Source organism: Gobio gobio (assembly GCF_949357685.1).
Source record: "Gobio gobio genome assembly, chromosome: 12".
Classification (NCBI taxonomy): domain Eukaryota; kingdom Metazoa; phylum Chordata; class Actinopteri; order Cypriniformes; family Gobionidae; genus Gobio; species Gobio gobio.
The window spans coordinates 19215949-19504306 of record NC_137105.1 but is presented as its reverse complement, the minus strand read 5'-3'; the positions used below and the strand labels follow the sequence as shown (position 1 = coordinate 19504306).

Sequence of the window (288358 nt, the reverse complement as noted above, 5' to 3'; positions counted from 1 at the left end):
CTAAATTAATGTTATAAATAGAATCTTATTGCAGTGTTACCATTTCATACAAATCCAAACATTCTGCTTTTTTAGAAGGCGATTATCTAATAAAAAACGAATGCATTTCTGCTTTGTTTATATTTCTGTCAGCAGCATGACGATACAGTTTGCGTTCTCACGTCACTAATTTTATATATGCAACATTTGGGTCTGACTTGCGTGTGTTTTTATCACATTGTTTTAACTGCTTAAGGTACTGCTAATGTTAGCGTCCTCTTAGCCTCATTGACAAAACACACTGCTGTTATTTACCTGTTAATGCAGCATCTAGTCAAAAAATTAATTACTATATAATGATTTGGAAACAAGTACTGTAGTGTTCTGTATTCATACCGTTTCGCTGTCGTGTTTTAAACGCGCATCTGATGTGTCAGCACTCTCCGCTCAGTGCCGAGAGAATGTAAACACAAGGCATCAGTGAGTTTTTATTTTGCCTCTAGAGGCCGCTCTCGTGCTATATAATGCCAGCAGAGCAGACCCTTCTCAGAGCTCTCGTACTGTGTGATGACGGCGCACCCGCTCTATCAACGGACGCACGGAAAAACTATCGGTGTAGATTTTTGTCGATAACCGATTGTTTCACCAATCAACTATCGGTGCCGATTAATCGCCAAAATCGGTTGACCTCTAGTTTCTGAAGGATGGGTCAATATACGCTTCATGCTCGAACTTCATATACTCCAAAACAAGTAAGGATGGCACTTCATATTTTATGAATGTTTGCAAATTTCCTTTCTGAATGAGCTGAATGCTGTACGGCTAATATGGGCAAAGTTGTAGCCCTGACTGTATTCACGCCATTAGTTTTATCCCGAAAACGCTCACTGTCTGCGTAATTCATAAACGCACATTTATTATGCACTGTATAGTCAGGTGATGGACGTGTTATGTTCCCACACTAGCACCCATGCAACAATTTATAGATTAACATGATGGTACATACAGTCGATGAGTTGAATCAACGTAAATCCACAACAACTGCGTTAACGTTACATAAATGTATCCACTAACCATTCAGAAACGTCAGGCTAAAAGTTGCAACCCTTCCTGATTCTCTCATCTGAGTCCAACTCTAGTTCAAACATGCACTCTATTTTTAGTTCAAGGCTGCACTCCACAACTGGTTATTTCTGACATTTTGGCTGGGTGAGATTCGTTTTGTTGACATTGTATCCGAAGCTCGTGTAGAGGAGCAGCTGGAAGGGGGCGGGGAGCAGCAGCTCATTTGCATTTAAAGGGACACGCACAAAAAACGGCACATTTTTGCTCACCCAAATAGGGTCAAATTTAACAAGCTATAATAAATGATCTGGGGAGTATTTTGAGCTGAAACGTCATAGACACATTCTGGGGACACCAGAGATGTATATTACATCTTGTGAAAAGGGCCATAATATGTCCCCTTTAAACATATAATTCCCCAGGTAGATTCTGGCAAGTGGCATCTCAGAAGGTTCATACTAGTTTACACCCCCTAGGGTAAGACATGTTGTCTTCTAGTACTAATGATCTAAATCTTATTGTAACTGCTTTGACCTTAAGCTGCTGACAGGTTTCATTTTCCTTGAACTGCGATGATTGCATCTCTCATTAGTGTAATTGATTGGGTGTTATACCTCAATTTATACAAAGCAGAAAAGGAATTGCACTTTGGAGCCAGAGCTAATATCTCATCCCAGAATCCCAGATGCCAAAAATTTCTGCATTTTAATGGATGACTAAACTTGTGCACGTGAACAGACAGAGCAAAAATCTGATAACAGGCCAACTGAGCAAAGTGTAAAATATCAACAAAAGCAATGGGTAATTTTCGTTTAAAATTCAACTGACCAAACCATTTGAAATACATTACAAGTGTTGTGTCCAAATGTGTTGTGTGTCCATGCCGGAAACACACTCTAATATTCACACACTCAAACACCACAGCACCATGTCTGAGACTGGATGACACTTGGAAAAGGTAGTCACTGTTCAATCACAATCACTGTTCATCAAGGTTTAGTAGTAGTCCACTCTGGAGACCAGGGGTCCGTTCTTCGTACCTCGCTTAATACATCTGAGATGATTTGACAGATGGCAGATCTTCTAATCAGGATAACTGATCTCTGGCTAATGTGGTTCTTCAAACTAATTTGTGGATTTGATTAAAATATCTGGATTAAATTGTCTGAGATTATTGCGCGTTCTTGTGTTCATTGGAAAGGGCAGATATATTGGTACTCGAAACCATGATTAGCAATGCAGCGATTGGCTGGTGGCGAGACAGCAATGTAATGACATCATTTTAAAAAAAGAACATCACACACCTGACGAAAAACTTGATGAATTTCTGGACGTTTACAAGGAAATATTTCTGCAAAGAGACCAAAATGACATGAAATGAAATGTAGCCTACTATTTGTTACATGATTACCAATTATTTCTAGTATTTGTACAGGCTTTACATTTTTATTTCAATTTTGTAATTAGCAATTTATTTAATTTGACCTGTGAAGCAGATTTGTTATGTGCCAGCAATGGTCAAGACCATTTATTAATGGCACAGCAGACAGCAAGTTATCTGCATCTCCAGCGGTGCATCAAGCCACTTCCATACTGTAATAGCGGTCATCATTCAAAATCATGCATGGCTTAGACTAACTGTACATCATGGCCTGGTTTCACAGACAGGGGTTAGATTAAGCCAAGATTAGGCCTTAGTTAAATTACGACATTTAAGTAGCTTTTATAAATGTGCCTTAGAAAAACACACTGGTGTGCATCTTGAAACAAAACAATGGCCCTGAAATATTTTAAGATATGCCAGTGTAAGTTGCTTTCAGTTAAAACAGCTCAAACATGCATTTCAGTCTGGGACTAGGCTTAAACCTGGTCTCTAAAACTGAGGACATGCATGTAAGACTCCAATAAAATTATTCCTGAATAAATATCTCAATGAGTCTCAAGTCTATGATAGACTTCACAACATTATATTATTATTTGAAAATGTATTTTTAAATCATTTTTATTATTTTAAAGAATCATTGTGCCTGGTTCATTATGGTACTCTTGCAGACCTCAAGTATCACCTCTGCTTAAAAAGATACAATCTAATCCTCTTTACATGAAATAAGCCTGATCCAAAGCAGGTTTGAGGCTTCGAGCTTATGGACCTGTTGCTATGACAGCAACTCCGGGATGAGCTTCGAAGAACCTACCAATCCTGGATCATGTCAAATCGTCAACAAAGAAATCCAGCTAATTAAGTAATCCATGTACGAAGAACGGACAAATAGGAGAAGAGCGTGGAAAGTTATGCTACTTTTTACTGAAAATGTCCTCTAAGTCTATGCAATACATTATATAAGTGATAAAATAAAGGTGCTACAGTTTAAAAGTTTGGGGTTGGTGAGATCTTTTAATGTTTTTGAAAGAAATCTCTCTAAGCTCACCAAAAATAGGCATTATGAAACATTATGATTATTGCATATAAAATGAATAAGTTGTAATTTATTTATGTGTTGTCTGGTCTTCAGTGTTAAAAGCAGTTTTTTAGGATTCTTTAATGTCTTTACTGTCACTTTTGTTCAATATAACAAAGTATACTGTCTCCAAACTTTTGAATGTTGTGTAAATGCCATAAAGGTTCGCTGTGAATTAATGTGGAATGACATTACTATAAAATGTGGAACACACATATAAAGAAATATTGTATACAAACACTTATAAAACCATGCTGTCACTAGCCCAGACTAAAAAGCATCAGATGAACAACATACAGCTTCCAAACAACCAAAATGATTTATAATGCAATTATACTGTCAATCAATCCAGTCCTAATGTAATCAAGGAACGGTTTCTGCAATAAATTGATTCACTTCAATTACTATAATCCCCTTTAATCATTCCTCACAATATAACCATACAAATGTCTACCCTGGTCACGTTTACTATAAGAAGCAGTCATCTGGTGAAAAGAGTTTATCAATATTACTGATTTAACACCCACATCATGTTATGAAAACATTTTGTGATGCTATGGCATCATTATGGTGACGAATCGAAATGTCCTTTATAAGCTCTTATACACTAAAGTTTATCACCAAAACATCCAACTACGGTAACTGGTTTTTCTTCCACATTATTGAACTATGAAACATTGCCATCACATTCAAATTAAGTCTGTGGCTCAAAGCAATAGCACTATGAGACCTGTATCTGATTGAATGGGTTGTTAATGTTACAACCTCTGACCTTTCATTTTGTTTCCATCATGTCGAAGGAATCTAACACACGCTAAAGGCATTTTTTTATTGAAACCTCAAATGGCTTGCTTCAATTCAGTCATAACCTCTGGCTTTTTAAAGAACACGTTAGTGCTGGGCGGTATGACCGAAAATGTATATCACGGTATTTTTCTAAATTATATCAGTTTCACGGTATATGACGGTATTTTTTTCCCCTATGCATGACCGGGTGTTAACCACATTTTCTACTGATTAACTAGATTGACTGGAATGCCCTATTTTACTGTCATGACGGGTGAATATTGTAGAAAAACTCCACACTAGAGTTAATACAGGTTTGCAAAGCCCCACAAAATTATGCTATGGAGAGACAATAAAACATAGACCTACAACACACTCATTACAGGCACATGAATATTAAAATATGACCACGGATAGAAAAAAAAACAGAGTTGAGGGCACCTTAAGCATTTTAAAAATCTAACCCTATATAACAACAAACTGACAAAACGAGGGAGAAACGCGGATATTTGCAATACATTTAAGAGCACTCTCTGAACAAATGACACACATCAGTTTAACAGAAACAATAAAGCAGTTACTTTTTTGCCCATTCTTCTTTGAATTGTCAGTTTATTTATTAACTTGCATCATTCATTGTCTTTTGTATAGCAGAATAATCGATCGTGTCATGTGGTCATGATCATATGGTTCAGTGTAGCCAAATCAGTGCACATTTAATTTGAAGAAGATGTGATGAAATATGTGCGCATACACGCTTCTTGTACTTGTTCGGAGCACTAGAGTATATGAAATATGTCCATTAAAAACTTAAACGCGCTCGCAACGGTCTATATATGTGCAATATGATCCATGAGGAGAACGCTGTTAATCTCATCACGGCGCTCCGCGCAGAAACTGCTCTCTCGCGCGCGCCGCGTGTAGTTTCTCCGCTATAATCAAGGGCTGAATCAGAAATAGCCCCCTATAACTTCAAATAGGGCATTATTTGGAGGGGACAGCGCTTTGTAGTGGTGTCCGAAACCATTGGACGTTATTGAGTGCACTCAGTCTATCCCACATCACACCGCAATAACGAGTGTACAGCCGATGTACACACAACGGTTGTCCGACTTCACGCACTCGTTTTCATTCACTCCTTCAAATAATGTGATAACGTACGGGAATAGTGAATGAGGGTATAGGGGTTTCAGATTCGGATTCAGCCATAGGCTTTAGATGCGATCTCAGCTGTGTTCTGACTGCTCTCACCAGTACAGTGCAACAGTGAAATCGGTCCCCTCTCAAACAATGACGCGCTGCGCCGCGTTCCGAACGTTGTTTAGCGACATATACCGGTATTGCGGTATCATCAAAATTCATATCATAACAAAAATAAATACCGGTATTCGGTATGAACCGGTATACCGCCCAGCACTAGAACACGTACACTGTTCTTGGATAATCAATCATTGCGAATAAGGTCAGTGACATTAAAAATGTCACAATATTTTACTCTGATATCAATTTTGTTATTTGCTGCATTTCATGTTACATAAATGATTCAGCGAAAAAAAAATTGTCTTGGCTGAAGTGCAGCATTTTCATCAGATAGTTTTTTTCTGTCTGATTTATGATGGCGGTGTGTCAAGAAGAGGCAAAGAGAACTTTATTGTGCCTCTGTTATCTGAGTGTAGAGCCGCATACTTGTCAAAAGTACCGGCCGCGATACCAAGTCAGTACTGAAATTAAAAAAATGTGACGCTTTGAGCGCTGTTGAGCGGAATCGTAAACAGCTCTGATTGCCCATTGTGCTCACACGCTCATCAAATATGTCTGTGATTGGCTACAATGACCAGCGCTTCAAAAACATGTTATAAATATACATACACAGATACACACGGGAGCAACTCAAAAAACGTAATGTCAAAGTCAACTTTATTGTCATTTTTAGCACATTGTATGGCAATGGTTAAAAACTAAACCGTTTCCGAACCGTGACGATCCGAATATGATTCGAACCATGAGTTTAGTGAACTGTTGCACCCAGTGGCGGCTGGTCAATAGAGGGCGCTGGGGCGCCGCCCCCATCAAAATTCCAGAAATATACATGTATACAAAAATTATATAAAAGTGAAATAAAAATAAAATAGTTTACTCATACGATGTGCTGGCTGTTAGTAAGAGCCTCAGCATTTAATAAAAACTGGCTTTGATGGGTTAACTATTTTATATGTTCTTCAATATGATTCATGCTGTTACATGGACGAAGGACGCCGGACAAATGGATGTCTATCTGAGTCTAAAAATATACGGGCAGCATGTGACCTGAAGCTGGTCTCTAATTGGTTTTTAAAGATCCTCCTCCGGACGCAGGTCGCTGCGTCCCTGGCGAATCAGAATTGGATGCGTGTTATTGTATCCAATCTGATTGGTTCTCGTCACCTGTCATTCAACTTTACGCTCTTGGCCACTAAAGCGAAAGTGCGCGGCTCCGCCAAAACCTTGTTATGATGATCAGTTTCGTAGAGATGGCAGCAGTTAAACCAAATTCTTTCACAAGGCGTTCGTTGGAAGATCCCGAACCGGACCAACACGATTTACAAATCCAGCAGCAGGCCAGTGACAGAGGACGAAGCTACACTCTGAGCTTCACGCGCTTGTTATGAGAAACGTGAGTGGCTGGCTGGATGTGTTGTTAGCAATGCCCTTTATTGCTTTCCCTGTCTTTTATTTCTAAGTGTCGGTACTGAAGTTTTGTGGACAACAACGGCGGTAAGAGACCTCAAATATCTGACTGAACAATACAAACGTCATGACACTACTGAGATGACTGACTTTATTCAGAGAGTCATTGAGAACTTTGCTGGAAAGAAAGGAGAGCAAAATGTATATGTTCAAGTAGTCAACATGCTAGTCTGTTGTTGCTGTTTTGTATCTTTTGTTTTTCCTTTCCTCATTCAATTATATGTGGGAAATGAATGTGTAAAAAGATAAAAGTGAAGACACTGTTTTCTCTTTAATGCGAGAATTTAGTCAACATGCGCACCCCCCCCCCCCCCTGAAAAAAAAACCCGCCCACCAAAAAATAATCATCACCAGCCGCCACTGGTTGCACCACTAATGATGAAATACTACATAAGACAGATATAAAGCTAATTATTGATTTTCCATGGTATATTCTTTCCCTTTCTAAATGCATTAAAATTAAGATTTTTTTTTTTAAGTAGCAGTTGACCCAAAAATGAGAAGCAGTTTCAAAGCATTCTTTACAAGCCAATATTTTTCAGTAGGGTCAAAGTAAGTAAATATAAAAAAAAAAAAAAAAAAATTAACTTCTGGTGAATTAGCCTATACATTTAACAGTACTTTGTCTCTTTTTACAAAAAAAAAGAGGATGGATTTGGTACATAGACATGTAAATGATCTTTGTTTGGATATGTGCAGGTATTTGGATATGCAAATCAACCCTTGAATGTCCCACTTTACTATCGCAATGTATTTGCCCTAAAATAAAATATGTATTTGCCATTTGTTGATTTACGCTACAAACACCTGTCCTTTCCCAACCCCTGTCATTAAATAGCTCTGATTACCATTCCCTAATTACAATCACAGATTTTGTTTAGTTGCTCCTTCATGCATATTGAAATGTAAATTTTCTCTGCCATGAAGAACAAGGTCACGTCTCGTGGATGCAGGGCTGACGGCCAGGCGCCTGAGAAGAATAGAAGCACAGAAGCAGAGCATAATGAGATAATAAATAATCACGTAGAAAGTAAATGATGCTTAAAATAAATAAATCAGATTTAATTACTGACAAAACCATTTATTTCTACGATTCCATTGGCTCCATCTGTAAAACATGGCCAGTAGCAGAGACACAAAACGGTACCAACTGTTACTGCAAGTTTGGAGAGTTTGACAGGAAAGGTTAGAGACTATAAAGCTGTTCAGGAGCCTGAAAGTTTTTTTGTTTTTTTTCTCTTCAGCGAGGAGGACTTGCTGTTGTACAAACTGAGATCATTAGACCAACGGACTGATGATTCACAGCCTGACATTTACATGAAATATTTCTCTGGTGCCTCAGTGTATTGGCCTTTACATGTGGATTTCAACCAATCATGTTCCATCAACTCATCACTGAGCTTACTAAATCACAGATGATGGCAAATATTATCATCAGTCTGCCAGGAATGTTTTACCAAGGTACCAAGCTGAAACAAAGAGGAGGAAGAACAAAACTAGATCTGTTTGAGACATTTGATAGACAGTAAATTAGATCTAGGAGCAGAACTGTATATTTTATATGTTTGGAGGAAGAACAAAACTAGATCTGTTTGAGACATTTAATAGACAGTAAATTAGATCTATGAGCAGATATTTTTCACTGCTTTCTAAGATATGTCTGTGAAATAATAAAATTTGGTAAAAATTCCACTATTCCACAATTTTCTTTAAGACTGCCACTCTATTATTTGAGTTTTTTCCAGTCTAATATTGTGGCATTAACTTCTATGGCAGGGGTTGGGAACCTTTTTTTGACCAAAGAGCTGAAAGACAACTAAAAACAAACAAATTTGCAACAAACAAAAAAAAGTGTGTGTGTATGTGTGTGTTACAGCGTTTAAATGAATACTTGCCTTGGCGTTTTGATATTCTTTTTATTAGGCGTGTAACCGAAGACAAATGCTATTATGCTTGTCCGTGTTGCACACAGACAGCATCATGTCAGTAGTGGATTTAGTTCTCTTTCGTGGCTTATCGCGCTTTTAATATTTATTTTCGCTGCGGTTCAAAAAAAAAAATCGAAAAGAATCTGAGTGCAAGACCTGTGGGTTTACCACAGAAACGGAAGTGGTTTGCAGTTGATTGCTGTAGTGACGCGTAGTGACGCCCAAGTCGTTACGCCTGTTTCACACAATGCTGTATGCAGTCCGTATGCGGTGCGTGTTGCGGTGTGTATGCAGGAGCAGCGCACACTGTTGTGCTTTCACATAGCCTATGCTGCATTTGCAATGCGTAACTGATCCGCAGTTGTAGCCTGCGTAAACACGGCATTTTTTTTTATTTCAAATTCAAAAGTTGTTACTGAACATGGCTTGTCATCATTGCAATTCTCTTTGTATAGCCTACACTCTTTCATAGATGTCACGTTTAAAAACGCACTACATTTAAACAACGTTTTATTCAATTCATTACTTTATATTTATATAGCCTAGTAGTCTAATTTAGATTTAGCTATATTACTTGCTCACGCAAGTGGCAAAACATTTAAACATAGGTTAGCCTAAAATCACAAACATTTTAAATTAAAACTTACAACAGGCTAGACAAAAACAGCCGACTCTCATCTTTTCTTTTGTATTTAAATCTTTTTTTTTTTTTTTACAAGAAATCCATATGTGGTGAAATTACTAGATTTGTGACATTACTAGACATGTTTATTTTAATGCGGACAATGCATTGTCACTATAATTCAGCGCATCCAGCACAGCAAGAAATAGACTCGGTGCGGAAACGATCGCCGCACTGCTGCAGACGCACCGCTCCTGGAACGCACTGACGGACCGCATCCGCATGCAGTGTGAAAGCTGTAATCCGTTAACATGGCTACCGGAAAAAATACTCACCGCATACGCACTGCAAACTGAGTATGTGTGAAACAGGCGTTACACTCGCCAACAGCACTGAATACGCACTTTGGCCGGTACAACTTGAATATTATTATTATCAAAAACTTTTCATTAACTTCGGTAGGCTGTACAACAAAGGAATTGTAATTGGCTGAGAGAGCGGATCTCTGTTAATGCGAAAATCCAATTTTTTTATCAATCAATTGTTGGTAAAGGGTGAGAGACCTGGCGAGCCACATTGTTGTCAAAGAGTCAGGTGTGGCTCATGAGCCATAGGTTCCCGACAGCTGTTCTATGGCATAAACCCACCCTAAATAGCATGCATCAAACTGTTTTTGGTATATTAACACGTCTTCCTTTAGGTGACCAGAATAAGCTTACTTGTGTGCAAACAATGTAATTTTTAAGTGTACTCCACTTGTGTGTGTGTGTGTGTGTGTGTGTAGTGGCCAGTGTCCTTTGGCAGTCAGTAAGAATTACACTGAGGACCCAAACTATCACACAAACAGACACACACAAGCAAACAGCACCACAAGCCCTGCTCAGTATTCAACCCATCGTAAAACACAGAAAACCTGGCTATTACTATAACAAAAAATAGAAGAGAAAGTCAGTTTGCTGCAAAATTCTGGGAAACTATATTACTACTAATCTAATGAAAGAGGTAGAAATTGCTGGATTGTGAAAATCCACAAACAACCACCCCTTCAAAATCCTAGCACAAAAACTACCACTAAATGTTGCCATGGCAACCAACATCCCCATCCTATTTCATCTGTCCTCCCTCGTATTCTGTACGCTGAACAGAACCCATCTGAAAATCAGTCGTCATCATCGCACTTGTCAAAAATCAAAGAACAGCGCATCTGGGTTTAGAATTCAATTTGCTGTAAAAGAAGCACAACTCCATGGGCAGACAAGCACATAACCACAAACCTGACCAATAATGGTATAATAGGGATTAAAGCTGAGTAAATGTGTCCTGTGCAGACCCTGTCAACGGGCGTCATAAATCACAGGTAATTAGATGGCATCAACCCCCATTTTCCTCTCTTTAGTGCAATGTGTTTATGTAAATGTCACCATGGCAACATAGAGGGAAGTCTCGAATTCCAAAACAGGTGGGAAGAATGTTCTGCAATAAAGGAGAAAGGGAACAGGCCTCTCTATCTTTCATCTCACTGCACTCTCACTTTGTAAACATCACAGTAATGGTACAGCAATGAATTGAACCTAATGGTTTTAACAAACAGCAAGGGCACTAAAGGAACACCATGATAATCTTATGCATTTATTTTAAAACACTTCTCTTCTTTTTTTTCTTTGTATTTAATTACATGGATTATATTTGTTTTCTTTTTTTGTGTCTATGTGTGCTGCATTCATTTGTGTGACAAAAACAGATTGTGCATGCACCAACAATAAAATCTCCCAGTTGGGCCATTCTTTGACATGCTATATGATGCCTGGAGAATCGTTGTTAACACATGACATGAATGTGAGCGCGCCATATGGTGCAGTTCTACAGTCATATTACATGCAGCTGTTGTAAACAGTACATGCAGTTATGCCCTATGGGATAAACAGTATTAGTGGGTTATTTTAGTGTATTGACAGATGCCATTCTGCCACATGCTGATTTGCAGACTCATCATAATCTGCACTCATACAACAACGAGTATTAGAGGCCAATTTGAGTAAAAACAAACAAACTATTGAGTTAAGCAAAATAATGCAAATAAGGAACTCGACGCTCCTGCAACACAATTAGCAGCCACGTCAGATTGAGACGAGTGAAACAGAAATAATCCATACACTACACTCATACATAAACTAAACTACAATCTCTCATAGAACAGCTCATTTGTTGATTAATTATGACTATTCTGAGGATTTCAGCTTATGCTTGCTCAAAACTGCTTGCTTGCAGCACCTTTCATCTGGAGAAATAGCACCAAATTCAACTAAATTAATGTAAAAAAAAAAAATTGCTTGTGTGCATGTTCTGTTACACAATTCAAAATGATTTTGCAGCTATTCTACAACACATTAACATACTCCATTTTTTGTGCACTAATTATTAAGACATCAAAGCACTGTTTTTCCTTCCCACCAGGTTACACCAGGTTATCAATTTTCCAGTATTTCTGTTAATGTAAAATCCATATTAGTAATCTGACAATTATGTTCGGTCCATGGCTGAGCACACTAACTGAAGTTCAACTGAAATAAAAACTGACAGAGCTGTCTAATGGAAAGAAGCATTGTGGGAGGTCTGTGGGCGAATAGAGGGGAATTTAAATCTGTCAAGTTATCATTATGTTCCATTAACATAACATGGCATTAGCAATGTTGACACTTATAGAATCAAAATCAACACAATGAATACAAAATGAAATCAAATAATTTAAAGCAACTACACCATATTGCCAAAAGTTTTGGGACGCCTGCCTTTATGAACATGAACTTTAATGACATCCCATTCTTAATCTGTAGGGTTTAATATTGGTTATCAAATTTTTGTCAACTATCAAATAGTGTGTGTGTGTGTGTGTGTGTGTGTGTGTGTGTGTGTGTGTGTGTGTGTGTGTGTGTGTGTGTGTGTGTGTGTGTGTGTGTGTGTGTGTGTGTGTGTGTGTAGTGGCCAGTGTCCTTTGGCAGTCAGTAAGAATTACAGTGAGGACCCAAACTATCACACAAACAGACACGCACAAAGTTTGGAGGTCTGTAGCTATTGACTCTCCAGAAAGTTGGCGATTTCTGCACACCTCAGCATGCGCTGACCACGCTCTGATTTTACGTGATTTTAGTTGCTGTTGTTCCCAATTGATTCCACTTAGTTATAATACCACTAACAGTTGACCGTAGAATATTTAGTAGTGAAATTTCATTAACTGACTTAATTTACACAGGTGGCAACCTATCACAGTACCAGGCTTGAATTCACTGAGCTCCTGAGAGCGACCCATTCTTTCACAAATGTTTGTAGAAGCAGTCTGCATGCCTAGGTGCTTGACTTTATACACTTGTGGCCATGGAAGTGATTGGAATGCCTACATTTTATGATTTTCAGAGGTGTCCCAATACTTTGGGCAATATAGTGTATGTAAGCCCTACAATTGCATGTCCATATGCATCTCTGAACCTCTTCTCTTTCTGTGCACTTTTTTAGTCTAGATTGTACAACATACCAACGAAAAATGTCTGACATTTCACCAGAAGATTGAGTTACAACATTTTGATTAAAAACTTACCAGGTCCAAAAAAAGTAAAATATTCACAATAAAGACAATATTACGCATTTATAAAATGCTGGCTTTAACTACTTGGGTCATATATATAATGCCACGTATAGTTCACTGGAGCCCTCATCAGTGCAGGATTTGAAAAAGTGCACATTGTGGTTTCAAAGGGGTGCTCATGAGCACCCTTCCGAAATTGAAATTTGCATAATAATAAAAATAATACATTTTCTTTGTATGGAAAAAGAGAACTGTGTTCTGTCCTAAAAAAAATTATAATTATTATTATTATAAAAAAATAAATAAAAAAAAGTCAAGAGTTTTGGGAAACATCCAGTTGGCTCATTTTGAAAAGGCATGATGCTTCTGCAGAAAACAAAGAGCAGTCCCTCCAGGATTTCGCGGGACTTTTTTTTTCTTCAGATTTTTGCAGCAATATTTGTGGCGTTTCTTGTGTAGTTTTTCAGTGAGAATTTAACTTTTTTTTTACTTTTCTGACCTCAAGAACCATTGGGCTCAATGATTTCTATAAGGAGAACACTGATAATAACTTAAATATAATTCAACAATTTATTTCAAATGTAAAACCAAATCAATAATAAAGCAAACAAAATCAATAAACCGTTATATTGATGTGTTTCCCACAGGATTTGATGAAGCTATGGTTATCAGGCCCTCTAAGGGGGTCTGGGGGCATATGCTCCCCCTTTTGAAAATGTTATATAATTTAAAAGTTTACAAAAAATTGTATACATTATGTATCAGACACAACAGGATTTTGAGGAGTGTTTATTTGTTCATCTCTCAATCACCATTAGGCCTACAGCATTGAGTTGTGTTTTGCCACCCCACAATAAAAAAATTATAGAGCTTTCATCATAAAAATAGGTATTTAAATATCATCTTACTAAGAAATATTATTATGATATTTAAAGGCATGTATTTAAGTAGTCTGCTATACTGTTATAAAGATCTTATTGATTAACATTTTTCTCACCATATGGGCCATAAAAGCCTGATGTATCAAATATATGACAAAACAAAACACATGCAAACTTTTTTCTTGTACATTTTGTCTAAAAAATAAATAAATAAAAACTTCCATTAAATGTTAAATTAATGATTTTCTGACTATTTAATTATTTCAGGCTTTACAGGGTTGATAAGTTAGTATTTTTGTAATATAACAAATATAACTTTAAACATAACAGTAGCCTACTTTTGAAGAATTCACAAAAGTGTATAAAGTAAACAAATGTTTTAAACAGATTAAAGTGCAAAAGAACGCTATAAAGTTCAAAAGTAAAGAATCAGTAGGCCTACACAAGCGGTGTCAGAAATGTAGTAGCCTGCTGTTTTTACGGGTAACCCTGGAGAAAACCGCTATATTACTGAATGTACATTTTCATTCAACATCTCCTTCACTGGTCTCCTTCACTAGCTCTTTGTCCATTTTGGGTTTGTTGACAGACTGCGCGAGCACTTTTATGTAGCATACAGTTGATGAACCGATTGATGGAAACGATGTCACTCAGAGTGTGCACACTTGTGTGTTTGTGTGAGAGACAGATGCGTTGCAGTGGTTGACTGACAGATGCCGAAGTAATGGCGCAAACAGAAGTCGTTTTTGAGTTCGAAGTGGGCTTTCCTTTGGCTGAATATGTGTTGTGATGACGCCACACGGCGCGTCTAGGCCTAAAATATGCGGCAAATCTGCTGCAATTTAAAAAAATTGCAAGCTCCCCCGAATTGTGCGGAGTTAGCTTGATTTTGCATTAAATTCTGCGATCGCGGAATCCTGGAGGGACTGACAGAGAAAGGAGGAAGGTCTTCTCACAGTGCTATTTTTTAGGATGTGGATGGGAAATCATTTTTCACAAGGACATTGAGACTGAGAGTCAGTGTGATTGTGGTTTTTACCTCTGTAGCATTATCCCACTGGGAAAAAAAATTATGTGAACCCCTATATTATCTCCATGCAGACAGACCATATAGGGTATATGTGCTGTCACAGCATGAGCCTGATGGTAGATACAGAACGTAACCTACTTTTTTAACAAAATAGGGATATTCATGGACCGATAACATAGACATTGTGTGTTTGTGTCTGTGTGAATTAACTGATCTATCATGTTTGTAAAACTGATAAGACATCATTAAATAAATAAATCTCTTCTGTGGTGAAGGAAAGCATTATGGCTATTTATTGCTCCCCTAAGGTCATTTGTGGCATCATGAAAGGATTATGGTCTGGCGTGTGAGGGGACGACATTCCACAGCCTGTCGAAGGATCTATTAAGAGGTGCTTTTAGAGAGTTTTCATAGGTCAGCTATAAACAAAAAACATTTTTAACACCACTTTAAGCCATTAAACTACTGTAATCTATTTGTGGATGGATAAACAACAACCCAATAAGAACTGAGGAAAGCTAATGCAGCTTTTCATTGTATGTACAGCAGACGACTTTCAGCAAAGAAAAATTCTCCTCAAGGACAAGTAAATCATTTGCGCTGCAACATGCATTTCTGACACCTACAACAACAGTTTCCCACAATCCACTTCCAAATGACTATACACAGTAGCTAGACAGTCATGAAGTTGATATTAACTTGAAAAGCCATCAGTGTAATACTTTAAATCCCACAAGAGACTTCTACCCTATGGTGAAATCCAATCTTAAGAGCAACACAAATACATCATCACCATTTAAGTTGATTTAGCCTACTGAAACCTCAGTATACAGATCTACCACAGCAACAAAGCTTTGACATAAAATGTCAGCACTACTTCAGAATCACATGGGAACTGAAAACATTACAATTACTTCCCTAATTTAACACTGTAATATACCGTTGCCTCGTAAATCAACAATGAATTAAACACTCCACACAACTGTGCGGTTCATTCTGTCCAAGCATATGTTCAATGAGTGCCTGAGGGACCATATGCTGTGAGCTTATCATTTCAAAGTAAACAGACACATATAAGGAACAGACTGAAACAAATTAACCTTTTTACATACTTGCGTTGAGGTGTGAGGATCGGAATCTTGATTTATTTAGCTAAAACTAGAAGACAGTAAAATCAACAATGAACCCAAATAAGTACAATGATGCGGTCACAGTAAAAGCTCTCTGAAGGGGAAGATTGTGAGTGAATAATGACTTAAAATTTTGTTCTGTTCCTTACACAATCTGTGTCTGCATCCCACAGTACAAAACGCCCCTTCAAGTTAGGCCTGCTACTACAAGTTAATGTCATAAAACAGTCTTTTCAAGTACATTTATTTTGTTTTATATATGAAAGGCTTATATAGGCTATATTGCTTTTGAATCTTGTGAAGTATGAAACGTAAAATATTAGGCGTAACTTGCAGTGCCATGGTTTATAGTACTGCAGGACACAGTCAGATACACTTGAAACCATCCCTTTAATTCAAATATTAATTGCAAACTAGTCACTATACTAGTTTTTGAATTGAATATTGAAATAATGGAAATTAATATTTTATTCATGGTGTGACTTGTAAAGAGATCGGAGGCTAACAATGCTCTAAATTACGTTTTGCTTCTTTGTCGCCATCTCTGTTTGAAACCTGCAATTGCAGCTATTTATTTCTTTCCGTGTGTTCATCAGCGGCTCATCAGTGCGGATGGATCTAATGTTTTGAGGAGTATGTGTGGCTGTCATTCATTCACCGCACCGGTGTGGATACTGTACTTCAGAATCACAGATTCTACGTCTTGGAAGTATGACCAAAATAAGAATTTACTGGAAAATTTCATCTGAACAACTAAGTAACATGCCTGCCACTTTTGTTCTGGCCAACTAAGAGAAAAAAAGCATTACAATAAATTGCGCTTTGAACTAGGGCTGAACGATATATTGTTATCGTATCTATATCTAGATATGAACTTTCAAGATATTACTAGAGATGCTCCGATCAGCATTTTTGGGGCCGATCACCGATTACCGATCACCAAGATCATGATCTGCCGATTGCCGATCACTGCCGATCACAGAATGGCAGGGGAATGGGAATCTTTTATCTATAATCTTGCAGAGTTTGCACCATTTGTAGAAATGAAACTAACTCTAAATTAACTGTATTGAGAGAAAAAACTGTAGAAATAGGCTAGAGTCAAGATCTTGAAGAACCACCAAGTGTTTATTTTAGAAAATGAGATAACTTAAGGCTACTGTAGGCCATCTTTCCCAAATAAATGTATATAATAAATGTAATTATCTCACCTAAATATTTGATCATGCAGTGCATTTTTGTTTTTAAAGACAAATTTTCAGGTAGGTCTAACATTAGTATTGAGATAAGAAATACTAAAGACATTTAATAAGAAATCAAATGTAAATTTATATTGGTCTTCCCTGAATAAATTAAATTAGATTAATCCTTACACTTACCCCCAGTTTCACAGACAAGGCTTAAGCTAGTCCTAGACTAAAATGCATTTTTGAGTTGTGTTAACTGAAAGAAACTTGCACTGATGTATCTTAAAATATGTCAGTGCCATTGTTTTGTCTTAAGATACACACCAGTAATGTTTTATTTTTAGGGCACATTTATAAAAGTTACTTAAATGTACTAATTGGCTTTATGCACAGCTGCACTACTTCCTGAACTTCAGCCAGCTCCTTTGTTTCCTGTCTGCCATTATTGGACAAACTGATTAATCCAGGTGTGTCTGACCTCTGTAGTCACAGCAACAATAATCAGACACACCTGGATTAATCAGTTTGTCCAATAATGGCAGACAGGAAACAAAGGAGTTGGCTGAAGTTCAGGAAGTAGTGCAGCTGTGCATAAAGCCAATTGAACTAATGCCAAATCCTAGTTTAGCCTAAACCCTGTTTGTGAAACCGGGCCTTAAGGTTGCAAAAGTTAGTCATTCAAGAGCAGTGAGTGTCATAAAGGTTCATCAAACAACACAAGACAGAGAAACTCAGAGACAGCAGCAGTTTATTCGACAGCTGTCACTTTAAGAGTGAACACGGATACGGTTACATGCAGCTGCACAAACGTTCACTCGCGAGTCACGACGGGGTTTACGTGCATACTCGTCAAGACGGTAATTTAGTACATACATTTGTGTGTATCCGACCATTTCACCGCAATTTGTTCTCGCAAGCTTTTTGTGAGATGGCCTGTGTGTGTGTGTGTGTGTGTGTGGGCGTGCGCTCACGGTCTGGAGAGCGCGCGAGTGCTGAGCGGTTTGAACACTGGCAAGACTTAAAAATAAATGCAAATGATAAACTTTAGTGACGATGCGAAGTGGCAAATCCTGTCAACTGTGCAGCTTCATTTTAGTGCAGATGCGATGATATGAAGACATTTGAGCATTTTGAAAGGGAGAGAGAGCGCGCGCACGCGGTGATTCACTAGCGCTGTTTGTGAACTTACGCAGTTATTTGAAAACTTTCTGTGAGACGTAAGTTATTTAATAAAGAAATATGAATTGTACCTCACCTTCAGCATTATAATTATTTTACCCGCGCCGGAAAGAATGAGACGATGTAGCTGCATATCATGCCCTCGCTCTCACGGCAGGTGCGGGTTTATGTGTCGTCAGCATGCGATCGGTCCATGAGATCGGCCTTTTTAGAGACCGCCGATCAATCATCCCAAAGCGATTATCGACCGATCGAGATCGGTTGCCGATCAATCGGAGCACCCCTAGATATTACTATCGAAAAAAGCAATGATATAGACGATATAGATTTCCCCTCTGCGCTCGCCCTGCATACAACTCTGGCAGTCACAACAAACATCAGTTTTACGAGTGCCTTTGAATGCACCGCTAAAGCCAGCGCGCACACACTACCAGGGACGTGGGAACTATATTGTGAGAGGGGGGGCGCCGTTTCCATGGTGACGCGTCATTGCTTGTCACGTGACACACCGCAGCAGCAACAGCGCTGAATGAATGATGATCTGCTTTTATGTGATTTTTTCCTTTTTTATTCAGAATATTCACAAATGTGTTAGCTATGGCATGAAATATCTGATATTCCGATTGTCAAATACATGCAAGTGGAAGTATATTGTTGTTTAAACACCTTTATAATGATCGCGTTAGTTGAGCTGTATGCGCGGTGGGCGCCGCCGTGTTAGTTTGTGCCGCAGACGCAGTTCAGAGAATCGGATCTGTTGGATTTACAACCTCTATGTTTACAACGCGTGAATTCATCCACTTCTCCCGAAATACTTAAAAGTAAGTGGCTGGTGAACTGGGAATAGAATAGAGTAAACATTGAAGTTACTTACACAATGTGTATCTGATATGAATAAAACGTGTCGAATTATAATGGAAAGGATTATTTTTACCTCTACCATAGACATCAGTGTGTATTTTAGAAACTCTAAATGTTTTTAGTACTTATGTGAATTTATATGTTTGAAACCTAAAATAAACATAAAGGCTATGAATGATCTGCCAACTGCAGCATCATCACAAGCGCTATCCCTTTAAAGCTGCAACTTTTGTAACTTTTCCGTCCACTAGAGGTCACCTATTCAAAACAAAGGCGTAGTTTGATGACGCCAAGTTTGAGCGCAGAATCTTGGGACATGTGGTCTTCACCTCACAGCGGGTGGAGAATAATCGGGATAGGTCTCGGGCAGAAATCATGTTCATGGATGTGATTACTGTAGTATGAAGCAGAAGCAGGAACGATTGTTAATAAGAAGAGCGCAAAACAAACCTTGCGAGCAGCGGGACCTTTATTATGCCACAGTCGCCAGCACCATTACCACTTTTCCGGCCATGAGTATGAGGTAACGCAGCTCTGTTTATCATATTAGATACATCTGAGTGTGTTGAAAATGATGTTATGACGTTACTCTGTCCGTTCGTTCGGTGGCTGCTATGACACTTGTTGCACACTGCAGTAGGAGTAAAGCGTTTTTTGCTAAATAAAACCGTGAACCGAGGGTAACGCAGATATGACACAGTTGACAGGCGACCCTCACACGTCCCGGTTCCTTGTTTAAAATGTTCTCACGATTTACAAATAGTTGGAAACATTTGGGATATTGTAAGTACTTAACTGAACAAAATATATACACTGGCCAAGTGGTTTTTGGATATTTTACTAAAAAAAAATTACATAGTGCACCTTTAAGCCAGTATAATATTTCACCTGTGCTTACTTTTCAAATGTCCATATGATGTCACAGTTATCACTCCTTTGTCTTGACTGTCCATGTCCATGGATTATGTTACTTAACGGATTTGTCATCAATATTCATCATTACTGTAATCATAATTAATCAAAAAGTTGTTAACTAAATTATACAGTAACTTTAAACCATCTGAACAACACTAAAACAATGCACATTTCTAACAATCCAACTGTCCATTCCAATAAATGGATCAAGAGAAGCAGGATCACACTTGGAACAATTACAGCCTCCGACACTGTATACTTTTTTTTTGGAAATCCACTGTCATTTACTATGCAGCTGCTGGGAACTATAAAACACCAAAAGGGAAACTCTGTGGTGTGAACTCAAACACCTATCTTTGAAGGCCAGGGATCATCTAAGAGCATTAAGTTGTTGTCCATATAAATCCCATTACTACCTCAATCAATTACCCCTTGTTAAATCCCTATAATAAAGTAGAATTAAAAAAAACTGAATCGGATACAGGGTTGCAACATTCACACACCTACCAAACCTCTCTTTCTCTTTTTCACTAATGTATCCACCTTAAACTTCCAGCTTCAGTGCACAAACAAGAAAAAAATAGATCAGATGTACCACCAGGTATGAATTATCTAATGTTATGTTGAATGGTGGATAATCGGTGGATTTATGCAGTGTGATGACATTTCCTGCAAAGGCCAATCGATGGTAGCTGGCCTACTGATCCCTGAAAGCCATTAGAAACGCAGGGTGCGTCTAAATCCGGTCAGTAAACTATTGATCATATTTTGAAAAACAGATTAAGCCAATGTTCCAGTCATCAAACCTCCATCTCCCTGCCTCCAAGCCAAACAGCTTTATACTATTAGCCTCGTCTTCTAATCACATGGATCCTAAACTCACACGAGGTTCCATTCCTACAGCGTGTGAGGCTGTTTAGAATCCAAATTTCTGGTTCGACGAGGCCACGCCACGTGGTTTACACCGACGCGGGACAAAAAGTAAACACTCACTCACCTTATTAGAGTATGGCTGCCTGGCAAGGTTTATCCCGTCCCTAATGAGTTTATCCCTGATCATTATCTTCAGCTTCAGCTTGGGGTAGAGTTCCAGCTCCTTGCGGTTCCCCAGTGTCAGATTCCTGGACGCCCCTATGTACCCCACGCTGCGCGCGGCTCTGTCACTGCTCTGCTCAGTCCATGACCTGGAGCCCCGCAGCCTAGACTCACATTGCTCTGCCATGCGACTCGTGTAAATAGGTGAAACCTGGGGCATCGGCTCCAGGGTGAAATAAAGCCCGGTAGCCGTCTCCTTATCGTCATCTTTTAACCTTTGCACCGCATCGTGAATCCGCTGGCGGTGGTGCGGAATGAAAACCCCGATGGCATCCAAGTCCGGGTCTCCGATTTGTTTGCAAACTTCCAAGTCGTCGTAACCGTTATCCACAAAAGCCTCAACATACTGACACAGTTGAAGTGTTTTCAGCCATTCGTAGACGATGTTGGGTCCGTTGGCCATCATTTTGAATGATGTTAAAGCGTAAAGGTGCGTTTACCTTTGTGAGCAGGTGACTGACAGCGCGTGCGCCCGCGGTTTATGTAAATATCCCAGTCAAAGCGTCATCTTCATTCAGTATATCTCTCCACTTTTTGGTAGCAGGAGATGCTTAAAAATATCCGAGAGACCAAAAATGATTGTAAAGACGTGCCGGGCACTTCAGCGTTTATCAGTACTGACAAAGTCGAGACCCTTCAACTTGGCATTGCTGCATACTCCACAACTACCACTGCGTTTAAAGAGCCATTCAATTGTTAGCGTCAAAAGTGGCTATACTGATAACCCTCCACAAAGACTACATTTTCCTCCCGTTTATTTCAACTGTTCCCACAGCAGTGCCAAGAATAAACGTGTATTTTACGCACCGCGTGGATTTCCAATGGTCTTCTCCAGCGTTCTCACGAGACCGTCCTTCCCTTGTGTCTGTCAGTACGGCTTAAAGCCAACTCTTTCCCTCTCTGAAGACAAATGAAACCGCGTCTCTCCGGTTTGGAGACGAGCACATGTGGTTTCAGACTTCTTGCCACTATTTGCTGAGCAGCGTAACGTTAATCGCGGAGCAAAAGATCGGTTTTCCTCAACGAGGCGACGGTTGGTGAGCAGACACGTCTTGAATCTGAGCACGCGCTGTCAAAACTGTCAGTTTGTCAGAGTTTGGGGTAAATGAAACCCTGGCATGGCGTTTCTTAAATCAAATAGGCAGAATGTATTTCCGTGTCGTTTTAATCCCAAACTTTGTGACTTTAATTTTTGGCAAAGCCGAAGTAGGTAAAGGTGCGCGCGAGCTGTGGTCTTGAGGTAACGGACGGCTGCTGTCTGCTGTGCGTGTTGCGCAGGAGCGCGTGTCTCCTCTCTGCTGGTCTGGTGCTGTAGTAGGATTTAAAGCAGAAGCGCTGATGTACGTGCTGTGGTACAGTCTCATGGTGCCCCCTGTCTAAAAATCGTGCAAAACAGATCTTTGGTTCTTCAAACTAGGGGTGGGGGGTGTTGGGATCAGGGGTTTTGATAGGGAGTCAGTGGAAAAGTCTTGATGAAAACTGTAAAAAAAAAAATATATATATATATATATATATAGGCCTATATAAGTAAACAAATGACAACAAATAAATAAGTTAGATTAGATTAAAATAAAATAAATGAATACAAAATGTGATTTAAAAACGTTTTAGTTATTTAATGATTACATTTGATTAAAGTAAATAAATAAATATTAATATCAATAAATATAAATGACCTTCAAATTAAATAAATAATAGCCTTCATTTAACAGTGCCCCTATATATTAATTATAGTGAGTAGAAAACATTTATTTTGTAATATTATTATTAAAAATAATATTCAATATATATTTTTTTTACTTTATTGTATTTATATTGCGTTTCAAATTAAACCTGCTACTTTTATTCATGTCTTCATCATTTTCCCAGAGTGCCTCAGTCAGAGCAAAATTTTCCTTGTCTTACTACCCCTCCGTGTGGCCTTTCATAGAATAACAACATCCTTTTCATATCTTCCCACTGCTTTGAGATACTATACAAATACTGTATCATATACCTCCATGATCAATAAGGAAAAGTGGGACATAAATGGGACAAATAAGTTTCTTGATTAAATATATCAGAATTGAACAGTCATTACATTGTAAAGAATGTCTCAGTGTTAACATTAAGGACTTTTTCCAATGACTAATTTGTATTTAGGTATGCATTTTGCACATTTTTGTTTATGAATGTAATAACCATGCAAAATATAGAAGTTTATGACATACTGAAACATTTTGCTTGTGTGTGTGTGTGTGTGTGTGTGTGTGTGTGTGTGTGTGTGTAAGAGCATATAACATTTTAGCGATAACTTACTCATAATTAATCTCTTGTGGCAAATCAGAGCAAAATTTTAAAGACAAATCACAGTAATAAAACAAATGAGCCACATCTTCCTCGTGTACAGTACAAAAAGTGCAATTGTTTTTAATATCCATGAACTTTGATAAGGATATATTATGTGTGTAAATGTGAAGTATTTTAACGTGTAGGTACATATATAAAACATTACGTTTGAATAAAACAGGACAATTTAAGGAACTAGAACCACGAGCCAGAAAACACAGAAAAGATTTTTAAATAGTTTTATTTTCCATTGCACAGTAATTACTATCTACAGAAATTCTAAATCGTTTGTGGCAGCAGATAGTCATAAACATCCATGTGAAATTTGCATAAAACTGTACAAGAAATTGGCTACAATGAGAAAATACTGCAACCCACTGATAACCGTTATATTCAGGACAGAAAATGAATGAGGCTCTTCTGCATGTTAAAAGTGTAATATTCCAGGTAAGAATGTTCTGTCTGAGACAAATAAAACGATTCACTTAAAGTCAACATGAAACATTACAAAATGAATAGATCAAATTAAAGCAAAGAAAGCAACAGGAACCTTTTTTTCTCCTTATTCATGAAATATTACTAAGGGCAAACAACCAGGTTCACATTCAGAGCGACTCTGAAACCTCTATGAAACAGACATGAATGAACTAAAGGTGCGATCAATAAATTCTGCTGGAGTTTGAACATTTATTACTGACATTTACAGCATTACAGTTCAACACGGCTGATTGGATACTTTTGTTTATCGATTGACAATGACAAAATAGCAACCTAGGACATCTAATCTTTCCCGGGTTTACCTCATAAGTAACCAATCTACACGAGCCTACATGTTGAAAAGTAATTTTTGGTTTTAAATGGCAAATATCAACCATGTCAGGGCTTAAAATGTAGTATTACACACACAATAAACAAATGGCTTTTTTCAAACAATGAACCGTACTGGTCCTCTGAAGACCTTCATCTTCTCACATAGCCTACTTGTATGCAGGAATTTCAAGGGAACGCTCACTCACTCAAACATCACCCTTTTGTGAACAAACAGATTAGGCTACACAACAGAAAACAAAGACATGAAGACAAGTGACAGAGCGCAATGAGCTTAAAATACGTCCTCCTCAAAGCATATATAAAAATAATTTTTCAATAATCGATGATTAAAAATATGACAAGGATATCTATTCAGGGAAATACAGTACTGCAGAGAAAAATACACATCGTACAAATATAATTGAATTAGTTAATCAGGCGAGATGACATACGAGCGAGATATTCAAAAACAAACCCGGTCTCAGAAACACTATAACACCATGGCATGAAAACACATCTACAGAGAATATAGAGTCCAACACAGAGAAACATTTAGAGTCTGAGAGAGAGATTGGCTTCATTTGTTTTTGTAAATCTTTTCCCCCCCGTTTTTCTGTTTGAAGTACGGCATACGAAACACACGAAAGGCAGACTAGCACACAGCCAAAAACATCAGAAAAGTCCTCAACACTGTTACTGGATGCAGTGACACTTCAGACACAAACAGCTGTCGAATGGAATACAGAACTCAATGAAAGAAAATCTTTGGCGTTTGAAAAGATATGGCAACTGTCTTGCAATTGATGCTCCCAGATTGTCGAACTACTTCATTCACAGAATGGCAAAAAACTTTGGGCAGAGAGGCAAGTGAGAATCAGTATCTTGAACGACAATGGATCACGTGATCAATGCAACATATATAGCAGCATTTCTTGCAAACCACAAATAAATATAATGGCACTAAAATGTGGTTTCAAGGGAGAAATGGGACAAGAAAGACATTTACGTACACTTTTTTTGTTTTTAGTGTTACGTTCTAGTTTTCTGGTTTCGAATGTACAGCTAACACTCATTGTACTGTAGGTGTTTTCACAAATGAAGATGCTCTTGAAGTACGTTCTGTGCTTTTACTGCATTACTCATGAAGCACCAGTGTGAAACCAGTACCATCAGATAGAAATGTTAGACGATGTCTTCCTGACATTCAGAACTACGATGAATGTTGTTCAACCCTAATTTCACATCTATAACCAAGTCTCAAGTCACCAAAGATTAGAGCTGGAAAACCGGTCTGTTTCCATCAGTAAGTGCTTTTTGTGTAACAAATGAAATGTGGACCAACAAGTACAATCTCTACATGTTCAAGCGGTTTAATCTATGCAGTGTGCAGGGACGAGAAAGCTGGTCTAATGGACAAAATCAAATCCCAGAGCCAACACTGAAGAGACTGCGACGTCATTTTCAGTCACAATAAATGTTCTAGCTGTTGAGGTCTACTGTATATGGCTGTCTACCCCCGAAAAAATAGAGATGGATCATTTTAAACCTTCTTTCTTCCACAACTCTGTCAAGACCAGATATTTCCTGTACGGAGTTTCACAGAAAGTTTAAACATCTGTATAATGTTTCACATGAAAATACCATCATTAAATCACTCACAGTTGGTTTATAAATAGTTATTTCCTAATTCACTCATTTACAGTACCATGGAAATCATGTCAACTAATTATAAACCCTCAAGATGGTACTTTAATGTAAAGCATTATTGTACTGATATTCACAATAATTTCGTAAAAAGATCACCCAAAAAGCATTTTATATTTAAGCAGACATTTACATTTTGCTAAATAAATAAAATTAAAATAATACAAATAAATAAATAAATAAATATTTAAATGATAATTAAACCAAAAGGGATCATTTGGGAAATGTTACAGAAATATACAGAGTACTTTTTTTGGAGAAGGGAGATGTTCTCTCTTCTTCAGAAAGGTTTGACTCCTCCACGTTATAACATCATTTTCTTGTGAATGGAGCTCATCCCATGCTTCACCTGGTGTCTTCTTATTTCAGTTTCACTTATGACAGTAGCGAATATGGCATTTTTACAGACTTTGATGGAGATTTATATAGAATTATGTATATATACTGTACTCTTTTTTTGTGTGTTTTTTTATTTATTTTTATGTTCGTTGTTAAGTTGTTGTATTTTTTTTGTTTTGTTTTGTTTAGTCTGTCTTTTTTTGACTACTTACTGCTCTCCGATGTGGGAGGCAGGACATGATTGCAAAAAAACAACAGCACAAAAACATTTCAAAGACTGAGAGAAGAAATGGAATTCAGGGCCTGCAAAGCCCAGCCGCCATGAGAGAGGATTGGCGATATTAAACGAACAAACGGAAACCGAAGAGTGGACGCCATCTTGGTATGGCATTCCTCAGATTGGGGCCGCTCTCAGTCTGTGCCTCAGTTCTGTAAGCAGACTGTATTTAATATTGTGCTAGGAAAGAGCGAGGGATCCCACTGGTCCAGCAGAGGAGAGATAAAGATGAGAGTGGGAAAAGGATTACGGATGAACAAGGCTGTGTAGGAGAACTCCTGAGTCCCTTTGGGCTCTGCTGTTTGCGGAGATCAGAACTGGTACCATTTCTTATCCTTACACTTTAGCATCATCTGCAGCGGGAAGCAAAGACAGTAAAAAAGAAGATCAAAGTTAGAGACGCCAATTTACGTAATACATAAAACGCTTAGCTATTTTTAAGAAGGGATTCGTCTGTTATTGGCGTCAGCAGCGGTAATGCTGTACCTCATGAGCGTGTTTGGAGAATGAGTCAGCGCTGGCCATCATGGCTGCCGTCCGCTCTTCCACCTCGCCCAGTTTTTGCCCTCTCTCATCCAACGCTATCCGAGCTCGAGCTAGATCACCCACGATTCCTGACGCTGCCCCCTTCATGCCTTCTATACCCCCAGGACCTGGAACGTGCTGAGCCAGACTGCGTGGTGCTTTTCCGGCTCCTGTCTCGCCGACTGAAACACAAATACAGAAGCAGAGTGTGAAAAGAAGCGGAGGGAAGAATGTTACAAATGAGGCAACAGCACAACAGAAACAAACAAGCTTTGTTAGGAGAACAGCACACATAGTTAAGATGTCACTATTGAGAACAGAGCTCATTAAGATGACAAAGAGGCATAGGAGAATGAGCTAATGTCACATGGGTGAGTTGTCACCAGTGTTATTTTAGTTAGTATAGCTTTTAATTTTTATATTTTTAGTTTTCATTTGTCATTTTTATTAATTTTTGTATATATTACTATTTAGCTTTAATGTATTTTTATTTCAGTTTTAGTCATTTTAGAATTTCAACTTATTTTAGTTTAGTTGGTTGCCATGTTCTTGAGTCAAATTTTCTCGACATATTTTTTTAAATGTGATTTTGCATGCTGGTTTCAAACACCTAGTTTCAAACCCTGTTACATCAGAATAATTTTAGTGAATTCTTTAATGTCATTATATTTTTGAACACCACACTCCACACACAATAAAATACACTGACATACATGCAGACAAGAGCATCATCACGTATTTAAATGTAAATGTTTAACGCCATGTTAGCATCGAGGCTATTTACATGGCAAACACAAGGCCAATATCACAATCCATAAAATAACTATATAAAACATTTCAACTTGTTATAAGATAGAAAATCTAAAATAAATTCAGGTGACACATTCCAAAATATTCCACCTAAACATGTTTCTGAATAAAAATGTTTTCTAGCAATATCATAAAAATGATAGAATCAGAATATGCTTAACTGTCAAAGGAACTTGACACAAGATATATAAAGGAGTAACTTCACCCATCAATAGAAACCCAGTCGGCACCTTGTGAAGACGACTTGGTCATGTCTTGATTTGGAGTTATGCAAGACGCTTCTTTTTATACTGGGGTTTATTTCATAAAGTTTATTATTTTCTATATTCGTCCCATTCCTTCTTTTTTAAATGCTGTAATTTTGTAGAAAATAGCTATTATTATTATTATTACAGCTATTGAAATTGTATTCTATTATGTAAAAACAACTCATGAAACAGCTAATAAATAAATAAAAATAATTATAATTATTACATGAACTGTTTCATAATGGTCATAATCCGTTAAATTTTGAGTCTTTTTAATGGCAGATTCCATTGTGACTTGGCAATAATGTTCAAAAGTTTTTTGTAGCCAACAGGATGTTAGGATTTGTGACTATAGAGCAATTGACTTTCAAAAATAAACCTACACTGAGAAATGTATTTAATGGATTAAAAAGTGACACCTAGCCCCAGCCTCCCTACATCTAAACGTCATCTTCTTTGCTGTGATACTTTACACTGAGTGTAAATAGCAGTTAATGAAAGATTACTCACAAAGCTCCTCTCTGTCTAGAGACTGTGCTCCTCCTCCGAAAAGACCCTTAAAGAATCCCCTGTTAGGAGCTTCAGGCGTCTCCACTGGAGTAAACAGCTCGCCTAGCATCTCCTGTTACACAATCCAATCATCAACATCATCGTAATACTGTGCAATAGAAGAGTATAGATAGAAGAACAGTTTATGAAGATGTTTTGCTCACCTGTAAGTTCTCACAGACCTCCTGGCTGTAGGTGATCCTCTGGATCTCGGTAGGTGAGGTCAGGTACAAGGCCTGGCCGAGGTTAGAGAAGCAGAACGTTCTCGCTATCCTCATATCTGTCAAGGGTAGGTAATTTACATCCAGCAGTGGTCTCAACCCTGGCAGACTGAAACACGACAGAGAGACATTTCTTCAGCTCGGGAATCTCTTACCTCCTCTATTATTCAAGAGCTGCAATGCTGAGACTGTGGCAGTGATTGGTTTGTCCTTCGGAATGTGCCGTTAAATTACGGGAAACAAGCATTAAGGATTTTGTAGATGTTATCTGCAATAATACCCCCAAGGTCTTCATGTTTGATGGTTAACTTTGACCTTCCTACTGACAGTCACACAGATGTTTGTCTGCCTTTCTGTCCTCTGAAGATTTATAAGCCAAAGCGATTTGGAGAGCAATACAGTGATTAGATCTGTGTTGCAATAGCAACATGCCCCCTGGCTCTGGCTTTGCTGAACAGTGGAGCAAGACGACAATATTGTATACTGAAAATAGCCTGATTTCAAATTTACTGGGTGTGCTACAGTATATCAATATCAGGCTATGAACAATTCCTCACATCAGTGAAACAATTTCCAGGCAGCGTGCAGTCCCAGCCGCAGTCTTCAATAGGGTAGCATTTAAAATATTAAAAATTATATACAATGATGAGAAATGTTTCTTGAGCAGCAAATTAGCATTTCCGAAGGATCATGTGACACAGAAGGCTGGAGTAATAGTTGCTGAAATTGTACTCTAAATAAATTACATTTTAAATAGAGGAGTTATTTTAAATTGTAATAATATTTCACAATATTCGTTTTACTATATTTTTGATGAAATAAATGCAGCCTGATTGAGCATAAGAGACTTTTAAAAACTTAAAAAAAAAAAAATCATACCAACCCTGCTTGCTTAATTTTTATTTAATAATGTAATAATATAATATATGATTAGTAGATTTGTATGTATTTACACGTCCCAACATGCAGTCTCAAATTAGCATTTAAATATCCTCATCTGTCTCAAGTTGTTTGGCATCCTCTCTCACCTGAGGGTCATGATGTGTCCGTTGGCACAGAAGCAGGCCACACAAATGCCAGCGTTAATCTGTACCACATCTGCACGCAGCACAAAAGATGTCTCGGTGATGTTGTGTTTGAATACGCAGGTCTGAGAGGGCAGAGCTATGACTTTGGCCTGTTTCTCAGAGCACACCACGGCATACTGGTTTTCATTCAGTTCCTGGGACGTGGATGGGGATACAGATACCGGCCGTCTCTTACGGACCTTGTCCCGCTCCTCTCCATTGGCTGGAGCGTTGGGTTCATACCATGGCTCAAAAGCAGAGGGGAGGAGAGACCCTGTAGAATCTAAGAAGGCCATCCTGAGGATGCTACCCTTCAACCTGATAAGAGTGCCTGTGCAGAGGAGGATGAGATGTCAGAGTAAAGAAAAAAAAAAGACAAACAACCCTTAAATTAAACCTCAAATGTGCTGACTTACCACAAGGGGAGACAATGACTGGCTGCAGAAGCCTCTGCTCTCCAGCAGGGGGCATGTTGAGGGAGATGGCCAAGACTGTGCCCAAGGACGTGCCAACCCACAGACTAGGTGTAAGCCCTCCGTCTGCTTTGCGCGTGTACGTCTCACAGAAAAAGAAAGATGTGATGGCCTCTCGTGATTCCTTGTCAATACTGGTCACGCTGGAGCTCCGCGAGCGGCTGAAGGAGATGTCCCTGTTGTCTAGGGGTATGGAACCCCGTGGGGGACATACAGAGAGTAGGACAGTAGAGAAAAAAAAACACAGAAAGGTAAAGCCCCCATTCTAAGACAACAACTGACAGATTAACATCATTACTTCTTTCCATACCCGTATAACAAAACAACCCCTTGAGCAGGAATTAAGTTTCCATTTGTGAAGCGGTTTAAGCAAGTTATATCATACAACATCCTTCAGTGGTGAGAAAATGACCTTTGGTGTGGGAAATGAGGCAGTCTCTCTCCAGTGTGATGGAGACAAATGGCATTCCCAAGATTTGGATGACCAGATGCCCTATTTTCCTGGAACAATTGCTTACTTTAGCCCCTTTTACCCAACCTCATTTATTTAAAAACTGGCCCTACTAGAAAAATAAAATCCACATATGGACATGTTAAAGGGGTCAGAAAATGGGACTATTCAGAGAAAAAGTTGACGTCTGGTCACCCTATCCAAGATGTGTTCAGTCTGGAAATTAAAAACAAAATAAAAATAAAGAAAAACAATGGAAGCATGTGACAGAGAAAGAAAATGTTGTTTACATGACTATGAAATTATACGCTCCCTTTTTCAAACCTACAATACTGTTCAAAGTTTGGGGTCTGTAAGATTTTCTAAAGTTTTTGAAAGAAGTCTCTTAAGTTCACCTTCAAAAATAAAGACAGTAATACTGTCAAATATTATAATTTAAAATAACTTTTTCTATATGAATATATTTTAAATTTGAATGTATTCCTGTGATGACAGCAATTATTCCAGTCTTCAGTCACATGATCCTTCAGAAATTAAAAAAAACATTTCTTATCACAGTTGAAAAAAGTTGTGCTGCTTAATATATTTTATATATTATAAAATAGGGTGGGGGGGGGGGGGGGGGGTCTTTACATCAACCTACACATTTGATTTCCATTTCAAATCAGACAGTTCCAGAAAGTACTCCTTGAGGGAATTCCCTTAAAAACACTCCTGCTGTAAAATGATGACAGAACTGAATTGATGCTGAATTAAATACCAGCAAATGCTGACTTATGTTAATCAGGATAAGAGTTAGGAAGACTGACAGAGAACCCTGGCTACATAAAAAGTAAAGCTGTGGTTTTGGCCATGCTTATGTGTACCATTTGAGACACTCGCAAGCCTTTTGGATAAACCAATACAGTCATCAGGTGTATGTCAGACCCAAGAATCAAGACATAAGAATAGAGTCAGAATGTCAGAAATTCAGTATATATAGAACTCTGAATGTGCAGGAATTCTGACCCAACCTTAGTCTTTGGCTAACTGACATGAGATGTTCAAAGCAAGTGAGCATGTGGACCCTTCAGATTCTGATAATGTGCTGATGGACTCCACATTCAAAAGCTGTGTAGCATGAACACAAAGTCAAAGCTTACCCAAGTCTGGCTTTAGCTCAGTAGGCAAGCTTAATTTCCGTGACATCTTTGCTGGAAAAAAGAGAACACCTCTCTTTACAAACACATTGAAGCCTCAGTAAAAGCCATGCAATGCTAGAACTAGTTGTGCTCCAGAAAACACCAGACAACATAGCTAAAGGATTTTTTTTAATCATCCTGAGGGACACAGACGCTTCAAACAGGAAAAAGGAGACACGGCAATATTTTCAGCGAGTCAGAGACAAACTGCATAATGCTGCATGCTGGACAAACAGTACTGGGATGTAAATGGGTATAATTTGGCCACACAAAGTCCTGAAAGGAAAATAATTAACATCAGAACTGACAAAACAATCATTCTAAGCACTCCATGCCACAATCATGCACCACACAGGAGAATACGGACTGGATATTATGACTTATATGGATGATTTTGTTCATTCTGTATAATTTGTGTACCCTTACCACATGTACCGTAGACATCTGTCAACTAATATCTACCGTCTTTTATATACCAGTTAAATAACTGCCAGCTGAACGTGACACGTAGTATTTTAAACTTTAACCTTAGCTGTTTATATTACCCAACAAAAATATCCCTAAAACAAGATACATTTTTATATGAGAAGAAAATTGCTTGATTTCTGAGAATATTCAATATATTTTCTTACCCCATTGGCAAGCATTCTGCATTTTCAATGTTGTTTTTTATAAAATGTTTTGGTTATTTCATTAAATGTTACATGTAATAATTTTAAATCTAAAGCTTTCAATTAGAAAGTTAAGGTCCAGTTTGGCCCCACTTTATATTAGGTGGCCATAAGTACTATGTACTTACATCAAAAAATAAGTACAATGTACTTACTGTGTTCAAATTGTATTGCAAAACACTTTTGCTGATATAGGGTTAGGGACAGGTGTGGTGGTATGGGTAAGTTTAAGGGTAGGGTAAGGGTTTGGTGTAAGGGAAGTGTCAACTGTGTAATCACAAATGTAACTGCAGAAATTAATTACAGATGTAATTACATGCAGGTATTTTTTAAAACGTAAGTACAATGTAAAAACATGCATGTACACAATAAGTGCATTGTATCAAATTATTAATTAAAATGTTAGTACATAGTAGTTAAGGCCACCTAATATAAAGTGGGTCCTTAAGTTTTAGTTAACACTAATAACATCCAATGCCACAAAATTCTGTTAGATTAAGCTTAAAACAAGACGAGAATAATTGCTAATGGGGTAATAATTATCATTAAGGATGTTTTGATATTATCAGTTGAAAGTCATTTTTTACAGTGTAATAAGCTCAGCATTCAACAAAAACTAAAAGCAACAAAACAAAAACTGGCTTCACAGCTTGTCTATGAAGAACAACTAAGGAAATATAAATGATAAATTACCCCAAAACTGTATATTTTGTTTCTTAATAGTACTCTAGCGAAGTGAATACCAAGGCTGGCTCCAATCCATCAAAATAAATGTGTATTTTTCTAATTCCCATCCTCACTATCCCTTGCTGAGATGTACGGACATAAAGAGACAGGAAGTACAGGAAGACAACAAATTGAAAACCTTCATTCCTACAGACAGACAATCATAGTACGCAGCCACCAGTGTGGCAAAAGAGAAACGCCTCAAGCAAATCACCACAAGCACATGTCACCATGTTACATGCGTGCTACAGGAACGTAGCATGCAGTGGGAATTTCCATCAGGGATATTCAAGTAGCTGTGTTCTTGGGGACAGACATGTCCTCTGTTTTGTTCATACATGGAGACAGAGACAGTGAGGTTGAACAAAACCAGTGGAACCTCTTCTACACCGTCATCCAACCTTACCTCCTCTCCCTCCTCCATTGTAGAAATGCTGATGGTTTGACATCAAGACTTTTTGGGAGGAAGTAAAGCATACGAGCAGTTAGAGATAGCTTTACGCTTTCTGGGAGCAACATACAGCGCAGGATGATCATGAAAGATTATGTATCGATCGCAATCGTTTGTTCTTTATCTGCCCATGTCGAGGTGTTACAGCAAGTGCATGCTGCTATTTGCAAAATGATTACAGGGACCTTCTTTCAATATTTGATCAAACCACTCGCTGAGAGAACAGCTGCAGAGGTCTGTGCTCTAACTGAAGGTTAAGTCATTTTTGGAGATACATTCTCATTCTGTTCTGACCTTTCATAGCAAATCTTATCTTTATTTTGAGATCTGCCCCGGTCTCTGAGTGTGAATGTCACGCTCTTTCTAGAAGGAGGTTAGGTTGTCTTCAGCTTATCACGCCACCTTCAGCTGCGCTAAATGAACTAAAGAAAGAGAATGCAAATGTTTTAAGATTACCTCGTCTTGTGTGTTATCACCTTGCATTTTATATTTGCATGTTATCCACAAAAACAATGCTAATTTGAATAATGATGGCAAAATAATGTTCTTTTTTCCACCCCAGAGGAAGACGTGATATTATAGCAAAGGTTAAGAATCTGAGGAGAAAAAAAACTCTCCCAGGGAAAGTGTTATTTGCATAACATGAATCTAGAACGTGACAAAAAGTGCACGGTAAAACCTCTATGTGACACATTTTCGATTAAATATTTGGTTACACAATTCAGTGACAGTATCTGAAAGCAATCAATACCTCATTAACCGCAGTCTAAAAGCACTCTCAACTAAGAGAGCTGTGTTTTACAGTGCATTTACAAGCTTCGGTTGTCTAGTAAATTTAGATTTAATGTGTCCTTTCCGCCCACAAAAACAGCTGTGACTTGCTCGGAGTCTAAGCAGCTGCTACATTTTCAATTCTTTTGCACATATCATTTCAGAAACCACTTCCTAACAATTTATCCAGTGTAGACAGCACCAGTCTGTATGATTGCTGTGAACGTTTATTTTAGCAAACGCTTTGATGAAAGGCACTCCTGCTGAAGGGCACAATGGTGCCCCCTCAGGGCTTTGAACCTACAACTTGTTTCTAGCCCAGATGTTTAACCACTAATCTCCCACCAGGCATGAGCACCTTGTCACAATGTCAGTCACCATTACCATTCATCGCACTGCCAGCCATCATCAGTCATCTGCGACCTTTGTGAACTTTTGTTCTCCCTCCACAGACACACGCACAAAGTTCTATGATTTTACATAAGGTGTGCATGTTCACACTTCTAATGATTTTCAGCAGAGACTAGTCTAATGCTGAGATGATAACAAAATAAATACAAGCTTGTGTTGTGTATACTTGATATTTGGTGTGGAGATAATGTTGCGTAAATAGTAATGAATAACCCAAAAATCATCATGTACTCACCCTCATGTTGTTTGATCAAAAAGAACAACTAGAGAACTAGATCAGCCTGGACTGTAAACATAATTCAGATTGGTAAATCAATTGATTAATTGAAAAAAATAGGATGATTTGCAAATCACACATCACTATTTCTCTCATAAACTCAAAGAGATGCCAATATTTTCACAATATTATTTCACACAACACTACCACAAGGCATCAGAGGACTTGGCATACATTACCGTTCAAAAGTTTGGGATGAGTGAGTTTTTTTTTTTAAATAAATCATATATAATCAAAAGTACAGTAAAACAGCAGTGTCACATGATCATACTATGGCTATGCTGATCTGGTGCTCAAAAATGTGATATTATCAATGTTGAAAACAGCTGTGCTGCTTAATATTTCCGTGGAAACTGTGATACTTTTTTTCAGGATTCTATGATGAATGGACAGTTCAAAACAGTTCCTTTCTGAATAAAACTGACTCCAAACTTTTGAACGATAGTGTATAGATGTAGTTCATTTCCAGAAGAAAGAAAGTCATAAGGGTTTGGAACAACATGATGATGATTAACGACAGAATTTTCATTTTTGGGTGAACTATCTCTTTAGTCCTGAACAGAGCAATCGATTGAAATCCTAAAACACTCCCCCTGTGGAGCTCATAACATATGGCTTTTAGCAGACTCAAGTGTCAGGACTGATCAGTATGATGGTGGTAGTGGGCGGTGTGGATTGTGTCATGCTCTGAGGGACGTTTTACCTGAGGTGGGGGATTTGCAGCGATCCTCTGAGGTGGCTGAGCCCTCGTTAATGTCACAAAGCCCTGTAGAGAGAAAGAAAAACATGAGTGCCACACTATGGACCACTTGAAATGTGTGCTAGTATCCATTCTTCATGTGAAAAAGTCGTCTAAGATGTATTTTAACGGGTAGTACAATTGACTTAAACAACCATAGTGTGAGGTGCAGTGTGTAGCCCTTGCTCTGATCTAAGAGTTGAGAGGCAGATGGGCAGACAGGAGCTGAACCCAGCTGCTCTGATCAGCACTCTCCCTATGCGCATATCCGACAGATCCCAGCCCCCCGCTAAATATCACTCATTACCCCTGACACAAACACACAAGCACACTGGATAATCTAACAACCAGTCCATTGCCAAGTCCCAGCAATCATCTCTTTCTTACTATAATTTGTTTAGCTGCAATTGTGCATTCCACCAGCAGGGGTCACATTGCTGTCTCCCTCTCAGTGCACTTCTGCATGTCCTGCCAATGGTGTGTTTCTATATATGTGCTCTGTCTATTATGGATGAAAACCATGTCTGTGTGCATATCAGACCTCCAGAAGGTTGTCGGCTCTTGCGGGGAGATCGCAGTTGTCTCTGGTACGGGTCATTAGATCCGTACAATTCCACAGTTCCCAGATTCAACAGAACAGTCTTCTGTAAGTAATCCACTACCGCCAGACCGTTGCTATTGCCAAACACCACCCTACGACACACAGGAACATAGAAAAGAGCAAACCCTTTTATCACTGCATGAATCTTCATACACTCTATGTACATTCTGCTTTAATGACCAGCTTAAAATTAATTTCTTTGCTGGTCCAGATTGGTTGGTTTTATGTTGGTTTACGCTGGTTTGGTGCTGGTCAGGCTAGTGGACCAGTATAATAATGTCAAAACATATCTGGTGAAGCCGGTCAAATAGCATGGCACTTTCTCAAGGACACTGCAGTGCACCAGCATCCATGCTGGTATTTTCAGCAGGGTTTACAAGCAAGGGCAGTTTGCTGTAAGTTTAGATCATATACTTTAAGACAAGCATGACATTTAATTTGACAAAAAACAGTCTGCAGCAGTGTCAGAAAACCAGGGCAAAGTAGTGAATTCCTTCATCTTTTTTATTTATTATCGTCAATTACATTCTAATTAAGTTTGGGTATAGGTTTAGAAATTGTATTGATAATTTCAATTAATTGATTCAATTGAAGTATTTGACACATAGACAATTACTTGTTAAAAAATATGTTAAAAGGTAAAAACATTTTTATATATTATATATACACACTACCATTCCAAATCTTGGGGTCACTAAGATATTATTTTAAAGAAATTAATACTTTTAATCAGCAAGGATGCATTCCGTTAAAGACATATATAATGATACAGATGATATGCAAAACAGCTCTTAAGATCTTCAAGTAACTTCTGATGTGTTCAGACTCACAAGCCATAGCAGGAGTTGATGGCCAGGCTGCTGATCTGCTGTGGCGGCTCTCCACTGACCCACACCAGCTGTACCACCAGCTCCACCTGATACCCAGGAGACTGCTTCAGAGGACTGCTGCGCACCCTGAGGGAATGACAGAAAGAGGACATGGTTTATAGACAGTCCCTGCCAAAAAAGTATAACATTTATGTTATATGGGCATGAGCTCCCAAGCTCTTGAAAGTGACAAGTCATGATCAATCATAAAAACAGATTATTTAACTTCAAAACGAGCAACTTTACGAAAACATGCCAAAAAAGTTATTAGTGTGCAACTAATGTCTGATTTGTAGTAGATTAGTGGTCTGATTTGTCAGACAGCACTTTGCGTCAATACTGAACACACCTTTCAGTCTGTGGTAGCTAAAGCACTCAACGGTCTGTTTGGAGAGGATTAAGGGGCGTACACACAGGACACATTCAAAAACAGCCAGACAGAGCACAGCTGAATGTAATAGTGTGCCTGAGATGTGTTTGTAAAAATAGAACTATTTTTAATATGACATGGAAATTAGACACTCATATTTGGTGGATATCTGTTGGGTTCTCAAAATGACCAAAATGCCCATCCTTATTACTGTAAAGCCACAAAATGTAATTTATCACCACTAGAGGTCGCTTATTCAAAACAAAGGCATAGCTTGATGATGCCTTGATTTCACAGAGCTTTTATTATGCCGCAGACGACCGCTTCCGCTTCTTCCGGTCATGTATATGTGGCGTAACGCAATGCTGTTTTATCATATTAGATATATTTTAAGTGTGTTGAAAGTTGATATAATGCTACTCTGTGTGTTCGCTCTGCAGCTACTATGAGACACTTGTTGCACACTGCAGTAAGCTAGATCGATATTAGGCATGGTAAAACATGGTACTCGCAGTAAATCAAGAAAACTAAATGTATATATAACAATGGTTAGTTTTCTGTCGATGAATGCATCCTTGCTCAGTTGCTTACCTGTCTAATAAAACACACAATATGTGACCCTGGACCACAAAACCAGTCATACGGGTAAATTTTTTAAAATTGAGATTTATACACTCACCTAAAGGATTATTAGGAACACCTGTTCAATTTCTCATTAATGCAATTATCTAATCAACCAATCACATTGCAGTTGCTTCAATGCATTTAGGGGTGTGGTGCTGGTCAAGACAATCTCCTGAACTCCAAACTGAATGTCAGAATGGGAAAGGTGATTTAAGCAATTTTGAGCGTGGCATGGTTGTTGGTGCCAGACGGGCCGGTCTGAGTATTTCACAATCTGCTCAGTTACTGGGATTTTCACGCACAAACATGGTGTGAAAAGGGAAAAACATCCAGTGTGCGGCAGTCCTGTGGGCGAAAATGCCTTGTTGATGCTAGAGGTCAGAGGAGAATGGGCCGACTGATTCAAGCTGATAGAAGAGCAACTTTGACTGAAATAACCACTCGTTACAACCGAGGTATGCAGCAAAGCATTTGTGAAGCCACAACACGCACAACCTTGAGGCGGATGGGCTACAACAACAGAAGACCCCACCGGGTACCACTCATCTCCACTACAAATAGGAAAAAGAGCCTACAATTTGCACAAGCTCACCAAAATTGGACAGTTGAAGACTGGAAAAATGTTGCCTGGTCTGATGAGTCTCGATTTCTGTTGAGACATTCAGATGGTAGAGTCAGAATTTGGCGTAAACAGAATGAGAACATGGATCCATCATGCCTTGTTACCACTGTGCAGGCTGGTGGTGGTGTAATGGTGTGGGGGATGTTTTCTTGGCACACTTTAGGCCCCTTAGTGCCAATTGGGCATTGTTTAAATGCCACGGCCTACCTGAGCATTGTTTCTACCATGTCCATCCCTTTATGACCACCATGTACCCATCCTCTGATGGCTACTTCCAGCAGGATAATGCACCATGTCACAAAGCTCGAATCATTTCAAATTGGTTTCTTGAACATGACAATATGTTCACTGTACTAAAATGGCCCCCACAGTCACCAGATCTCAACCCAATAGAGCACCTCATTGGGATGTGGTGGAATGGGAGCTTCGTGCCCTGGATGTGCATCCCACAAATCTCCATCAACTGCAAGATGCTATCCTATCAATATGGGCCAACATTTCTAAAGAATGCTTTCAGCACCTTGTTGAATCAATGCCACATAGAATTAAGGCAGTTCTGAAGGTGAAAGGGGGTCAAACACAGTATTAGTATGGTGATAGTATGGTCCTTTAGGTGAGTGTACATCATCTAAAAGCTGAATAAATAAGCTTTCCATTGATGTATGGTTTGTTAGGATATGCCGAGATACAACAAAAAAAAAAATCTGGAATCTGAGGGTGCAAAAAAATCTAAATATAAGAGAATTGCCTTTAAAGTTGTCCAAATGAAGTCCTTAGCAATGCATATTACTACTAATAATACATTTTTGATATATTTATGGTAGGAAATTTACAAAATATCTTCATGGAACATGATCTTTACTTAATACCCTAATGATTTTTGGCATAAAAGAAAAATCGATCATTTTGACCCATACAATGTATTGTTGGCTATTGCCACAAATATACCCGTGTGACTTATGACTGGTTTTGTGGTCCAGGGTCACATATATTAAAGCGTCATGGTTTCTACAAAATAAAATTAAAATCGAGGGTAACGCGGGTATGATGTCATTGATAAGCAGCACATGGACACGTTGCTTATTTCTTTGGATTTAAACATTCGTGGAAACATTTGGGATAATGTATGTACACAAGTCAACAAAATATATAACATTGTTCTAGTGGTTTTTGGATATTTTAATCCAAAAACCGTGCATATTGTGCCTTTAACTATACTGTGGGTCCAAAAGTCTGAGACCACATAACATTAATTTTTTTTTTAAAATTGAAACTATTTTAAATTAAACAAATATGGTTGACAATCTTGTATTAATTTAATGTTTATTTTTAATTTAGCAATATTACTAGGTCACAACAATTCAAATAAGCAAATTTGTGACACTGATCATGTGAACTCCTTTGTGTAGACGGTCAGATGTTTTTCTTCCATTGAAGCACAAGATGTTCTTTGGATCATTTGGATCAAATCATGTTGGATCACATGATCAGGTTTTTACACAAACTTGTGAAGTTCAGGCAGGTCAGGTGCTGCTGTAATTAAAGCAAGAGGGCAACGTACCAAAACTAAGTAGTTCTGAAATTAATTCATCTTGAAACTCAAAATGTTATGCTTACAATATATATATATATATATATATATATATTATATAATATAATTAGCATTACAAGTCTAAATTTAGAAAAATGTAAAACAGAGGCATTTACACAAGTAGTTTAAGACTTTTGGATCCCCCGTGATATGTGTACACAAAGATATGACTTGCAAAGCAGCATTACTTGAGGCAGGGTATGTTGTCTCGCATCCCATCAGAAGAGTTGCTGCTAGTGGAAGGGTGGCTCTGGGGGGCAGTGGTTTGTGGACTGGGGGAGGTGATTGGTGTGGGAGGAGCTGGTGTCTGATCACCTCCCCCATCAGGAGACTCTAGATCATTCAGCTCATACTGTAACCTGACTTCCAGTAACTGTAAAACACACACACATATGTAACTGACACTTGAGAACAGATGTGTATGAATCAGCTAAATGCAGTGAGTTAATTGATCCCCATCGGTGTCACTATTCTAAATATGAGACACGCTAATTGATGTGCGTGTGTGTTTCCGAGTGACTGTTTCTATGTGCGTGAGAGTCACGGGACTGAAGGTGCTAATAGGTTTCATTTGCCCTCATTATACAGAAGTGTGAACATCCTTCCAGCAGCCGATGGTAACGCTAATGGTTTTTCTCACATTTGCGCTGAGCATGCGCCATCCAAACAGATTAATTCCTGTGCCTGAAATTCACGTGTCCCTAATATGACTGCATTTGAAAATCCGATTCATTATATGAGTCGTATTAATATGTTAAAAAAGTCGAGTTGATTAAGCATTAATAAAGCACAATTGCTTTACAGCTTCAGTCTAAGAACCATATTATATATTTTCCCACAATAAATTATATCTAAATTCAAATTATTCACAGATATACTTTCTAATGGCATTATCATAAGCACTCATGTATTTATGGGTCACAGACACATCAGTATGCAAATGCGTAGCTTGCAAAAAAAACAGTGAGAGGGCAAAATGAATGCAGTATTAATTATTCAAGCTTAATATATACAGCTAGATGTGGTGAACATTAATTAAAACGGCTTTGAAAAGCTTAGGGATTTAGTTAAGCATCTGAGTAACAACTGTTCCTCGGATATCCTTAGTTGGCTCTGTAGATGGAAAAAACGCACACATTCAACACATTCAAGTCACTGAACAACATTCATTTAATGAACAGATTTTACATTATTATTAACTTTGTGAGTCATGGCAGTTGTCAGGAAACTAAAATAACTCGAGACGGGGAAAAAGAGAGCGACAGAGACTTAAGAGTGTCTATAAGGGCAGCATTACTCATTCCACTGAAGAAAACAAAGTTTTTAAGACAAGTGCACCTCGATGAAAACATTGTTACATAAATGAACTAGTCAGACAAAATTTTATTATAAACCACATATTTTTACCTGCACCACCTCTGTGGTGATTTCCTGTTTGCTGAACCTGTATATGATGACGTGGGCAGAGACCCCAGCCACACAAAGCATGCGGCTCTCGGGACACCAAGACAGCAACTGAATGGCGAACGGGTCCTCATCCACAATCTCTGTGCTGGGTTTCTCCTCCTTACAGCGTGCCTTCTCAAATACCTTGGCTGTCTTCAGTTTGTACAGCACCTGGAGCATTACTGAGCACCATGGGAAATATGATTCAAAAAGTAAGAGATAATGTACAATCATTTATACAAAAATTGAGAATTTTTTATCGTATCATCTAATGCTCAAGCAAATATTTATGCATATTGAACCAGCAGCTGGCTGTAGATTATTTGTTCTATTACATTGCTACTTCCCAGATAAATAAATAAAAGGACACAAACTAATTTGAATGGAAAATATTGCATTATGAGAAAGACTGCAGAGTGATATGATACATAAAACTAGCACAATTTTATGGGAAATAGGTTACCTTGGACAACGATCAATTTAGCAATCATTACACAAAAATATGTATCCACAAAATGCTGCAATTGAACAAATCGGAAATCTAGTATTCCAGAGAACAAAAGTTTTATAACTTCTAGATTTGTACAGTTAATGCTTTGGGGGATTAAAAGGAAGATAGGAAATGCTTTAATACCTTCAAACACATAAATGTGTTTTGTATAATTTTTTAGGACCTCTAATCCACTGACTCCAATTGTTCAATTCAGTCAAAGCAAAAAATAAAATAAAATAAAAATTAAATGGCATAAGATTAGCCACTCTGTCTTAGCAGGATTAAAACGTCCTGTCTAATTAGCTTTATATTTCATTGGTGGGCCACTTTGGTTTTTAAATTAGCTCCTACCATTAAGAAAGCCCATTTGAATGTTAAACAAGCGCTTGCGTGAGGGGTTGGCAACCTTTGTGGTATTTGTAATATTACAATATGTCCTTTAGCACCTACAGAAGGTAGAGGAACGGTGGAAACCTTAGTCTGTCAAGCTCACAGTTTAAACAAGGTCAAATGTAATTTACAGGTAACATTCTCACCACGCTGGACTCCCTCAGTGGTGCGCAAGGTTAGACAAAGATTGTGGGATCTGGGGAGTTTTTTATGTGTGACATTATAAGGTCAGTCCCCAGTTGGGTCGTAAATCATGGAAAATTACCTTATTGTTAAGGTAAGTGATGTCTGATGTCAAGTTATACTCCGACTGCGGTCAGCAGAATCCAGTTTTTAATTAGATATTTAACAGTGTTAGTCAATTGTTAGTCAAACTGTAGCCAAAGTCTCTTTAAAAAAAAAATCAGTTCACTCTGTGGCCGCATTTGCAGCGCCTCAGGCAGCTATTTCGGGTATGCAAGATCAACTCCTATCTACTTGAATGGGGAAATAACAAAATCTCAAACAACAAATATATTTCAAATCAGTGACAAAATCTGACCCGTAGATGTTGTTCAAATTCCTTAAATAGAGCATGTATTTCAGACGGGTAAAGCCAATGCGCATGTGCAGTCCTAAGTGCACGTTTCAGGACACTGACTGTTTCTATGCAAAGTTTCTAAGGTCAGCTTCAGAGATGCAATAACTTAACCAATTGCTGATTAGCATTGCATTTTACCTTCTCCCATAGTCATAATGGGCCATATTTTACAGATCTAAGCACATGCTCTGAAGCGCATGACGCAGGTGCAATTAGGGCGTGTCCAAATCCACTTTTGCTAGTTTAACGATGGTTAAAAAACGGTCGACGCGCCAGGCGCATGGTCCAAAAGGGGTTGTACTTAGTCTCTTAATGAGTCATGGGTGTGTTCTGGCCGTGACGTGCAATAAACCAAACAGAGTCTAATCTCCCATTCCCTTTAAAAGCCAGTTGCACTTGCACCATGGCGGATTTGCTATTCACATTTTAAATATTTAAAAATGTTTGTGTGCTGCTGTGTGTGAAATAAGCAGCGTGTACGTGCCACCAGCCTATAGACGCATATTACTAACACGCCTTTTAAATAACAAAAAATACTGCGCTATTGACCTTACACCAGGTTTTGTTGGTCAATGGCGCAGCCGTTTAGAGTTGCCTCAAAATAGCAATGCACCAATAATACGGCTTGAACACACCTCTTTTTCAGACCAGCACGCCCATGGGCGAACAGATGGGCGGCAGTGCATTTGCTATTTAAACAACGTTGTGCTGGACGTAAAAATTATAACTGCGTTGGGCTGAAACTAGTAAAAAAAACTTGTGTCAAGCCTGGTGTCGCATTGCACCGGGTGTATGATAGGGCCCAATATGAGTAAACTGCTTTGGTATAAATACAGTTTTTGCTGTGGTCAAAATAGTGTGTGGCGCTAGCAATACCAAGGTCATGGGTTTGATTCCCAGGGAACACAAAAATCTGAGATGCAACACATAAATGTGTCCGCCAAATGCAAATATGTAATGCAAATGTGATTCAAAGTTTATGATCTTTGAAAAACTACTATACTGCGCACATTCCACATTGTGGTAAATGAAACTATTATACTGCACACAATGGGTAAATGAGGTGAATATGAAGTCAGAAAGGCTCTGTACTCACTTGCTGAAGCATCCCAGAACTTCACTGAACCATCTGCATGCCTGCAAGAAGAGCAGAGAATCTTTTATTTCAGCTGTCTCATACACACAAACCCACATAGGCTCACTGGCAATGTCCCAGTACCACATGTATCCAAACAAACCACTGAGCTAAGTTAAGTTGGTATGTCAGATAAAAGCTAGTCAAGAGATGAGAGGAAGTGCTCTTCCCACTGCTGTCAAACCCACTAAAATAGCGGGAAAAGGTTCTGTTATCCCAAGGGCGGTACATCAGAAAATGCTTACTTTTTTGTCATACTTCCCTTTCGCTACCATCTTGTCCCTCTCATTTCCCCCTCTTCTGCACTCCTCCTCCCTCTCCCTGTACCCTGCCTTCTCCTTTTACTCCATTTAAGTCTTTTTTTCCCACTTCTGCCATTTCAGCAGAACTACAAACGGCAAAAGAGAGAACAGAGCAGAAAGAGTAACGGCACACACACACCCTCTAGCTCGCACACACACAAGTACACACTGTTCTTACCCAGTTATTATTATTTCAGGGTAGCTTTGTGTGCCCAGGCCCCAGTTTCCACCGCTGATAGGCCATTCCTGTGATGAACAACAGAACCACATAAAAGCACTTAAATCCACGAAACCTAACCACATAAATCCAACATTTCTCAATGTATGAGAATAGAGAATATTTACTAGTTATTGCCTTAAAGCGTGTGAGCATTCCTGGGAAACTTAATAAAAAGAAAGTGGCCAATTTGTAAGTTTTAGTAGTACTCTTTTAATATAATGACTGTGTCTGGCACTGGCAGCCACAAAACATTTCTGCAACGTGGGTGGAACCTTTATTAAATGGCTGGCGAGGCTCTATAGAAAAGCATTTCCTCATGAGGCCTGGAAGCTGAAGCAGTTTATTCAAAGTTGTACAGAAGTGCTGTGATTCAAAGTGAGCCGTCTGAGTTAACCTGCTCCCTGTGGGAGACAGAGCCACAACTTACACACCGCACTCCAGTCTTGGCTGAGAGGTCATGATTTCTTTCATACCCATAAATACCCCCTCTATGTCTCTGACCCATGCAGTCTGAGGACACAATGTGCTGCACGACGGGGGCCTAAAGTCACACAGGCATAGGGCAATGGGGCGATTCACCAGGGGCTGCAATCTAGTCACTCAAAGGCCAAGGTGTGTGTGAAGGCATGAAGTTTTAAACTCAAAGACATCATTATCTATCAGATTTGCATATTTAAATGTGTGTGCACACGCTGTTGTACCTTTTTGCTGTAGCCCTGTCGTTTCTGGCGAGACCCGACAGAGTAAAGTGCAGGTATAAGGTCCACAGGACAATCGGCTAGGTACTCACAAGACGTCACAGGAGACTCATGAATCATCATGGGATACGGATTTTCAAAGATAGGGTAACTACAAAAAACATCACAGGATAAACCATCAGACTGACACTGTAGTGTAAAAGTGTGATAGCGTCAAACATGTTAGTCACAAATATGACGCAAATAACAAATGCTGTGGGCAGGGCTTAAAAACGGAAAAAAATATCAATCGGTTCACTCCGAGCAGAATCGATATTATAGCGTTTCCGTTTTTGCGTTCCTCAATAAACATTCCGAAAACGGTTTGATATGAAAAAATACCGGTTAATAACGTTATTTTAATTTAGCCTATACTTATAACAAATATGTATAAATAGACTTATTTTCACTCAATAATAATATAACGCATGGTAATTAAACTTGAATATTTAATTCATAACATTTTTAAAACCAGAAATACATGCATTAGAATTACAAAGCATAAACAGCGGACCTGTTTTAATGGAGCGTTAGACAATCTAAAGTGGCTTCTTATGCCGAATTATTTTCAGAAGAGTGATAACATACATAACTTTTTCAACACGACTTGTTTTAAAAATTGCATGAATAAAGAATAAATAAACTGGATAACCATTGCTCTTTTAATGCTTTGTCAACTGCTAATTTCAAAGCAAACACTGCGCAACACGTCTGCATCCCATAATCAAATTCAGTCAGCTAATAAAGCTTACCATTTAATACGAAGCATCAACCATCTAAATAGAAAACATTGACCTGTCCTGTATTGGCAATCTGAAAGACTATAGGAAAAATGTTTGATAGATGCTAATAGCCTGCTTGGACAGGCTTAAACAAAATCCATAAACTAGCCTAAATCAGTCTATTTGAGCTTAAAGTCCGTACTGCTTATTTAAACGTTCGAAAATAATGTCCTCCAATACCTGCGCTTTCATTGATGAGCTAAGCGGGGAAAGAAATGTGCTTGAGGCATGAAAATGCGCGCTCCCACTGACGGTAGAAATGCGCGGGCATTTCACTCACGCTTGATCCGTCAACGTCACATGCTGCACTACTCTATTCATGATTGGTCACTGCCAAATTAAAATATTAAAGAGAACGATAAAATAACGTTATTAACCGATTAATGGTCATTTCAAATTAACGTTTCTGTTGATTTTGATTTCGTTTCCGTTTTTGTTCCTCTTAAAATTTCGTTCGTTTCCGGTTTTCGTTTTCGTTCCTTGAACCGGTTCAGAGCCCTGGCTGTGGGTGATACGTACCCATTTTGTGCAAGGTCAATAACAACTAAATCCTTTTCGAGGAGAACTACTACAGCATATGGTTCCTGAAAATCTGTAGAGAGATATAAATGGGATGGGTAAATTAATTTGATTAATTTTTTACATACACATATTTTACATATACTGTTGACCACTAGATTTGTAAAAGAAATTAATAACTCAGCAAGGATGCGTTACACTGATCAAAACAGTCAATGATATGCATGATTTTACAAAAGAATGTTCTTTTGAATGTTCCAAGTATACTGAAAAAAAGTTTTATCACAGTTTCCACATTAGCACAACTGTTTTCAACATTGATAGTAATAAGAAATGCCTCTTGAGCACCAAAGCAGCATATTGGAATGATTTCTGAAGGATCATGTGACACTGAAGACTGGAGTAATGATGCTGAAAATTTAGCTTTGACGTCACAGGAATAAATTACATTTAAAAATATATTAAAACAGAAAACACCTATTTTATTTTATATGTTATCATAATTATAATAATACTTAGTATATGAAGGACACAAAAGTAGCTGTAAAAGTTACGTCTGGAAACATCACTGCATGAGTTTGAACCTCTGAAATGTCTCAATAATGAGTCAGAACATAAAGACGTCCCACTTCATATATAGCTTAATCAACAGAGCCAGGCACTATTACGCAAGCAGTACTGCAAACACTGTTCCTATTCCTCCTGTGTTCATCACTGCTTCTCAGTTCGGCTTAACACAAACTCTAAACAAAAACACTTAAGCCTCTAAAGACAAATTATTGAACTGAGACGCTGTGTTTTGGCAAGAACTGCTGCCGCAACTGTATGTATAATTATCTTTATTTCTGTAAAAGCAAGGTGAATCACAAGAAAAATAATTGATTTAAAATATTGTTTTAAACCAGTACCATGCACAAGCTATTTAACAACATGATCAGGATGTTATGTAAGGAATAAAGTACAGTTAGCTGGTCATTATCTAATAATAATAAATCATGGATACTAAAAAATAAATGCATGGACATGAAATGGTTTGATCTGAAATTATTTTATTATCTATCTTAGCTTCAAGCTTCCGATAAGTAAAATGGTCCATAACTTAGAAAACAATTGCAACAATATAAATGCATATATCAAATATATCCAAGTTACCTTTTCTATTGACTAGTTAGCTAAAATACACTACCATTCAAAATGTAGGGGTCGATAAGTTCTTTAAACGTTTTTGAAAGAAGTTTCTTATGAACACCAAGGCTGCATTTATTTGATCAAAAATAGAAAAAAATACAACAAAAAGCTGAACGATTTGAAGTAACTGTTTTCTATTTTACAACATTTTCAAATGTGATTTATTCCTGTGATGGCAAAGCTGAATTTTCAGCAGCCACAACAGTGTCACATGATCCTTCAGAAATCAGTCTAATATTCAGATTTGGCGAGAAACATGTCATATTATAATCAATGTTAAAAAAAAAAAGTGCTGCATAATATCTTTGCGGAAAGAGTGATGCATTTTAATTATCATTTTTTTAATGAATATAAAGTTCAAAAGAACAGACTTATTTGAAATAGAAATCTATTATAACATTATGAATGTCTTTACTGTCACTTTTGATACATTTAATGCATCCTTGCTGAATAAAAGAATAAATCTCTTTAAAAAATACTGACCCCAAACTTTTGAACAGTATTGCATTAAGCTCCTGGTATCAAGTTTTCCTTTATTTTAAGGCACAGACAATGCTCAAAATTTGTCATTGCAGCCATTTTAGGAAAAAAAAAAAAATCAGAGATTGACCAATTGGAATAATGTATTTCAAAAAGCCACGTAAAAACTAAATTTAATGATCTTTTTTTTTTACACCAGCAAACTATTGACAGACTATTAACAAACTAAAGTTGTATCAGCCTTTGCTACAGCTGCCTGCAGAGAGAAAGAAATCACTTACTATTCATAAATAGCCAACCACAAGTGATAAATTACTCAAATGGGTACTGAAATAATAATAAACGAAAGCAGTCAAAGAACTGGATGTTATGAATAGAGGGAGCTTTAAAAAAAGAGATGTAAAATGTAATTACTAGGCAGCGGTTCCACTGGGAGAGCTCAAGCTCATCTACAAAGAACATGAAAGAATAGAACAACCCAACAAAACAAAGGTCAACAAAAAAGAACAGAGAGGAAGTGGCATGAGATAAAAAGACTGAGTACTTATTGCAATAATATTGGAAAGAGCAGGTGCTGTTAATGAGTAAAGTGACCTATGTACCGTTAGCATATGGCGTTTCACACAGGGTGAGGAAATCTACAATGGGATAGTCCATCTCCAATACTGCAGTGCTCTTCCCATGCATTACCGTCAAGCATGGCCGTCGACCAACAGTGTCATATGACAAACCTCCGGAGAAGATCATAAACGGATCCCTGTTCAGAACACAAACACATACTCTACAGTGAGCTTCAAAAGTCTTAAATTACATTATCAGCATAACAATGAGTGAAAGGTTGAACTGAATGTCATTCAGAATGTGTTTTCCTTTAACGACAGCAGCACTCAAGCTGCATGAGCTCCACAAGTTTGCTTATCTGCTTGTGATCTAAAAATAGTGCAGAATACTTCTTTATTTATTTTACGTTGTAACTGTTTGTTTACTTCCAGGTTTAAATGTGCTTCAAATTCATTTTAAATCCCATATTTCAATGCTGGATTCCACTATATATGCACAGACATACACACATTTATTTACAACATCTAGAAGAAAGTGTCCAATATGTCTATGCTGGTTAACCAGCATAAACCAGCCTGGACCAGCATTCAGGAAATTCATGGCCTTAAGAGCAGTATAAGAAAAAAACCTGTACCTACCCTGCTCTCGTGGTCTTGTACTCTACTTTAAGGATGGGTTTGCAAGGCTCTGGCTTTTTTCCATCTTTAGGCTGCTTTCCTGAAACAGAATCAGACTCATTTAGAGAGTTTCGAGGCATCCTTCTCTGGCCCTGTCCCAAATAGGGCACTAGATGTGGACTTGATGTCGATCATAACTCGTTGAAGACTGTGGAATTGATTGATGCGAGAATTGTATTTCCTGTATTGACGTATTGAAATAGAAAATTATCAAAGTGATTGTAACTTTTTATTTTTAATTAGCCAATAGCCCAATTAAAATATGAAATACTGTCAATTTTATGGGCATATTAGCATACAGATGGCTTCAGATCCAATAGAGTCTTCAAGACCACAAGTTTCATTTTAGCATTTAAGTACTACAACAGTGGACGTGAAGGAAGACTGCGAGGACTGAGGGTGCCATTTGGGACAGAGTCTCTCTCTCCCACACACTGGAAGTGTGTCACAGTGGAAAAAACATCTCACATACATAACACATAAACACATAAACACATTAAAGGCATAGATATGTAAACGTCCTTTAAAATTCCTTTAACTTGCATCTCAAAAGGTGTGCACTTGCTTTGCTGTTCTTCTAATGTTATAAAGATGCTACAACATTGCACAGCCTCTGGTTGTAAAAAAACAGCGAGATTTAAATGCCTGAAGAAAAAAAAAAGGGAAATTGTGTTGGTTTCTGTTTTTATATATATATTATCTCATGATTAAAGGCTTTTAAACTATGGTACATTTTTAATGTCATATTAGCTAACGCCTTTATCTTGTTATATTGTGTTAGTTTAGCGAAATCATCTGCTGGAGTCCATTGCAGATACAGATATTCAAATATGCATATAACTACAGGTGCATATAATTAGTGTTGTCGGAACGGCTTTGACTCTTCCAATATGGCGGACAGCTTATGCATAACGGCCCATAGAAACAGCTAATGAAGCATCTACTGGTGCTGGTCAAATAATTAGAATATCATCAAAAATGTATTTCACTAATTCCATGCAAAAAGTGAAACTTGTATATTATATTCATTCATTACACAGAGACTGATATATTTCAAATGTTTATTTCTTTTAATTTTGATGATTATAACTGACAACTAAGGAAAATCCCAAATTCAGTATCTCATAAAATGTGAATATTGTTAAAAGGTTCAATATTGAAGACACCTGTGCCACACTCTAATCAGCTAATTAACTCAAAACACCTGCAAAGGCCTTTAAATGGTCTCTCAGTCTAGTTCTGTAGGCTACACAATCATGGGGAAGACTGCTGACTTGACAGTTGTCCAAAGGACGACCATTGACACCTTGTACAAGGAGGACAAGACACAAAAGGTCATTGCAAAATAGGCTGGCTGTTCATAGAGCTCTGTGTCCAAGCACATTAATAGAGACGCGAAGGGAAGGAAAAGATGTGGTAGAAAAAAGTGTACAAGCAATAGGGATAACCGCACCCTGGAGAGGATTGTGAAACAAAACCCATTCAAAAATGTGGGGGAGATTCACAAAGAGTGGACTGCAGCTGGAGTCAGTGCTTCAAGAACCACTATGCACAGACGTATGCAAGACATGGGTTTCAGCTGTCGCTTTCCTTGTGTCAAGCCACTCTTGAACAACAGACAGTGTCAGAAGCGTCTCACCTGGGCTAAAGACAAAAAGGACTGGACTGCTGAGTGGTCCAAAGTTATGTTCTCTGATGAAAGTAAATTTAGCATTTTCTTTGGAAATCAGGGTCCCAGAGTCTAGAGGAAGAGAGGAGAGGAACACAATCCACGTTGCTTGAGGTCTAGTGTAAAGTTTCCACAGTCAGTGATGGTTTGGGGTGCCATGTCATCTGCTTGTGTTGGTCCACTGTTTTTCTGAGGTCCAAGGTCAATGCAGCGGTATACCAGGAAGTTTTAGAGCACTTCATGCTTCCTGCTGCTGACCAACTTTATGGAGATGCAGGTTTCATTTTCCAACAGGACTTGGCACCTGCACACAGTGCCAAAGCAACCAGAACCTGGTTTAAGGACCATGGCATCCCTGTTCTTAATTGGCAAGCAAACTCGCCTGACCTTAACCCCATAGAAAATCTATGGGGTATTGTGAAGAGGAAGATGCGATATGCCAGACCCAACAATGTAGAAGAGCTGAAGGCCACTATCAGAGCACCTGAGCAGTGCCACAGACTGATCGACTCCATGCCACGCCGCATTGCTGCAGTAATTCGGGCAAAAGGAGCCTCAACTAAGTATTGAGTGCTGTACATGCTCATACTTTTCATGTTCATACTTTTCAGTTGGCCAAGATTTCTAAAAATCCTTTCTTTGTATTGGTCTTAAGTAATATTCTAATTTTCTGAGATACTGAATTTGGGATTTTCCTTAGTTGTCAGTTATAATAATCAAAATTAAAAGAAATAAACATTTGAAATATATCAGTCTGTGTGTAATGAATTAATATAATATACAAGTTTCACATTTTGAATGGAATTAGTGAAATACATTTTTGATGATATTCTAATTATATGACCAGCACCTGTATATGTGTGTATATATGATTATAGAAGCATAAAACAGTTCAAAACTATTTAAGGTACAATTTAAATGTTGTGATGTTATTTCCATCCAGAGGTGTATGGCTGTGATGTGTTGTTTAAGAAATGAAAAGCTAATTTCAGAACTGTTGCCAAACATATAACATGCTAGAAACATAATAATCACTGCAATAATGATCCAATCACTGCAGTCTCTGAAGCATTTGCCTAAATAAATCTAAACAGCAAATTTAAATTTTAAATATGCCTGTATATATTCGGGGGGCTCTGCCAATATTTTATGGCTTTTCCCGATTATGTTTCTTTCTTTTTAAATCTGGCTGTCTGATGCAGTCCTCTCATGGAGGCTGAAGGGGTTGCTGTATTAAGAGAGGACCGCAGTGGAGTATATTCAATAGAGCAGGCAAGGATGTGCGCCAAAAGGAAGAGCATGACCTCACCTCACTCATCACTAAAGACCACAACACAGGCAGTCTCCATAAGGGAACAAAATGAGACTGAAAATTAAAGCTTCACTTGAAATGGAAATCAGGTAAGGGCGGAAGGAGGGGGGTGGGGGATCAAATTACAATCCTCAATTAACAAGTCTTTGAGTGAGATGTGATACAACCTTGTGAAATAGACATGAGAGCAATTGATTTTGCAACCCTTATCCTGAAAAAACAAAATGTATTTGAAGAAAATGAATTTGTATTTGAGCCAGAGAGAAAGAAAGATCACTAACCGTGTGGCGTGATTGTCTGTATGGGCCTGGCTGGGGACTTTATATTCCATATGGTCAGTGTGCCGTCTGAGTGACTACAGATAAACTGCTTCCCCTCGTGGTGCCAGGCCACAGAATGGATCGCCTGTGAGTGAGAACGACAATTCAAGAGAGAGGAAAAAGAGCAAGAAATGTTGGTTATGTTTGCATGGGGGCACACAACTCAATGGGAGATTTCCTAATAGTGACTCACACCCGTATGTCCAAGAACACGACCCAGGGGTGTACCCAGGTTGACATGAGATGCCCTTGACAAGAAGTATGCTGGGATAAGTGCAATAAAGAAAGACTGTCTTTTTAGTGCTGAGCAATACAATCACTTGTGCCATTCTTTTTACACCATCAGTGTTTCTGCTGTGACATGAGGAGAAGCGTTACATTTACATCCAAATGTTACTTAATCTACACAGTGAAAGAAAACTGAATCTAAATTCCAAAGAAGCTATTTTTATAATTATGTAGATAAGCTATTTTAGTGATTAAGTAGTGGGATAGAGTTTATAAACTCATACAAATTTCCCTTGGCAATATTTCAGCCATCAAGTAATGTGTCTGGTATTTTCTGCTAGCTATTTAGAACCAGAACTGCGCTGTAGAATAGTCAAAGTTATTTTTAAATATCTTTTAGAGTTTGGAGTTTTTGTTTTTTTTTGCTTTTGAAAAAAGTCAAAGGTTGCATTTATTTAACCAAAAAGGTAACACTTTATAATAACGTTCAGTTATAAGTCACTTATAAGTTATAAGTTGAACTAATCATTTACAAAACATGACTATACGTTCATAAATTATTACTAAGTCATATTCTAACATTTTATAACTGTTTTGTAAATTCAGTTATAAGTCATTTTTAAATTATTAGTTAAAGGGGTGATGAATTGAGAAATCAACTTTCCCTTGAGCATTTGATATATAAAAGGTCATGGTAATATTAGAATATCCTGTAAGTTTCAGAGCTGAAAACTTCCTTGTTAGTCAAAGAAAAGCTTTTATTGACACCAGGACCAGCAAACGATCGATTTCAGAATGTGCCGGTCTATGACGTGAGAGTGTAGTGAAGCACCGCCTCAACAGAAAAAGAACAACGCCTGATTATGTAGCCCCGCCCACCGACTCGTGCCACTAACATGACAGCGAAGAGCAGCATCAAATTGCTAAGCAGTAAACATTCCACATAAGCTTTTCAGATTCAGATTTTTAAGCATTCAGATTCCAAAATTATGAAGGCATGGATGAACTTTATTTTTAATGAATATCCAGCTCACGTGGGGAAGACATTGTATGTTCATTTAACCACGGAGTCGTTTGTAAACAAGAAACAGGATGAGATTACATGAACAAATGAAGCAACAAACTAATGTGAGTACTTTTTTCTAGGGATTATGTGTACGTGTCTAACAGAACATACCTTAGCACGCTGTCACAGGCTGGAGAATACTTTATTTGTGGTGTTCTTGGTTCATTACTGTCTTGATGTGCGTTGTTCACTCTCTTGATTCGATATTTGAAGGGCTCGCGTGTGTTTGTACGGTTTGCGGTTATATTCATCGACCAGACGGGCCAAGTAGAGTTAATAAAAAATATATAATTCCAATCAATCGCGGGTGGATGAGAGATGAATCATTGTGTGTATTTGATAAAGACATTTTGCGAGCCCTGGCTGTGGGCTGGGCGTTTCATTCCGGTTGCCCGTTTCCCACACGCTGCAGGGTTGCCAACTTTTGAGATCAGGTTGGAGTGAGATTTTATTTTCTTTTGGGGGGGGGGGGACTTAACCAATTACCGTACGATTATATCTATTTCAGTATCAATTCATAGCCTGCTGTACATATAAGATTATATCGTATATCGATTTCAGTATCAATTCATAGCCTGCTGTACATATAAGGAAATAAGGATATGTACGTTATTAACATTTTAAAATTTCCCATTTAAAGAAATCTAGTGTTTGATCATATCAAAATATTTATTAAAATGCAAAACTGCAATACTTTTTTGAGCAACTAGATTAGATACATGTATATTGATTAAAGAGCCATAAAGGCACCAGTGGGTAATGGCATTACAAATGGAAATTATTATTTTTCAAGCCACAAAATGACTCTAATTTGCCTCTTTGAATAAGAATTCTCTAATTCAACCTTAATACTAATTGTAATATAAATAAGAAAAATATTTGAAGAAAAATATTTTAAGTGGTCAGGACCATAATTATTGCACAAATAGTATTTAGTACCAAAATATCTCAAAATATTCAATTAATATTATTGAACTAAAATATAGAACATTTATTCAATTGAAAAATAGTTAAGGTGTATGGTCACATTTGACCATCAATGTGTATGAGTGTACGAGGGCTAAATACAGGAAAAACGTTAACATTAATGTTAACAATGTTGCATCTCCATCACTCTCCATAATAAAACGATCCTGTATGGTTGACGTAATAATCAATGCACACTATGCTGTACTGTTTACCAAAACTTGCTGCAAACACCTGAAGTGGAGATGTTGTGTATCAAGCCATTCAAATGCATTGACACAGCGCTAGAAGTATTGAGAGCTCCGTGAAGCACGTGACCCCGCGAGATGAGAGAGCATGTCGCATCTCCGTTTTTCAACACTCTGGCTTTAACTGTTATGCCATATTAGCGCCAAAACGCTATTTATTGTTTGAATTTCGCATTAAAACTTAAACAAATCTAAAAGCTTAGACTTTGTTTAATATCAAAAGCAGGTTTGGCAGTTTGGCGTGAGATTAAGTTGGGCAGCGTGAGAGCGTGAGACAGAGCCTGAAAGCGTGAGTGTCACGCCAAATGCGTGAAAGTTGGCAACCCTGCGCTGTCACTGACAGGGGAGCAGAAGCTCATTAAATATGCAAATCTTATCCAATCCTAGCCGAGGGCATTTACTTCCTAGTCTTTAGTGCGGCACGCCCATAAAAACTGAGCGTGTCTTGAGAGAGCCTCAAAAACAGGTCAGAAAATAGCCTATTACTTATTCATTATGATCTTTTTGAATGTATAAACCACGCAAAACGCAATAAGTTGACCTCAGACAACAGTATAAAAAAAAACCTTAAATGATGAACTAATCCATTTACAAAACATGACTATATATTCATAAATGATCAATAAGTGGTATGTTAACAATTTACAAATGTGTTGTAAGTTATCTTAAAAAATGTCTAAATCATGAAATGAATCAGATCAATAGTAGATGGTTGATAAGTTATTAGTTGATGCATTATTGATCACTTATAAATCATTGAAGTATTTGTCAAAATACATCCCAATAAACAATGGTTAATCATGAACAAATGATGAACAAACCATTAGTAAATGATCAGTATATAATTTATTGATGTATCATTAAGTTGCAAGCCGGTTTGTTTTCAAAAGCACAAACATACAGTTGCGCTAAAGTAGTATTTAATGCTAAAGAGTAATTTATTTGTTTATTTTGTAAATGTGTTACACATCATTTGTAGATCTTTCTTACCTGTTACAAATTATATGCATGTGTATACAAGTCACGGATATATACAGATATATCTGGTATAGCATATCACTTGTTAATAATTTATGAATGTATTAACTAATAATTTATAAAAGACTTACAACTGAATTAACAAAACATTAAAAAAATGTTAGCATATCTCTTATTAATCCTTTATGAATGTACAGTCATGTTTTGTAAATGATTAGTTCATCATTAACTATTAACTAATAACTTATAAAGTGACTCATAACTGAACGTTATTATAAAGTGTGAACAAAGTGATTTATTCCTGTGATGGCAAGCTGAATTTTCAGGAGCAATTTTCTAGTCTGACAAGCCAGACCCACATCAAGATGTTGGGTCTAGGAACACACCATTGGCAGGTCTCAATCCGAGGGGCGGGATAAACGGTTGTCTTTCAAAATCCCTCTGCACGCAATAGGATAGTGCTACAACCAACCAGAGCAACGAAGAAGGTGAAGCGGAGCTACTTGATAGATTAAACTTTCGCCGTATCCGGTCGCCAAAACTCCAAACTTCCTTTCTTGAGAATGACTTCAGTGGTGTTCTTTGTTCTTTTCTCAAAGAAAAGCTTAACTCCAAGTCTTCCAGAGTCGGAAGGTATTTGAAAGACCCCTGTTCGCCAGCTTCTTTGTTTACAAGTAGCACGCAGAACCGCCGCAACTTTGCCATCATTATGTTAAGCCTGCCCACCGACTCTATACACGATGTGACTGGCCTGACCAGAGTTTGGTTTTTCCAGCTCGCAAGTCAAAGGAGAGTTGCTAGACGACCCTGGCTGCAAATTAGAATTAGACACATCATCCTTCAGAAACCAATCTAATAATACGCTGATTTGGTGCTCGAAAACATTTCATATTATTATCTACAGTTGAGCTGCTTAATTAATATTTTTTGGTGTAAACAGTGATAAATTTTTTACGATTCTTTGATGAATAGAATGTTCAAAAGAACAGCATTTCTTTAAATAGTGGTGTGTGTATATGTGTGTGTGTGTTATACACTTTCCGATAATTCCTCACATCAGTACCTTTGTTGCTTTTTATAGTTTTGTACTGTTGCTGTATTGACGGAAGACTTGAGCAAAACTCTGGGGAAAACAGTCAGGCCTATATAGCACAGTAAATGGAATAGAATTGAATCGAGGGGAAGAGAAAGAGAAATAATGCACAGCATGAGGCTGATGTATCGAGAGAAAAGAGAGCGAGTGAAAGCACAAAGAAGGCTGAAAGAGAGTTCTCATTATTTTCTAATTAAGCGCAGTCTCCTCTTGTTTAGCATAATGATGGCGGCTCTATCTCTGTCTCAGGCAGACAGTGGGGACGAACCTCAGCAGACCTAACTAATCAATGAACCGAGTGCAACATCATTACAGGAGCATCCAGAGAGGAGGAGCCAGACGAACACACGCACACACCAACACACAGAAAAATATGCTTATGCACAGCTACATTCAAAACACCCAAATGATTATGAATTATATTGCTTGCATAATATGTTCTGAAGGTACAGAGCAAATGGCTGGGAAAACAGTGGTTATTACTGACATGCAATGAATCTTGAAGGAAACCATTTAAAATTGCACACTACATATTAACACACTACATTCATGCATTGCTATTTGTGCAGGATATAGTATATGCAAAGAATGTGATTTTTTTTAAATGCATGAAATAACATGCTACCACATTTGCCAAAAGCAAGGCGTGAAATACTGTATTCCAGTAAACTACAAACACAATAATATCAGCCATATATTTAACATATTTGATCACACTATCATGATTTAAGAATAAAGAATTGAATTAAAACCAATTTCATTTCTGTAATAAAAAATGAGCAGCAGGTCATGTGACGACTATGTAGTAAACTATGTAGCAAAAATGTTTCAAATTTGAAAAAAATTATAAAAAATCAAATAATACAAAAATTATATAAAAAGAGTATTATTATTATTATTATTATTATTAAAAAAAAACAAGGCCGTAACCATTTTAGACATACATATTTAGATTAGTGGGACCAGTATTCAGTTCATTCTAAATTTCGATCACCATCTTTCAGCGGATGATTTTTAAAATTTCAAAAATGTGAATGATACTGGATAAATTTCACCAAGTATCACTGACCTCCTTGGTTTTATCCTTGTATACCCTGCAGTACGCTAGTATTCCATGGCTTCTGAGTTGTAATTATATTCATAAAGTGACAAGGACATGTGGGATGTCTGTATGCATGTGTGTGTGTGTGTGTGTGTGTGTGTGTGTGTGTATGTCAGCTTGAGAAAGGGCTGAAGGATAATCGGTCTGCCTTATTAATGACGCCTTAAAGACACCAGGACCTCTATCTCCCCTCTAAGTTTCTCTCTCTCTTCGTCACACGCTTTGAGATACCCACAGAGACACCTCAGAGACAGAGAACTGTGACACTGTCATACCTCTGACACATGCACGCACACAGAGGCCCAATTAGAGCTAAAGAGGTCTGATGGCTTTACTGCAGGCAGCCACAACCCGCCTCTTCAGTCCAAAAATATTGCTGTCACTGCCCTCATACACACAAAACACATCATTCCTGAAGCAAACGTCAAGCCATCCAGAACAAGGTCAGCTGGCCCTATTTTCCATTACAGACCCTAAGTGTTGTAAATGTGTATACATTAACTTCAAGTGCTTGTTAAGGTAATCATCACTATTAATAATGGGGCAAGCAACAGGACACATTCATAATTCTTGAGGGGGCCATCATGTTCCGGGGATGGGATGTTGATTCAGCTTTATATTTTAAGGGCTCTATATTCTAGCTGAGCCCACATAATGAGTTTTTTAAGGCGACCATTATTTTAGAACATATAGTGCTGTATGAGAGATGTATCTATTTTATTTTGCCTTTTTATATATTTTATATATAAAAACTAAAGAAAGTCCTACACATTATCTACTTACAAAAGTATCAAAAATCGCTTTTGTTTGCAACATTTTGGTCTCATGACCTTCATCAGGCCTATACACACCATTATTAACACAAACACATTTAAAAACAACTCTTGACCTATCTTTGAGAAGATCCATTAATTATCAATCACATCAGTGATTTCATACATCATTATATCATCATCATATAAAAGGGGGATATTGAGAATTGTTTCATCATACGGTGTCAAAAGGTGAAAAAGTTTATATATATATATATTGCATATATATATATATTGCATATATATTGTGGGCTTGTTCTTGTTCATTGTCTAGAAAGATATGGCAACAGTGATTTTCTTGCACCGCACACACACACAAAAAAAGAAACATCTCTGATGCACATTAAAATACGTTGTTCAGTTCGGTTCCATACAGACTGCATAGAATTTTTGTAAATTCGGTTGTCACAACCTGCATTTTTCGGGAGTTAATTCACATGTAGAATGCAGTTGTCTGAACTGTATGAACTGCATGTGTACAGGACAGGATTAAGCATTAAAAGGTGAATTGACAACTGAAAATAGTTGCAGTGTGTATGGCCCTAGAATTCACTCAGAACACCTTAGCAACCACATAGCAATGCCCTGGCAACTACTATACTAAATACAATACTAAAGCATCACAGATACATGGGGTTGGGCTCTTTATACTTGGTCCAGTAAAAAATACCCTAATACCCTAACCAACCACCCAGACCACCCAAGCAACCGCACAGCAATGCACTAGAGATCACCAAGAACACTTTAGCAGCCACATAGGAATGCCCTGGCAAACTCTAACAACACTAAAGCACCATGGACACATCATAGGTCTTGTTTGACTTGGACCAGTAAGCAATAATACCCTAGCAACCACACAGAACACCTTAGCAACAGATTATAAGCATAAAGGCACAACGCAAGTGTTTTTTGTTAGTTTCCGCCCAACGCAGTTATCAATTGCACGTCCTGCAAATGGCAAATAGCAAATGCATTTGCACCCATCTGTTCACCGATTGGCGTGCTGGTCTGAAAACGAGGTGTTTCAGGCGCATTGTTGGCACATTGCTATTTCGAGGCAACTGAAATCTATTGCGCCATTGACCAACTGAAACCTGGTCTAAAGTCAATGGCGCAATATTTTTTAATTTTTTTTTACAAACTTTAGTAATACGCCTATAGACGGGTCCAGAACGCACGTACACTTTGCTTATTACACACACAGGGACGAGCAGCAGCACACATTTTTTTTTAGAAGTGTTCAGTCTTTCCATGTCCAAATTTCGCCATGTAAATAGCGAATCCGCCATGGTGCAAGTGCAACTGGCTTTTAAAGGGAATGGGAGATGATATTCTGATTGGTTCTTATTGCACGCTATGCCCAAAACATACCCATTACTCATTAAGAGAAAAAGGACAACCCTTTTAGACCATGCACCTGGCAGGCCGACCATTTTTCCTGTCGTTAAACTAGCAAAAGTGGATTCGGACACTAAGTGCACTTGCGCCGTGCCCTTTTAGACCATGAGCTTAGATCATTAAAATAGGACCCAAAAAGTGTTTAAAACGTGACGTTAGCAAGCAGAAAATGTAAAAATCTAGTTTGATACTTGCTGTATATTTTCGAGGACAAGGAGAAGGGAAAGAAAGACGGAGAAAGCTAGATTATTACAATCTTTTATACACAGAAAAATACAGACAAACTGTCTGTCCATACAACCTTAATGCTACTTGCACTGGTGCTTTTCCTTATTTCAGCGTTTCCATTCATCTATAACAGCATAGCTCCTTGCCGCTGTACTAATTCTGCTGCTCACTGCACCTCAGTGACCCCTTCAGCACTAATAGCTTCCCATGATCTGATATGATGTTAATTCTGCTGTCTATTGCACTTCTGTGACCCCTTCAAAGATAAAAAGGTTCTCAGGCAACATCTGCATAACTAAAGACAGTCTGATCAACCTGTCTCCGCCTTGCCCTGGACTCTCCTCCATAATTATAAACAGTAAAGCACTATGGGGGGCCTGATAGACAAGCAATGGTGTTTCGTGGTACAGCCATGACTCTGTGCTGAGCCGAAATGACACCTTACTACCCCTACGGAGTAGTGAATTGTAGGACATTTATCTCTGCTGTACTAATCAATCAAGTTAAATGAAGGCAGGAATAAATCAGACATCCAGCCAGGCACAGTCATTCATCAGGGTACAGATGAGTTGTCCTCCGAGAAATTAAGTCTCACTCGCACACACACATACACATAAACGCTAACACCCCAATGAGGGAGTTACAAGAAGAGATGGGTTTGACGTGTGTATGTGTGTGCTTGTATGTCTGGAAAAAAAACAGAGTGTGTCGGTTTTAATTTCTTTGCACTTTGCTTTGGGCACATCATGCTCATCATAATAACCAATGTACGCTGGCTGCCACTGTTGACAAAAGCCATCGAACCAGCTTAAACTGGAGTGGCAGATTAACTATGTTCTACTGGGGCTTTTTCAGACGAACGGTAATAATTCCCAGGACATGCAGACAAAAAGACTATCTCTGGGAAAAAAGAGAAAAAAAATGTGAAAAGCTGAAATGAAGTGTTCACAACTAATTCAAGAGATATTGAGCAAATTAATGGATGAATAAATTCAGAGGCATAGCAAAACTGGAGGGGGACAATTCTCAAATTTTCTCAAAATTCCTCAAAGTTCATCCACTTTTAGGATATTATTATTATTATTATTATTATGAGTTTAGTTGTATAGGGACAGCACAAAATCTGAAAATAGATATGTTCATAATTTGTATCTTGAGTAAAAATATAGTATAACAAAATTATAAATGTAACAATAAAAAAGCTACACATAATTACTCTATTAGACAACCATTCATAAGTTTGAGGCTCAGTATTTTTTATTTTTTTTGAAAGAAATGTATACTTCTGATTCAGCAATAATGTATTAAATTGATCAAAAGAGACAGTGAAGACAATACGAACTAACCATGAGCAACACAAATGTTACTGTATTTGTTAATTTGTTAACGCTAGTTAAAAAAAATAATTGTTTGTTCATGTTAGTTTACAGTGCATTAACTAATGTTAGCAAATACAACTTTTGATTTTAATAATGAATTAGTAAATGTTGAAATTAACATTAACAAAGATTTATAAATGCTGTTGAAGTGCAGTTCATTATTAGTTCCTTTTAACTAATGTAGTATGTTACTAACTAATGAAACCTTATTGTAAAGTGTTACCAACATTTTAAAGTAAAGAATTGTAGATTTCTAATTGTAATAATATTTTACAATAATACTGTTTTATTGTATTATTTATCAAATAAATGCGGCCTCGGTGAGCATAAGAAAACTTCTTTCAAAAACTTTTTTAAAAACACCACCAACCATGTTAGTGTCCTTTTATAAACCATAAAGTAATTTATTATAGAATACTAAAGTATAATACTAGAGTATGTTAACCACTGTTTTAAGATGAAGCAAGATCAGTGGACTGAACAAACATGCAAACTATAATCCTAATATGGTTGTTGTGGCTCACTTTGCCTTTCAGTAAATCAGTGGAGGAACATTCTGTAAAATTATTAATATTCATGAGTCATGCCGATAAGGTTTATAATGTGTCCCTCCACTTTTCAGAACATTTCTAAAGAAAATGTCAATATGAATGAATGATTGAGATTGAGAATAGGAAGAACTTTGCATCCAAGCACACTACACACCGCCACTCATTCCCTAAAACCAGTCTCTCCTAAAATAAAGATGTTCTTTTGACACTGCAGCATCAAGCTGAAGAACTATATGCCTACTTAAAGAGATCTAATCAGCATCCTTTATTAAAATCAAAACATCTCATGAATATTTGAGCGACGCATTTCCATATTCTAAGCGTTTGTGCCACTGCAGGCGACAGGAGCCGGGAATACAACATTGTAACAATACATACCTCATCATAAGTGTACCGGGAGTCAGCTCTCTTTGATTTCAAATCCCACAGCACCACGATCCCAGACTCAAATCCTATTATGAGCTAAAATGAGAAGAAAAGATGTGAAGGGAACAAGAAAAGAAGGAAAATATACCGTCAGTCTGTAAACCCGACCAGAAAACTGATGAGAGTTCATGCAGGTGGCAACGTAAATCTAAAAAGAAATGTGTTTCAGCAAAGTAAATATTAAATAGCTGCTCAATTCAAGTCCTTTCATATGATTGTTAATCCAATTCTCAAACAAAATCAATACATCAGACAAAACATTCCGATCTAAACATAAAAGAAATGTGCAAAGCAAGATGTTGAGATCTCCATAAATCAACTCTACATTTATTATTAAAGAAATACCTCACTCGACAATAAAAATCATATCATTTACTCAGTCATGTCGTTAAAACCTGTATGACTTTTATTTGTCTGTGGAATGTTTTCTGATTTACATTATATCCTATGCACAAACGTACTGTATGACTTGAAATATTGCATTTTAAGATAGGGGAGAGCGGGGCACAACCTAACGCTTTTTGACTTTCTCAGTTTGTGTAAATCCACTTGGGATTCATAGTATTTATTTTTTCCCACATTAATTGCACACATGTCTAGTACAATTATGTGGTTTTGTTTCATTAATACAGTGTATACTTTTTTCTTGATTTACCCCGAAAGAATGGAAGTGAAATGTGACAACATGCTCCATAGGTGGGGTACGTTGTAACATGTGGTGGGGCACAATGTAACATGAACAAATAACAGCTTAAAATGTTACCTGATATAATCAAAAAAATATCCAAGACAAACTAAAATATTTTGTCAACAAAATACATTAGTTAACTTTTTTAAATAAAATAATGGAATTTTTTAATCATTAAAAATATACTAATTTTTGAGTTTGACAACAAACACATCGCTAAATACAGCTAAACAGCATAGTTCAAAACATAATTCTAATTAATAATTTCTGAACACCTCTCCTTGAACTGTCACCTTATCGTGGTGGAGAGGTTTGAGTACCCGAATGATCCTGGGAGCTATGTTGTCTGGGGCTATATGCCCCTGGTAGGGTCTCCCAAGGCAAACAGGTCCTTGGTGACGGGCCAGACTAAGAACAGTACACTAAGAACAACTGCAGGAGGGAGCGTAAAGGGCCGGTGCATAGTGAATCGGGCGACAGTCGAGGACGAGGCTCCCGACGACCCGATCTCTGGACACGGAATCTGGCTTTAGGGATGTGGAATGTCACCTCGTTGGCGGGGAAGGAGCCTGAGCTTGTACGGGAGGTCGAGAGGTACCGACTAGAGATAGTCAGGCTCACCTCCACGCACAGCTTGGGCTCTGGAACCACACTTCTTGAGAGAGGCTGGACTCTCTACCACTCTGGAGTTGCCCATGGTGAGAGGCGGAGGGCTGGAGTGGGTTTGCTTATAGCCCCCCAGCTCAGCCGCCATGTGTTGGAGTTCACCCCGGTGAACGAGAGGGTCGCTTCCCTGCGCCTTCGAGTCGGGGATAGGTCTCTCACTGTCGTTTGTGCCTACGGCCCAAATAGCAGTGCAGAGTACCCGGCCCTCTTGGAGTCTCTGGGAGGGGTGCTGGAAAGTGCTCCAACTGGAGACTCCGTCGTTCTACTGGGGGACTTCAACGCCCACGTGGGGAGTGACAGTGACACCTGGAAGGGCGTGATTAGGAGGAACGGCCCCCCTGATCTGAACCTGAGCGGTGTTCTGTTATTGGATTTCTGTGCTAGCCACGGTTTGTCCATAACGAACACCATGTTCAAGCATAAGGGTGTCCATCAGTGCACGTGGCACCAGGACACCCTAGGCCGGAGGTCAATGATCGACTTTGTGGTCGTGTCATCAGACCTTCGGCCATATGTCTTGGACACTCGGGTGAAGAGAGGGGCGGAGCTGTCAACTGATCACCACCTGGTGGTGAGCTGGATCCGATGGCGGGGGAGGAAGCTGGACAGACTAGGCAGACCCAAACGTACTGTAAGGGGGTGTTGGGAACGTTTGGCCGAGCCCCCTGTCAGAGAGATCTTCAACTCCCACCTCCGGCAGAGCTTCGACCGGATCCTGAGGGAGTCTGGAGATATTGAGTCAGAGTGGACCATGTTCTCCACCTCCATTGTCGCTGCGGCTGCTCGGAGCTGTGGCCGTAAGGTCTCTGGTGCCTGTCGAGGCGGCAATCCCCAAACCCGGTGGTGGACACCGGAAGTAAGGGATGCCGTCAAGCTGAAGAAGGAGTCCTATCGCGCCTGGATGGCTTGTGGGACTCCGGAGGCAGCTGACAGGTACCGGCAGGCCAAGCGGACTGCAGCCCGGGTAGTCATGGAGGCAAAAAAAATCGGGCCTGGGAGGAGTTCGGTGAGGCCATGGAGAAAGACTATCGGTTGGCCTCGAAGAGATTCTGGCAAACCGTTCGACGCCTCAGGAGGGGGAAGCAGTGCCCTACCAACACTGTTTACAGTGGAGATGGGCACCTGTTGACCTCAACTGGGGATATCGTCGGGCGGTGGAAGGAATACTTCGAGGATCTCCTCAATCCCACCGACATGTCTTCCGTTGAGGAAGCAGTGGCTGGGGACTCAGAGGTGGACTCGTCCATCACCCTGGCTGAAGTCATCGAGGTGGTTAAATAGCTCCTCGGTGGCAAGGCACCGGGGGTGGATGAGATCCTCCCTGAGTACCTCAAGTCTCTGGATGTTGTGGGGCTGTCTTGGCTGACACGCCTCTGCAGCATCGCATGGCGGTTGGGGACAGTACCTCTGGACTGGCAGACCGGGGTGGTGGTCCCTCTTTTCAAGAAGGGAAGACCGGAGAGTGTGTCCCAACTATAGGGGGATCACACTTCTCAGCCTCCCTGGGAAAGTCTATGCCAGGGTACTGGAGAGGAGAATTCGGCCAATAGTGGAACATCAGATTCAGGAGGAACAGTGTGGTTTTCGTCCCAGTCGTGGAACACTGGACCAGCTCTATACCCTTTCCAGGGTGCTGGAGGGTTCATGGGAGTTTGCCCAACCAGTCCACAAGTGTTTTGTGGATTTGGAGAAGGCATTCGACTGTGTTCCTCGTGGCATTATGTGGAGGGTGCTCTGGGAGTATGGGGTCAGCGGCCCCCTGCTTAGGGCTGTTCGGTCCCTGTACGACCGGAGCAAGAGCTTGGTTCGCATTGCCGGCAGTAAGTCAGACCTGTTCCCGGTGCATGTTGGACTCCGACAGGGCTGCCCTTTGTCACCGGTTCTGTTCATAATTTTTATGGACAGAATTTCTAGGCGCAGCCAAGGGCCGGAGAGTGTCCGGTCTGGGGACCACGCGATTTCCTCGCTGCTCTTTGCGGATGATGTTGTCGTGTTGGCCTCCTCAGACCAGGACCTTCAGCGTGCACTGGGACGGTTTGCAGCCGAGTGTGAAGCGGCTGGGATGAGAATCAGAACCTCCAAGTCCGAGGCCATGGTTCTCGGAAAAGGGTGGATTGCCCACTTCAAGTTGGTGGAGAGTTCCTGCCTCAAGTGGAGGAGTTCAGGTATCTTGGGGTCTTGTTCACGAGTGAGGGAAGGATGGAACGGGAGATTGACAGACGGATTAGTGCAGCTTCTGCAGTAATGCAGTCGATGTACCGGTCTGTCGCGGTGAAGAAGGAGCTGAGCTGTAAGGCAAAGCTCTCGATTTACCAGTCAATCTACGTTCCTACTCTCACCTATGGTCATGAGCTGTGGGTCATGACCGAAAGGACAAGATCCCGGATACAGGCGGCCGAAATTAGCTTTCTCCGTAGGGTGGCTGGGCGCTCCCTTAGAGATAGGGTGAGAAGCTCGTCACTCGGGAGGAGCTCAGAGTAGAGCCGTTGCTCCTCCACATCGAGAGGAGACAGCTGAGGTGGCTCGGGCATCTATTTCGGATGCCTCCTGGACGCCTTCCCAGGGAGGTGTTCCAGGCACGTCCCACCGGGAGGAGGCCCCGGGGAAGACCTAGGACACGCTGGAGGGACTATGTCTCCCGGCTGGCCTGGGAACGCCTCGGGGTTCCCCCGGAAGAGCTGGAGGAAGTGGCTAGGGAGAGGGAAGTCTGGGCATCTCTGCTTAGACTGTTGCCCCCCCGACCCGGCCCCGGATAAGCGGAAGATGATGGATGGATGGATGGATGGATGAATTTCTGAACATTGACTCTGAGTCATTATTCACCCTTTTCTCATGGTTTGAGAATATAATGGCTCATTATAATCTCATTGTAACGCAGTGTTACAAAGCACCCAACCTGCACAACTGGGATTTAAACCGCGGCTTGTGTCTTCTGCTGGTTAGATCAGCATTAAAGAACTAGCTCAACTGGTAAATAACAGATATAAGATTAAAATAATATCGGATTTGTCTTATTTTAAATAAACACAAAAAACAGAGATGAAAACTAAACTTAAGTAAGAAATTTACTTTTGCTATGGTTAAATACATGTTCAGTAATATCTTCCAGAGATTTTTTCATTTTGGCACAATTTTTCTCTAAATAATGTTGAAATGGAAACTAGTAAATACACTAAGTTAAGTCATTCTGGCATGTGTGGTAAGGGTTAAAACATGCGTGTTACAACTAACCCTGCGTTAGGTTGTGCCCCGCGCTCCCCTACTTTTATAGTGCTTTTTGCATTGTTTCTTAAGCTTCAATCCATAGTTATTGTAAATGCACGGAAAAGAATGACCAGAAAGTATATTAAAAATTATTTTAAAAATAACAAAAAGTCTCCTGTCATCTGAGTTTTAAACATCTTTGTTCTTCTTAGAGATTCAGTGATAGTATATGAATTGATAAAGTGTCAGAGTTCTGTCAACTAAGAGGGAGGGACAATGTCTCTAAGGACTTCAAGACCCATTAAGAACTGAGCAGACCTGTTATGGATCGATGCCCTGTTCAGGGTCAGAAGTAAGATGGGAGAGAGAGTGTGAGTGAGAGTGGATCATCACTTTAAAGGCACCTATGAGGAGCTCCCAGCTGCTAGAGAAAGAGACAGACAGTTTGTCATCCATATGAAGGCAAAACCCCAGCAGGTGTTTGCCGGTCTCTCTGCTCCCCTCTGACTGTGCACTAGCAATTAGCGAAGGTAAAATGAATGTCTAAAAAGATGCATTTGGAAGTAGCAGGAGCATTTGTTCATCTCTTTCATATCTCCTCGATCATTTGTTTTCAAAAACAACATAATTTGCTAACAAGCTGTGTGAGATTAGACCCAATTACTGAACTGTGCTGCACCATAGGAAAGCAATGTCTTATGAGTTCAGAATGGAAAGAAACAAAAGCTTTGCGTGACGCGAGGGACATGAATTATTCATGGCGGGGAGTGTTGATTTGTTTTCATGTAGTTGTGCAGGCATCTCCATACCTTGCCCTCATCCATAGGATTGTCACTAATGTGAACGACTGGGCCGGGATGGGCCTTGGAGGACCTGTGGGAGAGAGACAGATATGGGACTGGAGTTAGTCAAGGAGAGGATAGAGGAGTTCAAACACATGATGGGAAATATAGTATGAAGACAGTGAGGAAAGTGTTTGACTGTGTCTGTGTTTGACTGAGATAGAGAGAAACTGAGGAGAAAGGACATCTTTAAAATTCCATTTTACATTTGTATTATGTACATCATAGTTCAAAAGTTTGTGGTCGATAAGATTTTTTGTTTTGTTTTTAAAGACGTCTCACTAAGGCTGCATTCTTTTGATCAAAATACAGTAATATTGTGAAATATTATTATATTTTAAAATGTAATGTATTCATGTGATGGCCATTATTCCAGTCTTCAGTGTCACATGATCCTTCAGAAATTATTCTAATATGCTGATTTGGTGCTCAAGAAACATTTCTTATTATTATCAATTTTGAAGACAGTTACGTTCCATATTTTCGTGGAAACGTCTTTTTTTTCTCCTGAATGAATGAATATAAAGTTAATATAAATTTAATATAACGTTACTATACTGTTTATTTTGTTCAATTGAATGCATCCTTGCTAAATAAATGTATTAAACTTCTTCTTTTTTAATGACCCCAAACCTTTGAATGGTAGTGTATGTTGTCATTTGTCTCATGTAATTATGAGTATGATTGTTACCCAACATGCACACCGACACTCAAATAAAAACCCATACATTTTCCTGACTTAAACACCAATATCCCACAAATAACATCATAACACCCAAACACACAACCAAATATCCTTAATGAAAGAAAAAACATTTGACAGAACAAACAAAACCATGATATATTCAATCTGGTGAGTGTTTCATAATGATTCACATCCCCAAAAGGTTTGATGGCCTGAGAAGTCCAGCACTGGCTGGGATCATAGTTTTATCACCACTGAAATAGGGTTTTCCTCATAAAAATATCCTCTTTAACAATAAATTACAAAACCCAAGAGTGGGATTCTTGACATGCAAAGCTGCTCAAAATGATAGGGTTTTACATAATGCATCGAATAATTCATGACAGGCCCCTATAGAGACATCTTATATTTAATGTTGTCCAGCTGAAACCAACCTAATCTGAATATTTCCATCCATATACTTACTCCATTAGGCTTTTGAAATATGAAATATAAGTCTCTATGACATTCAGACTGTCGGTTTCAACCTCAAGATTATTCACAGCTCAAATTTCATTAAATACATAAAAGAAGCTTTGAGATCTCCCCGGGACACAATGGTGTAAGCGAGAAATTTTACAAGACCACTACTGCCCACTCATTTACAGACAATGAATAATATACCCGCATTACTTTAGTTAAGAAATAGAGCAAAATAGTTCGTCCTTATAAATATAGCAGTGTAAAAAGGCAGTGTATCTGCTGTTCTGATACACTCGGCTACAGTATCTTTCTCTTTAAACATTACAAAACAAGCTGCCTTGCCATCGGTAGGTGTTACTTCAGCATGGAATACACTGTGGACACCCATAAGGCATTGACTGTACTGGCAGGAGTCTTATTCCTTTGTACCCTCTGACTACCCAGCAGGCCAACTGTGCTGTTGACGGCTCTCAGGCACAGGCTTAGACGCCTATAGTGGTGACAGCCGTGGCATAGACAGGGGTCCTTCTCTCTCCTCCAGCTACATACTGTTAAGCTACAGCGTGATGAGGAGAGACAGAGTGGTATACGTCTGTTATGGTGATGGAGGTTCGACAGACAGGGGTCCTGATCTGCATCTTTCTCCTCCAGTGTTTGTTGGGTGTCTGAAATGCGACTGACAGATACAGTGGGAATAAATATCAGTAACATGGGACCCCTCACCTTTACAAAATGACATAAAAAGAGGAGACGTAAGGTTTTTTTTTCACTCATACTTTCTTTAATAACATTGTTAAATGTAACAATAACACTGTTAATATAAATTTTTCATCAATTCTAATGTTGTGATGACTAAATTAACTTAACATTTTGACTTATTTATACTGAGTCTGTTACAGAGTTGGATTATCATGCTAAACATGGCCAAAAAAACGAGTTGGAAATATGATGAGTATTTCTGTGACAAATACACTCCTTCAGGATTCTAACAAGTTTCAGAAAGTTTTTTTTTCTTCGAGTATGGCCCTGTATGATGTCATAAAGGGTGGAATTGCTTGTATGGGCACTTCTCCCGGATGAGAGCGTGTGCACATCAACCAGAGCGAGAGCAAGAGCCTGGCCATCAACGAGCTTCGTTTGGTTACCATCGGCAGCACTGTCATTTTGTTTTTAAACCACGAAATCAACAATGTCACTACAGAAGTGTGTTTTTGGTTGTGAGGGAAAGATACATTTACATTTACATTTAGTCATTTAGCAGACGCTTTTATCCAAAGCGACTTACAAATGAGAGCAAAAGAATACCCTTGTACAGCTTCCCAAATAACCTGTTTTAAGGAAACAGTGGATGCAGTTTGTTTTCCCAGAGCAGCAACAGAGTTCTGCAAGTGTGTTTGTTTGTTCCCTGTCACGAGTCGAAACCACAGGCAGTGAGTGAGTGAGGCAGCATCAAATGTCTGTGGTTTCTTGGCAATCGGTGCGTAGGTGCGTATAATGTAAACATGAATGTATAGTGAAACGAAAGATATCCAGGGATAATGCCATGATGTATTATGTGCGTGTGTTAGTGTGTCATTGGTGTGTGTGTGCTCGTGACTCTTTAGCGAAGCTCTGCCCACTGCATGCCTCCACGAGTTCGGCTGTTTTCGGAAAGAATCGGTACAGTGTATCTGTCTTTTATAAATATGATCAAACTAAAGACTCTTCGGAGATATGAAGGATGCAGTACTACTCTATAGGTACTTAAAGGGTTAGTTCACCCAAAAATGAAAATTCTGTCTTTAATTACTTACCCTCATGTCGTTCGACACCCGTAAGACCTCCGTTGATCTTCGGAACAGAAATTAAGATATTTTAGTTGAAATCTGAAGGCCTCCATTGGCACAATGCACGGTTCACTCTCAAGACCCTTAAAAGGTACTAAAGACGTCGTTACAAAGTCATCTCACTACAGTGGTTCTAAAATAACTATGAATCGGCGAGAATAGTTTTTGTGCGCAAAAAAACCCTAAATAACGACTTATATAGTGATGACGATTTCAAAACACGGCCTCATGAAGCTTCGAAGCGTTATGAATCAGTGAGCCGAATCATGATTCGGATCGCGTGTCAAACCACCAAACTGCTGAAATTTGGCGATCCAAACTGCTGATTCGACTCATTGATTCATAACGCTTCGAAGCTTCATGAGGCCGTGTTTTGAAATCGTCATCACTATATAAGTCGTTATTTAGGGGTTTTTTGCGCACAAAAACTATTCTCGCCGATTCATAAAGTTATTTTAGAACCACTGTAGTGAGATGGACTTTGTAACGACGTCTTTAGTACCTTTTAAGGGTCTTGAGAGTGAACCGTGCATTGTGCCAATAGAGGCCTTTCAGAGCCATCAGATTTCAACTAAAATATCTTCATTTTGGTTCCGAAGATCAACGCAGGTCTTACGGGTGTCGAACGACATGAGGGTAAGTAATTAATGACAGAATTTTCATTTTTGGGTGAACTAACCCTTTAAGAATAACATGAGATTGGCAGAAACTGTGTGTGTTATGTACCCTTTAACATAGCATTTAAAATGCATGATTTTAGCTTGAATTACTTTGAAAATTACTGAATTTATTCAATCAAAAAAGTATATAATAATATAATTTTACAATATTTTATTCTATACAATACTATTGGCCGCTATCCAATAAATCAGCAACAATGATGAAATGCTCTACAGAGAAGAAGTGGCACAACGGGCCAAATGGTGTGGTACAAATAACCTATCCCTCAATATGGGGAAGACAAAGGAGGTTGTGATGGACTTTTCCCAATTCCTGGAGGTGCAAATCACAGAAGACCTCACGTGGACCACCAACACTACATCACTCTCCAAGAAGACACAACAGCCCCTCGACTTCCTACGCCATCTGAAAAGAGCAAGTCTCCCTCCCCCCATCCTCACCACATTCTACAGGGGCACTATTTTAGAGTGTGCTGATCAGCTGCATCACTGTCTGGTATGAGAACTGCAGTGCTGCAAACCTTAAGACCCTACAACGTACAGTGCACACAGCTGCAAGATCAATGTCCCTTTCCCCTCCATCCTGGACATTGTGAAGGACCCCACCCATCCCTCCCACAGTCTCTTCCAGCTCCTGCCATCAGGAAGACGGTACTGGAGCATCAGAGCGCCAGACTATGCCAGACTGCTCAACAGCTTTTTTCCTCAGGCTGCGAGAGCCCTTGACTCAAATCACCCCACTCCCCTCTGAACCCCTGAAACCCACATCCTGAACAAGAAACATTAACACTCCCACCCCATCCAACCCCCACACATAACCTCTTGCTGCTATTGTCCCCCAAGGACTGTTCATTCAAAAATTGTTCACAATTCTCATGTGCAATAGTAGGTGAGCGAGTAGACTACTCATAGGTGGGGGAGTGTATCTTACAAACATTTGGTAACAGTCTCGTCTCTCCCTGTTGTCCACTGGTCACTTTAAACACATTTCTCTCATCTCGTCTTCTGTATCACCCCACTACGTGTTGTTTCATGTGTAAATTTAAGTATGTCTAAACTTAGTTAGATCACTCTTTATAAATAGGTTAGCTATAAATGTATATATGTTACATGTTTTTATACAGTATGTCTTTGTTTAATATGTTTATATGTAGTCTGGTCCTGTGAGGCACAACATTTAATTCCCATGTCTCCACATATAGCGGAATAACAATAAAGCTACTTGAACTTGAATCTATATTTGCTGATAAATCCTTCACATAAAGATAACTGAAAAGTATTATTGTGGCAGTTAAAGTATTCAATAGATAAAAAAGTAAATATGTCAGTCTCAATCTGTCCACGGTAAACAAAGAGCTGTTCACACAGGACACGTTCACAAAAAAAAAATAGGGTACTTGATTTTAAGCTTGATGTGCTTCTATAATAGGAAAATCCCAAATACAAAATTCAGGAGGCAAAATTCAGCAAGCATGATTAATCTTGTTAATTTCATTGCATTTTGTATTGTCATTTTAAAATGACAGCCCTAAAAATACACGTAATAATGATTTAAACTAATACGTAACCACAATTTTCAGTTGAGATATAAAACAACATTTCGACAAAAAACCCTTTTCAAAAAAACATTTGTATGTAATATAATTCATTCTATCTCTGAAGTCATAAAATGCTCGGTAATCTAGTCGAATAGAAAAACCTATCCCACCATTTTCATCTGCGCCATGCGTTGATGATTCTGATGTATTACAGTATATTCCATCGAGAAAATGAACCTACCTTCACCTGACAGAAACCTAACTCAGTTCATGAGGTCAACGAGTACATTTGGCACAAATTGAGCCCTGTTTGTCCATGTGTGTTTAGTTAAGAGACTAAACGAGAAAGAAAAAGAAAGGAGAGAGGAGTAGCACCTACACAAAAAGGTCATGGTGGCGATCGTGTTGAGAGAGTGACGGATTGTTAACTACTCTGTTCCTTAGACCTCAAGATTCCTAATTTATGTCCCCACAGTTCCTTCCTATCTCTCAACCCTTACTTTAGGAGGAGCAGGCTGGATTTAGAGAGCTGATCACCATGGCAACAAGAATAGGATGGGCAAAATCTCATTCTGTAACTGCCGCCCTCACTCAGCACTGTCCCATTCACTCAAGACACCTTATGATTACATAATTTCACCTGTTTCACCTACATACACCCTCTTACACACAATCCTTTTCTGAGGTCCAAAATACCACATACCTCCTATTCTTGCGAATTCTCTCTGATTGTAAAGAAGGCATATTGACATGAAGTTTAATTTCCTGTCATTAGGATAAACCACAGCACAGCATCCACTTCCATCCGTACCAGCTGTGCATGTGTAAATGTGCGAAATCCAGGATGCAATTTGCTCACATTTTAAGCGATTGCATCCATTTGCTTTAAGCAGCAACACCTGTTGTGCAAATGGAGTGTTTGAAATGGTTGTCAGACGGTTAATAGACCTTCTATAAACATCTCAAAGGTATATGGTATATGCTGTTTTTATGACTGCGCTGGTATGTATGTATACAATCCTAACATGCCTCAAGACCTACTGCTGTCTTCTCAACCTTGGCCAAGGAGAGACCCATACACTGGTCTTTGTTGGCGGAGATCTGGATTTATGACAGCGCTGTCACACAAACAGACATGCACTGACTCTTTTTGAATAGCGGAGACAATCTACTTGTCCGGAGGGCACGGTGGAGATTCTTTGTGCCTGGCTTGAGATAGCCTATGCTGTAGTCTGTGCACCTGAGAACAGCTTAAAAATTAGCCAGTAGACCAGTAGACACGAGTAACTGGTAGAAATTTGTCAACAAATAGAGATTTGGAACTATCGTCTCTATTGCAGTGACACTGACGGCTGTGCTGCGCGGTCACGAAAGCTTATCGTTTGCATGCATTTATAAGCATAGCGGTTTAAAAACAAGTGATTTTAAACCGTTGAAGTGCACTACTCTTAAAGGGATAGTTCACCCAAAAATGAAAATTAGCCCATAATTTACTCACCCTCAAGTCATCCTAGGTGTATATGACGAATAAAATCGGAGTTATATTACAAAATTCCAGGCCTATGTGTGCGCTGTCTGAGAGATGGTTTTTGATCACTATCTGAGAGACGCGTGCAAGTGAGTTTTTTTGCCGCCTAATTGGGCTTCAACGTTTAAATACACATACTTATGTCAAAATGCCCGTCTTTGCAAGTATCCTCATAAAGTATCCAACATTTATGTCTTAAGTGAACATAAACCGAAAGAAAATGCATGAGTAACAGTATATTGGATCCGTGCATTCAGTGACAGAAGCTGAATAAACCTGCTGTCATCAAACAAAAAAAGAGACTCACTTCAATAAGAATAAATGTCGATTTAATTTACAGTGAATATATGCATGTTTTTTATACATTTGATTAATTTATTCAATTTATATATGCTAGTATTTCTTTGTTCTATCTTGTAATCAGTTTCTTTGTTCTTATTTTATCACTGACCATTTCCTCGTCTTCAGTAAGCTTGTTTTTGATATTTATTGAAAAAATAATTCAAATGGTATCAAAAATTAAGATGATATAAAAACTTACTTAAAGCATAAGTAACTATATTGTGATATATATACACAATAGATATCGTTATCGTCAAATAAAATTGCTCATATCGTGTTTTTGGTCACCCCTACCACCTAACATGCCTCAGAGTCCCCTTGTCAGTGTGGCATCAATGCACTCCATTATGTCAAGTGCCAAACTACATGCTCCTGTACTCTAAAACAACACACCGCTACTGACACCTGCAGCAACAAACTGTTTTTCTCAATCCCTGGCTTCATGCCCACAACACCCACCATAATGTTATCATCCCTACAGCAGAGTGGCATGCCAAATTTCTCCCTCTCAAACAGGCTCAGGCCATCTTGGTTTTGCTGCAGTGGTGTAGCTACTGTGAAATGCATTTTGAGTGTGTTTATAGAAAGGAGGTTTACATACACAGTCTTTAGTTTTATCATTTAGTGTATCATAAATGGCACTGATTCTAAGATACTTTCCACGTTAACATGTTACCTTCTTGTGGAACGACTTTTAAAGGGGGGGGGGGGGTCTAATGCTATTTCTAGCTTTCTGGCTTATTTACACTGTTAAAGAGTTGGATTCACATGCTAACATAGCTAAATTTCAAAAAACGAGTTGGATGAATGATGGAGTATTTCTGTGCCAAATAAACTCCTACAGGATTCTAATATATTAGTACATATTAGTATTTTAGTACAATTCACCAAAAACCACACTACAAAAGAATCGTGTAAAACTCAGTAAACCTTGATATTATTACTTGTGACACGAGAACAAAATGTATGCACACACGTATACATTATATACAACTAAATTAACGATCTCTAAAATATTTCCTAATTTCACTAAACATTTTCATTTAGTTTCGTGAATTTTTTTTTTTATTAAAACAATTATTTTATTATTTATGCTTTGGTAGGCTCATTTTGTAAATATAAGCAACTAATTTGTACGTGCAAACTGGGTGCCGGTGTGATGAGACGTCATGCTCGGCTAGATTCGCCTAGAACTCGTGCATCTTCAGATGTGGAGCCGCGCGAAAAGTTACAAAAATGTACTGCACACCGCCACGCAAAATGGGGTCTCGCGCACTCAACGCGCACTACCGCCCACTCCGTAATTACATAATTTTTGCCGCACACACCCTCGCGCTCGTGCGGACGCGTCGAGTATAAACAAGGCTTTACGTTTTCATAACAGGTTATAAAGCTTTTATAACTCTGTTTTTTCTTCTTCTGACATATGGCCAAAATCTCATGTTATTAAACATGAAGTGCTACACAGGCAGTTTAGGAGAGTTTTGGCTATGACTAGATGACAAATGCTACACTTGTCTAAGACACTCTTCTCCGCTCCTCAAACACATAAAACATTAGCCTTTATATATAGTGTTCCACCTTGAGTAAAGAAAACGCTGTATTTATTCAAACAGTTCTTTATTTACCCTACTATTGTAAAAAAAAGCAGCGATCTATCAGATGCGGGGCAGAGTTATGAGGTTTGACTGACAGTATGAAGAGTCAATGGAGTTATGAGGTTTAGTCACAAACTCTTTTTAATACTTTTCATTGGTTAAATATTTCAAAACCCTCAGAGAAATGTAAAGGGTGACCAATAGTAATTTATGGGGAAAAAATGACAAAATTTGGAGACGTTTCTGCTAGACAGTGACAATATGTTTAATTTTTTTAACTATAACTATAAACTAGAAATGTTTGTGTTTACCTTTGCATGTCCTTCTGCAATATTACTCTGAGACGGGGCTTCTGGTTAAACTCTGGGAAACTCATCATAATCAATTGTCTCTGTTATTGTACGTTGTGGGAATTGCGTGGTTTCATTGCTTGGTTTCTTGCAGCAGTACATATCCCCACTGAAAACTGCATTTAATCACTGTTTTAACTAAATAAGTAAAGTTATGGTGTGATAAGAATTAGAAATTATTTCATATATCTTTAAAATTACCAACTATGTTTTAGGTGGGCCACAATTCAAAGTGGGTGGACTCAGGCCCACCCGGGTCCACCTGTAGCTTCGCCACAGTTCGGCAGTGCTGTCTTTTTTTTTTTTTAGACCACGATATCAACAATGTTACTAAAGAAGTGTGTTTTTGGTTGTAAAGGAAAGATAACATTGTTCAGCTTCCCAAATAACCCAGTGTTAAGGAAACAGTGGATGCAGTTCGTTTTCCCGGAGCAGCAACGGAGTTCTGAAAGTATGTTTGTTTGTTCCCGGTCATGAGTCGAAACCGCAGTCGGTGAGTGAAACTGCATCAAATGTCTGTGTTTTGTTGACAATCGGCGCGTAAGTGCATATAATATAAACAACACGAACGTATAGTGAATCGAAAGTTATTCAGGGATAATGCCATGATGTATTGTGTGTGTGTGTGTGTGTGTGTGTGTGTGTGTGTGTGTGTGTGTGTGTGTGTGTGTGTGTGTGTGTGTGTGTGTGTGTGTGTGTGACTCTTTAGCCCCACCCACTGCACGCCTCCAAGAGCTCTGCAAATAATCAGTACAGCGTATCTGTCTTTTATAAATATGATCAAACTAAAGACTCTTTGGAGATATGAATGATGCAGTACTACTCTATAGGTACTTAAGAATAACATGAGATTGGCAGAAACTGTGTGTGCTATGTACCGTTTAACATTTATTCAATGTATTGCCCAATAATAATCTTCCATTGTAAGGCCATTACAGTAAATGTAATTGCCATATACTACATAAAACATATATGCATGTGTGTGGGTTTGTGTGTCAGATAGACAGTGGAGAAAATGCCCTGCTCAGTGACATGAGAGTAAAGCCATGCTGACTTGCCCCTTTAGTCTGTCACTACAGGTACGGAGCAAAGGGCGGAGCAGCTCTTTCAACAATTGCCCTTCCTGTCCCAAGGGACACAACGTGTCTGTCTGCGAGTGTTCGTATGCTTAAGTACTAAAGCAGGAGGTAAGACAGGACATCTGTCTATACTTAGACTGATCCGATCTGACACCTGTAAATGTATGTGTGTCTGTATGTGCGAAAGTGTCTACACTGTCTGGGTCTCGAAGGCACTGCAGCCTTTTCAACGGGTCAGGGAGGAAAACAAAACTGCTGACAAAATGTTAAAATGAATAATTGAAGAACTCTGAGTATCTGCTGCGTAGAACGATGGAGGGAGAGAAGGTGAATTGACAATTCAAAATGGCACTTGATTCAAATGATCGCTTAGTTACAAATAAAACATTACAAGGCTACAGGAACAATGACAGATGTGACACATATGATATATTACAAATCATATTTCAGGACTCAGTGAGATTACATTTCATTTCAAATGTGTGTGTGGCACTCACAGTTCAATGGCTTTGTTCCACATGATGGTGTATCCTGAGAGGGTAAAGGACTCCACATTCACAATGTGGATGTTTCCTCGTTCCGAGCCAATGTACAACCATTTACTTTGGAAGGGCAGATGACAGAACGTTATCCTAAAAAAGAGGGATGAAGAAAGAGTAAATACATTATTATTTATAATATTGCAAATTAAATGAATAGAACCACTCACATGCAGAACACTTTATCCACAAAGGCGTCATATGTCTCCATTGAGATCGTAATACAATTTCTTATCTTAAAGGTGCACTATGTAACATTTTTTTCAGTAAAATATCCAAAAACCACTAGGCCAGTGTTATATATTTTGTTTAGTTGAGTACTTACAATATCCCAAATGTTTCCAACTATTTGTAAATCGTGAGAAATTGCTATTTTAACCAAGGAACCGGAAGTGGCGCCGGCGACTGTGTCATAATAAAAGTCCTGCCTTGCTCAGCTCCCACAACACTCGGTCCTGCTCTGCTTCATCCTACAATAACGTTAATAATCGCATCCATGAACATGATTTCTGCCCGAGTCCTATTCCGATTCTTTTCCACCGGCTGTGAGGTGAAGACCACATGTCCCAAGATTCTGCGCTCAAACATGGCGTCATCAAACTACGCCATTGTTTTGAATAGGCGACCTCTAGTGGACGGAAAAGTTACATAGTGCACCTTTAATTATCTTTCTTATCTGAATTAATAAGATAAATTCCCAACAACACATATTTTCATTGTATTCTCAGGTGTCATATTAGGTTGTTTTTGTCTGACGGCATCAGATAAATTGTTCAAATATTTGGATCAAAGAATCTTTATCCAGTCAGTCTGCATTCTAGGGATTCTCATACATCATACTTTCAATTCTAGGGTTTAGCTGCTCAAAATTCACTGCAAGACGTAGTATACTGCTGCAAAACGGATATTTGAGCAACCTCATATAAGAGCACAATGGATTAGATACACTGGAACTTATGCCTTTGGAAGTTTCTTCTGGAATAACAAAATCATTTCAGTTCTATTAAATATGGGATATTTTTCTCACTTACGTGGAAAGGTAATGTCATGAACTTTTTTGAAATAGGGATGTTGGAGGCTCTGCATTAACTTATGATGGTCTTTTTTAACTGATTGTAAACATCTTTAACAACAGTAAAAAAAAGAATAATAATAAAAACATGATAAATATACTCATTATTATTAAATAAAATATTTCATATTTAGCTAAATATTTTTAATATATAGCAAAGAGACAAAACACAGACTTGCTTAAATATCCTCCTTTTCAGATTTTTTTTTTTTTTTAAAAGCCCAGTAATCTCAAGTGTCTGTTTTAGAGTTTCAAAAGAGATGTAACAACCTGTGTCCAGATTTGCCAAGATACCAAAGTCTGCAATCATTCTGATATTTCAATAAAACTCATGTACATTGTCCCCCATTTAGATCAAGACCAATTTACTTGAGATTTGTAATTCAGTCAAATCTTATAGACTGCATGTCAACAATTGATTAATTTGTTTATTTCTCTTAAGCAAATTAGAAAACATGTCAAAGACTTTTCGTGACTTCCATCGCATAATTTCCAGCTCTATCAAGTCTCCTTAGCTATGAAAGAGCAACCTTTGAGATATACCCTTTTCATGCAGGTAAGATAAGCTGCACCAAAAGCTAGAGCATATACAATTTTGCACATTCAATGTCAGGATATTATATTGCTCAATCAATGAACCACACAATTGTTTTTCAACCAAACATGTTTGCATGTAATTTGTCATTCCTGAGCATAAAAAAAGCATTGTTTAGCTGAGCTGCTAGAGTTATGCTTGCTCATCAACTCAATTCTTTTGCTGTACATCAGAGGGATGAAATTGCAGGAAGTTAAGTTACTGGAGTCAAGGGCTGGGCTTCTGTTTAATTACCACTAAAACAGACATATATAATTTTTCTTAGGTTTATCTAAACACACACACACACACACACACACACACAAACACACACATATATAAATATATATATATACATATTCGGTTCCCAAAATTCACACGTATCTTGATGAACAAGTGCTTTTTCAGAAAAGGTAGAGCACATCATGGTATCATTTTATGAACAAAAGGCTTGTTTGTTTTGGTGCTGTGCAAACGGATTACCTCTCACCCCTTTCACACTCCTTTTTCCCAGCAACACAAATGCACACACACACACCTGCCCCCAACACTTCACGCCAGCACCTTGCAGCATCATGAATATATTCATGAGTAGAAGAGTGTTGAGAGAAATACCATGCATCAAACTCAACACATTTCTTTCCTCTGTCTTTCAGACAGAGACACACGCACACACATCATCAGCATGGAGAAGACGTTGAAAGATGACAAGTTGGACTGCTGACTGCTCTCTATTTTTCTCCCTTTTGAGAAGCTTTTAGAGAAATCACACATGTAATGTTGTTTAAAATGTAAGTAAGAATTAAAAACACCAAGAGCATGAAAACACAAACTGCTTTCAAAATGCACTCATAAACACATAACTCAAATAATATTTGCACCACAACTCATTATGGACAACTGCAGCATTAGCCTCTCCAATGCCCCCACCACCTCTGGTGCACCCAATGACGTATTGCCAGAAGTAGGTGGACAGCCCTCAAAATCATTGAATTCAGGTGTTCCAAACACTTACATGAGCACAGGTGTATAAAATCAAGCACCTAGGCATGCAGACTGCTTCTACAAACATTTGTGAAAGAAAAGGTCGCTCTCAGGAGCTCAGTGAATTCAAGCGTGGTACCGTGATAGGTTGCCACCTGTGCAATAAGTCCATTCGTGAAATTTCCTCACTACTAAATATCCCACGGTCAACTGTTAGTGGTATTATAACAAAGTGGAAACAATTGTGAACAACAGCAACTAAGCCACAAAGTATGCCACGTAAAATCACAGAGCGCATGCTGAGGTGCACAGTGTGCAGAAGTCACCAACTTTTGGCAGAGTCAATAGCTATAGACCTCCAAACTTTGTGTGACCTTCAGATTAGCTCAAGAACAGTGCGTAGAGAGCTTCATGGAATGGGTTTCCATGGCCGAGCAGCTGCATCTAAGCCTTACATCACCAAGTGCAATGCAAAGCGTCGGATGCAATGGTGTAAAGCACGCCGCCACTGGACTCTAGAGCAGTGGAGTGGTTCTCTGGAGTGACGAAGCACGCTTCTCTGTCTGGCAATCCGATGGACGAGTCTGGGTTTGGCGGTTTCCAGGAGAACGGTACTTGTTTGACTGCATTGTGCCAAGTGTAAAGTTTGATGGAGGGGGGATTATAGTGTGGGGTTATTTTTCAGGGGTTGGGCTTGGCCCCTTGGTTTCAGTGAAAGGAACTCTTAATGCTTCAGCATACCAAGACATTTTGGACAATTCCATGCTCTCAACTTTGAGGGAACAGTTTGGGGATGTCCCCTTCCAGTTCCAACATGACTGTGCACCAGTGCACAAAGCAAGGTCCATACATGGATCCGTACAAGGTCCATACAAGACATGGATGAGCGAGTTTGTGCAGGCCAGCCAAGTTCCTCCACACCAGAGTCCTGACCTCAACCTGATAGAACACCTTTGGGATGAATTAGAGCAGAGACTGTGAGCCAGGACTTTCGTCTAATATCAGTGCCTGACCTCACAAATGCGCTCAATTTCATGTATGTATGTATGTATATGTATGTATATGAAGATATAAGTAAAAAGCTTGAGGATATATACAGTATTATATATACACAGTACTGGTCAAAAGTTTGGAAACATTACTATTTTTAATGTTTTGGAAAAAAAGTCTCTAATGCTCACCAAGCCTGCATTTATTTGATATAAAATACAGAAAAAAGTAACATTGTGAAATATTATTATAATTAAAAAAATTATATAAAACTTTTAAATATCATTTATTTATTTTATTGATGCAAAGCTTAATATTAGTCAGCCATTAATCCAGTTTTCAGTGTCACATAATCCTCCAATTGTGCTGCTTGAAAAAAAAAAAAAAAAAAACCTAGGAATTTTTTTCTGGATTCTTTGATGAATAAAAAAAAGACCAGCTTTTTCTTTGAAAGAAACTAATACTTTTATTCAGCAAGGATGTGTTAAATTGATAAAAAATGTTATAGTAAAGATTTATATTGTTAGAAAACAATATAATTTCTATTTTGAATAAATTATGTTCTTTTAAACTTTTTATTCATCAATGATTTCTGAAAAAAAAGTATCATAGGTCCCCAAAAAAATATTAAACTGTTCCAACATTGATAATAACTATCAAATCATATATATATAGTTATTATCAATGTTGGAACAGTTTAATATTTTTTCACAAAAATAAGGTCTTTTCTGGTACCTTTACCATAATTGGATGATGATCCTTCTTTAATTCATTCATTATAGCACCGGGGAAAATTACACATCTATCACTTCACTCTGTGTCACGATTCCAAAAATCCCATTTCTCAATGCAAGATTGCAAAGTATTTAGGTCTTTCACCAAAGATTCAGGGAATCCAGAGACATCTCTAAGTCTAGGGCAAGGTAGGAGACCTCTATTGAATGTGCATGACCTTTGACCCCTCAGATGGCATTGCATGAGAAACCGTCATGCTACTGTGTTAAATGTGGCCACATGGGCTCAAGAGTACTTTGAAAAACCATTGTCACAAAAACAGTCTGCCACTGCATCAAGAAATGCAACTTGAATCTCTGTTATGCAAGGCGAAAGCTAAACATCTGTTCAATGCGGACATGGTGCCGAGCTCTCTGGGACAGAGCTCATCTCAGATGGTCTAAATAAAGATAGTGGAAATGTGTCCTGTAGTCAGATGAACCCACGTGCCAGCTTGTTTTGTGGAAAAACTGACTTTGAGTTCTCAGTCCCAAAGACGAAAAAGAGCCATCCAGACTTCCATCGGCAACCGATGCAAAAGCAACTATTAGTCATGGTATGTGGGTGCCTTAGTGCAAACGGAATGGGTGACTTGCGTGAAGGTGTATATTGTGATTGTACAGAGAAAAATAATGCCATAAAGATGATATCTTTCCTGGGAAGCAGACAATGCCAGGCCTCATTCTGCACATGTTAAAACAAAGTGGTTGTTTCTACACACTCGACACCGTAGAAGGGATGTGCCTGACTGCCTATCTGCAGTCCAGATCGGTCTATTTGAAAATGTATGGCCTATCATGAAAAGGAGAAACAGACAACGATGACCGCAGACTGTTGAGCATCTGACGAGATTATGCAAAAATTCCCTTTTGCAAAACTGCAACAATTAGTATCCACAATTCCCAAACATTAAAAAGTGTAATTGAAAGGTAAGGTGATGCAAAACAGTGGTAAACATGCCTATGTATGTCAACTATTGACCTACACCTGTCCTTCATTTAGTCCCTGGTCATCTTGTGTATTTAAATCCTCAGTCTTCCTCTGTTTGGCTCCTAGTGTTCATTAAATGTCAAGCCTCATTGTTGTGGATAATCAAGTCAAGTCAGTGCGTGACACTGAGAGTATGTCAAGTAAAGAGAATTTAACATGACATCTGCAAGTGTAAATCCGCACGTCTATTCCCGGATGACTAGGCAAGATTTGTCTGCCACATCAAAATACACTTAAACATATTTGTTTTTCTATCATGGTTGGGAAACTCCATTGACTTTTATACTGAGCTAATGATATTTTCTATCGTCTAAAAAAACCTTGCTGTATTTTATTTCATTAAGAAATGGTTCAGTACATGTTATTACACCATTAACCTCATAGGGACATTTGGCAGCTCCCTGCCATGTAGGTAATTTTGTCCTATATGCAACTTAAAACCTAACTCAAACAAACTCACACAAAAAAAAACCACTCATTGCTTCTCTTCCACCTTTTTTTCTCTAAAAAAACAACCATACAAACCACATTCATAAATATCAACAGCCCTCCACGTGCGAGAGTGAGGTGTGTGTTTGTGTTCAGATGGCTTCTGTGCCGGTGTGATAATGAGCTAAATGAGTGTATTAGCATGACAGACGGATGCCCTGCACTCCTGACATTTGGCTTGCTCTTTACTGAGCCTTCGTCCTGCAGGGACACACACACACCCACGCAAAGAGCAAATCCATTCAGGCAAAAACTAGACAACCTCCCTGATCATTCATTGTTACAGCACCAGGATGCAGTTCTTTCATCTCTAAAACAGTGTATCTGTAAGACTCGAGAAATGTAAACATTGACTTTTATTGGCTTCATATGGGAAAATTCATTTTACACCTCTGAATGCTTGAGACAACGGGTTCACTGAACAAAAACAAGAAGCCTCAAAATCAAAAACAACATGTTGCTTCAGGCAAGCCAACCATAAAATGCATAATTGACCAGCTGCACATGTACAACATGGTAAAAATCTGCTTTGAATGAGCTCTAATTTATTTCCCCCTGTAAGCGTTTATAGGGAAAAACGTGCAGTGTTTAAATCTGTTGAATTTTTTTTGTCAGAATGTCTTGAGCACAGCAAAAGCATTTTTAGAGATCCGTTTCCTGTTTCCATGCTTTAATGTGCAAACTAGATAGCATTTTCAGGGAGCACTTTTAATGTCTAGCCCAGAAAAGAGTGTTTTTTAACAGGCTGTTCCTCTCTCATCCCTCTCTGGTTATTGTAACATCTTCCGACAGCTTCTTGTCAGAATGTCAGCTTATGAGATGCCCACAGTGTCCTGACAGTAGGTCGAACTATGTTCCTCCCAAAAATATACTTTCCAAAAGAAGCATCCTTCAACAACAAGGAAAGTGTTTTGTGGGCCGATGCTTATTTCTAAAAGGGTGATTGTTTTTCTATTTTGTATGTAGAGTAGTTACATTTACAGTAGTTACTGTACGTGATCCCAGTCTTATTGTGAACAATTCATGTTATTACAAAAAAAATTATTTGTTGCATCTTTGTAATCATGAATAAATATTTTTTGTTATACAACCCCAAATCAGAAAAAGTTGGGACAGTATGAAAAAAAAAAAAAAAAAAAAGAAGTGATTTCTAAATTTACTTTGACTTGTATTTCATTGCAGACAATATGAACACAAAATATTTCATGTTTTGTCTGGTCAACTTTATGTCATTTGTAAATATGCATCCTTTCCTGTCATTCAGACCTGCAACACATTTCAAAAAAAGTTGGGATAGAAAAGCATTTACCACTTTGTAATGTTGCCATTCCTTTTCACAGCACTTAAAAGACATTTAGGGACTGAAGACACCAAGTGATGAAGTGTTTCAGGTGTAATTTTGTCCCATTCTTCCTGCAAACAAGTCTTAAGGTGGGCAACAGTACGGGGTCTTCGTTGTCGCATTTTGCACTTCAAAATGCGCCACACATTCTCTATTGGAGACAGGTCGGGACTGCAGGCAGGCCAGTCAAGTACCCGTACCCTCTTCCTCCGCAGCCAGGACTTTGTAATGTGTGCAGAATGTGGTTTTGCATTGTCTTTTTGAAATATGCATGGACGTCCCTGGAAAAGATGTCTTCTTGAAGGCAGCATATTATGCTCCAAAATCTCTATGTACTTTTCAGCATTAATGGTGCCTTCACAGAAGTGCAAGTTACCTTTGCCAAGGGCACTGACACAACCCCATACCATGACAGACCCTGGCTTTTGGACTTGTTGCTGGTAACAGTCTGGATGATCCTTTTCTTCTTTGGTCCGGAGCACACGGCGTCCATTCCTCCCAAAAAATACCTCAAATACTGATTCATCTGACCACAGTACACGTTTCCACTGTGTGATGGTCCTGTGTGACGCTTCTGGACACTGTTAACATAGGGCTTCCTTTTGGCACAGTACAGTTTTAACTGGCATTTGTGGATGTAACTACGTATTGTGGTACTTGACAAAGGTTTGCCAAAGTAGTCCTGAGCCCATGTGGTGATATCGCTTATAGATGAATGACGATTCTTGATGCAGTGCCGCCTGAGGGATCGGAGATCACGGTTGTTCAGCTTAGGCTTGCGCCCTTGTCCTTTACGCACTGAAATTCCTCCAGATTCCTTGAATCTTTTAATTATGTTATGCACTGTTGAATGTGAAATATCCAAATCTCTTCCTATCTTTCTTTGAGGAACATTGTTTTTAAACATTTCAATAATTTTATCACGTATTTGTTGGCAAACTGGCGATCCTCGGCCCATCTTTGCTCCTAAAGGATTAAACCTTTCTTGGATGCTGCTTTTGTACCAAATCATAATTACAATCACCTGTTGACATCATTTGTTTCAAATCACATCATTATTTAACCATTTTACCTCATTACTAGCCCTAAATTGCTCCTGTCCCAACTTTTTTTGAAATATGTTGCAGGTCTGAATGACAGGAAAGGATGCATATTTACAAATGACATGAAGTTGACCAGACAAAACATGAAATATTTTGTGTTCATATTGTCTGCAATGAAATACAAGTCAAAGTAAATTTAGAAATCACTTCTTTTTTTTTTTTTTTGCGTTTTCCATACTGTCCCAACTTTTTCTGACTTGGGGTTGTAAAATATTATTATTGATTTGTACTATTTTTTATATCTTATTGTGAACCATATGATTTTCCAAATAATTAATTTGTTGTATCTCTGTAATTGATAAATATTATTTTTTAAAGAATAAATTATTGCATCTTCTTATCAATTGTTAACTCTTTCCCCGCCATTGATGGAAATTTCCATCATTTGTGAGAAAACGCTTCTCCGCCATTGACAGATTTTTCCAATATTATCTGCCCACTTTTAAGACCGCCGCAGTTTGAGGACTACATTTCTAAGACCCTAGTTTTTTTGTGACAGCGCCATCTAGCCCACTGTACTCCAACAGAGGAGACCTGATTCAAACTTTTTCCACCTTATTTTTAACAAAACAGCAGGCACAGCTATTTTAAACTTAACTACTTAAAGGAACACTCCAACGTTTTTAGAAACAGGGCTTATTCAACTTCTTTCCTACATTTAGATATGTGTGTAAATGCATTTTTGTGCATGCATTGTTTTAGTTTGGCAGGGTCGCTGCTAGCTTAGCTTAGCATAATGAATGGAATCCTATGTTGCCAGCTAGCATGTCCCGAGTAAAAGTGATAAAAAAAAAAAACCCACCTAATTACTTCTTGTGGCCTGCGTATTCACAACGAGTACAAATAGTGATGCAGATTAAGACTAGGCGATTTCCTAGGCAGATATTGACTTGGGACTATATTATGGGGAAGCACAGGCGAAGCACTGCTACTTGGGCGCAGAGATATCAAGGGGATTTCATGTGTTGCGTGATATCTCTGCGCCCAAGTAGCAGTGCTTCGCCTGTGCTTCACCCTAATATAGTCCCAAGTTAATATCCGCCTAGGAAATCGCCTAGTCTTAATCTGCATCGCTATTTGTATTCGTTGTGAATACGCAGGCCACAAGAAGTAATTAAGTGGGGTTTTTTTTTCTTTTCACTTTATACTTTTACTCGGGACATGCTGGCTGGCAACATAGGATTCCATTCATTATGCAAAGCTAAGCTAGCGGCGACCCTGCCAAACTAAAACAATGCATGCACTGAGACAAAAATGCATTTGCCCACATATCTAAATGTAGGAAAGATGTTGAATAAGCCCCGTTTCTAAAAACGGTGAAGAATCGGATCAGCTGAAAGGGGCGGAGTTAGAATTTCCCAATCAGCTGATAGCGGAGCTTGACTACGTGGCCTGCCTGAACTAACGCTGTATGCTTGATTTATGAAACTTACCCACATTCAAGTGTTAATAAAAAAGAATGCATGAAGCTAGAATAAAACATTTTTGTTTTCAAAGCAGAAGGTCTGTTCTTTTTTTGCTGTTGTTGATATATTGTATGTTCAGATATTCATACAACAAAATATTCTGGGGCCATGGTATTTTTATTAAAATGATCAAAAACGCTGGAGGTGACTGGCAAATTATTTCTAAAAGCGATGGCAGGGAAAAAGTTAAGAGAAAAAGTGATGTATTTTCAGAGAATTATATATTTTTTTAAATATATAATAAAATTTCATATAATAACATAAAATTAATTATATTAATTATTTCTACATACTTACATTAAATTAAATCACTCAGCAATGCATTGCATTACGCCAGCAAAATGGGTTCTGGATGCCAATTCATATTAACTTTATAGCTCAACACAGAGACATTTTGTTTGCACTCAGGGGCACAGCCGCCTCATTGTGGCCTCAGGGATGAGGCAGGTCACAGCAGAGGGAAACACTTTCTAAATGTCAAGCACACAGACACATCAGTTATATACCTATGACCCCTGCCTGTATTTTCTGAGGCAGATACACCCGTGCAGACAGACCTGCACACACACACATGCAGTTATGTGGTAAAAACTTGTTCGACCCTGAAAGCCGCTGTTGGCAAGTTGTCACTCTCATCAAGAGAAGCAGTGCAGATTATAAGTGAAGGGCTGGCTCATCTCTTATCAGAGTCAACAGCTGTCCAAACCGAATCAGAAGGTTACAACCTTCCTGCACTGATCTATAGCTATGAGTGTGATTAAAGGTCTAACACATTCTTCAATTCTTGCCACAGAGCTACAACGCTGATTGAAGTGTCCTTAGTATGAACACATGTTTCTGTTGAGGATACTGTTTGAATAAAGCACCTTTTCATGCTTTTAAAGGGAATATGTCATGTAAAACGGGATGAAATAAAAAAATATTTTGATGTGCAATGCAGACATACTTTAACTTATAGTCAAAATTCACTCTCAAGTCCACTAAGCTTAAAAAAATACTGCAAGTTATCAGGAAATCATCATGGTTATCACATCACAAAGATGAGCATAATAAAACATGACCAATCACTTTTGATATTTAAAGCGTTTTGAGTACATAGAAAAGCGCTATATAAATGTAACAAATTATTAGGGCCTGACCACCGATGGTGTGACGACCCTATTCTCTGAAATGAATCACATTTTTGAGGGCCTAAACATGCTTGAAAACTCATGAAACTTTGCACACGCGTGGGAAGTGGTGAAAATTTACGTCTGATATGGGTTTCAGAATTAGGTGTGGCAAAATGGCTTGATAGCACCACCTACAACATTTTTATTAAGCGCCGCTCGCACTAAGTATGAAATTCGGTAGACACATGTAACAGCCCAATACCTACAAAAAAGTTGATAAACATAATATTTGAACACAGTCTAATCTAAAGGCCTTTGCGACGTTAAATTGCGAAGATCTTGAGTTTTCCCTGAAGGGCGTGTCCGTGGCGGACCAACAAAATTCGATGTTTCACCATGAAAAAGGAATTTGTTTTAACTCTGGCATACAATGTCCGATCTGCTCCAAACTTCACATGTTTTATTAGAGTCCTGGCCTGGAGACATTTACATGCCAATTAAAGTAATAGCAAAAACTGCGGGCAACAGGAAGTGACATGTTTAACACTGTGATGCCCTACTAGCAACATACTAAAATATGCAATTGAGTACTAAACATGCTAGAAACATTCTAAAACATGCTAGCAACACTTAGCTGAGTGCAGGAAGTTGTCAAAACTCAAGCATACAATGTCCAATCAGCCTCAAACTTTTGATAAGTGCCCTGGCCAGAAGACATTCACACGCCAACATTTTGTAATAGTCATAGCTCCACCAGCTGGTAGCAGGAAGTGTGGCCAATACAAATACTGGCAAATACGTAGTCCTCCTATTTTTATACACTTAAATGCATATTGCCCACCATGCTGTTTTCCTAAAGCTACCAAGTGGTGGTGGCATGGGTGTGAGGACCCTTTCATTTCTGTTTGCAGCTTTAATTATTATTATTTTTTACTTTATTTATTTACTTTTTTTTAAATGTGTTGCAGGTCTGAATGACAGGAAAGGATGCATATTTACAAATGACATGAAGTTGACCAGACAAAACATGAAATATTTTGTGTTCATATTGTCTGCAATGAAATGCAAGTCAAAGTAAATTTAGAAATCACTTCTTTTTTTTTTATTGGCGTTTTCCATACTGTCCCAACTTTTTCTGATTTGGGGTTGTAGTACAGTACCAAAAACAGCTTGTTTTTAACGTATAACCAAGCAAGCTCAAAGCAAACATAAAACTTTATCATATTTGTCAAAGTTGCCTGAAAGGAAATGGTCATTTAAAAGGATAGTTAAAATTAGGATAAATATAGGATAGAAAATTCTGAAACATAAAAGAGGACTTTAGATTTTTTTCCCCATTCAATGGAAGTCAATGGTCACCAACACAGCTTGGTCTTCAAAAATAAAATTGAATTCAAAATATCTTCTTTTATGTTACACAGTAGACAGAAAGACAGATTTGGAACAACATTAGAGTGAGTAAATGATGATAGATTTTTCATTTTTTGTTAAACTATTCCTTTAAAACTAAATCGCAAATCTTGGTTAACATTATAATTCGATTAAAGAAAATGCTTCAAAATAGTAAAATAAGGTTTCTATTTGGATTAGTTTGCTCTTTTCCCACTACTGTTTGCAAACATGACTACACATGTTGACTAGCCTCCCTATGCAACCAACAGAGAAATGACTGTTGTGTTCTGTGCTGCACCTGGGTACCAGCAGTGGGAGAGCAAGTGGAAGTCAACTGGAATAATAAGAGAGTGAAAGAGAGAAACTGAGGTATCAGATGTGAGTGTGGGCCCACAGACTCCACAACACCAGCTCTGCCACACACACAGTCCTGTATCGCTAACACTGATCAGCAGTCTACATGCACAAACACGCACAGAGCAAGTGTAGATTAAGTGACCGTGGCTGACCTCTCCTTGTTGAACTTGAGTGAGTGCAGCACAGCTGGTCTCTTCTGTCGCAGGTTCCACATGTGAATACTGTCATCGGCCAAAGCACTAACCAGCGCCCCCTACAAGACAGAAAGAAAAAAACACAGCGATAGAGAGCTTTACAAATAGACCTTAGTCAAGTTAGACACCATAATGAATTTAACGCAGATGAAAACGAGGCTGTGAGAGATAGACTTACAGCCTCACACACACACACACACACACACACACACACACACACACACACACACACTCTGATTTACTATCGTTGTGGGGACTCTCCATAGATGTAATGGTTTTTAAATTGTACAAACTGTATATTCTTTCCCCTTACACTAAACCTACCCCTGAGCCTACCATCACAGAAAACCTTCTGCATTTTTACATTTTCAAAAAAATAAAAAAGAATTCTGTATGATTTATAAGCTTGTTTCCTCATGGGGACCTGAATTTAGGTCCACACTGTGACACGAGTTTGGGGTCAGTAAGTTTTTTAATTGATCAAAAGTGACAGTAAAGATGTATGTTACAAAAGATATCTATTTCAAATAAAATGCTGTCCACAAAGATATTAATCAGCACAACTGTTTTCAACATTGATAATGATAAGAAATGTTTCTTGAGCACGAAATCAGTATATTAGAAGGATTTCTAAAGGCTCATGCGACACTGAAGACACTGAACATTTGCCATCACTGGAATAAATTACATTATAACATATCATAAATTGTAATTATAATATATATTTAATATATAAAATAATATAAAATATTTCACAATATTACTGTTTTTATCACATTCATATGGTAGCCTTGGTGAGCACAAGAGGCTTCTTAAAAAATTACTTTTGAATGCTATGTTAACATTATCAAAAACCAAGACACAACAAAGTCAAATTTGAGATATATATATATATATATATATATATATATATATATATATATATATATATATATATATATATATATATATATATATATATATATATATATATATATATATATATATATATATATATATATATATTCAACATTTTTGCATTGCTTTTTTTTCAGTCAAATACAGCACCTCACATTAATGCAACAGTATCTCAATAAAACACAATAAATCTCCCTCTAAAACTTTATTAGCTGATGTTGCTGTTTGAGAGTAATAAAAAGTAGTGTTTTTTTTATAATTCTAGCTATTTGCTTTGTTATGTTTTCGTGCTGTTGATTAATCCTCCAAATTGTCATTGGAGGCGCTACTTGTCTTGCCTGCTTGGATAAAAACGCCACTGACACATGCCATACTTTGGAGGAGATAACCTATTCATTCTGCAACATTTCTGGAGGGCTGGAAGATTCAAGATACAGTGGTGGGTGGTGAATATATATATGTGTGTGTGTGTGTGTGTGTGTGTGTGTGTGTGTGTGTGTGTGTGTGTGTGTGTGTGTGTGTGTGTGTGTGTGTGTGTGTGTGTGTGTGTGTGTGTGTGTGTGTGTGATACGAGAGAGAGAGAGAGAGAGAGAGAGAGAGAGAGAGAGAGAGAGAGAGAGAGAGAGAGAGAGAGAGAGAGAGAGAGAGAGAGAGAGAGAGAGAGAGAGAGAACTGAGTGGAAAAATAAATCGAAAGAGAGACAGTGTGGGTGGGACAGACAGAGTGGAAGGAGGAGGGATTCTACCACAAAATATCTCCTTTCCATCTAGGCACTAGCATATTCAGACCAAATACACACAAACACTGCCTTTTCTCTGGTTATAGAGGCTGAATATAAAACAGACAAGAATCTGTGCTTTGTCCCAGGTGTGTGTGCCTCTCTGTACAGGCTCTGCTTGGTCTGCTGAGCCACAAACAAACACACACGCTGAGACTGAAAATATATACACAAGAACATGCACTAATGAATGTGAAGTAACTCAAAGCTTTGAAGCCCTTCCATTTCAATCACATCTCAAGTACCTAAAACAGGACTATCATAAAGCAACAACAAGAAAAAAAAAACTTTATATTGGTTATACATTCTTAGACTAGGAATTACATTTTATTGACATAATCATTTCAAATAAAAGGTAAGTTCTTTTTGACAGTATCAAATTTACAATAACATCAGTTTTATCATAAACCAATAAGATCTCATTTCATTCACAGTTCCACAGTGTTTTTTATGAGTTTTAAGTTTTACATGATTACATTTTCCCAAACAATTTTTTGGGGTCTAATGTCAAGCAATGCATTATTTATCCTGAATAGTTTTATATTATTATTTAACAGTGTTATTTCAAGCTTTCCTGGTGCTACTAAAGAAGGGGTCATTGGTTTGATTCTCATGGAAAACAATTACAGAAAAAAAACATATTTTGAATGCACTTTCAAGTCACTTTGTATAAAAGCAACTGCCATCCAAAGGGTCTAAAAATAGAAGTACAAAAAAACAACAACTTATGCTTATGACTGCTGAGAAGTCTATTCAAAATTACCAACTTGTTTTTAAGATTCATATTATGTATTAAGTAAGTAAATATATGGTTTAATCTTACCTAGTGTATACAGCATTTTGCCTTGTTCCAAGAATTTTTTATTTCAATTATTTTGATGATAATCCTCACAAAACATATTTAAATATACAATTGTTTAATGCATTTAACTTTATTTATTATTTTCTAACATCTAATATCTTTTTGTAGTGCACAACTGAAATATGACTAAAATGACATGCACAGAGCAAAGTGCTCTAGTTTTCTATCCTCAAAACAAGTCAAGAAGAAAAACCTAGATAAATAGCCAAATATTCCCATGGATGTACAGTGAACTAATCGTTTTGACACTAAAGAGCACAATCTACAAGACAGCTTAGTGTAAGAGATCCCTGTGGTCTTGACTGTGGGCAACACTCTAGGGAGAAAATGGTAATATCAGCTTCCTCTGTAGGATCCCTCCAGGCCCACTCTGGAGGACAAGAGGGTTTGTGGCAGCAAAGGCTCTGGGTTAAGGGATCATCTAAGCCTCTTGAGGCTTCATCCTGGATTATTCAAACTGCCTCTTGAAGCTCCATGGGAATAGGCTCTTAGCATGAGGTTGAGCAGAACACAGAAAGAGGGGGAAAATGTGAAACACTCACTTCATTTATGAGAAACTGTAGTTGGATGACAGCTGCTCCACTCTCGTGCTGACAGTAACACTCCACACCGGGTCGGCCAAATCTGAAAGGGTTCTAGGAGTCAAGGAGAGTCAGGAAACCGAGGCTAACAAGATAGTGAACCTGAAGATGCCACTTATTGTTTCTGCATTTTCTTCAAATTTGTTTTAATTAAAGGCACTGTTCCAGTTAAATGCATGTCAGTCATTTGTTCACCCTCTGTGGACATACAAGTTAATTACCTCTGCCAATCTCTCTGGCATTGCTGCTAGCAATGAAGCCTGTCAGTCACTGTCAAATCTGCTCTCTGAAAGCCGGTAATAAAACATAGCAGCTCACTTTATAAATATTACTGTTGTTTTGACAACATTTTTCAAAGTAATAGCCTCTCCCTGTCTGAAAAGTCTGAAAAGACTGTCAAAAACTCAAAGGTCACAATTTACCAGAAGCCAAATAATGTGTACTTATACACATCCATCTTTAGAATATGTTTTCCCGTGTGGTAATTGTACCGAAATGTAACGTTTAGTGTCCGTTTGAGTTTGTGTTCCATGGAATTTTTGTTTGTATATTTTCCTGTTTTCTTTCTTTTTCCGGTGTTATTGTCACTAGCTTGTGTTCGCTTTTGTCTTTACATTGCATGTTTATGTGAAGCTGTAATGTACTTCTTTTATTTTTGGATCACATTCTTTGTTTTCTTTTGTTCAGTAAAGTTATACGATGCAATTAGATCTGTATGTCTTTATATTCCAAGCCATAACAAAAATTTTACACCTGTCCCTCACTTGCGGGAAAAAGTATGACAATTAATAAAAAATGTTTTACATATAGCCAAATATATAACACACACACACACATACATATATACATAATATAAACAGTATATTAAAGGTAGGGTAGGCAATTTCGGAGAGGCTAGCAATAGCAAGCTAGCTTTGAAAGCATGAGCTCCCACCCTCCCTTCACAGCGCTCTCCACAGCCACACCTCCAAAGCGCATGAACGTACCGTGAGAAATCTTTTAATCTAAATATCTGGACCTGTCTACAATTCAAAATCCTGCTGTGTGAAATGTGTTCTGACTGAAAAGTAGATCTGCGATGACCTACAGCCAATGAGAGGGCAAGATACAGGGCAGCGGGAAGTTCGGGGAGGAGTTATAGACCAGAATATCAGCAAGCATGGCTTCAGTTCATAATCATTTTTTCTTTTTCTCCTTTTCGTCACAAATCAGCACAGTGTGAAAAGAACAGTGATCTGATGACTTTGAAAATCGTAGCATTACGGAACGCGCTGATGACGTGTGACATTTTCTATATATCCTAATCATTTTTTAACAACATGTAGTCATTACTTCGATGAGCTCATTATTATTTCGGCCTTAAATTAATACATTGTTAGCTAAGTGCGTGATTTAAACCTAAATTGTCAAAATTTTAACGTAGACATACATTTTCTGTAAAGCTGCTTTGAAACGATATGTATGTGAAAGCGCTATACAAATAAATGTGAATTACCAACTTACCAAATTACCAACTGCTCATAAGCATTATGTTGCACCTCAAATGACAATGAAATGTATATTTAGGTTAATATTAAGAAGCAAATCCCCACACTCATTCTCTCGGGTATTGCAGAGCACAGTTTATGTTGAGCATGCGCCACTGCTGCATGCACCAGTATCCTGGAGGGTTTGGTAATTTACAGATAGAAACGCATATTGACAGAGAAGGCGGCGAACGATAACGTTGTTACAGAATTATTTAATATGTATTTGTTTTAAATAATAAAAAAGTGTTAAATTGAAAAATTGGGTCTTCCCGGGTCTGTTTGGTAAAAGCACATTTATTTTAAAGGCCTATGAAATGCCTTGAAACGCGCAGTGTTATTCAATGTGCTGACGTAATTTCCACAGAAACAGGAAGACAGGGCGGGATATATCGAACAGCTCATAATATCAGAGCTCAGCCAGAGCCTTTGAGCTCGGTAAAGCCTCAGTTTCCCTCTAATCACTAACCGTTTCTCCTCTTAATCTCCTCCATATCGCTTTAAAATATAGCATTCTGTGCAGAATACAAATGGGTCCGATACGTTTCGTGGTCTGTGCCGACTTGTGCATGTGATCTGCTCGGTGCTTATCGTGTCTCTGGACCAGAGCAGACTGTGTGTGCGCGATGCGGCGGTTCGTGTGACATTAACGTAAAACCAGACTTAATTTGCCCCAATGGAAAGCATATTTACAATGTCTTAATCGTTCCATATATAGTGCACTATGTGCTATTCACCATGTAGAAAATATTAAATGTGTGAACAAGTGATCAATTTCAGCCGCTGCTTCAGCATCTATTTATAATGTAGGGGGCGGCACGGTTTAGATTCTAGAGAGCATTTGATTGGACAGAAAATCTGATGAGAAGCTGAAGTGCAGCATGATGTCATCAAAATCATTTATCTATATTGGCATAAGGGAGAGACTGTGAGAGCACACTAGCTTATAGATAACAGTAAGGCTATCATATTCATCCTAAAAGCCAAAAAACTTCCATTTTGATTTCATGGCAACTTTAAATTACCGTGACCCAGGGATACTAATATCAGTCCAGACCCATGTCCGAGGCACTCGTCAAAGTTTTGGACCCAAACCCACTTGGCTCAGACCTCAGGTTTTCGGATCTAAAAGGACAAGACCTCTACAATCAAAATGTATAAAATCTTTCAGAAAGTGTATGAGAGGCACAGAACTTGAGAAAGACACCTGTTATTTTGGGTAAAAACAATTATTGAAATGATTTATAAGGAGAGAAAAAAAACTGCTACTGAATGCTGTGCATTTTAAGTTAGAAATGTTGTTAATTGTTATAGAGAATTTAACATTTAAAAAAATGCCCACAGAGAAGTAATTTACAGTTCTTTGTTCTAAAAGTAAGCACTAACATCATTAATCATTAAAAATAAAAACTTGAATCAGAAAAAGGCATTTTATATTAATGCCAAATAGTTTTGTAATTTCTCAGCAGGCTCATTGGGTGCCTGGCACGTGGTGTGTGAATGTGTGTGTCTGTGTTTGTGCTGTAGAGATATAATTTGATGATAACCTCTACTGGGAACTGCACACATTCATATTTCCACAGTAAGGAGACAGAGAGAGAAAGAGAAAGGGAGGGAGGCAGGAGTAAAACGCCTATACGCATATACAATCAGGGTGGTGGAAAATAACAATTACAACAGATTAAAAGTGATCACTAGAGCTCAAAATGTTGGCACAAAGACATGATGCAGACAGCAAAATACAAGCATGCATTAAAAAAAAACATGTGTAATGGAGCCTCACACTCTGAAGGATTACAAGCCCAGACACATAAATGTCTGAAGTTTTTGTGAGTATTACGAGAGACAAATGTTAATTATAGAGATTCAAGTTTTTTGTGCCCCCGATCCAAATCATTGAATATTAAGTATCTGCTGATACTTAGTCCCTATCCTATACTTGTATTTTCCTAGTGCTTGGTGCACACTTCAAGTACATTTAAGTTATTAAAGGCCCCCTGTGGTGAAAATCACGTTTTTAATGTTTCTTATATGTCTATGTGGTGTTTTAAATACAAACCATGTGCAAATTCATAAGTCAACACCATTGCTGAGTATTTTCTCCTTAAAACTGCAGTGAACCAAAGACAGTCTCAAAAACGTGGTTTGAAATCGCTAGTGTTTCTTACATCACAAACTACCTTGTAACCAATCACGTCAACATGTGGACGGGCTTTAGCATATCATTAGGGAGTCTCAAGAGAAGCCAGGTTATCCCATTCCCAATATATTTTTCTGTTGATATGAAAAATCGGGTACATTTAACAATGTAGCGGGTGAATTCTGTATATAATGTATATTACGATGTTATGATGAACTATATGCCTTTTCCCACTGACATTCTATGATGTTCAAAGCGTTTTTAAGGATGCAGATTTTTAGAAGGCAGACTGAGATGGCGAACGGGAACATGGTTTGTGTAACATTAGCAACGCATTATTAGCTGTTTGATAATGTAGTCAAGCACAAGGCTAATCGTATTTATTATTGTTATGTGTCCGACGTTGTAAAGAGTGATACCATTGTGGAGCGCAAAGTTGACCGAGTGGATCTCTGAACTGGTGTGAGTGAGTAGAGGCGAAGCTAATTTACATATTCATGGACCGTAAATGAAGCAAGGGTGTTACATTCAAGATATTTTAAGGCATGAAGAAATTTTTTTCACAAGAAAAAACATTCAAATATGTTATTTTGGTGATCAAAGATTAGTTTTAAAGGTGCACTGTGTAAATTTTAGCGGCATCTAGAGGTGAGGTTGCGAATTTCAACCGCCCACTGCTCACCCCTCCCTTTCGAAGCAAATAGAGAAGCTACGGTGACTGGCATAGGACAAAGATGTCGTCTGAGACAGCAGAGAGTAGCTAGCGCTCTATAGAGCAGTTTGTCTGTTTAGGGCTACTGTAGAAACTAGGGGTGGCACGGTACATGAAAAACGGTACGGCACGGTTCAACGCATGCACAATGTAGCCTCGTGCCCGTTTGTTATCAGACAGCGGGTGTCCTTTTCACGCAAAATAAGAATATGTGTGGACATTAGGGTTGGGCATCGTTTTGATTTGAACGATTCTGATTCCGATTCCGATTCTTAGTTTCGATTACGGTTCTTTACGATTCTCGAACCTTATAGTGTGCCCCCTGACCACTTTCCATATGGCGCGCGTCTCCCTGTATCGTGATACATTTGTTTATTTTTTGTAATGTTTTAGCTGATCGCCATTCACTGCCATAATAGGAAGGAGCGCGTGCAGGAACAGTATTTTAAATGTCATAGGACATAGGGCACTGGGACAACATCAGGGTAAGTAAAAGAAGGCTTTATTTTCATTTCATGTTGAACTATCCCTTTAATAACGTTGGTTAGCGCAGGGTTGCCCGAGGAGGACAGACCTGCGCAGCATTTCAAACACGCTACACTCGTTAATTTATACACCACATATTTGTAGTGCATCCTCCCGTGCAAGAAATAAGTTTGTCATATGTGTTGCACTGTGCCGACCCAGGCGTTTTTTTTTTAAGTGAAATAAAGCCACACTTTTGAGCGCCGCTTACCGTGCTCCGTGGCTGCAACAGAACAAACGGGTGCGGCAAGCACTTCCGAAAACTTGCGCGTTTGGAACCGATGATCGGAATCGAAAACAAAATTTCTAAACGATTCCAATGGCACCGTTATTTTTTAAACGGTTCCAAGTTGGAACCGGTTCTCGATGCCCAACCCTAGTGGACATACAGTAAAAGAACTAAAAGACAGTAAAATTGGAATGCTGCAGGTCACGTCACATGTAGAAATGGCAAGTGGGAGAGATAAGGAAGGCTGCTCGGAGTTGGAGGATGCACCAGCGTCGTATAACGCCGCCTTCACACCACTCGCGCAAGTTGGCAGGGTAGAAGCAGTGCGTATTGAGAGCGGGTGCCGTGCGTGCCCGTTGTGCATTCACACACTGGCAGCGTTTGTCTCGCGCAGCTGAACCACGGCTCGTGCCGCTCGTATATTGCAAATACAGACGAATATTGCCCATTCTGTCACATTTTCCGGTGTTCTCCTCCGAACCCCGTCTGTGTCGTGCTTTGATTTATGATGGGCAGCATATATCTGCTGCTAATGCGATCGTGTTACCCTCTATGTTACAAACACATATGCATATAACATAGTTCACATAAGTAGTTCACATGAAAAATGTAACATTAAAGTTAAGGTAAGCTTCTAGTTTTAATAATTTAAACAGGCCTTTGAAGTTTGGGCAAAAACTTCTGGCAGTGTTGTGTTTTCGTGTGTTTTATTATTTTTTCACAGCGCTGGATGTCAGGGTGATTGTGAAACACACGGAACACTTCACTACATGATTTCATGATGAAATTTGTTAATGTTCATGTTAATCAGGTCAGCCACAGTGCATTGTTCTGATCAAAATTAACATGATCGACATGAAAAATGTTACGCCAATGTGTCAGACTCTGTAGACAGCATAAGCAGGAGACAGCCAGTTAGGAAACAACTTCTACATGATATAAATTTAAAAATAAATACTGTATCCTAAATTCTGGATAATTAAAGGTGATTTAGCATTAGGCTTTGTATCAGTAGAAACCTGGTAGTATATTCAAATAATGGTACTTTCCCCCCTCATATCCCCCTGAGACGAGAGAATTATGCATTTTATTTCTGGAAAAATTCCTCCGATGATGCAAATATCATCATTTTGCGTCATTTGAGGATTTTTTGGCCAGAGGCTAAAACTACAGCCATGTAGTTCCGCATGTTATCAACCCGCCCATAGGGGAGAGATCTCACGCACAGAATGTAAGACACAGACGGCCGCACGGACAATGATCATAATAACGGAGCGCGGTGCAGAGTAAAGTGAGTGTTTCAACTTTTCAATGAATTCCTGGTATAGTTTAGCTTCCATATGCGATCTGAAAACGTACCAGACTGGCGCTTAACGTTACCTCAGCTCTGCTCAGATCGAATGAAATCTGACACTGCTGAGGAAATCTGACACTGCTGCATCTGTGACGTGACTTTCGTTCGGCTCACTCACACTATACTTCTTGAAAAGACACGTTCAGTTTTTAATTGTAGTGTTTATTCTCTAACTGAACGAAATGATTGTATTACTATGAAGATCAAAACGACCGTGTACGGAGTGGCCTCGTAGGGCAGTGAAGCAAGTCCATTCTGGGAGTTGTTGTCTTTCATCCACATGAGACAAAAATAAATTTTCTGTCTTTTCTCAGTCTAGAAGGCACCAAATTAAAAAATAATTTCACATTTCAACTGCATAAATGACCCAGTTTAAATACAAAGCTTAATGCTAAATCACTGAAGTTACCCTTTAAGCTATATATCATCTGCTGAAGTTAATTTCTGGAGTGTTAACGATTAAAAGAAAAAACAACGACAAGAACGGTACAGAACCGAAAACCGTGACCCTGAAACCGTGATACGAACCGAACCGTGGGTTATGTATATTACATTGCATTTCTGTCAATAGATCCTCACAAATATTACACACTGCACCTTTAAGAGATAACATTATTGACTACAGGGGGACTTACCAATAATGGATAACCAAACCAACATATACAGGGATATGCAGAGAGTTTATCAAGGGCAGTAGGTACAAATGTAAAAAAGGGGCATCTATCACTACGGAGTAATTCCAACATAACAATAAATGGAGAAATTCCAAGAGGGTCCTCACACCATTGGTGCTTGGGCCCTAATTACTTAATTATATTTATAGGCCTATATGATGGATGGATGGATAGATGAATGGATGGATGGATGGATGGATGGATGGACAATAAGCAGAGTAACGAGTTATGGCATAATAAATATCCAATCAACTTGTTAATCTATCTCCTTGTTACAGTAACAATGTTGCTCTGAAATTACACTTTTTAAGTGCATTTTAAAGTTGCACTGTAGAGTGCAGACAGAGCAGCCTTCATCCATAACCTAGAGGAAGCCAGTACAGTCATTCAGTGGCTCATCCCTTCCATCCATCACAGACACTTTGAAGTGACAGGGCTGGAAGATACCGGAGGAAATTGTATGTGCTGATAAGGGCACGCCTTGAATCCCCATATGCCCTCTGACCACCTGTAGCCGTCTGCTTTGGACCCCCATCACGTAATGAGGAAACACACACACAGTGATCAGCTGATATGGTGAGGTCAGGTTCAATCGGTGTGGGTCAAAAAAAAAAAAAAGGGAAACAAAAGAGTGAGACAAGAAATACTGGCAAAAAACAAGAGAGGATCAGAGAAGTATATAGCTGAAAAAATGACAGGACAGATCTGAAAAATTCCAAAAACTCCCTGACATCACAAACAAGTTGACAAGAGGGCAAAGCAGAAGACAGAGTGTGGAGGGAATGCTAGGAAGAGAAAGACACTGCTGACTCTATGCCCACACGCAATAAAGTCCAGTGGGCTGTTCATGGCTATAAAGAAACTCCTTTTAAATCTTTTCCTAAACAGCAGTGAGCACCCTAAGATGTTGCCATAAATTACTAGACAGTAGCCATGCATTTATTGTATTCATTATGGCTCTGTTCCAAAACCTAGTAAGCTGCCTACAGAGGCAGCATTTTAAGGCATCAGACACAAATGCTGTTCCACAAGGTAGGGAACTAAATTAACAGACACCTAAAATATCTTCCTTTGACCAAATTCAAAAGGCTTGGCATATATCTTTTATAATGCTTAGTGAAATAAGTAAATCCAAAATGAGGTGAGAGAGGAACATTGATTATAGACCTACTTTTCATTTAATACTGAAAAGCATTGATAAAAACAGTGTAATAAAAAACATTGCTTTGTATTTATTACCAACATGCTAACCTCAAACTCTTTTTAAATCAATCGAGTCGAGCCTCCTTTTGCAAACGGGGATGATTGATTTTAATACACTTACTAATGTTTCGCTGTTTTTTCCAAAGCTGTCCTGTCTTTCAAAATTTGCATGGTGGACATTCTTGTTTTCTCCACAGACTTGGCAACCTTCCATATAATATCTTATAGTAGCTCTTGTGTGCTGTCTAGCTTGCGCTTTACAGCCATGATTTCCACACATTTTAACATTGATGAAAAAGATGCACACTATGTGGCAAAAATGAACTGACCAAAAGAATATTAAACACAACTGTCAATCAAACATGTTTGTCTATGCAACAGACAAAGAGAAAAAACGAATGAATAACAAACAGACAGATCGATAGATCTTTAGTTGGTTTTGGAACAGAGCTAAAGTGTGATATTCATGTGTGTGCGGCTATATCAAAAGCATTAAGTCAGTGAAAAGTAGGCTAAAGGAGGGACAGAGAAAAAAGCATGAAGAAACAGAAAGCAGCCTAGGGGGTCAATAGTGACGTTTATTCTGCTCTGACGTCAGAAGTATCCAGTCATGCTTTACCCTAGACACACAAACACATGAATATACACACAGAGAGCTAACATGTTAGAGTGAGTTCCAGTGATGCTAACAACTGAGTGTGAAACACAAGCATACTCTCTCCTCTCCCATGCTCCTGGGAATGATTAATTTGTCTAATACGCTTTCTAAATAAATAAACTCCAGAGGCACGTTTGATTTATTGGGGACCCAAACAATTAAAGTTGCAAGCACTGTGGCTGTCGCTGCAACATACTGCCTTCACCTTGACCATGCTTCAGTGCACATACGCTCTGAAACAAGCCACTCTGCAGATACACTTGACACACCGCATGCTCTATTAAAACATCCTAGACTCAGCAACACTGTAATCAGCTAACATGCAACCGGGGATGATTCCTTTTAATACATTTACTAATGTTTTGCTGTTTTATCAGAGCTGTCCTGTCTAGGGAAATTTGCATACGTGGACATTTTTCTTTTCTCCACAGTCTTGGCTTCCTTCCATGTGATATCTTAGAGCATTTCTTATGTGTTGAATTAAGCATGATAGCTCGCGCTTTACAGCTATGATTTTCATGCTGGAAAAGATGCACACTATGTAGCAAAAATGAACTGAGCAAGAGGTGAAACTGGTTGGATATTAAACTCAACTGTCAATCAAACATAGTCAAACATGTCAATATGCGGGGTATAGAAATCGCTTTTTAATGTGCACTCACTTTTCACTTTTGCTTTCGGATTCGCAATGACGGGTACTCTGTGTATAAAGACATAATGACATTGTACAATATAGGATATTTGTCAATGACACTCAGTATTACAGCTGCTCAATTATGGCAAAAATTATAATCACGATTATTTTGGTTAATATTAAAATCTTGATTATTTAACACGATTATTGGTGGGTGATATGATCAAAGTCTTATTTCATGATATGAGTCTTTTTAAATGTCAGTGAAATTTCACAATTATCAATACTTCAGCAATAACTAATAGTAGGGTAATTAATGTAAGTAAAAGTCCTCAAAACAGTTACAGAAGACAAGCAAACAGTCAGCAATAAAAAAAAAACAAAGAAACTAATTACAAACAAAACCGACAAAAAATTTAACAGAGCAAAAATACAGATTAAATAAACAGTGCTATAGGTTTTTCAGGAAGATGTACTAAAAGTGGTATTCAAAAAAGTAATAGCCTACAACAGAACTTGAATAAAGTAAGCGAATATAAAATAACACTGCTGTATTAAATATAGACTAATCCTTATTTAAAACTACAAAAGTTATTCATTCAAGAGCAGTGAGTGATTTTATCTTTGTCTTTACGAGAAGTCGTGTGGTTGCTGTCACTTTAAGAGCAGCACGGATCATACTGTTACACACGGGTTTCAAACATGCTTTCTCAAATGTTTACATTAACTTAAGACATAACCTTCTGTGTTTACGACGATACTTACCAAAACGGCATTTCGAAATATTTTGTGTGTAGGCTATTTGACCGTTTAGGCGCGCATCTTGAGCCATGCGTTATCCATCGCTTATGTGAGTTCTGCCCCATCTCGGAGCGCATGCACAGTCGGCCGCATAGGGAACAGCATCTCTTTTGTGGCATAATGTGCTTTAATAACACTGCTTAATGTCAATCACGTCCCACAGTTTAGCTATCCTGGCTCTGCCCTCCTACGTACTTCCGCTCAATTTTCATTTTCCTTCAGTACTCCGTCTGGGATTGCGGTATATTCTCTGGTTTTTTCCAGTGAAATTTTAACCGGTCCAATCAGGGAACAGAGGGAGTGGCTGAGAATGATGACGTTGATGTTGTGCGCTAGTTTGAGATGACATACATCACGACCAAACATTAGCGATTGGTTATGGCAGATCCTGGATGGCTCTGGGCAGATCCAATAGTTTTAAACTTCAACAGATTACCCGCCTTCAAGGAAGTAAACGCTTGTCAATGGAGGTTAGCCATGAAATGTACGAGAGTCTGGTAGGACCAGGCTATAGTTTAGCAACAGTAGACTGCATTTTACAACACTCACTCTTTCGGCTTTGGATGTTAAGTTTTGCTTAGGACATTTTACTTCGATTATCCTGTTTTCATAATCGTTGGAAGCCGAAATCAAAATATGATTAATTGCACAGGCCTACTCAGTATATGTTGTGCACCAAATCTGACTTCTGCTGCACTGTGCTGCGACTCTGCAGCTTGTGCTGTATGGAGCAAAGCAGACCCTTTCAGTTTATAATTGTAGTAGCATCTGATATCTAACTGAACTAAATGGTTTTTAATTCTATAAAAAAGCTAAATCACAGTGGGGGACAGTGGGGATGGATGGATGGATAGATGGATAGATAGATTTACTTAAACAGTAAGAAGTATACAGGAGGACTCAAATGAAAGAAAGTGCTGTGTGCATCATTAAAAGCCTCTCTCCCTGTAGGTGGGTGTGATTGATTCCTGGAGATTGGCCAGAGAGTATTAATGACCCTGTTCTTCAAGCTAAATTTAGATCTAGCATTCACCACTCTCAGAGGATGATGTAGACCCTCTAAAACACACACGCACACAAATACAAGAGCTAAGAAGCTTGCAAAGGAAAAAGAACAGGGAAGAGAGGGACAGTGGAAATGAAAAGCTAGTAGCTTCTTTTGTAGCCAGAGGACAAAAGTCAAAATATATAGTGTAAAGTAAAAGCAGACACTCTTTAAACTTTTTCAAGGGCTTGCCAAAATTTGAAAGTGGGACCTTCCTAGTTGTTTGTCAATGAGTTATATATGCTGAATCGGTTAGTCTCTAAAGTCTCTATTAAAGGCACATTATGTACGATTTTTGGATTAAAATATCCAAAAAACAATTAAACAATGTTATATATTTTGTTGACTTGTGTACTTACATTATCCCAAATGATTCCAATAATGTTTAAATTACATCATATCCACCTTACCCTCAATTTCCGGAAACACCATAAGACGCTTTAATATATTGTGTTTTATTAGACAGGCAAGCAACTGTTTGGATACCTTTATCGACAGAAAACGAATCATTGTTATATAGCTCAACACGGTTAGTCTTATTGTTTGAATCTCTTGTTTTCTTGATTTACTGTGAGTAACATGTTTTTAACATGTCTCAGAGTCAATGTCATTTTGTCAAGTGGCTAACATAGCATAATCATAAAGAGCTTTAGTAACAGTAGCGTTTTCTCGCATGCCATTTAGCAACACAAGTCATCCAGATTTTATTAATATGATATTCTAATATCGATCTAGCTTAATGCAATGTGCAACAATTGTCTACCAGCCACCAAGCAAACGCACAGAATAGCTTTAACAGAACTTTCAACACACTCAAACGCATTTTTAATGTGATGGTTTTGACCAAGTAAAACAGCGCTGCGTTACCCCACAATTTTAATTTGTCAGACATGTAGGAGTAGTAATTCAGCACTCTATTTCATTAGAATGAGATAAAATAATGTACATTTAAGTGATCAAACGTAACTTTAACAAAGTTCAAGTTCAGGGCTTGAACGTTTCAGCATTAAGCGTAACTTTAATCATAAAATCTGAATTTGTGTGTTTTTAAACAAATATTAACATCCAACTGCAAAGATAGTAGCTCAATATTAAAACTAGGATAAATAGCTTTTGGACTTTGCTACAGGACATTGATACAGCTCACAGTACTTTATATCATTCATATGAGTCTGTGAAATGTCTTCTGACTGAATCTCTCATATCAAATTTGCTTTGTGTTTAAGATGAATAGACATAATTGATGGCTAAAAGAGAGAGAAGCACACTGGGTATTGTGAATGAAATAGGATATTGCTACCCATGGGAAGCAACAAAAGACATTTCAAACACCAAATCAATCAGCATTTAAACATACGGTGAGGCTGTGAAGTGTGTATGATGCTGTACATGATACCCTATGAGAAATCTCAAATTCACACAAGTCATTATGGCTGCTGAATAAATGTTTTGATACAAGGTGTCTGGTTCAAATGCATGGCCCCGTGAGGGAAGGCTAGACTAGTAACTGCAATGCATTAACGTACTTGAAGTGTGTGCACCAAGCACTAAGAGAATACAAGTATTGGATCTGGAACAGATACTCAATATTCAATGACTGAGATTGGATCGGGGGCACAAAAAACTTGATCGGGTTTTGGAATGAATGAACCAAATTTTAAATGATAAATGAATGGGTCAAAAATAGTAATGAACAGCAGTCTGAAACGAATTGATTCACAAGAATGAGTAAGAGAATACGAGAGAGATGATCATTTAAGAGAACATGGTTGATCACAATTCAAACTAGCTGGTTACTAAAGCTGTACTATTTTGAAAACACACTGTTATGCGATAAAGTTTGTAGCATTGCTTCCATTGGTATGTTTCTCCTCAACACTGGAACGCACACAGGCAAAAGCTCATGCTTTTTGGCAAGGCGGTCTACTCTGACTTCAACAAGGTCATGGCTCAACGAATGTACTCGCAATAAAGATGGGTAATATTTTGCTTTTTAATTTAAGAAATGGAGAGCCGACTCCCATTGAGAGACTTTACTATGGCTTTTCCCCTGCGTTTTCTTTTAACGCTACAGCAAAATCAACTGCTCTTTCACTATCTTATCTGTCCAAGGACACCATATAGCACACACACAGTCAAGAATTCCAACACTGGAGCAATTCCCAGGGCATAGTGCCGATAAGTCAGTCATTAAAACGATGGAAAAGAAGGAGGGGAAAAAGGAGAAGAGAAGGTGAGTACGAGAGACAGAGGGAGAGACAAATGGGGAGATGGAAGAGATAGATGGAAATAGTGATGGAGGGAGGGGGTAAAAGGAGGAAAGGGAATAAATGAAGAAATGATAACAGAAGATAGAGAAGCAGGTATAAGAACAGAATGTCCTTAAGTGTTGGCATTGAAAACATTCTGTTCTGGCCGCTGAGGATTTAAGTGAGTTTTGAATTTGCCTGTCTTTATTTCAGATTGGCCATAGAAGAAAATGATTAGCTACTTTTCAATTAGCATCAACGACTTGTGAATAAGTTGAAGGGTTGTCTGTGGGCAGCAGGCCAAGTTAATCCAAGCTTTGGTCCTAACCAGCTCAATCAGTTGGTGAAAATTAAAATTAAAACTAAGTACGAATGAGAATAATAAAACACACAAGCAATGAAACGTGAAAGTGAAAGAGCAAGACAGATAAAGAGAGAAAAAAGAAGTCATGTCACTTTTGAGTGCTTACAAATTGTTGCTGACCCCTCTCAACGAGCCCAGGGGTGAATCAAAAGCCAGAACATTAGCGAGCCTGTTCACTGACCCATAATACCTCAGTCTCTTCCAGATTCTAGAGAATTCCATCAAGGACAAAGCTTCTGTGTGAAGCCAGCAGCACTATTCAGCTCTTCCCTCTACCCATGAGTCAGCATGCTGCCTGGACAAGAAACATCCTTCAACACTATCTAAGAAATGCCAACTTGCTGCAGTATCTGTTCTTTCCTTTATTCTGTTCTATTTTCTCCAAACTCCTAATGTCCCCTTTTTTTCCTTTTGGTTTGTATTAAAGGGATAGTCCACCCAAAAATGTCAAAAAAATTCTGTCATTTTTTACTCGCCTCATTTTGAAACACAAAAGGAGATGCTAGCAGAATGTCTGAATGAAGACTAACGTCTAATAATCTCCAAAAACGCCACTAAATGACTAAAGCATTATATTGCCACCTTAGGCCGTATGTTTGTGTGAGGAACAGAATGAAATTAAACGTATGATTCTCACAGAAAATCTTGCTTGACATCTGGAATCACCATTCATTTTCATTGTATAGACAAGCCCAGCTTCCAAGAGGTGAGTAAATGATTTGTATTTTTGGTTTTGAACTCTTTTAAGCTATAAAAGACAAACTAAATAAAGCACACAACCAGCTGTAATGCTGTAAACAATCTGTCGATAAGCTGCTGCTTGTTGGTTAAATTGCGTTAAACGTATGCACTTACACCCCTTTTTTTTCCTTCATTTTTTTTTGTTGCATTTTTATTATCTCCTCCAGCTGTGATCTATTCAACTGCACCCCATTAGCAACAAAATAAACCAGATAGAGAAAACAAAATGAGTTTTCCGCCTCAGGAAAAGAACAGTTAGGAACAACCAAAGGCAGCATGGATCTTGCAACCCTCCCCTGAGATGTACTGCGTCTCGCCTGCAGCAGACAGGGGTTAAGAGCGTATTTCAAGGGCATGACTATCGCTCCTAGATACGAGACGTGTCCCAATGGGACAGGAATACTTCCACGGTTAAGCGGTGAGATTTGAGCACCAAACACCTCCAAAAAAAAAAGCCACCTGATGATACGATACCCTCGCACACCACTTATATGGCATTTCAGCCAACGCAAATTACCGTGAATGACAGTCTCCTGATTGTCTTGACCTTTACAGTGCTCGTCCTCCTGCCATATCGCATTAGACGGCGCGTCTGCATCAGAGCGTACGTAGGGCGGAACATACGCACAGCGCTGTGTATAATATCATTACCATCTCCTTCAGTCCACATTGACGGTCCACTAACACCTCATACACACACCACGTGAAGGACTAATGGAGATGAATGAGATGAGCCAGGGAAAATGAGAGGAGGAGTAACACTATGCAGTTTATATACATAGCAGACAGAAAGACAGATAGGGAAGAAGACAATGATTAGTTTACAGCTTTAAGCCCGTTCTAACTGGTGCTTCTTCCAAGACTTTCACAAGTCACTCGCAATTGCTACAATCTACAAGATCTCATCCATGCAAGAGTGTTACGTGTAGATAAAATTTACTTGCGGACATCAGAAACACCTGATTGAAGTATGTAAGATTACTGTGACATTTGGCCCCCATGCCATTATTTATGGATGGATGGGTGCAAGCATGGAGGGATGTATTGACAGATGGAAGGATGGACTAATAATCCTCTTCATAAGAACATTATATAAACCAAGAATCAGTGCACTTGTATTACTTATGAATAAGAGAAACTGCAATGCGCAATATAGCGGTGTGGCTCTAGTAAAGCAAGTCCTGCCTTCTAAATTAAATAGCCTACTACCAATTGGTAGTGTCACGGTGTCATTGCAGATGTCTTTAGAAGCTCCGGTTCCCACAGAAACCTGAGACTCGCACTTAGGACTGCACATGTTCATTGGTGGAACCAACCTGAAATTGTTTTTTTGATGCTGATTTAGCATAAGAAACAACATTTATGAGACTATTGCTGATTTACAATTTAAAGTATTTATATTTTTCCTTATTAATTATCATTTTTGTTTACTAAAGATGTTTTGAAAGAAAAACTGCAACCAGCTGGAAATTATACAGCTATAATTATACTCCATAAATGATAAACTATATGTAACTCCACTTTTTCAGAAAACAATTATGGTAAACTATGAAAAACATTATTATTATTATTATAAGTCATTTTTATTAAAAAAAACTGTTAGTCACCTTTATAATATTCTCAAATAAGGGTAATTTGCAACAACAACATAGAATACATCACAGAAAACCAAATGTTTAAGTTTGCAAGGCATAAAAATTGAAGTACAAGATCAATGAATATAAAATAAAGCAGCAATGGCCCAAAAGGGCAAGTGATTGTAACTGTCCCGAAACACTCTCACACTGGCCCAGAGCGAGCGGGTGATCCTTTTTGTTTAGCCCTGATTGTACATATTGAATCCTAAACAGTCAGACTGTCTGAATTTTGTCCCCGTCTGGCTGACTGTATCCAGCTTTGGCATCAATGAAAACCCTCCAAATCTCTCTTTCTGATAGCCCAGTCTGCGTGGATGTGAGTATTATGTAAATGCTGTTGTGTTGTCGACAATGTCACAAGAGCCTTGAGCTAAAGCTGATGGGCTAGAGAATGAGAGAAGAAGAGAGAGATTGGGTGCACAACCCCCACCAGCCTCCTCTGCTTCTAATTCTTTTCCCTTTTTTCCTCTCATTATCTCTCTTCATTGCATGCTGTCACTTCTTCCTGCTCTACATTCATTCGGTTCTCTTGAATACATGTGTAGCATGTCCCCAGTTAACGCTCTGACCTTCGTCCTCAATGCATGTCCTCCAAGGATATCAGCTTTTTGACTTGGAGACATCTGAGACACACACACATACACAGTCACTGTTCTCCAGAGCAATGTGTCTCCCAGATTTAAAAGCACCGCCACACCCCTTCAGTGCTCTGCCTTCCCAAAGCTCCAGGCTTTGTTCATAAACCTCAGCATGACAGTTTGATTGGCATTATAAAACACAGCTGTTTACTACACCCACAGGACACAAAGTTAGAATCAGATAGAGAGAATCTGGAATCTTTTTAATGATTCGGGAATGCATCTACCACTGTTAAAATCACGTAACACACAAAATCACATCCAATAAACAGTGGCACAGTGAACAAAGACTTGCATAGACATAATGGTGCAGTTCAAACATCTGAGACCACGTTGAAAATCTGTGATCAAAATGTAATTTAAACCTGGAAATAAACAAAGTTTATTCTGCATAACCTGAATAACAAATACTAACAATTCTCTACTATTTCAAATTATATCAGATAAAATGATCATCAGATTTTACGCAAATACTTGTCTTTATATTTAACAAAAGCATTTTCACTTTTAGTCTCAGATATTTAGATGCCATATGAGGATATTCAGATGACCGTGACATTATGTAATTATCCTAGAGTTACAAAATTTTCCGGTAAAAGTAGCTGACACGGTAGCCTTCACAAACAGTAATAGACAATTCTGCTCATGCTGATTTTACAATGTTTATAAAAGCAGTGTTTACTCGCAAAGCTTTCACACTCATCTGCACCATTAACTCTTCAAAACAGAGGGCACAAGGTTGAGATGAGCTTTTGTTCAAACACACACACATAATCATAGAGCACAGTGTGCAACTTTGGGAAGTGCATTAAAAATGTATGGTTCTGCAGCAACTGTGTAATAGAGTAAAAGGCCAGAAGAGACTAACAGGAAGACTCCTGTGTTCTCTTGGTGTGTCTGTGCACGGGTGAAAGTAAGTCTAATGGGGACAATGAGATCTGAGCACACAAAGCAATTCTATGAAAACCAGTTCAAATATTTAAAACTACAGAATAAATTTCAAGATATGTTGGTGAAGGGGAATTTTTTAGCCACTTCTCCTTATTCTCCTAAGGCAAGCTTCACTATTAGACTACTATTGTTTATACTTGGGTTTAGAGACTTGAATCCCAAAACCAAAGTATGTATAGATAGATGATAGATAGATAGATAGATAGATAGATAGATAGATAGATAGATAGATAGATAGATAGATAGATAGATAGATAGATAGATAGATAGATAGATAGATAGATAGATAGATAGATAGATAGATAGATAGATAGATAGATAGATAGATAGATAGATAGATAGATAGATAGATAGATAGATAGATAGATAGATAGATAGATAGATAGATAGATAGATAGATAGATAGATAGATAGATAGATAGATAGATAGATAGATAGATAGATAGATAGATAGATAGATAGATAGATAGATAGATAGATAGATAGATAGATAGAACAAGATGATAGATAGATAGATAGACAGACAGACAGACAGACAGACAGACAGACAGACAGACGGACGGACGGACAGACAGACAGACAGACAGACAGACAGACAGACAGACAGACGGATAGATGGATAGATAGAAAAGTCACATCCTTTTGATTTTCCCGGCAAAAACGTCCCGAGTCATTCACATAAAAATTGGTCTATAGCCTTTCTTAAACAACCTAGCCGGGAAAGGTCTCGTTTTTTAAGTTTCGTTACAAGCTGTTCAAAAAAAAACAAATGAATTAAAAAAAAGTGAATTCTTACATATAGTCCCTTTAAACAACTGTTCAGTTGAGCTGGCCCTTGTTTATGTGTGTCTGTTTGTGTGGGTGTTTGCCCTGTCATAGGAGGCCGCTGTTCACCAAACATGGCCAAAGAAGCAGCATGTGGGAGGTTGCAGAAAAAGCAACACTTGGACCAGAAACCCTGTTTAAACTGTGACACACACACACACACATACACAATGCCACCCACATCACACTTTCTATCACAAGTGACAAGATTCGGATAACTGAAATAACTGCCCTTCTGTCTCTATTCAATCGTTTCACTCTTTCCCATCCTACATCTATATCTTCCATGTTCATTTGACATCACAGCCTAATCGCCATGCCGAACCAATCAGACGTAAACGCACAAACATCCCTGTGGCCATATACACATCCCAAATCACACAGGTTCAGCATGAGTGTGCATGTAAGCGCAAATTTGAGAGAGATATGCCAACCGTCTGCCTCAATGAGCATTAAGAAAATGATGACTCATCATGCCACACGTTATACGTGTACATCTCTCTCTCTCTCTCTCTCTCTATAGGGTCTGTGTATGATGTCATTACAGCAGTAGAGCAGTGCTCTCAGCATAGGTCAGGAATTAACATCACAGTCACTAGCGTCTATAACGTGTGTGTGTGTGTGTGTGTGTGTGTGTGTGTGTGTGTGTGTGTGTGTGTGTGTGTGTGTGTGTGTGTGTGTGTGTGTGTGTGTGTGTGTGTGTGTGTGTGTGTGTGTGTGTGTGTGTGTGTGTGTGTGTGTGTGTGTGTGTCATGTGGGGGAAGGGAGTTATGCTATTGCGTCTGCACTGATTGTGCTGTGTACTTCTGTGAGACTAACAACACAACAGATCAAAATCACATCATAGAGGCAGTGGTTTGGAGCAATAAATATCAGTGTCACAATTATGCAATTAAAACACAAGCATTTATACTGGTGGTAAAATAGAACAGTTGTTGAGGCCAAGTATGTTATGTGGGCAAATCTTTTCTCTCATTTTTCCCTTTTCTGTTCATCTTTCTAGATTTTGTGTCAAGTATAAATCTAGTGGACAACAGCAAGTGTAAAGCAGGTAAGCGTTGGTGATTTAAAGTGTGTGATACAGCAAGCAATTATGCAATTGTGAATTAATACAGAGATTCAGCAAAAAATAAACTGCTACAGCTCCTGTGTCTTCTTTGCATTGTGAAAAAGATGAAGATCTTATTTATATCTCTAAAAAAATATAATTGGTTCTTAACGCCATGAGGGGGCTAGTGCATAGGGTTGATATCCAGTAAGATTTTACAAACCAGCAGAATATTATCCTTCAAGGATAAAGCTGAATGTAATGCTGGTTCATAAACGCATCATGCTATATCTTCTTCTAGATTTTAAAAATAGCCTACAGTAACTACAAACAACAAATAATACAAATCCATAGTGGTAGTGTATCAGTTTCTAGTATGCAAAGCTAGCAGACTAAGCAGTTAAGGTGTGGTCACATTTACTATTGTTCAGCCTATTTTTGCAGGTGAAATGTAGTCATTTCAATAAGAATCCATATGATTGGGAATTTCGCATAAGGGCGAAATATTTCCATGCATGTGTTCCAGTTGGTTACGTAATATTATGTAACATACAGTTTCAAATACTTTAATAAAACTTGTAAAAAAAAAAATTAAGTGATTTTGTAGAATTTTTACCCAAGTTCTGTCAGCCAAAAGAAATGATTTGGGGTCCAAACAGGGGCATTTTTAGCCTATCATTAGTACCAAAGCAACAGCCCCACCATCAAAAAGTGTCCCCATAGTTCAACCTCTTATATTGGATATACACTCACCTAAAGGATTATTAGGAACACCATACTAATACTGTGTTTGACCCCCTTTCGCCTTCAGAACTGCCTTAATTCTACGTGGCATTGATTCAACAAGGTGCTGAAAGCATTCTTTAGAAATGTTGGCCCATATTGATAGGATAGCATCTTGCAGTTGATGGAGATTTGTGGGATGCACATCCAGGGCACGAAGCTCCCGTTCCACCACATCCCAAAGATGCTCTATTGGGTTGAGATCTGGTGACTGTGGGGGCCATTTTAGTACAGTGAACTCATTGTCATGTTCAAGAAACCAATTTGAAATGATTCGAGCTTTGTGACATGGTGCATTATCCTGCTGGAAGTAGCCATCAGAGGATGGGTACATGGTGGTCATAAAAGGATGGACATGGTCAGAAACAATGCTCAGGTAGGCCGTGGCATTTAAACAATGCCTAATTGGCACTAAGGGGCCTAAAGTGTGCCAAGAAAACATCCCCCAGACCATTACACCACCCCCACCAGCCTGCACAGTGGTAACAAGGCATGATGGATCCATGTTCTCATTCTGTTTACGCCAAATTCTGACTCTACCATCTGAATGTCTCATCAGAAATCGAGACTCATCAGACCAGGCAACATTTTTCCAGTCTTCAACTGTACAATGTTGGTGAGCTTGTGCAAATTGTAGCCTTTTTTTCCTATTTGTAGTGGAGATGAGTGGTACCCGGTGGGGTCTTCTGTTGTTGTAGCCCATCCGCCTCAAGGTTGTGCGTGTTGTGGCTTCACAAATGCTTTGCTGCATACCTCGGTTGTAACGAGTGGTTATTTCAGTCAAAGTTGCTCTTCTATCAGCTTGAATCAGTCGGCCCATTCTCCTCTGACCTCTAGCATCAACAAGGCATTTTCGACCACAGGACTGCCGCATACTGGATGTTTTTCCCTTTTCACACCATTCTTTGTAAACCCTAGAAATAGTTGTGCGTGAAAATCCCAGTAACTGAGCAGATTGTGAAATACTCAGACCGGCCCGTCTGGCACCAACAACCATGCCATGCTCAAAATTGCTTAAATCACAGTTCTTTCCCATTCTGACATTCAGTTTGGATTTCAGGAGATTGTCTTGACCAGGACCACACCCCTAAATGCATTGAAGCAACTGCCATGTGATTGGTTGATTAGATAATTGCATTAATGAGAAATTGAACAGGTGTTCCTAATAATCCTTTAGGTGAGTGTATGAATATAATGGATATCTGCAGCATAGAAGCATTTACAAGCAGCATGTGCAATAAATACCTGCATTATTGCTGACAAATGTTTATTGTAGGTAAATATGCAGTGCTCATGCAGTACTCTTGTTGTTTTCTATATTACATCTAATATTACATATTAGTATACTATTTTAGTGTGAGAAACAACTGCAAATGATTCAGCACGTGAGTTAACTGTATGGATAAATCAAACTGAATCATGAACAATTTTAGACCTTTTACAAACCTGTTTGATTAGATTACCAGAGTGAATTGTTTGTGAATCTGGCATCAATTCTGATTCTAAACAGCTGACAGAAATATTACCTGGGGAAATTATCTGGTCAGTATACAGGAATCTCCATTGTCAGACAAGGATTTACCAGAAATATTTTACTAGTGCAGTGCAGGCTCGTGCCACAGTAAAAAGGGTCCAGTGACACCCCTGGGTCCAATAAGGGATATGATTCTGCGGGGGGATAAAATCTTGCATGACACAGGTATCCAACTACACCGCAGTGGCTTCCCATTTGTCAAAAAGTCATAAAACAAAAGCAATTATGTAAATAAAAAAAATGTAGCAATCACCAACACCCTAACATGTCATATGCTCCTGTACAGATTTATCTCAGTACATTTTAGGGGTGTAACGTTATTCAAACTGAACTGAAAAAACACGATACACAACCCACAGAATGTACCACAGTACTCTCATGGCATACCTAACTCCCCCTGCTGCTCCGGCCCAACCCTGGCCCACTGTTGAGGGTGACCTCACTTTACGTTATGTCACAAAACTTAAAAGTGCTGTATGTAAGTTTTTGACTGTACTAAAGCATAAAAATACCAAATATATTTGCAGATATTTAGCAAACTTGCTGAGTTCACATACTTGTTTCTCAGAAAACCAATGCCACAGCCAGTTATTCTACTTCCGTGTCGGAATGTCTTTTTTGTTTTGGTCTGTGCGATTCCGCACGTTGCCAACTTATCCAATAGTATTTCAACACCACAGGTTGTCAATTGGCAGAAAACAGGTATTGCTGCCATGGGATCCAGCAAACAAAATCTTCAGATCTCTATGAACGGAAGCACATTATAACGCAGATAAATCAACTCCTCACCTTCCATTACCAATTGTGTTCGTACCCATGCAGTACCCATTTTATCCACTAGCTGTCATTCTTACATACAGAACCTTTAATTCTTCCTTGACATTTGATTAAATAGTAATTAGGGTGTAGCGCACACATTTTTGTCCCGCAAATTTCCAGTGCGCGTCTTATGTGTACAAGATGAAAACAGCATTGTAGCCTAACCATTAACCACCAATAATCGCAACAATCTCCGCTTTGTTACTTTCGATAAGAAAAAAGTGTCAAATTCGGTCCATTTTATCACGAAATTTAAACAAAAATGCTGTTTTGATGCTCTTTAAAGCTACACTGTGTGATATTTTCCCCCATCTATCGGTGAAAAGGTATATGACCATCCAGTGAATATTAGTTTCTGTTCCTCTCAATTCCGATTTAGTTTTAACTCCTACGGTGGCCGATTTAGTCCAAGGTTAACATGGCTTCCAGTTCGACCTCGTCCACATTCGACACGGTGCCATCGAGTGTTAAAACGCGAAAGGCGAAGCTTGAATTACGGGTATGTCCCTCTTTGGCTAATGTACTTTCAAGATGGAGGGGCAACATGGCGACCGGCATTCGAACCCCTTACCCGTATGTATTTTCAATGGCATATTATAAACTTACGAGAATACTTTATTACTTGAGTAAATATACATTAATGAGCACATATATTTTTGAAAGAACTAAGTGTTTTTAGCTAAGAATAAACTAAAAAAGTTACACAGTGTAGCTTTAATGTGGCGTGACAGATCACTGTATAGGCACCTCAGTTCAAGCGGCAGCGCAGAGCACAAGTGAACACGATCATCTCTTCCTCTTTAGTTACAGAATAAACATTAATGAACTTATGAAGGTATGAAGAAAGATACAGTACAACTTACTGAAACGTATCATATCTTGTGTAATCTCTCAATCAGCGTTTTAATGGCAGAAAGACATCAATAAAGCAGCTTGTAAACAATGTCACATACCATTTACCTCAGGCAAGACATTCAGTGTTCACTGCTTGTTAGTTCGCCAGACAACTCTTTCGCTAAATATATGCACTATATTATCCTATTCATTATATTTTACTTAACATGTTAGTGATGTCTTCATTATTTAAAGTATGCTCAAATAAACCTGTCATGAAAATGACAGCCACTGTGTATAAATGATTATATTTCAACAACGAATTGTAGTAAAAACATAATTTTATAATTAGATTTAGTTAATGCAAAAACTGCTTTATGTGAAGTTTATGTTTGCATACAATGTGTTATTTGAGTGTTGATTATTATATCTAAAAATAAATAGCAGCTGAATTTAGGCTAATAGCCTGGGCTTGTTAACCTTTAATATTATAGTCATGTGCAAGGGCCCCCTATATAGTTTACACAGCATTAGCAGAGATATTTTTTTTTATCCTTAAGAAACGTTTAATAATAACTGAATTAATTTAGAGACAGAGACACAATTTGTACCCTAGTACCTATACAAACCTATATAAACCAATGCTAACCTATACTATCGACATCCAGACGAAGACGTTGACGAAGTGAAAGAAAAATCCAATTAGACATCTGGAGCAGAACCACTAGGATATGAGAAGCAAATCCCAAGAAGCGGGAATTGATTGTTGAGGAAGCTAGATGACTCCCAGATCATATTGAAAATGACTCGCTCTGATAGCACCGAGATTTTTCTAAATGCTGACACATATTTGAGGAATAAGGTCATGAACTTCCAGTAAGCTGTATGCACCCACTTTCCATTTTCAGAAATTGCTGCTGAACAAACTCCAGATTAAGTTTTTCCCCTCTCCTTTCCTGTTTTATTTGAATATCCTAACTTATAATTCCTGAGGCAGGAAGGAGTCACCATTGAGGGCATGATTAAAGATTAAGTATATTTAGCTGTTCCAAAAGCCCAATGGCGCTGACTGTGGTCTTCCTTTTGCTGAGTAACGGAATGAAAAGCTAAGATGAAGAAAAGGAGGGAAAGAAATACCAGAAATTATAAAACAATGAGTGGGAGGAACAGGCATAGAAAGAGAGCATGAAAGAGAAGGATATTTCTGTTATTAACGCTTGATGTGAGCGGTTCTCAGCCCACAGGAAAACATGAATGCAGAAAGAGAGAAAAATACAGAGTGGTTTGACCTGCACACCCACGCTACCTCCCTGTCAAGGTCACACCTGCTACTGCACACTTCGGTACAGTGTGTGTTTGGCTGAAAGCCACTCTTGCCATGAGGTCCATTCAGGGGCTTGGATGGTAGTACTTAATGATCAAAGGCCATCTCATGGTTGTTACATGCATCGAATCCCACAACTGCTGATGGGGTTACCAGGATCACAGTACAGCTGCTAAACCAACAGCAGGACAATTAGCCCTCGTTTTCTCAAAGGTGGGGCTGTCCTGGCAACTGGCCGACGGCAATCTGTCAGCATAACACTAAATGAGTCCTGCACAGTACCTTATCCAAAAATGTATAGTAAAAAATGCCGCCAACTGTTTTCAGAAATTTACCGTGAAAAATATGGTGACAGGCATTTTTACATTTTGGTGCCAGTGCCCAATAAATAAATAAATAAATTAATAAAATCAACTTTCTAAAGCAGTCACAAAACTATTGGAGATCAACCGATATTGCCTTCTTATGACTAATAGAGTTAATTTTCATGATTAATTAACACTAATTCATAATTTGTTACAATAACCACACACTGTAAAAAAAATTCAGGTCTCCAATTGAAAATTTTCTAGTTACTGATCACATCTAAATTTTTCAGTTGGCCAAATTGAATTTCTGTGAATTGACGCAATTTAATTAACAGAAATTCAATTTGGCCAACTAAAAAAAAATTTGATGTGATCAGTCACTAGAACATTTTCAAATGGAGACCTGATTTTTTTTTTACAGTGCATACAATACAAAAATGAATATTTTATTATTATTACTTTTGTTGTCATTTATACCTTTATATTTATGCAAAGCTCTTTTGTGATCTAAATTGCGAACCAAATTGCTACAAATTGAAATGAACCCAGTTGAAAAGTGTGAATATCGGTAATTAATGTAACAAAATGTAACAAAACACCCCAATGTATTATAATCTGTAAAAAATTTAAAGATTTCAATTAAATGTAATCAAATGTAAATGTACGATAGAGTGACTTTTCACTGTAAATTATGCATTTTTCCTTAGAAATCATTATGTTCACAACTTGTAATAATTACATTAATGAGGTTATTGCTTCTGCCTAAAATTACATACATGATGTTAGCTAACTGCGTGATATGTATTATCTTAGAACTGTACGTTTCTAAAAAATGGACATTACTTGGACACAGTCAGCTCTGATAACAAATTACTCTAAACTGTAATATAGACGCATGCATTTTCTGTAAAGCTGATTTAAAACTATATGTATTGTGAAAAGCGCTATACAAATAAATGAAAATGAATTGATCAAGGAACACACTCTGAGGAAGACTGAATGACCGAAATACATCAGTGTGTAGCGTTTTAGTCATTTCTAATGTTTCTAATGTGAGCCATGATGTGAAGAAGGTTTTTTTTACTTTTTGAACTGGAAGAAGTGCCTTGGATCTATTTTTTCTAAAAAAAAACATGTGAATTGAATTGATTTGAAAAACAACTTTAATTATATTTCACTATAAAAGTACACTGGTTGAACAAAATGTAGATGTTCACAGTAAAATACATGGTAATTAGTGTTTTTACTTTCAAAAGCTTGTATTATTTTCAATAAATTACATGCATTTTCCATTCCATCTAATATTTTTTTTCACCATATATGGTATGGTAACTTACAGGTAACTAATTAACATGATTTAAAAACTTTAAAATGCATTTTTACTTTTTTACTTGATCAGATAAAAATACAAGCCCGATCAATGATTTTCTGAAGTTTTGTAAACATGATCTTTACATGACATTTACACACTTGGTGTGATCCAGACACAAAAAACCTAATCACAGCAAAAGTGTGTGTGTGTGTGTGTGTGTGTGTGTGTGTGTGTGTTTTTGACAGGGGATAAGCTCGGCTGAAGGGGCTGGAATAGCACAGAGTGATGGAGGGGTGAATGGGAAGAGGAAAGAGGTGGAGGGCTCTGGGACTGGAAGTCTCTTTGAAGTGATGAAACAGATCAATGAGCCAAAGACAGACTTTGATGGTGAGAGAGATCAGCTGACAGACAGCTCGGCGAAGCCTCGTTAGTGTGATGAAGTGTAAGCTGGGGTGTGTGATCGCGTGTGTTGTGACTGACAGACGGGCGGACGACACTTCTTTACACGCGCCTATCGCACCGAAAACGTAATGCTGAGCTCATCTGTGCATTTGAGTGTTGGAATACATGTGCGTTTGCCAAAGAGCAAATGAAGCGCAATGTTCTGCTGGTTCTGTGTAATTAAAGAGCAGGTAGGTGACCTCAAAGACACCAGAGACTCACAATTCTGCCAAGTTTACCGTGAGAGAATGGGAGTCTGTCTCGCCTGGCAACTGCATCCCATAAACACTGCACTTTCTAAACTGCATAGCAACCACTTAGCACAGACAGAAACAAAAATGCACTGCAGTGATGGGGGAGGAGGAGGAGGTAAAGACACAGAAAGGAGAGAAGCAGACGGCGAAAGGAAGGAAGACTGGAGCAAGCAGGTGCAAAACAGACAGAGGAACTTCAGAAGAAATGGGCAAGACCTGCATATTTGGTTCTTTGTGAACGATCTGCACTGTTTATCTGGCTAAACTGGTGTCACGTCTCTGCAATTTGCTATTGTGTTATTTGTTATTGTCTTTTAGACTTAATGGAAAGGGAATGTGTCTGAACTTTGAGAGACGTCACAAAGAAAGGCATTGTTTTCTGAAAGTGAAGACAATATTGAATCCTTCTGCAACTTTTCCATTAGCCTTTCCTTCAAAGTGGTGACTCACAAGTGCCCTTACATGAGGGTGTCAGCCTGCTCCAGTTTAGCCCTTCTTTTTGTCCAGCATCCTATCTGATGGGCCGATGCTCCTAGACTGTACCAGGAATGTAATTTACTTTAAATTATTTAATAGCCTTTCAGCAAACGTCACAAAGACCGTAATTCTATGACGACCAGGTCCCAGCACACACAAGCTTTCATGTCTCTGTCATTGGGAGGTTTTCTCATGCAAGCCTCGGGGGGAATCGGACTGCAATATTAGATAAGCGCAATAAAAGGGGAGCATTTCAGATGAGCCGATTCAGTTTCTACCTCGCAGAAAATAAAAAGCCCAAGTATTGTGGGAGCTTTTTTGAAGAGGTTAGCATAAAAATGAGCTGATAGACTTGAAATTCCCAGGGCCATGACGGGGCGAACTGAAGTGAACCTAATGCAGACAGGGCATGTTGAGATGCAGAAATGCCGGATTAATGCGAGAGTAGCATTATAGTGATGTGAGGACCTTGAGAGCTGAGTGAGGGTATAATTAGGATGGGCTGGAGAAGTCAACTTGAAACAATGTCCCGAAACAATGCAGAGCCAGCACACTGTCCCCTAAAATCACTGAAGAATGGCTGAAGAGTTTGTGAGAGAGCAAATACAATAAAATATTATATAAAAGTCACATAAAAACATAAAACTAGCAACAGGTGCTTTAAAGGCTACAAAAATCAAAGATGCTACTTCTTAGAGAGGGCTTTTAGCATACTGACAGCATGCCATGCTAAAAATATAAAGGTAACTGTTACTGTCAATATGCTAAAACCCTCTCCGAGTACTTGCGTCACTAAATGCATCCCATTTAAAACACCACAGACACATCCAACCAATTCACTGCCTTCAACAATACATTTCAAGACAATTACTGTCAGAATAAAAATGCATGTCTCTTGGCATAAGCGTCGCATTAAGACTATTTGTCAAGTCAAAAACTTGTTCAAACTTTTAAAAATCCATCTCAAGTCTTCCGGGTGCAGTTCTGTTGCACTTCATCAAGTTTTTTAGAAACTGGTCTCATGATGTCTGGTCAACATAAACAAGCCCGCAACCTGCACAATTTTACAGGACTAACCTTAACTCTGACTAGTTACTAGTAACTCTAACTCTATGGGCCCTATCATACACCCGGCACATTAGCTATTTTCAGCCTGATGCAGTTATCATTTTCACATTGTTTAAATAGCAAATGTATTTGCGGCCATCTGTTCGCCCATGCCGTGCTGGTCTAAAAACGAGGTGTTTTCTGGAACATTGTTGGCACATTGCTATTTTGAGGCAACTGAAATAGACTGCAGCATTGACCAACAAAAACCTGGTCTAAAGTCAGTAGCGCAGTATTTTTTGTTATTTAAAGGGCGACTTAGTAATATGCGCATATAGGCAGGTGCACAATGCGCGTACACACATTTTTAAATATTAAAAATAAAAGGATTCCTCTGTGGAGGAGCGTTTAGTTTTTCCACTTGCAAATTCTGCCATGTAAATAGTGAATCCGCCATGGCATGAGCACAACTGGCTTTTAAAAGGAGTGGGAGATGAGAGTCGGTTTATTGCATGTTACGCCTAAAACACACCCATGACTCATTACGAGAATAGGGACAACCCTTTTAGACCATATGCCAGGCGCGCCGACCATTTTTCCTGTTGGTAAACTAGCAAAAGTAGATTCAGACATGCTGTGCGCTTCAAACAATGCCCTTGAATGTTTAAAATAGGGCCCTTAATGGAAAAATAAGAGCGTAAAATAATTCCTCAAAAAGCACCAGGCACTGTGTTCTTCCCTGTACCATTCTATACCTAATGCAATGAGGAAAGAGTGCCTGGTGAATCTGATCAGATTTGTTGAGTTCTGAATTGGTGGCCCTTCATGCAGCTACAGAGTACAGTAAGTTATACAGTCACACACTCAATCATAGACGGCTGCTGCTGTGTGCCATTATGGCAGAGAGGACCGACTTAAACTCCATTGCTTGAGCCGATCCCAGCACACACACACACACGCACAAACTAACACACAAATACTGCTGCCAAGCTCTCCAGATGATGAGCCTCGCTCCTGTGCATTACGTAAGAAGTGGCATAGGCGTCCTCAGGCAATGTCTGTGTATGTGTGTGTGTGTGTGCGTGCGTGTGTAAGGCTCAGCTCTACATGCCTCACACACAAAGTGAAACAAGTCACAAGCCCTAACACACAAATAACCACACAGCCATGTCGCAGCTAGTATATTTCACATTTCAGGCGAAATCATACTATGGGACACATCTTTTAATAAGTCTCACCAGTTTCAGCATTTTCAGCAACAGTGTACCATCACCACTATTGGTCATTAGAGAGAAGATGGGATTCCTTTAAAAATCATGTGTAGATGATGATTATGTGTGTGTGTGTGTGTGTCTCCTCAATATCCATTTTCCAATGGTCAATGGATGTTTCCAGCTGTGCCCATAAGCTGAAAAAATGCTGCCTCCTCAGTCACTTTCCACCTCAGAGTAATAAAAAAAATACTGAGACTTTATTTCTTATAATAGCAACTTTATATGTACAAACTGAGACTCTATACTGCCGTTCTATTCAGCGCGATTTTTTTCTCTGTTTTTGAAAGAAGTTTCTTAACATTGCTCAGCAATGTTGCATTTATTTCTGAAATATAATTACAATTTAAAATAAATGTTCTACTTTAATATATAATTCAAAATCCAAGTGGATGCTGCACACTGGTGGTGGTTGAGGAGAAACCCCCAGACAAGATTGTAAAGCGCTTTGACTGTACAGCAGTAATGCGCTATATAAATACCTCATTTATATTTTAAAATATAATTTATTCCTGTCGTGGCAAAACAATATTTCCTTTTTTAAAAATTGCACATTTATGGTGAATAATTGTGACTTTATACTGTATGTCACGAAAATGTTCCTTATTTGACCTTTTTCACTCTGAGATAGAAATAGTTTCTATAGTATGCAGAGATTTACATAACATCCTACCTAACAGGATTTTTGAAGAAAGTTTGGTTTTTGAAGAAAGCATAGATGTGTCCTTCACAGCCAATGACAACCCACAATCCTGTGCCTGCAGTTAGGTGGTTGGTGGAAAACATAAGATTAGTATCTGAAGGAATGGCAGACAGGAGTAAATTCAGTCAATAATGTACTTTTTTGGCAACTTATGACTTCCGTTCTACAGAGAAATAAGTGTTTTAGTCTTTTAATATTTGCGTGGTTATCTCTAGAGCTCACTTGAATTTGTTCTACATCATTAGACGTGATATTATGATAAGATAAGGGATCTTTACATAAAAATACTGTCAGATTGGGTGGTGAGGTTGCAAGGTTTCGGACGCAGCCTTCATATCTTTGTATGATAATTTATATGTGTTCATTATAAGCCCTGAACATGATCTCTTTAATAATCTGCAACCTATAATAGGGATGAGGTTTGATCATTGTGACATACGTCTTCTTTAGAAACAAATACCCTTCATTAAATTTGAAGAGATGATCATTGTGAATAAAATGATCAGACTATAGTGGGTTATATTCTAAATTACAGTGATTATGACTGTCAGCAATCAGTGTTGGAGACATATTTGTGCGTAGCAGCCAACAATCTCACAGTCTACTGCTGCCGAGGAAGTGCAAATACTCGGGGGACTATTTAAAATGTATCTGCTTTACCATGAGGTCATCACACCACTTTGTGCATGTCTGTGTGTTCGTCAGAAAGGTTGATCAATAGATCTGTGTGCGAGTTGCACAATCTTGGGGCCCGCAAGGCTAGTTGAGTTATGAGTCTGCCATTCTCTCCCCTCTGCGCTTGAAAATACAATTCACAAAAGACAGGGACCACCCAAAACTCTCTGCTACTACACAATAACCACCACTTCACCACCCGCAATTTAATTATTCAAATGTCAGACCACTGATAACAATTTATGGCTTTCATAACCTATGAAAGATTGTTTAAAGCATAAGTGTGTAACAAAACATTGCTAAACAGCCCAATACAGCAACACTGGCTCGACCAATGGTGTGAGTTTGGGGGTAGGCTTATATGTTTTGGACGACCAATGGTAGACAGTGGGAGGGTTTGGTTTGGTGGCGCAGAAATTACACACTTCACCTTCACTGCAAAAGCTTGAAAAGTACATTCTCTCGCTCTATCTGCGGTATATTTTAACATCTGACTGTCATGTCACTTTCTGCAGTCTGAAGCGAGCTGTGGGAAGCAGAATGCTTTTGGGATCGCAGCGCATTTGCCCGCTGGCCTGAGACTGAAGACTTTCCTCTCCCTTCCACTGCTCTAATCTTCTAGATGATTTTGCCAGGATTCTGCCATTCTGGTCTCTTGGTCTGCCACTTTCAGTCATTCTCAACTGGGGAGACGTGTACACAACTGCAAAACAGATCTGAACAGTGCTACGCAGCTCACAGCAATAGATACACACCGTAGCATAAGCTACACATACCAATGTGATCTCATTAGTATTCATACAGTAGGTATTATTTCATACCTTAATTGTGCTTCTATTACATTTACATTTCCACACATTTGCACGGAGATTAAAATGTAAGAAAATTCGAAAACTTAAGATGCATACAATTTTCTCTATTTATATGTTGATTTTAAAGAAGCTTGTTTTGCTCAAGTCAGCATTTATTTCATCAAAATACAGTAAAAACAGTATTATTGTAAAATATTAAAATATCTGTTTTCTATTTTAAAGGTGCCATAGAATGCATTGATACAATATTTAAAATTGTTCTCTGATATCTACATAGAAGGTATGTGGCTTAGGTAAGGGCAAAAATACTCCCGATACAGTTTTACATGCCCATTTGCAACCCTAGGATTTGTCCCTAGAATGAAATGGGCTGTTATTACCTTATTTGGAAGGGTCATGAATAATAATGTTGAGCTGTGCTCTGATTGGCTGTTTCACAGTAAGGCTCATTTCAGTAGCTCACACAACTGACTTACCGCGCTAAACAAGCTTACAATTAAAAATAGAACACAATTAATCTGTCCTTTTTTTAAGTTTAAGTAAAACACCGGATAGAATCATATACTGTAAAAAAAATATGGACGTAGTGTCCGTGACATCACCCGTAGGTTTCCGAAGAGCAGTTTTGGCCATGGCCATCTTGGCAGAGCGTCACCTCATGTCACTCCCGGATAACTGAAAATGGGCAAAGAGGCGGGGCGTGGGTGGAGCTGAGGTTCATGGTTGCTGAAACCACGCCCGCCTGTGGCAATCCATCTGTCACTCAAGTGGCCACGCCCCTTAATTATGCGGAACTTTAAGGCTTATATAATTTAAAAGGATGAGTTATAAAAAATTATCCCCCTCACAGTTGTCATGAAGGGTAAAATTAGCCATATAGATCACAACCACTTTTTGTACCAGGCTGTTAACATATTTTTTTCTGCTGTAATATTGGGCATTTTAACATGGGGGAGATACAGATTTGACTCCCTTTTGGAGCCTGTCCCTAGGGGCCAGACGATGAATTGCAGGTTAAGTCATTTCCATGTTGGCTTCAAGAGAGACCGCGGGAGGTTGCCGCTTGCATAGAATAAGTGTTCTTTTAACAGAAATTTAAACTAAAAGTGATTTTGGTCTCATTTTAGTCTCGTCTTTAACACAGAGCAGGTCGCATTCCAGAATCGCTTCATTGTAAAATGAAAAGCATCTTCGTTAGCCATTTCGCTATCTGTGTACAAAACGGCTGGGAAGAGGGCAGACTCCGTATGTTGCTCGGGGGAAGTCATATTCAAATAACTAGCTAGTTACGTCAAAACCGGCAACAAATTGAAACAGGACACATTTTCAAACTCAGACAGTTTATAACAAACTAGCTGCATGTTTTCTTTTCAGCTTTTCTGAGCTGGCAGACACAGCAGAAACCTAATTCAATGCAAAAAAAGCTACAAAAGTGAAAGTTTCATTCTATGGCACCTTTAATATATTTTAAAATGTAATGTAGGGGAAAATATAACTTCGCTTTCATTGATTACTTAAAGCACACTTTAAGTACTTCGATATCACATCAAAAACGAATAGCCTAATAGTTAAATTATTAATATTATTAAAGGCAAGTGAACAGTCAGTAATAAAGTAAGAACATACACTAATTACAAGCATAGATAAATACAACACAACAAAGTTACAAATAAAGTAAGGTCTAATTGTAGTATTCAGGTACAGAAATGTAATAATTAGGCCTAAACGTAAAATAACACTGTGGCGTTCCAGTGTTTCTCACATGGTTTTGTTAGACTGTGGTGGGTGAAAAAATGTGTCAATTTTAAAGTTAAATTCATCAATCTGGTGCACTTCGAAAGTTCAAAATTAAGAGCTCCAACACATGTTCAGTGTGCAAATTTAACAAAGATAAAAAATGGTGAATTGACTTGTACATGAACTTTAAAGGGGACTTAAAATTCTTTTTTAGTTGTGATATAGTATCTCAGTCATCATTACATTCACACTGGTGTATTAGGAAGTCACAAAATTGGAATATAATAATATTAATTTTACATTATTATCCCTATGACAGTAATAGCCATATATTGTAAAACAAATCCACTGTAAAATAAATGAAAATTTATATTTCATAAGTGTATTATTTTACTTTATGCTACAGTATGGGCATTGTAATACTTTTGTTATAATTTCTACATTTGCAAGAGAAAAGGCCTTGAGCTTTTATTTTGACAGAAACTGCAGTTGAGCTATTATTTTGGTGGAAATCACTATCACAAGCTGATTGTGCGAACTTGTGAACTTCGCTTTGAAAGTGCAGCGCGAACAGACTTATTTATTCACACCCTTTTGCTGCGACGTTAAAGACGTTTTATTTGAAAAGTTGAAAGGGGTCATGAACTGGCTTTTTTTAAATACTGTTGTCTGAGGTTATGACTTATGACGTTCACGTGATTTTTACATTCAAATAAGTCACATATCATAATAAGTAATTTTTACATATCATAACAAGTAATAGGCTATTTTATACCCTGGTTTTGAGCCTAGCTCTTTAAAACTCTCGGTTTTTATGGGCATGCCGCATTAAAGACATGGAAGTAAATGCCCACTGCTATGATTGGATAACAGTTTTGCATATTATTAACCCAAAGATGTCCGAGTTCCGGTCCCAGCGCAACTGATACTCAACTGCTATTGGCTCATCTGCGTTCGAGGGGAGGGTCTTACCGATAGGTCAATTGCGTGCGGAGGGAATTTGAAAGACAACCGTTTATCCCGCCCCTCGGATTGAGCCCTGTCAATGGTGAGTTTCCAGACCCAACATCTTGATGTGGGTCTGGCTTGTCAGGCTACATATGTTCTAGTCTGATCACGAATCGCAGGACAAGGAACCAACTTAAATACAAAGCCTGTGATAGCGTGGAAGTAATGTTTAGTTAGACGTACATAATCAGTAGATATCAAATGTAACAATGCAATACTATCACACATAAAAAAAAAAATGTACTCGCATAATTGTGTTGCATCATTCCTGTCAGATCCAGAAGCCACAGCATTGTTTTTTAATCTCATCCTGTCTGCAAATCCAGTCTCTTGTTTACAAACGAATCCGGTGAAATGAAGCGAACAAATGTGAGCTGGATCTTCATTAAAAATAAAGTTCAAACATGCATTTTGGAATCCAAAGGAAGCTTATGGCATCTTAATTGTTTGGAAGTTTAATCCGGTTAAGCTCCACGTAGGCCTGTTATTTATCTATTCTGTGGGCGGGGCTACAGAATTAGGCATTCGTCTTGAGGCGGTGTTTCACTGCACTCTGACGTCACGGGGACGCACATTTGCAGATTGATTGTTTGCTGAGCAAGCAGTCAATAAAAGCTTTTATTTGACTAACAAGGAACTTTTCAACTCTGAAACTTACAGGATATTCTTATATTACCATTACCTTTTATATATCAAAGGGGAAAGTTGATTTCTCAATTCATGACCCCTTTAAAGGAGGACCTATAATGCCCCTTTTTACAAGATGTAAATTAAGTCTCTGATGTCCCCAGAGTGTTTATGTGAAGTTTTAGCTCAAAATAACCCACAGAATTTTTTTATAGCATGTTAAAATTGTCACTTTTTGAGGGTGAGCTAAAATGCGTTGTTTTTGTGTGTCCTTTTAAATGCAAATTATCTGCTGCTCCCCGGCCCCTTTCAGGAAGAGGGCGGAGCTTCAAGAGCTTGTGTTAAGCAGCTCCGATTACCTCAAGCAGAAACGCACTGCCAATGTCCGAAACTGTTCAGCCTTTTTTGTTCAAACCAGAGTCGGACAATGATGGAGAGACTCAAGAAGAAGTGACAACATGTAGAATGCAACAGAACGTTTCTGAATGGTTAGTTGATGAATATTTATGTATGTATCTTCAAGTCATTGATTAGTATATTCTGTCATGATAATGTACAAATCGCTTTTAATTAATAAAACTGTTGTAAAATGCCTACAGAGCCAGATAATAGAAGCATAAAGATAGAACAGGTATAGTTTAGTTCAATTACGGTTATAACTTATGTTGTCATCTTGCTTTTATGATATGCTATTGCATTTGTGTTACGTACTGTATTGCGATAAATGTTACAGACTCATAAATGTGCTCTACTACAAAACTCTTCCTCTTATCAACAGGGCCTCACCTTCTTTGTTGCATGTTCCTGGGGGCAGGGAGCGTTATAACTTTGCAGATGTTTATGCTCAAACAGCAACATTACACACTAACTACTGTTAAAAAAGTGAAATCAACCACCCCTTTAAATATATCTTTGGTTCCTCATGAAACTGTGGCAGGACAGATTAGACACAATCTAGTTAATAAATGGAAAACACTGGTGTTCACTGTATAAATTAAATATTAACAAAGATTCGTTTTTGTTAACTGGCTTTTTAAAAAATTGTATACTGTTGTCTGAGGTCAATTTATTGCGTTCGCGTGGTTTTTACATTCAAAAACATCATAATGAATAAGTAATAGGCTATTTTCTGACCTGGTTTTGAGGCTCTCTCAAGACACGCTCAGTTTTGATGGGCGTGACGCCCTGAAGACTTGGAAGTAAACGCCCTCGGCTAGGATTGGATAAGATTTGCATATATAATGAGCTTCTGCTCCCCCTGTCAGTGACAGCGTGTGGCAAACAGCAACCGGAATGAATCGGCCAGCCCACAGCCAGGGCTTGCAAAATGTCTTTATCAAACAAACACAATGATTCATCTCTCATCCACCCGCGATTGATTGGAATATTTTTTATTAACGTTACTTTGCCCGCCTGATCGATGAATATAACCGCAAACCGCACGCCTTCATATATCGAGTCAAGAGAGTGAACAACGCACATCAAGACAGTAATGAACCAAGAACACCACAAATAAAGTATTCTCCAGCCTGTGACAGCGTGCTAAGGTATGTTCTGTTAGACACGTACACATAATCCATAGATATCAAACGATCTGTAACAATGCAATACTACCACATATAAAAAAAACATGTTTTACTCACATTAGTGTGCTGCTTCATTCGTTCATGTAATCTCATTCTGTCTGCAAATCCAGTCTCTTGTTTACAAATGACTCCGTGGTTAAATGAACATACGTGCAATGTCTTCCCCACATGAGCTAGATATTCATTAAAAATAAAGTTCATCCATGCATTCAAAATATTGGAATCCGAAAAGATTATGTGGTATGTTTACTGATTCGATGCTGTTTAGCTCTATGCTGCTCTTAACTGTCATTAGTGGCACGAGTCGGTGGGCAGGGCTACAGAATCAGGCGTTGTTCTTTTTCTGTTGAGGCGGTGTTTCACTACACGCTCTCGTCATAGCCGGGCACATTCTGAAATCAATCGTTTTTCTGGGCCTGGTGTCAATAAAACTTTTCTTTGACTAACAAGGAAGTTTTCAGCTCTGAAACGTACAGGGTATTCTTATATTACCATGACCTTTTATATATCAAAAGAAATTTGATTTCTCAATTCATCACCCCTTTAAAGCTGTGTTTTGTTGTTTGATTAACATGAATGACAGGCTGCAGCAGGTATCAGGTATCAGCTGTCACTTTAAGACCTAATGCACAGATCCAATACTGACCACATCCGATTTCTTTCTCAACTGTTTACATTCACACAAAATATAACCCACTGTGTTCATGAGAATACGTGCAGAGATGGGCATTTTGTCATAATTTTGTATTTATGTGTCCGTTCAAGTGCAAGGAGATGCAAAAGAGGAATCAATGAGGTGTCCGCACACTATCAGAAACATACGCCTCTCTGAAAATGTTCTTCTGCCTCTTGCGCTCGAATGGTTTAAAATCACGTGAATGTGTAAATTGGAAAGACAACGTGCAAATGACAAACTTTCACTATGATGGTTAAACTTTGCAATTAATCCACAAATCACATGCGTGCTGAACCGTGGGGCCAGGTCCGTATGGATCACGGATCAACTACGATCCATTTAATCCCTTATCCTTGCTCAATAAAAGTTTTAATTTTTTTTTTTTTTTAAACCTGCATGTAGAAAAAGTTTTTTTTGCAGTGTAGCAGTGTACCTACAAGGCCTTACAATCTGTGCCGTTCAGTGTCTATCCAAACACATGGAAATGTACATGTTCATTTACATAAAATATTTACAAATATGAATCACATTGCAAATACAATTTGTACCATATCCAGAAAAATCAACATATCCAAAGTCAGTCACAGGTTTGCTAGACACAGGCCCAGATTTGTCAACTAACTCAAAAATCAGACCTCAGATGCTCTGTAGTTTATTATGGTATAACAGCAAACAAAGTCGTTCACAAAATCAAAGGTAAGACTTCATTCATACCAATGCATTCAGCTGAATCCTAAGATTCCTTTTGCATTGCCGAAAGCTCGGGATGAGACGTGACAAAAGAAAGAAAGGACGGTTGCACTAATCGCAATTTGGAGTCTCTTAGGGAGATTTTCATTTGCCCTCATCTCACGGCAGCCAACATTTATCTGATCACAGTCGCTCAAAGGGGCTAAGTAACACCGATATCCTCAGAGAGCAAAGACGATCAGTTTCTAAAGAGGCTGTTCTCTGAAGAGCCGCCGAATGCATCAACTTCCACCAGTACCATTCAACATCTGACAAAGGGCGGCGTCAAGCGAGCTCTTCTTCCGACCTGACTGACAGCAAATTATTCTGTAGTGACGGCAGAAGAAATATTTTCAATTAGAGCATCACTGACTGTGAACGTGTACGAAAGAATCAGAGAACGTGGAGATTCATTTTAAAATCAAAGGCCATCTATTTGAATACAGAGTGTGAATGGAGATTTTGATTAGAAAGGAAGTTCTTTACAGTCTCTGAGGTGGGAATAGACCTTATTGACTTGTTCGGTATAATTAATAACTGACTTTATACACTAGGATTCCATAATTTGGGTGATGAGAGTCACTGAACTAATTTGATGTGCCTTACTGATCCTAAATCCCAATCCAGTAACAATAAACACCCTTTTACAAAAGACTTATGACAGGTCTGACTGACAAGCCATGACAGCGGATCAACTCAGTTAAGCGCAACAACTGGCATCCCTTTAAAGCAGATGAAGCTTGTTATGTTGTGGTGCAGCATAATGTAGTCACATTTCTGAAAGGCAAAACTAACAGAAGGCCATTCATGTCCCAATGAATTTGTCACAAGCTTAATAATGACAATCCATAAACACAAAAGTAGTAACAGCCTACACCTGATAACACAACTGATAAAGAAATGAAATACTTACTGACAGGTTCACTGTGCACCTGAAAAAGAGCACACATTGTTTAATTTCCTTTGTAAAAAAGGATACAATCGCAAAGCTCCGCTCTGAGTCCCGATGGCAAGGATTTTCTGGACAGGGTCGAATGCCATAGAGGACGGTTGATAGGGGAAGCCATGGCGCACAGTCTGAGAATCAAATCAGAAGAGAAAAAAAGTTTTAAAAAACACATGATGTAAAGTTTAGTGGCATAACCACTATAGATATTAACTTCAACATTTGAGTCAGCAATTAAACTATTTAAAATTTTACAATGTATTTTATAAGATATTTGAATTATATTTTACAATGTATTTATTTTAATTATTTATTTATCTATTCTTTCTTATGATTAATGTTTCATCAATTTAATGTGACAAGATGTTTTACACATAATTATCGATGGATTTATTATATGAATATATTTAATTATATTATATTATTATATTTAATATTAATTTTGCAATTTTAGTCAATTAAAATGTTAAATGGTTTACTGACTAAAATTAGATCCCATTTTAGGTTGAATTAATAAATATTACATGACAAACTATTGAGAAATGTATAAATTATTTCTGTCAAAAGATGTTGTTACTGGTTTAACGAAGACTAAAATGATTAGAAATCATTTTCAGTAATTGAAATAATGATAAAATAAAATATTAAATAAAAGAAACAACTTATAAAACTTAAACGAAAATAAAACGTTTAAATAGCCTACTAAAATGACTAAAACTAAAATAGAGCTAAATAGATTTTTTTTTTTAAAGACCAAATAAATATTTACTAAAAACTAAACAAAAATTGAACTGAAACTATAAAAATAAAAGCAATTCAAAATATTTCATATGGTATTATTATTTGCGTTCTTTGAAGGATTTGAAGGAGAGTGACAAATCATCGGATATTTGTGCAGCACCACAGAGTCAAACTTCCCTTCAGGGACAATTCAATATCAATTCAATATCAGTTTCAACTGAATATTTCCAACTATTTTAATGCCCAGGCCTTTGAATTGCTCGAACAACCCTGATGTTCTAAAGATAGACAAAAACAACAGGCAGTGAGAACAGAGACCTTGCTGCATTGTATCCAGAGAACAACAATGGTGGCTACAGGTTTATAGCACTGGCCTCTGCTTAACAGCTGTCATCTTCTCTCTCTCCGTCTCTCTCTCGCTCTCTCTCTCTCTCTGATTGTTTTAAATCCTAGCGGGTGCCTACATAGATAGCATTTCTGAGCATCAAAGAAGCACCTATAATGCTGTCTAGTCAGGCAGCTTACTAAGGTTTCAGACACTGCCTCTGTCTCTGTATGTTTGTTTAGTGACTAAATAAGCGGGTTACGTAAGCGGTGCTCACAGAGACGGGTACCTGTCGGTGAGCTGTGCAGCAGCAACAAGCTTCACTCTCATTTTTCTTTTCAGTAATTATGAATTAAATATTAAAACTAATCCAGCGTTCATAAAAGTCTATTTAATTTAGTCTTGACAAAAAGACCAAAGCCAGTGTGAATACACTCATGTAACCTCGTCACAAATGATTAACGTTAATTAGAGAGTGGTAAACAGAGTGGTCGACATAGTTCATGACCATTTTTCTAAGAACTGAACTCTTACGTCAACATTTTCCAAAACTCTCTTCAAAAATCATTAAGCCCTGGATTAAAGCATCATTAAAGATAATACCATGTTCTGGAAAATATTACATGTGGAATGGATTTGAAAAAATTCTCCATAAATTAATTATTAGATGCCGTTTGTCAGGAGGATTCAGGCGTGGTGCAGGTATGACATTACTTTGTAGGCCAAAACGCAGAAGCGAGTTAGCATTTTAGCACTTCCGGTTCTCTCATCCTGAAGTCAATTTTTTGAATGGGGTTTTGGTTGAATGGCTGAAATAAGGTCTGTGGTGAACACAAGCTCAAGACACTTTCACGTTTTATTCTAAGACATAAAATACATCTGTATTACCCCACTCATGATATGTCTTGAAACAAGTGGCTAAATGGGACTACAGAGGCTGTCGAGGAGATTAAATGTCATCACGCCGAAAAGGTAAACTCAGTCTGCTTTTACAGCCTCATTCTCATTATGCTTATAAAACGATTCTGACTCGAACTTTCTGGAAAAATGTTGTTTATATAAAAACTGGAAGAGTTGTTGGAAGCTTAGTGATGGTGACGTTGAATTTGTGGGACCGTGGTGTAGTCCATATATAGCTTTTTTCTTCTGGCCACTGCATTTAGACTTCAAAATTCATAAAAGTTATGATGATAATGTGATAATTATCTTGATGGACAAAATGTGCAAGTACCATAAACTTTAGTCGATCACAGAGCTTGTTTTTAGTGATAATCCAAAAGCCTATGGGAAATTCCTATTGGGTTTTTCTCGAGGGAACCAGCGTGATGCTAACTGCCAGTTGGCCTACAAAGTGACGTCATACCTGCACCCCTCTAAAGGCCTGTTCACACCGGGACGATTTTCATGCGCGTTTATCGCCAACGTTTAACGTCTCATGACTAAACAAAGGGCGTCAATGTGAGTGTACACACCGACATGCAAAACGGCAGGCGTAAAAGCGTAATTTAAAAAAAAAAACTCCTCGGGTTTGTTTTTTTTATTTTGACGCGGCGCGTTAAAAACTGGCCGACCAATGAGATCAGCGCTTTTGTTCACGTGCCTGGAGCTGCTGAAACGACAGTAAAACACGACTTGGTGGCGCTTAAGCACAAAACGGTCTTGCCGAGCACACATTGATACGACGAAGAAGTAGTAAGTAGACAAAGAAGAAGATGAGCTGCTAATGCTGCTTGCCAGTTAACAAAAAGAGTTTGAATGGTTTTGTCCATAGACATAATATGTCTAACCTTTTGTAAATAGTTTTCTATTGGCAGTGAGCATTTTACGCCCTGTTTATGCGCCCCGGGCGCCTTGCATTTTAACCGCCTGCTGCGCCTCTCATTTTTGTAGAAGCACTCTGAGCGCCCAAAGTTGAAAAAAAAATCTGCCGAATTTCAATCACGTTTTTTTTTTGTCCAATTGAATGAATGGAGAGGTGGGCCTTCCATTGTGGTGACGGTAACCTTGCAGCACAGCTGATTCGGGGGTTGCCTAGCAACAAATAAAAAAACGCAGCGTTTTCAAACCTGAAAAACATGTTCTGTCTGATCGGGACCTAAGCGCGTTTTTTTCTGCCTTCAAAGACTGACAACAGCACAAGCAAATAGCATTCGAGTGCAGGCTGTGAAGGAGTGTTTCATTGGTTGGAAGCACTGAAAGAACATGCCCCCTTCATTGAACAAGTCAAAGTTCAGACTGAACGAGACCTCTCCTTTATGAATGTACTAAATTAACTGGGCTGTAATTCGTGATTATCTGCTGAAAACAATGCAACATTATTGTAAATATATTTAGATTATTATTGTAGTATTTTTTTTCATTATCTTAACTGTCTAGCAATCGACTAAATGGAGGATAAAGTGACTGTTATGCTGTCATTTGTCTTTTTTTTAAGTCACAGCAGATCTGTAGACACGCTAATTTGAATATAGGAGATTTGTGAACAACTCTGTACAAATGAATTGGTTGAGTAATTGATTCAATGACTCACTTATTACATAAAATGCACTTGTCGCCACCTACTGTCATAACGAGGTAAGGTAACCTGCAACAATGTTGACTCGGTTTAGTGAACAGTGAATCACTGAGATGAATCAATGTGCCAATCACATCTGCAATATCGTCACGTGTGTGGGCTCATAATCTAATATCACAGAAGAAGAGAGAAACCTCCACAGATTTCTCACTGAGAACTATTAACTCCATGCATTGTGCTGCCAGATCTAATTCAGAGAGGGTAGCTAAACCTACCAACACTTCAACTAGGCCTATTCAAGGCACATTGGACACACTAGCCTTGTCACAAAACCAACCTAGACAACATTCAGGGCACCTATGATGGTTTAGGGTTAAAAGGGTTTAGGGATAATAATAAAAAAAAAATGGTGTAGGGTTTAAAAGAAAACCCCAGCATTGCAAATGAAATGTTAATCCCTGCACAGTAGATTACGCAAGAAATGGGTTGTTTATCCCTCCCTCCCTCCTTCCCTCCACTCAAACATCACAGCTTCATTCTATAACCACACATGATTCGGCCGCTTCAATAAAGTAGCATGTTTAACACTGAACACTATAAAGGTAAAACGGAAGATATGAACAGCAAAATCAGCCGCGTGGTTATAAAAAGAATCTCTGTGTCACGCATGAATATTTTACGCATTTGTGCGCATTTTCCAAACACAGAGTCAGCTCTTTCCACGCACAGCTTGTGAAAAAAAAAAAAAAAAAAAACGATTTCGTATTGGTTTGAGGGGGCAGAGTATGACAGTACAATGTGTATAGCCTAACATATAGGAGCGTTTTAATGTGTAAAAAAATAAATAAATAAAAAATACATTCCATTGCTGCGCAACCAAACGATATTGGGCACTACAATGGTACAATGGTTTGTTATTTGCAGTAATAAAAAAAAAACGACTGACATCATAACGCTCCCATTCAGATACAAAATGCTTTTTTTCTCCATTACAACGTTCTGATGCATCACATCTACCAACCAGAAAAGGCAAACGTTACCTGTATTCTATAAGTCTGTGGATAAAGTGTTAAACAGCATGCACTAAGTGGTACTTGCGTGAGGAAAAAGCACTCGCTTTATTACAGAAAAAGCCACATCAGGTGACGTTACACATTCACTTGAAAGCTTCCCCACCTTGCAGAGCTGGAAGTGTTCAGACTGGAGCGTCTCCGGGATGAGCTCGTTCTCCTTGGCTCCGAGCTGCGGGGATGGAGAAGGGGACGACACGGCCGTCAAGCCGTCCAGCACCTTGCGGATATTAAACTTCTTCATTTTTCGCTCCGGTGCGAGTGACGGAGGAGGACGGGAGCACATGAGTCGAGATCAGCCGTGGATGATGAGGGGGAAAGCCGCTCTCGCTCGTTTCTGCAGCACCTCTCTTTAAACCTCACATTTTAAAGTGTTTTTCACCGTATCCTCCATGGCTAAAGGCTTCAGTTGTGAGCGTTGATTTTTATTTGATTTTTTTTATTAGCGTTTGTGGGGTGTCCGTTTATTCTGACTCGGCGTCCCGCTGCGTCTCAAATTCCCTCTATCCTCTCTCTCTCTCTCTCTCTCTCTTGCTCCCTAGTACTCCTCTCCACTCAACGCGGAAACACCGCTGCAGCGCCGCGCATGCGCACTCCAGACTGGATGACTACTGAAGCTGCCTTCCAAACGCTTTTCCCGGTGACCAGGCAAGACTGTGGAGCGCTGAGTGAGCCTAGCGTCACATTGCAGAAATTAGGGGCGGGACTCTGCACCTGGAGCCGCAGGGATGCAGGATGGAAAGCGCATCCGCCTCTCCGAGTCATCACAATCACATAACAGTCATAATAATATATATCAATCCATCAGTTGCCTGCACTTTGTAAAATGGATTTGAAGGGATTTTCATTTTTTTTTGGAAGGATAGGACTGTTTTTGAAGGTTAATTTCTAGGCACTTACCTTAAAGTATTGGCTTTCCATGGTTGTTCTCTAAGAAGAAACAGGGCCTCCACGATTATAGAAAACCTGGAAATATCAGGGAATTTCAAAATTTCAGGCCTGAAAAATAAAGTTTTGAGACAAAGACGTTTCAAGTTATAATCTGCTATAAAAAAAAAAAAAAAAAAAATTTAATTGGATTGAAATGGCTCTTTATGAGTAGGAATCCTTAATTTTTTTAACCCTCTGGTATTGTTCAATTGGGAGTCACACTTGTGTTGCTCACGGTCAAAACAGACTGGAGACCGGCTTAATCTTATATTAATTTCTTTTTTATGAAATGAATGCACTATATTTCATTTCAACAAGGTTTTTAATGTTATTTTGAGGGGATTTTGTGTTACTAAACAATATAAATTATGGACCATTTCTCTCTCTCTCTCTATTTATATATTTGGAAAAAATAAAGCAAAATTATCTGTAATACTATGGTGTAGCCAGATGCCTGTTTAGCCACAAATATAAATATATAGCCTACAGGGCTATGCACAGGAGAACTCACGAAAAATCGCCGCCTGATTCACAACACGTCACGTTCACGCACATGAATTTGGGGATTAGTTCACTTCAAAATGAACATTTCCTGATCTCACCCTATCTCATCCAAAGTGTTCGTCTTTCTTTCTTCATTCGAAAAGAAATGAAGATTTTAGAGGAAAACATATGTTTGTATTAGTCTTCGCACGTGCGCTTTGTAAACAGGGTGGTACTTCTGCCTAGCGTGACCTTTCCAACGTGATTACGTAATTCGTGGCGCTGAGTGGCGCAAGATGAACTTTAAAAAGTATATACATTTTATTTATTTATTTTTAAATGACTGATGGTTTGGCTAGATAAGACCCTATTCCTCGTCTGGGATCGTGCAGTAATTTGTATGGCCCAAACCTCGTTATATGAACAATCACCTCAATATATTATTCCAAGGTTGCCAGATCTTGTGTGAAACGCATCCTACTCACACAATCTACACATCATACAAATTTCATCCCATTTGTGACATCAACCTGGCAACTTACAACCCAGTTGCGGTGTTGATATCTGCGCAGGACCAACACAGGGAATTGAATCAAGCATCACTTGTAGAAATGGGAGGAGAAGATGGTCAAGGAGGTGGTAAATATTTAATGCAGCATCCGTTTTTTTCTGACTTTCTTTGGCTAGCATTACAATATATGAACACGCTTTTATTCATACAAATGCTTTAAAACCATTCACGAGCGAGAAGACAAAGAAAACGCTGTCTGTGACACACAACGCACATAAAGACGTACAATGCACCATTTTCTCTTTTGCGCTTGAACAAACAGCAACACACGCAATTATGCCAAAATGTCCGTTTTGTCGAGTATCCTCATAAGAGCAGTCCTAAATGGGTTAAATGACGTCTTAAATTAACGTAAAGAGTTGTGAGGAAATGAGACGCATGCGAGATCCGCTTCATGTGCAGCAGCGGCAGATCTTAAAGTGACAGTAACCACTTATGATGTCATTAATGTAAAGAACAAAAGTAATTACTGGACTAAATGTCCACACTAAACTGGACTAATTATTCACTAAATAAATTATTAAAATACTACCCTAAAATACTATAAAAAGATGCCATTAAACAAGCATTTAAAATATAATTTCTTTATGTTGTTTCTGGAGATTAACTGTGAAATTATTACATTATAAAATATATGAAAAATTAAGGGTTTTTAACATTAACTAGATTAATTACACATTTTTTTTCTGTGATTTAATTGTGATTAATCACCATTAAGTTATGTATAAAAAAAACGTGAATGTCTAAACTTATTTGTGTTTATTTTTATTAAAAAAATTATTTATTTATGTTGATATCTGCACAAAGTATGTGTATTTAGCCTGCCTCTGCCATCCAGCAATATCTTAGAGTGGCTTTACTTTGTTCAACTGTTTAAAAGTTATAGTTATAAATATGAGTGAATGTTAGTTAGCAAGATATAACTGACACATATTTCTCATTTAAGATCAACATAAAACCACCACTAGATTAAAAAATAATTTTGTAACTGGACTTTTAACAAGATGTTTAATCTGAAAACAGACCATAATAAAGGTTTGCCAACTATCTCACTCTGTATTTGTTTTCTGTATGTCTGATGTGAGATAGAGAGGGTCAGAAAGTAGAGGTCAAAATGGCTCAACCGTCAGTCTTGCCACTGCTGTTTAAGATTTTGTCGTTGGTAATTGACTTGGACATCTGTCCTCCTTGTTCAATGAAGGCCAAGTTTACTCTTTGTGATCTGACGGCAATGTCTGTCTAGTTAAGGTCAGTTTGTCTCTGTCCATTAAATTATAGTTTCTTAATATCAAAAAATCTTAATGCCATGATGTAATCAAACCAGCTAATGATAAGAACGGTAACTGTCGGTCAACATGTTACGTATTGCAATTAATGAATATCATATTCATCCAATGTAGGTCCTTAAAACCTATCCGCTTGTTAAGTCGTGACGTAAGGAACGCCATTTCTGGGTCCAAGCCTCAACTCGTTTCACTTGAGAATGCCATCGGTGGCCGTTTATGAGTGCTATTTATTCATATTAAACATCAAACATTTTAAAAACTTAAACATTTTAAATACTTTCAGTCTTCACAACAGTCTCTGTGCTCACAGCGTCACAGACATTATTATTTTAACGATTTATAAAAGATGAATCACTGTCTGAATTACTGGAATTTTGGTATGGAGATAAAGGTTATGATTATAATTTTTATTGTAGTATTACACCACATTGTGTGTGTATATTAGCACCGTTTGTTGTTTTTCTTCTAGAATGAGATAGAGCGTTTGGACCCGGAAGTGCTGCCGTGTGACGTCAGACTTAACAACTGAATAGCACATTGTAGCAAACAGCTCTGTGGAATACTTGATTCTGATTGGTCAATCGCGCCATACGTCGGTACGTTATACCCCGATAACAACCGTTAAAAACTGATAATACAAGCTTATCCGTATAACAGTTTGCCCTTTAGCTTGCTAGGAACGTTTTTTTCCTCACGGAAGTTTTGCGTTTAGTGAGCTTATAAAATATGAAAACTTAAATCAATATTTTGAGTAGGCTACAGTTATTTAATTATGTCATCCGGTATCACAGACTTGCTCTCTCATGTTTCAAAAAAATGCAGCTGCTGCCATTTTGCGACGATTGTTTTGTACACTGTAATGGATTATAAGAAACAAACGGGTACGATTTTAAAACAGTTTCATCTCAAATCAATATCTCTTATCCCCATAATCATTTATGTGGTGAAATAATAAGTGGTATGACTGTAGAGTATCCCTTAAATGTCTGTTTGAACGTGCGTTTGATAGCAACTGCTCTCTCTGCGGAAGATTTGTGTTTAAAGAGCTAATAAAATATTTCCGCTCAGATCAATATTTCATGTTTAATTATTCACTTATGTGGCAAGTAGCCGCAATAAGCAGTATAATGCACAACCAGACAGTTGTTATCGCAGAATAAACCCCTTTAGCGTGATGCAAGACCATGCTTTGCGTCAGGGTCCTGATCACCCTGTCGGGGTTTATTCTGCAATAACAACCGGCTGAATGTGCATTATCCCTTACATAACAGATAATTAACTGCTATAAATGTCTAAATAAATGATTCCAAATAACATTTCCCCTGATTATGTTCTAACATTTTGGGAGAGATGATATACAATTAGCCTACATATCAAGAATAGGCCTGTTATAGTTTAAGATTTAAATAAAGAAAGGTTCTTGTAGCTCAAGTGGTACAGAATGATGCTAGCAACTCAAAGGTTATGATTTTTAATTGAAGGAATAGACTAAATGTTTAACTTGGATGCTGTGTAAGTTGCATAGAATAAAATCATGAATAAAAAATCAATACGTGTACATTTCGGGTCACTCATGTAATTTAGAAGACATATATATATCATTACAAAATACTAGGATTTTATGATCTGATTAGTACTTAAAATTAAAAGTTACAATCACAGTATATGTAAATGAAGTCACCTGTGAAAACCACGCCGATGAAAATAAACAGTAGACCTTCACTGAGGTTTGGAATAGATCCCTTTGATTCTCTACCCTTTCATACTGTAACAATGGAGATAAGCGTTGCATGCATTTCCTTATCAGGCCCTGGGAGAGGCTGAAGAGACCCTTATAAGGTAAGGGCCATCCTCATGTACGTATGAGGCACTGACCAATCACCTGCTCACTACACACGCACGGCCACTCCATAAACCACAGGCAGGAACATCAATGACTTCATGTTTCTCAAATCACTCTCCTCCCTATTATTCAAAAAATAGAGAGAAGAAAGAGCGTTTAGCATTCAGCATTAAGTGGGTATATGATTGAGTTTGTAGGCTTTGATATTATCCTCCCATTCATTCATGTTTGGATAGTTCTCTGAGAAGGGGCTAAAGTTTACAGAAGCATGACTAAAGCCGGGTACGCGTTGTAAAATTTATAAGAGTCCTTTACGACTGTTGCTTGTCAGACTATATGAACATGATCCAAGCTGTAAGCCATGTCACACTGTGGGATCTCAGTTGTCATTAATGTCAGACTATACGGCAGTCAAGGCACGTTAAAAACGGTCGCACGCAAAACTCTTTCGGAGTATTACATCATCAATCCGAGACATGTTCTGTGATGTAGCTAGCAAACAATACTCTAGTGTTAATTTTGATCATGGCTTCTCTTGAAAAGAAAACTGAAAAAAACAAAACAAAGACGATGTGTGTGGAGCAAGTGGTGGTTTGTCACTAATTGCGTCATCAGGTTTAGCGCTCCTACACTCTAAAAAAAAATAGGTTCTATATTGCACCAAAAATGGTTCTTGGCTCGTAATCATAGGGGAACCTTTTTTAGTGCTATATAGCACCAATTTTGGTGCTTCAGTGGTTCTTCAGTGGTTCTTCAGAGGTTCTTCACCGGTTCTTTGACTAAGGTGCTATATAGCACCTCTGAAGAACCGCTGAAGAACCACTGAAGCACCAAAATTGGTGCTATATAGCACTAAAAAAGGTTCCCCTATGATTACGAGCCTTTTTTTTATAGAGTGTATTGGTTTTTGATTTGATGGTTGGTTGTCGTAGGAGAAGTCACACTACAGGACTGTGCGTCAAATCTTCTGACACTGCCAGAATTTGATCGCAATGGTCATTAATCCGCTGTTTGTGAACATGTCAAACTAACGATCAAAGACTTCAGATTTTGGCCTAAGATATGAGGAATCTTTTAGGAGTCACAAAGTTTTTCTCAGATGGCCAAATCATACAATTTGAACCTGCCTTTAAGCATGTGGTTTTCACACAAGGAGCCACAACTTCCAATAATCCCAGACGGAGCATTGAAATTGCGCATGCACCAGTTCAACCTAAAAAAATATATTCATTAAAGGCGCAATATGTACGATTTTTGGATTAAAATATCCAACAACCACTAGAACAATGTTGTTGTATATTTTGTTGACTTGTGTACTTGCATTATCCCAAATGATTCCAAGAATGTTTAAATCCAGAGAAATAAGCAATTTCAACCAGTGTGCTGTGTCCGTGCGTTGCCTATCAATGACATCATACCAGCGGTACCCAAGATTTCCGAAACCATGGAAACACAAAAGACGCTTTAAAGGGATAGTTCACCCAAAAACAAAAATTTGATGTTTTTCTGCTTACCCCCAAAGCATCCAAGATGTAGGTGTCTTTGTTTCTTCAGTAGAACACAAATGAAGATTTTTAACTCCAACCGTTGCCGTCTGTCAGTTGTATAATGCATGTGAATGGGGTCTAATTCTATTAGAGTAAAAAAAACATGCACAGACAACTTCAAATTAAACCCTGCGGCTCGTGGCGACACATTGATGTCTTAAGACAGTGTTTCCCAACCTTTTTTCAGTCATGGCACCCTTTGAAAATGTTCTCCCTTTTGTGGCACCCCCTCGCATACGTTACGCTAGGGGTGTAACGGTACAGATTGCTCACATTTCGGTTTTGTATAACGGGTTTAGGTTCATGGTTTCGGTACGGTTCAGTATTTGCTATGTTCAGGGAAAAAAGGACTACTGTCAAATAAAAATAAAGAAAATAATAAGAACAAATAATTTAAATACATGCAGCAAAACAAATAAATACTAATGAGCAAAAACAAAGATAGGCCTACTAATAAAATAAACTATGCTTTTCAGGTTTTTCAGGTACATCTAACATTAGTTTTCAGGTACAGAAATTGATCAAATGTAATATAACATTGCATATTTGACTGTATAAATTAAAGATTAATCCTATTAAACTTACAAAAGATATTCAATCAAGAGCAGTGAGTGATGTCCTTGTCTTTTGTTGTTTGACATTAAACAGACAGCAGTAAAGGCTACTGCCCCTTTAAGACCTAATGCACGTATATGTGTTGTCTTTCTCGACTGTATAAAGTTTACTTAAGGCATATACAGACTATGTCTGCTAGAATACTCATCAAGATGGACATTTTGACATACTTTTTGTGTGAGTTTTTCCGTTCAAGAGCAAGACTTGAAAGAGAACTCAATATTTCCCAACCGGGGTCTGTCTTAAGACACGAAACGATCAGTTTCTGTGAGAAACCAAGCAGTATTTATGCTATTATTTCACCTATTATCAGACGAATGTCATCAGCTCTCCAGACCGCCAAAACTTCCTGCAAATAAGTTCAAAATACCAGCGCGATCATATATATATATATATATATATATATATATATATATATATATATATATATATATATATATATATATATATATATATATATATATATATATATATATATATATATATATACATAGATGCCTCATTAGTGCCTGCGTGGATCGGTCGAATGAGGATTCTATGTATATATTTCTATGATCGTGCTGGTATTTTGACCTTACTCGCAGGAAGTTATGGCGTTAAAAATTAGGAAGTTAAATATCTTAATTTGTGTTCTACTGAAGAAACAAAGACACCTACATCTTGGATGCCCTGGGGGTAAGCAGAAAAACATTTTCTTTTTTGGGTGAACTATCCCTTTAATATATTATGTGTTTAATTAGACAGGTGAGCAACTGTTTGGATATATTCAGTAAACTGATCATTGTTATATAGCTCAACACAGTTAGTCTTATTGTTTAAATCTCGTTTTCTTGATTTACCGTGATATCGATCTAACTTACTACAGTGTGCAACAAGTGTCTCATAGTAGCCACAAAGCGAACGCACAGAATAACATTATAACATAACACTCAAATGTATATAATATGATAAAACAGCGCTGCATTACGCCACATACGCATGAGCGGAAGAAGCGGAAGCGGTTGTCTGCAGCATAATAAAAGCTCAGCAAAATCAGTGCGTCATCAAACTACACCTTTGTTTTGAATAAGCGACCTCTAGCGGCGAAAAATTACATATTGTGGCTTTAAATCTTTATTTCATCATATCACCATCATTTTATTATATAGTGAAGTGTTTAATAAAAAGGTAGGTTTAAAATGTTATAATTACCACAGAGTTGCTGTGCTAGGGTAATAAATATATTTTTGGATGAGCTAATGTATTAAAGATTTATTAACGTTACTGTAGAATGAAGCAGGGTGGGAATGAAAGCTGTTGGAGTGGAACGAGGCCACTGGAACGATTGCTAATGAGAGACAAGCGAAGAGCAGTGGAACTTTTAAATTATTATGCCGCATTTTTATTATATCTGCTTCTTCTGGTAATGCGTACGTGGGGTAAGCGCTGTTTTATCATATTAGATACCAAGGCCGTGCAGAGAGTTCTTCAGAAGCAGGGGCTCAAATGTAAAAAAGGGGCAATATGTAAATATATATATATATATTAGGGGTGTAACGGTACACAAAACTGACGGTTCGGTACGTACCTCGGTTTTGAAGTCACGGTTTGCTACGGATTCGGTACAGCAGTTTTACAAAATTGCTTTTTATTAATTTTTATTCAACAGTGGTTTAATGAAAAAAAAAATTTGTGTCTGTCCTTAAATTAATTCAGTTATAACTAAAAGTTTCTTAAAGATAATGCTGTAAACTATATAGGGAGCCCTTAGGCTACATATTGCTATTAAAGATTAACAACAGAGCCCAAACTATTAGCCTAAATTAATTTGCTATTTATTTTTAGATATAAAAATCAACACTCATAAGCTTCACATAAGGCAGTTTTTGCATTAATATCTAAATCTAATTATTTATTTTTTTTTCTCCAACTCGTTGTTGAAATATAATAATTTAGTGGCTGTAATTTTCATGACAGGTTTATTTAAACATACATTAAATAAACAAGACATCACTAACAGGCTAAGTGGAATATAATGAAAATATATAGGCTAATATAATGAATATATAGGCTAATATAGTGCATGTATTCAGTGAAGAGTTAATCTCTCTAGTGAACTCACAGCTGTGGACACTGAATGACTTCTGAGGTAAATGTGATTCTACATGACATTGTTTACAAGCTGTTTTATTGTCTTTCCGCGGTTGAAACACCGATGGAGCGATTACACAACATATGATACGTTTCAATAAGTTGTAATGTATCCTCAACATACCTTTAGATATTCATTTCTTTAGGAAGAGATGATCGCGTTCACTCGCGCGCCGCGCGCTGCCACTTGAAGTTGAACTGATACGCGTCTCTCTGTCACGTCACATAATAGAGCGTTAAAATGGCATTTATCGTTTAAATTTCGTGATAAAATGGACTGAATACTTAATATGTTCGTGTGGGAACTCGGATTGAAGTGTGTTCCGCGCTTTAAACAAGCCGACTGTTAACTGTTATCGATTACATTCATAACCGTTCGGTACATGCGCGCACCGTACCGAAAGCCCGAAACTTTAGTTCGTTTGTCCATGTAATTTTCAACCGATTTATGAATAAGAACAGAAAATTACCGCTCCACTTCACATCGCCCAATGGAAGTTGAACTTGCTTTGCCAGATCACGATTGGTTGGTGTATATACATGACAAACGCGCATTGGTGAATTGTGTAATACTTTAAAATATATAATATATAGATTTGTAATTAAATCAACACATTAGCTCTGATTATGAATGAAAAAAAATATTGGTTTACTTTTTTTCCCGCGAGGCCACACACTCTGTGAAAGGACCATATTTGGCTCGAGAGCCGCTTCCGAACAGAGGAAAATCAGCAATCAATCAAAACGCACGCAACCCATAGCAACGCGTTATGGCAACGCCTCAACAGAAATTGTCCGACTTTTGAGCCGTTCGTTACTATTGTATACATTGTCATCAATGTCATGTTATAATAATCACATTTATGACCACGATATTATCATTGATATTTGTCTGAGAGGGGCACTTTTGATTCATTTTGAAAAAGGGCAGGGGCTCGAGCACCCAAAGCCCCCCCCCCCCTCCCCCCCCCTCCCCCCCTCTGCACGTGCCTGTTAGATACATGATTTGAGTGTGTTGAAAGTTATCTTATAATGCTACTCTGTGCGTTCACTCGCCGGCTACTATGAGGCACTTGTTACACACTGCAGTAAGTTAGATATTAGATATTAGGCATGGTAAAACATGGTACTTGCGGTAAATCAAGAAAACGAGATTTAAACAAAAAGACTAACTGTGTTGAGCTATATAACAATTTGTTTTCTGTCATTGAATGTATCCAAACAGTTGCTCACCTGTCTAATAAAAGACATAATATATTAAAGAGTCTTTGGTGTTTCTACAAAATAAACTGGAAATCGAGGGAAACGCGGGTATTATGTCATTGATAGGCGATGCACAGACATGGTTAAAATGGTTTATTTCTCTGGATTTAAACATTCTTGGAAACATTTGGGATAATATATAAAAAATAAATATAAAACATTGTTCTAGTGTTTTTTGGATATTTTAATCCAAAAATCTTACATATTGTGCCTTTAATTAGACATACACACACATTACTATTCATTTCCCTATTTCTTCCTACTGACAAACTTTTCATAAAAAAGAAAGAAATTAACAGCAATATCTTTCTCAGAATTACCACAGAAACTGCATTCATTACAACCTATGATGTCAATTGCCTGTCCAATCTAATTAGATGTCCCTTTCCCCTTGGCATACTTAGCCCCACCCCTTTCATTTAACCAAGCACCTATTTTACTCAAGCTCATGATGATTACACAGCGATTGTGTGCTTTATTTCATAATCAGAAAGGCCATGTCATTATTATTTTGTTTTGATGACCTCTAACAAGTTATGAATAATTTATAAAGTGTTTCAATATGCAAATATCTGTCTTCTGTGATTGAACACAGGGGTTTAAACTGAGGGGAATGTAAAGTGTGTTTAATTTTGAACTGTATTATAAGAAACAGTGTATTCAAATTAATCCACCCCTAATCCTACAGGCAGAGAGTTGGATGTGACATGGCTTTAAAGGGACATCATTATGACTAAAATAACAAACTCACACATTTACGCACACACACATACACACACACAACACAAGGCATTAGCAAAATGCATTATGAGAGCTATTCATGTTTTAAATAGGCACAGCTTCCTAACATGAATCCCGAATGTGATCACTTTGCCAAATGTTTTACGTTTTTCATTCTCGAGATCTTCAAAAAGAGCCACCTTGGTTCTATTCATCCATATGAATGCCAGTTCAGTCAGCATACTTCATCTGTTTCATGAACAGATGTTGATTGTGTATCACTGTCTTAAATAATGCATCAACAGCATCTTAATGAACTGAGAAGGCATCTGAGTTTTCAATTTTGAGAAATAGTAATATTTTCAGCCACTATTGCAAAAAAATACATCCTGATGTACAAAATAATGTTTAAAGGGACGGTTCACCCAAAAATGAAAATTTGTCATAATTTATATCATTCCAAACCTGTCTGACTTTCTTCTCTGGAACAAAAGATAATTTGAAGATCGTTGGGGCCCAAAGAACATTGGACCCCGCTGACTTTAATTGTATGTTTTCTTTTATGTTCCACAGAAGAAAGGAAGTCATGCAGGTTTGGAGCAACATGAGTCAATGATGACAGAATTTTAATTTTAATTTTATGTGAATTATCCTTGTAATTATATTATCGATTATATTTCTGTCTCATGGGGACCCATAGTCTCGCGTAGCCAGACCTTGAGACTGACGGTAGAAGGTATGGACTCCATAGCAGCTTTCATTGTCCAAGGACCGTCCAGACACCATCTGACGGACATGTAAAGCAGCCAATCACAGTTTGTTTTGTTCAGCATCATGTTTAGGGCCGTGAAAACATAGATATATGTAGAGACCGCTCCAGACACGTCGGCGTGCCCACCGACTCACAGTAAGAATCAATGATGCCACAACATTGTGCAGCTTCTGGTTGTGAAACCGCCGAGATTTAAATTATATTTGAATTAATCTTTAGTTTCTATTGCAGATATATAGAGTCATGTGAAAATGTTAGAACACCCTATTGAATTCATGGTGTTCTGTATCAGGACATAATAAAAAATAATCTAGTGCTTGGCAGGTCTTAAAATTTGGAAAATATAAAATCCTTTAGCAAAAATAAAGTCAAGATGTAAAAACCATGGGTGACAAAGTTGGGACACCCTATCTTTCAATTGCCTGTAGATCCACTTTTAGCAGCAATAACTTTAAGTAATAATTTTCTGCATGATTTATCAGTTTCTCACATTATTCTGGAGGAATTTTGGTCCACTCTTTACAACACTGTTTCAGTTTGTTGAGGTTTGTGGGCATTTGTTTATGCACAGCTCTTGTAACAGCATTTCAGTCAGGATGAGGTCTGGACTTGGACTGGGCCAGTGCAACACCTTCATTCTTTTCTTTTTCAGCCATTCTGCTGTAGATTTGCTGGTGATCCGGATCATTGTCCGGTTTCATGATGGCCTCACATTTGACTCTAAAATACTTTGGTATACAGAGGAGTTGATGGTCGATTCAATGACTGTGAGATGCCCAGGTCCTGTGGCTATAAAACAAGCCCAAAATCCTCACCCCTCCACCAGCATGCTTGACTTTTGGTGTGAGGTGTTTGTGCTGACATGCTCTTTTAGTTTTCACCAAACGTGGCCCTGTGCATTATGGCCAAACAGCTCCACATTGGTCTCATCTGTCTAATATGCATTGTTTTAGAAGTTTTATGGTTTGTTCAGATGCAATTTGTACGTGCTGCCATGTTCTTTTTAGAGAGAAGAGGCTTTCTCCTGGCAACCCTTCCAGATATGCCATAGTTGACCCATCTTTTTCCCCATCATGAACTTTAAAGTCCCTGTAAAGTCAAAATTAAACACGTGTTCTGAGTTTGTTACACCACAGACAAATGTGTTATTAACCACCCAGCCAAATTTGAATAATAAAAAAATCCGCCAAGTAAATAAAATAGCTTATCAAAATCTTGAAAAAATAAGCAGCATTCAAACGCTGTCGGTGTGTCCGCTGACGGCGTCAAAACCACGCCCACTCGCGGGAAAACTGCCGTAAGCACACAAGACAACACTCACGTACAGCTCACGACGGCACCAGATGTTGGCGGGATGGGAGGATGAAGGCCCGGGCGGGAGATAATCGGTTCGGCCCCATTCTGCAGCGGATTATCAGTGAATTAGACTGTGTAAAACCCAGCCTGATCTGCCGGCGATTTGATTTCGCCCTGGAACTCAGTCTGGAAACCTGTACATTCATTTCTACTGCTTCTATTACACTTTGTTGGCGGGTTTGACACGATGACGGATAAAGAAGCGATGGGTCGTTGCCTGTTGATCACACCTCTTGTGGTCTGATTGGTTGAAGGACTTTCCAATTGCGTACAGAGTGATTTAATTTATGCTCGTTTATCACGTTATGTATGTAGAAAATACAAAGCAGACTCCCCAGACCATTGTTCAATCTTAAATTGAGCAGTTGTCTCCGATGAAAGTTTGTAAAACTATCCGGTGTAAAGTCAATGCAGAGGCAGGTGTTGGTGGTGATCCTAAGCTCTCTATCAAGGATTGAATTGAATTAACATTTAAACTTATTTTGAATTAATTTTTTATTCTAATTCATTAGAATTAATATATAATATTGTATATTATATAACTGAAACAAATTAGGTTATATTAATAACAACATTAATTATATAAAACACATCTGAATACCTCTTAAGCAAACTAACCCTGGAATATAACCTGCTCTGGAACCGAAAGTTAAGGTTATCCGCTTACTTACTCTTAAACATACCTGGGTATGTCACATAACCTGCTTTCTGGAATAATGTCAAGTGTTGTTGTTCATCTGAGGTATTATTTAAGTTAAGTTAAGACCTGCCTAGGACCAGATTTTTTTTATTATGTCCTGATACAAAAAAACATGAAATTCAATAGGGTGTCCTAACATTTTCACATGAGCATTGCAGACGCACAGTCAACTTGCTCAAATATTAACGGACTGGCTTTTATTGTTCCAATATGGCATCCAAAATAAAAGTTTGTGTTTACATAATATATGTGTGTGTGTACTGTGTATAATTATTATGTATATAAATACACACACATGCATGTGTATATATTTAAGAAATATTTGCATGTATATACTGTATATATATACATACATATATTTGGATGTGATTGATGCGAATAATTCACGATTATGCGTGTGAAATTGTAAAGTTGATGTCCCTACAATGTCCCTACACTGCCGTGTAAAACTTTTGGACCTATTTTTGGACCTATTATTATATGGAGTCTACACTCTCAGAAAAAAAGGTACAGTGGAGGTACAATTTTGCTCCTTGGGGAACAAAACATATAACTGTACCTTTAAAGGTACACGATTGGTCCTTAGAGTACAATTATACCATTGTTTTCCTCTACTTAGAGGTACAAAAATGTACTCTTAGGGCAGTGGTTCCCAACCACGTTCCTGGAGGACCCCCAACAGTGCACATTTTGGATGTGTCCTTTGTCTGACACACCCACATCAGGTCTTGGAGTAGCTACTAATGAGCTGATAACCTGAATCAGGTGTGTTTGATTGAGGAGACATGCAAAATGTGCACTGTTGGGGGTCCTCCAGGAACGTGGTTGGGAACCACTGTCTTAGGGTACCACCCCAATGACGGCTTGTACCTTAAAAGGTATACTTTTGTAATTGTTTATTTTTAGAGTGTATGTTGTGAACTTCCCATACTTTTAAATATCTAGTTTAGTTGATTAAGCACTTATTGGCTGCATCCGTAAGCTTAAGAATGCTGCCTTCGGAGGACACATTCCAAGTTAGGAAGGCATCAAAGCACATCCGAATGCAATGTTAGCTTCACTTCCTGTCTCCAGAAATACCTTCATCTGATCGATTTTTGAAGGTAGCATAGATGTATTCTTCGCTGCCTTTGATATCCCTCAATCCTGTGGTTTCCATTCTGTGACAGATTTTTGACCAACGCTTTCAATTTCTGATGTCATTTATAGCGATAAATTACTACAGCAGTAATTAAATATGTGTTTAGTTCACACCGAAGCTCTCTATTTTGCTGTAGATCACTAAACCGTTACACTGCCTCAAAAGTCTGTCCAAAATTCTAAAGGTACCTTCGTGCGCAAACGCTACCTGCAGAGTCATTGTCTATAAGGCAGCAAAGAAACAAGTCAGCTGCCTAAGTTTTCGGATGCAGCCACAGTCACAGTTGTAAACATGACAGTTTTCTTCTTCCAAGAGGGGGTTTAGCAATGACGCCTCTGTTTCCAGGCGGACCATTAAAGAACGCAACACACACATCTCCCGTAAATGCTGTAGAATTCAACCAACCAGATGGCAACTTCAAAACTTCTTAAATGTTTCTAATTGGACGTTGGTCATGACGTTTGAGGCCGAGACTGTGACCTATGATGACCTGAAGACTTACGGAAACTGGATTTCTCCTCCAATACTGTATTTTCAAGCAAAGCATTTTTGTTTTGGGTGGTTTCGTTTTGTATTTGCAAGTGTATCAGTAGGGGGTGGGTGAGTTTCCTTGAGTTTCCGAAATCAGGTGACAGGTCTTCATTCGGAAAAATAATGTAGTTATAATTACATGAAAACGATAGAAATATACAGTATGGTACAGAATGTTCCCATTTAGATATATAGGCAAATGTGTGTGTGGGTGTACAGGCTTGACATCTAAAAGTCAGTGCTACAAGAAGGAACATTAAGAGAGAGAAGAGAGAGAGGATGTCTCATTTGCACTCATTGCAACACATCTGCTATCAGCAGGAATAATCAACAGATGCGATAAGACACCCATCAACCATTCTCAGCACACACATTCACACACACACATACAGATGAACTCACTGTGATGACTAAACTGCAGGCTGCTGGCAATGATACAAAACACCCATCTTTGAGCTTTGGAGGAGGAGCTGTACAGAAGGACAGAGAAATTATGCTAAATTTAAAGGAGACCATTTCAAATAACAGGAAATACAAGGGCATATTGTCATGAGCTTTATGAATTAAGTATTTAAATAAGTATTCATATACAATAAGCTATGTTTATCCGTTTCCACTGTAATTCCTGTAACTGACTGAAGGGTCACTCTGAAACGATAAGTTCAAATTTGGAGTCAGAAATATGCTAGTTATAGCATTACATTTTTGATGTGTCCAGAGTTTCTAATTTGGAGCATTTGTCTTAATATGGTCCAAACTGAGGAAGATATTTTATTACAGAAACATCCTATCATGGTGTTTTAAGTTTGGATCTCATTTAGGAGAAAAGCTATAACAGAACTTAAGACCTATAGTAAGTCTTCACTTTTCAAACACAACTCTAAAAACTCCCACAAAATCTCAAGCACAAAAGTGATGAAGAGAGGAGAAGTGATTGCCATGCCTTGTGTGTTGTCAGGGTTTAAAATAATACTACTACAGTTTCCGCTTGCACCATAAGGGTAGCCAGCGAGACCTCTGTTCTCTCAGCTCTCCTCATTCTTGGCCAAGTCAGAAAACTATTTCAGGGCTTCCTGTCAATAGCATCTCAGCACAATAAAGATGGCAAATGGCACCGTATAAGGGCATTCTCTAACATCTACACAAATCATTGCCATCAACCAGACTCATCAAACACCTCCCTGGTTTTAGACAACTTTAAATGACAGCTGTCAATAATTCAGTCTGATGGGAGAGACAACCTCTCTGCTCTCTTCCCATTTCTTATGTTTCTGTGGTTAAGGTGCACTTAAGGTTAGGCTATTATCTGACGATTCCTCCTAGCTAGAAAGATGCATAAACTAGGGGTGATAAGACACGGAAGACAGCTGAAACAGAATCACTAACTGGACATATTCCGGACTGTAGCATTTAATTTGTTCGGAGTAGACTTTTTGGACCATAAAATGTAAGAATAAAGGTTTTTCTTTACTCCAATTAACACGTTTTCCATCAATGTTTGACATGTCGATTATCCCTTCAAAACATGTTGATTATCCTTTCAAATGGTAAAATGAAACAAAACGGAAAAAGTTGCTTTGACTGTGTGAATATTTTGAGGCAAATGCTGTCAAGTTTAAAATTGGTTGTTTGCTGCTAAACAACTGCACGTTGCGTAAGAACAGAGCGCTTTATTTACATTCAACTGCGCGGTTTTCCCCTTGCTTTTCTATGTAAACATGCGTGTTTGACCATTGTTCTAATGTGTTGCTCCTTTTGCAATGTCTCGAGCCCTATACTACGGTTTTCTAAAAACTTTTCCCCAAAACGTCGAGACAAAATAGCATATTTTGTTCCCCAAACCATTTCCCCACCCTACAGCTAATTTCAGTTGTTGAGGTTAGGGATAGGGATTAGTGTTTGGTATCGGCTGCGTTCACACCATAATTAAATTTAATGTCCTCGGATTCGGACTTGTACATTTCTCTTGTACTATTAACTCCAAAATAAGGGCAAGTTTACACGACAACGATATGCTTCAGGGGCTGTTTACACGAACCGTTTTCAACTAAAAACGTAAAGTTTTTTATGCATTTTGGTCGTTCAATTACACGACAACAGCATTTTGGATGCCTGAAAACTTTTGAAAACGGGTTTCAAAATGCACATGCGTAGTACATGTTCAGTCTATAGTGTTTCATCGCCATCGTATTACGGTGGCCCAGTAGTTCACAACACAACGAAATCAAGCCACAAAACAACAAAAAAGTCGCAACACAAAGAAATAAAGCCACAACATAACGGAATCAAGCCACAACACAACGAAAAATCCACAACACAACGGAAATGCTCCCGACCACTAGGGGACTCTTGGAGTGCGGTAAAGTTAGTTTTCCTTGCATTGTTCTATAGATTCGCCAGTCTTCAAATATTTAAACACTACGATCAGTTTTAAGTGTGCAATTGTATATCAACATGAAATATAAATTCAAACTTCATCTACGTGCATTATAGCTGCATATTTATACTCGAGAATGCTTTGATGACCCGCTGCCACGGCGCTAAGGGAACGTCTGCCAATTCCACCAAGTTGAAACATATAATATGTATTAATTAAATTTACTTATTTTTTTGTTCTTCTTCCAATGTTGTGTTGTGCATTACTAAGTCAGTTTTACCAATAGAATCCAGCTGTGGAATTTGAACATGTTTGTTTTTAAATGTTAAAAGTAATTTTAATTAATACAAATTATACGTTTCAACAACTTGGTGGAATTAGCAGACGTTCCCTTAGCGCCGTAGTATCGGGTCAAAGCATTCTCGAGCATAAATATGCAGCTATAATGCATGTAGGTGATTTTGAATTAATATTTAATGTCAACAAACAATGGTTAGCCTACATACTGTTAAAACTAATTGTGGTATTGATATCTTTGTAAGATTGCCGATTCTATAGAACAGTGGCAACTTTACCGCGCTCCGGGTGCCCCCGAGTGGTTGGGAGCATTTCCGTAGTGTTGTGGCTTGTTTCCGTTGTGTTGTGGCTTGTTTCCGTTGTGTTGTGGCTTGTTTCTGTTGTGTTGTGGCTTTTTCGTTGTGTTGTGGCATTTTTGTTGTGTTGTGGCTTGTTTCCGTTGTGTTATGGCTTGATTCTGTTGTGCTGTGGCTTGATTCCGTTGTGTTGTGGCTTGATTCCGTTGAGTTGTGGCTTGATTCCGTTGAGTTGTGGCTTGATTCCGTTGTGTTGTGGCTTGATTTATTTGTGTTGTGGCTTGATTTATTTGTGTTGTGGCTTGATTTCGTTGTGTTATGGCTTGATTCTGTTGTGCTGTGGCTTGATTCCGTTGTGTTGTGGCTTGATTCCGTTGAGTTGTGGCTTGATTCCGTTGTGTTGTGGCTTGATTTATTTGTGTTGTGGCTTGATTTCGTTGTGTTGTGGCTTGATTTCGTTGTGTTGTGGCTTGATTTCGTTGTGTTGTGAACTTATGTTTGCTTTTTATATTGCGTTGTGTTGTGTACTACTGGGCCACCGTATCTAATGGCCTAGCAGCAGAATACAGCGTTTTAGAGTTTTAAAGTTTTTCTTGAAGTTTTCCATGTACAGACGCACCATTGTCGACCCACAGAGCCGCAAAAATTTCAAAAAACCATAGACTGTAAAAAAATATGGACGTAGTGTCCGTTACGTCACCCATAGGATTCTGATGGCCAGTTTTGAAGTGTAAAGTAGGGTCGAGCTGGCCGTTGCCATCTTGGCAGTGCGTCATCGCGTGCCACTCCCGGAATCGCGTGCCACTCCCGGATAACAGAAAATGGGCAAAAAGGCGGGACGTGGGCAGAGCTGAGGTGACGCAATGACTAACAGACAGCAGATAAATGGCTATCCACCTGTCACTCAAAGTGGCCACGCCCTTAATTATGCAGAACTTTAAGGCTTTATATAATGTAAACGAATAAGTTATAATAAAAATTCACCCCCCAAAAATTAGCTGTATAGACCAAAACCACAATTTGTACCAGGCTGTAAACATGTTTTGTTCTGCTGTAAAGTTGGGCCTTTTAACATTGGGCTCAATGAGATTCTGCTCCCTTCTGGAGCCCTAGTGGCCAGTCGATGAATTGCAGTTTAAGTCACTTCCATATAGGCTTCAAGAGAAACTGCGGGAGGTTGCCGCTTGCAAAAAACGCTGTATTCTGCTGCCAGGCCATTAGATGGCGAAGAAACACTATAGACTGAACATTCAATACGCATGTGCATGACATCATCTTCACGTTTTTGTTGTTTACACGGAGACCACTTTCAAAACTTTGTGTTTTCAGGCACCCAAAATGCAGTTTTTGTGTAAATGAATGGCAAAACGTATAATTTTTACATTTTTAGTTGAAAACGGTGTCGTGTAAACAACCCCTAAATCTGCAGTGGTCATGTGGTACAGCGGTCACATACGTAGTACAAATGTTGTAGCTCTCAGAAAATTACGAGTTCTACGATCACGTGAATGCTTTTTACAAGTCAGAATAGTTACGTAATTATGACATGGCATGAACGCACCTATAATGCGGATTTTCCGCTGAACTGGTTTGAGTGCCTGGATATAATGAGGCAAATGCTGTACGGTTTATGATTGGTTGTCTGTTGCTAAACAACTGGCCATTGAGGTCTAACTCCGCATCGATTCTTATCTGTATATCTTTATCATAAATACAGTTCTTCTAACCTGCTTCAGAACCGGAACATGGTTTCATATCCCAGGGCTAAAAGTGCAAACACCCTTTCAAAATTCCAAGAGTGAAATGCTGCTTTAGGCTATTACAAATGCAGTTATGAAACCCTCTCAATTAATTGCTGTCATTCAGAGTGTGTTATCAGAGTCTGTACAGAAATTCCCATCATGAACCCAGATGATGCACGATTGCAGATGGCGTTTCTGTCTTATTGCTGTCAGCACACAATCATTTTCTCATTACATAAACAGCAGGGATTTATCTCATAAACTAATATTGGTGTAGGTTCACCTGAATATTTAGGTGTTTTATTACTGCCCTGGGGGTCTGTGCACCACACATACACATTACTGGTGTATATTATCTGGGATTAATGCAATTATCCTTTAGTGGAAAGTTATTATTTGATAATGTCTTAATTGAGAAAGTTATCTTTCAAAGTCTTTTTGTGTCTCTCAGGATTAAAGTCAATTTGCACTAGTCTTTTCTTCCCTATTGTGACATAATATCTGAAATGCTTCTTAAGCAAGGAAAAAGGTGGGCTGGGACTTAATTTTGGGACTTAAAATCTATCGGTAATTGATTGGACCATAGTGGTTTGCTATTGCTGTGATCTCATGTGAGTGACAGGTTGTCCCGCCCTCACTCCAGTAAACACGTCATCAGAAAAGAGATGTTGTTGCATGCGGGAAGGAAAGTTTTTGAATAAAGATTACATGGGCACACCCATTAAAATAATAAAACTGTGCACGAACAAATCATATATAACAACTAGTGCAATATTCCATTAAAACATTTTTTTTTTCGATTTGCATTAAAGCATAATTATCTTACCTTCACTGAGCCCAACGTGACACAGAATCCAATATAAAGTCAATCACTGTTGCCCTTGTTCAGTTCTTTTCAAAGTATGAGAAGACAAAGACATGGGGAAAAAACATTATGGTGGTACGACATTACAATTCATATTTGAGTTTATCTAATTATTTGTATAATCTCTACAGTGCCATAAACCATAATAGGCCACGTCTGGCTAATGATTCTTTATTGTGGTGTGTGGCACACAGGGACTAGAATTAAATCTTGTGCATTTCCCCAAGTACTTTCTCATACCTTATGTGGAGCTGACTGGATTGTCACGTTTTGTGACTGGATGTGTAAATTCTGTCTGTGGCTTAGTGGATTAGCTGCCTTGTATGATTTCTGGGGATGTGAGGGCTGGGATAGCTGTAAGAGAACAGATTGCAAACTGAGGAGAACAGGGAACACGCACACACACATCTCCCTGACCCTACATTACTTCAGATGTTTTGCTTTACAGACAGAGAGAAAAACACCCCAACTCAAGTTTGCGTGTCTGTGTTTGTTTTAGGGATGAGAGAACAACAGAACAGAGAGAGAGAAAATGGACAGAGAGAAAGATTTAACCTCAATTATCCTTATGAGCAGAGACATCTTACGAGTGGCTGTGAGTAATGCTCTAACGTCAACTGAATTGGAATAATATCTCCTGGAGCAGACATCCCAAAACCCCTACAAAAACAGAAAATACAAAGGACTGCAATCATACCAACAACTGAGGGCACTCGCTCTTTATGATTCAGAACGTCTCGCACATTAGTATGAAGTGGAAACTATTGCATCAATTTATACATGTTGATAAAGAGAAAAAAGCAGTCCTTCACCTTTGAATTAAGGACTCCATAAAATCAAAACTGATGTTTTTCATATGCTTTCTGTTCCTGGAAAATGATCCAAAACTCATCCTGCAATATGCAATTTTTGGCAAATCAAATGTTCTTTACATTGAGAATGTTCCCTAATACCACCTGAAACTGACTAGCAAGTAGCCAATGGTGGTTCATGGCAGTAACATAACTAATGCGTATTGGCTATTAAAAAGGGATTCTCAATATGTCCTGCTCTAATAGAAAATGTCAACACAGGAAAGAGAAATGTGCTCATCAAGTCATTTCATGAGGTCCTTAACACACATCTTAAACCACAGACACATAAGCTGCATCCCAAGGCTGTAAGTTCAGCATTATGTATGTGGGCACTCAGTTTTTCCTGCCGTTTAATACATATCAGCATTTAATATACTGATTCTGATTATTTTTTTTCTGTTCCAAGTTCGAAAGCTCCTTCAAATGCGGCCTCAAGATACGCCATTCGTTTTACCGGGCAATAAAGGATATAAGGGATAGATCCTTCACGGCCTAGCCTTCCCCAGAATTCATTGCGTACCGGTGATGACAGGATTTTTTTTTTAAATGAAATTGTAAGTACTGAGTTTCAACTTACTTTAATATTTAATTATACAAATGTACTTTAAAGCGGTTCAAATGTTGACATATCTTACTAAGCTGCAATTTTATATAGTTTATACTATTTATTATGTACATAAATGGACCCAGGTGAACTTACAGCGATATTAATATTGTGTTGGTCCCTCTTTTGCTGCCAAAACAGCCCTGACCCATCGAGGCATGGACTCCACTAGACCCCTGAAGGTGTGCTGTGGTATTTGGCACCAAGATGTTAGCAGCAAATCCTGTAGTTGTGAGGTGGGGCCTCCAAGGATCGGACTTGTTTGTTCAAACTCAAACTCATTGTTATGCTCCTCAAACCATTCCTGAACCATTTTTGCTTTTTGTGGCAGAGCGCATTATCCTGCTGAAAGAGGCCACAGCCACCAGGGAATACCGTTTCCATGAAAGGGTGTACATGGTCTGCAACAATGCTTGGGTAGGTGGTACGTGCCAAAGTAACATCCACATGGATGGCAGGACCCAAGGTTTCCCAGCAGAACATTGCCCAAAGCATTACACTCCCTCCACCGGCTTGCCTTCTTCCCATAGTGCATCCTGGTGCACACGGCCATCCACGTGATGTAAAAGAAAAGATGATTCATCAGACCAGGCCACCTTCTTCCATTGCTCCGTGGTCCAGTTCTGATGCTCAAGTGTCCACTGTAGCCGCTTTTGGCGGTGGACAGGGGTCAGCATGGGCACCCTGACTGGTCTGTGGCCCTTTACACAACAAACTGCAATGCAGTGTGTATTCTGACACCTTTCTATCAGAACCAGCATTAACTTCTTGAGTAATTTGATCTACAGTAGCTTGTCTGTTTGATCGGACCACATGGGCCAGCCTTCGCTCCCCACGTGCATCAATGAGCCTTGGCCGGCAATGACCCTGTCGCCAGTTTATCACTGTTCCTACCTTGGACCGCTTTTGATAGATACTCACCACAGTAGACTAAGAATACCCCACAAGAGCTGCAGTTTTGGAGATGCTCTGACCCAGTCGTCTAGCCATCACAATTTGGCCCTTGTCTAACTCGCTCTAATCTTTATGCTTGCTCATTTTTACTGCTTCTAACACATCAATTTTGAGGACAAAATGTTCACTTGCTACCCACTAACAGGTGCCGTGATGACAGTTGGCGACAAGAGAAAACCTCCGTAAACTAGACCGTCCCATTTAACAACGCTCGGTCTGGCGTGGCCTTTAAAGTCTGCATCCTTCGAAGGATGCAGCCTCTGAATTGGGACACAGCTATAATAAAACATGAAATGGACATCATATACAGACTGTACCTAAAAGCCGCTGGCCACCAGCAGATGGCCTTGAAATTGCAAAGATGGATGTTTTAAATTATATTGGAGTGACTTTAGATCCTAAAATATCGCACACACTGGTAAAATATTAATAAAATCAATAATTTATCACAGTTACAATTTATAATATCACACTTAATACAGTTATCTATTCCTATAATAAAAGTAATTACTTTTTTGCGAGATTTATCAAGTGTTTATTTACAGTATTTATTTTGTTTAATCACATTACATTGTCATTGTAGCATAGCAATAAGCAAGAATGTTGGAACTATAATTTTCCAGAACTACATTTGCCTTGTCTTCTGGGAAGCAAAATCAGCCACTATGCGACAGGCTATCCGTCAGAGCTACTCAAATCAATCCTGACAGTAACCATTTAAATAAAGAATCACAGAGTAAGATAACCTGACAGTGAGAGGTGACTCTGCATGCTAATCTCACAAACTGGATACGCTTGCTACAAAGGAATCTTAATATTGATATATTTTCAAAAAGGACAGACAGTGCAATATTCTTAATGAAAAGAAGTGTAATATTAGACTGACTGACTGACTGACTTTAATGCTATGAAGTTGTGGTCAATCATATCACTTCTTTTTGCCCCCACTTCTACGTCCACTTGACTGGACCACAATAGGGGTTTTCACTAGCTCAAACTGTTCGACAGTTTCAGTAGGTTGTTCCTCCTTTTTTTTATGTGACTGGTCCTCGAGGATGCGAGAACGGAATGCCTCACGAGCCTGCAGCATCTTTTGCCGATACGCATCCATTGTGTCCTATAACAAGAACACAAAATGCTTTCCCTTGCAACTATTTCAGCACCATATATATATATTTTAAATGACATGACTAGAGTACTATGGTAAAACATTTGTTTAGTGTGGTGTAGATCTGCAATTATAGTATCAACACACAAACCTGAAAGCCAACGCAAGTCTCCAGCTGTCGTTGCATCATTTCCTTAAGTGCAATTTTTTCCTGTTTACGCTGTTCCAGAATATTGTCCCAGATCAGACGGAAACTTTGGAACTTCTCAGAGCGTTCCCTCCTTTGCTCCTCCTCCACCTCTTCATCCTTTAGACGAGGCTGCGGTAAAGACTTCCTTTAAACAAAAAGAGGTAAACAATGAGAGTAAGAGAAGGACGTATACACTAACGTTCAAAATTTTGGCTTTTTTTTTTCTTTTGAAATAAATTACACTTTTATTCAGCAAGGAGGCATTACATTAATCAAAAATGGCAGTAAATACTGACATTGTTACAAAAAATCTACTTAAAATTAGTGTTGTGAATCGATTAAAAAACATGAATTAATCACATTTTTTCTGTAATAAATCATGATTAATCGCAATTTAAAAAACATTGGAGTTTTTGATATTTTGATACTGTAATAATTTCAGTTACTCTCCAAATTAATGAAGAAACAATTTAAAGACAGCATATTTTAAATATTTGTTGTAATGGCATCTTTTTATGAATGAAGGCCAGTATCACTGATGTCTCTATGAAACATTAATGACGTTACATTAAAGTATAACTGAAAGCTCCCAATTTCAACATTTATTAGGCTTTAAAAAATAACAACTTTTAATTTAATTGAACTTAACAATCTTTACATAAACCCATTATAATAAATGTTAAATTTACCCATGGCCTTCCCTGTTAGACATAAGCTGTGTCAGAAATCGAATACTTCTCTACTATATAGTATGCGAAAAACAGTATGCCAACAGAGTAGTATGTCCGAATTCATAGTATTCGGAAAAGAGTAGGTGAAAAGTATACGGATGACCTACTACTTCTGCCGAGATTCTGAAGTGTGCATACAATGGACATTTTATTATCCCATGAGGCCACGGGAGACGATTTATGAATGGAAGTGATGGGACGCAACTGACGCTGGTAGGTCACATGATCATGACAAAATGGCGGGTGTAGTACGTCCGGATTACATTCATACTACATTAATTCATACTATATAGAACATACTCTTTTAACGGTTGCGAAGTTAGTTCAAATTCAAATGTAGTACCTACTCCCGCAGCCAGTCTACATAGAAATTGAATAAAGTTATCAACACCTTTCTTAACTGCATAAATAATAAATTAAATATAGATTAATCATCATTAAAGCAATATTTTCTGTTCCCGTTGTTCTTTGATGAACATTAATGACAGACATCATCAGTGCTGCTGTCACTTTGCTGTTACACGCATCTCATTTTCATGTTCATTTAAAACGTTATTTAACTAATTTAAGACTCCTAATATGAGAATACTCAACAAAACTAGCATTTTGGCAAAATTCTCTGTGTTGTTATTTTTTGTTCAAGAGCGAAAGAGAACTTGATGCGTGCACGAGACTGGCGTGTGTGTGTGTGTGTGTGTGTCAGGGTGTCCCTCGATTAACTCCCTAACTTCCTAGGTGGTGAATCAGTATATCGACGACTCCCTGATCAGTGCCCTGACTACTGAACTAGGGAGCCGTTTGAGACGCACCCACACAGACAGGACATTGACAGTACGTTCTCTTGTGTTTTGTCGCGCTTAGATTGTTTAAAAGCATTTACATGAATAAGAGCGTGATCATATAATGTAATACTGGCCAAAAATGGATATAAAAACGGACGCTGCGTTAATTGCGTTAAATATTTTGAATGCGTTAAACTGAAAAAATTAATCGCCCGCGTTAACGCATTAATTTGCCCAGCGCTATTTAAAATACATATCGTTCTTTTGAACTTTCTATTAATTTAAGAATGCAGGAAAAAAACGTATCACGGTTTGCATAAAAGATATTAAGCAGCACAACTGTTTTCAACAATGATAATAATAAGAAAGGTTTTTGAGCACCAAATCAGCCTATTATAATATTTCTGAAGGATCATGTGACACTAAAGACTGGAGTAATGGCTGTTGAAATTTCAGCTTTGCCATCACAGGAATAAATTAAAATTTTAAATATATATTCAAATAGAAAATAGTTATTTTAAATTGTAAGAATATTTTACAATATTAATGTTTTTATCTATTTTTCATCAAATACATTTTCAAAAAATAAATTACGCCTTAATAAGCATAAGAGATTACTTAAAAACTTTGAATATAATATAATATAATATAATATTTAATATAAATATAATATGTGTTGTACCTGATAAATGGTGTATAATCAATATAACTTTTGTCAGCGTTCTGTGTGAAGTCTCCATTCTGTTGGGTCTGAGGCTGTGTGTCTACAAAATCCAAACATTGAAATACACACATGCACATATTATGCCATGTACTAAACATGCCCATATAAAACTGTATTGCATGTTTGAGTCTGTATCTTTGTGTAAACCTGTCTCAGCTGTGACAGGTTCTTTGCTCTCTGCACGTTCTTGCAGCTCTTTGAGATAGCGCAGTCGGGTCTGATGAGCCTTCAAAACAAACCAATTATTTACACCTGCAGAACTGTTTGAGCACACAGAGCTGATTTACTTCTAGTGCATTTTCAGTTATGTAGTACCTTTGCTGCTCTGCCGGGCTCTGCTGCTTCCCAGGCCAGTTTCATGGCTCTGATCTCCTCCAGTCTCTCAGTGTCTTTCTTCACTTCTATGCTTTCTTCCTCGCTGCGGTCACTCACCACACGCAGGATCCAGTGGGGCTTACTCACATCCAAACTCTGCACACACAAACATACTGTAATATTGTATTGTAAGTAATAATACATGTATATTAAAGGGATAGTTCACCCAAATTCTGTCATAATTTACTCACCCTCAAGTTGTTCCAAACCTGCATGAGGTTCTTTGTTCTGCTCAACACGAAAAAATATGTTTTGAAGAATGTTTGTAACTAAGCAGATAGAGCAACCATTGACTACCATAGTAGGAAAAAAATACTATGGTGGTCAATGGTTGCTCTATCTGCTTGGAGAAAATGATGACAGAATTTTCATTTTTGGGTGAACTATCCCTTTAAATAACTTTTTTTCTATTTTATGTATTTGTGTAATCTATTCCTGTGATGGCAAAGCATCCTGATCCTTCAGAAATCAGTCTAATATGCTGATTTGGTGCTCAAGAAACATTTCTTAGTATTATCAATGTTGAAAACTATAAATCTTTTTAAACATTATACATGTATTTACTGTCATTTTTAATCATTTTACTGCATCCTTGCTGAATAAAATGATTTACTTCTTTAAAAAAGACTAAATATGTCTCTTTCTTACAAAGATACACTGACAAAGATGCACTGTTTCAGAGCTTAACCTTAAAGACCTCAAGGTTAAAAAAACTTGTGGGAGAGAAATTTGCACTTCTGTGTAGCACATTGAACAATATTCATGAGATGAATATGGGGGCGAATTATTTAAATATATGGTGGGACTTGATACTGACATTGAAATATACAGTTGTGGTCAGAATTATTCGCACCCCTAGTAAATATGATCAAAGATGTCAGTAAAAATAAATCTGCATTGTTTATCTTTTTGATCTATCATTCCAAAAATTAGCAAAATTCTAATAAGTAAAAAAGTAAAAGAATGTAAAGTCGGGGGAAATCACATTATGAAATAAATGTTTTTCTCTGAAACACGTCGGCCACAATCATTGGCACCCCTAGAATTTTTTATGAGTAAAATATCTCTGAAGTATATTCCCATTAGTATTTACATTTTTTAGCACACCAGGGTGACTAGGAACATAAAATTGTCTAGCTATGACGTCTTGTTTCACCGGAGTATAAATATGAGGAAACACAAAGGCCAAATTCCCTTAATCATTCATCACAATGAGTAAAAGCAAAGCATATAGTTCTGATGTGCAGCAAAAGATTGTTGAGCTTCACAAAATAGAAAGTGGCTTCAGGAAAATAGCTAAAGCATTGAAAATTCCCATTTCCAACATCAGGGCAATAATTCATAAGTTCCAATCAACTAAAGATGTTATGAATGTGCCTGGAAGAGGACGTGTGTCTGTATTGTCTTAAAGCACGGCAAGGAGAGTTCAAGGATCACAGATGGAGAATTGCTGAGATTAGTTGAGTCTTATTCAAAAAATAAATAAATAAATAAATAAAACAACCCCTACAGCACCATCTGGGAGGGTTTCAAGAAAAATCCTTCTTGCTCATCCAGAAACAAACTCCAGCATATTCAGTTGTCAGACACGACTGTAACTTCAAAAGGGACCTGGTTCTATGGTCAGATGAAACTATAAAAAGAGATTTTATGGCAGCAAACCCACCAGATGGGTTTGGTGCAAATAGGGATAAAAAGTACCCCATGTCCACAGTTAAAAATACCACTGGACCTTTAATGTTCTGGGCCTATTTTTTTGCTGGAGGTCCTGGACATCTTGTTCAGATACATGATATCATGGATTCTAGCAAATACCAACAGATAAAAAATCAAAACCTGACAGCCTCTGATAGAAATCTTATAACGGGCCATGGTTGGATCTTCCATCAGGACAACGTTCCAAAACTAACATCAAAATCAACACACAAATGTGTCACTGAGCACAAAATGAAGCTTCTGCCTTGACCATCCCAGTTTCCTGACCTGAACCCTATTGAAAATGAGTGGCTGAACTGAAGAGAAGTACCACCAAGATGGAGCTGGGAATCTGAAGGATCTGGAGAAATTCTATATGGAGGAATGGTCTCTGACCTCTTGTCAGGTGTTCTCCAAACGTATTATAGAATTAGGCATTATAGAAGAAGACTCACAGCTGTTATCTTGGCAAAATGAGGTTGCGAAATGTATTTAATAAAAGGTTTTGAAACGTGTTTTGGAGAAAAGCATTTATTTCATAATGTGATTTACTCCCCACTTTCAATTCTTTTACTTCAATGAAAGGTTAGATTTTTGTGATTTGTTTTAAATAAAAGCTAAAAAGGATAAACGATGCAGATTTATTTTTACAGCCATCTTTGATCATATTTACAAGGTGTGCCAATAATTCTGACCACAACTGTATATGCACAGGCAAACAAACTGTACTAACATGGTCCATAATGGAGCTCGACTTAGATGTTAGTTTGTCTTTGTCCTTTTCACGTTCCTTGGGCTTGTGGGTTGATTTGGGAGCAGATTTCTGGCCATCTTTGTTTTGTTGGTCCTTACCCACGAGCGTGGATGTGTCATCCAAAATATCCCCAAACACTGTCCATGTAAAATAGAGAGATCAAACAGACAAGTTTGACAGACAAATTTAATTTAAATTAAATGTAAGGTGTGTAATTTGTTTAATAATAAGTACGTTTATGTAGCTATACGTGCAGAGACAACTACTGTATATTTAAGCCATTTCCAGAACAATCTGTCCAACATGCTGGCTGAGGCTTTTAGAAATGTAAACGTAGATGTAAATCCTGCTAGATGGCAGTATTGCTCTATTTAAAAACTGAACTCTAAATCTCTTTCCCTTTCTTCAGTTATTCTAAGTGTAAGGGTACATCCTAGTGGACAGTTTACTTAGGGCACCAACATTATCCATAAGGACACCCTCACAGAACCCTAATTTAATCTGAAGTCATACTCTGACAGCACAGTGTTACCAAAATGTCAATACTATGCATATTAAGGTATTAATGTTTCATTTTAATTATAATAATACTCATTTGTATTATATATATATATATATATATATATATATATATATATATATATATATATATATATATATATATATATATATATATATATATATATATATATATATATATATATATATATATATATATAATGAATTATAATACTAAATATTAATGTATTTATACATAATGTACTATACACACACACACACACACACACACACACACATGCATATTTTTACACTGGTGTACATCAAGGCCAAAGCAATTTCTCTCTCAAGATTATATATACACATTGAAAGCAAGCATGGAGATCATTCCAGCCGGGAACCTAAATGCCATACTGTATATATTCCATATGAGGCTGAGTTCAGTGCACTGAGCCTGGTTCCCATGTGCATTTATTGATTGGTGTGCATGATAACCGTTCAGGGTGGCTCCTGCTCCATTGAGAGCCACTCAACTGGGTTAATTCAATTCTCTTTCCTCCAGAAATACTTCCCAGGGCACCAGAGGGCAAGAGCCAACTTCATTTGACTTCCCATTGACCCATTTACACAAGCTTATCTGAAAATTAAACGAGAGGCACGTGTGGAGTATGACGCACATGCTCGTCAAAGTACAGTGCACATGCTGATCTACACACACACACACACACACACACACTCACATCACTGATAAAAGCCCAATCAGAGACATTTAACCACCTAGATTCATCTAAATTATGGATGCACACACAAAAAAAGGAAAAAACAAAACAAGGAATACATTTAATATCAAGGGATCAGGAGGACAAAAGAATCTTAATGTTATTATTGGAGCCAGGCAATCATGCAAACTAGTTCATTTCCACTACCTCTTCACAATACATGCACATCCAATAGCCTAGCACACTTTTCCTCTCCCTCCATCTCAATCCTTCCAATTTCCATTTCTATGAGCGTCCTGTTTATTCATTTTTCCTCAGTAAAATCAAGGTTGTTTGCAGCCCATCCATGTGCTGACCAACAGCACATGACCTTATGTCATCCATCCAAGGGCAAAGCGAATCGCATTTCCCTATTTACCACAAGCAGATGAATTTAGTAGGCTTCCATTATATTTTTGACGGCCAGCTCTCAGTTAATCAAAGCAGCACAGGTGGGACGAGAGTCAGCCTATTCAGTACACTTCAGACTGAATGAGAAAACATGAACAGAGATTTAAACCACATACAGACAGATGAGTCCAGGACATGGTTTAAAAAAAAAAATACACAAAAAAAAACAACGAAAACAAGTAGTGAAAATCATTTCCCTTATGAAATTAAAATAAAAACAAGAGTAAAATGACTTTTTTCCACAGTTGATGGCAGTTTATGTAATATTATTGTATTTTTCATTTAATTTCTCAAGCCTGGCTTCTACTATTAAAACACAAACATTAATAAATCGATGGCAGCAGCCTGAAGAACACGCGAGATTCGATCGCATGAACCTTACAAACGTCAGCGAGCAATTGTTTTTTGAAATGATTGGATCCAGTCTGAATCAGCAGGGCTGAATCAATTAGAAATTTTAGCACATTTCACTGTCAAAATACACAGTATCCTGTGTTGGTGCTTTGGAAAATGGAGATTAGCTTGAGTTGAATCTTTATGATGATTTATATATACAGTCAAACCAAAAATTATTCAGACACCAGATATCATTTTTTTACTAGTGGGAGAAGGACACTATAAGTGAGGATAGCAAAATAAAGAAAACTGTGACATATTATACCCAAAAGATCTTCATCCAGTGGACTACCAGTACAACTGATAACAAAATTGACACTTTGACCTGAACATGTTTTGCTAAAGTGTTTTTTTCTTTAATTGCTAATGCAACCTTCTACACCACAGACTGAACAAAATTAAGCATTGCTTGGTAATTGGTTGACCTAAATTGGTATTATCTAATTGTGTACGTAATCTAATTGTAACAGCTGACCGCTGATTGTAATTCATTTCATACCTTTCTATCAAAGTTATCTGACATTATCAAGATGAATTTGTTCTGACACAGTTTAACTCTGAGTTCTTGTCATATTTTATAACCATTTACTAAACTAGCGAATAAACTGTGATAATGTGAGAAAATGTTGAATGTGTCAGAATAAATTTTGGTTTGACTGTATATATACTGTATATATATATATATATATATATATATATATATATATATATATATATATATATATATATATATATATATATATATATATAGCTAATTTTATTTAATCAATGAAGCACAGTATATCTGTCCAATCTACTGCATTATTCAGTGGGTTGCAGTTACAAGTCTAAAGGCCATAACACGCCAAGCTGACATCAAAGAACTAGCGGGACGAAAGTTGATTATGTTGTTACCTCGCATGTGCTTGAACACATCACAAAGGCTACATGCGAATGCAACTAGCATGTGCAGTCTGCGTGTAAATAAATAACTGTCTAAATCATGCAGGTATCAATAGTCTATATTAGTCATTCAAAAAGGAAAACTGAAACTAGGACTGCAGATATATAAACCGTTAACAAAGCAGCACTTACTTACCATTTTGAATATTAATCTTGCTGTTCACCCTCTTCATTCCAGGCGGCTCATATTGTTATGAAAATATTTGCATATTGGAATGCTCAGGAGGGATGACATAAAATTATAACAGCCTTCAGTCTGTGCCGTCTTAACTTCTTTGCTCGCTTTCATCACTTTCGCTTATATTTTCGTGGATTGACTCGTTCGCTAAACTGAACAGGCAATCAGAGTGATCTCTCTCACCGACGGCCTCAACGCCGATTCAAATGTCGGCTTCCGACGTGTGGAACACACTGCAAAAACTAGCCTGACAGATGCACCTGACGGCCGACTGTCGGCTTGGTGTGTCACGGCCCTAACAGCCTGGAAAAGACACCTGTTTGGTAGGGATCTTAGTATCTAGTGTAAGATTGGCCATACCTCTCATTTCACTGCGCTCTATGTCTCTGATTTTCTGGATGAAGGAGGAGAGAGATTCATCTAAATGCCAGCTCTCCTGTAACACCTCCGCCAGTATATAATACTTATGAAACTGTAAGACACACATTGACAAGCATAAAAAAGTCAGAAAGTTAAGAAGTCAGTGCATTAAGAAAAAGAACATGTAAAATATAAACATAAATCAGCCATCCACATGCAAACTGATTTCAATATATAAACAATCTAAAAAAAAAAAGTGTACTTTTTTCTTTCTTTGCAACTAGAAGTTCAGATGCTACCACACATACACACACACACACACACACACACACACACACACACACACACACACACACACACACACACACACACACACACACACACACACACACACACACACACACACACACAAGTGACAGCAGAAGCTGTCTGTGGTGACAGGTACCAGTGTGTCTGTAGGGTGCTGGTCACTCCCTTCCTTTCCTCCGCCCCCTCCTGTCACTCTCCCTTCTGCTGTAAGGCTGCCCTGATCATGCCTCGCCCCCGCCTGGGCCACAGAACTGCCTGCAACCAATACACACACACACAAATGAACACCCTATAAATACACTCTAAAGCTGGCAGAGTCAGGCTGTAGCTAAGTAACTGAGACAGTGACTTTATAAAGTGAATATGTGTTAAGACAAAATGTGGAGTGGGTGGACAAGAAGTCTTGGACTAAAGGAAAAGAAAGGAGTACAAACTATACCTTAGTTTGTGTGAGTCTTTGGAAATATCACAGTCTGTGACAGACTGCATATGTGATTTATTTGTGTCGAAATATGCAAATGTGTCTTGAGTAAATATTTTTCTCAATTTAATCTATTAATTATAATTCATTTTAAGTTTAAGATAGTTTGTTGTTACCTGTTTTTTTTATATATATAATTAATTACTATTTATATGCATTTCCTTGTCATTTCTAATCTGAAAAAGAAAACTTTTTTTAATCTCTACAATGCAATGACATTCATACATTTTAATATGTTTAGTAAGTTTTCCAATTATTTTAGGGACCACTCTTTATACAGGTTCGAGGTCAGTACCATTTAAAAAAAATCAATCATTATTTTTATTCAGCAAGGAGAATGCATTACATTGATCAAAAGTGTCAGTAAAGACATTTAGGGTCAGATTTACTAAACAGGGCAAAATAGTGTGAGAGCGCAGTTCCATAAAAGCACTGATGGGAGTGGACAGTTCTGCGTGTGATCTACTGACGACTAGAGTTTAGATTCTCTGGCCGAGCCCGAACCCGAGCCCGAACTTGACGGGGCCAGGTCGGGCCGATATTTCCCGCCACTATCCTCGGGCCAGGTCGGGCCGGGCCCTTGATCAACCATTTGTGATTTTTTAATAATTACCTTATTAGCCTAGTTGGGTGGGCAGAAAGCTTTGCCATAATCAGAAATAATATATCTATTTTAAGCAAAGTAAGAACTAATACTACAACTAAGAAACAAATGTGTACAAAGTTGCACAAGTCAGGATTAGTCTAAAAATGCATGTTAAACTCACAGCACATGCAGTGATGAAGCGCAGCATTCTAAACAAAAACGCTCTGAGACACCAGTCATGAGCTGCTCGCGTGAACAGTGCGCTTTGCTTATCTATTTCTTTTCGTTTCGAATTGTTTAGTTTAAAAGTAGACATTTCAAGCTTTCTATACACATATTTCTCATGTCTGTGAGGCAAGTAGCCTGCTGAGTTTCGTTTTATTTATGAGACTCGCTCCAGTTCATGTGCAATGAAAGTGATCGCTTCGGCGCCTTCATGTCACGATTATTATTTGCTTCTTATTTATTAAATCCAGGCAATTGGCTGATGAACCATTGATTACAATTAATATACAATTTATACAAAACGAAATTCACTTTAAAGAAAGGCTTTCTACAAAACAAAACTTAATGAAGTAGTTAAAATAATTTCTGACCCACTCGCATCTTTGCACTTTTCATAATCAGAAGAAATTGAAAAATAACATTATAATATTTAAACATTAATGGCTACAAAAAGTATAGTAGGCTACAGTACAGATAAATGTCATGTCTGAGGCTCTGAGCGGGATTTGAGCGAACGTCATTTTACCGGTGAGCGGTTCATGAGTGGAGTAGGTTAGTCATTCTCGTCAGAATGTCCACGTTTATATATATATATATATATATATATAAAAATACAGTTTGTGTGTTTGTGTTTGTGTGTGTGTGTGTGTGTGTGTGTGTACAAACCATTGCTAGCTAAGAAGCAGTAGACTGGGATGGTGACATGCCCTTTGCCCTGACTGCTGGCAACCTCTTTCTCATGGTCTAGTATACTGAGTTTAATGTAGACGTCTGATTTTGAGGTCTGAAACTGCACGGTAGCACTGTGATCACTGGAGACATTTATCACATGTCTGGTAGGAAAAACACACACTTTAGATCATTCTTGAATGCAACATAACTGACTGTCTCTATGAAAATGCTGTGCAAAGCTAAAACCTAAATGGTAACTTGGAGCTCTGCAGTGCTTACAAAATAACTTGAACATAAAATATGCATACAAGCTTTTACTTAGTATGCTTGATGTATATGCTAACCTGCAGATGATGTTCTTTTGATTAGGAATGTAGTAACCTTTCATCTCTTTCACTGAAAAGATATTGCTTGGGGTTTCTCTGGCTAGCTGTGGAAGGGGTTCTCGGGAGCCAATCAAACGCATTCGCCACTGTCCTCCATTCAAAGGCGTGTCTCCAGTATGTGCCTCAGCTGCAAACGTATAACCACCCTACAGATTGTGAAACAGAAGACATACAATATATATATAAAAAAATATAATGTATATATGTATAAAAACATGGAGAGGGGTTGTCTTACTGACAAAGACAAACCTTATTTGGCGTGTATATGTATGGCTCCACCTTGTTAAAGACCCTGGGTATCTCCTCTAAGGTATCATTATTGATGACATGTACAATACATACAGGAAGAGGGGAGAAGATCTTAGGAACAAGCAGCATGTTCTTAGGAACATGAAATACCTCCCTGGAAATAATAAAAAAGTTTAATCAAACAAATACACAAGGAAACATTGAGCTCAATGTATGCATTTCTTTATAAAAGTTTATTTTTTGCTTTAAATGTAAAATGAGTGTTCCCAACCTGAAGATCAGAATCCAGGAGTTTGCCTTTTCTGGTACGGGCACTGAATAGTCAGTGAACGTTATTTTGTTGTACTCGTCCTCTCTACAGGGGTACAGCTCTGCTATTCCTTCACCATTAGCAACCATGTGTCTACCAGAAATGCACACTTAGTACTGGATAAAGATTCAAGCAGACAAAAACCGACCTATGACACCCAGATTGTCAGAGTCGGCTAGGTTAGGCTACAAACGCTGGGAGAACATACCACCCACCCACTGAACCCAGACACATGCCACATTCAACCCCCCAGGCCAGAGGTCACTCTCTACAGACCCTCCCCGCAACTAAAGCCAAGCGCACAGACAGTAAACAGCAGATGGTACCACCGAGGACCACAATGGAGGAGAGAAATGATTCTTTAAAATGAATAATTCACCTCAGAAACAATACGGCATGTTTCTCCACATCTGATTCCACAGGAGCCCACATGTCTTGCAGAGTCTTAGCGACGCTCAAATTTTCCTTGGTGCCTAAGAACACACAAACACGAGCACACCGTAATAAGCACTCATAAAAACCCACAACGTTCACCTTGGAGCTGTGAAACTGGATTGAATAACATGGTTAGATTTGGCCCAGTTTTAGATTAAAAGATGATGCAGAAAAGCCTCTGTGACAGATAAATGAACCCAACAAATCTCAGTCCCTCTGCTTCTATAATGCCAATCATTTTACCAGCCAGGTTTGCCTTTGTTCATTGAAATATTCCTCTCTCCTCTCTCCAGGACACATACAATTATAGTTATTATATCTGCCCATCTCTAGAGCTAGAAGGAAAAAATTAAATTAATTTCATACTGGCAGGTAGGAGACAAACCGCTCTGAGGCTCATTTGCGAATGAAAGTCATAATGACACAAACTCTTTCAGAACGATACAGAGAATGACATTCATTCAAAAATTTGGAACCAATCCAATTTTACATTTAATAACTAAATATACCACTGCTAAAATTAGTGTGTTCCATCTTCAATGTCTGTTATTTTAGTATTATTAACTGTATATTTTATTTTAATTTATTTGTAGTTCAGTTTTAGTTTTAATAATTGTAGAACTTTTTATTTGTTAGTTGCCAAGACTTTTTTTGTTTAAGTTTTTCCATCTAATATTATTTTTGATTTAATTCAACTCTAAATAATTAATTAACTAAATATTGAGAATGAAAGATAAGAACTGCATCTTTTTTTCCTGCACCAGCTCATAATATAAAAAATGTGGATTTTCACAAATTCATGGTTCAGTGGCAAGTCTGTTTAATAGGGTCCTGTTCATCTGTGTGTGCTGAATCCACACTGTAATTTTCACATATTAAATTGAATTTTTGAAGTAACTAGAGCTTGATGAGCAATAGTAGGATCTTTGGAGACTGCTTGCCTGTTTTGACTCAAAGTTGGCTGAGCTTCCCAGAAGTTATTGGTTCTTGAAATATAATTTCCATTATCTTGCTCAGACGGATTCTGTTACATCCTTTATCCTTGTTATCCTTCCTCTCATTTTCCCTTCGTTTCTGATACTGCTGCATCTTTCTTTCTTTCTCACTTTCTCTCGGCCACTCTCCCTGTCACTCATACTGTCAGGCTGAGGATGGAGTGATGCTTGGAGGTATGGAGCCAGATGGAGAGAGAGATGGAGAGGTGTGCTATTCTCTCTGCTGTCATACTCGTTTAGAATGACTGGCAGCTTCATTGATAAGTACGAGCTCCAGGGCCTTGCAGCTCTCTCTCTCTCTCGCAAATATAAAAACCCACAGAACAGATGTCCGACATAACTGACCACAAGGGAATGGGTACGAATCAGATGGCAAAGACAATTGGCATAAATTCTTAAATCCACAGTCTCTTCTTTACTTTTTATACCAGGTATCATTAGATCATATTTCAGGTGATGCTGGACTTTTACCTGGTCTTGCCGCAGTGAGGATCTCTCTGACAAGGTATCCCTTCCAACCTGCCTGCAGGACTGTGGCTGCCTGCATTTCCTTGTCTGTGGCCTGTCTGCCGTTCCAGTGCTCTGGAGTGTCATCTATTACAGGGTGAAGAAACGTGTCCATAAAGTCATGCTATGATGGGTGTAATATGATTAAACTCAAAGAGAGACTCTGTTAGCCACACATGTCAAAGACAACTCACCTGATCGTGCATCCATGGCTTTATCATTGCTGCCATGTGGCGATCGGTCTCCCAGAAGAGTCTGTACAGCAAACAGTTCCTCAGAGGTCAGTTTCCGCCCCAGAGCAGAGAAGAACATATGATACACAGCCTCGTTGAACACCTGTACGAGACAATATACATAAAAACATATATAAAATCAATACACAATTTACTGACCTCTATTTTAGTCATTTATCACATTTGTCACTTTTACAAATTTAAAAATAAAAAATAACAAAACTTGGCTTTAATTGTAAAAATGTATAGTTAAAAAATAATTAATTTTAGGAATGAAAGATGTGGAAAAACAATGCATTTTGAATTAAATTATATATACAAAAGATTAGCAATGACATTTCACGGCTGCTTGCTGGTACAGTGGTGTGAACATTGCTGATGAGTCATAAAGAGCTCAGTTTTTAAATTCTGAAAGAGCACATATTTTATTAATTAAAATAATGACTGTATGTCAGTGGATCTATTTCATGACTGTTAAAGTAAAAAAGGAAATACAAAATAGTTTTGGTTTCAGTGTTCTGAAAGAGTGTGCAAGTTTCCATATAACCCACCATTTGTTGCTGTATGTCTACACCATGGGTCTTCTCAAGTTCTTTAGTGGTTGATGGTAGTTCCTCTGGATCTGAAAAGCAGCTGATCACTCGACCCAGAGCTCGCACGATCATTACAGCCTGCTCACAGAACCTCACACTCTCCTAGACAAAGGCAGAAGAGAAACAGGAGGCATAAGAACTGACAATTTTATTTTTACTGTTACAGGTTATTATATGAAGCAAATTACATTCTGATCATCCTACATACTACAGTACGTATAGAACAGATGGTACTGATATGTCGACTAGAGGTAGGACTAATCAACTAGTCGGTGCAACCTCAGAATGTATGTGGGTGTGTGTTGATGTGGACGTGCCTTGTCAAGGTGAGGCATAACAGTCTCCTCATCACCAAACACGAAAGGAGACATGCTGCAAAGATGTAGGTGGACGGCAAATGAAGCACTTGTGTGCACATGAAGAACATGTCGCCTAGAAAGAAGAAACAGTGATGAATAGAACTGTTTAGAAGTAGACATTTTGTCATAGCTGACTGCTCTGTAGTGTTACATTGTAAAATTTAAGTTGTTCCAAAGTTAATCTAATAAACCACTGGATCTTGTTTGTTGAATATGAACTATTTTTGTAGTCATCCCTTCACACTTATGACCAGGAGCACTATTGCTGATGCAATAGGAACCATATATCTAGCATCATGTGATCATCATATGACTGATATATAGTCCATTCACACCAAGGACGACAACTATATTACCGACCACACCAGCAGACAATGTTGGTTTGTTTATCCCAAGTGTGTGCTTCTCTGTCACTTTAAATGCTCAAGCTTGTTACAGCAGGATGGATTCTGATTGGCTGTCAATGTTTTAATCATTCATCAGCTGGATAAAATCGCTCTGAAAGTGATTGTTTCTCTGTGCCATTATCGTTGTAGATGTGGTGTGAACTCTGCTATTCTTTAATACTGAAAACTATTTTTAGAACTATATCTTTATCTTTATAGTTATCGTCCTTGGTGTGAACAGGCCTTAAGAATAAAGCATTTTTTGTTTACTGAATCTGAGACTGAGCAAGCAAAGAAGTCGTCTGCAGCCACCGACCAAGAGTCAGCTTTGTTTTCAGGTTTGGATTTGGCAGAACACTCCTAATTGAGATTTGCAAGATCATTCACCATACAAGTGATAATCCAGGGATTTTGTGCATGTATAGCAGATTGCAGTCATCAATAAAAGTTATTATTTCAATTTAAAGGGGCCCTTCAACGCTGGGAAGATGAATGTGTATTTAAACTGGGTCATTTATGTAGTAGAAATGTGAAATTATTTTTGAATTTGGTGCCTTCTAGACTGAGAAAAGACAGAAAATTAATTTTTATCTCATGTGGATGAAAGACAACAACTCCCAGAATGCACTTACTTCGCTGCCCTACGAGGCCACTCCCAAAGCCACGGCTATTGGTTATCACTTGCCCACCGTGGCACCACTCCCACTGTCGTTTTGTTTTTCATAGTAATAAAATAATTTCGTTCAGTTAGAGAATAGACACTACAATTAAAAACTGAACGTGTCTTTTCAATAAAGTGTGAGTGAGCCGAACGAAAGTCACGGCAGAAACGCAGCAGGAGATCGATTTCATTCATCACGAGAGTAAAGAGCTGAGCAGAGCTGAGGTAAGCGCGGCTATCATTCTCGGCGCTTGTCCAGTCTGGTGCGTTTTCAGATCACATATGGAAGCTTGACTTTCAAAGGAATTCATTGAAAAGTTGAAACACTCACTTTGCTCCGCACTGTTATTAATGCCCGATCCGAGAGGCCGTGCGCATTTACATTCTGTGAGTGAGATCCCTCCGCTGTGGGCGGGTTGAAAACATGCGGAACTAGCTCCTACTACTGGCAGTAGTCTTTAGCCTCTGGCCAAAAAATTCAGGATTTTTTCCAGAAATAAAATGCATAATTCTCTCGTCTCAGGGGGATATGAGGGGGGAAAGTACCATAATTTGAATATACTACCGGTTTTCTACTGATACAAAGCTTAATGCTAAATCGCTGAAGTAACCCTTTAAACTGATGTTGAAATGACGCCTTTTTATGCACTCTCATAAACCCCCCCAGAGTTTGCATTAACTTTGCATTAACCTATTAGCTTTACATAATTTGTAGATGAAAATGTAAAGAAATCAGGATTTTTCATCACAGAGAAGTTGAACAGAACAGAATTAGATGGCTATAGAGGAAGACAGAGAATGAAATAAAGAGAGAAAAACAGTATATGAAATGTACAAAAAGGCTTTTAGTAAAATCTTATTCATCTTTAATATATTATTTTTCTTTTTTCCTGAATGCAAGAATGTCAAAAATCAGATGTGCCTACATTTGCCCCTCCCCTTCCCTCAGTGTGACCTCTGAATGTAGGCTCTCAGCTTTTAGGCCACTATTCTGCTAGAAATAGCAGACTGGGTCATATCTCTCTCTTTCTGTATCTTCTTAACACATCTTCTTATCTCTCTCCTCTGTTCTCCTCGGAGCGGTTTGGCCCACTACTGAAAAAACTTTCAACACTTTTTTCTCCATATATACAATATATGTGGAAAAAAATTGTATTTATACCAACATCATTTTTTTTTTCACACATATGGTGGGTTTCCATGTTTTATGAGGACTTTCCATAGATATAATGATTTTTGTACTGTACAAACTTTATATTCTACCCCCTACACCTAAACCTATTCACCACAGAAAACGTTCCGCATTTTTTTTTTAAAATTACATTTTCAAAAAACATAATCTAATATGATTTACAAGATGTACAGCTTATAAATCATATTAGATGATGTTGTTTTCTGGGTATTGCCATTCTTTTGGAGACATTTTGTCCGCAACAACATAGGGAATACCTGAACCAAACACACACAAAATTATGACAATATAAATGTTACATTTATTCATACCGTTATTTATAATGTTTCTATTTCAAATAAAAGCTGTTCTTTTTAAGTTTCTATTTCTATTTTATTCTGTAGACTAGAATAATGACTGCTGAAAATTCAGCAATGGTGGTGATATAGTTACCCAGGAGGAAGCGAGAGTAACACAGCTTTACTAGCAGTGGTTTGGATCTGCACCACTGGGAGTTCAAAGACAATGCTCTTCCATGAGAAAGGCTTAGCTGTTAGAGAACCAGGCCTGGTTGATGACTCCTTTTCTGAGCACACAATAGACACACACATTAGATTGGATCCTTGTTGTTGTGAAAAGACAAACCGAGTGTGTAGAGTATCCATGTGTCCTTACTCTCTTCCACACTCTCTCCCCAATGCACTAAAGCTGAAAACCCGATGACAATGTCTGTGGGTAACAGGTTATCTACAAACAGGAACTGAGAACCTCTTCCATCTGCAGACTGAGACAAGGAAGAACAATGGACAGAATGGGACAGCCTCAGCACATATTAATGCGTTTCAGCTTTGTATTTATCTCAGGAGACAATAGAATACACACACACCATTACATAAATTCACACTCACAGTAATTACCAAATATTAAATCAAACCACATGTTCTCATGGGATAAGGTTTAAAAAAAAGTCCAGCTCACCAGTATTACAGCACAACAGAGAGAGAAGAGGAAAAACAGCATGGTTATCGAAAACCACCTATTGTGTGTGTGTGTGTGTGTGTGTGTGTGTGTGTGTGTGTGTGGACTGGTAATCATCACGTTATGGGGACAAAATGTCCCCACAAAGATAGCAATATCCGAAATCCTCATCCTTGTGGGGACATTTTTAGGTCCCCATGAGGAAAACATCTTATAAATCAGACTAAGTGATGTTTTTTGAAAATGTAAAATTGCAGAATGTCTCCTGTGAGGGTTAGGTTTAGGGGCAGGGGCAGTGTAGGGGTATATAATATACGGTATGTACGGTATAAAAACCATTACGCCTATGGAAAGTCCCCATAAAACATGAAAACCCAACATGTGTGTGTGTGTGTGTGTGTGTGTGTGTGTGTGTGTGTGTGTGTGTGTGTGTGTGTGTGTGTGTGTGTGTGTGTGTGTGTGTGTGTGTGTGTGTGTGTGTGTGTTTGAGCGAGTGTGTGTACCTGTGTGTAAGCAATTCCAGTCGAATCAGGTTGTCTAGCAGAAGCGGCCACAGAGTGGGTGGAGGCCACAGCGTTGGACAATGCAGCAGCAGACAGTCGAGAGGAGACAGAGTTCTAACAGAGAATTGAGTCACTTTCATGTTCTTTCCTAACACAACATCCCTCCCACCACAGATACCATAATTATACCAAGCACCATTACAAATGCCACAACAACAGGTTCAGTTCAATCTTGTATTAGGTGTTTTTATGATAATGCATTCTGAATGTCATCGATACAGTCAGCAAGGGGCCCCAGCCCACCCGTAGGGGAAAACAAATTCCAGTTACCATAGAAATATCCAATAGATTTAGATATATTTTTAGAATTTATTTATTAAATAAAATGTTTGTGTTTAAAGTGGTACCTTTTTAGCCAGTATACTGAAAAACGAAAGCTAAAATAAGTATGGTTAACCTTAAATCTTTTCCCCAGTATATGGCATGTTGCTGACTGTAACAATCCTCAGAGATTTACACTTGTATTAAACAGTCAAACGTGACAGTAAAGACATTCAGAATTACAAAAATATTTCTATTTCTAATGTTCTCTTGAACTTTGTATTCATTGAAGTTTCCACAAAAATATTAAAGGGGTGGTAAAACACGATTTCACTTTTCTAACGTTAGCTAGTGTGTAATGTTGCTGTTTGAGCATAAACAACATCTGCAAAGTTACAATGTTCAAAGTTTAAAGCAAAGGGAGATATTTGCTTTTAAAGAAATCAATTTCTAAGGACTACAGCAAACGGCCGGTAGGGACAACTAGACATTCCTTGAGGGTCTCTGACATCACCAGCCCCAATATTTACATAAACCCCTCCTCCGAGAATATTAAATAAGGGGGGGCGAGGCCATTTTGTATTGCTGTGGGGAAGCGTTGTTGTTGTGGTATAGTTAGTAGGCTGGAGTGTTGTTGCCGCAATGCCGACGAAACGCTGTTATTTTCATCCGGATTGCAGGTCCACTTTGTTCAGCCTTCCTAGGGACGGGGGTGCGTTGAACATACAACATGTTATATGCATGTGTGTATGAGACAGAGGGGAACAGGTCGTGCATTCTGCTCGATCATGTTCTGGGTCTGATTCGGGCTCAAAGTGGTATGGTTTTATTGACGCTATTGTTTCTAATACTACCCAAAGCACAGTCTACCGGTAAGGGTAAGAGCCGTGACGTTTCCAACAAACGTGCACTAGGCGGTTAGCGAATCACAACACACTGGGCCAGCTAACCAATCTGAGCCCATTGCGTATTTTTGAGGGACCGGCTTCATAGAACCTGGAAACCATCAGACTGTTTTTACAAGGAGGGACAGAGCAGTGGAGAATAAAGGTAAAATATATGAAAAATAATGCAATTTTTTAAAAACGAAGCATGAACACATGTTACAGTGCACCCCACAAACACAATCAAGCCTTCGAAAGAATGTGTTTTACCACCCCTTTAAGCAGCACAACTGTTTCAACATTGATGATAATAGATACGAAATGTACACTATATTGCCAAAAGTATTGGGACATCCCTCCAAATCATTGAATTCAGGTGGTCCAATCAGTTCCATGAGAAAAAGGTGTATAAAATCAAGCAGCTAGGCATGCAGACTGCTTCTACAAACATTTGTGAAAGAATGGGTCGCTCTCAGGAGCTTGGTGAAATCCAGCGTGGTACCGTGAAAGGCTGCCACCTGTGCAATAAGTCCATTCGTGAAATTTCCTCACTACTAAATATTCCACAGTCAACTGTTAGTGGTATTATAACAAAGTGGAAACAATTGGGAACAGCAACTCAGCCACAAAGTGGTAGGCCACGTAAAATCACAGAGCGGGTCAGCACATGTTGAGGTGCACATTGCGCAGAACTTTCTGCAGAGTCAATAGCTACAGACCTCCAAACTTTGTGTGGCCTTCAGATTAGCTCAAGAACAGTGCGTAGAGAGCTTCATGGAATGGGTTTTCATGGTCCAGCAGGGGCATCCAAGCATTACATCACCAAGTTACATCACCACGTGCAAAGTGTCGGATGCAGTGGTGTAAAGCATGCCGCCACTGGACTCTAGAGCAGTGGAGACGCGTTTTCTGGAGTGACGAAGCACGCTTCTCTGTCTGGCAATCCGCTGGATGAGTCTGGTGGTTGCCAGAACGGTACTTACCTGACTGCATTGTGCCAAGTGTAAAGTTTGGTGGAGGGGGATTTATGGTGTGGGGTTGGGGTTTCAGGGGTTGGGCTTGACCCCTTAGTTTCAGTGAAAGGAACTCTTAATGCTTCAGCATACCACACCAAACTCACTCCAAGATCTCCAAGATAAGGAAGGTGTGGAGTCAACTTCAGTATGACATTTTGCAATTTCATGCTCCCAAGTCCCAACTTTGTGGGAACAGTTTAGGGATGCCCCCTTCCTGTTGCAACATAACTGTGCTCTAGTGCACAAAGCAAGGTCCATAAAGACATGGATGAGTGAGTTTGGTGTGGAGGAACTTGACTGGCCTGCATAGAGTCCTGACCTCAACCTGATGGAACACCTTTGGGATGAATTAGAGCGGAGACTGCGAGCCAGGCCTTCTCGTCAGTTCCTGACCTCACAAATGCACTTCAAGAAGAATGGTCAAAAATTCCCATAAACACACTCCTAAACCTTGAGGAAAGGCTTCGCAGAAGAGTTGAAGTTGTTATAGCTGCAAACGGTGGGCCAACTCCATATTAAACCCTACGGATTAAGAATGGGATGTCATTAAAGTTCATGTGCATGTAAAGGCAGGAGTCCCAAAACTTGCAATATAGCAATATAGTGTAATATACAGTGAATATTAGCAATACAGTGTATCTTTAGCACCAAATCAGCATATTAGAATGATTTCTGTCATCATTCTGTGATTATGTGACACTGGAGAAATAAGGAGCTTTGCCCTCACAGGAATAAATTGAATATATTCATAGATGTATTAAAATGGAAAACAGTTATTTTGAATTGCAATAATATTCCACCATATTACTGTATTTTTAGTGTAAAGTAGTAAAAAAAATATATTAATATGCAGGCACACTAATATAAATGTTGCTACAGTATTTTCCTTCAAACCCCTACCTTAAAGTGTGATGTCTTGCATTGATGAGCATATGTGTTTGGCTTGTGGAAAATCAGCAACGTCCTACAAAACACAGGATTATTAGCATATTTCAGCCTGCAGCTTAATAGGAACTCAAGAGCATGAGGATTTAATGTGACAAAATAGCAAAGGATTAGCATAATATGGCTTAGACTGTTGCTGGTGATGATTGACCCTTACTGGAAGCATTTAGTAAAGTTGTGCAGGTCCACCCAGGTCTTCAGCAGCAGGGGTTTGTCTGACGGTAATGCATCCTGGGACTGAAGAAATGCAGCACTGGGCTCCTTGGCTGTCTGCACCCTCTCCTTATCTTTTCCATCTGTCTCTTTGTCAGGGTCTGAAGTAGACTCCACACCTTCCGTATCTTGGAGATTGAAAAAAAAGTTATACAATAGTCTATTACAAACTAAGTAAGCAATAAAATGCTGGCAGGAATACACATACACATGGCCTTGCCTTTTTCAATGCTGAAATAGTAAGGCTGTATTACACATGAATCATGATATGCAATAACAAAGGCCTGAAGTGATTTGTAATTTCCTGCACAGATGTTTGAAATGAGATTCTCTGAATAAATATAGAGATATACAATGGTAGCATGGCTACTACATCCATACAATAAAAGCTATTTTATTTGCTTAACTTTTTTACAAACATTATCAAACATCTATGGAAATAAATCAAGAGAAATCTGTAAAAAAAACAACAACAAAAAACATCTTATTAATAATCTTAATTATTTAACATTGTACAGTTAGCATTATACAGGACTTAATAAGGGCACTAAGATTTGCACTGTTGAGGAAGCTACTCAATTTCAAGTTGTGATGAAATGGAAGTAGCGACAAATCTTTTCTTAAGTATTGTGACTGACATCCAAGTTAAATGGACTATCGAAAAAGAAAAAAAATACGGACTTGGTTCAATTCATCGGTTGTTGAATGGATACAGGCAGATCTAAATGTGAGCTTACAGTTGATTTTAAGAAATTGGAATATTTCGATTGTAACAAGTCATCAGAGATAAGTTAGAGTTATGGCCATTTGATTAACCCTCTGGTGCTGCTCGCGTGGCACTCAATTTTTTTAAATTATTATTTCAATGGAAATGAATGGTACTAAAAAATGATGGTACTAAACTATATAAATAATGGAATAGTTATGATAAATCTTGAATGCTTTGGAGCTCAGGCTTGAGTTTGGTTTCTTTTCAAAAACACTTGGCAAATTATTGCTGAAGTGAAAAGTTTAAAAAAGTGAAACAAAAAAAAAGGTATTTAAGTGTAAGTTTATTATTATGAAAATGCATAAAAATAGTATTTTAAAACTGTATATGAAATATATATTTTTCAAAACATGTTTTACTTTAAAACTGTGAGAAATTCCAAGCCTTAGGTTTATTTGAGGTTTATTATGTGACCCGTGCTGGAAAAATGATTCGTAATGTGCATGGGCTGATTACGAGCTACAAGCAAAACAAGTGAAAAATGTAAATTTTGGTTCATTAAGCCCTCGTCTAGTGATGCCCAATGCTCCAAATAGCAATTAAACATCTAAAATCTTTATTTTTACATTTTCGGAGAGGAGTACCTTTGCCTTGTCCATGAAAAAAGGCAAAAGTGCTGCGCTTCCCCTCAGCACAAGTTTGGTATCGTTTTAAAGCGCAGCATTACAACTTTGTGAATATTCATAGCGATTCTCAATGGCATGAGTCTGAACCAATCAATGTCTTGCTCGTGCTGACTGACAGATTCGAAGCGTACATGACGCCCCAGACATCACTTGTTCCCAATAAACACAGAATTACAGTATTTCACAATTTCTGTCTTGGCAAGTATTCATCCAAACATTATCTCTTATGTCTTAAATGAAGGTTTGGTTAACTGTTGGGCAAAAACATCTGATGTGTAATATTATATTAGATCCTTGCGGTACTGTAGGTCTTAACATATAGTCTGTCTGTTACATTAATGTGTATCAAACAATCGTGGTATCATTGGAAAAAAATCTATAGATTTTTGGTTTTGGTATGTGCCATATTTGGTGTTATTACCAGGGATTTTAAAGTATGATTGTTAGGTGATTTTGTTTTTGAACCTTCAGAAAACTTTAACTCGACTTTTCTCAAAATTGACTTTGCTAACTCTATCAACTCCAAACAGGTGTAGCTTAGTCATTTTTTTTGTCTGATTCCAACAAATCATACATCATTTTGAAGGTTTTTTGATTGAGAATGTGAAAGTAATTTGTGAAAATGTACTCATTGCGACTAATTTTGCCAGCATGGGTCACATATTTAAAGTAAGATTTTGTTTGGGAGCAATACCAGTTTCCAGTAGATAAAATTTGCTTCCTATTAATTTCCAAGGTGGTCATTTCTGACCAGGAACCGTACAAGTGTGACCATTTTTTCAGGACCATTTAACCTTTTTAAATCATGTCCATTCATTTTTTTATGTTCACATGGCAAGTTACAAAACCTTTACCAAGTTTTGTACCATTCCGATGAAGTAAAAAAAACAAAACAATTTAATTACATTTTTTTTAAAAATTGTTTAATTTCCAAGTGACACCAAAGGGTTAAAATAAAATAATTTTAAGCTTAATTGCATATTTATAAAATATATTAATTTGATGAATTTCATGATAGCAGTAAAGATCAATCGAACAACTACTCTGAAAAGGGGGGGGGGGGACACATTTTAAAACCAGCCTAAGCTAGTTTTCTAGGATAGATTAGTTTGCTTGGTAAGATTATTTTTCTAGTCTGACTTCTGTGCAGGGAATCAAATTAAGTAGTTAATTTGCATTCTAGTGGAGTTCATTTGATTATTGTCCCAGCAATAAACCAGTGATAGGATTAAGCTACAACTATTTATTAGAAAAGTAGTTTGTTACCTTTCAATATTTTGAAAAAAGTTGAACTAGAGTTACTGAAAAATGTGGTGAAGTTAGCAGTAACTGCAACATTACAAATGTGAGTCATAAAAAAAGACTTTCATGATTATACCATGATTATCTCAGTGGTACCAATCAGTAGAGCTCATTACGCCAATCAGTTGCACAGTATTGAATGTAATAAATGCTCTTTCATTGATGTCACTCAATTCATTATGCCAATTTAGTGAAATACTGTTATATATTGCCGCTTTAACTCATTACACTCAGTGTGGTGTTCTGACGTATTAAACCATGAGAATATAGATGCCGTAGCAAAGCCATTCACTCCATTTACTTAGCCACAGGTGTTACTAAGCAACACACTGGGCTCTCTGGGAAAGCACATAATTGGCCTGTCGTGATGAGGGGCGAGCGCACGATCATGATCACAGAGATAGAGATGATGACATGTGTCTGGGTGTGTGTGCATCTGTGTTTGTGCTGATGAAAAGAAGACGGATTGGATGGAGGAAGAGTGAGATAAACGAGAAAGTGCAATTGTGAAGGCAGCCAGCTATCATATCATTACAGCAGCTATTAGCCTCACTGCTCTGATGGCTAAACAATGACTGGGGGGATATAAGTGAGGCTGCCTTTACAAATTCATTCTTTCACTTCACTTTAATTTCTATTGCACATTGTTACAGAAGCACTCAATTGAAAGTGAGTAATGCTTTCCTAATCTTCAACTTCAAATTATCATTGTAACTGCTAAATGAGATATGTAACAGATACTGCCAAATTTAACTGGCTAATATAAGCTTTACATACAATTATTTACATATATGACACATTGCAGTTTACGATAAATGTTTGAGTGACAGTGTGGACTGTGCAGTGGCATTGCTCATGGAGACTAGTCTTACCGTTGGCGATGCTGTTGTCCTTTTTCTTGTCCTCTGCTGTTACCTGGGGGAAAATGGGGGGATAAAAAGTGTACAGGGTGAGCTGGGAGAGACATAGCAGAGGAAGGCAGTGGAGACAGAGAACGTCCACATTCATCCAGTCAGCATGTGCTGAGCCCATTTGGCTTCCAGAACACGATGAGAAATCCTCTAATCTGACATCTGGACTCACACCAGAGAGGGTTTTCTCCTTCAATTAACTGCTCACAGGAGAGCAAGTGCCATAAACATTAAGGGCACTTGGATGGTGACAGGATTAGAGGACATGGGTTAAATTAGCATGTCAGTCTTTACCCGCTAATTGAGACACCTTTTTGTAAAACTATTCAAATGTTCTTTTTTTTGCCCTTTAAGTAACAGTGTGGATCCCTGGAAACAATCCAGCTGAAGGCCTCAGAAACTTCTCCAATGTGCTTTTTTTCCACGAATGAGCCCAACCTCGTGACACTTAGAAAGCCTTTTAAAGCCTGAGGAGTCGTCCGACTGTGCAATTAGGGGCTCTCTCTATGCCACATCTAACGAATGACAGCACCAGTGATTCAGAGTTAGAATGTGACTCACCACAGATCTGAGGTGAGAAGAAGGGGGAGAAAGGAACTCTTTATAGTTATAGTATAGTTATTGTTTTTTATGTGAACAGGGAGAAAGCGGAACGGAGGAATGGAGAGGAGACACATTACAGTTTACGATAAGTGTTTGAGTGACACAGGAGAGGAGAGGAGAGGAGAGGAGAGGAGAGGAGAGGAGAGGAGAGGAGAGGAGAGGAGAGGAGAGGAGAGGAGAGGAGAGGAGAGGAGAGGAGAGGAGAGGAGAGGAGAGGAGAGGAGAGGAGAGGAGAAGTGTTTTTAATATGGTAGTAAACACATCATGGCGCATTCCACACATTACTGTGGTAAAACAGCTCCTGTTTATACCTAATTTAGCTTACAACATTATCAAAAACTCAATCATAAGGTCTAAATCATATCGGGTGACCTCTCCACTCATTTCTCATGGCATGATCCAATACCTACTGGGACTTAAATGTACACTATGTAACTTTTTATTATTTGAAATAAAAAATAAATAAATAATGAGCAAGTACATCATAAAACCAAGTACAACCTAGTGCCCAATAGGCCCATGCGTTAATCCGTCCCTGGTCGTAGTAGCTTGAAGCCACAACATATGAAGCAAAAAAAAAAGGAAAGCACAAATGAATCACAAATCAACATATTACTATAATTATGTTGATATCACAGCCAATCTCTAAACCTCTTGCCTATAAATAGCCTAGCCAAGCCAAGTTGTAATAGTTTACACCGTTGTATCTTATATGATTTATGTCTTATATGATTATGTTTATGTATGTGAGTAAAAGCCTAAATGAAATCTGTTCATCATAAAAAGTGATCGAGTCTCTTCAGAAAATTTGGACTAAACCACTCAATTCATATGTATTAGTTTTACAATCTCTTTATGAACTTTTTGAAGTATCAAAGTTTCAGTTGTGTAGGCTGTCTATGGAGGGACAGAAAGCTCTCAGATTTCATCAAAAAGATCTTCATTTGTGTTCCGAAGATGAACATGGAATGACATGAGGGTGCGTAATTCATTTTTGGGTGAACTAACCGTTTAATGGCACAGAGGAACGATATCATTGGAAACACTTTTAAAACAATATTTTTTCCAGTTGATGAATAATACAAACTTTGAAAGACAATCAAAATGCATCTGCTTTTAAAAACTCAAGCATTTTTAAAGCGGCAGATGACATAACTGTAGTGCACGCTTATAATAATGTTATCGCGTGTTGGTATATACGCTAAAATAGCTCTTTATAGTTATCTTTCTTTGTGTGAATGGGCCTTTTGGATAAAGGGTTATTTTAGTATTACTTATATATTATAATAGTATTTTAAATTAGCTGTTACTTTATAGTTTAAGTTTTAGTAATTTTGTTATGTGCTTTTGTCATTTTATAAGTTCTTGTTTTTTTATATTTCTATTTAGCTTTCTATTTAGCTTTTACAATTACATAAATTAAATAAAAAATATTTTTAATAGCTTTGGTTTTTGTTAACAATAACATCACTGTCAACAGTTTTCATTGACTTTCATTATATGGAAAAGAGTGGCCAGGATAAATAATCATACGGATTTGGAAAGACAAATGACATTGATGATTTTATTTTTGGGTGAACTATTACTGTAAGGGTACAGCAATCCTATTAGATCTCACAGGCACACACACTTGGACAATTATCTTACAAACTACATGGAAGATATCGGTCTCAGTCCGATCTGAGCTGACCCCCCTGTGAGACATCCACTCTGATGACTGACAGGCTAATTGTGGTGCTTTTTATATCATTCCAAGGACATGACCTGTCCTTTTATGTAACGGGGCACGCGTGTTTTTACCATTCTCTCTATATATACTCTAATACTGGATCTGCCAGTGGCAGTCTCTTGATTAGGGAGACAGGAAGAGTGACATTGGAGCTGGAAAGAGAGGCGTTAGAGGATGTCATAGCCTGTCTCGGTCTCCCGGCCACCAGTCGCATTACAGCCAGAGAGCAGAACATTTTGACGCACACTGCTTGTACAGATGGCATAAACTGAAACACTGCACATCAACAGTGCAACCCCTGGAGTATAGCCAAACCCTCGACTGAATCTGTTCCGAGAGAGCAGTCACCATTCATACAACATACACTACTGTTCAAAAGTTTGGGGTCAGTAAGATTTGAAAGACATTTGTACTTTTAATCAGCAAGGAGGCATTGAATTGATCAAAAATGAGAGTAAAGACATTATAATGTTACAAAACATTTATATTTCTATAAATGTTTTTCTATAAATTTGTCCTAAGAAGAAAAGACCTATCAACAAAAATATTAAGAAGCACAATTGTTTTCAAAATTGATAATCAGAAATGTTCCCTATCAGACAGTCATGTTCGACTTTACGTCAGAACAGAACAGATCTCCCCTGAGAGCCAAATCACCTTTGAGTGGTAACAAAACTAGCCAATGGACATTGGCGAGTGAGATTTGCATCGCAAGCCACTCCTCATACATACGGGTATATAAGGCAGTGTGCAACACTCACACATCAAGCTTTCGCTTCGGAGCCGAGCAGTCATCTGATCACTCGCTCTGTCAATCTTATTTGTGTGGAGAACAAGAGGGAAGAAGTTCTGGAGTGTTAGTGTGACAGCACAATCAGCTGTGGCTGCTCATCTAAACGAGCATTTGCACAAAAACTGTGCTTCAATCTTTTCTCCTGTGCACTTCAGTGCTGAAAGAGCATTTCCCTAAAAGAGCAAACACAAATGTGAAGTGTCTTTTTCAAGATGTCATTCCGCCCGTGTCTTTCTGGATGCGGTCATTTCCTGGCTCTGTCTGACAGCCATGAACACAGCCTCACGTGTCTGGGCCGTAAGCATGCTGAGGAAGTGTTCATTAATGAGTCATTCAGCCACTGCGGGTGATGACCATCGCGATGAGGAGATCGAGACTGCAATACCTAGAAAAAGGGGGAGTACCCTCAGCTATTCCCCAATCTGGTCTTTCTACCCAACAGAGAGCCACTTCCGTTAATACACTGGGTGATATCAGGGTTACAGTGGGAGCTCTCCCAACAGGTCAATCCCCACTTCCCTCCCACTCCTCTTTTGCATCACAGGCAGTGGAGCTTCCAGGTGAGCTTGCTGGTCCTTACCATGGGGGCCTAGAATCTCTTTCGGGGCTCCTGCAGAGGATCAGATGTCAATTGCTGCATCGGAGGGCGGGCTGGAATCCTCTAGGAATGAAGGCTTGGATGCGATGCCCCCATCGGGGAGCGTAGTAGTGTTTGAGTCTGACCCAAAGGTGATGGCCATGCTTTCCTGGGGCCGCCACAAGCACCGGGCTCGAGTGGAACCTTCCATCCTGTCCCGAATGCTTGCAGTTGGACGATTGGTTTCTCGGAGCGGGGCATGCTGAACAGCAGCGTCCCGCCCCAGTTCCTTTTTTTCCCGGAGGTGCCTGAGGAGTTGTGGAAGGCACCATTTTCTGCCTGACTCCTCCACTCTCACTACCCTCAAAGGTGGCGCAGCCAAGGGTTTCGTGGGGGTTTCGTGGGGGTTCCCCTGGTGGAGCGTGCAGTTGAGTGCTGCTGCTTGCTGGGGTCACCATACAGTACTGCTGGACAGGCTGCCTCCTGCATGCTATGGCCCTCCTGCAGGTATATCGACCAAAGCACTCAAAGAGCCACACAAGGGTAGTTCTGACCCACGGTTGATGCAGGAGCTGCGTACAGCGATGGACCTCGCCCTCCGAGCGCGGAAAGTCACTGTGCAGTCCCTTGGGCAGACAAAGAAGTTAGTCATCAAAGTTCGCTTTCTTGACTCCCCCATCTCCCAGGCTGGCCTCTAAGGTGAGCTGTTGAAAACTTTGTCCAGCAGTTCTCTGCATTACAGAAATAGAAGCAAAAACAAAAGAGCAGTTTCCTCAATCTCTGGGCCCCAAAAGATGCGGTTTGACAATGGGCGACGTTCTCATCCCCCTCTTCTTTCGTCAGCAGTCAGGAGTCCGTGGTTCGAGGACACAACGCCTCCTGACGTGTCTCTAGCCACTCTCTCTCTCAGGAACCGTCTCTGGAAACCACCGTGGGTATGGCTGAAGTTTATCCATTTGGACGATTAAACTCAGCGATGCGATTTGCCCGACGTCCCCTAAGGTTCAGCAGCATCTGGTTTACCTTAGTGGCAGACAAGATGTCAGACTGTTTCTACACTTTCAGACCTTGAGTTTCTACGGGCCGGAGTTCCCCTATAACAAGTGTCCAGGCATGTTGTTGTCACAACAGATGCCTCCAACAGGGGCTTGGGTGCTGTATGCAACGGGCCTCTGGCTCCTGGACATGAACTTGACTGCAGTGGCATATCAATTGCCTCGAGTTGCTAACAGTACTGCTGGACATGCGCCAGTTTCGACCATCGCTGCAGGACAAGCATGTGCTGTTCCGAACAGACAATACATTGACCGTTAAATGCATCAATGTCAGGGTGGTCTCTGCTCCCGTTGTATGTCGCAACTCGCCTGCCATCTCCTCCTCTGGAGTCAGAAGCGATTTCGTGCTGCTCACATTCGGGGCAAGCTCAAATAGCTGACGCACTTTCACGACAGCTCACGCTCCTGGGAGAGTAGAGACTCCAACTCCAGGTGGTCCAGCTGATCTGGAGATGCACAAGTGGACCTGTTTGCCTCTCCAGGGTGGTCCCACTGCCAGTTGTTTTAGTGAGCCAGTGAGCCTGCACACACTGACACTGTGCAAAGTCAGGGAGGACAAGGAGCTTGATGGTTGTGCCTTACTAGCCCACCTGGAACTGGTTCTCAGACCTGATCCTTCTCAGGTGGAATCCCCTGAGGAAGGACCTGCTTTCTCAGGGACAGGGCACCATATGGCACCCGCGGAGGATATACACACAGAGGACTTAAGTGGCCTGCCACCGATGATGGTAGACACTATCACTCAAGCTAGAGCCTGTTCATTGATTAGTGTTCTCCCCTCCAGGAAGACCCCCATAAATGCCTGATCAGAGCAGTGCTTTCTTTCCTGCAAGTAGGGCTGGAGTGAAGGCTGTCTAACTCCACCCTGAAAGTGTATGTTGCCTCTATCGCTGCACATCTGTCGAAAAGCACAACCTGGTCATCAGGTTCCTGAGGGGTGCGAGGAGGTTGAATCATCCCCGACCACGCCTCTTTCCCTCTTGGGACCTCTCTGTGGTTTTAACAGCCCTACAGAGAGTACCCTTTGAGCCATTGCAGTCAGTTGAGATTAAGATCCTGTCTCTTAAGACAGCGCTTGCATCAAGAGGGTTACAATCCATTTCCCTTAACGGGCGGTCACACTGCACATTTCGTTCCATTGACTTCCATTCAAACGCGTGTGAATGTGTCAGATCGAAAACGCAAGCTCATGCGCAAAGTTTTGCATTTCGCTTCGTTCACGTGACGACTTGTGACCAGTAGAAGATCGATATATCGCGGTGTGACCTCTTGGCTGAATTAATTTTTGCAGTAAAGTCGAGTAGATTGTATATTTTTAAAAATTTTGAGTGTAGTACTATTTGTTATATGTTGAATTCATGTTTATAAAAAACACGCTTCAGAGAGTGACGTCATACACCATAGCAGTGTGCGAAAAAATTTCCCAAGCTCAAAGTCTAGTGTGACCACGGCTTTAGGCATACCTGAGTGGTTTCAGTCATGTCAAGTGTATTGAGGCTGTTCTGGGTGATGTCATTCCGATTGTGGTCATCTTCAGTATCATCCATTTCAGAAAAGGAGGAGAGATTAGAGTTATACCCACCCCTCTTTACACCTCCCTGCTCCCTAAAAACAGACACACAAATCAAATAATTTAATAACAAACATTATTTTGTATGTTTTATGCTTAACCCTACATATTTTGAGCTTAACCAAGAAAAAAGTAAAACAAAACCACCAATTTCTGAGGTTAAACACACATTTATTGTGCTCTAAAGATATACAGATTACGAAAGTATGACTGAATATGTCTTGTGCTCGAGAGCAGCACAATGAGAACCAGTCTCTGTCCTTGTCTGACCCTCCCACTCAGCCAATTACTGCTTTTAGCACTCAGTGTACTAATGTACTCACACGTGCAACTAAAGAAAAAATACCTGGAGTTAAAACAAAGCTCATATTGAGACACTCTAAAATTCATGTCTGATGGGATGCAGCTATGTCATTGGTTCAGTTATGACATGACAGACCAAAACCTTTCCATTAGGTTCAGGTTTCCCACTGATGTATCTGAGAAATTGTGTATTATCAATTGATTGTTATGAAAAAGCAAAGTAGTCATTTTACCACTGGGCCTATAGAGAAATGTACACATACAGTACATACATAAATGCACTCGTGTACACATACAGTGTTAAGTAGTAGCCTCACTACAAATGTCCGGCATTTTCTGTCGGACATCATTAGCTCTGTTTAGAATCTGAGCTGGTGATGCCTGTTTTGCAAATAGATATTTTGAATCTGTTATTTCCATTGACTCTTCATTAAGCATTTTGTGATTCAGTCTGGACAAGAAAGCATGTCTAGACAAGAAATAATGATTTCTCACTCTAAAACAGTAATGGGAACAAAAAGAGCATTTAGTGTGAAATTTGTCAGACATTTGTATTTACTGTGAAAAATTAGAGGTCTTGAAAAAATGGTTAGGGACATCTAAAGCTGTCCTGCATCCTCAATAAACAGGTTACAATTAGTCCAAAATCCAGCTACTAGAGTTTTTACTAGGTCAAGAAAATATGATCATATAACACCAATTTTATAATCTCTACACTGGTTACCTATTAAGTTCCGTATCAATAATAAAGTATTGCTACTGACCTATAAGGCCTAATCAGTTTAGCTCCTGTGTATTTAACTGATCTTCTTTCGCCTTACAATCCATCTCGCTCTTTAAGATCACAAAACTCTGGGCTTCTGGTAGTACCTAGGATATCTAAGTCCACTAAAGGAGGGAGAACAGTTTCATATTTGGCACCTAAACTCTGGAACAGCCTTCCTGATAATGTCCGGGGCTCAGACTCACTCTCCCAGTTTAAATCTACATTAAATATGCATATCTTTAGCCAAGCATTCACTTAATGCATCCCATAACCTTGTACTCCAGTTATATCAGTGCACATGATTGTCTTTGCTTAATGCTTTGAACAGCAGCTACGCTAATTATTTTCCTGTTCTGTTTTATCTCGGGACGCCCAGCTCCAGTCTGGATCCAGCCTCTTATGAAGAATTCAGATGACCATCACCTGTGAAGAGACGACTCCAACTCCTGCGAGGACTTCAGATGACACAGCACTGCATCAACACGCAAAATTTCTATATACCCTAATCATTGCTAACAACATGTATTCTTATTTCACTTAGCCAATTGTCTGTGCCTTAATTAATTTCTATATTGATTAAAAATACATTGTTAGCTAACTGTGTGCTTTGTATATGTACATTTCTGAAATACATAACTTGGACACAGTCTCCTCTGATAACAAATCACTTGAAATTGTAATGTAGACGCATGCATTTTCTGTGAAGCTGCTTTTAAACGATATGTGAAAAGCGGTATACAAATAAATGTGAATTGATATGAATTGAATTAAAGATTTCATTTTCTGTTATCTCTTTAAATAGATAAAAATTCTGTCATTCTCCCATGTAATTCCAAAACCTGTTTGACTTTCTTCCATGCACCGCAGATGAGGAATTTTAGAAAAAAATTGATAACCAAAACAGATAAAGATACCATTGACTTCCATTGTATTGCCAAAAAAGGACATTTCCACAGAAGAAAGAATACAGGTCTTACAGGTTTTGAACAACATGAGTAAATGACGAAATTCATTTTCATTTTTAGGTGAACTATTCATCACACACACTGTTCCTAGTTGTCGTCCCCTGATCATACCTACATTAAATTCTGGACACTATATCTGGAAATGCATCCTATTATTTGCCAGCAATAAAGAAGGTCTTTATTAAGTTAAACACCTGCATGTGCAGCTAAGTAAATACAATAGTGACTTTCTCTAGTTTTCAAGTTAGCTTGGCTATTTTCCTGAAATAATTGGTAGCTTAGTTTGCACACACACACACACACACACACACACACACACGCACACACACACAGAGCTTACATGTCATGTGCGGCCATAGTCATGAGTTTGAAGTTGATGAAGGGGCTGGAAACCTCAATGAACTGCGCTGGCTTCTGAACAGGGGGTTCTAAAGGGCGTAAACATCAGTTTGATCCAACCCAAGCAATTATCATAATAATTACATGAGAAATTAAAACACATGTGCACATAAACACACACGTCTTACCCTTGGGTTCATCAGTTATGTTAGTCTGCTTGCGGGGGCGGACAAGTTTCCATTGAGGAACTGGGGGTGCCTTGGGAGGGGCCACCAGGGGGCAGTCTCGAGTGCAGGTGAGCAGCACAGGATGACTGAAGAGCAGAGAGAGCCCATACTGCCTCAAACTCTCAGACGAATCAGCCTGGAGAACACACCCACCAACAATCATAGATTATAGAAGAGAAACTTAATAGCAGATTAGACAGCCAGCACTAATCCAAACAGAGCCAAATATTGCTTGAGACTAAGATAGAGGGAGCGAGAGTACCATTTGTGGCAGGTTTTACATTAATGAGCTTTAGGTAAGTGTGCGCAGTGGAGGAGTAATATCAAACAAGCTGGGATATTGGTCTAAAGCTAATAAAGCAAGAATCCATATTGCCTTGTGTCATATCACAAGGGTGACCCCATTCTCTTGCTATTCAATGTTATTGCTTTTATATATTTTATTATATTATATTATATTATATTATATTATATTATATTATATTATATTATATTATATTATATTATATTATATTATATTATATTATATTATATTATATTATATTATATTATATTATATTATATTATATTATATTATTTTGTTCCAAGTTTGGGGTTGGTCAGATTTGTTATGTTTTTGGAAGAAATCGTTTATGCTTATCAAGGCTGCATTTATTTGATAAAAAATTCTATGGAATATTATTTAAAACTATTATTTTACTATTTTAAATGACTGTTTTCTATTTAAATATATTTTAAAATATAATTTCAGTGATGGTTAAAGCTGAATTTTCAGCAGTTATTACCCCAGTCTTCAGTCACATGATCCTTCAGAAAACATTCTTCTACTAAGCTGATTTGGTGCTCAATGTTGAAAACAGTTGTGCTGCTTCATATTTTTGTGGAAACTAATATACTTGTTTTTAGGATTCTCAGATAGTAATAGAAAACTTTAAAATGACAGCATTTATTTTAAACATATTTATTATATAATGTTACTGACATTTTTGATCAATTCAATGCATCCTTGCTAAATAAAAGTTTATTTAAAAAAAAAAAAAAACCTTTTGAAAGGTAGTGTATAGTACATGAAAAAACTTGATTGAAAAACAAGTGCTTACCATCCTTGTAAGCACTGAAGTCCTCTTCTCCAGCAAGTGCAATGGCTGGTAACTGGCACACACTACCATCTGAGGATTAGGACCAGTGGCTAAATCAGAAAGAAGAAAGAGAGAAACAGCAAGTGTGAAGAAGACTAAACAACTTATACATGAAAGGAGGTGTCATTTTTAGGCCCTCAAAATCTAAAGCGGAATTTTTTTTCATGTTGTCAGACTTCCGTCTCTTTAATACTTAAGGCATAATCAAATGGAGCGCAGCCTTGAATAAGAGGAAGAAAGAACGAGTGGATAGATCAAGGCGTGAGTTTCAAAGACAAAGGCATGAACAGCGGAGAGGGCACTGTAATCTGTCAAGCCATTTCCTAATTCACATAGAACACAAACCAGTGTAGAGGAAGGAACAGAGGCACTGTGTAATCAGTGTTTGATCCTCATCTCCAAAGGCCATTTATGATTTTTTATTAGGCCATCCGTGCCCTGCCCTAATTGCGTTGTTAGCAATGGAGCACAAATTATATATATTATTTATGGTTAGCACAAATGATATATAGGGTACAACTAGGGTGACCACCATCAAACAAACCAAATGTGGGACGATTACTAAGTTTGTGTGGGACAATGTGGGACATGTTACCAACACTAAAACATAACCTGAAACTGTTGTATAATCTTAAATTCAACATCACTGAGCCCAAAGGCAGCAGGCATCATGCAACTACTACTTTTGAAACAGTTCTGACCAAGTGCAACTAAAATCCAACTAAATAAAGAAACAAATAAAACAACATTAAATTAGTTAATCTTGAATATTAATTTATATATATATATATATATATATATATATATATATATATATATATATATATATATATATATATATATATATATATATATATATATATATATATATATATATATATATATATATATATAAATACTTTTTTTTGGGGGGGGTGTAGTTTTTATATATATATATATATATATATATATATATATATATATATATATATATATATATATATATATATATATATATATATATATATATATATATATATATATATATATTTGATATAATTATTACATAATATGTATATAATATACAAATGCAGCTACATGAAAATTTGGGGTTGTTATGAATGGGTTTTTTTTAAATACAGTAGAAATATAATTTATATATATATATATATATATACTATATTTCTACTGTATTTAAAAAAAAACATTCATAACAACCCCAAACTATAAGTGAAAAACGATGCCGCAAAAATAATAAATAAAATGCTTTCTTAAAAAGGCAAAAGAATGCATGCATGTTTTCTCAATATGATCATTAAAAATCAACAGACTGGTGAAAATGCGGGATATTTTCTCAATATGCGACATGCGGGACAAGGGGTGAAAATGCTGTGCGGTACAACGCAAAGCGGGACAGGTGGTCACCCTAGGTACAACAGAGCTAAAGGCGCACCGGGGTAAAAGGCGCATTTGCTTGTATTCTCATCTAAAGCACTAGATGGCACAAAAACTTGCCGTAGCGCCCGCCTTGCCACCTCACACATTTATACAAATTTTAAACACAACCACTTTTATGATTTATTTTCACATAAAATCTGTTGCTACATTTATGTTCAATAACAACATATATATTTGGGCGTAGGGTGTGCCTTTAGACCTTTTGATATATGAACTTTACTTAATATCATAATGATTTTTGGCATAAAAGAAATATCGATAATTTTGACCCATACAATGTATTGTCGGCTATTGCCACAAATATACCAGTGCGACTTATGACGAATTTGAATTGCCAAAAAAAATCAATTTAGCTTTGTCCCACCATTTATGAACAACCCTGTCATTCAAGTTATTGGCTTCTAAGTTTATCAATTATTCCAAACCAACCATTGAACTCAAACTAGCTAGACTAGCAAACAAACTAGCAGACTGATAACAGGGCTGCAAATTTAAAAAAATAAAATAAAATGGTGCATTTAATATTGGCAAAATATGGAAAATAAAAAGACTGAGGTTGACAATCCACATCTTCTAAAGGTTAAGCACCACATTTAACAATTTGTTCAAACAAATTACTTCGAGAGGTGCTGGACCTATTTTGTGTCCTATTCATGGAAAGTGCCATAAATAGAATGAACAGCGATCATGTGTGAGTATGTTTCAATAAGAGATTCCCCTTTAGGCATTGAAGATCTAGGCCACGGTGCCAAGTGATATATGTCAAAGCATGTTATAATTTCGAGCCCATTAATTAGTATCAAACACCCAGAGGGAGGGAGAGGATAACAGAGGGGATGGATTCATTATATGGATTAAAGGACCCTATAGATAAGAGGACAGAGCAAACGAAGAATGTTTGTGAAGGATAACGAGAGAGAGAGACTGAATTTCAGCAGCAAACATTGCATTATCCCAGCGTAATCTGAACCACTCGCTTGCAGAAGCCAATTATCCAAAACAGTCTATCTGAACAGCAAACCATTAGCCTCAATAGACTCATCAAATTGTTAGTCTCCATAGACCTGTCGGAAATCCATGTTTACATGCATACTGACAATTACACCTCCTTATCACAACAGCACTGAGCTTTTCAAAGCAGGTCGGTGTAAAATTGATGCATATTATGTACGTGTAAATGTGTGCATGCGTGATTCGCTGCTCTTTGCTCTCCTTGCATATTTCAGGCATAGACTGCACAGTAACAGAATTGACAGTGCTCGCCAGAGGCCATGCCTGATAATTCAATTCACATCACACTACCTGGAAGAAAAACACTAGCACTCTGTTCACAGTCTGACACAAACACATACAGATTAACACTGCTGCACACTTCTTCAGTGCAAACACAAATACAGTTATGCACACACAAACATGTGCACAATCACAGAAAAGGGGTTGTTTTATTTATTCATGCTCATGATCAGTGATGGGAATAACGGCGTTACAGATAAACGGCGTTACTAACGGAATTATTTTTTTCAGTAACGAGTAATCAAACGAATTACTGTTTCTCCCGTTACAACGCCGTTAGCGTTACTGAGGAAAAAAAATGCGGCGTTAGTCGCGTTACTATAATTGAGCTCACTGAAGCGCTTTTCATCTGAACAGGCTCTCTGTCAGTCGGACCTGCAACGTGTGTGTGTGCTTGTGTGTGCGTGCGCGCGCACCAGCCATGCGTGTTGTGGGTGGGTGCGGTATTACACATAACTGATGATGATTGGTGGGTGGGAGACAAGGTTGAAGTTGATAGGTTGAGTTCACACCTATTTTTTTCACGGTCTATGGTTCAAACACACACACACACACACCTATGACGCACACGCATATGCACATTCAGCGATGGTCCAACGACTTCAAAGGTAGCTTTCGCAAACTGGAAGTATAAGCGCTACTTTTCCCTCGTTGAATATTTATGTAACGTTCAACTTATGCCCAGGAGGAAAGAGTCTCTCCACGCCGGTGGCAAGTGACTCTGAAGCGCCTCACATCATCATATGCCACAACATTAGTGGCTAAAAACCCAGGTGATAACGTGAGCTCCACTACCAAAGGAAAGTATAGTACTGATAATATTTACACAATATTTACACTATAGTAGGCCTACTGCATTTAATTTGATAGGTGTCTCACATTGTCCCACAGCATCATTACAATAGTGTACATTAATGTACAATGTTTTATAATAATAATTTATTCTATTTAGTGTCCAATTCATTCATTTAACATATCTAATTTTGGGGGCATCCAAGTTATTTGACATATTTGAACATTTGAAGAAAAGAAAAAAAAGTAACGCAGTAATTACTTTCCCTGGTAATTAGTTACTTTTATAATGATGTAACTCAGTTACTAACTCAGTTACTATTTGTAAGAAGTAACTATTAACTATAACTAATTACTTTTTTAAAGTAACGTGCCCAACACTGCTCATGATACACATCTGGGAGTGAAGGCTGTGGCTGTGACTCCATAATGCATGAACAGAAGAAGTGATGCATGGAGACAGAAGAGGGTGCTACCTGAAGACGAGCGGTCAGAGGGGGCAGACTGATACTTATGGGTCATTTTACCCATAATGCCTCGCTAAACAGATCACCATCCCTATCTGGAGAGCTCAATGCCACATTGGCTGCAAATTATTAATATGTGTTTTCAGAGAGCATATTGAGAGTTTCTGTATGAAGATCAAATATTCAACTACATTTTTCAGAGTGAATAATGTATGGGGAGGAGAGAGGGGAAAATAATCATATATGAAAATGCGTTTATATGCGTAAGTACAAGACAAAAAAAACTTTGGATGGATAGCTGCATTGGGCTGAGTGGTCTTTTTGTCTTTGTTCTTCTTCTTCTTAGCAGACTCTTACAAGAAAAACTGAACATTTTATGTCCAAACCATATGGATCTTCTTTAAAGACCCCATAAATATGAAAATTACAGATTTTTCATATTAAAACAGATGTAGCGAACAAATTAGTGTGTGACCATTTTACAGCTGGAGTTACACCTTCATCATGGCTATAAGTTTGCGTGTGCATTCGCAGCCTTTTGTTTAGTTCAAATGTAAGTTGTAATGCTGGGTTTATTTTGTGAAGGTAGGCTTATCTATATCTGATTCATCTCCTATAGGATGCGTTTGGTTAAAAAATTAACGCTGTAGTAAAGCATGCCGTTTATCATCATCAAAGAAAAGAAAAGGAAAATACAATATACAAACCTAACTCCCTAACCAAAAACAGAGATCAAAAGTAGTTTACAATAAACAAAAATGGCGTCAGACTCCCTACTTTCCCAAATAATCAGTATTTACAATATATGTACAACCAGGCAAACAAACTGAAAAGGGCAGTCCAAATCAGTGTCAGAAAACAGGCAAAGGGTCAAATATACCAACACAGTTCCTCTGATACAAACAGGGTTCAATCTAAACAAACCAGAAATACTCACAGTCTCTAATATTCTTAACACATTCAAACTCTCTTAACACTCAAACACACTCTGCACTATACAGGGTGTCTGGTTCTCTCTCTCTCTCCGGGTAGAGGAAGTGATGACATGCTTTTTAAAGTACTGGGGACCAATCAGGACAAAGCATCAATCAGCCTGCAGGAACCAATTAGATGAACTTCCTGGACACACACACACAGAAGGTGTGTTCCATTCGACCGTAAGTGGACTGCGAAGTGGACTTCAGAGGGTATTCCGCCATCTTAAGTGAGATTCCAATCCAAAGGGAGCGAACATGTTCAGTCCGAAGGGTACTGCGAACGGCGCAGGGAAGAAGGGAACATCGATACATCACTTCACAGGAAGTAGAGTGAAAATCACCCAAATGTCTTTGCGCGTCGCATGCATCACCTGTCTGAACTAATGATGGTGCAGAGCCGTTGGTTGGAGTTTTTAAACAGCTCTGCGATTAAGGAGTTTACATATGCATTTGAATATTCATAGTTATTATACAAACTAGCGTATTTATGAATGGTTATGGCCATAACTGTTACATTTGTATATTATATTTTAAGAATATGTAAACAAATTAAAAGTGTTGAGAAGCACCTGAGGGCTGTCATGTTTTATATTTTACTTTATTTACCTCAGGAATGTTTACTGTGCAGCTGCACTTGGGAAAGAAAACGCACGAGACGAGACCGCTACAAAGACCATTAAGAATAGCCTATATACATAGTTAACCAAATCAAAGTATTTTCATATTGAATGACAGGTGCAGCTTCAAATCTGTTCATAGTCAATACAGGTTATAAGTAAACTAATAAAACTAATGGACAATGTTTTGATTAGGCTATATGTTTTAGATAGCCTATACTGTGTGTTTTGTAAATGTATATATGCTTATTATATGGTTTTCAATTTGAAAGTAAAGTAAATTACAATATTAATTTATGTTATATCATAATCTGCACCCATCGTTGCCTTTCTTTGATGACGTTGCAGGGCGTTCCAAATGAGCGATTATTGTCAGCGAAGTCCACTTCACCTGATATACCGTGCTCAGGGAGTAGGGAGCAGTGAACAGTGCGTAGGGACCCTGTCGAATGGAATGCACCCAGAGATTCACAAAACAATACAGATGTCACAAAACACAAACGATAGGGTTGTAACAAGCTTCACTGCACGCAGCTCAAACAGCACTGCAAAACTAATAATAACTATGATTGGGACTGTCATATTACATAACATTATAAAGAGAGCAATATTCTAATAAAACATTGTGAATTGTTTTTGTTTAGTTTGCCTGTTTCATCGCGTTGCTCCAGAAAGAGGGCGTGCACAACATGAGTCACGCATTCTGAACAGCACATAACTTAGTTCAATTTCACTTGTACAGTCGCATCATTTTGTGCTGATAGAATTTGTAATATTATGTTTATTTTGTATACATCTGATTATAGGAAGTTGTGTTATGTTGAGTTCTCTAGTGCTCTAGTTTACAGGTGTTCATTCAGTGCGCGCAGCTCAAACAGCAACACACGACTAACAAATAACTTTGATTGAGACTTTCATATTACATAACATTAATGAGAACACTATTTTAATAAATCGTTGTGAATTAATTGGGTATAGTTGGCGTTTTCAGTGCGTTGTTCCAGGAAGAGCGTGTCCACACATTCTGAATAACAGATCTGAGGCGGCATAGGTGAAACGTTGTATTACTCTTATATTTGATTATTAAATAAGTAATTGAATTAAATGATCAATCACATCGACTCATTTTACAATCCTACTAGCCCTTTATTTAGACTAAAACCCCAAATAATTTCCATGATTTTTCTATTATTTTATGAAGACTGAATAAGGATTTTTTTTTAAATAATTTTATAGAGGTACGATATATTTATATAGATATATTTAGAATAAATAATTTGAGCATTCCCAGTATATTTATGTTTTTTTAGGATATTTTAAATTTCCATAAAACTTACAAAGAGTAACTTTTAGCCGAATAAATAATTTGAGCATTACTAGAAAAAATGATATTGACTATAGCAATATAGTATATAGTATAGCATCTCCAGTATAGCATCTTTTTAAGATGACAAATTTCCATTTTCAAAACTTTTTAAGACATTATACATTTCTATGACTTTTTCCAAGACACTCATAAAGAGTACTTTCTAGGAAAAATAAATAATTTGAGCATTACCAGAAAATGTACTTTTTCATGCCCTGAAATCATGCATTTAAAATACCCTAAAATTAAATCATCAATATTTGATGAATTTTCCAAGAAGAGACTATAACATTTAAATATGTATATATGCTAACGCAGAGGTCTTAAACCCTGCTCCTGCGATCTACTGTCCTGGAGAGAGTTTATCTCCCACCCTAATCAAATAAACCTGAACCAGCTAATCAAGACCACTTGAAAATCACATTAGTGTGAAATAAGTAAGAGGTATAAACAGATATAAACTTTGCAGGACAGTGGGTCTTCCAGGAGTAGGGTTGAAGACCTCTGTGCTAAAGGGTTAATTTTGTCAACTTTTATTAGTGCACTAGCATGGAGATGACCTCAAAGTAGGGCTGCAAAGATATTAGGCAGCGCCTGAAAATAGTCCCCAGCACGCTCTCTGTGCAAGCAGGTTGTCACGTTGGTTATGTTGATGGAAGTACTCCTATTTTCAGGCGCTGTGTAATATCAATGTGCCTGCTGCACCCATAGTACGGCAGCAAAGTTCCTTGATTACTACACAGGAATGAGAGTATAGTTCCTAGCCATATCGGTCTAGAAAATCGCAACTTTTCATTTTCCGTCAGTCTTAGTACATGATGTAACTATACACATCACAACATGTAAATAGGAAAATTTTGGGGTTATTTTGTCACTTATTGAGCCGTAAGCTAGCTGGAGCCGTTTACCTCCAGTCTTTGTGCTAAGCTAGGCTAGCGGTGGGTGCGTCAGACAGAGTTAAGGCACGCACGGAGATGAGAATGGTATACAGTATATGGACTTATCTAACTCTGGGGGATACGGTGAATAAGATCAAATCCCAAAAAGTCGGCGTGTTCCTTTAAGGACAAGCAGTAGCATGACCTGCATGCATGTTTACTATTAGCTGCTGTCACTTTCAGACCTGCACGTATCTAATACTGACATGCATCAGATTTTCTCTTAAAAGTTTACTTTCACTATAGACATATCCAACTGTGTTTATGTAAACTTTGTGTGTAGTTGACAGTATTAGCGCAATAAGACTCGAAAGATATTATTATCATATTTCTTCAAAAGCAGATTGTGGACACAATCAAAAATCGTCATATCGCATACCCCTGCCTCGAAGCTTTGAAATTAAGAATTTTCATGAGCCCTTCCACTCTCAGCTGTTCTATAGTGCTAACCACATGGCTTCAGAATGATCATGTGAGGCCCTGAGGATTTCAAGCACTAAATAGCTATTAATATCCCAACTCTCACTAAATACTGCCATTGTACCTATAAACATAGGAACAAAAGGTTACCACTTTGCCACTAAACCTCTACACTGCAACATTCATAATGAAAATCTTGTGAATTTACAATAATGATCATAATTATGGTTTACATTAGACTCTATCAACTGACAAATAGTGTTAGCACAAGGTATCATAGACTGAGAAGTTTCATATACTTGTTAAACACTTGATATTTTACACCGTCAAACTTAAATTACTTTGTTTTCTAAAGCACCATTTTAAACTTCCATTAGAAATCTCTTAAAGAAAAAGCCATTTGCACAGCTGACATCTTGCCATATCGATTCTCTCATTTACTCTCTCTGCCGGTGTCTTTTATTCAGACATGTCACATACTGTTAAGGGATAAATGACTGATGTGTGTGAGTGGGTCGGTACCTCTGCTCTTAAGTACTGTGGGAGATTCGCTCTTGATCTCGTTCACATTAGAATCTGTAGTCGTGGTCTTCTCCTCTGAGCTCTCTTCCTCCAACTGGAATTGAGGAATTTTGTCCCTCAGAAATTCCCAAACTTTCCCTGTATACCAGAATCTAGGAACAACATTAACACATGGATGATTAGTGTCAAATGTTTTGATCTCCTTCTCTTAATAAGGGTTTTACTGTGAATTTACTAATAATCTCAATTGATTAAGTCTGGGAATAACAAAAGGCTTTAATGGGCAGTCACAGGGTCAATGGATGAAACTAATAAAGCTGAATAAACAAAGCCTCTGAACTTTCGACCAATCAATGCTCAATTAACTGGTACAGGGGATCGCTACAGCTTGAACAAAGGTCTAATCCAATAAAAACAAATGCAAACAACACACACTCTCTTGTTTGTATTCAACTTGAGTCTTTAACCTTCATCAAACACTACCATTCAAAAGTTTGTGGTCTGTAAGACTTTTTGGTCCCACTTAAGTGTCCTTAATTACTATGTACTTACATAAAAAAATAAGTACAATGTACTTATTGTGCTCATATTGTATTGCAACACTTTTTCAGCTATTGACATGGGATACGGGTAAGGTTAGGGACAGGTTTGGTGGTATAGGTAGGTTTAAGGGTGGGTTGAGGTGTAATGGAAGGGTCAACAGTGTAATTATAGATGTAATTACAGAAAGTAATAATAAGTACAATGTAAAAGCTTATGTACACAGTACATTGTATCAAATTATTAATTTCAATGTTAGTACAAGGACACATTATATAAAGTTTTTTTATGTTTTTGAAAGAAGATTATGCTCACCAAGACTGTACTTATTCAATCAATCCTACAGTAAAAACAGTAATAATGTTTCAATTTAAAATAATGGTTTCATATAAAAAAATATTATACATTTATATTTCAGCAGCCTTTACTCCAGCCTTCATTGTCACATGATTTACACTTTAGAAATCATTCTAATATGCTGACTTATAACATTTAAGTAACATTTCTGTACGGTTAAATTTGTTGGGATTACTTAATGAATAGACTGTTCAAATGAACAGCATTTATTTGAAACTATATGCACATTATTAATTACTTATAAGTCACTTTTGGTCAATTTAATGTGCCATTGCAGAAAAAAAATTTTTTTTTCTTTTTTAAATCTTATTGACCCCAAACTTTTGAATGGTCATGTATATCCCTGGTAACCTTTGAAAAGTTTATTTTCACTCATCTCCTTGTCTATGTTTTCTAATTTCATGCTTAAAAGTTGTCCAATTGTTTTGCCATCACATGCTACTGTACGTGGTTTTCTTGGTCTCTCTTGGCTCTCTGATGTTCTGGCAAATATGTGAGCTGTTGGAGTGAGATACGACTCCAAGATCCTGCAGGGCTGCAACATGAAGTAAATGACCTCAGGAGACCCTACTTTGATACACACACTAGCCAAGCCTTGATAAAAAAAAATGACAGCACTCTAGAAGATAGCAAGATGTGTGCTCTCATCTCACAGCAATTTATTTCTCCAAAATACGAGCGTACTCTCCCCGAAAATGTGTGTACTGGTCTCTTGAGGAGCCTCTGAAACACGGAAACTCATCAGAGCGTAAATTACAAGACACCATGCCGTGTTTCCCAAAACAGAGCAGATGTGAGAGTTGTGCTGAGGAAGTGACAACAAACTACAGAGACAGAGTCAAACGCAAGAGAAGAGAAAGTTACACGCTAATTTCACAACAACAACATTCCTTTAGTAACTCGATAAAGCCGGAACAGCGGTGAAGGCCAGCCATTTGTTTGCAGAACAACAGCGTAGTGTCTGCAGCCCATTTCCTCCTAATAAGGGTGGCATCTGCACACTGTGAGGAAAAGAAGGACGATTCTGTGGATCGCAAAGCACAGCTTAATGAAGCTTGTTAGCACATACCACAGACATAAAGAAAAGCTCTAGGCAGAGAGAACGGACTAATAACTATAAAACTTAACTAAAAGCTCTCAAAAAAGCGAAAACTTGTATTTTAGTACACCTTATAAAATGTCAAGAATTCAGTGTTACTATAGTAATGAGTTCTGACAATCCAATTTACTATAAAAGGTCTTTAAATAGATTTCTATGTGTTTTTTAAGTCGCAATGCAACAAAAGCAGCGACAGTGATTTTCCTTCCATTTTGTGACGTACATCTGAGTGAAACAGTTAAAAGAGAAAAAATGTAGGGTGGGGACTTGGTTCCGTCCGTCGGTTGTTGATTGGATGGAGGCAGAACTGAATGTGAGCCAAAAAAAGTCATTTTTCTTTAAATTAAACATATACATGGATTAATCATCCACAATTAGATTAATAACATGCATTTATAAACAGACAAACTGCTTGTTCTATCCCAGTGTCTCAGGCCTATGAAAAACTATGAACATATATTTTTTTAATAAAAAAAAACATAGAAAAAGAAATAGTATTAGTATAGTATTGATAAAGCATATCTACACAGTGATCTAATTGGTACATGGTGCACTAGCATTAATTGGTGATCAATCTGTAAAGCAATAAAGATGGGCAGACCAAAGGGCCATGCCTAACTGTGCAATTATGTCATTAAAAAAAAATATTACTTAATGATAATCTGAATAACTTGAATATTAGCCAATAATTGATAATACATTTATTCTGACTTTTGACTAATATCCCACAGCATTGAAAAACTTTAGGAAGGCACAGTATGTAACATGTAGATTGAGATTTGTTTTAAGAGGAAGTGTTTGAAGAGAGCCTTACTTTAAAGGAATGATCTCTGGTATCCAGCCGGTGAGACAGTGCATGACTGTAAAATCTCCAAACTCTCTCCCAGAGCCTGAGACTGGAATACTGGAGAGAGAAAAACCATATCACCATTACACATCAACAGTTTACTTGTTAGTCATACAATACATACAAACAGGTCTAAAATACCAGAAAAAAAAACATTGGTTCTCCTTTCAAAAAAACTGTATGAATATCCACACTCAGTTCCAGTTCTACTGTGTCATTTCAGACGCTGATCTGTGCATGTCTATGTGTGTGTGTGTGTGTGTGTGTGTGTGTGACCTCTTGCTCTCTTTCTCTGAAGAAACCAGATGGCTGATGCTCTAATTGTGCCTCACGGGATGCTGTATTCAACCAGTCCGGCAGCTATTAATTAACTGCACGATTTCACTGTTCATCTTCACGTAAAGAGCCATTCCATCATTATCACTGCCACACAAGACCACAAGCACACTTCAAACAGGATGTATAGTGGCTTCAGGTGAGCCACATCTGTGATCGCTTTAGCACCAAACCTTGGCAGTAATGAATTCTACAGCATGTATGCGTTAAATGGGAATTGTCCTCTGGAAGCACACTATTGTGCTTTTTGTTTCCTGTACATTTTACTTTGAACCATAAATGATTAACTTTCTCAGAGATGGCTCATTTCCTAAGCTAGATTAAACATTTACGCCATGAAAAAATTAGTCCATCCTTCATTCTTCTGGGACGCACAAAACCGAATTTCTGACAATAATGTACTTGTTCCTTTGCATGCAACGCATGGAGACTACAGGTTCAAAAAGGACGCTAAAGCGTCCAAAATATAATAAAAGTGTCCCATTTTATCCAAGCTTTCTGTGATGGTCGGACTGAAATTTATGTTGTAACTCAATAATAAGTCTCAGCCTCAGACGTCACGCCCAAGGACCGATGGCTGAACGTCTGATGCATATGGCACACTTAACTGCAAACACTTCAAGATTTTCAAAGTCGTCATCTGATTGGTTGAATTCTACGGGATGTCCGGGAGACGTGTGTGTCACGTTTTTTAAAAGTGCGCAAGGAAACAAAGATACCGTGATGCCAAACCTCCTCATGGAAGAAGAATGCCATCGTGACAATGAGCGGATAACAGGATCAACTAAATGCTGGATTTTAAATGTAAAGTTCGCTGCACAGACCTTTTACAACCCCTCCAAGAGTTTGGACTGGACATTGACGTTACATTTTCATGCCCCTAAACATGACGCGGAACAAAATGAAGTGTGATTGGTTGCTTTAAATGTCTGTCAGCGGCCTCTGGGCGGTCCTTGACCAATGAAATCTGCTAGGAATCCAGGGCTGCATTTCCCAATAACGTTGTCTCTTAGCGCGCTACGAAGACTCTAAAGCTATAACTTAACTAAAGGTATACCATTTCTAGGCATGTCCCCCGAACTTTACCTTAGGAGGTTGCTTAAGGTATACCTTCTTAAGTGCGACGTTAGCAGGTGCTGTCCTTGGCGGCGGTGCTGAATTGGTTTATCAATGGCTCAAAAATCGATTATTCACTCTAACAGGGGCTGTTTAACTGCGTCATGTGAGAAAGCGGTGTTCTTTATAATAGAAGCGCTTCAGAAATAGTTGAAACTGCATTTATCAGGACTCGTGAGATCTTATAAATTTAATCCAAATTGCAAACTAAGTCCAAAACCGAGGATATTTTATATAATTATAAATATATAATTATAAATATCAGGTTATTGTGCGAACCTGCAACCTCTTATGCCCAAACGTATCATGCATCAACCACTAACTGGCAGTATGCCATTTATATTATCATTATAGATTTTGATACAGTCTTCATTTACTCCACAAGCAGGGTTATTGGTGTAAATCACTCATTTCTGTTATTGGATGACCTCCGTCGGGTTTGTCTTGACAAAGTCGAACCAACCAGATCTAAAAGCTACTGAATTTGCTGCCGTGGCAGACAAAATTTATTTTGAATTGCAGCTTCTGACATGGTAGCTAGGGGACTAAAGTTTTCACGGATGAAATAGTGCACATAGAAATGGCTCCGCGGACGGCGCCGTCTTTGATTTAGCACAACTATTCGCTGTATCGCTGCCATAGTTTGACCAAACTCCCCTACACAATCATTCCCTTTAAATAGACTCCATAATGGTTTGCCAGCTGATGTATCTTTGGATAATATAATTAACCTCTTAACTGTCACCGTCCCGCTGGCGGTTTTAATTATAAAACACCTGTTTTGTTTTGTTTTTGATCGCCTTTTTTATCATATATTTTTTAGTAATTATCATAAATTAGGTATCATTCGAAAGCTTACGAACTCAAAATTCATCCTGTGAAAACCGTTTTGAAATTGGGTGTTGTGTTACCATGGAAATGGTACTTTAAACTCTTCTAGCTGGCTCCTCCCCTAGTGGGCGGTTTCATGTTTCATACTACAACATGTATTTTAATGACTTTATAATCAAAATCTTTTCTCTAAGGGTTCCATATTTGGTGACTGTTTTGTGGTGGAAGTGACATTTGGAGAGAAATTTACAGGAAAATGCATCAAAAAACAATCAATGGAATTTCAATGACACCCGGTGGCTATTTTTGGTATAGCGCTAAACAAAATCTCATGGGACCTTCAATTTTTGTGATATCAACTTCAAATTTGGACCACAACTTGGTTAGACATATGGCTTTGATTTTATAGTAATTTTAGATTAAAAATTTTTTGTAAAACATATATTTTATATAAAATAAAAAATATTTAGTACATTATTTTTTATTTACAGTAAATTTAAACTTCCATAACTTTTTCATACTTTCATATTTTGAATTGCTTTCACTTTAGCAATAATCTGCTGAGTGTCTGCTTTAAAACAAGACCAAACTTAGCACCCAAAGCATGCTTGAATTACAGCCCTTTAAAAGGTAACTTCAGTGATTTAGAATTAAGCTTTGTATCAGTAGAAACCTGGTAGTATATGTAAATTACTTTCCCCCCTCATATCTCCCTGAGACGAGAGAATTATGCATTTTATTTCTGGAAAAATTCCTCCGATGACGCAAATATCGCAATTTTGCGTCATCGGATGATTTTTTGGCCAGAGGCAAAAGACTACAGCCACTAGATGGAGCTGTTACGCATGTTATCAACCCGCCCATTGAGGAGAGATCTCACGCACAGAATGTAAGACACAGACGGCCGCACGGACAATCATAATAAACTGGGTCATTAATGTAGTAGAAATGTGAAATTATTTTTGAATTTGGTGCCTTCTAGACTGAGAAAAGACAGAAAATGTATTTTTGTCTCATGTGGATGAAAGACAACAACTCCCAGAATGCACTTGCTTCGCTGCCCTACGATGGCACTCCGTACACCGTCGTTTTGATCTTCATAGTAATACAATAATTTAGTTCAGTTAGAGAATAAACACTACAATTAAAAACTGAACGTGTCTTTTCAATAAAGTGTGAGTGAGCTGAACGAAAGTAGTGAAAAAAGTAAGAAAGAAAAAGAAAGTAGACGCAGCAGTGTAAGATTTAATTCGAGCTGAGCAGAGCTGAGGTAACGTTAAACGCCAGTCTGGCACGTTTTCAGCTCGCATATGTTGATAACATGCGGAACAGCTCCATCTAGCTCCTGTAGTCTTTAGCCTCTGGACAAAAAATCCTCCGATGAAGCAAAATGACGATATTTGCGTCATCTGAGGAATTTTTCCAGAAATAAAATGCATAATTCTCTCGTCTCAGGGGGATATGAGGGGGGAAAGTACCATGATTTGAATATACTACCGGGTTTCTATTGATACAAAGCCTAATGTTAAATCACTAAAGTAACCCTTTAAGAAGGTTTTGGGAAATCCAGCCCTGACCTTTTGCCGTCAGTCTGAAGGTCTGGTTACACGAGACTCTAATAAAGATCCACTGGAGTGAGCTATTCTAGTGTCAAGTCACGTAAGCTGAAGTCGAAAACCTGGCCAGTCAGATTTGTGAATGAATCAATTCAGACTTGTTTGGTGAACTAATTCAACCAATTATTTGACAATTCAAACACTTATTGTTTGAATTATGTTAAAAAATACTCACTCAGTACTGGCCACCTTTAGTATGCCCTTAGCCAACAGCATGGGCCAAAGCTCGGATTTGTTCGTAGTAGCAGGAAGCAGCAGGTTATCATCTTTGTCAAATGGTAACATGTCATCAACAGTAATCTTCCTCCAACTTCCCTAAAAAAGCCCAAGACAATTATAAAAAGTACATCTATTATCACTAATGAGACAGTAAAATATCTCAGTAAAATTCAGCATCCAAAACTGTTTTTTGTATGCTGCAAAAAGTTTATCATATAAAGGCACATTCCTGGGTAAGGCATTAAAAGTCAGATTAGTGTGACTCAACATTCGTTAAATAACATGAATTCAATCATGGATGTGCTGTATATAAATAAATATACCAAAGTAATAAGAAAAATCAGTTTTTAATGATCCTTTCACCATCAAACTCATCTTAATACAAATAAAACCCCAAAGGTGCATCAATCAGAAGTCAGATAAGCCTTTAAAGTCCATGGTTCATTAGTGTGCATTTTATACACAGTAAAATGAACAGCGAAAATGCTGTGATAAACATCATTAACTCTACTGGAGTTATATTAAAGACAGTGATCTTAGAAGATCAGTTCGCAACAAAATAACTAATGCCCAGCACATAGGCCTTATCTAAAATGCTCTTGTACTTGAGAGAGCGCTACTTTACTATTCTTTGATATCACCCGTTAAACAAATCACTGTTACCATCTTGCAGGTCAGTCTTTGCTCATTTAGTAATAGAACCCATTAAGGTAAAAAAATGTTTCTCAGTTGTCTGTGCACAGAGGATAGAGCAGTCACGGCTCTACCAACTCTCTCGGCTCCCTGATAAGCGTTGTGTTCTCACTTAATCACTGCCTAAAGGACACAGTGTCCTTCTAGCAGGAGAATGTGCACAAATGCTACAATAGGTGTTGTACATTGCGTACACTTTAATGCTATAGCATATTTGGCAATTTTGTGTATCACCATGCGGAACCTCTCATTCATTAAAGATCATTTTGTGTTCCAAAGACTAACTAACTTTGTGGTTAAGAAATAACATGAGGGTGAGTTTATGATGACAGAAATTTCATTTTTTGCTGAACTATTCCTTTAGTTATTCCAGGGTTGTTGTTTTTTTTTTCAATGAAGAACATTAACTGCAAAAGTGAGACAAAGCTGAAAGGAAATGCGGTGAATGTTTTTCACAATAGGTTTTCAATAAAAATGTTTAATATGGTGTCTATACTCAACCTGAACTTACCATCCAGTAGAGTTTAATGACATACTTCCCGTAGGCATTATAGAGGGGCATGTGATCCTTCTCTACTTTACAAAGGGAGTAGATGTGTTCCCAGGGTCTCCAAAGGTTGGGAACCGTTTCCGTGGAGACGGCCTTGTCCTCTCCTGTGTTGCAGACTTTCCACAGTATGTACAACTCACTAATGACCCATCGAATAAGCTGTGAAATCGGCATGCAGGGAGAGGAGTGACCCAGTGTAAGTTAATGCCAAGTAAACTAATCATTCTTTGTTCTAATTAGTAACGCAAGCCATCCAAAGTGATTTACTGACTCACCTCACTTGAAAGTAAATGCTCATTTGCTGAGGTGAGGTCAAAGGCAGATTTATTTTCCACCACAACAGGAGTCTGTTTTAAAGGACAAGATACATATTATGTCAGGTCTACCTTGATGAGTTTAGTGTTCTACTCTAATTAAAAACAAACTAAAAACAAACCTAAAACAAATTCAACCTAGTTGTCTTTTTGTTTACAATATAATACAGTATACTTAAAAAATAAATAAAAATAAACAAAAAAATGATTAAACAACAAAACTGTTTTCAACATTGATAATAATAAGAAGAAATGTTTCTTGAGAACCAAATCATATTAGAATGATTTTTGAAGGAACACGTGATACTGAACACTGGAGTAATGTATATTAAAATAAAATAAAAAACATTAAAATATTTGCTGATTTGACAGTTTTTACTGTTTTATCTTTTATCAAATAAAAGCAGCCTTGGTGACTTTCAAAAAACATAAAAAATAGTAACACTTTACATTAAGGTTTCATTTGTTAACATTAGTTAATGTATTAACTAACATGAACTAACCATGAGCAATACATTTGTTACTGTATTTGTTCATCTTTGTTAACGTTCAAAATACTGCTGTTCATTGCTTGTTCATGTTAGTCCACAGTGCATTAACCAATGTTAAATACTTTTTGTTTTAATAATGTGTTAGTAAATGTTGAAATTAACATTAACAAAGATGTATTGCTATAGAAGTGCAGTTAATTATTAGTTCATGTTAACTAATGTAGTTAACTAATGTTAACTAATAAAAACCTTATTGTAAAGTGTTACCAAAAAAACTTATCTTATCTCAGTGTAAATATATGAAACTGCACCATAAAAAATCTAAATCTAACTGAGCAATAATTATTGAAAATGATTATAGTTTTTCTCACTTGGTCTATTATAAATATTACAATTTGCGTCACTTGAGAAATTTCCCCCATTTTCTAAATGTTTTCCTCCCACTACTATCACAGATCAGATTGACCCTCTGAGGGACATGAATATTTGATAATCTTCTGTTAATGGACTTTTAATCACATGTAAATTGAAGGCTCTTAGTATCACTCCCATACTTGGAGAGAAGAATCGCAGCAATCGTCTTTTTATCACAATTGTTGCCATGGAAATGACAACAGAGCTGACCTTCATTCGTTCTCTCAATTAAATATCTTAAATACAGCTAGTCAGATGGCAAAAAATAATTGGTTTTAGAGCTCTAGTGCCTTGCTTTGATTGCTCTGTGATTTTGCTGCTTGTTGTGACTTTTTAGCATCCCATGACTTGCCTAGACTCATCAAAATGGAGGAATAATTGTGAAATGTTCTGCTAGGCATGAGGTAATTTATTCACAACCCAAACTCATATGAAAGAAGCATAAACAGATTTCATTAATTCAAGGGATAGTTCACCCAAAAATGAAAATTAGCCCATGATTTACTCACCCTCAAGCCATCCTAGGTGTATCTGACATTCTTCTTTCAGACGAATACAATCAGAGTTATATATAAAACAAATGTCCTGGCTCTCTAAGCTTTAGAATGTCAGTAAATGGCTGTTTCTGTTTTGAAGTCCATAAAAGTGCATCTATCCATCATAAAAGTAATCCATTCGCCTTTAATAAAGGCCTTCTGAAGCGAATCGAGGCGTTTTTGTAAGAAAAATATCCATATTTAAAACTTTACAAACTGTAATCTCTAACTTCCGCTAACTGTCGTATGCGTGTTCACGAGAGACTGGCGTTCCAGTATATGATGTAGGACGCTCCGGTGAGAATATGCTAGTTCTCACGAGAACCAAGTTTTGTTTTGCTCTATCCTCTGCGCTTCTGCGTTCGTCACTGGAACTTACGCTACGCCTGTGTCCTACACTGGAACGCCAGTCTCTCGTGAACACGCGTATGGTAGCGGAAGTTAGAGATTACAGTTTGTTAAGTTTTAAATATGGATATTTTTCTTACACAAATGCATCGCTTCACTTTATTAACCCCCCCCCCCCCCCCCCCCGGAGCCGTATGGATTACTTTTATGATGGATAGATGCACTTTTATGGACTTCAAAACTGAAACAGCCATTCACTTTTTGGGTGAACTATCCTTTTAAGCTCTGCATTGAGGATAAGATCCTATTTTCCCAAAAAAACATGCAATTAAAGAGGGTGAACACAAAACTTTGAACATCAAAAATTTTGATTGGTCATGTCAAAACATGTTTGTCATATGTCAGGTCAAATAGTCATTTGCATTTTACTCAAACAATCTCAAATCAAGTACACTTGAAAAGTATAGCAATCAAATTTGTCTTTATGCCAAAACTAAAAAAAAAAAATGTGACAAACTCTTCTTAACTATTTTCATCAAGTTTGTTAGACCTGCCAGTGACGGAAATCACAAGACTGGGTAAACCCAGCCCGATCTGCTGCCGATATGATTTCGCTGGAAACCTGTACGTATTCATATCCTGCTTCTGTTACAAATTTGCGGGGATCAATCACAAACTGGCTTATCCACCTGGCGCGCTATTGGCGGGTTTAACACAATGACGGATAAAGAAGCGATGGATCGTTGGTCTGATTGGTTGAAGGACTATCCAATTGTGTACAGAGTCATTTGAACTATGCCCGTTGATCATGCCTCTTGTGGTCTGATTGGTTGAAGGACTATCCAATTTCATACAGAGTCATTTGAACTACGGCTGTTGATCACGCCTCTTGTGAGGTAGAAAATACAGAGCACACTCCAGTCACTAGACTAATGTTCAATCTTAAAAGATTGAGCTTGGTCTGGTGATAGCCAGACAAGGAAATCACTTATCTGATGATAAACTCTTACCGTATTAAGCATGTACTCTGAAGGACGTTTCCAAGTGTGTACTTTCAAGGAGGCAGGAAGTTCAACCTTCCCATCTGGATCGTCAAAGAGCTGTTGACAATGTTGTTACATTAAAGGGATAGTTCACCCAAAAACGAAAATTGTATGTTTTTCTGCTTACCCCTAAGGCATCCAAGATGTAGGTGTCTTCGTTTCTTCAGTAGAACACAAATGAAGATTTTTAACTCCAACCGCTGTTGTGTGTCACTCATATAATGCTTGTCAATGGAGACTAATTCTATTAGAGTAAAAAAAACATGGACAGACAACTTCAAATTAAACCAAACGGCTCGTGACGACACATTCATGTCTTAAGACACGAAACGATCGGTTTCTGAGAGAAATGAATTTCACCTCAAATCAGACGAACGCTTTAGCTCTGCAGACTGCCATCACTTCCCGTAGGTGAGGTCAAAATTCCAGCCGGGTCATAGATATGACCCAAAACACTCTAACCCGAGGTGCCCTAATGACTACCGCCCTGTAGCACTCACACCCATCGTTATGAAGTGCTTTGAGCGGCTGGTCCTGGAACACCTAAAAGACTCTCTACCATCCACATTGGACTCACACCAGTTTGCCTACCGCAGCAATAGGAGCACAGAGGATGCCGTTTCCATGGCACTGCACTCTGTGCTCACCCATCTGGACCATAAGAACACGTATGCACGCATGCTGTTTGTTGACTTCAGCTCCGCATTCAACACTGTAATCCCATCCAAGTTAATAGCTAAACTTGGAGACCTGGGCATCAACACTTCAATGTGTAACTGGATTTTGGACTTCCTAACTGACAGACCCCAGAATGTTCGTTCAGGATTCACCTGCTCCACATCCATCACACTCAACACTGGTGTACCACAGGGCTGTGTGCTAAGCCCGTTTCTCTACTCCCTCTTCACCGCCGACTGCAAGCCTGTGTATGGATCTAATTCTATCGTCAAGTTTGCGGACGACACTACGGTGATCGGGCTCATCAGCAACAACGATTAGACTGCCTACAGGGAAGAGATCCAGCACCTGGCCACATGGTGCGCTGATAATAACCTGCTCCTCAACACCACCAAAACGAAGGAGCTCATCGTGGACTTCAGGAAAGAGTCAAGAGGCACACACGACACCATCCACATCAATGGAATGGCTGTTGAACGTGTCTCCAGTTTCAAGTTCCTGGGGATCCACATCTCGGCGGACATGTCGTGGACGACCAACACCTCCAGCCTGGTCAAGAAGGCTCACCAGCGCCTCTTCTTCCTGAGGACACTGAGGAAGAATCAGCTCTCCTCGGCTATCCTGGTGAACTTCTACCGCTGCGCAATAGAAAGCATCCTGACCAACTGTGTGGCAGTGTGGTATGGGAGCTGCTCTGTTGCGGAGCGCAAGGCACTGCAGCGGGTGGTGAAAACTGCCCAGCGCATCACAGGGACTCCACTGCCTGCCATCGAACACATCCAGAGGAAACGCTGCCTGCATCGAGCTCGCAGCATCCTCAAGGACTCCTCTCACCCAGCCCACAGACTGTTTTCTCTCCTGTCCTCCGGCAGGCGTTTCAGGATCCACCGGACCAGGACCAGCAGACTAAAGAACAGTTTTTTCCCCAGAGCTGTCTCTTTATTGAACTCAAACCCCCGTTGATCCACTTCCCTCATAAACTGATAACTCTCCTACCTCACATCTTCCTTCACTTTGTTATTTGCACTACCGACTGTTTATCACAGTAACAACTGTTTACATATGCATCTTACACTGCCATATCTTAACTGGATTATGCTCATTTGCACTGCCGACTGTATTTATAGTACCAATGTTTACATTTGCATTTTTGCACTGTACTTCTAAATGTAATATGCAACCACTTTCCACTGCACTTTACACTTTTTTTTCCGGATAGCTCTGTCCATAATTTATTGCACTACCCTAATCCACTGCTATTCCTCATATTAGCCTAACATATTATTGTATACCTCTATCTGTAAAATTCTGTTTATAGTAATAGCCATCTGTATATTGTATTCATAGTACATATTCACCTGTAAATTCTGTTTATAGTAATAGCCATCTGTATATTTATTCACTGTACATATTCACCTGTAAATTCAGTTCTGTTTATAGTAATAACGTCTCTCTATTTATACATATTTATACATATTCAGTACATATCCATGTCCTGCACTTACGCATCCATTGTATATCCTGCACTTGCTGCTATTGCACTTCTGGTTAGACCTAAACTGCATTTCGTTGCCTTGTACTTGTACTTGTGTAATGACAATAAAGTTGAATCTAATCTAATCTAATATGTATACGTAGATTCCTCATTCGAGCGAACCACGCCATGATCCACGCAGGCACTAATTCTCTCAGAAACCGATCGTCTTCGTGATCGATTCTACCCCATTGACAAGCATTATATGAGTGACACACGGCAACGGTTGGAGTTAAAAATCTTCATTTGTGTTCTACTGAAGAAACGAAGACACCTACATCTTGGATGCCTTAGGGGTAAGCAGAAAAACATCAAATTTTCATTTTTGGCTGAACTATCCCTTTAAAGTCTCAGTATGGTTTTCCATTCGCAATCAAATGGGAAAAAACAGAATAAAAGAAATTAAAACACGGGTCAAATTACAAAGTGCATGCTTCCGGCCACTCTGACTCATCAATTGCAAAGGCACATCTCTCAAGCCAAGCAGTTTGCTAAAAACAGATTTCTACACTTACCAATGGAACAACATTGACATTATTAAGAAAAACATTGAATATTCAGTGCTGTTCTATTCATGAATACTCACCTTGTTCTCCTTAGAGGCTTTAGTTGCATCCCATTTCTCTGCATTGACCTCAGTGTCGCTCCACTCCGGCCAGAGAGAGATGAGAATCTTCTTTAGCTCTTCAGGGCTTTCGGACGCACAGACCACTGAAGATGCTCTAGAGACAGAGCTTTGCTTTTTAATGTAATCTAGATCACTATTTTACATAATCATTTCATTATTGGTACTTACAAGGTAAGCATTTGAATTTGCATATTGACTAGTGATTTCAATTATTATTATTATTATTATTATTATTATTATTATTATTATTATTATTATTACCTTTAATCTAAATAGCATATTATTATCAAGCTATGTCTTACTTTAATTCCAAACACTGGTATTGTTTTAAGGGAATGCAAATCTAACTGAATTTAATGAAATGTTATAACAGGAGTTAAACATCAATACAACTATGTAATTAACCTATGTTTGACCTAAACGCAATTTTTTTTTATTATCTGTTATTGATGCTAGAAAAGTAGGCCTGTTGTTGTTAATGTAAAAATACACAAAAAATACCCATAAAAGCTACAAGGAAAATGCAATAAATTAACTTATCAAACACAAATATTGTATGTTGTTGTCATTTCATATTCACATTTCAATTCATAACTGACAAAATAATGCGTAATGACCTCCAAAATATACTAAAACTTCTGAGGCAAACAGAATACAAGGACAAACAGTAAAGATATAAGGAGAAATAAAGGTTTTATTATTTATATTAAATGTGATTGATTTATATTATTTGAAATATTTCGATGTCATCAACACAGGAAGGTTGTATTAACGAATCTTTAGTCAAATCTTACTCTTTTTTGGGAGAGTGTCCAGGCGAGGAAGCGACGAGGCTGGATGAGGACGCCTTTTTCTTGGGTGTCTTCGACATTGCAAGTGTTTGTAGGCCTTATTTGTAATCTAAGAGTTCATCTGAAGGAACACTTGGCTGTTTAAAGCACGGAAGATTATGATGAATAGGATGCGATGTCCAGGACTGTTTGCAGTGGGGAAAGTTTGCCATGTTGCTAGGCGACAGGATCGCTTGGGATTGCCGACAGCTCGAGCGCAGAGCTTTATTTTCACCTCGCGCCAATGAACAACTCTTGAGTCCCCTGAGTCCAGACCTCCTCAAACAAACTCTTATGTCTATCTACTGTCGTTTAGCGATTGAAAGACGGACTAGTTTATCTCTTCTACTTCTTTTTCTTATTCTTTGGTGTTTTACGGCAGTTGGCATCCATAATGTTGCATTACTTACTGCCACCCTGGTTTATCTTTTTTTTTCAAAGAACCGTCAGCTTTTACGTAACCACGTGTTTACGTCATCACTCGACATGATTTTTCCTTTTTTAAAAGTCATCAATACATTTGTTTCTTTTAAAAAAAAAATATACATTTATAATCCTCGGTTGAATTCAAATGTTCATTTCTCGACCCAAATTAAACGGTTCTCAGTTCAAACAGAGTTTTTTAAGCCGATTAATTGAACATATCCTACTCAAAAGAATTTGTTCAGGAATCGGACTTGATAAACTCATTCTGCAATAATCCACAGCCCCTTAAATGCCCATACATGTAGGATAATTGTCTGAAATTTGTGAAATCGATGACAAAGTGCAGCTACCTTCAAATATAGGCGATTAAAATATATATCTTCCTTTTTCTCATTATACAATTTATATTATATATTTATATAACTTATATTATCATTATACAATACTCTCATTATACAATGTGCTCATTCTCCACCATGACTTCAGCAATGTTTCATATTTCATATTATAATTAAAATTTTGAATTTATTTAGTCTATTTACTGAGCATACACAGAACATCCCATAAACATTTTAAAACGTTTTATTTTGTCATTGTTACTTCAACAAATGTTTATTTGTAAACTTGACAAAATCGGTCCAGCATATTAAAAAATGTATATTTGCCTTCAGTTCATTGTAGAATAAAGCCATGGACCGAGCAAATGCTCAGATCCCTCATTCAGAACCAATTAAAAACCAATTAATAAACATATTTGAACGTTATCATGTACAAGCCTGAGGAAACCCAACATGATCTTAATCTCTGCACCACTCTGAAGGATTATTGGGCCTATATGGTCCATTAGTGGACCAATTCATTTTCCTTTTTCTTGATCAAATGATTTCATGGTAAGAGCTTCAAGATTGATGATGGTTGGATCTTCAAAACAGACTTAATGCCCTGGGAATATGTACGATTTTGTCATAAAGTGACATTGAGAACTTTTTTCCTGCCAAATTTAGGGTGGCAATTCCCAGCAGCAGATGCAAACAGTGCAGAGTACACTAAAACGACTCGCCCTCTAGTTTAATTGAATTTTGGCTAAGAACTTTTACTGCTATTTGCCTGGTCCTATGACACCCATTTAGTTTCATTCGTTTTAAGCAATATTACAACATGCACACATTGAAGTAAATTGCTTGACACTATAAAAAAGTACAAACATGGAACAGAGCAAGAGTAAGAGAGAAAAACCGGTCATTAAAAGCATCAGAAAGATGTTTTCGTCTGATCAAATCATCTGTCCTTTGGTGATCTCTTCTCCCCTTTTAGAGCACAAACTGACATGTGTCAGCCCCAGGTTGTGTGTGTGATCTGTGGCAGGGATGAGATGGGATAGGGGATATGCTGAGCCTCCTGCCTCCTATCCACAGAAGATTATGGGACACACAAGAGCATCCACACTAGCAACAACCTGACTTGCTCTCAGCAGGCACTGTTTGTTGGTCCAGTTTAATCTTGTCACCATTGTTTTCTTCATATGGAAGACCTTTATCATTGAGAAGGATGTTCTCCACCAAGAACCGGGCAGCCTCATCAACGTTGATGTTCTCCTGCAGTGAACAAATTCAAATGTTGAAGAGATAGTTCACCCAAAAATGATTCCTTATCTCGTTCCAAACATGTATGACTTTCTTTGGGTCCAAACATCAACAGACCTCATTGACTTTCATTGTATCGACAAAAAAAAAAAAAAAACACTGAGACATTCTTCAAGGTATATTATTTTGTGTTCTGCAGAAGAAAGTAAGTCATTCAGGTTTGGAATTACATTGGAACCGTTCCAGAGCATTGAGATCATTTACAGAATGGCCAATAGACACAACTTGTTAAGCTGAACTGAGTGCGTGGTGAAGCTTCAAGAGGTACTTCAGCATGAAGCTGGATTGTACCTGCCTACGCAACATCTCATCACTCTTTTGAGACACTTCACTCTTTCCATTTAGATCCCTCTATCCCTTTACATCCCTCTATCCCCAAGTAGTCTGTGGCTTCAAAGCGAGAGAGTGTGAGTGAGACTGATCTGAGGGAAAGGGCAGAAAGCAGAAAGGTTAAACAAAAGCCAAACATGCGTATTTGTCATTCACCCAGAGTACTGAGCACAATACATGTGGCACGGCCATGCTGAGAGACAATTAACGTTTGTATTAAACAACTGATGTCCTGCAATATGAAGTGCAAGAAATCAAGAGAATCCAAAATGCATAAGCATGGCACTACAGAACACCATTTGCTTGGAGTGAGCGGTGTAGATAACTTGAATTTTCAAGCTTGTTAAAAGCATAATGAGACCGCTTTGAGCCATGACTTTCAGAACGTGTTCTGTGTCCTTGCTTGTTTTGAATGACGTGGTGACTTCTTGTGGTCTCTTTTGGAAGGAATGATGGTTGAAATCATTGTCATTTAAAGATCTGCATGGGCCATTGAAAAGATGGTTTCAACTCTACTCAAAGAGATGCTATGAAATTATGATGATAATCATAGATCTCAAAGAAGAGCTGTTTTTAGCCTATTTGTCTGCCCACACAGAGCAAAAAGGATAACTTTAAGTATTTTGTCTTATTTTCAATAAAATTTCTTTAGATCTAAAAATGTGAATGATAATACATTTTAGCAAAGAGCATAACTTGAATTAAGTTTGTTGTTTAATTTGCATGCAATCATAAAACTACCGCATTTTAGTGAGGTTTATGCTTAAAACAAGAAAAAAAAATTGTTTCAAGTATATATTTATTTTTAAGGATTTATGAAAACATGTTAATGTTAAAACATGTTCACTGGAAAAGAGTTTTAATTTAAAATCGAACCCAAATAAATTAATTAAATTAAATTAAATTAAATTAAATTAAATTAAATTAAATTAAATTAAATTAAATTAAATTAAATTAAATTAAATTAAATTAAATTAAATTAAATTAAATTAAATTAAATTAAATTAAATTAAATTAAATTAAATTAAATTAAATTAAATTAAATTAAATTAAATTTCTCATAATTGCCATTATGTCTCCCAATATGACTGTTTCTCAAAATGTGACTATTTCTTATTTTAAACTTTATCTCTCAATTATTTTCTTCCTTTTTTTACTCTCTGGCAATGGGCCTTTCCATCCATACAGTTATTGTCATTTGTACAAAAAAGGGAGGCAAGGCGTAAAACACCAAAATACACATGCTTCCCACTGGGAGAGGAGCGATAAAAAAGAGAGAGACTGAAACCGTCTCTGTGGACCAGTCAGCACAGAGGCTTGATTGAACACAAGGAGGTCCTGATAGATGAGAGCCGACACATTCACCATGCACTCATGCACATGCACGTGCAAACACACACACATACATATACACACGACAGGTGCCAGAGCTCCCTGCCAGACATCTGTGTGCTTGAGTCCCTAATGGAGAGATCTATTTCAGAAACATGTGCTTATGCAGACTGACTGATGAGACACCTTCTGTTAAACAGTTAAGACCAGACACCGCTACAGACAGAAACTGAACAAACACTTTTTAAATAGCAAGACACAGTCAAGATATTTAAGGCCAAATCATGTGACTTGAAAATGCATTTCAAGGGGTACAATTTAACAGGGTGTTAAATACCTACACAATCACACACTCCTCAAGACACTTAATTCTGTATTCCCCAGAATTAACAAACAGACATTTTCTCCTCCTCCTCCTGTTTTCTTTCTTCTCTCCCCCCAGACTATTTCTCTTTAGCCAACTTAATTTACCCAGATCTACCCAGCATCCCTCAAATGTGTGTGCAGGAAAGATTAATTTGCAAAATAAATCAAAGAAACTGCTGATGTAAGACTATAAACAGACATATTATGTTCCCTTTACTCTTGCAGTGTTTTCAAGATTCAGCGGATACTGTAAAATATGTGAATATGAATCTTGGTCAGGTATGACATCCATTTATAATTAAAAAAAAAAAACATGTGAAAGTCAGTATACTGCAGGCACTAAGAAAAATATCCTTTATCTAGATGACTTCCATAATACAAACACAATGCCATAAAATAACAGCAGCAGTAAAATAAATAAATAAAAATGTAATTTATTTTTTGTGAAAGCAAAATTTTCAGCTGCTATTTCTCTAGTCCTCAGTTTCACATGATCCTTCAGAAATCATCCAAATATGCTGATTTGGTACTCAAGAAACATTTCTTATTATTATTACACTTGAAAATGATTGTGCTTCTTAATATTTTTGTGGATACAGCAATCCAGTTTCTTCCGAGATTATTTAAATGAATAGAAAGTTCAAAATAATTCCTTTAAAATATATAAATATTTTTGTATATATAAATGTCTTTACTGTCGCTTCTGATCAATTCAATACATCCTAAGCAATCATTTCTTTAAAATAAATCTTAAAGTAGGCATGAAGTGGAAGTTACAATCGCCTTTTCTTCCCTATTGTGATGTATAACTGTGTGAAACAGCATCTTGAACGAGAAAAATGTACTTGATTTTCTGAATTTCCGTTATTGTCATTGTATAACTGCGTGAAACAGCATCTTGAACGAGAAAAATGTACTTGATTTTCTGAATTTCCGTTATTGTCATTGTATAACTGCGTGAAACAGCATCTTGAACGAGAAAAATGTACTTGATTTTCTGAATTTCCGTTATTGTCATTGTATACGTACAACTCTCATTGCACCCGTCGAATGAAATTACATACATTTGTCCACCAGGAATTGATTGGATCACTGACATTTGCTAATTGCTACGATCTCATGTGAGTGACAGGTTGCTGGAGTGGAGGGATTATTGTCTCTCCTTTGCACCAGTGTATATCTCATTATAATAGATGTTATTTTGATTAAAGATTACGAGGGGATATATATAGATATAGATATAGATATAGATATAGATATAGATATAGATATAGATATAGATATAGATATATATATATATCTGTAAATGTAGCTGTATCAATAAAAAGTTCACCAAATGTACCAATCACTGTTCCGCTATCACTATTTTAAATCAGAGGGCAAAGATTCAGTAGTTAGTAAGCAGAGAAGAAAATGTTCCCCCTAAAAATCCCATACATACTGTTTCACGTGATTAGCTACACATTGCACATTTGACATATGTCTGGTGATTCAGGCATGGGGAGTGGCTAATGTTCTTAAGACTGCCACAGTGGTGCTGTTTTGGCCCTAATACCATGGAGAATGTCAGCCATCTTAAATACTTGATCTAATATGGCAGCTTTCATGGTCGTCTGAGCAAATTAGAGACGAAAGGTGTAGTAAGAAGCTTCTATTCTTAGCAAAAATGTCTCGTGACAAGTTCTCCTTCATTTTGACCAAGTACAAACAAACATTTAATTGGCTAAGTGAACACAGAATGAGTTTAGATTACCTTGGCTGATGTTTCAAACCAACCCAAAAACCCAGCCTCCTTGCAGAAGTTGTCCATAAGCGAGGAATTGTTGGATCCATCTTTCTTCTGGTCACATTTATTGGCCAGAAGGACAGAAGGGATGGGATTGCCATTGGCCAGTTTCACCTTGCTGTCCAAATCGTGCTTCCATTTTGAAACAGCCTCGAAGGTTGAGCCTCGAGTAATGTCAAAAACAACAAACGCACCCACTGCCTCCTTATAATAAACTCTGGTCATGTTCCCAAACCGCTCTTGACCTAAACACGAGACAAAACAAAACAAAACAATAACAGCAAAATTATTTTGAGTCATAAAGAGGTAAAAAAAAAAAAAAAAGAATTATAATTATATTACAAATCACAGCTATTAATCAAATTATTTTCAAATTAAATTACACTATAATTGCAATTAAATAATATATATTAATTAAACATTTAAAAAAAGATTTAATAAACAACCAGGTCTACCTCAGACATACTTATAAATATTCTTCAATTATCTTGAATCTTCATGTGGGGGAAGGTTCTCAGCAAATATTGATAATATCATGTAATCATTTTACTTAAAAAGTTTTAATTCAGCCAATTTAAATTTAGTTTAATTTCCTACCACTTTCCATACATTTAATAATTCCATAGATTCTGCTAATTGAAGCAAGTTTATGTTAAGCACTGCAGTGCTGCACTCAATAGTGTTCCAGCCCAGAGAACATAAATTCTGAGTAAGTCTGGACACAATCAGTCTCAGATGTGATGCTCTGTCTCATAGTTCATCTTGCCTGGGGAGGGATAAAGCCTGGCACAGCGCAAAGTCTTCGAAAGCTAGATGGACAGAAAAAAGGAAAAGTGGAGCGAAAGATTCGCCCAGCGGTAGTTGCTAAGAACACATCAAAGAACTGACTCAGTGCACACGCCCCTCTCATATCCCTCTCACCTAAATTCACCACACTCACTTTGTCATTACATTTACTGCCTTGATATGTAAAAACCCAGAGAAAACACCAAGTTTTTATATTCAAGAGTACATTTTGAATGTACAAAACACCACTGTTACTGAAGAGATTAAATACAAAAATTAAGAATGGAGAAAAGGGAATAGATTTTGGACCTTGAAAAATGGCTTTCATTCTGAAAAACTGAGCTTGACCACATTTTTGATACAACACAATGAGGCATCAAAGCAAGGAGATGGTGAGGAGAGGAGAAAAATGAAAGAGAACAAGGACAAGATAAGAAGGAGGCAAGCAATGGACAATTAGAGAAATGACAGAAAGAGAGAGTGAACTTGCTTTAATAATATATTATAGGTAAACGTACCTATTAAGCTCAAGTACCCATTAAGCAAACTACTATCTTTGAGCTCAGATTATAAAAATAAAAAAATTATTCATCATCCTACTTGATGTCTTAACCAATTGATGTGTGTGTTACTATATACCTCCTGTAATTTCAAGCTAATCAGTCCATTGCACACTGAGATATGGGTATCTATGCGTTCACACTGTCTGGTGGCCATTTTGAAAGCTGTCTGAAAAATTTCACCAAAAGAGTAGCCCCTTAAATTTGCAATTTATAGATGTTTAAAGGGGTGGAAAACACATTCTTTTGAAGGCTTGATTGTTTGTTTGTGGGGTGCACTGTAACATGTGTTCATGCTTCGTTTAAAAAAAAAATTTCATTATTTTTCATATATTTGACCTTTATTCTACACTGCTCCGTCCCTCCTTGTAAAACGGTCTGATGGTTTCCGGGTTGTATGAAGCCAGTCCCTCAAAAATACGCGATGGGCTCTGATTGGTTAGCTGGCCCAGTGTGTTGTGATTCGCTAACCGCAGTGCACATTTGTCGGAAACGCCACGCCCCTTACCTTTACCGGAGGCTGTGCTTTGGTCAGTAGGCTATTAGAAACAATGGCGTCAATAAAACCATCCCAATTTGAGCCCGAATCAGACCCAGACAATTTTAGTGAAGATGATCGAGCAGAACCTGTTCAACATGTTCAGTCCTCAAGAGTAAAGACTGCGGATCTATAGTGATCGCTACTGAATGGCACTTTTGTATTTTTAGAACGATTATAGCCAAATATCTGTCGCAAGAACTATTAACCCAAAACGAACACTAAACATTGGCTTTACTATAGTAGTCAAATCAAACACAGAACCATGTTTAGCATGCCTGTAGATAAACAATACATAAAAGCTCTAATCAAAGAATAATTTACACTAATGCCAAGTTCGCTATTGAGATTTTAACGTTAGTGTTTTTGTAACGTTAGGTGTTCGTCCGATAACGTTAAGTATGAATGAGCATTTAACAGACTGGTTTGCAGAACAGCGTTGTCATCTGTTTACTTCCTTGCTACAACGTACAATTAACCTATTACAGAAAAACACATAGATGAAAAATAAATCAGACTTACAGGTTGTGGGCCGTAAACAGCTTGTGTTTTTAAATCCATCTTTCAGGACAAGCCGTGGTGCAAATCCTGCATTGAACTCGCGAAGATTGTGGAAGCTTTCCTCCGTGAAATGTGCAGAGGGAGCCGCGCGCCCATCGTGCATGATTCACACTGGCAGTGTTTGTCTCGCGCAGCTGAACCACGGCTCATGAATTGCAAATACAGACGAATATTGTCCATTATGTCACATTTTCCAGTCTTCTCCTCCGACCCCTGTCTGTCTCGTGATTTATGATGGGCAGCATATATCTGCGACCTGTTCCCCTCTGTCTCAAACACACATGCATATAACATGCTGTATGTTAAACGCACTGCAACGCACCCCCTTCCCTAGGAAGGCTGAACAAAGCAAGTACCCCAGGCCTGCAATCCGGATGAAAATAACATCGTTTCGTCGGCATTGCAGCAACACCACTCCAGCCTAACTATACCACAACAACGCAGCGACACAAAATGCCCCCCCCCCCCTATTTAATATTCTCGGAGGAGGGGTTTATGTAAATATTGGGGCTGGTGATGTCAGCAACCCTGGAGGAATGTCTGTAGTCCCTACCGGCCGTTTGCTGTAGTCCTTAGAAATTGATTTCTATAAAAGCAAATATCTCCCTTTGGTTTAAACTTTGAACGTTGTAACTTTGCAGATGTTGTTTATGCTCAAGCAGCAACATTACACGCTAGCTAAAGTTAGAATAGTGAAATCGTGGTTTACCACCCCTTGAAGCCTTTATTTTCGATAAATAACTTCTTATTGCAAAATTAAGAGATTCATGTATAGACTTTTGCATATTATAACCTGGAACCTGAAAGTGGGAAATAATTACTGTTCGATCCAAATGATAGTTTTAGCAACATAGTGCAGGTGCTAATATATTACTTCACAGGCATTACTGGCTTGTACTTTTAAATTCATTATATTATACATTTACAGTTTATTGATGTTCTGTAGTTTTACACTGCTGTATTTTTAAAGACTTCATATTATTATAAGGTGAGCTTAAAGGGTGCACTACTATAAAAATCACAGCTTCAGTGTGACATCAATAAGAAAAAGTATAATTTCATAGATATTCAATAATAGCTCTTCATATTGAACTTAATAGATGACCTAGATTATATATTTAGCAAAATTGAGCTTTTAAATTTAATTTAATAATATTTATTAATAAAAAAATGTTTGATGTTCCAATAAAGCTCAGTGTGCTCCCTTTAAGCTCATCCACATTAAACGTCTATGTAAATACTTCATAAACAGACTTTAAATATGAACTCATGGTTTTCACTTCAAGTTAATCTTTATACAATTATTCTTTAAAATGTTGTTTAAAATAAACAAGAATTTTCCCCAAAAAACCATGTTGTGAGCTTAACTGCAACTTAAAGGGTACAAACATGCACCCATTAAGAACAGACTTTTTGCATTTAATGATGTATATCTTAATTTAAATGCTTTTGTCATTTAAAATAAAATATTATTGAGTGAGATATTACAATTTTATTTTAACATAATTTCTTGTACTCAAACCAATACCCTGTGCAATGTCTCAATGTAGATTTTGGTGAGCTTAATAGGTACGTTTACCCTATATATTATGTATATATATATATATATATATATATATATATATATATATATATATATATATATATATATATATATATATATATATATATATATATATATATATATATATATTTATTTTGCGTAATACTGCATTCACAGTCTTAAGTGTCAGCATTAGTCCAAGACATCTGCCATTTTAGCCAGCACAACATTCAAAATGTATGGGTGCCTTAAATCCAACCCTTCTAAATTGACATTTTAAGACTAAACAGGTAGGCCTATATTTTAACTGTAAGTAAAAACCTATTTTTCACAACTGAGATGTGAACTCCTAAATCAAGCCACCTATCAGGCAGACCCCTCAGAATCAAATCAGTGACTTGTGACAATGTGCTGTTTCCCATAAGAATGAAAAGCCTTCAGAGCAACTTCATGTGTCTAGAACCCTCTAGAGTTTGCCGCAGTTAAGCCAGAGCCCAAACCACTCTCTCAGATCAGAGTTCAGACAGAGGAAGACTGTGATCACAGGCCTGTCTGTAATGCCTGACAATGCTTTGTTCTTCACTCTCTTTCTCTTTCTTCAGAGTGTGAAAGAAGCTGGTGAAGTGCAACGAGGTATCTGTGTGCGTTTGTGATATGAGAGATAGTAAATTCGCATATTTCACCTCTACGTATGCCAAGAGGCTGAAGGATATTGACATTTCTGTTAGCAAAATAGCAATGAGTATGTTCAAAATTCAGTTTAAAATTCTACTTTAAATTTCTAGCTATAATATCCTGCTGTTTTCACAAATATTACAGCTGATCATGACAGCCTGTAATGAATGGTTATTCAGACCAAAAGCATAATAGTGAACAAACATGTTGCGGTTTACAGACTTACAACTTACAGACACAATATTGCCAGTTACGGTTTATTTTTGCTCCGCCAAAGAAAGTAGCTCAATCATGATTAAATGGCGCATATCACAGAGCCACTCACGACAGTGATGTTTAATTCCTGAATGGATCAGTTTTTTTGTGTGTGAATCGGTTCAGTGATTCAATGACTTGCTTATAATGACAGTCATTTGAGTCATTCCTCATGAATGAATGTGTCTCTGAACAATCCACATTCCTAATGCATAAACTCATGGTTTGTTTGTTTGTGTGACAAAAAATATGCAACATTAATAATAAATACTGCATTTGATAGTCAGTAATAATATTTCCTGCTATAAAATTCTGTCCCCATTCATTCATTCATTCATCAGGCTTTCAAAATGTTCACAGGGGATCGTATGGGCCAAATGGACTGGATTTTTCCAAGGCCAAATTTTAGTCCCAACAGTCCAACCCTTCTCCCTAGTGTTGCATTCAATACAGTATATGCAGTACCATATAGACTTCCAATATGTCTATATTTGGTTTCCAGTGATCAGCATTGAAAACATGGAGCAAATTTCAGCCCCCAACAGTCTCAGTTCCATTATCCTCGCTCGTTCAGCTACGCACTTCACACGCCAAAAGCTTCTTAGGTCTCTCGGCAGCTAATTGCTCTTGATTGCTGGTCTAAATTTAGACCATTTAACCTCAGGTGAACACACGGGAGGGCTGACACATAAGAAGACAGAACCTAATTCTTGGCTCCCAGTCCATTTTGGGCACACAGCTCTAAAATAAAAAAAAAAGCATATTAAAAAAAACTGCTCTGATGAATTAAAGATACGGAGTATCCAGAGACATAAACGAACTCATGAACGTATTTGGTGCGTTGGGTCAGCTGTCACAGAGCAAGTCAAGAAATAAAATCTCAGAACTGCTTTTAGTTCCTAGAAACAGAATGAGAAGGGCCAGAAACGCTCTCTTGATCAATACTTTACGCCACAATATGCTGTGCATGCTGTTGTGGAATGGCGTTTTCTCAGAATTAATAGTTCTCTGTGTGTGGCGCTATAATAGAAAAATAGAAGACCAGTGAAGTTTGACTGAGCAAGCGAACAGTACCTGAAGTGTTTTACAGAGAGTCAGCTACTTATTGAAAGAGAAAAGGAGAACTGCTGGGAGAATAGTGTGAAAGCAGAGGCTTAGTGTGACATGAAAAAGGCAAAATGGGGTAAGCTATTGTATTAACTGAAAAAAAGCCACAGTGTGATGTAATAGTTTCACAATGAAAGGTGCTTTCACTGGTCCATGGCTCCCTGAGGGGTGTGTGAAATTACACTAAAATGAGGAAGCAGAGAAAAACATTTTCTGAGTTCATCTAGGCCGTGCAGATCAAAGAAATTATTTTTCTTTGATTATGAAAACAATTTGTTGTCAAGTTATGCTTTATAAGACTTTTACTTTCTGTAGATTGGGCAATAAGTCCTAGGCCCGATCAGAGGACAAACCATCCAATTGTAGTTGTATTTTTATATATATTCATTCATTCATTAGGCTTTCAAAATATTCACAGAGGATCGTGAGGACCAAATGGACTGGATTTTTCCAGGGCACAAATTTAGTCCCAACAGTCCAACCCTGCTCCCCAGCGTTGCATTCAATACAGTAGGTTTTGTACAATATAAACAATACATGTTTTAAATATTATATACACTACCAGTCTATTGTAGAGTGTACTATTTTGAAATTAGTCTCTTCTGCTCACCAAGGCTACATTTATTTGATCCAAAATACAGCAAAAACAGAATTATTGTGAAATATTTTTACAATTTAAAATAACTTTTTATTTTAGAAAATAACTTTATTTTTTCAGCATCATTACTCCATTCTTTAGAGTCACATGATCCTTCAGAAATCATTCTAATATGCTGATTTGCTGCTCAAGAAAAACGTATTATTATTACCAATGTTGAAAACAGTTGTGTACAATTTTTTTCCCAGGATTATTTAATGAATAAAAAGTTCAAAAGAACAGCATTTATGTGAAATATAAAGCTTTTGCAACATTATAAAATGTCTATAATGTCACTTGATCAATTTAACACATCCTAGCTGAATACATGTATTAAATGTAAATTTCTTTCAAAAACAATGACTGGTAGTGTATATATAGTTTAGAAAATGGTAATAAAATATGACAATAACTCAGAGTTAAACTGTGTCAGAACAAATTCATCTTGATAATGGCAGATAACTTTGATAGAAAGGTATTTAAGGGATTACAATCAACCAATCAGCTGTCAGCTGTTAAATTTAAGTACACAATTAGATAAATACCAATTTAGGTCAACCCATCACCAATATATATGCCTATAACCAATATTATATATTTATATATAATATATACAACGGTTGACAAACCAGGGGTTGTTATGTAGGACAACCACAAATCATTTTAATTTTGTTGTTTAATAAAAGGCCCTTTTTGACAGACAGGGTACAGTGATGGTGAGTTCTTATTTTTTGTTATTTTTCTAGTGCTGCTGATCAATAACGTAGGCACTTCAAACTGTTCATGCAGGTCATGTGAGAGTCAGGAATGACGTGCCAATAATTGTGCGGTGGGAGACCGTATTCTCCACCCTGGAGAAGCAATGTCAAGAATCAATCTCCATTTATCACCAATCAATGGACTTGTCTTTACAACTCACAAAAGAATCGATGGGACGCCGACCCGCCTGTAGCATGTGTAAATATAGCACAACACAAACTGACAGTTTCTCAACAGCAAAAAGGGACCCGAGGTAAAAAAAAGCTTTGACTGCATGACGGCAATAGAGACGGGCCGATCAACATTTTGAAAGGTCAATAGCGGCTAATGATTTGCAATAAATATGATTAGCAATGAACTGTTTTGACAACACTGAGTGAGTCTTACTGATAGTGAAGGTTTATTGAGTGGCTAGTTCTGATTGATGTTTATTTCCTTTTAGTAAAGCATTGGCTTTATTAAATACACTAAATCAGTCGATTGAGGGGTCTTTGCATTCACATATATGGAAGTGAAATGCAATCAATCTAAAGGCAACTGACCTTTAGGAAACAGCTTAAAATATACTGGGTCAATAAAATAAGAATATGCCACATTTAAAGGTTTTAAAAATGAAAAGTTTCAATAAATGTATCACTCCAAAAATGTCATATGGTGTAACCATAAAGTAAACTTGATCATTATCAAAAATAAAAATAAAAGTTATTAAATATATGTTTTTCAAGGTTAAAATTTTAGAAAAACAGAAATTAAAAGCATGCCTATCACAAAAGAGATGTATTAAAGTAACTGCATGAATTACATTTTTGTATGTTAATTTTTAATAACGTCACTGATCTTCATGCTATATGTACAATTTAAAGTACAATATGAATAATTTCTTAGTTCAAGATTTCAAAACAAAACTGTATTTCCAAATATGACTGCTAATTGAATTATGATGATTCTGAATGGAAGATCACTTAAAAGCTCGAGACAGAGAGGGAAAAGAGGGGGCGTTAGTTTAGGGAGACAGGGATACTCGCTGTCCATAGCCATGGAAACCTGAAGTTTCTCCTGCATGGCCTTTATCAAGATAACAATCTTGTGGGTGTGTTGCTATGGCAACAATCCAAGCCAGACGAGCCAGCTGCATTTTTTTTCCCCCTGTGGAACAACAACACACTTCAGACGCTTTGGGCCGTCATTACATACCCAACCAACAGTACAGCTAATGACCAGAGACAGTGGCTTCACGGCACTGAGGCAAAGGAATCAACACACCCAAAGACCACACAATACTGACAGTGAACACTGTACCAAATATGTGAATGCAAGGACCCCTCATTCGACTGATGTAGTGTATTTCATGTGATTGGATGGATGGACGGACGGATGGATGTGGTTTGGGATGGATGGATGGATGTGGTTTGGGATGGATGGATGGGGTTTGGGATGGATGGATGGATGGATGGATTGATGGATGTGGTTTTGGATGGATGGATGGATGGATGGGGTTTGGGATGGATGGATGGATGGATTGATGGATGTGGTTTTGGATGGATGGATGGATGTGGTTTTGGATGGATGGATGGATGGATGTGGTTTTGGATGGATGGATGTGGTTTTGGATGGATGGATGTGGTTTTGGATGGATGGATGGATGGATGGATGGATGGATGTGGTTTTGGATGGATGGATGGATGGATGTGGTTTGGGATGGATGGATGGATTGATGGATGTGGTTTTGGATGGATGGATGGGGTTTGGGATGGATGGATGGATTGATGGATGTGGTTTTGGATGGATGGATGGATGTGGTTTTGGATGGATGGATGGATGGATGGATGTGGTTTTGGATGGATGGATGGATGGATGGATGTGGTTTTGGATGGATGGATGGGTGTGGTTTGGGATGGATGGATGGGGTTTGGGATGATGGATGGATTGATGGATGTGGTTTTGGATGGATGGATGGATGGATGGATGGATGGATGGGTTTTGGATGGATGGGTGGATGTGGTTTTGGATGGATGGATGGATGTGGTTTTGGATGGATGGATAGATGGATGCGGTTTTGGATGGATGGATAGATGGATGCGGTTTTGGATGGATGGATGGATGGATGGGTTTTGGATTGATGGATGCGGTTTTGGATGGATGGATGGATGGATGCGGTTTTGGATGGATGGATGGATGGATGGGTTTTGGATGGATGGATGGATGGATGGATGGGTTTTGGATTGATGGATGCGGTTTTGGATGGATGGATGGATGCGGTTTTGGATGGATGGATGGATGGATGTGGTTTTGGATGGATGAATGGATGGATGGATGGATGGATGGGGTTTTGGATGGATGGATGGATGGATGGATGGGGTTTTGGATGGATGGATGCATGGATGGGGTTTTGGATGGATGGATGCATGCGGTTTTGGATGGATGGATGGATGGATGCGGTTTTGGATGGATGGATGGATGGATGGATGGGTTTTGGATGGATGGATGGATGGATGGATGGGTTTTGGATGGATGGATGGATGGATGGATGGGTTTTGGATTGATGGATGCGGTTTTGGATGGATGGATGGATGCGGTTTTGGATGGATGGATGGATGGATGTGGTTTTGGATGGATGAATGGATGGATGGGGTTTTGGATGGATGGATGCATGCGGTTTTGGATGGATGGATGGATGGATGGATGGGGTTTTGGATGGATGGATGGATGCGGTTTCGGATGGATGGATGGATGGATGGATGGGTTTTGGATGGATGGAGTTTTGGATGGATGGATGGATGCATGCGGTTTTGGATGGATGGATGGGGTTTTGGATGGATGGATGGATGGATGGGGTTTCGGATGGATGGATGGGGTTTTGGATGGATGGATGGATGGGGTTTTGGATGGATGGATGGATGGGGTTTCGGATGGATGGATGGGGTTTTGGATGGATGGATGGGCTTTGGATGGATGGATGGGTTTTGGATGGATGGATGGGTTTTGGATGGATGGATGGGTTTTGGATGGATGGATGCGGTTTTGGATGGATGGATGGATGGATGGATAGATGTGGTTTTGGATGGATGGATGGATGGATGGATGGATGGATGTGGTTTTGGATGGATGGATGGATGGATGGATGTGGTTTTGGATGGATGGAGTTTTGGATGGATGGATGTGGTTTTGGATGGATGGGGTTTTGGATGGATGGATGGGGTTTTGGACGGATGGAGTTTTGGATGGATGGATGGATGGATGGGGTTTTGGATGGATGGATGGATGGGGTTTTGGATGGATGGATGGATGGATGGATGGGGTTTTGGATGGATGGATGGATGGATGGATGGATGGATGGATGGATGGGGTTTTAGATGGATGGATGGATGGATGGATGGAGTTTTGGATGGATGGATGGAGTTTTGGATGGATGGATGGAGTTTTGGATGGATGGATGGATGGATGGATGGATGTGGTTTTGGATGGATGGATGGATGGGTGGATGGATGGATGTGGTTTTGGATGGATGGATGGATGGATGGATGGATGGATGGATGGATGGATGTGGTTTTGGATGGATGGATGGATGGATGGATGGATGGATGGATGGATGGATGTGGTTTTGGATGGATGGATGGATGGATGGATGTGGTTTTGGATGGATGGATGGATGGATGGATGTGGTTTTGGATGGATGGATGTGGTTTTGGATGGATGGATGGATGTGGTTTTGGATGGATGGATGGATGGATGGATGTGGTTTTGGATGGATGGATGGAATGTCAGTTTTCTAATATGTCATCCCAATCCTTGCCACAAGGTTAAGACTTTTCTTTAAAGCTCCTTGTCTGTAATAAGCATGTCCCTTTCAGACAGGCCCAGTGGAGCACTGCTATTCTGGGCCAAGGTAGGCGGGTGAGCCCCTGGCTTCAGTCAGGGTCCGACACATACGTATTTGCAGAAGGCCTTGATTACAGTCATCCAATTCAGGGTCATTATTGTAATCGCTACTCGGTGTGGGTATGGAAAAACAGCGTACTTGATTAGTACCACTGAGCTACCAATTATGTGCATGATTAACAGGGTTAATTAGCAGTGTAGAAGTAAATGCGTAAATGGGACAGACTTTGATCAACTTTATCCAGGAGGATACAGGTCTGGACTAGCTTCGGGAACTGGGCCAGGATGTCACAGTGAACAATTGAACGCCTGTGTTTCCGTGCACCACACAGTACACTATATTCCAGCTGTTCTCCAGACACATTCAAACATGCACCCACATATGGACTGGAAGAATGCAACCTGTGTAATTCACACATCACTGCCGTTGTCCTTGCAGCTCACTGTGACAACCGTGACTGCGGTGAGAGAATAAAAGGCTGAGTGAGAAAGCAATGAAGGGAGATGGGAACATAAAATATGAACACTGGGGTCTAAATGAAGGACAATCCACAGCTGATGAAAGGCTAAAAACTAAATGTACAGCTTTTTGGCTGGATACACTGTATATTTGTTTGCCATTCTACACTCTAAAAAAAAGGATCTATATGGCACCAAAAATGGTTATTCGTCATAATCATAGAGGAACCACTTTTGGTGCTATATAGCACCATATCTTAACATGTTCTGTATATGGTAGCGGTGCTATATAGCACCTTAGTCAAAGAACCGGTGAAGAACCGGTGAAGAACCTCTGAAGAACCGCTGAAGCACCAAAATTGGTGCTATATGCACTTAAAAAGGTTCCCCGATGATTACGAGCCAAGAACCATTTTGGTGCCATATAGAACCTTTTTTTTTTTTTTTGAGTGTATGATTTCACAATTTTGTTTTTATTTGACATACAATATACCAAATCTCATAAATGTAATTCTTCCTGTAAAAGAACTTGTGATGTTAACTTGTTTTTTCCCAGGCTGAAGAGCCTGTACTATTTGTTCATAATTACCTTTTGACTTTGTACTCAAAATGTCCAAATGCTTCATAAACAACTGGAATGTCCAGATAATTGTATGTTCTTTGGAACTTCCTCAATTAAAAACTCCTATGAGCTATCTTAAAAAAATGTTTTTTACAACAACAAAAAAACAATGTCTTTGCCTAAAATTCTAAGACAACAAGAAATGAAACAACCTCAGGCCCAGAGGAGCTTCCAGAAGGAAATCTAGTCAGCTTGGCTAAATATGGACAGTAAAATCTCCTAGAAACAATATACAAGTTGGGTCAGACTGACATTCATTACATCTTATTAAAGAAATGTTGCTACAAAGAGCACCTCAGCACATCAGAGATGTATTTCAACAAAAATTATGCAGTTAAGTCTCAAATAATCTGAAAATACACGTCTCATCATGCCAGAGTGCAGAGTTTAAGAGGCAATGTAGCGATAAAGTTGTTTATGCCCGTCTCATTATACGTCGGCTTATAGACATAGATGCACATAAACCATCCCAGCCTTACAAATCCCCACAATTCAATTTCTCAGGACGCTGACACATGACACTGAAATTAAATTGAAAAATGCAGTTGTCCATTTATTTGCCGTGGACAGTTGGTACAGTATATTGAATTAAACATGCCTCCATGGTCCTATTGTGCTCGAGGAATACTGCAGTGGAAAGACATAATCCGTCTTTGGGGAAATATAGAGATTGCAGTGTTGGTCTTCCTCTAATGACACCATGCATTGCAGCAATGGGAAGAGAGAAGGTGTGAATAGATTACAGACAGCTCACCTTCCAGCTCTCAAATGTCTCAGGAGCACTTAAGTGTGAAAATGCCGAGTCATTCTGAAGCATATGAATTAACCCTATAAAGCCTGAATTTCTAAGGCCTCTAGCTGAACTCTAAACTTTGCTGGAAAACATGTTGTTGAAAAACACAATCTTCTTGTCTTCCACCCTCTGATTGATAGTTCATCAGGCCTTTCAGTAATTCTAGAAATGTCCACCTTCAGGTTGCGGTACATGTCTTTTTGCTGTGAAATCTGTAATAACTTTTATATCGTTGCAATTAAAACAACAGAGCTTTGAACAACCAAGCACTTTAATTTCTGCCGTGACAACTCTCGGAGTGTTGGCCTGTTAATGGGTTTGACAATGTTGACATAATTGGTCTTGGTAAAATAGATCTGTTACTCCTGCTTGCAAAATACGAGCGTGGTCATAGATGTATATGTAAATGCCTCATTAGCGCCTGCACGGATCAGTAGAATGAGGAATCTACGATCGATATATCTATGACCACGGTCGTATTTTTACCTCACTTAGCGGAAGTTATGGCGGAGCTCAGAGAAGATCACGTTCGTCTGATAAGAGGTAAAATAATAGCATAAATACTGCTCGTTTGACTGATCGTTTCACTAGATAAGACCCTTATTCATCGTTTAAAGCCCTTTGAAGCTGTACAGAAACTGTCATTTGGACCTTGAATCGTTTGGAGCCCATTGAAGTCCATTATACGGCGAAAAATCCTGGAATGTTTTCATCAAAAACCTTAATTTATTTTCGACTGCAGAAAGAAAGACATGGACATCTTGGATGACATGGGGGTGAGTAAATTATCAGCAAACGTTTATTTAAAAGTGAACTAATCGTTTAAAGCTACACTGTGTAACTTTTTTAGTTTATTCTTAGCTAAAAACACTTAGTTCTTTCAAAATATATGTGCTCATTAATGTATATTTACTTCTTTCAAGTAATAAAGTATTCTCGTAAGTTTATAATATGCCATTGAAAATACATACGGGTAAGGGGTTCGAATGCGGGTCACCATGTTGCCCCTCCATCTTGAAAGTACATTAGCCAAAGAGGGACATATCCGTAATTCAAGCTTCGCCTTTCGCGTTTTTAACACTCGATGGCACCGTGTCGAATGTGGATGAGGTCGAACTGGAAGCCATGTTAATCTTGGACTAAATCGGCCACCTTAGGAGTTAAAACGAAATCGGAATTGAGAGGAAGAGAAACTAAAATTCACTGGATGGTCATATACCTTTTCACCACTAGATGGGGGAAAATATCACACAGTGTAGCTTTAAGGACCTATTAGCCTGTGCCATCTTTCATTATATAACTTTGTATATCATCTTACTAAGACATATTATTGGGATTTATATGCAGTTTATATAGGTAGTCTGTTATACTGGTATAAAATCTAATTTATTTAAATTATATAAAAACAATATCTGCACCAAGATAGTTAACCAATTGTGAGGAGACAGGGTAGTGGTGGGATGCAGGAAACTGTTTTTGAACATATATACTTAAAATTTGATTTTTATTTATTATTTAATATGTGAGGCTTTACAGGGTTAAATGCAGAAGAAAGAAAGAAAGAAAGAAAGAAAGAAAGAAAGAAAGAAAGAAAGAAAGAAAGAAAGAAAGAAAGAAAGAAAGAAAGAAAGAAAGAAAGAAAGAAAGAAAGAAAGAAAAATAAATGACTTGCTTATGATTTGCATTCCATAACGTCACATCAAGGTTTCGGTTGATGTGATTTTCACTTCCCTTTTCAGCAAGGCATGTTTAGTTACACAACACTGGTAGCCTACTGTGGGACTGTTTTGCCCCAGATTCAACGAAGATAACGCAATGTGGAGTTTGATAACTTACAGATCCTCAACATAGGCACGTTACTGTCCAGTTCATGTGGTAGGCTGCTTACTATGTGGGTTTTGAGACAGTTACAATAATGGCATGAAGCATATCGCTCCCCTCCCTTCTCTAGTCTCACAACATGACCTACATTGCGTTAGTAATTATGTTGGCTACTCCAACGTGACAGTAAGCTAAAGCTCGCACTTATCCTGGGCTTTCAGAAAGTTTAGCGCCTTCTTTCCACACTGAATTTTGGCGTTTATTCAACTGCCATTTAGCCAAAGGTCACACAATTTTTCATTTAGCCTACAGTAGCGTTGTGCTGCGTAACCGTGAGCATATGTCAAGCGATGTCCGAATCGTTTCGAGTCGAATCTTATGAATCTTTTCAATGATACAGTTGAACCGGTTCACATGTACGACTCGTAATGATACGAGAAGTGGGCCGATAGTAAAAACATTCGGAGTAAAACCGATAAACGTAAAAAAAAAAAAAAAAAAAAATGTTTTATTTTAACTCATTCAACCAAGGCGTGTGTAGGCGATAGGCTATGCAAATTATTCAGGTTCTACAAACGTAATTAGGAGCCATTAAAAGTATCCTTTAAATCAAACTTCATTTGAAATAAAAAATGTAATTTGCAAACTGTGCTATTGGTATTTATTATCATATTTAACATGTAACATGCTAGCATAGCGCACCACGCGATGACGCAATTACGCCTACGTCATTCTGTCATTAAAAGTTTAATCTGTGTACGATTACGATTCTTTGAACGAGCTGTTCAAAAGAACCGAGTCTCGGAATGGATTCGGACTTTCCATCATTAGTCTCTCAAGCTCAGCATTTCATCAAGACAGAGTCATGTGCTTGAAGGCTTATTTAATGTCGAGACAATTAACGAAGGCTAATATTACAAGGGTGGTTATATACAAAACACTCTAAACGGCATCTGGTGGTTTATTAAATAAAAAAGTTAATTTCAGATATTTCCATTTACACGTCCTCCTTACCTGCGATGTCCCACAGCTGTAGCCGCACTAGTGTTTTGCTGTCCCAGTGGAGGACTTTTAGTGCAAAATCCACGCCTATCGTCGCTCTGTAGTGTTGCGAGAAGAGTTGATGCACGTATCTTTTGATGATGCTCGTCTTTCCCACACCAAGTTCCCCGATCACCAAAACTTTAAACAAGTACTCCTTACACTCCGACACAGATCCGCCGGCCATGCTGCCAAATGTCAGTTATGAGAGAAGAAAGTTTTGGAAACTTTGAGCAACCACTTCCCCTCTACTTCCTCAGACAGTTTGGAGAAGTGCTTTGGGTTCGGGGACTAGTAAGGAAAGTATTCAAACAGAAAGCACACGCTCCCTCTCCTCCCACCGGACAACCACCTGATAAGTCATAGGACCCGGAAATATCACGCCTCGATTGGATTGCTTTGCTTTTCATCCGCTTGGGCTTTAGGGTCAAAGAAATAAAGAACACACACAGGCTCACGCGCTGCAGTCTGGTGAGTCGTGGAAGTTTAATAAAAATGGTTGGATTTTAACGTGCAGTTCTCGAGGGCGAGACTCGACCGCAAAGATTTCGTAACATCCCATTCAGTGTGATCAAAAGCAGACATGAACAAAAAAGACTGAATAAAAACCTGATGTAGACCATTTAGACTGCACAAAACACACTGCATTTGTGGTGATGTGGGGTTAGAAAATGTAGCTTTATGAAATAAAGAGCACATTAAAATCCCATTTCAGAAATATTAAAGATAATGATACCATGTCGTAATATAACTAAACGGATAGGCTACTAAACGGTTCCTCAGTTCTTAATAGTCTATTAAAATAACCACTTTTTTTTACAATTCCATCACTATGGCATAAAATAAATTCATAAACATTCTAAATCCAACTGAAAATGTGGTGATGAATAAACTAAAGACAGCATTAGATATAAAATATTTATTTTACAGCATGATTTGTCCTGGCAAAAAGAGCATGTCCCTCATTTTTTAGTTTAACCATGTAAACAGGTGATCTGTCAATTACTTTACATTGAACAAATGATTCTGTTCCAAACAACTTACACTAAAAGACCTAATATTACAATCCATTTTAACAATTACAATATGTAAGATATTCAAGAATATTGTTCTTTTGAGAGTTGCATTCTAATAGTCCTGTGAAACTTAAAGCGTTACAGTCGCAAATTCATGTGATAATCCTACGCAAGATTGGCAGTAAATGCTACAAGTTACCACTAGAAGCAACTACTCATAGGTACAATTTAAAAATGGAACATTTAAAAGTTTGTAAAAGTTGCTGAAAAGTTACTCCAGCTTCAGTGCCACCACACACGTCCCTTTATCACAAAGAGCAAGTTAGAAGACATTGTTTTTAAAACTTACAAATATCAAACATTCTAATCATAGAAACATATAGCAGAAATACAAAGACACCATCTGTGTGGAAAACAATAGATGGCAGAACAGTATACAAACGTTTGAAAACATTGCTCCCTTTTTCAAGGATGAGTTCACACATGACACGGTTTCTTTTACTTGCCTTGGCTCCACATTTAAGCTAAAATAGTATCCTATACCTAACATTACAATCAGCATTCTTGCCTTCGACTCTGAGCAAAAGCACTGAAACTTACATTTGGGAGCCACAAGGAAATCAGAAAATGCCTTAGCTGGGAAACTCCACGTTTACTCATCCACGTTTATTGTGCGCACTTGGTTTCCTTGTTTCACTCTGACTTGTCCACAGTTACTGAAGACTGTTTAAAAATGAAAGTCAGACACTATTACCACATGACAGCCTGATATGAGATGTGTGATTTACCTGTATGCATGTGTCACTTATGTCTCAGTGCTGTCTACATCCCAAAACCCTCATTTATCCCATCATTGACATTTTTCTAGCAATAGCAAGTACACTTTTTAATCAGAACCAGGTCCAGCTACATTGTTCAAAAGCACAACATCCCAGAAAGTGTGTCTCATCCTGCTAAGAGTGTAATAGTAAAGCAGCAAGCTGGCATCATCACTCCTGGACTGTTGTGATGTTATTTGCCAGCGGTTTTCGGGCACAGCAACTTTCTGCAGCATTTTGGAAAACGGATGCTGCCAGCGCTGCCTTGGAGAAAAATATTCCCAACAGGATGTCCCATTTGTCGATTTTACGGTCCTCCTTGCTTTTCCGAAACATTATGACAGAGACTTGCGAAGATAGCCGAGTAAGCAAGCAAATGATATCCTGCAAATGATATCGATTAATAAACAGCGCCGTCCTGAGCGTGTGCTTTTACAGTGTAAAAGAGCTCTGTTTTGGGGTGTAGTTCATATTTTGAGAAAAGGGAGGGTTGTTATCAGAGCCGGGGGATCCAGGAATGGATCCCCCTGATCGAAGCGAATCCCTGAAGGGGGAAGGTGGAGTGAGCAGAGTCAGCTTACTCTGTGCCAACTCTTCCTCCACACCTTCCTCTTCCTCCTCCTCCTCTGGTGTGGCACTCTCGCACAGAAACCCCTGAATGAGGTCAAGAGCTTCCATTTCAGAACCTTCCACAGGGAACGCCTCCCCCTGCAAGGGAAGAGGCAGCTGATTGGTGGACAATTTATAGGCGATGGGGCTCGACTTGTTGCCCGTGCCGATTACAAATTGGTGAAAATCAGGAACTGTGGAGCTCAGAGTGTCCACCAGCCCCCCTTGAGGACAATCGGTGCTGTGGTCTATTAAATTAGGGGGGGAATAGGAAGGTGGTAACACTCCCTCCAGGGTTGTGGGATGTTGGGGACCACCATCGTGCCCCTCGCTGAGATTGTAGAGTTCCTTGTCTTCGGGGTGAGAGCCATTGGGGGCTGCGTTGAGACCAGCATCATATTCAGACTGGGGGGGTTGTGAGGCATTAGTTAGGGGACGTATGACCGCCATCTGACTCTGGCCGACCGCTTGCCTCCTCACATGCACAGACAGTCTGTGGAACACACTCGACCCCCTCCCCTGGGGTCTGGCACCTGATTCAGACCATGACACAGACTTTCCATTAGGACTATGAATGAAACAGAGACCCAATGTTATTCCCATGGAGAAACACCAGAATGCGACACAGAGACAGAGAAGAACATGACAGAAATATGATCATTATGCATGTCATCATTCATACAGTTGATACAATTATCAGCCATAAAACTCATGATTAGGGTTAGCACACGATGCGTAACTCAACACTGTTAATTCATGAAGTCGTTGACAGAGACCTCCCTCAAACATGCTAATTGCATATGCTCATAATGACCTGCTTACAGAGCATTATGAAAGCCACGATGGCTCGTTCTCTGCCATCCCTTCACTGAACTGCTCTGCTCAAACTGAACGTCATGCAGTATGAATAAGGGCTTCATGGAATTCCCCTCAGTTTCAGATCAACGTGGCCTTGCTGTCCGCTCTTAGTGTAATTCAGTTACCCGGACAGAGAGGCCTCAGAGCTGAAAGCTGCTTCAGAATCAAGGGGCGTTCACACTGACAGCGATTTGCATCCGCAAACTGGAAGTCACTCTTTTTTATTGAGAGTGGATAGACTCTGGCGATACGATGTGGGTGTGTACAGTGATGCGTCAATTTAGAGAACATCGACTCCATGTACCGAATACCAACATTTTTATGCAAACGTTTCGATTTATGCAAATGAGCAGCACCTGAATGCAGTTACCAGCGAAAGTTTATACAAACATTAAGGTTCGTGCAATTGAGAGTCGACTCAATGTGGCGATAACCAAGTGATGTGTCAACGTAAAGAAGAGGTATGTTTATGCAAATGAGCAGCTCTTTGATGTGCCAACTACCAATGGGAGTTACGTTTATGCAAATGTGCATTAACTCCATGCCGTGACCAAGTTTATGCAGACATTTACTTTCAGGCAAATAAGCAGCCACTTGACATGTCGACTAATTAATATATACGTTTATATTTATGCAAATGAACATCAACTCAACGTGGCATCTAGTAATGTGTCATGGTTGAAAGTAGTTCATCTTATTTTCGCTGGTAATACGTCTCATTTGTGATTAGATTTTATAAAGCTCACCATTAACTTTGGGGCATCCAGCAGCAGGAACGTCAACTAGCGCAAAGCATCACAGCAACCTCCAGTGATAAAATCGTTGTCAGTGGGAACGGGACATTAGAAGGGAATAGGATATGAGAGCTACAGCCTCAGAGAACTGGGTTAAATTTTTAGTCGGGGGAAGGTTTGACATGGGGGGAGGAGGCACACTGAGAAGTGGGTTAATACTGAGGAGGAGGAGGAGAGAGGGACTAAGTGGATGGGTAGCTTGATGAAAATTAGGTTACATTTTGGAAAAGGATTCAGCACAGATAGAGGACGACCAGATAGTGTCAGTCCCTAGCGAAATGCTACGTACATACTCTTGGTTTGCAGCAGGTAGAAAAACATGGGAGAGACAACTCAAATACACACACATGCTAGAAAGAACACTTTCAGTGCTATCACTGCAGTCCAACTTGTTGGTGTGCTACTGAGAAAGAAATACTATTATTTGATTTCCATACGTTTCATAGCCTGTATGTGCATTTAGGTGATATTTCAGAAATGTGAATCAAACCTATTATTAAGTGTCACTCACTTGGTGCTGCCGGTCGCATTGTTGTTGTTCTTCTTCCTGCGAAACATGTTGAGGATGCTGTTGCTCTGGCAGGGAACTGCCTTCCCATCGCCCACGTGCATACGAACCACGTCTGAGGTCGTGAAGGCGCTGCGTACGTTGCGCTCAGGCTTGGCGATGATGATGTACATCTTGGGTGTGAACATGCAGCCCAGTGCTACGGTCACACTGAGACTGACGGAGAAGGAGGTGGTGATGATCTTGTAGTTGGAGCCGAAGTAGATGGGAACAAAAGCCAGCCAGATAATGCAGGTGGTGTACATAGTGAACGCAATGTATTTGGCTTCATTGAAGTTGGCCGGCACGTTGCGGGTCTTGAAGGCATAGTAGGTGCAGCTCATGATGAGCAGGCCATTGTAACCCAGCGGAGCCACTACGCCCACATTACTTGTGTTACAGATAAGGAACACCTCCCTGATGCTGGGGTAGCTTTTCACCGGCTCGGGGGGTTCCAGCACAATCAGCGTGACTTCCACAGCCAGCTGGAGACTAATCAGGACGAAGGCGATAACCACCTGGGCCCAGGCACTCATGAATCGGGGCTTGCGTGTGCAGATTTTCTTCTTACTGCCGGCCAGGATGCGTGCAATGCGGTTGGTCTTGGTTACGAGGGCGGAGTAGCACATGGCGGACGACAAGCCCACCAGGAGGCGCTGCAGGTAGCAAGAGAACACAGTGGGCCGTGCGATGAGTGTGAAGGGGCAGATGTAGCCAAGGAAGATACCCGCCAGGATGATATAGCAGAGCTCGCGGCTGGAGGACTTCACCACCGGCGTGTCACGGTACTGGATGAAGATGAAGGTGACGAACAGCGTTACCATGATGCCGAAGCAGGAGAACACCACTGCTATGATGGACTCCACACAGCTCCACTCTAGGTATCTGAGCGGGAGAGGCTTGCATTCTGGAATAAAGCAAGCAGATAGGAAGTCACGATAAAAGTTGTTCTACAAAGATTGTAGCGCTAACGGGGTTTATTTACTATGCGTGTGGGTTTTGATGTCGTAACATTTGATCAATGATGAAGAAAAACGACAAATCTATAAAAAATCTAGTTTAAAAACATTTCTGTCAGGACCGCTATCGTCAAAGATGATTGACAATTAGCATACAGTTTGGATTGGCGGTATGGTTCTGTTCTGGGCAAAAACTCCCTGTCCATTCATAGCTTGGATAAGAGCAGGGAGAGCAGCGAAAACCCCCCTCAGGGTAACAGAACAGAACCATCATAAATGTATTGCAGATATTATTAATGTTCAATGATTTAATGTACAACATGGTACAAGAAAAATGACTCTGATTCGAAGTGGAATATCAAAAGTCCAATTCACCAAGTCCTGAATGGACGAGAGGAGGAGCTGGGGATGGAGGTGGCTAATTAGCTCCTGAAAAACGCGATAAGCTGCTAATAATACTGATAGTCCTTATTTATATGGATGCTGCGATAGGCGTCATATTCCTAGGTAGAAGTGGATCGGCTGAGAGTCAGCTTGACTTAAGTGACCTGCCAGAACGCTATGCTTGATGTTGGTTTCATATGGTAAAACTCAAATATGACTTTCAAGAAAAGGTTTATTGTCATTAATTTAAAATTAGACAAATTTTCCTCTATTATTTTAATGGCCTTTTATATTAGGACAGTTAAAAAAAAATGAAAACATGCACTTTATAGAAGAGATCTATATAAGTTGTATGTACACTAATTGTATGCACACTACCGTTCAAAAGAGTCAGTAAGATAAAAAAAAAAAAAATGATTTCTTTTATTCAGAGCAGATGCATTGAAATTGATCAAAAGTAACAGTAAATACTTTTACATGGTTACTAGGGCTGCACAATTAATCGAATTTGTAATCGTGATTACAATTACAGATGCCACAATTATGTAATTGTCCAATAAAATGTAATCGCAATTACAAAAAAAAAGTACACTTATATTATTCTGTGTACTTAATATGTGTTTTTCTTTCTTTCTACAGGTTATCTTAAGTTTTTCCCCATTGTTTTTATTTTTATTTTTAATATAACATTATAATACCATGCATATTTAAACTTTTTTTTATTTAAAGAAACCAAACCAATGATTTGACTTTTGAGGCTTAATGCTATAGAATAATCGTAATTAATAACCGCAATTACAATTTCAAGGGAATAATCGACAATTATGAAATAAATCTAATAAATACTGTTTATTTTTTAACATTCGATTCATTAAAGAATCATGACAAAAATCACGGTTTCCACAAAAATATTAAGAGTGTGAATATTAAAATGTGAAGAATCGTTTGACACTGAAGAATGGAGTAATGGCTACTGAAAATTTAGATTCATAGATAAAATAAGTTACAATTTAATCGAATTTGTACAGTAGTTTTAAATTGTAGTAATATTTCACAATATTACTGTTTTTTATTAAATAAATGCAGTATAAGACTTCTTTGAGACACATTTCCATGTTAATTACATTTGAATTATATTTTTGAATAAATTATTCGGTGCGCATTTCTTTCTATGCACTCTAATTCTCTATGACAGCTTTCTATAAATCTATGAAGGGTCTCTCCTTCTCAGACACAATGACAGAGCTTTTTCTCGATCTCAGATCAGTCTGTCTCTCTGGTAATCAGAATTCCCTGTTGCTGCTCAGGTTCCGTGGTGAAACTGTTGAGCCTGACACACGGCTGCTGGGTACTAATGGGATTCCAACCTCACCGTTATCCAGCTCTGCTCGCTGCTGCAAAGAGCTGTCAAAATAACGCGCGGCTCACAGCCCAGAGGGAGAGAAAGTGTTGGATGTTGGGTAGAGATGATGCGAAGGGCATAGAGAGGAGTGATAGGAGAGGAGCCAGCAGGAGAAATGGGCTGAACAGAATCTAAAGCCGTAGACGTTGCCAGAATACGGCCATTTTTTTGTTTAAGCTGTTCTCAATTAAATAGTGGTCTAAGTATTTGAATTAGGAGCTATTTAATAGATGTGTGGATAACTGGGAGGCTGAATTATATGTAAACAAAGTCTCTTACCTGCCAGTTCGTCATCAGGCCACCAGCCCAGGTCACAAGCTCTGCAGGTGAATTCATCCTGAACGTATTCATTATCTTTACACGTAGTGCAGATCCAGCAGCAACTCACTTCACCTTTACGGATCACCTACGATCAGAAAACCAGAGATCTTACACTGATGCCAGATATGGTAACACTTCACAATTCTGCAAGTGTTAAAAGTTAACATCAGTTCATTCATCTCAAACTAACTAACAATGGAAATTTTTATTTATATTGCTATTAGTATATATAGAAAGTAACATTTACCTAAATTAATAAATGGCACAAAAATATTAGCTAATTGTTTGTTCATGTTTATTATTACATTTATTTTATTATTATTACTATTATGTATATTTTAGTTATTTATCTTTCCAGAAAGGGTTAATGTGAGGGGAAAATGTAAAATTTTGAAATTGTATGAAGATTTTAGTTAACTTTGGAAAACCAAAAATAAATAATAAACTATTACATTAACTTCTTACCGAGATAAGTTTTTTTTTTTGTAAAAAAAAAAAAGTAATATCTAAAAATCCTATGAAAGATACATTTTCTTGAGATGTTAATTTACTTGCATGAAATATTAAGACATATTAATACTAATGTTTTTTTAATTTTTTAATTTGTTTTATGAACTTTATATATATGTATATATATATAAAAGTTAAATATATAAATCAAAACAAGTACCATAGTGTTGCTTTAAAAAAAAAAAAACTGGAAAATTAGACAAAAACAAAAAAAATCAGTGTACAACCTTATTGCAAAGTATTACACCAGATGTGTTAATTGACTAGGTTAAACTGGAAACCATAAATATGAAATATGTCATTGTTTTCAAACAAATTTCCCATCCCCTCTCATTGGACAATCAAACGGTGAGTCCCGCTCCTAACTCACGCCATTGGTTGAACTAATCTTGCTGCATCGGATGAGGGAAGCCCAAACAAGCAGAATAATGTCTTGATAGCTCAGGGAAGCAACACACTAATGTCTTATAGTTCTCTGTATATTAATCTGGATAGTAGAAAGTATTTGAACAAAAAAATTGCACTCTTTCAGCTTTAAAGTGCTTCATCTGTGAGCAAGTTACAATGCATACATAATGATGGGCCATACACACCTTGATCTGTCCCTTGGAGCACGGTTCGCTGCAGACAGATCGGACCATCTCAGTGCGGTTCATCATGAGTTTGTAATCACTGATGCTTAGGAGACCTTCGTGCCACGACCCCACATTAATGTAATCAAAGCGGCCCATCTCCTCCACATACTGTATATTCATAATGTCATACCTTAGATAGAAGAAAAAGACAGAGAGACAGAGAGGTAATGATATGGCTAGATAAAAAAAAGAGAAAGAAAAAGAGCAAATCTTACATAATAAGTAGCTCAGCGTTGCTGAAGCTTCGGGACTAGCAAGAGGCAGAGTTCACACTTTTTACCATGTTCACACATCCAAGTCTCTCAACTTTGCATCCTCCACCTGGGATATGAATCCTTAACCTCCCGAGTGCTGTCCACTCATCCATACTAATGACACTCCCTAACTTACAGATGAGGCAAGTGTCACAAATGCACACATGTACACAAGGCAGTGGCAGTCTTGGCAGCAGTGGAGCTGTCAACTTTTGTTCGTGTATAGCCAGGGTGACAGGAGCTGACCGCATCAGGGTATTGGAGTGGAGAGGACTGAAGCATCTCCTTGAGACAGGCAATCTGTTCCACTCCAAGCCCATTACCATCCGATACGCACCTCTTTGCATGTGTTGGCTAGGGTGCCAAATCTAACCTGAGAGGGTGCATGATCAATTGTTGCCTTAGAGCAGGGCTGGGCAACTCTTGCCTTTGAGATCTACTTTCCAGCCGTGTTTAGCTCCAACCCTAATCAAACACACCGGAACAAGCGAATCAAGGGCTGCATCAGAACACTTGGGAAGCTGACTTGTTGCCTCACTGCCTTATCATGCAATGACTTTGTAGGCAGCGATTGTGCACGAAGGTGCCTCACAAAGCAGCAAATAGACGAGCTTTGGTGATAACTAAGCAAATATTTAATTAATACAATAGTAATTTCTCACTAGAAATTACATCAGAAATGGAAAACGTTGGTAAAAAAAACATACATTTACACACAAACTGTCACAGAATGGAAAGACCCGGATTGTGGGATATCAAAGGCAGGGTAAATAGAACATTACAGACAGGGGTGTTTGATCAAGGTTGGAGCTAAACCTGTCACACTGGCCATTCAGGGATGAGTTATCGTACTAGCTCTGTTCCAAAATGTAGTAAGCTGGCTTGGTATGCAGTTGCCTTTTAAGGCACCTTCCTAAAACCCATTGAAATGTCAGATTTGGGACACTACAGGCAGCAATTCATCACGCAATTGTGTGTGCTGTAAGCATGTTGCTAAGCTAACAGTGTGATACTTTAAAGGGTTAGTTCACCCAAAAATGAAAAATAGCCCATGATTTACTCACCCTCAAGTCATCCAAGGTGTATATGACATTCTTCTTTCAGACGAATGAAAAGGCGATCGGCTGGAACTTTACTTGATAAAGTTTTAAATATGGATTTTTTTCTTACACAAACGCATCGATTCGCTTCAGAAGGCCTTTATTAACACCCCGGAGCCGCGTGGAGCACGTTATTCGATGGACAGGTGCATTTTTTTATGGACTTCAAAAACGAGCAAGTATTACTGCAATTATAATGCTTGGATTAGCCTGGACTTTTTTAATATAACTCTGATTATATTCGTCTGAAAGAAGAATGTGATATACACCTAGGATGACTTGAGGGTGAGTAAATCATGGGCTAATTTTCATTTTTGGGTGAACTATACCTTTAAGCATAAAAATACACAACACAAATATTGGGTTAAACCGTCTGGGTTAAAAGCTGGTATCAGAGCCTTGGTCACTTTTTAGACTGAAGGACCAGCTGCCTGTCACGTAAAGTTAAACACCAGCTGGGAGGTCATATTAAAACCAACTATGACCAGCAAACCAGCTTGGTATAAATATTTGTTCTTTTTTTCAGCAGAATTTCAGTAGGCCTATACATGCAATAGTGTTTGGGTTGGCGTGTTGCTAAGCTAGCAGCATGATACTTTAAACATAGAAATACACATATTTTGGGTAAACAGTCCATTTTGATTTACTCTAAAACTATTTTTTGTTACAATTTTCAGTTCTGAAATACATTTATTTATAATCAGTATATTTCCCACTTTCTCCACCATCGTTATAGCCTGGCTCCACCCTCGTGCGTACTTCCGCTCAGTTTTCATTTTCCTTCAGTACTCCGTCTGGGATTGCGGTATATTCTCTGGTTTTCGCCCGGTCAAATTTTAACCGGTCCAATCAGCAAACAGAGGGAGTGGCCGGAAACGATGAAGTTGATGTTGTGCGCTAATTTGAGAAGACATGCATCACGACCAAACGTTAGCGAATGGTTATGGCAGATGCAGAGTGGCTCTGGGCAGATCCAATAGTTTTAAACTTCAACAGAGTACCCGCCTTCAAGGAAGTTAACGCTTGTCAATGGAGAGTGGCCAGACTCTCTGTACAAATGAAATGTAGGACCAGGCTACCATCGTTCCAGGGCACCACAATATGACCGAAAGGGCACTTTACTATTAGTGGCAGGTGGCTTACTATAGGGTTTGGAAAAGAGCACTAGTACATACACATTATTCTTGTCATTTACCTCCCAGGTGAGTCTCCATTTACATCAAAGTAGATTTCTTCCCCAGACACGCCGGCAAAGGAGGTCTTCAGTATATAGTCCAGCAGCTTACTTCCGTCAATGGGATCCATCGCCTCACATAGGCCAACGAAGTCTGGGCACAGCTCTTTGTGCATATCATGAAGGCCATGAGCCATTGCATAAATCGCATTGATCACAAAGCCCATCTTGCTGTCCTGGACATAGTTGTCTTTCAAGCTCTCATTTCCTGTCAGGGAAAGATTTTAAACCAGTGTGAGCAAGATTAAAGTACGGACTATTGTCATATTTGTGCCACTCTGCCTCCATCCATCCAGGATTTTTTTATGTGTTTATCTGTGGGAACTGCTGGCAATTTAGCAGATAAAAAATTCTGATGCTAGAAGAATTAAATTAAAAACCAAGTACAGCCAGAGGCTATGTGCTGTCAAAATATAAACCAATATATTTGCAAATTTTCTCATTATTATAGACTGACTAAAGGCAGAATGTCACTTTGTCTTAATGTTATTTATAATTTGTATGCCCCTAATATTAAAATATGATCACACTTAGAGAGTGACACTGAGAAGAGAGTGAATAAAGGGAAGGAGAGTCCTGCTGGCAGGCTGGCAAACTACATGCTTTCACTTAGTTTCATATATATTCAGCCACTGGACAAAAGCCATATTCATAAGCCAGCTGATGGAAAAGCCATTCCAGTGCTACATTCGAGAGAGATCAGAGGCAAGAAATAAAATCATAGATTCATTAAATATACTTTTCGTTTAAATCCAGTTCCTAGAAGTTGTTCATTGCACAAAAAAAGAAAAGAAAAACTAGCATTGCCATTAGCAAAATATTTTTTTCCCCTTGTTTAAGCATAAATTAATCATAATTTTGCTGTAAACAAGAAATTATAGTATGAGGCAATGAGGTAAGAAAAATAAACTAAATTCATACATTATCTGTATATAATTTGTGCAGTTTTGCTTCTCAAAATATTTTTGTATGTTTAGATATTTTGAAGGAAAAAACTAAACAAAACAATTACGTTTTGCAGCGAATAAATCAACCAAGTGAACTCTTCACTCTCACACACATGCAGACGGTGTGGGTACCTCGTTATTCTGTGACTGTGTCTTTTTTTGCACATTCTCACACACACACACACACACACTTTGTGACTGCATATTTCTCCTTGTGCAACAAGCTTCTCTTGTGCTCTCAGTGCAATCAAGCCAACCCTACAAGCAGCACAGAAAAGCTGGACTGATCTCTTGCTTTGGCAGCTTACAGTGTGACTTTGCTTGACTCTTAGACCAAACTGAAGTCTTCTAGAGATAGAGCTCATCAAAATTTTATGATCAATATCAATCTGATTCCTATCCGAGTGCATGGTCAGGTCAACAATAAAACATGAGACAAAAAAAACATCCTTAGCACAAATTATAGCAAGCTTTGAGCTCAATGTCCATAGTGTAGTTCAAGATATGTTTATTTTACTGAGAATCTACAGCTTAATAAATGACAATGATGAAACTAACTGATGTTTTTCTGTCAAAGTTTAATTTCCCATCTTCACTGTATGTGATGTACCTCTCTGAACTGCACATCATCTTCAGAACTGAGAATAGCTCTGCCAATCAAATAAGCCAAACACAGTCCAACCTATTGTGCTGTCTGTTGCCATAGTGAAGTGCTTCTTCAGTGCAGGTATCATAACATCATAATGTCTCTCATCAACTCTCACTTACCACCATGAGTGTCTTTCAGAAGAAGAGAACAATAACAAACTATAAGCTATTGTCACTTATTAAAGCAATCAAAAACGTATACAACACAGTGTTATATATTTAGGATTCTAGTGATTAAATTACATTATAGGTTATATTTGTTCTTCGTGTCTGATTATTTTTATGCAAAATAAAAATTTAAAAAAATATTAACTGTGGCAGAAGCAGCATTTTTTCTCTCAAGCGGTGTCTCAACAATAACATTATGTATAGAAAAAAAAAATTTTAAACTATATTTCTACGTGGACAAGCAAAGGTAAAAATTATTAGGAAAGCACAAAAGATGAGGGGGCACAACTCAAGTTTTACCTATATCACCTTTTAAAGCGCCGACCAGAAGATAATTACATGAAAAAAAATGGAGGGAAATATACAGAGTTACCATACATAATTCAGTAAAATGTCATCATGCACAAAGACATCAGTTATGCAAAACAACAAATCTTTTTCATTTAATTGCACTGTAAACCCGAATAAGTTGGCCAAACTCAAAAAATTGAGGCAATGAGTTTTGAAAGTTTTAGTAAGCAGAACTTGCTGATTTTTATTTTGTAATCATACATTTTGATTGCTCTGAATTTGAAATACTCAAGTAAGCTAATTCATACATTTAACTTAAAAATATAATGTAACCTGAAATTTTTTGTAGTGGAAACTTGACTAGCTTTAACTCGCTAATTGGTTACACAATGCTTTGGTAGCATTAGCATTGCATAGCACTTGCTGAATGAGGACAGCAATATAATACATTTAACATATTTCTGTTTTCAAACTAAGCTCATGCTCCATGTGTCACCATGATGGTAACCCTACAAAAAAACAGCATAACAGAAACTCTTCTAAACTCGCATAACAAATCATCAAACAGTACTAAATCTCTCACTTAACGTTAATCTTGCACAAAAAAAAAACATAATATAACACTTCATTTTGGCATTAACTGTCCCTTTTGAGTGTCATGGCAAAGCATGCTGGAAAAGAGAAATCCCAGCCAAGTTTCAGTAAAAATTAAGTTCATAAAACTCAAAACAATGAAACAGTTCAGATTACTTAAAATGTGTCAGTTTTGTGAACTCAAAAGAAAAAGAAAGTTCTAAATACTAAAAATGTAAATTTGTTTGAACTAATTTGTTTAATTTGAGTTGGCTCTACTCAAACCAATTAATTATTTTGAGCGTAAGGGTTTACAGTGTGCCAAACTGAGCATAGATTATGAGAACAAGCAAAATTATACAAATATATCACATTTACTTGTTCTTTTTTATTTGAATAAGTCCAAATATGAAATGTTACTGATATCTTACATATTCATATTGATATTATTTGAATGTCTTTTTGGTTATTTGTTTACCTGTGCAGATTTTCTGGTAGTTATGGTTCTCCTGAGGATGACCAGGAATGCGGCACTGGAAGCGGTACTGCCAGAACTCAGCAAACCACGGGTTCCTTGTGTTGGTGTCCAAACGCAGCTTCAGAAAATACTCATTAAATGACTGAACTTCTTCCGTTTGCAACTTCATTGTGATCCCACCATCTGCTTCCTGCTCAAATCCCTCTATCACCTCATCACGATCTGCCCAGCCATCACTTTAGAAGAAAAGAGAGAACATAACATGTCAAAGGATGAGGAATTTGTGTCATAACGATCCAGCTTCTTTGTATAAACGCAGCTTTCATATTTCATACAAATTTGATTTAGTAAACCAGTGGGCACCAAAGCATTTCAGTGTTGAGCTGCGATTGGTTGTTTTTAGTTGATCTAATTTTATCCTGGAAGTAAACTGAACATTTAGGATTTTATGCACATGGAACTTTTGAACATATAAATAATTAAAAATTATAACATTTTGACAAATGACAGCAGCATTATATTACTTGAGACTAAGACATTATGAAATTCATATTTTTTAACCATGTTTTTTTTACCGTTATGCTGATCATATAAATGTATTTATAATAAATAAATCGAATTATTTATTACTAAATTAAAAGCATTTTCTAAAGTGACTGCAGACTTTTGGACCCCATTTTCTTTAACTCATATTTCTCACAGTCACTGCTTAATTGTTGCTTATTTTGTTTTGTTATTCAATTCCTTCATCATTCTCCGCTCGCCTTACTTTCCTTCCTCTACTTCTCCGTGTGGTATCATACAGCGAATTAGAAAAAAAATTACCTTTAGAGGCTTTGACCTAAAATGCATCTCCCTAAACTGCTTTGCACCCCACAGTAGAGCGGAAAATGGCAAAGATTAGATAGAGCAGAGCTCTACAGAGAGTTTTATTACCTCTATGAATAATGAATGAGCCGAAGCGCAGGTAGATACTCAGTGTGCTGCTATGACAGGCAGATATGGCAGTGTCCTGAGGCTGAAGACAGGCTAACTAGAGAGGCGATAACACATACTGTAGGAGGACAGGAGCTGTTTGATTTCATCACAGCACAATCATTCCCCAATTCTCCGCTTTGATTAATATCAACATTATTCACCATCCCCACATCATTTTTGATTTTCTCGCTTCTTGCATCTTCTCAGTGCACATTTTTATTGTGCCCTCTTTTTACCACTCTTGTTTTCTCCTTCCTCCCTTTTCGTCCTTTCTTTCCTCTAATGTTGTTGTTGTTGTTGTTGTTTTTAATATTACAGTAAGCGACAGTTAAGACATTTATAATGTTACAAAAGATTTCTATTTTAAAAATGCTGTTCTTTTGAACTTTCTATTCATCAAAGATTCCTAAAAAAATATACAAAAATATTAAGCAGCACATCTGTTTTCACCATTGATAATAAAATGTTTCTTGAGCACCAAAATCAGCATATTAGAATGATTTCTGAAGGATCATGTGACACTGAAGACTGCAGACTAAAGATGCTGAAAATTCAGCTTTGATAACAGGAATAAATTACATTAAAAAAAATATTTAAATAGAAACCATTATTTATAATAATATTTCACAATATGTTTTAATAATATTTTTAATCAAATATATGCAGCTTTGGTCATCAAAAGAGGCTTCTTTCAAAAACATTTAAAAATCGTACCGACTCTAATCTTTTGAATGGCATGTTTATACTGTACAGCTACTGTATATTACACATTGTCATATAAACAAGACATCAGTAAAACAGGCTAAGCTATCACATTACAGTAACGAACGGTTGTCAGTTCATTTTGAATCAAACATTATTTTTGAAACTGAAAAATTACAGTTCAGACTCATAGAGGGAGTCAATTGTGATTCTGTTTCAAAACTGCTAACTCACAAGCACGTTCAAAGCTTTTGTTTTGAATCTTTTCAATGACTCATTAAAAAGAACCAGTTCATAAGAGTCATTTGATCAAGAATCAAACATCACGGCTTGCACTGTGTGTTAGTTGTTGTGTGCAAGAAATACTAACAATCTATAGATTTAATTAACTAACCTTACTAGATGGTGACAATATATGGATGCAGACAGTTTTTCTGACTGACGCCAATGGTGACTAGATGCTCTCCTTTTTTTTGTCCTCTGCTCTCTTCCTTTCCTCTGTTCCCTCATTACTCATTCAAATCCAGTATATTGTGCATGTGTGCTCTGGTTGACTGTTGCTCGATCCTCTCTAGAGGACTGAGTAAGACAGTGCAGGCTTAGGCTGAGGGCCATTAGAACTCATCCAGAAGCCTTTACTAATTCATGGCGCTCCAGTTAGCAGCAGCCTGGCTCTGTGTTTCACAAGCAGCATTGCTGCTGGGAGCCCCCATCAAGCCTGATCTCGCTCGCCCCACACAAGCTTTCATCTGCCTCCATTACTCTCTCCCCTTCTCACATTCACATACACACACACATCACAAGCCTTTGTCATCTCCTCTCTGCATGTGTGCAGGTTTTCCTCCTAAACACCCTAAATCAGTCCATTCATACCCAAAACCGGAACACTTTAGAATACTGTCACTTCATTAATGAATAACTACATATGAACAAATGAGTAACGGAATATTAAAATTTTAGTTAATGCTATTAACTAACAAGAAAGTCTGATTAACGAATTAGTAAGTAAAAAAAAAAAAAAAAAAAAAAAAAAAATTGTCGTGTGTTCTGTGTTAGATTAACTGAGACTTGTTACAGCACTTGCATACTGTAGCCCTTGACCGTTCTAGTTGCTTCTATTGCTCTCATTTGTAAGTCGCTTTGGATAAAAGCGTCTGCTAAATGACTAAATGTAAATGTAAATGTAAATGTAGTGCTCAGTTGAATGTGGTAGTTCACTATTAGCTAATCAATAATTATTTTTCATAATTAATGTGAATAATACATAATGTATAATTCATTCTAAAGTGAAGATCATCATAAAATGAAAGAGTCATGACTAGTGGGTTACCATGATCTTTACTTTAACATTAACTGTATGCAGCATTATTCACATTAATTATGAATCTTCATAAAACGGTTAGTCCCAGTCCTTGATTCTGATTGGTCAATAGCTGTGTTTTATTCACAATAAAACACGGCTATGACCGCTTCACCCAACAGTTCTGTGTATGATACACAGTGTGTCACTACACAACACCCTTAGCAACGTAAACATTTTGTTCTCATTGATATTGTTCATTGAAGCTTACTGTATTATGTAGAGTAGAGTAGAGAGAGAGAGAGGGAGAGAGAGAGTGTGTATTACCTGCATTTATATTATAGCATTTTCCTTCAGGTCAGTGACGTCAGTGACAGTGACAGCTATCTAATGGCATATTAATGTAACCTATTGCTGTTCACAGTCAGGGACTATTTGTTTCAGTGGAAGGAAGGTTTTTAGTGATTTTGCTTCATGAAAGTTGCATTGATACATATTTGTTGGCTTTAATATTTGTATTGTGTGGTAACCGTTTTATAAAAGCAATAAGGTACTCGAAGCTAGTGCTGTATCGCAATTAAGTCACGGCTGAATGGGTTTCAGGCACGACATGAAGCGGAACAATGCCCTTCAGCCGTGACTTATTCAGATATAGCACAGCCTCTCGTACCTTTTTGCTTGTGTATATATTAGTTCAGTTCTCTGGGAGGTATAAAAAAATAGTAGTTATCGATTTGCTAATAGTGAACTATGGAGTTAGTTCATAGTAGTGTTAATATTGTGTTACTCATTTGTTCCTGTGTAGTTATTCATTAATCACGGAACAGTATTCTAAAGTGTTACCCCAAAACCTTTCAATGTTAGCCTCTTTTTAAATATCTTTGAATTCACATCTGACAAAACTTTAAAACTTGTGTAGTTATATGAAGTAAACAGTGTGGAATCAATCTCTTAAAGGGGGGCGGTGAAATGCTGTTTCGTGCATAGTGAGCTTTTTACACTGTCAAAGGTCCCATGGCATGAAATTTTCATTTTATGAGGTTTTTCAACATTAATATGAGTTCCCCTAGCCTGAATGTTGTCCTCAAGTGGCTAGAAATTTTGATCGGTGTAAACCGAGTCTTTCTCTGCCTTTGAGAAAATGACAGTTCAGACGAGCTGATCTTGAATTTTCCTGTTATGATGTCATAACAGGAACGGTTACCTCCCTTTCCTCCACCCAGAGAATTTGGCACGCCCATGCGAGCGCCATATTTGTTTGTCCTCGAGAGATCATGGCTTGTGAACGAGTGAATGCTGGCAGTTTCTCAGTGTTGGGATGTACAAATGAAAACAGAAGTCTTTTTTCAGTTCCTTCTGATCTGAGATCAGTGATTTCTAATGTGCAGCAAATTATTCAAGTTCACACAGAACTTTATTATTCGTGCACACGCTGCGGCTTCTCTCTCTCCCGACAGAACGGTGTTTTCTATCTTGTGAGTCAGTATTTTTGTACGTCCTCGTCGCGTCTATCTGTTCTAAAAGCGCATACAGTCGTGAGTTTCTGCTCAACATCGGCAGAGCCACATCTTTAGAGATAAACCGCACGCACGCCGAAGCTCGGGCTGCACTGATCGGTCAGCCTTCAACATCAACGACCCCCAGGACTGCATCTCGCCCACAGCGGAGGCGCCATACGCGGCGCGAGATTAAGCAGAAGGGGGGTAAGTGCGGGGTATCCGGGCTAGGCTAGCCAACAATATCCCCACAATAAACTGGATTACATTCGATTACTGTGGTGTTGTGTATTTGTTTGCGCTGTGTACTCAATGTGTGTCACTGACGCTTTTCATATGATAGGAGATATCTAAAATGATGCTTTAATCAACACTTATTCGTAACTCGTTCATCTCGACAGCTGTAATGGTACATTACATGTGTTACAAAGTTGGTAGAATAAGGAGGAAGACGGGCTCGGCGTGACTGGAACTCGTGTTTATTCAGAACTCTCAGATACAAACAAAATAAACTCGCGCTGACAGCGCTCTCACAACTCAGTAGTTACAATATAACTTTGTTAGCAATCTCTGCTTCACTAGTGATGTCTGGTTCGCAAACGAATCGTTCTTTTGAACCGGTTCTTTTTAGTGAACCGGTTGAACCAGTTCACCAAATCTGACTGAATCGTTCTAAACGGTTCGCGTCTCAAGTCAGCACTGATCCGTAATTTACTAAAGTTACTAACTTGTGTGTGTGTGTGACAGTCCCTCCGACTAGAAATAAACGAATAACCTGAAGTATATGCTAGTAACTACAACAGTTCACTGAACTGAGACGTGCTGAGAGAACTGATGAGAAGTGACATCCGTCTCTCTGGCAGGCTCATGCCTCGTGTTAAACCACGCCCCCTCCGCTACAAGATCTAATATTCATTTAAAATGCAAAGATGTCAGCCAATCACAACAGTGGCCGTTTTTACTGAAGTCTCACAGCTGACACGCCCCTTGAAACAGAGCATTCAGCCAGAGGGCAAACATCAGTATAGAAAAAATTCCTTTTATTTCTAAATTATGACATTTTATGATGTAAAAATCATACTAACAATATAAGTACACCTCAGAATACATTATAAAATAAAATAAAAAATCCATGCCATGGGACCTTTAAAGACTTGGATTCCCATGCTAAACATGGACAAAGTTTTTTTTTAAAAGTTGGACGTTTGATGGAGTATTTCTGTGTCGAAAACACTCCTTCCGGTTTCTTATAAGTTTCGTAAAGTTTTTTTTGAGTATGGGCCAAAGTGACGTCAACAAGGGCGGAATGTCCTTGTAGGGCAGTACGGGTTCTTCTCCCGGAAGGGCGTGCGCACGACTAGAGCGAGAGAGCAAATGCACGCCCATTAAAGCGCTGTGCTCGGGTTTAGGGAAGTCATCGGCTGCGCGCTGCAGTCACAGGACTTCACGAAATCAACAATGTCACCAAAGATGTGTGTTTTTGGTTGTCAGGGCAAGACAACCCAGCACAGCTTCCCAAAGAACCCAGTGTTAAGGGGACAGTGGATGGAGTTTGTTTTTCCGGAGCAGCAATGGAGTTGTGCAAGGTTTTTTGTTTGTTCCCTGGATTTCACAGACGATAGTTTCTAAACAAGCCCCAGTTTAACTCTGGATTTGTAGCTCGTCTAATGATGAAAGAGGGAGCAGTCCCAGAGATTAAGGTTCACAGTCGTGCGTTGGAAGCAGGCAGTGAGTAAAACTGCTTCAAATGTCTTTGTGTTGTTAGCTATCGACTCTTTCATTTAAATGCGCTAATATTCCATTGTTTTTCTATGTAAACACGCACTAGTCTGATGTGCATAACCGTTCCGCTTGCTACTGCTAACATAAAATTGCATGCAATAGTCCATAAACCAAATCATGTCCTCATAAACCACGAGTAAACACACAAAAATGTGGTAAAACTCGCGCATGACAAGCCGCTAAGCAAATATATAGATTAGTTACAGTACATATCATTGAGACATCCTGCTGTAGTCGTCTGCTGCTTCTGTTCAATTTCAGCCTCTAGATCAGATTCTGGATCATATATGTATGGCTAAATCTGATTGATAGCCATGGTTAATTTAGGATAAAGGTTTTTTTTTCACGTTTAAGGATGTCACAGTTTCCAGACGCTCTCAGCGCAATAGCTGCGCGCGCACGTGATTCTTTAGCTCCGCCCACACGATACGCCTCCAGCCGCTCTGTTTTTTCCAGAAAGACTCAGTACAGCCTCTTTCTTTTATAAAAGTAAAAAAACGAAAGACTTTTTGGAGATATGAATGATTCAATACTACTCTATAGGCACTCAAGATTGACATGAGATTGACTGTGTCAATGCCCCCCCCCCCCCCCCCCCCCAAAAAAACATTACAACAGCAGTTTGAGCACAAACATATGTGCTTCAAGAATAATGTATCATGTCGGTTTCAACAAAAACATTAAGAAGACTGGCGCAATGACTGCCGAAAATTCAGCTTTGCCATCGCAGAAATCAATTACATTTTAAAATCTCTTTCTCACATTCATACACACATCACAAGCCTTTGTCATGTCCTCTCTGTATGTCCTTTTTTCTCCTAAAACCCAAAAGCTTTCAATGCTCTCCTTCGAATTCACATGGGGCAAAACTTGAAAACTTGCGTATAGTGACATGAAGTAAACAGTGTAAAATCAACCAAACATTACAACAGCAGTTTGAGCGCAAACAGATGTGCTTCAGGTCCTATGGGACGTGGTGTAATACAGTTCCAGTGACAGGGCTGCTGGGATGCCTGCAGGCTTTCCTCACTCTAATGTAGTTTTGCTGTAGCTGTTTTGAACCTTAAAGACTTGAAAGTGACCTCAGAGTATCTGTGAAGTGCTGCAAAAGACTGGCAGGTCAACACAAACAGGTTTATACCTACAGCTTCCCAAAGACTGTAATGCTAATGCAGCTTCAATCCAGCTAGCTTACTTTTACACTGAAAGAGTCTATTTTTCTCTCTTCCTGTCTCTTTTTTCGCTTTCTTCTTACCGTTCCATCCCAACTTTTACTCTAATGAACTGATTTTTCAGCCAAATGTGGGAACTTTCCATACACAGACATTTCGAAAACCTGTTAAAGTCACTCTTTTTCACTCTCTGTTCGCCCTCTATGACTAATAAATCTTTTAATACATTCAAAATGGAAGGGCTAATGAGAAAGAGATGTTTCCTGAGAATTAGCCTCCGCGGGGCTTTACGAGAGCGGTTCTCTAACAAAAACGCAATATCCGCAAGATGATAACTTCTACAAGGAGGTCACAGGCAATCATGCAGCACTGCATGCACTAAAGAATGCTGAATCCAATTCTCCACATTACTTGAAGAGAAAATAACCTCAGAAGAAAAGCTATTTGGAGAGTTCAAGCGCACCTTTGAGTAAATGACCCACTTAAATACAAATGTGGTAAAGTATGGTGCTGAAGTCATAAGGCAAGTTTAGAACATGAAACCATAAAAGAAGTAGGAGTGAAGCCAGGTCCGATCTCAAGGACATAATGCTTTATTAAAAATACTGATAGTTAAAATCAGATAAAATTCATTTTATCATTATCAATGGTTGCTGGGTCATACTATGTAACAGATGTGCTTTTCTAGTTTGCTAAGTGCTTTTTCCAAGTTATTTATTGAAAATTATAAACAAATAATAAATTACATAACATTTTATCATATGTTGGCATAGTGCCTCTTAGAAAAAGAATTCAAAGCTTTTATTTCTACAAATAATTACTTTTCAATTATGAGTAGTTTATTTTACAAAACCATAGAAACAGGGGTTGAGGTTTTAAAGGGGTCCTGTCATGCCCCTTTTTACAAAATGTAAAAAAAGTCTCTGATGTCCCCAGAGTGTGTATGTGAAGTTTTACCTCAAAATACCCCACGGATAATTTTTTATATCATGTTAAAATTGTCACTTTTTGAGGGTGAGCAAAAACTTGCCGTTTTTGTGTGTGTCCCTTTAAATGCAAATGAGCTGCTGCTCTCTGCCCCCTTTCAGGAAGAGGGCGGAGCTTCAAGAGCTTGTGTTAGCAGCTCGGCGCAGACAACCACTGCAAATGTCCGAAACTGTTCAGCCTTTTATGTTCAAACCGGAGTCAGACAATGATGGAGGGTCTCAAGAAGACGTGACAACATATAAAATGCAATAGGACCTTTCTGAATGGTTGGTTGATGAATTTATGTAGCTGATGTGGAGTTAACTATCTTCAAGTCATTGATTAGCATATTCTGCCATGATAATCTATAAATCACTCGTGTGGGAAGTGTTGTAAGATATGTTGTCATCTTGCTTTTATAACATGCTATTGCATTTGTGTTATGTATGTATGTTATGTTATGTGTTATGCATATGTGAAAAGACGGATGCGACAGCTTGAGCAGACTCCTAAATGTGCTCTACTACAACAACTCTTCCTCTTCTCAACATCTTCCTCACCCTCACCCCCTTTGTTGCGTGTTCCCAAGGGCAGGGTTTATGTAAATTTTACAGCCTACCAGCCATTTGTTGAATACTTTTGTAAAGAATGTGTGTATACATGCACCACACACACAACCATTCAAAAGTTTGAGGTTCAGTTTTTCTTCAGCAAGGATGCATTCAATTGATGACAGTACAGACATTTATAATGTTACAAAAGATTTATATTACAAACAAATGCTTTTGAACTTTCTATTAATCAAATAACCCTGAAATAAATGCATCTCAATTTCCACTAAAATTTCCACAACTGTTTTCAACCTTGGTAATAATAATACATGTTTATTGAGCACCAAATCATCATGTCAGAATGTTTTCTGAAGGATCATGTGACACTGAAGACTGAAGTAATGATGCTGAAAATTCAGCTTTACCATCCCATAAATTACATATGAAAAAGTAAAATATTAAAATAGAAAACATCTTACTGACGCAAAACTTTTGAACTGTAGTGGTCCCATATTTCACTGATTCCATGCAAATAATGGTCTATTCTCCTGTGACACACTAATAAGAGATACATCTAAAAAAACAAATGGCAAGATGACAGCTGATTACAGAATAAAAACAAATCAATATGCAATATTCTCACAGGATGAGCAGAGCTGAGAGGCAGCGTGATGCTAATTAAAGAGAGAGGCTTCTCAGGGTCGCTCAAATTGAAAGTTGTAAAGTAATAACAATATGTATGTGTATATACTGTACACACACAAGGACAAAATCTAAGAACCAGATGCGGCATAGTAATCCACTAACAACCACTCAGAACACTTTAGCAACTGTACAGTAACACCCTGGAAACCACCCGCATCAGCCAATCACAGTAGTGCTGAGTTTTGCCGATGGAGAAGCACTCACATTTTCTCTCTCCTTTCAACTGATCTTAGAAGAATGTGTAATGAGAAGGGAGAAGGAGTGTTTGGCGGAAAACGCAAAAAGATTATTGACTGGGAACACAGAAGGCACTGGGGGAGAAGAGCGCTGCTATTTAAACATTTAATTTGGATTCCTGTCAGTGCTTGAAACAACACAGCTGAAATACTGAAGAGCTGATGTTGTTTTTCCGTCCTGAGAGCAATAATATGTGTCTATGAAAATATCTCTGGGGCACATGCTGTATGGGACACTAATATAAAGTTAGAAATGAAGCGGGAATGAACCCTGTTAATTTGATCATTAAAAGGCAGAAGCAAACATAGTGCCCAGTGTAGCTTGACTACTTCTGGGGAATCAAATGTAATAAGCGTTCAAGGGAAGCTCCCCACGAGACTGAGGATGTTGATTAGAAATTACAAAGTCAATGTTTTTTCTTCTGCTGCAGAAAATTACATAGCCTGGTTTTCGGTAAGACATGAACTGGCTATGAATAAACAAAGCAAAGGAAGAAGAACACCTGCACCTCATCCTCTTTTTCACAGAAGAGCCCTTTCTCTCTCTCTTTCTTAATCGCTCTCTTTTTCTCTCTCACTCCATCTCTATCTCTGATACACATCATCAACTGTCTTGCTTGAAGGCTTGGACTCGGATTATCATGACAATGCAAGACGTGTTTTAATGAATAAATCTCCATTAGTTCCCAAAAGCGGTTCTGAAGTCTCTCTCTTTCCCTCTGTTTTGCTCTCAAACATGTACTGGTAAAAACACACATGTTCCTTTCTATTACCCAACTGAAAACTGAATGAGACAGAGTCATGCAAACACGAAAGCAGACGAAAAGCCAGACTCCAGACACAATGTTTTGACCTAAAATGTCTGTTAGCTGAATATGATGCCCTGCCTGTGATTGTGCGTGGGTGGGCTATAGATGTTGCCTTGATATAGATTAAACAAGATAGTTGCTACAATTCATTTCCAGATCTTGAAGTCTGCAAGGATTCTGTCCGTGAATGTTATCCAGCATTGCTCTGATTTCGCTATCTGACATGCTGAATGATAGGAGAATAACTTTTGTAACTTAAACCCAGAACTGTGAGGAAAGTGTAATATCTTTGATTATATGACAATATCTCAAAACACTATTTACCTATTTGGGATTCTGAAGGGGTCTCTTTTGCGATAATGACCGGCTGTACATTATTCAGCTTATTTACTCAGCGATCAGATTCTGCAAATATTAGGAAATATCAGACCACCTGATGCCATAATTAACCTTATTACCCTAGGACCTTATGGTTGTATGGCCTATGGGGACCACTGTTACTTTAGTTATATTTATTATGATTTTTATTGATTTCATTTTTATATTTTTTGTTTTCATTTTAATTTTGGTACTTTTTTAGGTGCTTTTATTATTTTTATTTTTATATTTCTATTTTGCTTTAATTTATTTTACTTTCAGTTTTATTTTTTTATTTTTATATTCAAATAAGTTTTTCAACTCATTCATGCCAAGGCAACTTTTTTTTTTTTTGCCAAATAACGGTCGATATATCAGCCGATACATCGGTCGACCACCACTGGAAATTCAGCTATGTCATCACAGGAATAAACTACATATGAAAATGTTAAATACTAAAATTGAAAAGATCTTACAGACCCTAAACTTTTGAATGTTTATACTTTATTTTATTTCAGCTTTATTTCAATTACCAAAAAAATATATATTTAGTTTTAGTATATATATAATATATATATTAAGATTAAGATTAAGATTATATTATATTATTAAGATTATATTATATACACCGATCAGGCATAACATTCTGACAGGTGAAGTGAATAACACCGATTATCTCTTCATCACAGCACCTGTTAGTGGGCACGAAGTGAACATTTTGTCCTCAAAGTTGTTGGGTTAGAAGCAGGAAAAATGGGCAAGCGTAAGGATTTGAGCGAGTTTGACAAAGGCCAAATTGTGATGGCGTCTAGCCATTGTCAGTGGTCAAAGGAGCATCTCCAAAACTGCAGCTCTTGTGGGGTGTTCAGTCTGCAGTGGTCAGTCTCTATCAAAAGTGGTCCAAGGAAGGAACAGTGGTGAACCGGCGACAGGGTCATTGATGCACGTGGGGAACGAAGGCTGGCCCGTGTGGTACAATCAAACAGACTGTAGCTCAAATTGTTCATGAAGTTAATGCTGGTTCTGATAGAAAGGTGTCAGAATACTTACTGTATTGCAGTATGTTGTGTATGGGGCTGCATAATAATAATTAGTTAAATTTTTATAGCGCTTTTCTAGGCACTCAAAGCGCTTTACATGGAAGGGGGGGGATCTCCTCAACCACCACCAATGTGCAACATCCACCTGGATGATACGACGGCAGACATATTGTGCCAGAACACCCACCACACACCAGCTTATGGTGCAGAGGAGACAGAGTGATGAAGCCAATCAGTATATGAGGATTTGGCCAGGATGCCGGGGTTACACCCCTACTCTTTTTCCGAAGGACATCCTGGGATTTTGAATGACCACAGAGAGTCAGGACCTTTGTTTAACATCTCATCCTAAGGATGGTGCTTTTTGACAGTAGTGTCCCACCGGCGAAAGCGCCAACAGTGGGGATGTGAGAATCAGAACTGGACCACGGAGCAATGGAGGAAGGTGGCGTGGTCTGACGAATCACGTTTTCTTTTACATCACGTGGATGGCCGGGATGGCGTGTGCGTCGCTTACCTGGGGAACACATGGCACCAAGAAGGCAAGCCGGTGGAGGCAGTGTGATGCTTTGGGCAATGTTCTGCTGGGAAACCTTGGGTCCTGCCATCCATGTGGATGTTATTTTGACATGTACCACCTACCTAAGCAATGTTGCAGACCATGTACAGTCTTTCATGGAAACGGTATTCCGTGGTGGCTGTGGGCTCTTTCAGCAGGATAATGCGCCCTGCCACAAAGCAAAAATGGTTCAGGAATAGTTTGAGGAGCACAACAATGAGTTTGAGGTGTTGACTTGACCTCCAAGTTCTCCAGATCTCAATCCAATCGAGCATCTGTGGGATGTGCTGAACAAACAAGTCCAATCCATGGAGGCCCCACCTCACAACTTACAGGACTTAAAGGATCCGTTTCTAACATCTTGGTGCCGTGATCACAGCACACCCCCAGGGGTCTAGTGAAGTCCATGCCTCGATGGGTCAGGGCTATTTTGGCAGCCAAAGGGGGACCAACACAATATTAGTTCATAATCATAATGATCATAATATTATGCCTGATTGTTGTATATATACTAATAGTATACATATATGTTACAGTTACACAATATGAAAAAAAAAAAAAAATTATATTTGTATATATATATTTTAGTGTTCAAATCACAAGTGATGACATGATGCATGAATTGGGGTTGGTTTACCAAAGATCATCTTTTGCTTGCCTACTGGTTATTTGCCATCAGATATATTTCCTGAGAGGCTGTGAGATTGAATATTTAATACTCAGCCCACAGCATTTTTCCATGCCTGATCTAAAATCAAGTGACGAGCCTCTCTGGCACACGCACCCAAACATAAACTGAAACATTCACACCATATAAGACAAAGGCAGGAAGCAGGAGGCAGTTTCCAGGGATGTGTGAGCCAGCTACTGAATCACAAATTATTCATTAGTGGTGAAAAGTGTGAAAAGCGCCTCTGTTCACAATGTCCATATTTAATCTCATCTGGTTTCCCTGGAAACTTCTGTATTCAGTAGCAACAATTATTTCCATGCATTATGATGTCTGTTCTTCTTTCGCCATGATAGGAAACACATAGGCACTTAAAGTAACACACATGAAATGTAATAATCATTATTGATAGTATAGGAATCATATTTTGCAAACAATATGTATAAGTATTTTGCTCCAGCAAAAATGATTCAATTGAGATATAACCATGAGCAAGACAGTGTGGGTGTCATTTTGACTCGTTTTGCCCTTTGTGTCTCTTTCGAAGCTTGCAATTTATTCCTCTGACGTGATTGAACATGAGTAGATTATAGCTAAGCATTCTGAGCGATGCAGTTTGTCTTGGTAAAACCTTACCTCCCAATTAGAAGGAACTCTCCAGAAACCCCACGGCGACGCATGGCCATCAGCAGGCTGCGCACAGTCATTCCTTCACAGAAGCAGATGACCACGCGGGCTTTGGGCAGACGCTCCCGCAGTTTGTTAAGCAGACGGTCAAAGTGCTTTTCGCCAGCATTACTGTATATCTTATCAGAGTGGGCGATACACAGACCCTCCTCTGCGGCCAACTCCTTAAAGGCCTCCATGCCACTCTCACCATAGCTACCTGTGTTCAGACACAAAATGTAGGACGGTTAATAAAGGATAACTCAAAACACGTATGAAACTAGTGCAGCTTTAATCAAAGACACAGAATGGAGGATGGATTACCGCCACTGATCCAACACCTGTCAGAACAGTCAGAGCCCAGGATAAGAAATGGATGACAGTTGACTATGGAGGACACAAAATGACAGGCAGACAGGCAACTGAAAAAGACATGAAATGGAGACATGGTCACCACCATTTAGGATACAAATGGCGTCATACAGTTAGAATGAGAAACACAAAATAAAAGAAAAAGTTCATTATCATGCCTTTTTGGAATACAAGATTCTGATTGGTTGATTGGTTCTGTAATCAAATATTTTTGTATAATGACTGCTAAACTGCAAAAGATTTCCTAAAGGAATAGTTCACACAACAATGAAAATTCTATTACCATTTACTCACCCTCATTTTATTCCAATCCTTTATGACACAAAAGAAAATCCATTAAAATGTCCCAGTGCCTTTTTGTACACACAGTGAAACATTCTTCAAAACGTTCTTCAAAAACATTAACATGAGAGTGAGAAAATGACAGAATTTTCATTTTTGGGTGAACTATCCCTACTCACATCCCTCTACGCTCTAATTCTGCTCATATTCCATAATCATTTGTTTATTTATTAAGTGGCCAAACGATATTTTCCGGTAAGGACCAACTCACTGATCATTATCTCTTAATTATATTCCACAGGCATTGTACTGTAACTACACATGTAGGACACCAATAACACTTTGGTGGTGCTCTTGAGAATTACTGCAAATTACCATAATAGGTCACTTGAACACACTGTGTCCTTTTCAAAATATTGTATGAATCAGAAACGGGTCTGTACAAAAGCCTGCAGCTCACGACGGTACACTTAAAAATTCTTCCATTCCATCTTACATCTGGGCTGCCAGGCGAAATTTACATCTTATTGTGCGGGCAGCAGAGGTCACTGCTGTTGACTGTGCTCAGAAGAAGAACAGTGCTACTGTCTTATCAGGAGAGATGAGTGGTGTGTGGTCACTGATGACTGTCTGGAGGTCAGTCTGTGTGGAGTGGGTGTGCGGGTGGCAATTTGAGCACGTTCACAGTTCTGTGGCTCTCTAAAGATTTCTTTTTCTCTCTCATTCTCTCTTTCTGTGGGCTGTTTGGAACATCTGTATTTATAGGTTTAGTTTCTCCCTTTGCGGCTTACTTCCTCTTTCTCTCACACTATAAGCTTGCTGGAAAAAATACCTATGTTTTCCGAAACAATGTATCTGATATAGCAGGATAAATGGTACCAGTGTTGTTATCATTAACTAAAACCATTAAAAAATTTATTTTGGTCATTTAAATAAATAAAATAATATATACATATTAGATTTAGATAAAATTAAAAATGTTGCTGTGGCAATTAACTGAAATAGATTTAAAGGGATAGTTCACCCAAAAATTCTGTCATCATTTAGTCACCCTCAAGTTGTTCCAAACCTGTATGAGTTTCTTTGTTCTGCTGAACACAAAATAAGATATTTAGAAGAATGTTTGTAGCAAAGCAAATAAAGCAACCATTGACTACCATAGTAGGGGGAAAAAATACTATGGTAGTCAATGGTTGCTCTGTCTGCTTGGTTACAAACATTCTTCTAAATACCTTCTTTTGTGTTCAGCAGAACAAAGAAACTCATACATGTTTGGAACAACTTGAGGGTGAGTAAATAATGCCAGAATTTTCATTTTTGGGTGAACTATCCCTTTAAGTTGAAAATAATAAAAATTATTTTTAAAAAACTAATAAAATCACTTATTTGGATAGTCCACTTTAGACATTCTACTAGCTATAAGTAACTTTGCAACATGTCAACTAGCAGTAATTTGAGTATTAGTAGACCGACTGTCTGCTTAATATCTGCTAACACTGCTAGCAATATTCTTCTGACTAGAAGCAATATTTCAAGTACATGTCAGCTTATTCTACTAACCCTACCCTAACAGTCTACTAATACTCTATTAAGAGTTAGTTGACGTAGTTGTAAAGTTACTTATAAGTAGTAGAATGTCTTAATTTAACTATCTTTATGAAGTGTAACCATAAATAATAACACAGCATGGCACACAATATGGTTGTCCTACAAAGCGAGAAGACCAAATATAAAACCAATACTGGTATTATTATAGCTTTTCTGCTCACTATCATAAAATGATGTGTGTGTTGGGGGGTGGGACCAGACATGTAGGTTAAGATACCAAACACTATAATCATTCCCTTCATTCATAGAGCATAAGAATCTGATCCTTCAACAAATCCTTCTGCTGAAGAAAGAAAGCTAGTTATGTCCTCCTGGAGTTATATATTAATAGCATTTGAACCATATTAACATATATGATAACTAATGAGAATACTGACATGATTTGTTTTAGATGGATTTTTGTAGGCTTTTCAACTATGCACGCTGGGAGATCAGCCAAACCAGTTGAAGACCAGGCTGGGTGACCAGCTTAAACCAGTTGAGACCGGCAAGATTTTTCAGTAGGGTTTACGTTAAAAGAAAGCACTTTCTTTGTGCAAGCTTGTGTAAAACCGGTGCCTGTTTAAATATGGCCATTAAAATGTCTATAAACCAGACATGAATTTAAATTTGGCTGGGTAATTAATGTAATCAACGATCTCTGCTGTTAGTATGAGCAACAGGCAGTGCTGTCCGACACAGTTGCTGATGTTGTGTTTGTGAGTTATTGTCTACAGTTCATTAATGATAAACCATTACAGAGTCTCTCCTGAGAGGGAAAGTCATCTTTCTAATTAGTTATCACCAAAATAACAGAACGGAGAACTGAGTATCAGCTTGATATTACGCATTTAAATCTGTGCCTGTGCTGCCCCTTTACTTTAGGATATTCAAATGTTTAACATAAGCTTGTTAGAAGTAGGCAGACATGTCAAAGCCTATTAATAAGAAACCAGGAGTAGCAGTTTCACATTACGCCCTGGCATGCCTCACAACTTCAATAATAGTTTGCATTGGTTACTCATTGACATATGCTGACTGTAATCTAAATAGGATTTTTTTTTTTACCACAGACATATAAAGACTATAAACCAAGTTCTATCAGACCTTATTTACTTTTAATTCCACCAGCTAGCCGAGGACCATAATTAAAACACTATCAGCATAAAATAAAACAAAAAGTGATTTGACCCATGAGTACATTAATCATCTCAATGTGTATATTTAACAGACAAGGCTTCCACCTCTGGACATTTTATAAACAATTCAACAATTGAATTGAAAGTGATACACATAACAATGCTGGAGGGAGCAACAAAAATGAGTCTGTGTTGTAGGCGAAAAGGGAAGAATACATTATTAACCTCATTATGTATGGAGAAACTGACTGAGTCATTAAAGCATGCTTCAATATGCAAATAATAAAAAGGTCTTTGGTCCACTTGCACTACAACTGTAATGGAAGTGAATTACCATTTATGTACATTTAATCAGTGGTGCACTCATTATCTTCAAATGCAGTTTTCCCCCAATTGTTTTTACTTAATTAAAAAAGTTATCACTTAATTCCTGTCTGTTAAATGTTCACGCATTTATATTGAAAGTCAGACTATATTTTGATATTCAAAGTAGAGGGAAACGGAGAGTGTTGTAACATGGAGTCTACCCAATTTATGGTACCACTCACCATGACCACCAAGTGACAGCAGAAGTTATAAGATTATGCATAAGACAAATTTCATATCTGACTTGTAGTTTGATTGTTTTTTTGTTTTGTTTTTTGTAGTTTAGAATTTTAAAAAAAAATTGAATTACCAAAAAAAAAAATACACACATTTTTAAATGCCATTGTTTACCATTTACAACCCATCTATTCAAGAGGCATATTGTACATAATTCTTTGTACTTTGCATTAATTTACACAGTTTTGGGGATGAGTTCTAGATTTCTAAACTACAGTGTTACAACAAACACAAAAGTGCTACAACACTTCTCTGTCTCCCTTTCGAAGTTAAAACCCATGCTCGCACTAATTTATGAATTCACACGTTTTTAGCAGAAACGATGTGTGAAGTTTTAGTCAGCAAAATAAGAATCACACAAAATGGGCTACACTAATTAAACGACAGCTTGGCAACCTGCATACCCATACAGCTAGTGCGTTTACATTGTTTAGAAAAGTTTGTTTGAAATGTCTCATAGTTATAACAATAGGACACGTGAGAACGGCAGGTCTTGCCAGTGACTTACCCTCTGTGTGAACCGCTGACACGTAAGTCCAGTTATAGTGTTTAACAATGTCGAGCATGGCGCGCGCCTGCAGCGTGTCAGAGGGCACGACACGGAGGAAGTATTTGAAGAGGGTTTTGTCGCTCAGGTCTATACTGGTGGCCGAGTAAGCAATCTGGGGAATGTTAAACAGCTGGAGGAGATTCTGCACCTGGATGGCCACCGAGCTGGAGCCCGGACCTATGACTCCAGCAATGGGCTTCTTACTCGGAGGAGGCTGGTTGGAAGGCGTCCCGTCGATGCACCACTTAGATCCGTCTTTGTCGTCCCGAATGGAGATGAGGGAGTCTCGAATGAACTCGATGCTTTGCTCCAGAGCAACGGATGAGTGCCAGCACGAGTCCCTGATCTCGCAGCCCAGGGTGATGTTGGGCAGCAGGTTCAGGTCTGAGTTGATACGGTCCAGCGTATAGAACATCGCCTCCACCCGTTGAATGCCGTACTGCTCGCGCACCTCCCCGCATTTTCTATCGGCCACACTTTCGGCGGACGGCTGGTGGTGCACGGAGAAGAGCGCACCGATGATCACGTCGCCATCCATGCGGGCGACAGACCGAGCCGCCGCGCGTTGGGCCGCCGAGCGCTTGTAGATGTTCCCAAGCGCATGAGATAAGAGTGTCGGTAAAAACAGACACATGAACAGTGGGAAGTGTCCGCGCGAGACACGGGGCATCTTCAAGCATGCCATGTTCCACATTGTGTGACGGGCATAGCGTGCGAGCTGCTCGTGCCAGCGGTGCTCCTTTCTCTGCAGTCCCAGATTCAATTAAGCGACCGTGATGCGCACGTGAGACAACATAAATGCGGTCTGACACCTGCTGAGAAAACATAACACAGAGTTAGTTAGGGAAAACAAAAACAACTGCATCTATTACAAACATCTATTGTTTTAAAAGCGTGCATAAAGTACAATGCAACCTAGAGAATATAATTTAACACCGATGAAGTAAGGAAGTGCCTTAAAATAGGGAGTTGTAAGTGTAAACATTTTTTTTACATGGGTGAAATTAGGACCACCACCCTAAATGCTGAGCAATTATAAAGCTCAAAATAAAATAAAGAAGATTTATAGGACAAATACAATGCGCCAAGAAAAGAAAAAGATCATGGTTAATTAGTTTAGATTTTCATTTGTGATCATATTAATGGCTGTTAAAGTACAGATGTGAACCAGCAGTTCTCTTTTGTACAGAAGATGGGACAAAGCTCAGTGTCTGCTATGCTTTTAAAGTTGTTTTATGCATTTTATATCTGTTGTATAATTTTACTGGCAGTTTTGAATTAAAACATTTCCTATAGATTATACTATTTTAATTGTAATAGAAATTAAATAAAACATGTTTTCGGTTATTGTTAGAGCTCACATAGTGGGGTGGGCTGTAACAACAACACCCTGTGACATAAAATGACATAGTTTAGGTATAAGCTGTAGATTTACAAACGAATTAGTTTAGTGGCAGACAAATATAGGAATAATATACAACACACGCCCGTCTCTGTTAGCTGTAGAAGCCTTGCCAATGAAGTTTGCCTATGAAGGCAAACTCACGTCATTAGTCAGCCTGTGCAAAATAACTGCGAATGAGAGACTTACTGGTCGAATATAAGAAAAAGAAACATTTAACCACAGAATGAGCAAGTTTTGTTGGCGAGAACGTCATTTTTTTTACGTCCTTGTAGGGGCAAGTGTGTGGGGCGGTTTCAGCACCGCGGACAGCGCAGACAACCGTGACGGACAGTGAATGAAACTACGCGTCTTTGTAGTCAAAGCACAACTATCGGATGCAATCTTTGCACACAAAACCTCGGATAGCCTACTGTGTGTCCCCTTAAAACTTAATGCGACTATACAGACTTGAGATTATTTAATTGCCCTCATCTAATCAAAATCTTAATTTGAGTCTAATTCCAGAGAAAGTCAACACATAGAAGCCTAAAAAACAACTAGTGTGCCAATATCACACATAATCGCAAAGATAGATGTCTTATGCCATACAATAAGATTCGTTGTTCTATCATTTCCATTCAGCATTTATACGCATTAATGGCTTAATCGATTGCACTCAATGACAAATGAGCCAAAATTACGATGCAATGCCTCCTGTACTCGCATTAGTGACATTGCCGCACATCTGTCCGTACCTGCAGTTACCAGGACATAAACAACGGAAACATCTGCACAGGAATTCGATCGCTACGCACCTGAGTCAATGAGATTTCGCTTCACCTCCTTCTGAGACAGCTGCTGCACTGATGATATACTTCAGTATCAGTCTGCATCCCAGCCAGTGGATCTCTCTCTCTCTCTCTCTCTCTCTCTCTCTCTCTCTCTCTCTCTCTCTCTCTCTCTCTCTCTCTTATGGCACGTACAATGTGGATCTCTCTCTCGTCTTAGTGATGTAAATATCATCTGTTACGTACAATGTGGATTGATTGACAGCTAGTCTTACTGTCATGATGACCAAACGTCAACTATTTTTTTAACAAAACACTATTTTGTGATAAACTTGTCATAGACTATCTATAAATGTTTAATAAGTTTAAAAAGTAATAAATGACGACTGTAATTGTTTTTTTTGTCGATGTACATCCCGATACAAATCCGAACGGAAAACGTTCGAGCAGACTTTTGTTGCTATGGTTACCTCAATCGAAAGTGATTTCTGTTCGCGAGGGTCGCAATATGAAATTAAAGGCACAGTATGTAAGCTTTTTGGATTCAAATATCCAAAACCCACTAGAACAATATATATTTTGTTGACTTGTGTACTTACATTATCCCAAATGTTTCCAAGAATGTTTAAATCCAGAGAAGTAAGCAATTTTAACCAGGACACGGACCGTGTCCATGCGTCGCCTATCAATGACATCATACCCGTGTTACCCTCGATTTCCGGTTTTATTTTGTAGAAACCATGGAAACACCAAAGATGCTTTAATATACTGTGTTTTATTAGACAGGTGAGCAACTCTTTGGAAACATTCATCAACACAGTTAGTCTTATTGTTTAAATATTGTTTTCTTGATTTACAGAGTATGTTTTACTATGCCTAATTGACCGTTCGCAAAGACCCGCCCCCTTTAGTTACTGTTGCTAATGTCCAACAAGCCATGGCGCTCTCACGCCACACACATGTTCTCACGTAGGGAAAAATGTATCACGGAGCAAAGAGGACACTGACAACACTCCGACAGACAGGAGAGAGCAAGTTACTTTTGATATGAAACAAAGTCTCAACTTTGAAACTGTAATTTTTTAAAAGAAATTTAAACAATAAATACCGTTTTGTGGCATGATCGCTGTAGCACCTCAGTTAAAGCTGCTCGAGAACCGATCATCTCTTCCTTGTAGTTCATTGACACACGTCAGTACACACCGTTTCTCCAAGCTCAAGTCCACGGACGTTAATCTACTAACTCTCCTGACTGCTTTGTCGGACAAAACGGCAGATTCGGCGATGTGATTGGTCAGATCGCATGTCAATCAAATTTGCAGCGTAGGGTGAATTATCGATCTAACTTACTGCAGTGTGCTATAGTAGCCGCCGAGCGAACACAGAGTAGCATTATAACATAACTTTCAACACACTCAAATAATGTATATAATATGATAAAACAGCAGGAAAAAAACAGAAGCGTTCGTCTGTGGCATAATAAAATCTCACTGAAATCCAGGTGTCATCAAGCTAACAGTTACGCCTTTGTTTTGAATAAGCGACCTCTAGCGGTAAAAAATACATATTGTGGCTTTATTAGTTCGGATTAATTTGTAATCAACTTTTTTTCAGTCACTAAAATACTTGCAATTTGCAATAAGCTACTTGGTCAGGCTGGGAGACCATCTTAAACCAATGTAAACCAGCAAACCATCGTATTCTGGTTTAAGCAAGGTTTTAGCAGGTTTAAAATTACTAAAAATTTGAAGTGGGGTGGGGGTGGAAGAAAATCACTCAAAATCAGCTATTTAATTGGGTCCAAATTTGTATAGTGTAAAAAATTAAAAGATTAAAATGACGTTGCCTCGGACGTAGGCTTCATGATGCAGGCAGGATGAACATATTTCTGTAGAAAAACTGAAAATACTGTATGGTAACAGAAATGAAAAATGCATAAGGAATTTAGGACACGATTAAACTTTTACATGATATGTTTGGGTTCGTTGCCACTGTCGCCTCTGTCTTGCTTTGTTGGGGACACATAATATTCAGCAATATTATAGATTTGACTTTACTGACACTATTGGATGAGAACTGAACTGAGCTGTATGATGACCACTTTTCTACAAAACTGCTTTATAGCTTCATATTTGATTAACTTTACACAGTTATTGAACGGAACAATGACACTATTTGCTTTTTAAAGCTGCTTTACAGTAGAATTGAACTCTGTTTTTTGCATCAATGAATAATAATTTTCCTGTTTATCCCTGCTTTGAAACAATCTGTGTTGTATAAAGCAATATAGAAATAAAAGAGTTGACTTGACATGATTTAACACTAGATAACATATTTACCACTAGAAATACATATGCTGATATGACTCATGTGAAGTAGCATAATTGGCTGTATATTTATCGAACATCTCTATTTACAGGGCAGCTCTCTATTCAGAAATATTAGTCTATTATAATTGCAGTATGAGGGTGAATAGCATGTGAAAGTATACAGCGCCATCTGCTGACAGCACGATTCTTCGCTTAGACTTGACAAGGTCTGATTACAGACTATAGGTTTATATCTACTGCCATAATTTCTCTGACCTAAAATTTCCAGACAGTTGAGAAATTGTAAAGGTATGGAAATATGGAAAGCTATGATTGGAGCTACGTTGGATCGTGCTATAGATTGTCTATGCTAGGCATATGAAAAATACTGTTCAATATTACAATGCTGCTCTCTTGTGTTTTAAAGTTGACATTACAATACAATACATGTAGAGTGAAATAAAGCTAGACTTCTCCATTTCACGTTTTGTTGAATGTTATTTTACATTTGATCTTATCCCAATACTTTCTAGATGACTATTACATTTGTGAATTATATTGAATCCTTGTAATTATTAGCCTTTAACCTTTTTTAAAATATTAAATATAAATTTGTTATATTATTATAAATTGGTTAATTTATTATATAAATTAAATATATACATGCATACAGTGGGGCAAAAAAGTATTTAGTCAGCCACCAATTGTGCAAGTTCTCCCACTTAAAAAGATGAGAGAGGCCTGTATTTTCATCATAGGTACACTTCAACTATGAGAGACAGAATGAGAATCCAGATCCACATTGTCTGATTTTTAAAAAATGTATTTGCAAATTATGGTGGAAAATAAGTATTTGGTCAATAACAAAAGTTCATCTCAATACTTTGTTATAAACCCTTTGTCAGCAATGACAGAGGTCAAACGTTTTCTGTAAGTCTCCACAAGGTTTTTACACACTGTTGCTGGTAGTTTGGCCCATTCCTCCTTGCAGATCTCCTCTAGAGTAGTGATGTTTTGGGGCTGTCACAGGGCAAGACGGATTTTCAACTCCCTCCAAAGATTTTCTATGGGGTTGAGATCTGGAGACTGGCTAAGCCACTCCAGGACCTTGAAATGCTTCTTACGAAGCCACTCCTTCGTTGCCCGGGCGGTGTGTTTGGGATCATTGTCATGCTGAAAGACCCAGCCACGTTTCATCTTCAGTGCCCTTGCTGATGGAAGGAGGTTTTTACTCAAAATCTCATGATACATGGCCCCATTCATTCTTTCCTTTACACGGATCAGTCGTCCTGGTCCCTTTGCAGAAAAACAGCCCCAAAGCATGATGTTTGCACCCCCATGCTTCACAGTAGGTATGGTGTTCTTTGGATGCAACTCAGCATTCTTTCTCCTCCAAACACGACAAGTTGAGTTTTTACCAAAAAGTTCTATTTTGGTTTCATCTGACCATATGACATTCTCCCAATCCTCTTCTGGATCATCCAAATGCTCTCTAGCAAAATTCCCTGGCAGCGTAGTGTGTAACTGATGGTAGCCTTTGTTCCTTTGGTCCCAGCTCTCTGCAGGTCATTCACTGGGTCCCCCCGTGTAGTTCTGGGATTTTTGCCCGCCTTTCTTGTGATCATTTTGACCCCACGGGGTGAGATCTTGCGTGGAGCCCCAAATCGAGGGAGATTATCAGTGGTCTTGTATATCTTCCATTTTCTAATAATTGCTCCCACAGTTGATTTCTTCACACCGAGCTGCTTACCTATTGCAGATTCAGTCTTCCCAGCCTGTTCAGGTCTACAATTTTGTTTCTGGTGTCCTTTGACAACTCTTTGGTCTTGGCCATAGTGGAGTTTGGAGTCTGTCTGTTTGAGGTTGTGGACAGGTGTCTTTTATACTGATAACAAGTTCAAACAGGTGCCATTAATACAGGTAACGAGTGAAGGACAGAGGAGCCTCTTAAAGAAGTTACAGGTCTGTGAGAGCCAGAAATCTTGATTTTTTGTAGGTGACCAAATACTTATTTTCCACCATAATTTTAAAATAAATTCTTTAAAAACCAGAAAATGTGATTTTTTTCCCCTCATTCTTTCTCTCATTGTTGAAGTGTACCTATGATGAAAATCTCATCTTTTTAAGTGGGAGAACTTGCACAATTGGTAGCTGACTAAATACTTTTTTGCCCCACTGTATATATATATATATATATATATATATATATATACACCGATCAGGTATGATCAAATGAATATTATGACCTAATATTGTGTTGCCAAAACAACCCTGACCCGTCGAGGCATGGACTGCACTAGACCCCTAGAGGTGTGCTGTGGTATCTGGAACGAAAATGTTAGCAGCAAATCCTTTAAGTCCTGTAAGTTGCGAGGTGGGGCCTCCATGCATCAGACTTGTTTGTTCAGCACATCATCTACAGATACTCGATTGGATTGAGATCTGGGGGATTTGGAGGATTTTGTATTTTGTATATATATATATATATATATATATATATATATATATATATATATATATATATATATATATATATATATATATATATATATATATATATATATATATATATATATATATATATATATATATATATATATATATATATATATATATACGTCCATTGGGTGGCAGCATAGCAACAGTTTATGGCCCAATATCTGCCAAGTAATAATCATAAAATAAAATTAATGATTTACTGTTGTGTTTGTTCTGTACCAATGGCAATTTAGACCAATATTAATCATTACTTATATGGGATATTACAGCTATTGTTGCCTGTTGGTGGAATATCAAAGCATAGTAAACTGTTCCAACAAATTATTTTAATGCCTTCATGGTGCACTGGTTTTTGAGTAGGCCTACTGGCATAAAATTGGTTATAGAACTGACAATATACAAGGAATTGTTTTGGATTAATCTCTTCAGTATGTTCACCTGCTTCTGTTTCTCACAAAATTTGCTTTTCCTTTTCCATATTTTGGTCAACACGGTCAATAACTAGCCTAAATGAATGAATTGAGACTACAGAATGTCTGAAAAGCAATTGACTTTGCATAGGCCTATCATATATAACCTATTAAAGTATTGAGTGACGGTTCGAGGACGGGTGGTTTTAAGGTTAATGCTACATTCTCTGATTAAGAGATAAAGACGTGTAAAGTTGTTGTCCCATGTCTCAAAAATCAGTGACTGGTAGCTGGAGCCTTCAGGACCACCAGCATTATATTAGGAGTGCTGGTAATCAGTTGTTGTTAAAACG

At 38.3% G+C, this 288358-nt stretch overlaps 6 protein-coding genes across 10 annotated transcripts in view; all 6 read right to left on the bottom strand.

Moving 5' to 3' along the window:
• sash1a (SAM and SH3 domain containing 1a) overlaps positions 1-22260 on the bottom strand; it is a 288936-nt gene extending 266676 nt beyond the window's left edge. For all 5 annotated transcript variants that reach the window (XM_079831781.1, XM_079831782.1, XM_079831784.1 and 2 more), the window contains exon 1: positions 21327-22260. In XM_079831781.1, coding sequence (XP_079687907.1) covers positions 21327-21830 — 504 coding nt within the window. In that variant the 5' untranslated portion in view covers positions 21831-22260. The remainder of the gene's footprint in view (positions 1-21326) is intronic.
• A 4547-nt stretch (positions 22261-26807) lies between these two features.
• Positions 26808-141510, bottom strand: stxbp5a (syntaxin binding protein 5a (tomosyn)). The gene is made up of 25 exons (XM_079831780.1): positions 141015-141510; positions 136291-136388; positions 96362-96443; positions 93241-93341; positions 80402-80536; positions 69784-69847; positions 64369-64452; positions 53903-54026; positions 50602-50680; positions 50005-50159; positions 47735-47807; positions 46398-46545; positions 45655-45722; positions 45136-45176; positions 42538-42758; positions 41319-41503; positions 37885-38010; positions 36995-37146; positions 36418-36480; positions 30719-30958; positions 30264-30633; positions 29179-29344; positions 28976-29087; positions 27369-27589; positions 26808-27235 (listed from the first exon to the last, which is right to left on the bottom strand). The coding sequence occupies exons 1-25, from the start codon at positions 141192-141194 to the stop codon at positions 27194-27196; spliced, it is 3330 nt and encodes a 1109-aa protein (XP_079687906.1). The 5' UTR covers positions 141195-141510; the 3' UTR covers positions 26808-27193.
• Positions 141511-165713: 24203 nt separating this feature from the next.
• LOC307135669 (androglobin-like) lies at positions 165714-213690 on the bottom strand (the record flags this gene model as incomplete). The annotated part of the gene is made up of 30 exons (XM_079832241.1): positions 165714-165902; positions 166045-166228; positions 168279-168360; positions 168468-168546; positions 168636-168791; positions 171124-171281; positions 174688-174799; positions 175133-175247; positions 176951-177121; positions 177305-177492; positions 177596-177749; positions 177867-177998; positions 178285-178378; positions 179807-179929; positions 180037-180178; positions 180627-180770; positions 180986-181100; positions 183699-183831; positions 183921-184029; positions 184727-184840; positions 187848-187911; positions 188050-188233; positions 191675-191717; positions 197934-198075; positions 200415-200502; positions 200602-200776; positions 201741-201829; positions 210609-210760; positions 213419-213508; positions 213662-213690. The coding sequence occupies 30 exons, from the start codon at positions 213688-213690 to the stop codon at positions 165714-165716; spliced, it is 3750 nt and encodes a 1249-aa protein (XP_079688367.1).
• Positions 213691-213795: 105 nt separating this feature from the next.
• LOC307135668 (androglobin-like) lies at positions 213796-225669 on the bottom strand (the record flags this gene model as incomplete). Its single annotated transcript, XM_079832240.1, has 7 exons — positions 213796-213874; positions 217526-217665; positions 218774-218971; positions 219088-219159; positions 221926-222015; positions 224757-224892; positions 225593-225669. 7 exons carry the CDS (start codon positions 225667-225669, stop codon positions 213796-213798), a joined length of 792 nt encoding a protein of 263 aa, XP_079688366.1.
• Positions 225670-226561: 892 nt separating this feature from the next.
• rab32a (RAB32a, member RAS oncogene family) lies at positions 226562-247927 on the bottom strand. Its single transcript, XM_079832003.1, has 3 exons — positions 247521-247927; positions 231479-231756; positions 226562-227649 (listed from the first exon to the last, which is right to left on the bottom strand). The coding sequence occupies exons 1-3, from the start codon at positions 247732-247734 to the stop codon at positions 227500-227502; spliced, it is 642 nt and encodes a 213-aa protein (XP_079688129.1). The 5' UTR covers positions 247735-247927; the 3' UTR covers positions 226562-227499.
• A 532-nt stretch (positions 247928-248459) lies between these two features.
• On the bottom strand, positions 248460-281309 carry grm1a (glutamate receptor, metabotropic 1a; the record flags this gene model as incomplete). Its single annotated transcript, XM_079832004.1, has 8 exons — positions 248460-250558; positions 252154-253096; positions 255214-255340; positions 256359-256530; positions 258950-259196; positions 262094-262329; positions 276053-276302; positions 280574-281309. The coding sequence occupies 8 exons, from the start codon at positions 281307-281309 to the stop codon at positions 249814-249816; spliced, it is 3456 nt and encodes a 1151-aa protein (XP_079688130.1). The 3' UTR covers positions 248460-249813.
• Between the last annotated feature and the right edge of the window lie 7049 nt (positions 281310-288358).

What these genes read in the sequence shown, in the direction of transcription:
- stxbp5a (XM_079831780.1), bottom strand. Translation starts at nt 141,194, where the DNA reads ATGTGCTCCCGTCCTCCTCCGTCACTCGCACCGGAGCGAAAAATGAAG. An exon ending in CTCAAGTTCAACAAGGAGAG is followed by an intron (nt 80,537 to 93,240) that starts GTCAGCCACGGT and finishes CCTCTTTTTTAG; the next exon opens with GATAACGTTCTGTCATCTGC. An exon ending in TGGAACAAAGCCATTGAACT is followed by an intron (nt 69,848 to 80,401) that starts GTGAGTGCCACA and finishes TCTCTCCCACAG; the next exon opens with GTCCTCCAAGGCCCATCCCG.
- rab32a (XM_079832003.1), bottom strand. Translation starts at nt 247,734, where the DNA reads ATGGCCGGCGGATCTGTGTCGGAGTGTAAGGAGTACTTGTTTAAAGTT. An exon ending in ACAGCTGTGGGACATCGCAG is followed by an intron (nt 231,757 to 247,520) that starts GTAAGGAGGACG and finishes TCTCGTGTTTAG; the next exon opens with GTCAAGAGCGGTTTGGGAAC. An exon ending in GGTTTGAAACATCAGCCAAG is followed by an intron (nt 227,650 to 231,478) that starts GTAATCTAAACT and finishes TGTTCACTGCAG; the next exon opens with GAGAACATCAACGTTGATGA.